The sequence below is a fragment of the Budorcas taxicolor genome, chromosome 15 (assembly GCF_023091745.1).
Source record: "Budorcas taxicolor isolate Tak-1 chromosome 15, Takin1.1, whole genome shotgun sequence".
In the NCBI taxonomy this organism is placed as follows: Eukaryota; Metazoa; Chordata; class Mammalia; order Artiodactyla; family Bovidae; genus Budorcas; species Budorcas taxicolor.
The window spans coordinates 33,475,887-33,763,161 of NC_068924.1; the positions used below are offsets into that span (position 1 = coordinate 33,475,887).

General features: G+C 47.4%; 2 protein-coding genes and 1 non-coding gene across 10 annotated transcripts; 1 reads left to right on the forward strand and 2 right to left on the reverse strand.

The window, feature by feature from the left end:
* Window positions 1–7,544: 7,544 nt before the first annotated feature.
* Window positions 7,545–7,651, reverse strand: LOC128061048 (U6 spliceosomal RNA). The gene has a single exon (XR_008200669.1). It is a non-coding gene; the product is annotated as a U6 spliceosomal RNA (small nuclear RNA).
* A 25,348-nt stretch (window positions 7,652–32,999) lies between these two features.
* On the forward strand, window positions 33,000–217,826 carry GRAMD1B (GRAM domain containing 1B). The gene is made up of 20 exons (XM_052652474.1): window positions 33,000–33,373; window positions 80,648–80,725; window positions 175,843–176,053; window positions 182,778–182,798; window positions 192,350–192,434; window positions 192,972–193,075; window positions 194,167–194,262; window positions 195,833–195,913; window positions 199,779–199,894; window positions 201,605–201,761; window positions 203,026–203,215; window positions 205,430–205,573; window positions 206,555–206,673; window positions 206,923–207,065; window positions 209,176–209,279; window positions 210,096–210,299; window positions 211,481–211,571; window positions 215,596–215,703; window positions 215,978–216,095; window positions 217,710–217,826. Exons 1-20 carry the CDS (start codon window positions 33,000–33,002, stop codon window positions 217,797–217,799), a joined length of 2,634 nt encoding a protein of 877 aa, XP_052508434.1. The 3' UTR covers window positions 217,800–217,826.
* A 6,142-nt stretch (window positions 217,827–223,968) lies between these two features.
* On the reverse strand, window positions 223,969–251,439 carry SCN3B (sodium voltage-gated channel beta subunit 3). 8 transcript variants are annotated; one of them, XM_052652433.1, is made up of 7 exons: window positions 251,323–251,439; window positions 249,944–250,158; window positions 241,021–241,184; window positions 237,440–237,665; window positions 231,440–231,578; window positions 228,217–228,296; window positions 227,533–227,855 (listed from the first exon to the last, which is right to left on the reverse strand). In XM_052652433.1, the coding sequence occupies exons 2-6, from the start codon at window positions 249,996–249,998 to the stop codon at window positions 228,233–228,235; spliced, it is 648 nt and encodes a 215-aa protein (XP_052508393.1). In that variant the 5' UTR covers window positions 249,999–250,158; window positions 251,323–251,439; the 3' UTR covers window positions 227,533–227,855; window positions 228,217–228,232. The 8 variants fall into 8 exon arrangements, 7 of the variants coding, with proteins under 7 accessions (XP_052508397.1, XP_052508393.1, XP_052508396.1 ...); XM_052652436.1 differs by lacking the exon at window positions 251,323–251,439 and adding an exon at window positions 251,096–251,180; XM_052652439.1 differs by lacking the exon at window positions 251,323–251,439 and adding an exon at window positions 250,430–250,777 and having other exon boundaries at window positions 249,944–250,026.
* Window positions 251,440–287,275: the final 35,836 nt, after the last annotated feature.

The window sequence follows — 287,275 nt, forward strand, 5'->3', positions numbered from 1 at the left end:
TGAATGATCATCCTATCCCTATTTAATTTCTTTCCCTATTGAGTGTAAATCCCATCAAAGTACCTGTTGAGACTTGGTAAAATACAATTCTGATAATACCATCCGTATTCAACTCCTTTGCCCTCTGTTTTTAAAAGAGTTTGAAGGTTTCTTGGGGCTTTCCTGGTGGCTCAGCAATAAATAATCCACCTGCCAAAGCAGGAGATGCGGGTTGGATCCCTAGATGGGGAAGATCTCCTAGAGGAGGAAATGGCAACCCACTCTAGTATTCTTACCTGAATATAGACAGAGAAAGCTGGTGGGCTACAGTCCATAGGGTTACAAAAAAGTTGGACATGACTTAGTGACTAAATAACAACGAAGGTTTCTTGTTGCTAAGATGATCATATAAATTCTTATCCAAGCCATAGTACTTTTGAGAGTGAAGCAGGGTGTTCTTAGTAATTATGCATGAAGCAGAGATGAAGTGAAAACTGTCCTGAAAAAACCAGACTTCTTGTCATTCCCGTTGCCTCCCAATTAGGAAGAAGAACCTTATTCTGTCCATCGCTTTTCATCTGTCAACAGCTTTTTCTTTTCATCACTTTCTCTCTCTCAGTGTTGATAGTTCTTCTGCTCCATCCAGTGATACCCAGTCATACCCAAACATAGACTTTCACACCTTCCAGTTTTCGTGTGTACTGTTCCCTCCAAATGGAATTGCCTCTCCACTTCCAACTGACTCCAACCTCTTCTCAAAGCTGCTATTGCAACCTCCTCTCAACACATTATGGGCTTTCATCTCAAAAACCCTACAGTAGGGGAATTCCCTGGTGATCCAGTGGTTAAGACTCCACCTTCCAATGCAGGGAGCGAGGGTTCCATCCTTGGTTGGGGAACCAAGATCCCACATGCTACAGAACAACTAAGCCTGCGTGCCACCGCTACTGAGCCCATCCACTCTGGAGCCCGGGCACCACAACAATAGACCCCACATGTTGCAATGAAGATCCTGAATACTGGAGCCAAGGCCAGATGTAGCCAAATAAATATATGTTTTTTAAAAAAGGAGTATCTCGGTGCAAGAGGAGAAGGGGGCGACAGAGGATGAGATGGTTGGATGGCATCACTGACTCAATGGACATGAGTTTGAGCAAACTCAGGGAGACAATGAAAGACAGGAAAGCCTGGTGTGCTGCAGTTCATGGTGTCGAAAAGTCAGACACGACTTAGCAACCGAAAACAACAAAGTGCCTGAAGACGAGGACTTTGCTTGAGAGGATGTCTGTCTACCCAGTATCCTGTCAAAATATTTTGTGCATTTTGCTCTGCTTTGGCTAGCAAGGAAAGAAAAAAGCTTTGCTTATTATCTGGCGTTATAGGGATAATGATGTCTAATGTTTATTAAGTATTTTGTGTGAACCAGAATCTTTTTTTGCATCGTCTATTTCATATCTACGTCAATCCAGCAAGCATGGCACTATTATTATCCCCATTTGATTGATGAACAAGCAAAGATGCAGAGAAGTAAAGCAACTTCCCCAGCGTCACTGAACTAATAAAGGATGGAGCTTAGTACCCAAATTCAGAAAGCTACAAAACGCAGGCTTTTTTAACAGACAATGTGTCAAGCATTGTTTAAAACAATCTGTCTTTCCTAATTCAATTAATCTCCATAACAACCATATGAAGCAGATTCTCTTATGTAGATTTTGTAGATGAAGAAAAGAGGGCACAGTGAGGTTAAGTAACTTGCCATGGTCTCACCGATGAGGGGAAACTGACTAAGAACTTGAAGGAGTACTGAGTGAGCTTAGCCCCAGATGGCACAGGAGGCTCTTACTTTCTTGCCCAAGATGTTAAAGTAAAGGAGAGCAGAAGACAGCTGGCCATTCGGATGCTGGAGGCATCACAGCCCATTCCTGTCCGGTGCTTCCCAGGTTCCAAAGGCTTTGTCCTTAAGGCGACCTGGAAGCACCAGGCTCTGCTGTCTCCCTCGGCATTTGTTTGTCCTGGAGGCTTCCTCACACACAGTGGCTCCAGTGGCCAATGGACACAAGTGCTGCCCCGAGGTTTCCACCCTGCAGGGACCAGAAGAACCAAGAGCATGAAGTCATCAGACCGACGAGCGTGGCTTCTGATGAGAGTGGCATAGAGTGAAGCCTGGTTGCTTGCTTGATAGGGAAGAGAAAGAGTGGATCAAGTAGGCAGTGTGTCCACTGGGGACACGTCACACTGGGGAGAGCCAGTGGAAGGTTTGAGAAACTGCACTTTCTATTGCTGTAACCGCCCCCGTCACTAGTGTCCCTAAGGGACCATGTTCTCATATTCCTTTTTTTTTTTTGGCCTAGTGTCCTGTGGGTGGAATGTTAGTTCCCCGACCAGGGATCAAACCTGTGCCCGCTGCAGTGCAAGCTCAGAGTCTTAACCACTGGGCCACCAGGAAAGTCCCTTGTTTTCCCTTTTTGAAGGAGAAATCCACCTTCTGGTTTAGGTCTGTGTGGAGGTGTGGGGCCCTGTGACCTTGGTACAGGGCTTCACGCCTGACTTTATTCTCCTCTCATTCTGCCCCATGTCTGGAAATTGTTTTCCAGTCTGCTCATGGGTCACAGTGTTAGGGACTTCCTAATAGTCAGATGGGCTTCCCTGATGACTCAGCAGGTAAAGACTGCCTGCCAATGCAGGAGACGCAGGAGACTTGGGTTCATTCCCTAGGTTGAGAAGATCCCCAGGAGGAGGAAATGGCAACCCCACTGCAGTATTCTTGCCTGGGGAAAAAAAAAAAAATGAGCAGAGGAGCCTGGTGGGCTACAGTCTGAAGGGTTGCACAGAGTCAGACGTGACTGAGGAGCACCTAGCACAATAATCAGATAGATAATAATAACAGTAGTGATGATAATAATAGTTGAATGCTTGTTTTGAGCACTTACTGTGTGCCAGATTCTGTGCTGTGAACTCTTACTTGATTGTCACAATGACAAGGCAGAAAATGTTATTTCTACTTAGTAGATGAGACGAGAGAGGTTAGCTGAGTTTCCTGGCCATCCCAGCCAGGATGTGGCAGTCAGATTCAAGGCCAAGTCTCCAAAGCTCTGCAGCCAGAGCAGCCTTGGCCTTTCTGCCTCCGCCCCCACTTCCTACCACTTGTGGTTCCACAACCATCCTTATCATCACAACCCATGTCATTTTGCAGATTTAGAATTCCAGAACCCATCCTTCTATCTCTGTCAGGAAGTGAAGGTGATTTTTCTCCTCTCTCATTAAAAAAAACAAACCTTAGGAAATTCAGATGGGATGTATGTATATGTATAGCTGATTCACTTTTCTTTATAGTAGAAACTAACGTTGTAAAGCAACTGTGTGTGTGTGTGTGTGTGTGTGTGCGTGTGGCTCAGTCATGTCCATTTGTTTGTGACCCTTTGGGCTGTAGCTCACCAGCCTCCTCTGTCCATGGGATGCTCCAGGCAAGAATACTGGAGTGGATGGAACCCACATCTCCTGCATTGCAGGCAGATTCTTTACCATCTGAGGCACCTGGGAAGACCCAAAGCAGCTATAATCCAATAAAAATTTAAAAACAAACAGAAAAAGAACTCTGCCTGGGGCAGACACTTGCTGTGGTGTTTTTTTTTTTTGTTTTTTGTTTTTTTGCTGAACTGGCAACTGGAAGGATGAAATCCTGAGAGTTACCTACCTGTCTAAGCATGAGCCAGACAGCAGAAGGTACAGGAAAGTGAGCCCTGATGACATCATCTGTATCCCTTTGCTCAAGCTGCACCTGATATCATGATACTTGCAAACTTGAATCAATAAATTTATTTTCTGCTTTAAAAAATACAGAAACACCTTATTTTGAACTAAAATACAAATACAGGGAATGATCCACAGGCAATAGAAGTCGACTGGCCTACCTCTGCTCTGTCTCCTGATCTAATCACGGACTCTGCCCACCCTGAGTAACGCCCTGCTGGCTCTTGTTGTGATCACTTCCTGGAGTTTCCTTGTAGTTTTATCTTTTGACGGCAACTCTCCCAACATTCTAGGGTAGTCTTTTTCATTTTAATAAGTTGACATGTCTGCTCCTCTCCAGGTTCACGTTTCATCGGTTTCTCTTCCTTACACTTGATTTTGGGAAGAACTTGGGGCACACAACCTTGGAGTTTCTGTCTGGATGGTGCTGCCTGCACACTCATAATACTGTTCAGTAGTTCTCTGTCCACTTTATTGCTGGACCCAGAAGTTTGACCTGAATAGGTGTGCTCTGAGTAGATCTTGTTGGCAGGTTCAGCTGCAGGGAGCACCTGGCATCTTTCATGTTTCTGTGATCTTAGTAGTCACTGATGCTCATTGTCTAGATTCATCAATTAATTGGATGTTGCAAACTGCTGATGTCTCATTATTTATTTTTTATGTATTTGTTGCAATACTTTAAAAAAGAGGTGCTTCCCCTTGGTGACTATTTGATTAGTGTTGTAGTTAATATTTTAGATAGAAAAAAAAAAAGGATAAATATTGACTCTTCATTTATTTGCCAACTTTCAAGATAATTAATTCCTTGAACTACTGAAGGGGACCACTGAAGGTGATCGATTAATTTTTGTTGTTTTAAAAATTGAATCTACTTAAATTAGGAGTTTGGGATTAACATATGCACACTATTATATATAAAATAGACAGATAACAAGGACCTACTGTATAGCACAGGAAATTATACTCAATATCCTGTAACAACCTATAATGGAAAAGAATCTGAAAAAGCATATATGTATATTTTATATATATATATATGAATCACTTTGCTATACCCCAGAAATTAACACAACATTGTAAATTAGCTATACTTTAGTTTTTAAAATGATTAAATTAAAATCTTGTTATGGGGAAATGCCCAATTCCAGCAGGAAACTTTTAATTATGTTGTACTTAGTTTGGTGGGCTTCCTTGGCAGCTCAGACAGTAAAGAATCTGCTCGCAGTGCAAGAGACCTGGGTTCGATCCTTGGGTCAGGAAGATCCCCTGGAGAAGGGAATGGCTATTCACTCCAGTATTCTTGCTTGGAGAATTTTGTGGACATAACCATGGCGTTGCAAAGAGTTGGACACAACTGAGCAACTTTCACTCATTTGGTAACGATGTATGTCTTCATTGTGAATCTGGGATTTGTATATCAGAATGATATTACAATTTTACTTAAGCATGTGAAAGTGAAAGTTGCTCAGTCGTGTCCAACTCTTTGCAACTCCATGGACTATACAGTCTATGAAATTCTCCAGGCCAGGATACTGGAGTGGGTAACCTTTCCCTTTTCCAGGGGATCTTCCCAAACCAGGGATTGAACCCAGGTCTCCTGAATTGCAGGTGGATTGTTTACCGGCTGAGCCACAAGGGAAGCCCAGAAATACAGGAGTGGGTAGCGTATTCCTTCTCCATGGGATATTCCTGACCCAGGAATTGAACCAGGGTCTCCTGCATTGCAAGCAGATTCTTTACCAAAGTGTGTATATATATATATATATATATATATCTCAACATATATATATATATCAACATATATATATATATATCAACATATATATATATATATCAACATATATATATATAGTGATAGTATATGTCACTATTATATTGCTTTACTAGAGATATAATAAATATTGAGAAGTCATTAAAAGAAAAAAACCCCTTATGTTAAAAATGAGGTAACTGAGAACCAGAGGTTAAGTAACTGACTTAACATCTCACAGCACATTGGTGGCAGAGCTGGTAGTTCTCTCCCGCCTCCCAGTTCATTCTAATCTTCCCCTTTCACAAGCAGAACCTAAGTCCTGGAGCCCTAGGCTCCAAAACTGTCTGAGAATATCTGAAAGGGCCAATATATATTCAAAGCGTTGTCCGGCTCCTCTCCTGGCTCTTTGCCTTCAGTACACAGCCCCGCAGCCAGCTTGAGTCTTACTGGGAAGAGACTGGGGCAGCCTGCAGTTTGTGCACGGCTTCTGAGAGGGTGAGTTGCCAGCCCTGGAAATCCTGCCTGGTGTCGTGGGAATGTGCCCAGGTTGCTATGGGGAAGCTTTCAGCCATGGCTGCTGCAAGGCAGCCCCCTGCCAAATCCTGTCTTGCTGATTCTCAGTGGGGAAGTGGGAAGTCAGAGGAGAAGGTTCCAACCTGTCAGTTAGAAAGGAAATAGCTGAGAAACCATCTCCCCATCATGTTAATGATCTCAGCATGAGAGAGAGGGATAAAGAGAGACTATTTGGTAGAGGAGGTCAGGGGAAGAGATGGAGGGAGGGGAGGTGATCAAATGGGGTTAGATGTGTGTGGGGAAGGTGATGTGTAACCCTGTGTGTGAGGGAGGTGGAGGCTGCCTGGCTCCTGAAGACTGCTAAGCACTCCATCTGTTCACACCTACTGATGTAGCTGATGACCTCAGACCCACCTACTTGTCCTGCTCTACCCCTTCCCTGCTCTTCTTCCGGTTGCCCCGCCCCCTCCCCCCAGGAATGACAGCAGCAGAGATAAGGACGTGCTGTTTTATGTAAGAATCCAAAATCTCTGCTAACTTGTGGATTAGAGAGCCAGTCAAGGCCAAGGACAAGGCTGCCGCCCATGGCCCTGGTCTGTGTCCTGAAACACACTGATGTGGTTACTTACTTTGGCTGGAGAGCAGGGTCACTGGGACTGAATTCTTGAAAGTGAAATGAAACTTGACAGTAGGAGATATTACTGCCTCTACTGAGTCATAAAACTGGGATCTTTGGGCCAAGTGAGCAGGAACCTGCTCACTCTAGTTCTTTTCTGCATGGAAGAAGATTCTGGAGGACTTTAGCCTGCAGAGTCATAATAGGCAAGGTGCTATAGCAGAATGTTTTTTATTTTTTTAATTCAAAATTTTTTTTAATTTTTATTTTTACTTTATTTTACTTTACAATACTGTATTGGTTTTGCCATACATTGACATGAATCCGCCACGGGTGTACATGAGTTCCCAAACCCGAACCCCCCTCCCACCTCCCACCCCATATCATCTCTCTGGATAATCCCCGTGCACCAGCCCCAAGCATTCTGTATCCTGTATCGAACATAGACTGGTGATTCGTTTCTTACATGATAGTATACATGTTTCAGTGCCATTCTCCCAACTCATCCCTCCCTCTCCCTCTCCCTCAGAGTCCAAAAGTCCGTTCTATACATCTGTGTCTCTTTTGCTGTCTCGCATACAGGGTTATTGTTACCATCTTTCTAAATTCCGTATATATGTGTTAGTATACTGTATTGGTGTTTTTCTTTCTGGCTTACTTCACTCTGTATAATCGGCTCCAGTTTCATCCATCTCATTAGAACTGATTCAAATGTATTCTTTTTAATGTCTAAGTAATACTCCATTGTGTATATGTACCACAGCTTTCTTATCCATTCATCTGCTGATGGACATCTAGGTTGTTTCCGTGTCCTGGCTATTATAAACAGTGCTTCGATGAACATTGGGGTACATGTGTCTCTTTCAATTCTGGTTTCCTCGGTGTGTGTGCCCAGCAGTGGGATTGCTGGGTCATATGGCAGTTCTATTTGCAAAAAATATGGAACGCTTCACGAATTTGCATGTCATCCTTGCGCAGGGGCCATGCTAATCTTCTCTGTATTGTTCCAATTTTAGCATGTGTGCTGCCGAAGCGAGCACCAGACTGTTTTTTAAATTGTTAGTTGTGAATTTAGTGAGTTGTGATCAGAATAATATACAAAAAAATGAAATGGAGTAGACAGTAGTCCAGGGTACATTAATTACATGGAAAAAGTGGGTATTGTTTCATGAAATTCTTTTTAGTGTTATGTGTGTAATTGTGTGGATGTGTACTGGGTCATGATGTATTTCTTACAGTAAATCACAGCTGAAAACTTGGAACATCATTGTTCTTTTAGAAAATGTCAGGAGTGAAGACTGAGATTCACTGTAGGGTCTGCCAGAAAGTTGCTGTGTGACCTGTGGTGAGTTGTTTATCTCTCTGATTTTCGTTTTCCTCATCTGTGATGTAAATGAAAGAAACCAAATGAAGAGATTAAATCGATGATCTCTATGGTTCCTTCCAGCATCACATTCTATATATTTTTTTTAAGATTCTATGATTTTAAAGATAAATGAGGATTTATTTTGTCTTTAACCATTCTCAAGGAAGGAGATGGCATCCTCTCCAATAAGCAATAATTTCCATTAAAAAGCAGCTCCTTCTCTTTAAGCTTCATTCATTCACCAATTATGTATTGATACGTCTGACACTGCTCTAGATCCCGGAGAGCCAAGTGGGATAAAACACAGAAAACCCTGTACATGTGATGTTTCCTTAGAAACCTCTGTAGCAGAGACTTCCCTGGCAGCGTAGTGGTTAAGACTTTTCCTTCCAATGCAGGGGGTGCGGAACTAAAATCCCACATACCTTGAGGCCAAAAAATCAAAACATTAAAAAAAAAAAAAACAGAAACAATATTGTAACAAATTCAATAAAATCTTTAAAAATGGCCCAGATCAAAAAATATTTTTTAAAAAGGAAACCTCTGTAGCAGTTATGTTTTTTTTCCCCACTTACCATACATTAAAATAAAACAAAACTGAAAACCTTTCTTTAGACTTGAGAGGATAATTTGCATTTTTCCAGCAATTGGTTTGGACCCTCAGCTTCTCCTTCCAGGAAGTGGGAATGCAATATTGAAATGCTAGGAAATCAAAGGCTAAAGGAGTTCCTGGTTATGTTTTTGTTTGTTTCGAAGGGTGACCTGACCTGATAATCTCAAATAGATAGAAATCTCAGTGTTCCAGACAGGAAATTATTATTTTCCTTGAATGCTTTTCTTTTTTCCTAGGAGCTCTTGAAACCACAGACCATTCGCTGAAAGATAATTCATTTTTAAAGGTTCTATTTCAGCTCCTTGACATATTCATCTTTCAGTATAGAGATGAGAAGCCTACTTTGAGGACTTTGGGATTGGGGAGACATCTTTCTGGCCCTTAAGTCAAAACTCTACTTTTGGAGAAGGGGCTGGGTAAAACAGTGCAGACTCCTGGCTAAATTCATTGATTAGGAGTGCTGGGAACTTTAGAATCTGAAATAATGTTGACCACCAGGGGGCAGTAAGCACCTGGTTTTTCCACACCACCGATGACTGGAGAAGGAAATGGCAACCCACTCCAGTACTCTTGCCTGGAAAATCCCATGGACGGAGAAGCCTGGTGGGCTGCAGTCCATGGGGTCACAAAGAGTCGGCCAGGACTGAGTGACTTCACTTTCACTTCACTTCACTTCAATGACTGGCATTCCTGTCTACTTTAGCCTGCAATTACAGGCTGGCAAAATCACCTTTGCAAAATATACCCAGCCAAGTCAGAGCCCCTGAATGCCAGGGCTATAATCAGTCATTTGGCTGACACTCCTGTCTTTCATCTCCCAAAATTGAACGTGCAGGGCCATTCACTGATTCAAAAGGTATCTATGGAACCCATGTATGTTTCTAGTGCTGCACTAGGCTCTGCCAATCCAGCCTTCATCAAGGCAAAGCCTCTGCTCTCCAGGACTCACAGTCTCTGTTTTTCCACGGCGAGAGACAAGGGCTTGCTGCCCCCAAGGTGGTTTTGCATGGTCCTGAATCCAAGGTTCTAAAGCTGTTTTCTTATAGTGAGGGGAAGGTTCTAGGTATTAGGATCATAATCTTGACAATTTCAAATGAAAGAATGTACATCTCTGTGAATGAGGTTTAGGAACTGCCTTTGGTATTATAACTAAACTTTGGAACATGAGTTGGAGCTGACTGTAGAGCCTCATTATGAACCCCAAGACAGGAATCACTGTTTTGCTGGGTAACCTTGCAGGACTGATCAATCTTTCTGGACCCAGATTTTCCCAGCTGCTTTCCGAAAAGGCCAGGACACTAACAGAAAACTTTGTGAGATAAAAGAGAATGTGGGCATTACCCCAGTATAAAAACCCAATGGGGATTTTGCCTGCCCTTTTGCTGTGTTTACAGCTGGTTGTTTAGTTGTATAACTGGTAGCTCGCCCTGCCACTTCTTTTATTTGGTATAGATACAGGTTCTAGGTTATATTAGAACTGTAGTATTGGAGGGTAGTATGGAGGTTCCTCGGAGAAGGCAATGGCACCCCACTCCAGTACTCTTGCCTGGAAAATGCCGTGGATGGAGAAGCCTGGTAGGCTGCAGTCGATGGGGTCACTGAGGGTCGGACACGACTGAGCGACTTCACTTTGACTTTTCACTTTCGTGCATTGGAGAAGGAAATGGCAACCCACTCCAGTGTTCTTGCCTGGAGAATCCCAGGGACAGGGGAGCCTGGTGGGCTGCCGTCTATGGGGTCGCACAGAGTCGGACACGACTGAAGTGACTTAGCATGGAGGTTCCTTAAAGAACTAAAAACTACCATATGACCTAGCAATCCCACTGGGTATATACCCTGAGAAAACCATAATTCAAAAAGACACATGTACCCCAATGTTCCCTGCAGCACTATTTACAATAGCCAGGACATGGAAGCAACCTAAATGTCCATTGACAAATGAATGGATAAAGACAATGTGGAACATATATAAATGGAATATTACTCGGCCATAAAAAAGAATGAAATTGGGTCATTTCTAATGATGTGGATGAGCCTAGAGTCTGTCATACAGAGTGAAGTAAATAAGAAAGAGAAAAACAAATATCATAACTTAACTCATGTATCTGGAATCTAGAAAAATGGTACTGATGAACCTATTTGCAGGGCAGAAATAAAGATGCAAATGTAAAGAATGGACTTGTTGGCACAGTGGTGGAAGGAGAGGCTGGAACAAATTCAGACAGTAGCATTGACATATATACACTATCACATGTGAAACAGATAGCTCGCAGGGAGCTGCTGCATAGCACATGGAGCTGAGCTTGGTGTGCTGTGATGACCTAGAAAGGTGGAATGGGGAAGTGAGAGGGAGGCTCAAGAGAGAGGGTGTGTATATGTATATACACTTAGAGCTGATGCATGTTGTACAGCAGAACCTTCACACAACATTGTAAAGCAATTATATTCCAATTAAAAATAAATTTCTAAAAATGCAAAAGAAAAATGTAATACATGGTCATATATTGATTAAATAAAATGTTTTGGAGAATTTTTTTTAAAAAGCTATTGTATTAGAACACAGAAGGCAATAATTATCCAACCAAGGGGTCAGATTTTATTTTATTTTTCACAAATTGAATGAATTGAGTGTGTAAATGGATGACATAGCTCACTGCTTTCTTAAAGATAGGATGAAATGAGAAGAATTCTGGGACACACTTATCCCACCCCAAACTTCCTTGGGTGGGTATTGCCTATAGGTCATGTTGAAAAAGTTTGGCAGGATTCCCTGTGCAACAAGGAATTGATGGATATATAATTATGTAATTAATTATATTGGCTTCCCTGGTGGCTCAGTGGTAAAGAATCCTCCTGCCAATGCAGGAGACTCGAGTTTGATCCCAGGGTTGGAGAGATCCTCTAGGAAAGGAAATGGCAACCCACTCCAGAATTCTTGCCTGGGAAATTCCATGGACTGAGGAGGCTGGAGTGCTACAATCCATGGGGTCACAAAAGAGTCAGACACAACTGAGCGCCTAAACAACAACACATATAATTATATAATAGTCTAACTATGATTATATATTTGAAATATAACCATAATTATATAATAATTTTATATTTATTATATAATTTAATAATATAATTAAGTGCAATAACTGGAATATATAGGGAATCTGCTAGGGTGATTCGGACCATCTCTAAATGGTCATGCGTGAATTTCTACAGGATAACCCTGCCTCTGATACTAATGCTGATCTGGCTGGTCACATTTAGATTCTTTTTTCTTTTTTTCACACTTAGATTATAACGTTTGCCCATGTTTTAATTTTTTCTGGTGTTTGCGTGGAGTAATTTTTACCAAAACGCAGAGAAAAAGAAATCTGATTACGTAATTTGATGACCTAGGCATTTTTAGGTAGTGAACAGACCTTGGAAGGGGAATTAAGAAGACCCAACATGTCATTGTCTTACCACCTAACTATCAGGTAAGCACTTTCCATAATTATGGTAATTTGGAAGGGGCACACCTGCCTGAAAATTCCACCTTTGCCTGTTACTGTGGGACTCACACAAGTCCCATAATTTCTCTGATCCTGCTCTGTCGTCTGTTGAGTAACAGTATGCCTTTATTGCTGCTGCTGCTGCTGCTAAGTCGCTTCAGTCATGTCCGACTGTGTGACCCCAGAGACGGCAGCCCACCAGGCTCCCCCGTCCCCGGGCTTCTCCAGGCAAGAACACTGGAGTGGGTTGCCATTTCCTTCTCCCATGCAGGAAAGTGAAAAGTGAAAGTGAAGTCGTTCAGTCGTGTCCGACTCTTAGCAACCCCATCGACTGCAGCCTACCAGGCTCCTCCGTCCATGGTATTTTCCAGGCAAGAGTACTGGAGTGGGTTGCCATTGCCTTCTCCTCCTTTATTGGAGGGGGTTGTAAAAATCATATTGCTCACTGGTGTAGAAGTGTTTCACTTAAAAGGGCTGTAGAGACCTGAGTTTTTATTTTGGTGGCCACCTCTCAGGATCTTATCTTGACACCTGTGAACCTCTGAGGCAATTCTGATCTTATCTGTTTGGCCTGCCCTTTCTTGCCCTGACATCCAATCGGGAGTTTCTGAGCCGGTCGATTGTTTATTTTCTTTGGTTTTTAGAATACGCCCTTTGTCCAGACTCTTGTGCTGAGTTACCATAACACAGCCTAATTACCTGCTGGCTTGAAACTCTAGGACCTTTGCCTGCAGTTCACATGGCTTCCTGTAAATATCTGCTTGTGAGAAATGGGTCTTATTTCTGCCTTCAGAGTTAGTGACTTACCGGGAACTTTGCTCAATGTTATGTGGCAGCCTGGATGGCAGGGGCGTTTGGGGGAGAATGTGTATATGTATGTCCATTATATGTATGACTGAATCCCTTTGCTGTCCACCTGAAACTATCACAGCATGGTTAATTGGCTTTACTCCAATATGAAATGAAAAGCTAAAATGGAAAAAAAAAAAGTTGGTGACTTAGGTGCCTGAAAATGTTGTTCATCAGGAACAAATTAATAACAGCAGCAAAACTCAGAACAGACTTTTAAGGCATGTACAGTCTTCTTTCTTTAAAGGTAGTTAGCTGTATTTCGAGGTCAATAACAGGTGTGTGACTTAGCCTTACTGGGTCTCAATTAGTTTCAAGCTATGGTGGAGTTAGAATTATTGAGTCTCAAGATGAGATTTTAGAAATGGGTGCTCCATGTCCACTGCCCACCAGACATTTCTGATTCTAATAAACTCAGGGAGGCCAATGGGCAGGCGGAGGGTGGTGATCCTGGAGACAGGGACCAGACCTTTAGGGAACTTCGAGGACAAGGAGAAAAGGAGTTTATAGAAGCAGAAATGGGTAAAAAGGCAGGGGGAGAAATCTTACTGAGAAAAGGAGAAAAGAAAGAAATGGAGGCGGAAAAGGGGAGTGACGGTATCAGGATGGAGTAAAGAAGGAAGATGAGGGTCTAGGAGAAGACTTCTTTGCTCCAGTCTCCTACTGAGACGGAGCCGAAACAAATATTCTAGAACAAAATCAACTGTGCCCAGATGTTCCTGAGATGCTCCATCTGCACGACTCTAAGACCGGCAGAAATTCAAGCCTCTTTATATTCAGGTCTCCCTGACTCCTAAACCCCATTCCTCCAAATCACAAAACTGCTAGATGCAGGAATATTAATAGCTGATGGCTCTTACCTCTGTTTTTACACATTACTTTACAAAATCTTGGTGCTATTAGATAAACCCCCCCTCCCTAAGTGTACTATTTTCCCCATAACTTGTCTGACTTGGGTTTTTTGCCCACACCATGTAGCATGTGAGATCTTAGTTTCCCAACCAGGGTTCAAACCCTCACCCTTTGTATTGGGAATACGGAGTCTTAACCATTGGACCCCCAGGGATGTCCCGACTTCATTTTCTAAGCTAAGACACTCAAAGACCGGTGTCCACTCTCTTTCTTACCTTTTCTTTTAAATTAATTTTTATTGGAGTACAGTCAATTTACAGTGCTGTGTCAGTCTGTGCTGTACCGCAAAGTGAGTCAGTTACACATGCAGAGATGCCCACTCTGTTTTAGATTCTCTTTTTCACGTTCAGAAGTGTGTTTTTAGACAGAATCCACCTTGAGTTTGAGTATTATCTGCCTGGAAAAGAGCATTGATTATATCACAGTGCACCCTGAGTTCACCCAAGGGTCAGGGCTCTCCCCTTTCCTGGAAGGTGGGGCACGCGGGGTTTCCGGCCCTCCAAACCAGTAAAGGAGAGAGGTTCCGCTTCTTTACCCGGTATCACTCCTCTGTACCGTTGACAAAGGCAGCACATCATATGCTGTCAAAATGAGAGCTACGGGGCGCTCTGCCGTGATCTTTGCTTCCTCTCTCTCATCGCACCAGTGGCTGTGCTGGGGGAACCTATCTGGAATGGAGAACTGATCCACCAATATGAGGAATATGTAATTATGGGAAGGAGGCACATTGGAAAGCTTCCATAAAAGCTCAGGAGTCATTTGCACATCCTGTTTTGTCCTTTGAACTTCAAGAGTGAATGGAATGTTCCAGTGAGGAGAGATCAGAGGGGAAACTTGGGGCTCCCCCTCTGCTGGTTCCTCTTTGAGGACCTGAGAACTTGCATGATGAGCAAGAGACCTTATTTTTTTTCAGTTTTTTTTTTTTTTTTTGCTGTGCTGGGTCTTTGTTGTTTTTCAAGAACTTTCTCTAGTTGCAGAAGTGGGGGTTACTCTTTGCTGGGGTGTGCAGGCTTCTCGCTGTGGTGGCTTGTCTTGTTGCTGAGCACAGATTCTAGGCATATGGGCTTCAGTAGTTGCAGCACGTGGGCTCAGTAGTTGGGTGCACGGACTTAGTTGCTTTGCAGCATGTGGAGTCTTCCCAGACCAGGGATCGAACTTGTGTCCCCTACATTAGCAGGTGAACTCTTATCCACTGAGCCTGCAGGGAAGTCCGAGAGAGTCCTCTCTTGTTAGTCACCGTTTAATCACTGACTTTTGCCATTTTGCTTTCTTGGTAAAACAGTAGACTTTGAGACTTAAGTGTTTTCTATTGAGTCCCTGTTAATTGTTGGCTCCGTGATGCCCATAAAGGTTCCACTTATCAGGCGCATATACATGGACTTTGTGCAGAATCCACAAAGCTGCCATTGCTGTAGCCCAGCCAAGGGTTAAATTAGTATCTTACTGTTAACGTTTGTTTGGTTTTTTTTTTTTTTTTGTCATCAGACTCTTCTAAGTTTTCAAAATAAATATAAATGGTTTCACTCTGATTCAAAGAGGATTTTCCCCTGCAGCTAATTTTGCTCTAACATACAGCTTAATATAAAGCCTCACATTCTGAACACAGTTAGCCTTCAAAGTGGATTAAGATTGTCGTGCTTCGGGCATTTCCAAGGCATTAGTTACAGTACATTGCATTAACTTTACCAGTTGTCTCTCCTGTAATGAAAAGGATAGAAAGATCACTCGCTTGAATAGAAGACCCAAATGCCATCTTTTAACTTATGTGGAGTGTGATGGAGATGGTAATTGAAAGGGTAAAACCATTCCCATTGTAAGGAAGCAATCAAGCATTCTCTAGTTCCCTTAGAAAAGGCAAGCACAGAAATCTGAGAGCTGGAAGCTGAGAGTTCTATTCATACTAGTGATGATAGTAATGATCGTGATCATAATTGTACCAATTGTTACCATTTTCCACCCCCTCCCCTTCTCTGCAGGCCTTAAGAGAAACAGACCTGTATTTTAAGCTATTAGGTTGACCTCATCTTTATTCACGTCTTTTTTTTTGTAAGTGGGGAGCTGCTCAAATGAGCAGCTGTGTAACACTGTATGAAGTGGATTTTTATCAGGCTCCCTGGTGTGTTTGTGCAACCAAACATTCCTTGATGCTCAGTGCACTTTATTACATTAGTGATTAGTATCAATGCTTATACACACGATTGCAGGTGCAAAACTGGTACATGCTTTGACTTCTCTTAGCATTTGCTGTGTGTTAGGAACTGTGCCAAGTGCTTAGTGTATATAACCTTGTCGATCTGCTACCACAAGCCTGTAATATAGGCACTGTTGTTAACAGTCTCATCTTGCCCGAGGGCTGACCGAGGCACTGAGACATTAGCTAAAACTTGTTAATAAATGGTGGATCCAAACTTTGAACCCAGCCATTCTAGTTCCAGGACCCTTGCACTTAACTGCTAGATCATACTGTCAACGATGCATGAGGAAATCAGGGGGTATTGTAAGTTTTTTAAAACAAACTTATTTATTGATTTATTGGCTGCGGTGGGTCTTCATTGTTGCACGAAGGCTTTCTCTAGCTGTTGTGAGCAGAGGCTAGTCTCGCGGTGCATTGGGCTTCTCATTGCAGTGGCTTTTCTTGTGGATTGCAGGCTCTAGGGGCTCAGGCTTCAGGAGTTTCCCTGTGACATGTGGAATCTTCCCAGACCAGGAGAGAACCTGTGTCCCTGTAATGGCAGGCAGATTTTTAACCATTGGACCACCAGGCGAGTCCAAGTATTAGAAGCTTACTACTGGAAAGCATGCTGTAATTGTCAAGGATTTGTAGATATGTCTGCCAGCTTTGAGAATTCATGTCTGCACATACCAGTATTGACATTTATCTCAAACAGGTCATGTGATGGATATTAAAAATGCATATTTTTACAAGGCAGTTGCCATAATTGTGTAGTATAGGCTTATGAATGAGTTATCAAATCAGGTACCAATTTAGAACCAAGATGCTGACATCGAAGATGGAGGTCATTCCACAACAGAGGAGAGACAGAGCTAACCAGGGGAGAGCACAAGCTCTGACATCAGATCGTGATGCCAAAAATTTGGCCTTTGTGCACTGGTACTGCATTGAACCTCTAAAACAGTGTTTTGGGTGAAGTAGCAAAGAATAGCTTTATTGCTTTGTCAGGCAAAGGGGGATACAGTGGGCTCCTGCCCCTCAGACACTGTGCGTCCCAACCCTGGGTGTGATTCGGTGAGGAGTTTTATAGCAATGGTTCTGGGATGGAGTTGCTAATAAAGTGTGAATAGAAGTAGAGAAAACACAGACGTAGAGAACAAATGTATGGACATCAAGCAGGGAAAGGCAGGGAGGGATGAACTGGGAGATTGGGATTGACCCGTATACACTGCTACACATGGAAGAGAGCACTAGTGCAGACCTGCTGTGTAGCTCGAGAAACTCTACTCAGCGCTCTCTGCTGATCTAGGTGGGAGGGAAATCCAGAAAGGAGGGGGTATGTGTATACGTGTGGCTGGCTGATTCACTTCGCTGTGCCGCAGAAATGAGCACAGTGTTGTCAAGCAACTATACCCCAATAAATTAAAATAAATAAATAAATAAATAAAAATAAATAAAAAATAAAAATAAAAAAAACAGTGTCACTTAGGCACTGGAAAAAAATAATAATAATCAGGATGTGCACAGGGTCTGCACTCATTTAGCCGGCCTCAGATGGCCTCCTGCCTTGTCTCTGCATCACCGCCCCGTTTCCCTGATTAGCAACTGTTCAATCTGCCCTTCGGAACTCAGGGAAGGTCATGGAAGTTGGAGTCTGTTTCCTACCAACAAGAAAGGAGGGACATAGAAAGGCTTCTGTACCCAGGAGTCCCACACAGTCGTGCTTGGTTTCAGTTTGGCAGTTTGAACCCAGTCCAGCTGCTGATTAGCTGTCTTTTTTTTTTTTTTTTTTTTTTTAACTGCCCTAGCTCCTCACTGCATGAGGGCTTTCTCTAGTGGCCAGCAAACAGGGACTACTCTCTAGTTGCGACGTGCAGGCTTCTCATCAAGGTGGCTTCTCTTGCGGCAGAGCACAGGTGTGTGGCCTTCAGTGGTACCGGCTCTCTGGCTTAGCTGCTCCGAGGCATGTGGGATCTTGCTGGCCCAGGGATGAAATCCACGTCCCCTCCATTGATGGGCAGATTCTTAACCACTGAGCCACAAGGGAAGTCCTGTGTGTCTTTTACACAACCTTTCCAAGCCTTATTCTTTTCTTATTTGAAAATGGGGATAACAACTTCCTCATTGGGGTGATTTGAGGATTAATTGAGCTCATGCCTGATTTATAGTAAGTGTGCAGTAAATATTAGCTAGTCTTACTGTGATTGTGTTTGGATTGATACGATTTAAAATTCCCTCCCCACCTTCAGCATACAACCTGTGTACATAAATTGCTCTTTGTAGCATTTCTCCCTGAGAAAACAGCCAAATTGTTCCTGGAACCTGGGCCAAACCCTTACCCGTATAAGGTGCTTTGTGCCCATAAAACGGAAAACAAGCTATTTTGACAATGTGCTGTAGGGAGCACTGTTAGTAAAACAGTAACAGGGAGGATGAAGTAGTTTAGCATTTACAAGCATGTGGTAACTTCTGTAAATCTAAAACTGGTCTTAAAATAAAGTTTATATATGTATATTTTACAAAATATGTGTTACTGTGTTTCTGGACCCACCTGCTCGGTAATTAATAGGTTCAGTTCATTTTTATACCACAATAAACAGGCTATCAAAGGCAGCCAACAGAGAGAGGCACTTCTTGAACCAAGTTCCTTATCTATAAAATGTGGGGGTTGGTTTCTTCTAAGTATTTTTTCCTATTTGCAACTCAAATGGAATGAGTAGTCATTTAAGAAGAAGTCATTTAAGGGAAATTAAATTGTGACTTAACGTTGGCCTTATAATCAAGATGGGCAGACATTCTTTGGACGGGAAACTACGGCAGAGAATGGTTATTTTTTGGAGCGCAGGGCAGCTCCAGAGCTCAGGAGGGCCTGGGCTTCCCACACAGGGAAGGTGCCCTGTCTGCAGATCTTTGGAAGAGAGTAGGATGAATTCCTTTCTTGCAGGAATGGTTAAACTGAGGCCCTCACCAGTAACTGAGGAAGAACTGATTAAACTCTATTTCAGGGTGTTTTCTTAAGAGTTGATAGGTAAGCAGCTGTTTCCAAGTGCATTCTGGTTCCTTCCTTTAATGGCTCTCCAGAGATCCACAGTCCAAACACCCTTACCTAAGAAACCTCAGCTTTTAGTTAATCAGAAACGAATGTTCTGGGTGGAGAGTGTTATCCTCCCAGGTGACTTCTCCTGAGATCTCTTATGTGATGCAGGCTGAGTGCAGTGATGATCTCAGGGAAGGAACGACCACAGTCAGAGCTGTCCCAAGGGACACTGCAGGGCTGCAGTGGATCGTGTTCTTCAGCCTCCGTTTCTCTAGAAGCACAGGCGATCCCCAGAGAGCATGTGTGGGAAGCTAACTGGGTGCCTCCTCAGACCTCTCCCCTACACCCCCGTCACTGCCCCACCCACCATATTTTCACTCTCGGACATTCACTGAGCAGATACACCGTGTGGAGCAGTGAGCTTTGAAACAGGATGACAGAGATGAAGAGGGCAGAAATCTTGCCTTGATGACGATACAGTCTGAGGGAGGTGGGATGTGGAAAATGCATGCCAGTAATTATGACATGGTGTGGAAAAAGAGGTGTTGCAAAACAGTGTGGGTAAAGTGCACCGAGGGTTTTTTTAATATACATGTACCCAAGTAAGTGAAGTGAAGGTCGTTCAGTCGTGTCTGACTCTTGGCAACCCCATGGGCTATACAGTCCATGGAATTCTCCAGGCCAGAATGCGGGAGTGGGTAGCCTTTCCCTTCTCCTGAGGGTCTTCCCAACTCAGGGATCCAACCCAGGTCTCCCGCATTGCAGGCAGATTCTTCACCAGCTGAGCCACAAGGGAAGCCCATATACAAGTAAGGATTGATTTAAATGAGTGTGGAGGACATTCTCAAAAAAGAAAAGGAGAAGAAGTCATAAAAGAACAATTAGAAGAACACGTATGGGCTTTTTCCAGAACCTCAGAACCTCTGGGATACTATCAGCCTTCGACCTGCAAGTGCCCTCCAGTGTCGTCTGGTCTCAACCTCAGTGCAAGAACGTGGTCAGTCTCTGCTTGCTTACCTCCCCTGATGGGAAACTCACCATTTGTTTTTGGTTGAGCAGTGTCTGGTTACTTAAGGAAGTGGGGAGAATTGCTCGTGTGTGTGTGTGTGCAAAAGAGAGACACAGAAAGAGAGAGAAGGACAGAGAGAGGGAAGAAACAAAAGGGGAGAGTGAGAAAGAGGCAGGGAAGGAACCTAGGTTTTTAGTATCCTGGTGGGACCCTTCCTGTAGGACAGTGGGACCATGAGCACTGACTGGTTGTTCTTTGGTTAAGCTGGGGAGATTTTATTTTGGCGGGGATAAAGCCTACTGTCATGGTTCCAAGGTCCAAGGGTGCAGGGGTGAACTTGCACAGAATGAGATCATGTGAGCCAGCCTTCAAGAACCTAGACTTTGCCCTGGCTGACAAGATTGAAACCATTGCCTTCCAAAGTCCTGAAAACAAGTTAGATCTACCTTTGGAAGCTAAATTAGAACACAAAGATCACAGAGAACTTAATTTTAAAAGCCTTTAGTGTTTGCTAAGCTACCATTTCAGCAGGTGGTGGCCAGCCTCGTTTTAAGCAAACTTAGTGGAGCCTGGAGCTGTTGAGCGCAGGTCCCGCTTAGAGTGTTGGGTGGACAGGTCTCAGTGATGGATGCCTCCAGGCACCTGTAGAGCCCTGCTGACCCACCTGAGATCTACAAGTGGACTTCGTAACAGGTAAGGGGTGTTAGAGACACTTGGGTACCAGTTAGGAATTAGGACATCGTTCGCTGCAAATGAGAATCTGCTTAGATGGCCTGAACATGCCAAAGAAAAGTATTTCTTGCAAGCACTTCTAGCAAAGCAGGTTCTGCCAAATACTGGGGATAGAGTTTCTTTTTAAAATGTTTAGAATTCAGTAGGAAGGCCCAAGGAAATTGGTATTAGCTTTGTGGTGTGTTTTAGAGAGGGAACAAATAGAAACTGACTGAGTTAGGAAAGCAGAGCGTCTTAGTTTGCAGAATTTCAACCCCAGATATCAATTTATTTACCAGATTGCAAATCAAATGAAAGCCGTCACAAAAAATGGCAGAGAGAACCAGTTTGAATAGTGGCTGAAAGTATATTTTTTACAGGAAGTTGAAATAGAGTAATATAGAGGAGTGGAGAAAACACTGGTTTGGGATTCAAACTACTTGGGTTTGAATCATAGCTTAATACCTAAAGTTAATTTCTCTGGGCTTCGTTTTCCATATCTCTAAAATGGGGAAATTGGCACAACCTCAGGATTTTTGTGAGGCTTAATTGAGAAAACAGAGTGCCTGGCTCAAGAAGTTTTAGATCAATCTTCAAATTTTTAGGACATTGGAACATTTCTAATCTATGCTCAGCCGAAACAGATTTTTCATATGGTTCAAGCCATTGTTATTATATATTTGCTTTGAAATGAAAGGGTATGAACATGTACGTTGATTATTTATACACATAATTTTACTAAGTAGTAGTGTTGTTGCAAAGTTGTGTATACATCAAGTAATATTTAAAATGCATGAGGGGAATTTCCCACATAAAGGGATTCTCTTTGTGTAAAGCATAAAGGCTTTTCCAAAAGTAAATAAACATTGTTATGTCTTTTGTGCAAATCTGATCATTCATGTGTTGAGATCAGTTCTAGCAAGGTATTTGTGTTTAACTTCTTGCTCTCTGTGGGCTTATGAGAGAATTAGATGCGCACAGAATGTGTGTGGACAAAAGCAGAATGAGTATTTGGACTCCTTAGTACCATTTGTATTTTAATTATTCTTTGAGGTCAAAATACAGCCTCCAGAGTAACACTGAAAGCAATTAAGGTAGAATTTGACCAAAAGATATTTGATTTACAGAAAGCAATTTCCATTTCAGCTATATGACCTTGGTCCAGGGTTGATCTCACCAATGCCTTAGTTTCTCATCTGTGACCCTGGGTGGGACAGGGCAGAGGAAGAATGGTCCAGATATTTAATGAGATTGGACTAAGTATCTGATGTTTCTTTCAGGCTTATAATTCTATTGCCTAAGGAAGGTCTATTGCTCATAAAACTTTCCAACTGTCAGACAGAATTAATATGTCTTCTCGAAGTACTGATTTACATCATGGGAGTGGTTGAGATTGTGAGAAATGGAGCTCTTTCTTTTCCTAGAAATATAAAGAAATGAGGTCACTCAGCATTCAATGATGTTTTATGTTCATGTGGACATCTGATATTCAGCAGGAGGTTTCCTCGTTGAATGTGCCTTATTCGAGTCATTTAATTTAAGGATAAATTACCCTTACCCATAAAGGATAAATTCCTTACCCATAAGGAAACAGTCTATTTTAATGAATTCTTTTGGGAAAGAAGTGATTTTATTTAATGATGATCATTCCAACTCATATATATATATATATATATTTTTTTTTTACTGTGCCATGCAGCTTATGAGGGATCTTAGTTCCCCAACCAGGGATTGAACCTGAGCCCTGTGAAGTGAGAGTCTGGAGTCCTAACCTAACTGGACCTAACCTAACTAGTCCAACTAGTTGCCCCAATTAGTTGGGAGTTGCCCCAACTCATGTTTTTAAAATCTGTGTTTTCATATACCAGGATTTCTTAAGGTGAAGTAAACCTTTTCAGTTCATAGACTGTGAGAGACTTCAGAGATTACCCAGCATAACCAATTCCCCAATTCCAATTTCAAGGTGTTTAAAATACTGTGCAGTCACTGAATTGAGGTGAATCAGAAGGGCAGTGGTCCAGCATCTCAGCTCATAGAATGGGAGTGGGGGGAATGTGAGCAACGGAATTGCCACCAGGGGGCAGTTGGGGGCAGAGTACAGCCAGGGTCCAGGCTGGTGGGCCATTCATGAAACGTGGGAACACTGCGAAGTGTGACTTTCATTTCAAGGCAACAGCTCCCACTAAATGCAGACTTTTACAGGAATGAATTGTTTACACTTGCTCCCTCCTTGCAGAAGGGTAAACGACTGGGGCTGCAGTAGGAATGTACTCTATGTACTTGGATTATAGGAGCCATGGCTGAAAAGCCTTCCTGTGTCACAACAAAATAATTCAATTTTTTGTTTGAAGTGATATGTAAAGGCTAGTGTCTCCATCATGCTTGGCAAACATGCCATTATGTCCCATCAGAAGAAACTGGGCAATTTTTACAGTTTCAGCATCATACCCCAGCAGAAGTTACCACGGTTCTGCTCTACCCTGGAAGTGATTTGGAGCCCACTGCTCTAATATCTGGGCCTCCCAACTGGCTCGGTGGGAAAGAACCCACCTGCCAATGCAGGAGACACGGGTTCCATCCCTGGGTCAGGAAGATCCCTTGGAGAAGGAAATGGCAAACCCGCTCCAGTATCTTGCCTGGAGAATCCCATGGACAGAGAGGAGCCTGGTGGGCCACAGCCCATGGGGTCACAAAGAGTGAGACACGACAGCAATGGAGCACACGCGAGCTGCTCCAGCATCTCTGCCACTCCGGATCTGGGTTTATTATTTTTGTTTAGTCACTAAGTCATGTCTGACTGGTTTACAACTGGATGGACTGTGGCCCGCCAGGCTCCTCTGTCCATGGGATCTAGGGTTGTCTGTAAAAGGGGGCTGATTTTCTGACATAATGGAGGTGAAACTGCTGAGTTCCTGTTAGAAATAAAAGCCTTAAGTGGTTCCTTTAGCGCTTGAACCGGATTGTTTCCTAGACCTGTGGGGCCCTTCTCTTTGAGTGAGTTCAGCCTCCAAGTCTTTGTCTTGGCCTTTGCATACAAAGCCATTTATCACCTGTGAAACTTCACCTGCCTGCTGTATCACTTTAGTAACTGTCTGTAACCTCCCTGTGCCTCCTTCTCTAATCTCTAAAACAGAATGAACAGTGGGGGTGAAGTGATGGTTGGGTCAGATCTTTGAAATATCTGTTCCATCATTCTGGAATTTTGTAATCACCAGATGTAAACTCCTCCAGGGCACAGACTTGGTTATGTGCATACCCAAATTCCCCCACCCGATTTTCCAGCACTTAGAACATAGTGTGCTCAATTAATCTGTGTTTAAATGGGCAAGAAGGAAGATTTATAGTAGATGTAATCTCTTGCTCTCATCCATCACCCAACATTATGATCCAGACTGTTCTTTGTGTGATTCCAAGAATATATCCTGCGCTCTTTTATACCTCTGTGCCTTTGTGTAGGTGGTCCTTCTGCCTGGAAGCATGCCCCCGCCCTTGCCCCAGTGTAGCTAGAAAACTCCTCTGCTAACCTTCTACCTTGGGTAGATACTGTCTCCATGAAGTTCTTTCTGGATCAAGCTCTCTCTCCTCTGGGATCACACTGCATTTGATACATGCCTCTATCAAAGTAGGTTTTCTCACTAAACTGTAGTCCTTAGATTGATTCTCTGCTCTCCCGGCACCGCCACTTCAAGACTTGAAGCCAGGGTCATCTTTGATAAACATTCAAGAATTATTTTGAGAAATAAATGAATAGTGTTAGAGAAACTTTTCAGAACCGTTTCACAGTACCCAGTGTTACGGTATACTTAGAATCTGGGCATATTAAATGCTTTTTGATTGATTTGTTAGATTACCAGGTACACCCCCAAGCTTCAGTTTCTTAGATATAGGCAGAACTCCATTTTAAATGGCATAATCATACAGTCACATTTTGTTCCTCTGAAACATAACATCTACCAACAATAACTCACACACACACACACACATTTTTCCCAGTCTAATTCCAGATCCTTAGAAGAGACTTGAACACATAGAAAATGCTCAATAACTATTTTAAAATGAATGGGAATGAAAGACACTCCTTTCACCGCCTGGTTTCTGGGACTCGTGGTTTTTGCAGCCTCCGTGTGTGGCCTCGCTCCACCCTCTACCACCTGTAGCAGTCACGTTTCATTCCTGCTCTCACCACCACTGTTCCCACAGAGAACACCAGCGACCCATTACAAAACCTGATGGGATTCTCTCCGTCTTCCTCCTGCCTGATTTCGTGACGGCATTTGGCATCACTTACCTTTCTGAAATGTGGTGTAATTTATAGCATGAGTTTTAAAGCACAGAGACCCTGGTTTAAATTTGTGCTCCTCTTCCGTTTGTTCCCTGTATGAACTTTGGCAAGTCAGGCACCTTTTAAAATCTCTCCCCCTCCTAACATGGAGCTTTTGATGTCTGTTTCTCGGGGTGGTTGGGAGGGTCGAATGGGATTTTGTGTGTGAAGCACTTAGACTGGTGCCGGGCTTGTAGTAGTCATTCAACGAACTCTGGCTCCTTCCCTTTCTTGACTGCTGATTCATCCCGCATTCTTGGTTTTCTTCCAGTCTATGTCTCTGAATAAATCTTTGTAGAACTCTTCCTTCCCTTGCCCGTCTCCTCTCATTCCACATTTTTCTCCCAGCCTGTTTCAGATTTTCTCCATCTCTTACCTGCAGTATTTGCCATGCGTGCATGTAGTCAGTACTCCAAAAATACAGACTGATTGAATGACAGTCTCTGAATTGGCCTCTGTGTGTCCCATCTTTTGCTTCTCCAGTACGTATTTCACACTGTCACCAGAATTGATGTTCCTCAAACACAGGTCCATAATGTCACACCCCCCAAAAACCACCCCCAGCCAAACCTGAATAACATCCCTTTGTTTAAAGAATAGAACTAGGGACTTCCCTGGTGGCCCAGTGGTTGAGAATCTGCCTTGCAGTGCAGGGGACGTGGATTCCATCTCTGGTCGGGGAACTAGGATCCCACATGCCATGGGGCAGCTAAGCCCCCACTCCACAGCTAGGGAACCTGAACACCACAACTAAGACCTGACACAGCCAAACAAACAAATAAAATATTTTTTAAAAATAAAGACTAGAACTAAACTTTGAATACTCGCCAATCTGACCCTCTTGTTTATCCTGCCTTACCTCCTCTATGCGTCCTTCCATAAGCCCTGACTTCTCTCTCTATTTTCCAAAACTCCCCAGGGGTTTTCTTTTCCTTCTTCTTCTTTTCAGTCCTCTTACTCAAACAGTTCCTTTACTCCAGAGTGCTCCATTCACCTTTTCTAGTGAAATTCATACTTTACGCCTTAAGTACTAATGCCTCCATGAAGCCTGCCTAGCCCACCTTTTTTCCTCTCGTTAAAATTGATTTTCTGTTCGCACCTGTTTGCACTTGTATTTTGCACTTCATTCATTCTGCCTTGCTAGGCTGTACGCTCCAATGCACACACTTTGTCCTTCTTAGCTTGCTGTCTCCCCAGGGCTTACCAAGAAACCTCATGTGGTTCTCTAGCTTAACAAGGACTCTTAAAATTAAGCTGAATGGAAAATCAACAGAAGTAGTCGTGTTTCCTAATACAGGTCTTATAACGGAGACTTAATTAGGTACAAAAAGGCTGACATTTATAGCTTACTATGTGCCAAGCACTATTCTAAGTGCCCTACGCTGTTTAGAGGCTCACCACAGCTGTAGGAGGGAGACATTGTTAATTATCTTGTTTTCTTTTTTTTTTAAGATAGGAAACAGGGACACAGAGAAATTAAATAACTCACCCCCAATCTAATGGTAAGTGGGGGAAGGGCAGAGAGCAGCCATGTGAGCCTGTGCACACGGTCACTAGTTTACAGCGCCCACAGTATGTGAGGACCCTTCTGAGGAAAGCAGCAGAGCACCCAAAGCAGGCCAGCTGCCTCCCCTGGAATGGATGGGTGGAGAGACCTCAGGAAGTCTTTTCCAGCCCCGATGTCCTTCGAAGATTTGGAGGACAAGTGATGATGCCTGTCTGAAAAAACAGGGTCAGCCAAGTGTTGTGCAAAAGAGTCTGGTTTGACTCCTAAGTCTTTTGATGAGCAGTTAAACCAGGGAGGCTTATCTGGCGACAGTCCTCCTGGGGTGACGTCATTGCTCACCCTGACCCCCACGGAGGCTGGCGGAAGCACGCCGCCAACCTTGTGTATTTCCCAGGGCTGAGAGGCCTTGCCAGTGCACAGTCCTTGGGAACTGAAATGGGAAAAGTCCTGAAGCTCTTTCTTTTCTTCAGAAGGAGAAGCCAGAGGTGAGGCTGGTCCACCATGGTTTTATTTAGGTTGTGTTTAGCCAACATCCTCCAGCCCCCTCCCACTACAGGGGCTGAATGTGGAAACCGCATTGATGGCTTCAGTAGGGAGCTCGTGCGTGGGGCAATGAGGTAGGGATTAGAGGAAGGAACAGACTCAAGCCACCAGGGGACAGCTTGACGCTTACGGTCTCCAATTCCACCTGTCTCCCCAGTCCCTACTGCCAGCTTCTTGTCCCTCACCTCCCTGGGCATTGGTCCCTGTATTTCTGTGTCACGGTGCAAGATACAAAAGCTTTCTGTGAGTTTCAGAGAGGTGTTTAGTATCCGGTAATCAGAATGGCTGGAGTCAGAAATCTATCAATTCAGATGGACTTTGTTTTAGGCCTAAGTGAATTGGTTTTATTTAAAAGAGAGAGAATCTGGGCTCCACAGATCCATGATGGTTGGGCCTTTACTAGAAAATTCTTCCTTGCCTCTGCCTCTAATCAGGTTCCAGTTACCTTTGGAGCCGTGCAGAGAAAGCTGCCCTGTCACCATCTTTGAGCATCCACTGCAGCCCTTACCTGGCCTTCCTCTTGGGAAATGTTTATCATCTAACCTGAATCTCCCACCCTGAGTGCTACACAAACTCGTTGCCTCGTTTATTTATGTGATTCTTAGTTTCAGCACGTAGGATCTTTAGTTGTGGCACGTGAACTCTTAGTTGTGGCGTCAGGGATCTAGTTCCCTGACCAGGGACTGAACCCGGGCCTCTGCAATGGGAGCAGCACAGAGTCTTAGCCACTGGAGCCACAGGGAAAGTCCCAAACTCATTTTTGCTTGCTCGGTAACAGAAGGAGATTTTCTGAGTCCCACCCAGCCGTGCTTCATTTTGTTTCTGAAGACAGTTTATTACACTGCTCTCACGGCTTCATCCACAGTTCTATCAGAATTTCCAGCTTCTCTGATGGCAGCAAGTTCCTCTTTGTGAACGCCCACTTGCTGCTTCTTTCTCCGCTCCATGGGAGCCTTTGGGTCTGGCTACTCTGATGCCATGCGGGAGAGAGATTCTGTGTCCTCTCCTTGAGGGCAGGGACTGACTGTCTTGTGGCAGCCGTGTTGGAGGGGACACACCTGTTCGTGCTCTTGGGAGTTGCCTGCCCTTGGCATCCTTAGGGCTGGAGGGATGTGCGTCTGTGGGGGCCTGCTCCTTCCATTTCCCACTCACCTGGATGTGCATCCAGAAGGAATCTAGCTTCATAGCTGCTATGTTTCAGTTACATTCCCTCCTGGAAGTTTTCCACTCAATAATGGACTCTGGAGTTTGTGGGTCTCCCAAAGTAATAAGACAGGTGCTGGGTGTCTTGTGTCTGCAGGAAAAGGGAGCCTGAACAGTTGAGAATAAACAACAGTTGCTTGGTAATATGAGCTCCTTTCATTAAAGTCAGAGGCCTGGCTGTGAGCTGGGGGAAGGGAGGCCTGGGTGTTTAGGCACCACCTGTCTGGGGGGCCAGAGGTGAGGGCACCTCTGAGTCAGCTGAGAGCCAAATATGGGAGAGAAGTGATGAGGGGTGGGGTGGGGGGAATTGGAGAAAAATGCAGTGACTGAAGTTCTTTAGTCCTGACCCCCTGACACCAGCTCCTCTCAGAAACTTTTTCAAAACTTTGCATTTCTATTTCCTCAGTTGTAAAATAACAGTTGGAACTGAATGGTTTCATGTTGTTTAGTGATAAAGCCAACTAAGATCGGGGCTGGTAAAATTATGTTGCTTGCAAGGGACCTGATGTCCAGAGCTGATGCATTTGATGAGATTTGAGTGGCCTCTAACTAGCTTCAGATGACCCTGGCTCAAGTTCGGGCTTTATCATGGATCAGTTATTGTGTTTTTATCTGCGACCTTGGATATCTTTCTGTGTCTCACTTCAATAAATTACAAAATGAAGGTAATAACATCTGCTAGGGTCACTGGAAGATAAAATATTATGTATGAAAGCTCTTTATGAAAGTGTAAAGGTTACTCTACAAACAGAACACGCAGGACACTGGACAGGATCCAAAGAAGGACAAACTTCACTCTTCCCTCAATGTGCTAGAGTTTTCACTGTAATGACGACTGGTAGCTGGAGGGCATTTCATTTTCAAACTAATGTCCCATTTGATAGGGACAAGTAAACAGCTGAAGGTGAATGAGGAATGTGTTTTTTTTTTTAAATAATTTTTTTTTAATTGAAAGAGAGTTGATTTTGGGGCTTCCCAGATGGTGGTAGTGGTAAAGAACCCGCCTGCCAATGCAGGAGACATAAGAGACATGGGTTCCATCTCTGGGTGGGGAAGATCCCCTGGAGGAGGGCATGGCAGCCCACTCCAGTATTCTTGCGTGGAGAATCCCATGGACAGAGGAGCTTGGAGGGCTGCCATCCATAGGGTTGCACAGAGTCGGACGTGACTGAAGCGACGTAGCACAGAGTTGATTTACAATGTTGTGTTAGTTTCTGGTGGATGTGCTTTGAGAAAGGTTTTTTTTTTTTTTAATTTTTATGTTTTAGATGTGGACCATTTTTAAAGTCTTTGTTGACTTCGTTACAATATTGCTTCTGTTGTATGTTTTGGTAGTTTTGGCCGCAAGTCATGTGAGATGCTAGCTCCCCGACCAGGGATCGAACCCTCATCTCCAGCATTGGAAGGCGAAGGCTTAACTATTGGACCTAAAAAAATAGGGTTCTATTGGGTGACAAGTACTTTCTTTTCTTGAAGCCAAGAGTGCAGGTGGAGGTGAGCCAGGGCAGTGGTTGAGGGCTTCACCTATGTGCTTTCCAGCCAAGTGAAACACTCACAGATTGAGTGTAGAGGAGGTTTTCCCTCAGGCCGGAGGAGACGTAAATGATCATTCTCCAGGACTGCTGGGCACAGGCTTAAATTAAATCTCACAGGAGTTTAGATTTTAGATTCAGAATCTCTCGTGGGTGGAAAAGTGACTGAGGTGTGTGGGAAGAGGAAACTGCTAGGTTTTCTTCCTTTTAAGAGGCGTACGTTTAAATTCAGAGGGCTCACGGTCAATGTCAAAGGGGGCTGCCCTTCTTGGTGAATCTCCCTTTCCCCCAAGTACCCATGGGATCTTTGGGCACCTGTCTGTGGACCCTCCTGTTTTGTTTTCTCTTGTTTTGTTTTGTGGCTTCCTGGTGAATGGTATTGACTCACCTTCCTGTTGCCCGCTAAACCCCCAAGACCTGGCTCTCTGACTTCAACAGCCCCTCAACAAGCAGGTTCCTTTAACCGAGAAGTTATCAGATCCCCGGCAGAGTGCTCATCCTTGGAGGAAATCCAAGGCAGTGAGCAACTCCGTGGCTTAGTTCCGGAGCCTGAAGAGTGGAACGCCTCCTTGGCATTCCCAGAGCCGGATGCAGTGTCCGGCTGCTTGCCCGGCCTGACACCTGATGGCAAGGGGTTTCTCCTTTCCGTGACATATCCAGGAGTGAAAACAGAGTGATACTGAGCCCCCTTGAGAGAGCCGGTGATCGGATGTGGAAAAGAGTCAGAAACAAGACAGGCCACTCTTCCAGGAAGACGTTTATGGGTGGTCTGGCTCTGGCCAGGAATTGGAAAAGACCCTGATGCTGGAAAAGATTGAAGGCAGGAGGAGAAGGGAACAACAGATGAGATGGTTGGATGGCATCGTCGACTGAATGAACATGAACTTGAGCCAACTCCGGGAGACAGTGGACAGAGAAACCTGGCCTGCTGCAGTCCACGGGGCCGCAAAGAGTTGGACACAACTTAGCGACTGAACAACCGGCTCTAGTTTTTTTGGCTACGGTCTCTCTCGCCCCGAGCGAAATGTACTTCCCTCAGATTCCTGGCCTTGGGGAGGCTGTGCAGTGTCAGGATGCCTGGAGCCATGCCCCCCTCCCCAGGTGTCACTGCAGGGCATGGTGGGCCCAGGGCCAGCTGTCACACGAACTGAAGGGGTGTGTTTTCTTGCAGAGCTCTGGTAGTCTTTAGGAATGTGGTTTCTCCTCAGCTTTGGGACATTTGCGACATGCTCTTGTGACCATCCTGGCACAGAAACAAGGCATCGGTTCCCTCCAGGACTCATAGGAAGGGCAGAGAGGACAAGATGAACCGCATCTTGGACTTCAAGGTGCATTATCTGTGTTCCTCCTGGTCTGTCTGAAAGCTCCCATCTCTACTTGGGGCTTCCCTGGTGGCTCAGTGGTAAAGAATCCACCTGCCAGTGCAGGAGCCGTGGGTTCGATCCCTGGGTTGGGAAGATCCCCTGGAGGAGGAAATGGCAACCCACTCCAGTATTCTTGCGTGGGAAGTCCCATGGACAGAGGAGCCTAGTGGGCTGCAGTCCATGGGGGTCGCACAGAGTCAGACATGACTAAGTGAGCACACACATACACACATCTCGACTTGGGTTCTTACATGTAAGACTTACTGGAGAGGCATATGGGCTGGGCTGGGAGGGAGGGTGGCTGTTAACTTCTTTGCTATAGGAGCTGGGCTCTTTAGACTCAGTCTTGACAGAGGATTCCTCAGTGAGGTGGATCAGTTCTAGGGCCAGTCTCTTAGGGTGGAACCTGGGTCTAGAGAGTGAGGGGTTCAGCATAGCTTGGGAACTACAGGACTGACCCAGACTTTCTAGGTTCCATGACCTGGGGACATACAGATGTTTTGTGACCCAGTCCATGCAAGTGGAAGCAGAATTGACCCAACCCCCAGAAATGTAAAGGGAGTACCCTCAATTCCCCGGGACACCCTTTGCTTCATGCTCACCTTCCTCTAATTTTATTCTGTGCATGGAATGTGGCTTTGATATGGAGGGGATCACTCAAGATGTAGAGACCACCCCCCTTTTCCTGACTGGTCCCGTTGTGCTCTGTGTCTCTCAGGTCCTCTTGGCTGTCCTTCCTCCGTATGTCATGTCTGCTGTCTTCAGCTTATTCCACAGAGCTGTCCTCTCTCTCTTCTCCGCTTGTCATTTTGGAAGCAGCTTCTAGGAACCTTACTGACCCCCCCTCCGACTGTGTCCGGGCTTCCTGTGCCCCCGCCTGTACCCCAAGTGATTCAAAGAAAGCACCTTTCTCAGCAGAGGAAATCCTGCCCGAAGAGTCTCCTAGTTTCCCCGCCTCAACCCTGTATGCTTGGGTGGCCCTGGCGATTATGGCCTGAATTCCTTGGGTTCTCCCCCACCCCCACCCCGTCCCGCTCCCCCTCCTAGAAAAAGCTAGGAGTTAACACTAATAAGAGCTGCCCGGCCAATCGTCGCTTTGAGAAAGTTTGGGCGGTGATCCTGTTTCATTAGGCTGATTGGAGCAGCCGGGACTCGAAGGTAGAGTCCCTCCCCAGGAATCCCGGGTACTGTTACACTAGCTGTCGCCGCCCGTGCACGCCCCTTCTGGACAGACGTGACCCCCGCCCCCTTGCCCGCTCCTCGCCCCCCGCTCCTCCTCTTTTGTTTTTATCCAGCGTCTGCTTCCTCTCTCTCTCTCTCCCCGTCTTCCTCCTCCCTCTGCCCCTTCCTCCCGCTCTCTGCCTCCCTGCAGCGCCAAGCCGGCTCCCCAGCCTAGTCTGCCGAGCGCAAACCACTGAGAGTTTGCCGAGCCTCCCCTGGGGGCGCGGGCCGCCGAGTCCCGCTCGGGCACGGTCGCCAGCCGGCGAGGGAGCGCCGCCGAAGGAAAACGAGAGGGCGCGCGAGGGGAACCCCGGAGAGGGCGGCCGGGCGGCTGCGGGTCGCCGAGTTCGAATCCAGGCGGCCGCACCGCCAGCCCCCGCGCCCGCTCCGCCCGCGCGGCGCTCCGGAGGACGAGCTGGCTCTGCTCGCGGCTCGAGCGGCGAGCGTTTCCTAACGTGAGAGGCCGGGCGCCGCGGGCGAGGGCAGGGGAGCCGGGCCGGCGGGCGACGAGGCGCCGGGGCAGCGCGGAGGCAGCGGGTCCCATGCCGGCAGCCAACATGATGGAGAGTCTGCAGCCGCCCGCCCTGCAGGTGCCCGAGCCGCTGGGCGCACCCGAGGGCAGCCCGGTCTGGTCCAGCTCGTCGACCCCCACGCTTCGCCGCCGGCGCTTCAAGATGCGCCGCACCAAGAACGTGCAGGAGCCGAGCCTGGAGGCCGGGCTGAGCGGGGACCTGCCCGGCGTCTTGGCGCCCGGCAAGGAATTCCTGCAGCTGCCATCCATCGAGATCACGCCCTCCAGCGACGAGGACACACCGTGGTCCAACTGCTCCACGCCCAGCGCTTCCCCGCGCCGCAAACGCTTCCTCCTGCGCAAGTGGCTGCGGGTGAGGGAGCGGAAGGAGTGCAGCGAAAGCAGGTACGTGCCGTCCCGTCCCCGCCTTCTTCCCCGTTCCTCCTCCGGCCTCCCCAGAGCCTCCGGGGCGGGGGGAAGGGGGGGGCGTCCCAGGGCACCCGGGAAACTTCGCGGAGGATTGCAGGAGCCCTTCTCCCGAGTGGACGGCTTGCCCACGTGTCACCCATCTTCCCAGCCCAGGTGGGGCCCGGTGACTTTACAGTACACGTGTGCACGGGGCTTCACGCTGCGTTCCAACCCATCGGATCCTCACAGCAACACGAGTAGTAAAAACCATAGCAGCTAGTGTTTACTGAACCCTTAGCAAACTCGGGTCAGTAGGATGCGCCCTTCACCGCCTATCTCCACCTTTAATCCTCACAGAACCTTTTTGTGGTAGGTACTCTCAGTCCCACTGATGGAGATCGTAGGAGGCAAGAGAAATGTAGTGGTTCCTCCACTCAGACTTCAGTCTCTAAGCTCCGTTTTAATGTTGATTATTTAATTTTTGGCCACCCCAGGTTGTCTTTCCTGGCCCCCCACGTGTAGAGGAGGTGTATTCACATTGAGTGAGTCAGGTTTCCTACCACAGAGAATCTTTAGACAGCTAGGCCAGGTCCACACCATTGTAGTTTGTGCCATCTACTTTTTGCCTGGGTAGATGTTGGGTCTGAGTAGTTGGGAAGTTAGCTTTCCCTAGGCAGAGAATTTGTCTAAGAGACAGGTAGGTAGGGCAGCTCCACATAGCCTTGGAGGAAGAAGGGAGTTAGGTTTAAGGCAAGCCAGTTGCCTGGTGGAGGGAACAGGGGGCTGTCCTTACTGGCTCATTGAGATCTTGTACCTACTCGTTTACTCTCACACCCTAAGGCCCTGTATCTTAACAATGGTCTGTGCCTTTGTGTGAGGCAGCTGAGCGATTGGCGACCTTTTCCTGGACACCTCCTCCCAGTCTGTTCAATTCCATTCATCTCAGCTCAACAAGTATTGATTGAATGTTCTTGTGAGTTGTCTGATACTAGCTGAGGGTGCTGTGACTGGGAGGCAGGAGGTGGGGGGGGAGGTTGGGTAGAGTGTGGGGGATGTGGTAGTTAAGGAGGAGGATGGGAGGCGACTAGGATAAGAAATTAAGGCCTGTGAGTTTCCCTGGGATTGAGGAGATGGAATCTTTAGAAGTGTACCTGTGTCATGTGGTGGAGGCTTCCCAGGTGGTGCAGTGGTAAGGACTCCGCCAGTCAGTGCAGGAGACACAGGAGAGAAGGGTTCAGTCCCTGCGTCAGGAGGATCGCCTGGAGGGGGAAATGGCAACCCACTCCAGTATTCTTGCCTGAAAAATCCCTTGGACAGAGGAGCCTGGTAGACCACTTGTCTGTGGGGTCTCAATTTGTTTGTTTATTTTTGGCTGTGCTGGATCTTCATTGCTGTGTGGGCTTTTGTCTAGCTGCAGCGAGCGGGGGCCTACTCTCTAGTTGTGGGGTGCGGGCTTCTCATTGCAGAGCACAGAGCTCTAGGGCGTGTAGACTTCAGTAGCTGCGGTTCCCGGGCTCCAGAGCACAGGCTCAGTAGTTGTGGTACATGGGCTTCGTTGCTCCACAGCATTTGGGGCCTGCCCAGATCAGGGATCAATCCAGTGCCTCCTACATTTGCAGGCGGATTCTCTGTCGCTGAGCCACCAGGGAAGCCTGATGGGAGCCAATCTTGAACTAAAATAGTTCATCCCGGTTTGTCAGCTTCCCCTCAAATGTGAGAGACCCTAAAAGACCCTGAGATTTGACCCTGAGATTCTGCCATGTGTACGGAGGACAGTCTTACATTGGTAGTCAGGGTGGGGATAGGGTGGATTTGGTTATTTTAGGAAGATGTAGTGTCTTGGTTTTGAGATGTCTCTCTTGGTTTTGAGTTCTCTGAAGGTGCAGTACAGGGAATTTCCTGGCAGTCCAGCGATTTCATTGCAGAGGGCACAGGTTTGATCCCTGGTCAGGGAACTAAGATCCTCTAAGCCTGCCCCCGCAACTCCAAAAAAAAGGGTTCAGTGGAATCTTCATTTTTGTTGGAGCAGGGGACAAACTTTTATTTATTTTTTAAAGTATTCATGTTTCTTTATTTATTTGGGTGCAGCGAGCGACCTCACTTTCACTTTTCACTTTCATGCTTTGGAGAAAGAAATGGCAACCCACTCCAGCGTTCTTGCCGGGAGAATCCCAAGGACAGCGGAGCCTGGTGGGCTGTCGTCTATGGGGTTGCACAGAGTCGGACACGGCTGAAGCGACTTAGCAGCAGCAGCAGCAGCAGCAGCAGGTCTTGTCTTCGGCAAGCGGGATCCTTGATCTCTGCTGTGAGATGCTGGGTCTTTAGTCGCAGCATCCCAGCTCTTGTTGTGTCACAAGACCCGGTTCTGGGGTCCAGTTCCCCACCCAGGGTTTGAACCCCTGACCCTTTCATCTGAAGCATGGAGTCTTAGCCACTGGATCACTGGGGAAGTCCCAGGGAATATACTTTTAAATCAGGAAGGGTTTTCACCTTCTAGGAATAGTTTAAAAACTGGCAGTTGTTTTCTGTGGTGACTTGCTGGGTTAGAAGAATGTTGGTGTATATGTAGAAAAAGGCAATCTCTGGATTCAAACCTAGATTTGTCAGACTCCAGTCTCTACTCTTAACTGCTGTGGAACTGCCTCCTGTTGGAATCTGTCTCAATTGTGGCTAAAACAAAAGCCCATCTGTTTTAGGCCTTAAAAGTAGAAGGTTTCTGGGAAAGAAAAGAAGCAGTCAGGTGAATGAGTGATTGTAGATGGCCAGGACGGTTCCCTGAGAAGGAATTGGCGTTTAGAGGCAATAGGGCCCAAAGAGCGTTGGATCTCATACCAGGAGAAAGGGAGGTGTTCGTCACTCAATCGTGTCTGACTCTTCGTGACCCCATGGACTGTAGCCCGTCAGGCTCCTCTGTCCTTGGGGTTCTCCAGGCAAGAATACTGAGGTAGGATGCCTTTCCCTTCTCCAGGGAATCTTCCCAACCCAGCTCAAGGCCAAGTCTCCCACATTGCAGGCAGATTCTTTACCATCTGAGCCACCAGGGAAGCCCCATGTCAGGAGACCTGGGTTTATATTTAAGTTCTGTCCTTTGTTAGCTGGGGAACCTTGCACAATTCCTTTCATCTTTACGACCTGTAGATTGATGGCAGGTCTCAAGAGTGATATGTGTGGACATGTTTTGTAAACGTCCCTTTGCTGTGCAAGGGGGAAGGAGTGTTGTCCTCTTCCTGTGAGTGGCTCACATAGAGGGGATGTGTGCTGCAGAGTATAGGTTACATACCCACGTGTCCTGGAGCAGCAACCCGGGGCTCCTCACACATTACAGGATTTGGAGATGCTGATGGGGAAGTGACCCAGCTCTGGCTCAGATAAGGGGATGAGCACAGCATGCCCTGTAGGGCATCTTTCCTCTTCGTGATCCTCACCCCAGGTACCTCTCCACACCAAAGAAAAGACCCTTCGCAGGCCTTCGATGCCATTCTATCCCATATGGCACGAGGCTGAGAGGGCCTCAACTTGTGGATTGTTTTTTTTTTTTTTGCTACACTGGGTCTTTGCTGTGGCACCTGGACTTCTGTAGTTGCAGCATGCAGGCTCCAGAGCGTGTGGGCTTAGTTCCCTTGCAGTATGCTGGATCTTTGTTCCCCGACCAGGGGTTGAACCCATGTCCCCTGCTTTGGAAGGCAGATTCTTAACCACTGGACCACCAGGGAAGTCCCAGCTTGTGGGTTTTAACTGCACAAAGATAAAAATATAATCAGGAGACCTCTTTCCTCTTCTTTGGGGAGATAGGAGTAGAGAAAATGATGAAGTTAGCAAGGACCTTGGAGTACTCCGAGTCTAATTTTTTCTGGTTCATCTTTGTATTTTCACTGTCTAGCACTGTACTTGGCCTTTTGTTATGATCAATAGATGTTCATTGATGGATAAATTAATAACGAGTGAATGAATGATTACTTTTACTCTAGTCTTTATAATGAAAGTATCCTTATTCATGAGTCAGGGAAAATATCCTGCAGGAGATGAATCCAGAACTGAGTTTTTTACTGTATGATGGTTTTATTGAGACATAATCTTCCCAGGTATCCTAGTGGTGAAGAACCTGCCTGCCAATGCAAGAGACATAAGAGACACTGATTTGATCCCTGGGTGGAGAAGATCCCCTGGAGGAGGGCATGGCAACATACTCTAGTACTCTTGCCTGGAGAATCCCATAGACAGAGGAGCCTGGGGGCCATAGTCCATGTGGATGCAGAGTCAGCCCCAACCTAAGTGACTTGGTACACACATAATCTACATGCCATACAATTCAGTCAGCTTTAAAGTACACAATTCAGTGTATATTTTCGTATATTTACAAGTTTGTGCAGTCATCACTCCAATTTTAGAACATTTTCATGACCTTGAAAAGAAACCCATACCCTTTATATATCACCTTCAATCCCCTTGTTCTCCGTCCTCTCCCCTCCAGACTAGGCCATCACAAGTCTTTTCTATACGGAGCTGAGTTTTGAATGGGAACCAGATGCCTCTTAGTGAAGACAATTTGGATGTGTTGGCTTGAAGATGGGGATGATCTTGATGAGGGATGTGGGAAAATGAGGGTAGTGATGTGATGGGCTGACAGACTATGAGGTGTGCTGAAGAGTTTGAATTTCAATTAATCAGTCAGTCAACAAAGATGTATTGAGATCCTATGGACAGTGTGCTTTGTCTGCAGAGAGGATTCAACTCAATGGGGAGCCATTTATTGTAGGTTCTGGAACCTGGGAGAGACATGCACAGAGTGGTATCGGAGGCAGTGAATTCTTGCTGTTCTGTGTGAACCGAGTGTGAGGTGGAGGCTGGAGCCTTGCACAACTCTTCCAGCAGTTACTGTTACAGCTGGGGATTGTCATCTTGGCCACTGTTTGACATAAGGTGGCACAGGTTTTTGCTGGCCATGTTGCCCTCTGAGCTCTGTGAATAATGAAGTCTGAAGGTGATGGCTCTTAGAACTAGTACCCACATGTCTCCCTAGATCCTTTCGCCATAACTGGTTGTGGTGATTGTTTGAAACCCAAATTGAGAGATTTCCCTGGTGGCCAAGTGGATAAGAATCCACCTGCCAACGAAGGGGACACAGGTTCGATCCCTGGTCCGGGAAGGTCCCACATGCCCCAGAACAACTCAGCCCAGGCACCACAACTACTGAGCCTGCACTGAAGAGCCCAGGGACCACAATAAACAGTAACCCCCGCTCCCGGCAACTAGAGAAAGCCCAAGAGCAGCAAAGAAGACCCAGCACAGTTAATAAATTATATAAATTAAAACCCCAAAACCCAAATTGAGCACCAGAGTCCCTCTCACCTGCTGGAATGCAGCAAGAGGTCAGAATTGGACAGAGATACAACTTTTCTGACAGCATCCTGATGTCATTCTGCGGAGGAGGGTGGGAGAGTGCCAAGGAGCGGGTGAGTAGGTGGGGCTGGCTGACTTTGGGCTATCTTTCTGGGGGACACAGAGCATCTCTCTGTCTCTCCAGGACATCCTCCTTAGTCCTACCTCTTGCACCGCTTTCCCTTGGCATTTCTGTCTCCTCTTCTCTGTGACGTAGCGACCCTGTCATGTCTTCTTCCCGGCTGCGCGTCTGATCTCAGGTGGTACCTCTCACTGACTCTGCAGGCCTGGCGGGCCTGGTTATCTGTCTGGTGCCAGCCTAGCTGACATGCGTGTTTGCAGGTAGAGATTACCCATCACTGGTGTATTTGTTAACGTATCTGTTTTAAAACATTCATTTATTTATTTGGCTCCATCGGGTCTTAGTTGTGGCGTGTGGACCCTTTGTTGCACCTGGGCCCCCTGCATTGTGAACGTGGAGTCCCGGCCATTGGACCACCTGGGAAGTCCCTCCTTGGTTTATTTATCTTGAGTCTTCATCCCCTTCCCCTGACCTTCAGAGGGAGTCTTACTTCCAGTTTCAGCTCAGTTTCCAGGGAGCAATCTGATGAGTGCATCCAGATGCCACACCCATCACCTCAGTGAGGACCCCGCCATATGGGAGAAGCACAGAGTGTGAGAAGGAGAGAATTCATGTCTTTCTTCACACAGAGCATCAAAGAGGAGACCTGTGATTTGTCAGCAGATAAAGTAATTGGTGCTGGATAAGGTTAAACTAAACCTCACCCAGACCATTAATTCCTTGAGGGTGGGGACTGCATTTTACTCTCTGCTAAGTGCCTTAAATACGCATTTAATCCTCCCAACAAAGCCCCAGGTGGGTTATACAGCCAAGGAACCTGAAGTTCAGAGATTCGTTTGCTCTGGTCCCACACAGAAACAGGGGTGAAATCTGAGTCATGTTCTTCTAATTCCAGAGACATGTGCTCTTCGCAGCTACACAGCACCATCTCCCCAGGGCCTGGGAATGGTTGGCTCTTGCGTATTTGAGATCCCATCCACGTGGAGGGGGTCTTCCTTGGTGGCTCAATAGTAAAGAATCCACCTGCAGAGCAAGAGATGCAGGACACATGTGTTCAATCCCTGAGTCAGAAATATCCCCTGGAGGAGAGCATGGCAACCTACTCCAGTATTCCTGCCTGGAGAATCCTGTGGACAGAGGAGCCTGGAGGGCTATGGCCCTGGGGTCACAAAGACTCGATGCGACTAAAGCGACTTAGCACGCACACACGCACGCACGTCACATGGAGGGGGAGGTGGGAAGGAGGTTTGAAGGATGGATGGATGCTGAGACGTGTGTAGGGGCCAAGGGTTGGGCGTCAGCATGGGGTTATATGAGGGTGGTGCTACCTGGTACAGGTGAACTGCTCTGTGAGAAACAGCCAGCCTTGGGCTGTAGATGTGGTTTCCGGATTCATACAGTTTGCGGAAACTGAGAAGGCGGATCTAAGCCCTGTGGGCTGATTCACACTGGCCAGTTTCCTCCGTGGCAGTTGATATCCTGACAGTTTCCACGGTGGTTATATACTCAGGGGGTGCCAGTTCCATATAAGGGGAGAGACTGGGATTTCCATGGGGTAGATTAACAGGTGATAATTCTGCCTGGCTTGGTTAGTCTCTCCCAGCAGCACCAGTTGCTATGCTGGTCACTGATCATTGCTTCTAGGGTAACTCTGGAGTTTTCCTTAAGGCACTCGAAGGGCAGAGGTGCCAGTGGGGAATTTCCTTCCTGACTCCGATGAGTGAGCCACTAAGCCCTGAAGCAGGTGTTCAGATACAGAGCCAAACTGGTCCGAGAGCCTGGGGGGTGACTGCAGGCTTGCTGTATGTATCAGAGCTTTACGATGTCTGCAGGCTTTTCCTGGAGCCGCTGGCCTCTTGGGGTGCTTTCCTCTGAAGCCCAGATTGGTGTGGTGGCTTGCCAAGGGGCAGTTGGTACCTCGTGTGAAGAGAAATGCTTTTCAGCATGTGAGGAGGTTAATGAACCCTTGTCCTGTGACTTTGGAGCCTGAGGAACCTTTTTTCTCTCAGAGGAGATGGTGAGGGTTCTAAGGGATGGAGGGTTCTCAGGGTGGAAAATGGAATGTGGAAGGAAGGCAGGATGGGAGAGGCTTCAAGCTGGTGCACAGAGATGTCAGGCCTGGCCCACCCCCACCCCCACCCCGTGCCACTTGGACACAGGGTGGATAGCTGCATGCCACTTCCTAGAAGAAGTCCTGGTGGCTCAGTGGTGAAGAATCTGCCTGCCCATCCAGGAGACATGGGTTCGATCCCCGGTCCAGGAAGATCCCACATGCCTCGGAGCACCTAAGCCTGGGCGCCACAACTCTTGAGCCTGTGCTCTGGAGCCCAGGAGCAGCACCTGCTGAAGCCCGAGTGCCCCAGAGCTCCTGCCCTGCAGCTAAAGAAGCCACCGAGATGGGAAGCCCACGCCCGGCAAGCCCCTGCTTGTCTCAAAGAGAAAAGCTCACGCAGCAACTAAGACCTAGCACGGCCAAAAATAAATAGATAAATATTTTGGAAAAAAAAGAAAGTCCCAGTGTCAAATATTCTCCCCTGTTTTCAGACCCTGTGCCCAGATTTTCAGTCCTGATAATCTGATCAAAATCATCGCCAGGAAGATGAGGCTGTGCTTTCGCTATGACCAGTGGTAAAGAGGAGAGGGGGTTGGAAACCCATGGCTTTTTCATTTGAGGCCCTGATACATCTTTTGGGTCAGATGGTTGTGAAGCGCTTTCTTCTGCGTCCTTTGCCCGTACTCTAACTGGCTCTGGTTTTCCACCCTGATTTTGCAGATGAGATAAAGAAATCTGGTGATTAGGCACATCTCAGTGGCAGATCTGGGTTACAGCCTGGAACTCAGGCCTCTGACTTTAACCTCTAAAGTTTGGGCTACTTTCTATCTGTCACGTCTCTGGAACTTCTTCCAGCCTGGTGCCTCCTTCCTCCATGCTCTAACCACAGAGATTTTTTGCTCTTTCTGTTTTTGGTTCACAGGTTTAGTCAGGAAATGAGGGGGCTGAGTGAGGGGACTGAAAAAAATAATCCACAACCTACTTGGTTTTTCCCTTTTCTTTTGCCACTAAGCAGAAATAATTTGCCTTGGGGCCCCATTTGGGCAGGGGGTGAGTGTGTTAACCCTTTATTGTTTGTTCCAGCAACTCGGGAAATACAGAATGACAATGGACAGTTAGTTTAGCAATACATTTTTGAATCTAAGCATCTTACAGCTTGTTCTCTTAAAAGGAATTTTTTCATTATTAAAGTCAACGAGGGACTTTTCTGGTGGTCCAGTGGCTAAGAATCTGCCAACGCAGAAGGCACAGGTTCAAGCCCCGGTCCCGGAAGATTCCACAAGCTGTGGGGCAGCTGTGCGCCACAACCACTGAAGCCCACGTGCTCTAGAAACGAGCCGCTGCAACTAGAGAAAGCCCACGCACAGCAACGAAGACCCAGCACAACCAAAATTAAGTGAACAAAATATAGAACTCAGCGAGGGACTTCCCTGGTGGTTCAGTGGTTAAGACTTCATGCTCCCAATGTATGGAGGAACTAACATCCCACATTCCACATGGTTTGACCAAAAGATTGAAAGAAAAAGTCAGTGATGATTGTGTGTAGTCAAATAGCTAGTTAATATAAAACTTTTGGATAGTAGGGAAAAGGAAAAGAGCTCATCATTTTATTAATACTATGCTAAACCAACCAGTAGTAGTATGCTTGGCATATTATTTCCCAGTATTTTTTTCTCATTCATAGTTTCTTTTTTAAAAAAATTTATTTATTTTATCCTTGACTGTGCTGGGTCCTTGTTGTGGTACGTGGGCTCTTCACTGTGGCTTGTGTGCTCAGCTGCCCCAAGGCATGTGGGATCTTAGTTCCCCAACCAGGGATCAAACCCACATTTCCTGCATTGGAAGGCGGATTCCCAACCACTGGACCACCAGGAAGTTCTCAGAGTTTCTTTGTAACTGAGAGACTTTTCTTTTTCACCAGCTCTTCTATATTTTGTACCAGTGAAAGGTTAAGGGAAGACATAAACCCATAGGTCAAGGACAAGTAAGTCTGTGAAATAAGGAAAAAAGAATTTCTGAAGCATTGTTTCTGGAGGAGTCATCAGGATGAGATATTTCTCTGAAGTGGGGGGATGTGAGCCCTCTCATCAAAAAGATGCTGTTTAATCTCATCCTCCTGTTCTGCATGACCCAAGCTTGGTGTGACTGCCAGTCTGACTCCTCCGAGCAGTCTGCCTTGGTTCGGCAACCATTTGTTTCCCAGCTGGGTCATTATACTCCGGAGCTCTTCCTGACCTTTCTGTGATTCTCAAGATTGGATGGGATGGCTGTAATAAAGGTTACACTGAACAGGGTGGAGCTTCTCCAGAGAACAGTTTGCCCTTGGCTTGGTTGATACCATGCCTTTTCCCTGTGTCTACAGTGAGGCACATCTTCCTGGCATATGAAGATCCCATTAGAAAAAAAAAAAAAAAGCCCCAGGAAGGAGGATTGTACCACCTTTTCTCTCTTGGTTACTTCTTTCTGTGTTTTTGAGCCCAAGATCTAACTGAAATCCTCCATGGTATAAATCAAACATGTTCTCTCTTGTTTTGTCCTCAGGGAAGGTGAGAAGACTATCTGGTCAGTGTCCTTTGAGAATATTCTTTCAGAGACGACTTATTAGCAACTCGGGCTGTTGCTTCCAGATTCTAGGAGAAGCTTGGTTTGCACTACCAGTGACTTGGTCCTCACTGGTTCTCCAGTGGGGGCTGTGGGACCCTGCAGGTGCAGTGGGGGGACTGGTGGCCACACGTGTTAAAAGACAGAGCTGGAATCAGATGGAACAAGGCAGGAAGTGGCCCGCCCATTCAGAAAGTTCTTAGGAACACTGGACAGTTCTCCAAAGTGCCTTCTCCATGCCTGGACTGCTTCCCAAAGTGCCTCTGTTTGTCGACACCAGAGAGATCAGGCTGAAAATGTAGATAATTCAGGAGAAGTCATTCTCAAGTTCAACAAACACTTTTGGACACTTGCAGAGAATCAGCTGCTGTCCTGTATGCTTGGGACACAGAGATGGAGACAAGTGGCCCTTCCTTGAGGAGTTCATAGCCTTTGGGGGAGACCAATGTGCAAAAAATAATTTCAGTAGCATATGGAATTCTGATTAAAACATAAAAAGTAGGTCTGCGGAAAAGACTTGCTGGGAGGGAGAAGGGAGGAGGGTCCTGGGACCTAGATTTCACTCCTGCTTAGACTTTTCTCGCACTCAGCTGCCACCTGTTAGTACCTGCAGCTCTGATTCTCCTTCTCTGTCAGAAAATCTAGTCTTCATGGTAGGTGGGATTTGTTCATTTATCTCTTTTTAAAAAATATTTATTTGCTTATATGGTTGCATCCGATCTTAGCTGTAACAGGTGGAATCTTTGTTGAGTCAGGCAGGATATTTTGTCGCAGTGCACAGGCTCAGTAGTTGTGGCGCATGGACTCCAGAGTTCATGGGCTCAGTAGTTGCCTCGTGGTATGTGGGATCTTAGTTTCCTGACTGGGATCAAACCCTTATCCTCTGCATTGCAAAGTGGATTCTTAACCACTGGACCACCAGGGAAGTCTCCAGTCCCTTCCACTTTGAGCAGACTGGGAAGGTCCAAGGCCAGGAGGCTGGTCAGTGGCAGAGATAGCTCTAGAAGAGATCTGCAACCTTACTGTGTGATCCCCCCATTCCATGTCCCAAGGAGCTCATCTTTGCCCAGGATGGAGCCATATCTTCATCAGTGAACCCAGGAAGCTCCGGCAGGCCTTGTCTGTTGTTAGAGGCAGGATGATGGTTCGTCCTAGACGAATGCCCTCACTCTCATCAGTCCAAGGGATTGTCTGAGGCACCATGGGGGTGGAGGCTCTGCTTTCATTTTTATTTTTTTACTGTGTGAGCCTGGACAGGTTACTTAGTCTCTCTGGGCCTCAGTGTCTTTTCTTGTTTGTAATATGGAGTTGTGAGACAGAATTAAGTACACGTGACTGAAGAATCATGCTGTTTTTGTCATTAGTTAATAACACAGATTTCTTTGGTGGTCTGTGAGGCTTCTGAGTCTGCTCCTCTGGTTAGGGTAAGCTGGAATAGTGGTTTGTTGTTTCTTTGATGAGATGTCACTTTTCTGATCTGTTAATCGGTGCTGAAAATGAGTTTATAATTTTATAATTTGTGTCTGCTCTTGGCTGTCTCATCTCTTCGGTGTTGGTCTGCTTAAGGTTTTCAATCTAGGTTTATTTTTCCTTCTCTATCTCCCCTCACTCTCCCACCTCTCTCCTCCTCCTAAATCTACATACTATCCTTGGGCTATTTCATTCACTCTTTTGAATTTATTTATTCCCTGATGATGAGCAGTCTCACATACACATCTCAGACCTCATTTCTTTCCTGAGCCTGAGGCTCAGCCCTTCAACTGGCTGATGGACATGTCCATTGGAATGTTCTTCAAAGCAGTCCGTAACTTGACTCTCCATTTTTCCCTCCAAACCAGTTCCCCTCTGTTCCTTGTGGTGGGCGTTGTGACCCTTCAGTCTCACCAGGTTTCCTTCCCTGGAAGGAAGTCTGTCTTTTCACCTCTGCCACTGTTGCAGCTCCCTGGGCCACCACCGTCTCTCACATATATTTTTCAGGCATCTGCAGCCAGAGTGGTCCTCATGACTGCACTTCTGCTCCCCTTCCTGCTTCCTTCATTGCTGCTCCCAGTCCTCGGCCTCCAGCCAGAGTAACCATTCAGTGCCCTGGATGAGATCGTCCTTTCATTTCCTGTTTATTCATTTATTTATTTGGCTGCATCAGCTCTTAGTTGTGTCACACGGATCTTTGGTTGAGGTGTGTGAACTTCCTGGTTGTGGTGCACGGGCTTAGTTGCTCCAGGGCATGTGGGATCTTCATTCCCTGACCAGGGATCGAACCCTTGTCCCCTGCATGGCCGGGCAGATTCTTAACCACTGGACCACCAGGGAAGTCCCAGGGATGCTTCCTTTTATTTCCAGGTCTTCACAGACATCATTCCTCCACACGGAATTCCTCCTTTGTAACACTGACTTGCTTGGCTGTCTTGCCCTTCATCTCCTTTGTATCTTTGCTCGGTTACCCTCTCCTCTGGCAAGTTATTTCCCGACTGGGGTATTTATTACAAATCTGTGTTCTTAAGTTGTGACTGTTTGGTCTCATTGTATCCTTCACTGGATCAGAAGCTATGAAGGTTGAGTTAATTTTGTTCAGTGCTTGTTTTATTCAGTACCGCTAAACTCTTTGCATGGATCCTAGTAGGAGCCCAGTAAACGTACACTTATACAGTGAATAGTCAAATGGGTGAAGAGCTGTAAGGAAATTTGATTTTCATGAAATTCTATTGGAAATTATGTTATAAAGTGAGAAGTCCTCTTGAAATTGAATAATTATGCCCTTGTATGCCATTTATGTAAATCTGGATCACTGCATGTGGTTGGTCTGTTTTAAGCCTGTTGATTTCTTTCACGGTTTTTCCTTTGTGCTGTGCCTTCCCTCAGACTGTGAGTGCTCACAGACCAGACACGGCTGCTGTTGTAAGGGTGGTCTCTATTCCAGGAGACAAGCTTGGCATCATGAGGTGGAGAGTGGTTGACCGCTCCCAAAACAAGGCTCCGGAGTGCAAGGGCACTTCGGGAACAATGTTTTGGCTTGTGGTCAACCTGGGGCCCAGGTAGTGACTAGCCTTTTCCCACTGAGGACCTGTGGCAGCTTTGAAGGCTATTTTTATTTTTGGATCTGTGGTTGCCATGATAATACTCCTTTTCCTAGTTTTCTCTGAGTCTTCTAATTCCAGGTCGGGACAACAGTTGTTCCACTTGCAGGAGAGAAGGATTTTGCGATTGATGCACCCTTCCTGCTACCCCTTTTTCCCCCCTACTTAATCCAATCAGTGTTTATTGAACACGTAAGACATGCCAAGTACTATTCTAGACACCAGAAACAATAGAGGACAAAACAGTTTCTGCCCTAGCAGAGTATGCGTCCTAGGGAGGGGAGAGAGAGAGAGACGATAAGCATGTGTTTGTTAACAATGTTGATCCCTACTTATTATTGTTATTTAATTATTTATTTTTGGCTGTGCTGAGTTGTCATTGCTGCCTCCAGGTTTTCTCTAGGTGCGGCGAGCAGAGTCTGTTCTAGTTGCATGGGCTTCTCATTGCTGTGGCTTCTCTAGCTGCAGAGTACAGGCTCTTGGGTGCGCGGGATTCAGTAGTTGCAGCACGTGGGCTTAGTGGTTGCCGCTTGAGAGGGGTCTAGAGCGTGGGCTCAGTAGTTGTGATGCATGGGCTCAGTGGCTCCACGGCAAGTGAAATCCTTCCGGACCAGGGATCAAACCCATGACGCCTGCATTGGCAGGCGGATTCTTAACCACTGGACCACCGGGGAAGAATCCGTGGGTTTTCTAAAAGTGGAAAATCAGGAGCTGTGAAAGGAGTGTCTTCCACCCCACTCTGGAGAGAGAGATGATGGGGTTGAGCTGGGGCCCGACTCCCCTCCCTGTGACAGTGCAGCTTCATTCAGTTCTAGAACGCAGATGCACCGCTGCTCTGACCTCCCCCAAGACCTCGGGAGACATGCTATGAAGCTGGGCCTCTCTCTGCAGCTGTCAGGGGCCAGAGCAGTTGTTCTCTGGGTGTTTTGCTTCTTTCCTCCTCTTAGCGTTAATGGAAGCCAAGAGCCAAAGGGCTGCCAATACACATGGCCCTTCTGTTTAATTTTTTTATATCACAACGTTTATTATGTGAATTTTTTACAATACAAACAAAAAAATACAGAATTGCAATATATGAATACAGCTAAATGCAGAATGGCGATGTATTTTTCTTTTCAAGAGGCCATGATTCCCATTTCTAGTAAAATAAAAGAGACTGCACATAGGTAGAAATAGGTTGGTTGTTAGCTTCACAGTTTTGCCTAGGAACGATCTATATATGCATTTCCCCCCCTGCTACTTACCATAAAGTGTGAAAAGGGAATTAAAGGAAAGTTTCCTTGTTGGTTCCTATCATATGAAAGATGCTATATTTTATTTTTTAGCAGGGCCAATAAAACACGTGGCCCTTCTTTATGCCAAGTCCTGACAGCCTTGAAAACAGGTCGGGAATGCCATTGATTGGGGCACCCTAGAGTGTGGATTCTTGAACTGGGAGCTGGGGAGGAGAGTGGTGCAGAGGAAAGAAGGGGTGCTGATGCCTGCTGTTGGGAGATTCCGGTCAGAGTGGCAGACAGTGGTGCCCACTTGGACATGAAGGAACACAGTGCTCGTCATAGTGATGTAATCATCTCTTAATCTGGAGGAGCATTTGATCCTTTTCAGTGTGATTTACACGGCCCTGGGCTCTGGAAGGTGGCACAGGATATAATTATTCTTTGTATTTGCTGCACCTGCTATGGTGCCTGGCACACACCGAGCCTTTCAGTAATATGCTTTTGGCATGACAACCTACCACTTCATTTGTCCCCACATCCTATGGGATGGATGTAACGAGTATGCCCACTTGGAAGGGAATTGAAGCTCTGAAACGTGCTCACGTCCGTACAACTGAGTAATAATGGAAACCTGACTCAGAAAGGTTGTGTCCTGGCACCTTTAATTCAGGCCTTTTTCTGTATTGTACTAACATAAGTGCATCTGGCACTGTACCCAGGCTGATGTTCACGTGCTGACAGTGTGGGTCAGCAGACACAACTGAGCGACTCACACACACATTAAACCTTCTTTAGGCTGGCACAGTGAGAAGACCAAATTCTACAAAAATCTGACCGCTTGGCTGCAGCGTACCTGCCACTGAGCTCTGATTGGCCTCTGCCCTTGAAGGGTTCAGTCTAGTATATTTATTATTCATCCCCTCATTTGTTCAACAGCAGGGTTTAATTGGGCGTCTGTTAGGCAGTCAGTGCCAATCATAGAAATAAAGGTAGAATTTTAAAATGTGACTGATGCCTCTACAGAGGGGACAGCAGAAGCTGTTCCATTGTTAGTCCTGGTTATTGGCCAGCCCTTTCTGTGAAGGATGTCCTCTCTGTGGACAGTCTTCCTGAGGAAGTGGGGTTGGATGGACATTTTATTTTAGGAGAGCAGAAGCAGTTTCCTCTCAGCGAAGGACCTAGCTCATTCATCTCAGAGTAGGCGAAGGTGGCCTGTGTTTTGTTGGCTGGAGCATTCTGGCTATGGACATGGGGTAACCAGGGGTTTTTCTGCTCTTCCCTGTTTGTACTGGACGTGGAACCACTGATGCTTTGGTTCCTACAGCAGACGGTGGGCACGGAAAACCAAAAATTCTGTTTCTCACAAACATCATTGATGCAGTGATTCACAACTTAGGCATTTGGGACTTAATTTACTATGCGTTTTTCTCCCTTATAGCCACAGAGAATCTGAAGTTCTAGAGCCTCTTCCTCCCATTTTCCGCTAGATTAAGGCCCCTGTGGGTGACAGGTGCTGTTAAGTCACTTTCACTTCTTAATCACTTCAGTTGTGTCCTTAGTATTTCTTACTAAGAAATAGTTGGCACAATGCAGGAAACTGCAAACCTCACTCCTCCAGGTTAAGTGGATCAGCACTGGAGGACGAATGAATGACTGACCCTTTAAAAAGAAATGTATGTTTAATAGATATAAATATTATGTATGTATGTATGTATGTATACACAGGGGCTTCCCTGGTGGCTTAGTGGTAAAAAAAAAAAAACCCACCTGCCAATGTAGGAAACGGGTTCAATCTTGGGGTTGGGAAGATCCCCTGGAGAAGGAAATGGCAACCTGTTCTAGGATTCTTGCCTGGGAAAATCCCATGGACAGAGGAGCCTGGTGGGGCCTCAAAAGACCTGGACATGACTGAACAGCTCAATATATACATATACATATCATTTTAAATTATACGTATTATATGGTAGTAGTGTTAGTTGCTCAGTCATGTCTGACTCTTTGCAGCCCCACGGACCACAGCCTGTTAGGCCCCTCTGTCCATGGGATTCTCCAGGCAAGAATGCTGGAGTGAGTTGCCATTTCCTTCTCCAGAAGATCTTCCCGACCCAGGGATCGAACCTGAGTCTCCTACATTGCAGGCAGATTCTTTACCATCTGAGCTACAGGGAAGTCCCTGTATATACATATAATTGTAAACCCCAACCGGTCCATGGCCTGTTTGGAACCAGGCTGCACAGCAGGAGGTGAGCAGTGGGTGAGCAAGTGAAGCTTCATCTGTATTTACAGCCTCTCCTCATCACTTACATTACACCTGAGGGCGTTAGATTCTCATAGGGGTGCAAACCAAAGTGAGATTACAAAGTAGACTGGACATCAGCAATACACTTTGGGTGTTACTGTCTCCCGTCACCCCCAGATGGACCGTCTAGTTTCAGGAAACAAACTCAGGACTCCCACTGATTTTCATTGTGGTGAGTTATATAAAAAAGGCTGAGCACTGAAGAATTGTTGCTTTCAAACGGTGGTGCTGGAGAAGACTCTTGAGTCCCTTGGACTGCAAGGAGATCAAATCATTCAATCAAAAAGGAAATCAATCCTGAATATTCACTGGAAGAACTGATGCTGAAACTGAAGCTCCAATATTCTGACTACCTGATGCAAAGAGCCAGCTCATAAGAAGAGACCCTGATGCTGGGAAACATTGAAGGTGGGAGAAGGGGGTGACAGAGGATGAGATGGTTGGATAGCATCACTGACTCAATAGACATGAGTTTTCGAAAACTCCAGGAGATAGTGAAGGACAGGGACGCCTGGCATGCTTCAGTCCATGGGGTCATAAAGAGTCAGACACTTAGTGACTGGACAACAATTTCACAATATAATAATGACAGAAGTCAAATGCACCATAAATGCAGTGTACTCGAATCATCCTGAAACCATCCCCCTCCCCCATTCTTGGAAAAATTGTCTTCCACGAAACCGGTCTCCGGTGCCAAGAGAGTTGGGGACTGCTGCCCTAGAACAAGTGAGGTCCTCATTGGCTGTGGGATGGTGACTCAGCTTTAACCAGCAAAACAAAAAAAAATTTGATTTGCCTATTGAATACTATCTTTGCCTTGATGTCAGCATTCAAGTTAGTTCCATCCTCCGCAGAGAGACTTAGAGACTTGGCCTGCCCTGTTCTGAATGAGGGCAGGTAAGCCCGCCTGCAGCTGAGTGATGGTGTATCTGGAGTCACAGGTGGCCACTGATTGTGAATTAGAGTGATGGGGGCAGCTGAGGAAGAGCAAGTGTCAGCTCTTTGCAAAACACTGTCGCTAACTTCCCAGGCCTACACTGTTTCTCTTGGTGTCTACACAAATGGCTTTCCCTTTGCCTTTTATCCCAGTAGTAATTTCCAGCCTGCTTCCATGGGGTAAAATTCCAGCCCACAGCAAGTTGTCTTCCCTCAGATTGCTCTGTGTCATGAGTTTCCTCCTCTATAAATGGAGGATCCTGGTAATACCCACCTTATAGGTTGGTTTGAGAATGAACTAAGAAAGGTAAAGCATCTCTCTGTGCATAGTACATGCTCACTTCCTGATTATTTTCTCATTATCTCCCTCCCCTTTCGTTTCCAGGGAAAGAGGTGTTTTCCTATTGCTGTCCTTTGGGGCCAACTTTATCTGATATGAAGGACAGGCCCTGGGACTTGTGGTTGTTCGTCATTGTGGCATCGTTGCTGAGTCACTTGGGGTTGGTGGACCTGGAAAATAAAGTGAGTGGTCCAGAAGGTGATTAGGGCTGTTGTGTGATCGGTTCAGGCAGCCTGTCCTGTGTCAGTACTTCCCGATACGCTTTTGAAACCTGATCCCCTTTCTCATAGGAGAGGGAGGGGACTGAGGAGCCAGCCCCGAAGGTGTTGTGTGTGTTTTTCCCAGCACTGAATTTCCTGCGATGTGGCTTCGTGAACCTGTGATTTCAGCTTAATCAGTGCTGCCATAGGGCTCGGCTGGAGGACTCTAGATGATGGAGGGCAGGGTTGTCGTCCGAGTTTGAGATGAGTGACGGTCTTTGATATGAAGTATAATAAGGAGAGAAGATGCTTTTGGTGCTAGGGAGACGATGCAGAGAGAAAACTCTTAGCAAAATGAGAAGAACGTGTAAGAAGGAGCCAAGGTAAGATTTAAAGACAGTTTTTAAGAGATTTGGAGGGAGTGGGAGGTACAGTATACGGGGCATAAGATAGGCGCAAGGATGGATTGTACAACATGGGGAATGCAGCCAATATTTTGTAATAATTGTAAATGGAAGGTAACCTTTAAAAATTATATAAAAAGTAAAAAAAAAATTAAAAAAGGAACGAGGCGTTTGTGAGATTAGAATTGGTTTTGTATATATCCTGTGGTGCTTGTGCCGTCTTTCATGAGACTTATTTATGGAACTTGTATTTCGAGAAACACTGTCATGTGTTTTATCTGAATGTTTTATGAGCACTTAATCTTATATTCTTAGGAATATTGAGATCTGTTTTGTCCTCATCAACAAACAATGGTAAATATTGTTTGAATATGTACCGTGTAAGAGAGATGTTTAATATTTAGGAAAGTATGAAAGCAAACGTTTAAGTCTGATCTGTTAAATGTTGTCACTTAATAGTGATGTGACCTGGACGTATTTTATTTCTTTTTTGAGACTTCTCACCACTCAGCTTTATTATCTTCATAATATTTTCACTTTTTAAATTGTCTCATTTTTTTAAATTTGTCTCTTTGTTGATGATCTGTATTCCATCTCAGCATCCCTGCTGCTGAACCATTAGAATCTAAGGTGTTCAGGAGCAGGGTTAGAACTGAACTGGGACTAATACTCTACAGGAGCACACAGAGCCCATGTTTTATGGAACAAACAGCGGTTAGTAAGTTAATCCTCATGGTGAGTGAGAACACCGAAGGGTGAAGAAAAAAAGTGAAATACCTCCTGTTCACCCCAGGAGTGTATATTCTCAGACTTGAAGGGCAGCTGTGGGCAGAACTCTGCTCTTAGGCCAACTGGAGTGTTATTTTTTGCAATGCTATTAGATAGCTCTGTGGCTTTGTGCGCGTCTCTTAACTTCTTTGGCCTTTGGTTTCCTGTCCTGAAGGGGAAAGGAGGCGGCAAGATCATCTTTTTGGCCTCTACTTGCTGTAAGGATTGGCCCATGGTTTTATTAACAGAGTTATAGATGATGATAAAATGATAACCTGGAGACAGAGTGACAGTGAAGGGAAGCAGGGCTTAATAGAGGTCCGCAGAAGCGAGTCAGGATGACAGGTTTCTCTCTCCACCTGTGAGTTGCCACTCCAGGCATCTGAGTTGCTTTGGTCCTCAGCTCCCTGCTGTACAGCCCAGGCCGCCTCGCCCTCCTGGTTCAGTTCATGCAACACCCTACTCTGCCGCTCACTGAGCTTTCAAGTTCATTTCCCCTGCAGATTTCCTTCCTTACTTAAACCTTAGCCTCCTCTAGGGGATCTTCCTAACCCAGAGATCGAACCCACGTCTCCCACATTGTAGGCGGATTATTCACCATCTGAACCATCAGGGAAGCCCAAGAATATTGGAGTGGGTAGCCTATCCCTTCTCCGGGGAATCTTCCCTATCCAAGAATTGAAACGGGGTCTCCTGCATTGCAGGCAGATTCTTTGCCAGCTGAGCTACTAGGGTGGCCCAAGCTTAGCTTCATTGCACGTTTAAGGCCAGAAGGTCGTCGCCCAACACAGCCAGCAAACCGAGGTTCAGAACAGTGATGCTCCTTGCTGTGTGTGCTGCCGAGTCAGGGAGCCAGAGCTGGACCCAGACTTCTGAGAACAGCTCCAGAGCTATTGCTGCACTCTGTTGGCAGTGTCTTCCATATGCTTTTATTTTTGACAGGTGAGTGTTTCTTTACACATGACTCCAAGATGAGTGTATGTGGATGCTCTAGAGAACCCAGTCGGGTGCTCTGAAGTCTTTTTATAATCCACTTTAGCAGTCATCCTGCTCTCACCCTTGCTGCAAGGATTACCGAAGATTTGCTACAGACTTACCTTACCTTCAGACTTCCCTGGTGGCTCAGGCGGTAAAGCGTCTGTCTACAATGCGGGAGACCCGGATTCAATCTCTGGGTCGGGAAGATCCCCTGGAGAAGGAAATGGCAACCCACTCCAGTACTCTTGCCTGGAAAATCCCATGGACCGAGGAGCCTGGTAGGCTGCAATCCATGGGGTCATTACGAGTCGGACACCACTGAGCGACTTCACTTTCACTTCACTTTACCTTACCTTTGGGCTTTCCTTGTGGCTCAGCTGGTAGAGAATCAGTCTGCAATGCAGGAGATCTGAGTTCGATTCCTAGGTTGGGAAGATTCCCCTGGAGAAGGGAAAGGCTACCCATTCCAGTATTCTGGTCTGGAGAATTCCATGGACTGTATAGCCCATGGGATTGCAAAGAGTTGGACACGACTGAGTGACTTGCACTTTGACTTTTCACTTTACCTTACCTTTAGTTGATGAAGGTGGTGGATGTGAACTAGTCAGCAGGTATTTATTGCTTGCCTCACATTTGTTTTGCCCTGTGCTAAAGTGGTGGGAATGCCCAAGAAGAAGCTAGAAGTGCCCCCAAGGTCTGGCAAGCAGAGGAAGCAAGGCCTCCTAGATTTTTCCCACGCCTGCTCCCATCACCTGCAGTCAGGCACCTCCTGCATCTCTCCCTGCTCATCGATTCTCTCCATCATCATCTCTTTAGCTTGAGCCTTCATCCCCTCTGCTTTTTTGAGAGGGCTTCCTTTTTTATTTTTTTCTTTTTCTTTTGTTGAGCTATGCAGCCTGTGGGATCTTACTTCCCCAACCAGGGATTGAACCCACACTCCTTGCCTCGGAAGCATGGAGTCTTAACTGCTGTCCCTCCAAGAGGGCTTCTTTATAGGCCTCCCATGTAACCCTCTACTTTTCCTCTAATAAACAAATCACTGCCTTCTTCAGATTTCTTCAGTGCCTCTTTGTCACCTACAGCAACGGTTCCCAACATTTTAGGCACCAGGGACCCATGGGGGCTTCCCATGTAGCTCAAACGGTAAAGAATCCACCTGCAATTTAGGAGACCAGCTATGATCCCTGAGTCAGGAAGATCTCCTGGAGAAGGAAATGGCAATCCACTGTAGTATTCTTGCCTGGAGAATCCCATGGACTGAGGAGCTTGGCAGCTACAGTCCATGGGGTCACAAAGAGTTGGACATGACTGAGCGACTAACACTTTCACTACCCAGGGACTGGTGTTGTGGAAGACAATTTTTCCACACATGGGGGTTAGAGAAGGATGATTTTGGAATTATTCAAGCACATTCCATTTATTGAGCACGTTATTTCTATGATTATTACATCAGCTCTTCCGCATATCCTTAGGCATTAGATCCCGGAGGTTGGGGACTCCTGACCTACATGATGAAATTCCATCCTGTTTCTGGGACAGACAAGGCCCTTCATGATGCAGACCCCGCTTACTTGGTCATGTTCATCTCTGGCCATTCCCACCTCCTCCTCCATCTCCAGGAGTATGGAGCTCGTGATGAAGTCAAGGTCCTTGACTGAGCTTGCCTCTGTTTCTTGCCCTGTGCCAACCTCTCCATTTGGAATATGGTCTACTCGTAAAATTTTACCCGTCTTTCAAATGTCAGCTCAAATGCTTCCTTCTTTGTGAAGCGCTGTTCGTGTTCCCATGCCACCCCAAGTGTCCTTTGTCTGGTTGTGGGTCCTGCACTTTGAACACACACTTCCCGAACCCTGCCTGCTTGCAGCAGTTATTTCACTGTGTGTGATCTCAGTATCTGATGGACTGTCTGTTTCTCTATTAGGTGGTAAATTCCTTAAGGATGGACTGTATCTTTTTCCTTTTTAATTTTGGTGTTCTCCCTCAAATGGAACCTGGCACATAGTAAGTGCCCCAGAAATGCCACTTTGAATGCCCAAGGTTATTTCACTAAATACTAATGAAGCCAAGGGTACCGCAAGAAGAAATAGTGATTCCAGATGTTGTAGAAATGTCAGAAAGAACTGAGATAGGAAAAAAGGCCACGAGGCAGTGATCGGTGACCTTTGATAAGAGAACAGTTTGTATCAAGTGGTAGAATTGGAAGCTTGATTGTGGGGTGAAGTGAATAGAGAGGAAGTGAATACAGCTGGTGGAGACCACCAGTTAGGAGAGGGGGATAATCAAAGGGGAAATGCGGTAACTTCAAGAAGTATGATGAAACCACGATAGTCTGACCCATTCGGGGTGAATATTGGCCCTCTTGGGGGCAACTGTATACCAGCTTATCTCATGCAAATGAGATTCTCTCAGCTGAGTCAGGAATGGAGCCTGCCCATGCAGTATCACTCATTACCTTCTTACTAGAATTGCCTGGAGAAGAAACTGGATGTAAAACAGAGTCTGGAGCATATGGCCTTTTAACTGATTGATTGATAGCTGTGCTGGGTCTTCATTGCTGTGCGCGGGCTTTCTCTAGTTGGGACTGCTTTCTAGTTGCTGTGCGCGGGCTTCTCACTGTGGTGGCTTCTCTTGTTGCAGAGCTCAGGCTCTAGGCATTCGGGCTTAAGTACTTGTGGCACGCTAGTTTGGTGGTTGTGGTGCACAGGTTTAGGTATTCTGTGGCATGAGGGCTCTTCCTGGACCAGGGATCAAACTTGTGTCACTTGCATTGTCAGGTGGATTCTTAGCCACTGGACCACCACAGAAGTCCTCTACGTGGCTTTTTTGCTCTAAAGGAGCCTAGCTAATGAAACAAGGAAAGCCCCCCCGACACACACTATTTATTGCTGAAATGTGGGTGATGAGCAGAAAAGACAGAAATGAATAGGAGCATTTTGAGTGATAAAGTGTATAGGGTGTGTATGTACAGGTGGGATACTTTAAGGTGTCAGCTCTGCAGATGGGTGATTACAGAATGAAAGCGGAGCTTCTGGACTAGCCCTCTGGGCTCCTGTAACTTCTTCCCATCTCTGAATCAGATCTCCTTAACTAGTGATGTGCATTGTTGGGGAAGGAAGAAAAATTTCCTGTATCCTTCTAGGTTCTTCCGACTGGCCTAAGAATGAAACTGACATGAGACAGAATAATAGGAGAAAATTAGGGACTTCCTTGGTGGTCCAGTGGTTAAGACTTTGTGCTTTCACTGTCATGGCCCAGGTTTGATCCCTGGTCGGGGAACTAGGATTCCCCAAGCTGTGTGGCACAGCCAAAAAAAAAAAAAAGGCTAAACCAGGAGAAAAAATCAAACAAAAGTTTAATAGCATGTACACATGGGAAAAATTCAGGAAAACAGTAATTTGCCACAGTGGCCCCAAGGCCTCTCCATAAATACCATCCTCAACTAAAGACAGAAGAGGATGCTGAGGATGGGAGAGTCACAGGAAAGGCACAGTGAACAAGGGTGATGGTGGTGTAGATTTAAGTAGTTATCTTCTCCACTAGTAAGAGTTTCTAGAGATTTGTTCTCCTCCTCTTCCAGGTGATGACAGAGACCACCTTGTAGATGGAGAATTCTCTTACAGATGTCAGTGTCTCTTTCAAAAGGGCAACTTCTAGTTGGTTTTTAGAGTCCTTCTCAGGTCTGCTGTTTCTCAGAAAAGAACCAGCTTAAAATATTTATGTGACAGTGTGCATGCTTACGTACTAAGTCGCTCAGTCGTGTCCGACTCTTTGTGACCCCATGGACTGTAGCCTGCCAGGCTCCTCTGTCCATGGGATTCTCCAGGCAAGAATGCTGGAGTGGGTTGCCGTTTCCTCCTCCAGGGGATCTTCCCAACCCAGGGATTGAGCCCATGTCTCCTGCGGCTCCTACACTATAGGTGGATTCCTTACTGTTGATCTACCGGGGCATCACCCTTAAAAGAGATTTATTTTAGGATGCTGATTTCTGCTCCCATACAGTGTATGAGCATCTTAATGCTCTTAGCCCAGCAGAGTTACATAGAGGGCTCAGCAGTCTTGTGAGCTTCTGGCATCGTTAATGCAATTGCCTGCCTAGCCCTGAGCTGGGAAAAGCATTTAAAGAAGTTTGTTCAGAGGTGCTCTGCTGGTCAGAAAGAATGTCATTGTGACTTATGGTTTCCAGGGAGAAGAAGGGGGGACAGATAGTGAGGGAGTTTGAGATCAAACATGTTGTCGTTTAGTTACTAAGTCATGTCTTGACTCTTGGCGGCTGCATGGACTGTAGCCCGCCAGGCTCCTCTGTCCATTCAGTTCTCCGGGCAAGAATCCTGGAGTAGGTTGCCATTTCCTTCTCCAAGGGACCCTCCCAACCCAGGGATTGAACCCTTAGCTTCTCCATTGGTAGGTAGGTAGATTCTTTACCATTGCGCCACCTCTGCTGTATTTAAAATAGATAACCAACAAGGACCTACGGTATAGCACATGGAACTGTGTTCAATATGTGGCAGCCTAGATGGGAGGGGAGTTTGGGGGAGAACAGATATATGTATATGTGTGGCTGAGTCCCTTGCTGTCCACCTGAAACTATTACAACATTGTTAATTGGCTGCACTCCAATAAATAAAAAGTTAAAAATGAAAATTCCCAGGAAATACAAATAGAATCTGGATAATAAAGAAAGGCATAGGTGGGTTATAGTTACAGTGGAGTCAGGACAGATGTGGATACTTGGTAGCATAAAATGGTGCACTTGTATTCTTGCTATAAATAAGATGAATAGATTAGAATTTGAATTAAAATGCATTTTCTTCAATACTGTCTTATAAGTGAAATCAGATGAAAAATGCGTATAGTGGACACTCAGTACATGTTAGTTTCCCCTTCCTCTATGAAACAAACTCTTGGTCTCATAAATAGTTTATTAACTATTAACTTTTCTGCTCCATTTCTCAGCACACATTAAGATTTTTGAGGGTAAGGTCTTAGGGTGCTTTGTGTCCCATACTTTTCAGCACAGTACCTGGTCCATCTAAAGTCTGCGTTCTCATCTTTTCCCTGTTTATATGCTGCCATTTAAAGAGTTCTTTAAATAAATTTTGAGTGAATGAATTATCCACTTTGTAGATCATCAAAATCTATTTTATGCCTTTGTCTATGTATGTGAATCCTAGAGCAGAAATAAAGAGGGTTAATAGAATATAGGATAGGATGTGATAGGCGGGGTGGGAGGTTGTTTCTTTAACATCCTTATATGAAAATGATTTATGATTTATTCAATTTCTGTTATTTTTTGTTCACTATTCTCATACCTATATAATTCTCATAATTATATTCTCATATAATATTGTTTATAATTCTCATATTCTCAAGGTATTCCAGTACCAGTTGCCTTCTTGCTAGTAAAAAGTGAGCAATGAGTGGTGTATACCTTATCAGAAAGTTGTCAGGAGTGCTTAGCTGAAAAGATAGGCATTACTTCCTGGGTGGAAAATCGTTTGTGCAGACAGATCAGGTGTCCCCAGTCCACCCAGGTGTCCCCAGTCCAGGTCCAGTCAGTGCTGTTTCTTCCCAGGCCCCTGAGGGGCTCTGCTGCTGCTGCTAAGTCGCTTCAGTCAGTTGGTTAATGACCAGAGTTCTTGGTTAGGACTGTTTTTGTTGTTGTTCATTTGCTAATTTGTGTCCTGACTCTTTGCGACTCCATGAACTGCAGCACACCAGGCTTCCCTGTCCTTCCCTACTATCTCCTGGACTCATGTTCGTTGAGTCGGTGATGCCATCCAACCATCTCATCCTCTGTCACCCCCTTCTCCTCTTGCCCTCAATCTTTCCCAGCTCCAGGGTCTTTTCCAATGAGTTGGCTCTTTGCATCAGGTGGTATTCTTGCCTGGAGAATTCCATGGACAGAGGAGCCTGGCAGGCTACAGTCCTTAGGTAGCAAAGAGTTGGACACGACTGAGCAACTGAAATAAAAATTGGAAAACAAAACAGAACAAAATAAAAAACCACGATAACAGTTATACCTTGAACCAGTTTTTCCTGGGGCTAAGGACAAATGAATTTGGGGATGGGAGTGGAGGTGGGTCAGGGAAGGGGAGACAAGGAGACTGGAAAGACTGATTCTGGAATAGAGCACACCCTCACTCTGTCCTTAAAGGCCATGGTCCCTACGTGGCATCTGACCATTTGTTTGCAATAGGGTTTCTGCATAAACACCCCACTCCCCTGTGTGCTTTGTCCTGTAAGACTCAAGAGTCTGACCTTCTTTCCAGATGCCTTGTCCTTTCTCCCCTTGGGTGCCTCTGTCCTCAGTCCCTGGGGCAGAACCCAAGGCTTCTGTATCTTGCCTACTGTAAACTTTAGGACTCAAACACTTTGAGCTTCGGGGGTTTGAATTCTGTTAACTAGAGGGAAACAGGTGGTGACAAAATTAACTGCCAGTTGGGAAGCCACAGTAATCAAATGTCTTGAAAACATATTTATTTTTAATTCAGTTGGATCTTTAATTAGCTGTAAAATAAACTCTGGCCACCTTCTTCGTTTTGGGGAGGGGCCAGAATCTGAAACATTCCTGTAGGAATTTACCAGTTGTTTCTGGAGCATGAGCTGCCCAGCCTACTCCACATTTGCTCCTAAATGAAGCTTCCCCTACCTTGGCTGGCAGTGGAATCAAGGCGGCACTGCCAAGTGTTTCTGTGCTTATTTCTGTGCAGAGGCCCTCAGGGCACCTGAATTTCTGGTCTGTGGCTGACCTGCCCCTTCTGAGTCCTGCTCTCAAACCTGAATGGGATGGTCTTGGCCTTTCTGGTCTTACAAGCCTCCCCCTTGGGCTCAGGCCAACCTTCCACTGGCTTCCTAGAAGGGTCTTTGGGCCAGGCTCTGGCTCTAGAAACTCCTAGTCCCTCTCCGGGCATGTTGCTCTGGCTTATTTGGCGTGCCTGTGACTTTTTCACCAGCTGCTTGATGAAACAGCTCGACTCTGAAGCATAAGTTGTGTTTTTCAGGTATCGTCAAACACTTGTTTATTTCTCTGGTCCCATCTCACGTCAGTGCCCATTGACTGGTTAGGGCTAACTCTCGTCACTTCTCATTTCAAGGTTTTTGCGGCTTTGGACTTCCCAGATGGCCTTGCTTTCTGGCTGAGGGCTGCCTCCTGCAGAAGAGAAACAATGGACAATTTCAACAGAATGAACATTCAGGCCCTTCCCAGCAAACCCACCCCCAAGTTCATATCTTCCCCAGTCTCATCACTGAAGTCATTCCTGCCTCCCACCCCTTCCCAGTTTTAAGTGAAAGCTATGGCCCAACTCAAGGTGAAATAATAAAGAGTTCAGGGTTAGAGAACCTGGATGGAAATCCTCACTGTTTGACTTACCAATTGTTTATGCTTAGACATGTCATATATTCCCTTGAGTCCTTATTTTCATCATCTTTATTTATTTAAAAAAATACTTATTTTACTATTTATTTATTTGGCTGCATGTTCTATTTATTTGCCTTAGTTGTGACGTGCCAGCTGTTAGTTGCAGCATGTGGGATCTAGCTCCCCGACCAGGGATCAAACCGGGCCCCTTACACTGGGAGTGTGGAGTCTTGGCCACTGGACCACCAGGGAAGTCCCCTTCATCTTTAAAATGAGGATCGGAGTGTGTGTATGTATGTGTGTGTATATATGTATATACTTTATCTACTTTATAAAGTTGGAAAGGTCAGATGGAAAAATGTACAAGAGAGCACTTTGTAGGCTGGAAAGCACTGTTTAAATGTTACGGATTACCATTAGTATTAAACGCAACATGTTAGTGTGCAATAGCTTGAATACACTGGAAAAAACAGCGTCTGTGCTAAAGAAGGGTTTCTCTGATGCAGCCAAAGGATTATCTCCAAGGCTAGGGCAGGGCCACCAGTATCACTGGCAATAACTGCTAAGGCTTGGACTTGTCGTAGCTCCGTGGCTCCGAGGGAACAGAGCTTTGGGTCGGGTAAGGAGAAAACCAACAAGCTAGACCCTGGAGAGACAGCAATATTATTGTAATTTTTTATGTGTTTTTATTTTTTGGCCATGTCTCGAGGCATGTGGGATCATAGTTACCCAGCTGGGGATTGAAGCTACTCTGCTTGCATTGTAAGTGCAGAGTCCTAACCACTGGACCACCAGGGAAGTATTGGGAAATGCAGTTTTTGAGGTGGAGTCTGTGGGTTCCTGTGGAGAAGGAAATGGAAACCCACTCCAGTATTCTTACCTGGAGAATTCCATGGACAGAGGAGCCTGGTGTGCTGTGGTCCATGGGGTCTCAATGAGTTGGACATGACTGAGTGACTAACACACTGTGGGTTCGTGTAGAATAGACATTTGGAGGCCAATATGGACAAGCTTGGAGGAGTAAGTGGACATAGTGTATTTGGGGGAAACAACTGACTCAGTGTCAACAGAACTTTGGGGCTTAGAACTTCCTGTTGGGTAAGTTGAGAAGAAGTTGGTTTCATCTTGTAAGACCTTGTTTGTGACAAAGATTTTTGGACTGTCATCTGTGACATTAGGGGAAACCTTCAAAAGACTTTAACCTGGGAAGAGGTTGTTTTAGAAGATAAAGGTGATGGTCTAGTCCATTCTTTGCGGGATGAGCTTGCCTCTACCAACTGTGCTTCCCCATTGTGTGGTTTTTTTTTCTTTTTCTTTTTTTAAAGTGACATCACGTTGGTGCTTGAAATCAACCACTGTGGGAGTATTTACAGCACAAAACTCAGCAGATGATACAAATCAGTTTCTTTTCTGATTGGTTGTTAAAAAAATTTTTTTTCAGCACAGTTAAGAGACCATTTCAGTAGGGTAGGACTTAAGTGGTTTACAGATTTAAGATGTGCCTTAAAAATCCTTCAAGCTCCACCCAGACCCCCAGCATCAGAATCCTTGCAAGTGAGGGAATAGGAACCTATTTTTTAAAATGTTTTAAGTCAGTTCTTATGCAGCCAGTCTGGAATGACCAGGGCAAGGACAGGATAGGGAGGGAGGAAGCAATGGATATAGTAGGTGTATCAAAGGTAGGAGCAGCAGAACTCAGCGACAGCTTGGAGGTGGGGAGTGGAGGAGAGGGAACTGCCAGAACTATTTCTGAGTTTCTTCTTTGTACAGCTAAGTGGATGGATCGTGGTACAGGTGGCTGAGTGAAGGAAGGCAGATGTGAGTTATTTGCTAGAAGAGGTGAGAGTGAGGAAAGGAGAAGATAGTTTTGGACATGCTGTTTGAGGAGTTCATGGAGGCAGGGTTTTGGTCATGTTCTGTAAAGAGCTGGATCCAGGGAACTGATGGTTGGTGGAATGATCCAAGCTGGTGGTACAGGTTTGGGAGTCAGCATGTGGGTTGTTGAGGCCATGGACTTGCATGAGATCACTGAGAGAGAATTTGTAGAGATGAGAAGGGGACGGTACAAAGCTCCAGTACTTTGGCCACCTGATGTGAAGAGCTGACTCACTGGGAAAGACCCTGATGCTGGGAAAGATCGACAGTAGGAGGAGAAGGGGGCGACAGAAGATGAGATGGTTGAATGGCATCATCAACTTAATGGACATGAATTCGAGCAAACTCTGGGAGATAGGGAAGGATGGGGAAGCCTGGCGTGCTGCAGTCCATGGGGTCGCAAAGAGTCGAACACAACTGAGTGGCTGAATAACAGCAGAAGAGAAGCCAGAGGAGATCCAGGAAACCCAGTTTATATCAGTTCAGTTGCTGAGTCGTGTCCAACTCTTTGCGACCCCATGAATCGCAGCACGCCAGGCCTCCCTGTCCATCACCATCTCCCGGAGTTCACTCAGACTCACGTCCATCAAGTCCGTGATGCCATCCAGCCATCTCATCCTTGGTCGTCCCCTTCTCCTCCTGCCCCCAATCCCTCACAGCATCAGAGTTTTTTCCAATGAGTCAACTCTTCGCATGAGGTGGCCAAAGTACTGGAGTTTCAGCTACAGCATCATTGCTTCCAAAGAAATCCCAGGGCTGATCTCCTTCAGAATGGACTGGTTGGATCTCCTTGCAATCCAAGGGACTCTCAAGAGTCTTCTCCAACACCACAGTTCAAAAGCATCAATTCTTCGGTGCTCAGCCTTCTTCACAGTCCAACTCTCACATCCATACATGACCACTGGAAAAACCATAGCCTTGACTAGACGGACCTTAGTCGGCAAAGTAATGTCTCTGCTTTTGAATATGCTATCTAGGTTGGTCCTAACTTTTCTTCCAAGGAGTAAGCGTCTTTTAATTTCATGGCTACAGTCACCATCTGCAGTGATTTTGGAGCCCAAAAACATAAAGTCTGGCGCTGTTTCCACTGTTTCCCCATCTATTTCCCATGAAGTGATGGGACCAAATGCCATGATCTTCGTTTTCTGAATGTTGAGCTTTAGGCCAACTTTTTCACTCTCCACTTCACTTTCATCAAGAGGCTTTTTAGTTCCTCTTCACTTTCTGCCATAAAGGTGGTGTCATCTGCATATCTGAGGTTATTGATATTTCTCCTGGCAATCTTGATTCCAGCTTGTGTTTCTTCCAGCCCAGCGTTTCTCATGATGTACTCTGCATATAAGTTAAATAAGCAGGGTGACAATATACAGCCTTGATGTACTCCTTTTCCTGTTTGGAACCAGTCTGTTGTTCCATGTCCAGTTCTAAAGCTGTTGCTTCCTGACCTGTATACAGATTTCTCAAGAGGCAGGTGAGGTGGTCTGGTATTCCCATCTCTTTCAGAATTTTCCACAGTTTATTGTGATCCACACAGTCAAAGGCTTTGGCATAGTCAATAAAGCAGAAATAGATGTTTTTCTGGAACTCTTGCTTTTTCCATGATCCAGCGGATGTTGGCAATTTGATCTCTGGTTCCTCTGCCTTTTCTAAAACCAGCTTGAACATCAGGGAGTTCACGGTTCACGTATTGCTGAAGCCTGGCTTGGAGAATTTTGAGCATTACTTTACTAGCATGTGAGATGAGTGCAATTATGCAGTAGTTTGAGCATTCTTTGACATATAATTCTCTTGAGCATTCTTTACCAAAGTCAGTGGTTCCTTGGAGTGTGGGATTCCTTTAGGCATCTACAAAATGTCCAAAGGCTTAATAGAAACCACACATTGTCTGATTCAAATTCTGTTAACCCAGGGTATTGAGGCGCATTATTGGATGCTGAGCTGAATGACTGTTGAGAGCCTTTCACTAAAAACACACATGCAAATTAGCCAGGAGACAGATAGTCTCTCATGAGTTATCTCTTTCAAAATGTGATAGTTGAGAATGTGAGTAAGGGTTCTTGGTGAGGAGGAAGTAGGGATATCTGCAGAACAAATCTCCTGACTTACCCCTCTGACATCAGAGAGGGAACTTCAGCTTCTCATTTTGAGCGCTTCAGATAAAAGGACCAGGATCAAGAGGATTGTCCAAGGGACTTCCTTGGTGGCCCAGTGGTTAGGACTCCACAGCCAGGGGCCTGGATTTGATCCCTTGTTGGAGAACTAAGGTCCCACAAGCTGTGCAGTATGGCAAAAAATTTCTTTTGAAGATCGTATTTGGGGGTTATCTGTGGACGAAATGGCTTCTGGCTCTCCTGGGGTTTGAGAGCCCTCTGCAGCTTCCTGAAACTGGATTGGGAACGAGCGGATTTTCTAAAGGCAGGAGGGGCCACAGGGGGCTGGCTGGCCTTTGAGACTCTGCTGCCCAAGGTCTTAGTGAATTCTCAGAGGCTTCAAGTCCTGGAAAACAACTCATCGGGCTCGTGACCTCCTGAGTTTACTAGTAGGAGACCTGGTGAAGTTGTATTTACTTCACTGGACCTAAGATTTCACTGTGAAGCTAAGTAGTGATTGAAGCCAAAGATACTACTGGGATGTGGGAAACTGGAAAAAGGCAGTATATTCCTTTAGCTGAGAGCAACTGAAGAGAGTTTAAGCTGACCCAAGTACTCCTTGCCCCGTCTCTTCAGGCCCCATCCGAGGGATGTAATGAGGTGAGTGTAGTTCTTTTCATTATGTGAGACCAGAGGCCTAGAATTCTGTCATGAGTGAGGGATTCTTTACCCTTTGTGAAAACTATCTCAGAACAGGGCTTTCAAGAGAAGAAACTTTTTTTTTTCAATCAAAGCTTTCAAGAGAAAAAACTTTTTTTTTCAATCAAAGCTTGATTTTCTGTATACATGAGAGCTGGAAATAAGCATGAAAATTTTAAACTCATTGTTTGGGATTAGCAAGTACAAACGACTGTATATGAAATAGGTAAATAACACAGTCCTACTGTATAGCACACGGATTTCATACAATATCATGTAATAAACTATAATGGAAAAGAATATGTACTTTTGTATATATGTGCATAATTGAAAAGAATAATGTACTTATATGCATATATGTAACTGAATACATATGTGTACACATATATGTAATACATTTATATACATATGTGTAACTGAATCACTTTGCTGTATACCAGACACTAACACAACATTGTAAATCAACTATGCTTCAATAACAATTAAAAAAAAAAAGGAATACCAATGTCAGCCCCCAAAAAGGGTACTAATGTTCAGTTATAAATGAATAAGTCACAGGGGTATAATTTACAGCATGATGACTGTAGTTAACAACATTATATTGTGTATTTGCAAGTGCTGAGAGAGTACATCATAAAAGTTCAGCTCTCATCACAGGAAAAAAATTGTAATTATGTAGGTGATGGATATTAATTAGACTTACTGTGTTGATTATTTTGCAATACATACAAAACCGAATGTTGTATACCTGAAATATAATGATTTATGTCAATTATACCTCAGTAAAATATATAAAAATTTTTAAATTTTTAAATAAAAAAAGAAAATTTAATACTCTTAATTTAATCTTAGAAAGACAGAAGCAAACAAAAATTTGGAGGCTTGGACTCCAAAATCTTTTCACACTGATGTTTACCTGTGATGTCTAATTGGAGGGGCATGTTCTTTCCTGTTTGCCCTCTGACAGAGGCTCTGTCAAGCACAAGATACAGCTTCTTCACATCACATATCTGAGAGCTGGGTCGCAGCTTTGGCACAGAGGTGGGGCTGGTGTTAGGAGGCCCATGACAGCCCCTGTGGGTTTTCTTACAGGGGTGGCTTTATGTGGAAGGTTCGAATGCATCTAATTCAAGTTGGCGTCTCCAGGGCACCAAAGCTTGAAAGCTTGGTCTGCTGCAAGCATGAATGAATGAGTGAACCATGAGGAATTTCTATAGGCTGGTGGGCTTCTGGAGGTCACAGGCTGGGCCTTACACATCCAGTAAGGCCTAGCAGGATACTTTGAACACAGGTGTTGAGGAAAGGTTGATGAACGTGTGGAAGCACATTGTAATCTGGAGGAAGCGGGTAATACTGTACTCTGCAAAGTGTTTTCTGGACTGGCTGGGGAGTATTCATCAGAAGTGGAGATGTCAAAGAAAGGACAAGCCTAGGTATTTGTGTGTGTGTTCTTTTTTGTTGTTTATTTTTGGCTGTGCTGGGTCTCCATTGCTGTGCATGGGCTTTCTCTAGTTCGGTCATGTGGGAGATGCGCTATAGCTGTTCATGGGCTTCTCGTTGCAGTGGCTTCTTTTGTTTCGGAGCACAGGCTATAGGCGAAAGGGCTTCAGGAGTTGTGGCACACAGACTTAGTTGCTCCAAGGCATGTGGGATCTTCCTAGACCAGGGCTCAAATCTGTGTCTCCTGCATCGGCCAGTGGATTCTTATCCACTGTACCACCAGGGAAGCTCTTGTGTGTTAATTTATCAGACACATAGTGTACATCTATCATGTGCTAAGCACAATTCCGGGCCCTGGGGGTGAAAAGAAACGACACATGAAATAGGATCTTTGCTCTCAAATAACTAACAGTGTGGTGGAAGGTATAGGGCACGGAATCGGTAATTCCTGTATCCCAGGGAGGAAGAGAAGTGTTGGGATAAAGGGAAGTACAGTGTGATACAGGACCACTGTGTGGGCGGTGGCCATCAGGGAAGATTTCCCTGAGAAGGTACTACTTTTGGAGGATGATAATAGCTTTAATGTTGAGTATCACTCAATGCCAGATACCTTTCTAAGTATTTTGTAGGTACTAATTTATTTAATTTTCACAACACCCCAGTGAAAAAGATATTTTTATCATCCCATTTTTTAAAAAATTTATAACATCTTTTATTTAAGGCGTACAAAGTACAAATGAGTGAATGTGATGGGAGAGATGGAGAAGATAAATTACCCACCCCAAACCACACGGCAAATTCAGGAACAAAATATGTAATGCCTGTATCATCCCCATTTTATAGAGGGTGAAATGAGTAGGTGGAAAAGTTGCGATTTGGATGTTGTTGTTGTTCACTTGCTAAACTGTGTCCGACTCTTTGCAACCCCATGGACTGCCGCACACCAGGCTCCTCTTTCTGCTATTTCCCAGAGTCTGCTCAGATTCATGTCCATTGAGTCTCAGTGATGCTAGCTAAACATCTCATCCTCTACTGCCCCCTTCTCCTTTGGCCTTCAGTCTTTCCCAGCCTCAGAGTCTTTTCCAATGAGTTGGCTTTTTGCATCAGGTGGCATAAGTATTGGAGCTTCAGCTGCAGCATCAGTCCTTCCAACAAATATTCAGGATTGATTTCCTTTAGGATTGGCTGGTTTGATTTCCTTGCAGTCCACAGGACTCTTGAGTCTTCTCCAGTACCACAGTTCAAAAGCATCAATTCTTCGGCGCTCAGCCTTTATGGACCAACTCTCACATCCGTACATTGACTGTCTAAAACTAGAGCCCTCTCCTGCCTCAGTGATAGGAATGAGTGAAGCAAAGAGGGGAGTGAAGGAAAGGATATATTGATACTAGGCCGGGGAAGAGCACAGGCAAAGCCAGACAACTGGAAGGACCAGAGTGGGGAGTGAAATTCTGAAGTGCATGCGGGACATGTTGGCACTGGGAAGTAGATGACAATCAGCTTATTGGGCTTTTGTAACTTAGTTTTAAGTCTAAAGTCAGGAGTTTGAGCTTTGTTCTGAAATTAGGGGACGCCTGAAGGATTTTAAGCTGGGAAGGTGAAGGTGAAGTCGCTCAGTTGTGTCCGACTCTTTGCGACCCCGTGGACTGTAACCTACTAGGCTTCTCCATCCGTGGGATTCTCCAGGCAAGAATACTGGAGTGGATTGCCATTTCCTTCTCCAGGGGATCTTCCCGACCCAGGGATCGAACCCGGGTCTCCCGCATTGGAGGCAGACGCTTTAACCTCCGAGCCACCAGGGAAGAGCATGATCAAATCTGCATTTCAAGAAGAACGCTGTTGTATCAGTGTCAAGGACAGGCTGGAGCAGGGCCCGGTTGGCAATGGGCAAAGCAGTTAGGAGCCTATTAGAGTAATCCCCGTCAGGAGTGATGAGAGCTTGACCTCAGGCAGTGGCGGCCAGAGTGATGAATGGAGGATGGGATGCCCTGGAGGGATAGAGAAAGTCGCTTAGTCGTGTCTGACACTTTGTGACCCCATGGACTATACAGTCCCTGGAATTCTCCAAGCCAGAATACTATAGTGGGTAGCCTTTCCCTTCTCCAGGGGATCTTCCCAACCTAGGGATCAGGTCTCCTGCATTGCAGTCTGATTCTTTACCAGCTGAGCCACAAGGAAAGTCCAAGAATACTGGAGTGGGTAGCCTATCCCTTCTCCAGGGGGTCTTCCCAACCCAGGAATTGAACCGGGGTCTCCTGCATTGCAGGCAGATTCTTTACCAGCTGAGCTATGAGGGAAACCCCTTTGAGAGACAGTAAGGTAGCATCTGCAGGACCTGGTGTGAAGTTGATGAGGATGTGCATTTCTAATTTTACTGCACCCTTAATTGTGGAGTCAAACGGAGAGGACAGAAAGATGGTGAATTCATTTTTGGCCACGCTCAGTTTGAGATTCCTGTTGCATCCAAGAGAATCCAGTACCACGGCAAATGTGCTGTGCTGTGCTTAGTTGCTCAGTTGTGTTCAACTCTTGGTGACCCCACAGACTGCAGCCTGCCAGGCTCCTCTGACCATGGGATTCTCCAGGCAAGAATACTGGAGTGGGTTGCCATCCCCAGCTCTATGGGATCTTCCCAACCCAGGGATCGAACCCAAGTCTCCCACATTGCAGGTGGATTCTTTACCGTCTGAGCCACCAGGGAAGTTCAAGAAAACTGGAGTGTGTAGCCTATCCCTTCTCCAGGGGATCTTTCCCACCCAAGAACAGAACTGGGGTCTCCTGCAAGCAGTGGATTCTTGACCAGCTGAGCTACCAGGGATGCCCCATGGCAAATGTATGATAATAAAAATAAGTATTACTGAGGACTTCCCATGTGGTCCAGTGGCCAAGTGTCCCCCCTCCCAATGCAGGGGCCTGGGTTCAATCCCTGATCAGAGAACTAGATCCCACATGCCACAACTAAAAATCCCATAGGGCTACACTGAAAATCAGAGATCCCACGTGCTGGCCAAATACATAAACAAACAAATATATATATAAGTATTATTAACATTTTTGTGGTACTTATTACTTGCCAAGACTTCTATTAAGTGCTTTATATCATTAACTTGCATAGTCCTCCAAACAGGTCTGTGAAGTGACTTACATTTTAAAAGACAAGGGGGCAAGAATGTAAAGAGAGGTTAGTTAACAAGCTGCTCTAAGTTACTCAGATTACAAGAGGCAGAGCTGGAACTCAAATCCTACGTTTGATCTGAAAGCCTCTAAGCTGTGTAATAAAGCTTTCTAGTTGTGCTAATATAGAAGCTAGTAGTCACATGTAGTTACCAAGTTCTTGAAATGTAACTAGTACACCTAAAGAACTGAATTTATAAATATATTTCATTTATTGATTTATTTCTTTGGCTGCACTGGGTCTTGGTTGTGGCGTGCAGGGTCTTTAGTTGCAGCATATGGGATCTAGCTTCCTGACCAGGAGTTGAACCTGGGCCTCTTGCACTGGGAATGTGGACTCCCAGCCACGGAACCAGCAGGGGAGTCCCAAGGAAGTGAATTTTTACTGAATTGAAGTAACCACATGTGACTAATGACTGCTCAGCTCTCTGCTATCTTTGGGTGTCATCAATGTGCCCATCATGATTGAAGCTTTGCATGTGGATATGATTCCCTCAGAGATATATTGCAGTGGATTTTAATCTCCTGCAGATTACATTCTCTACTTGAGAATCAGATGAGAGCTATAAATCCTCTCTCATGAATGTGTACTATAACAATTTCATAGATCCACAAAACCTAGGCTGCCTGGGTATAAAGCTTGGAAGAGCAAGATGCCCAATAAAATGTGAACTCATTGAGGTGTGGAGTTTAAGCTTCAGCATCAGCTGCTGAAGCTGAAACTCCAGTGCTTTGGCCACCTGATGTGAAGAAGTGACTCATTGGAAAAGGCCCTGATACCGGGAAAGATTGAAGGCGGGAGGAGAAGGGGACATCAGAGGATGAGATGGTTGAATGGCATCACTGACTCAGTGGACATGAGTTTGAGTAAACTCTGGGAGTTGGTGATGGACAGGGAGGCCTGGCGTGCTGCAGTCCATGGGGTCGCACAGAGTCGGACACGACTGGGTGGCTGAACTGAATTTAACTGAGGCATAGAGGTTTCTTCAGTTTTGTTTACTACTCTGTATTTTGTATCTAAATTCTAGAACAATGCCCAGTCTATAGTTGGTATTATGGACTTCTCTGGTGGCTCAGACAATAAAGAATCTACTGCAATGCAGGAGACCCAGGTTTGATCCCTGGGTCAGGGAAGATCCCCTGGAGAAGGGAATGGCTATCCATTCCAGTATTGAGAATTCCATGGACAGAGGAAACTGCCACAAGGAGTCGGACGCGACTGAGCCACTAACGCTTTCATAATGGGTATCAGATAATTTATTAAATGAGTGGCTTAATGAGTCCTCGGAAACATCTTAGGGCCAAACAGAAGAGTCCACAAAGTTTGCTAAAGAAGAAGAGAAACCCATAAACAGGATAAAATCCAAGAACCAGCAGATGGTTGCGTCATAGAAGGCAAAAAGGGTGAAGTTTAAAGAATGGGAATAATCATCAGTGGCAGAACTGCCTGGGTGGTTAAATGAGGTTAGGATACATAAATAACTATTGTCATTGGCTGGCAGTAACAGAGGTCCTGGTTGATGGCAAGGCAGGGTAGGAGTGTGGTCCAGGTTGCAACAACTAATTCACGAAGTCAGTGGTGACGAAGTAGAGGCAGAGGTCTCAATCTTGGTTGGCCCCCAGAATCACTGGACACTTTTTAAAAAGATGTATTCTTGAGTAGGCTCAGCCTCTGACTTCATAAATTGGAGGAAGAGGCCAAAGAATCTGCATAGTAAAGCTCCCAGCTTATCCTGATAGTTTTTTTTTTTTTTTTTTTAAGTAATTTAAAGTTTACTGATGGCCGTAGAAGCTTCCCACGTGGCTCAGTGGTAAAGAATCCACCTGCCAATGCAGGAGACACAGGAGACACAGGTTTGATCCCAGGATCGGGAAGATCCCCTGGAGGAAGAAATGACAACGCATTCCAGTATTCTTGCCTAAAAATCCCATGGACAGAAGAGCTGGCGGGCTGCAGTCCGTAGACTCACACAGAGTCAAACACGACTGAGCACGCACGTGCACACACAAAGGAGTGTTAGATGTGATAATATTTTAAATGTTTTAAGATGAAGAATTTTAAATTACCTAGAAAAATCAGAATAAATGAGATATGCTTGAAATAGGGAGATAAGTATCTTTTATTTTTAATAACCACTTAATCATCACAACACGTTAGATGTAAATCTGTGATACAGTTGTGATGAAGTTTGGCAATCACCAAATAATGTGTTTGTTCAATTAAAAAATGGCCCTGAAGGAAAGGAAGGAAGCATAAAGGAGATAGGGAGAGATTTTTTTTAAAGTCAGAGACATGGATATGTTTACAGGCAAAAAAGCTATTAAATAGAGAAGTATTGGGAATTCCCTGGCTGTCCAGGGGTTAGACTGTGCTTTGACTGCCAAGGGCATGGGTTCGATCCCTGGTTTGGTTGTTGTTCAGTTGCCCAGTCATGTCCAACTCTGCGACTCCAGGCACTGCAGCCTGCCATGGTTCCCTGTCCCTCTGCATCTCCCAGAGTTTGCTCAAGTTCATGTCCATCGCATCAGTGATGCCATCCTACTATCTCATCCTTTTTGCTCTCTTTTCCTTCTGCCTTCAATCTTTCCCAGCCTTGGTCTTTTTCCAATAAATCAGCTGTTCACATCACGTGGCCAAAGTATTGGAGCTTCAACTTTAACATCCGTCCTTCCAATGAGTATTCAGTGTTGATTTCCTTTAAGATTGACTGATTTGATCTGCTGTCCAAGGGACTCTGAAGAGTCTTGGATCCCTTTTTGGGGAATTAAAAATCTCATAAGCAGGGCAGCACAGCCAAAAGCAACAGCAAAACCTAAATAGAGGAGGATAGTGAGTTGTAGTGAGTTAAAAGACATTTAGCTGGATTCTGAATCCCTGAGTCTTTGACCAGCTACCCACCTTGCTACTTGTTCCCAGGGGAATCATTAAGTAGAAGCAGTCCCTGCTATCTTTGCAGACATACCATTAATTTTCATGCATAGCATGTAATTTTCTAAGTAGTATTTGAGAATATTCAGATATGTTGTGTAAAAAGCTGGCAGTCCTTGGCAGTGTCTCAAATCACATCTGTTTACTTTCTTTCTATTATTAGACTTTCTTATAGCCGCTTGCCAGATGACAAACAGAAACTATTCCCTTTTATTCTCTACTTATTTGCTACCCTTTCTCCCTCCAGACACCCTTCTTACTTAAACTAAAATGGTAGATGCCAGAGTCATTTCACAGGTGCATATAATCCAACATGAAAACTCGGTCTTTTGTCAGTGATGGTGTGAGTGTACTTTTCAAGTCAGTGGCTCTCAACATTTTTACCATTAAGGTCTCTTCTGCTGTTTCCCTTCCATGTATTGGATGTTTCAAAATATTTATCTGCCGAAGTAACTGTGACTATTAAAGTCCAATGAATGTCCAGCATTTCAGGTACACCTGCCAAGGCCCTAACGTGGACCTGTGTGTGTCCTCAGTTGTGTCTGACTCGTTGCAACCTTGTGGACTGTGGCCTCGCTATGGAATTTTCCAGGCAACAATACTGGAATGAGTTGTCATTTCCTACTCCAGGGGATCTTCCCCATCGAATCTGAGTCTTTTGAGTCTCCTGCATTGGCAGGGGAATTCTTTACCACTGAGCCACCTGAGAAGCCCAACATGGCCCTAGATGTTTACAAATGGTAGATGGTTTCTACCATTTCTAATCCTCATTACAGTCTTTAAAGTCATGTAGAATATCCTTGTCTGACACTTGGGAAAATAATTTGCCCGATGTCACTGTGCTAAGTGGCAAAACTTGAATCTACCAGACTCCAAATCCTGAAGTCAGGTATTGCGAATAGATTACTCACAACTTAAGCCTCAGTACAGTTCTATAAATGGTGTGTTATTGTTCTTATTTTCCAGGGAAATAGGCTGAGAGAGGGTAAATGACTTGTCAAACTTATAGGGCCAATAAGAAGCAAAGCCGGGGGTGAACCTAGGTTTGTCTGTCTCCGTACTAGAGACAGCCTTCCTTGATAGCTCAGATGGCAGAGAATCTGCCTGCCATTGCGAGAGACCCAGGTTCAATTCTTGGGTTTAGAAGATCCTCTCGAGAAGGGAATGACAACCCACTCCAGTATTCTTGCCTGGAAAATCCCATGGACAGTGGAGCCTGGCAGGCTACAGTCTGGGGTCACAAAGAGTGAGACGCTACTGAGCGACTAACGCTTTCAGAGTAATTCTGTTACATCCACTGCTTCAAATGATTTCTTCCCCCACTTGTACTAATCAAAGACATACATCAATCAAAGCCACACTGAGCTTTTCAGAGCTTCTAATTAGCATAAGATAATTGGTATCAACACACTAAATTGCTCTGGTTACAGGCCAAAACAAATGCGAAAAATGAGGCACAGCCTGAGTGTGGGTAAATGTACAGATTCCATCAGGCTCTGGAAATACTAAATGACAGCTCACACATCCCCATAACTGCTTGGAATCTCCAGAATTTCTCAAACCCCTTCTGGGTTTGGGAGTCACAGTAGTGTCATCTAGGTAAGAAAGAGTTGTTTCTGCTTATGAAGCACCAGCTCAAAAAACATGCCAAATTTAATTTCCCTCAGAGTGAAGCGGTACTTCATACAGGACAAAAGGACACCTTCCCAGTAGCTTGTGTGTTTAGGCTGAATGTCCTTCCTGCCAGTGCCCAGGGATGAAGGTGGGTGGGGAAGAGAGACCAGTGGGATCATGGGAATTTACCAGTGGATCATGGGAATTTACCTAGACTGCATTGCAGAGCTTCCTGCTCTAGCCTGTGAATTTCTGCCTCTGGGGTGTACACTGCCTCAGATGGAATGGATTTTTTCCAGCCAACATTCCTGGTTTAGTGTGACCTTCTAGGATAAGCTCCTAGCAACTGACTTGCTGGCAGAGAAACAAAACCAGGACTCTGGATTCAATTCACTTCAGCTAGTTTCCCTTAGGGACATTCTGGAATGTAAAGAAGCATTTCCCCCACCTTATTTGGTAACTCCGTCTGGTGTTTCAAAATTGAATTTCTATAGTGAATTTTATCAGCAGCTTGCATTTATAACAGGAGAGACTTTTAGTCTTCCTCGTCCCTTTTCTAGCTCTTCTGAGGAAAAGGCAAAAAACGGTTGCTTATACAACTGCTTCCTTGCATTGTTAAGCTGACTTTGGGTCATCTGGTGCCCAGGCTAAGTCACCCCAAATCAGACTTTCTGACAAAATATTTTTATCTGTGAGCAACCTCTGCTGGCCTTCCTCTAAATTCTTCTTACCTTTCTTAAGCTGCAGAATCCACATTGGTCACCTGCCTCTCCAAGGCCTTGACTGAAATGGACTCACTCTGGATGTAGCCCTTGGCCTTCCAGCCTCCCACATGCACGCATGCCTGCTGAGTCACCTCAGTAATTTTCTGACTCTTTGGACTGTAGCCCACCAGGCTCCTCTGTCCATGGGATTCTCCAGGCAAAAATGCTGGAGTGGGTTGCTGTTTCCTCCTCCAGGGGATCTTCCCCACCCAGGGCTCAAACTCCTGTCTTTTGTGTCTCCTGCATTGGCAGACGGACCACTGAACCACAGGGAAGCCCCAAGCCTCCCACACTCCTCTGTAAACACCCTGCTGTGGTGGTGGCCTTTCTTCATGACCTCAGAAGCCTGGCAGATTGATGTAGAGGGCAGGGCAAGCTGCCCAGTGTCCAGGTGGCCTGTATCATTTGAAAAGGCTCGTGTAAGAGAGGAGCTGAGAGGTTTTTTGTTTTGTTTTGTTTTTTTTGAGAGAGAGGCCGTATCTGAATCTCTGGAAATTCTGCTCAACAAAGATCATTTCATGGAGTTGAGTGGCGGATGGGAGTGGTTGGCCTCTATCTCACCTTTAAAGATGGTGGTGAAAAAAATGTTCTGAAAATGGGAGGAGAGAGGACCAGGCTCCTCCTGTTGGGGGGAGGAGCCTGTGCTCTCTGCAGAGGTTGTTGCTGTGGATTTACCTGTAGGCCTCCTCTGTTTCACGTTCACCTCTTCACTATGTTGCCTCAAATCCCCCAGCAAAAGTGTCTGCGACTTGTGTCCTTTCACCCTGTTGCCATTGCTGCATGTGGTCCATGTTTGGTGAGTTTAACTGAACCAGAACCCTCTCTTCTGTGCATCCTGAATCTGTTTGAATTTCAAGTGTCAGCAAAAAACCCTTGCTGTTGAGTCAGTTTTCTCTCACCAGCCCCGGAAGGAAATGATCTTTCTCTGGTCTTTGTTTCTGTAGCATTTAATTTTGACTTCTAAGAGCTGTCATTTTCTACTTTTAAACGTAGTTTATACTGACTCTTACTTTCCAGATTGTAAACATGTTGAGAGATGTTTGAGATCAGACAGAGATCCTTGTCTGATTCATGTCTTTATTTTCCATGACCCACAAAATGATGCCTTACACATAATAATAGCATTTTTTACAGCAGTTAATGGGCTTCCGGTGTTGCCCGACTGGTGAAGAACCTGGCTGCCAATGCAGGAGATACAAGAAACGAGGGTTTGATCCTTGGGTTGGGAAGATCCCCTGGAGAAGGAAATGGCAACCCACTCCAGTGTTCTTGCCTGGAAAATCCCACGGACAGAGGAGGCTGGTGGGCTACAGTCCACGGGGTCACAAGGAGTCGGACACCACTGAGCGCGCACACACACAGCCGTTAATATGTGCCAAACACTGTTCTTGATATTTCTTTAATTCTTAGAATAGCTTTGTATTCTTTAATCCTTATGACTGTTAAGAACTGTCATAACATCTGTCTTCATTTTGTAGGTAAGGAAAACACTGTTTAATAAGTTGCTCAGAGTCGTGATAGTAGGAAGTGAAAGATAATCTGAGGCAGAATATTCTAAGGTCTGAACCTAACCTTCATGCTGCCTCTTCTTCATATATGTGCACATAGAGGGCATTATAAATACTTGTTGAATGCATGCAGTTGATATTTCTTAGTTGCTTAGAACCAATAAATAGTTTGAAGGTGATCCATGGTTGCTTTTATCTCTGCTTTCTGAACTGTTTCCTAAGCAATGGGAAGGCCAGAAGGGGGCGCCGGAAGGTTGGTTCTAGTTTTGGTTTCAGAAGCTGGATGGGTTGGCTGCCTTCAGGTTCTGGTTTGGAAGACGGCAGTGCCATCTAGTGGGATAACTTGTTAATATCAGCTCAGAATTATTTTTCTGAAACCCCGGTTCTTGTCATTTGGTCCTGGGAGCTCCCTTTTTAGGCTTCCCAGGTGGTGCAGTGGTAAAGAATCCGTCTGCCAATGCCAGAAACGAAGGTTCAGGAAGATCCCCCGGAAGAGGAAATGGCCATCCACTCCACTGTTCTTGCCTGGGAAATCCCATGGACAGAGGAGCCTGGCAGGCTATAGTCCATGGGATCATAAAGGATTGGACACGACTGAGCAGTTTTGATAGCCCAAGGGAAGGTAGGGTGAGAAAGAAGAACAGCCCATTATAGCTTAAATGGAGTCAAGTTTAATTTCTTCCATGAAGAGGCCGTAGTGCTGAGCGTGGTCACTGGATTGGTGGAGCCCCTTTGGGTTTTAGATGGTGTAGAGCACGGGGCTCCAGACACCCCTCCTTCCTACTTCTCCACTGTGCTGCCAGAAATGTAGACTGATATTCCTCTCTCTCTCTTTTTAGTAGTATTATTTTGGTATTCCTCTCTTGATAATGGGTCTGCTTTGGAATTTGAGTTCTAGTCATCTGTGGGTTGCCTGCTGTAGCCTTAACACCTATCCTAGGTTGTATAGAGGAGGATACTTGATCCATATGACAGGTCAGTCCCAATGTAAAAAAGTCCAGTGGGTTAGCAACATGATAGTATAATTTGTTATGAGGTTTTTTTAAAATTCACTTATTTTTAATTGTAGGATAATTGCTTTACAGTTTTGTGTTTGTTTCAGCGATACATGAATATGAATCAGCCATAGATATACACCCTGCCTCCTACCCCAGCTCACCCCTCTAGGTTGTTACAGAGCACTTGTTTCAGCTCCCTGAGTCATACATCAAATTCCCACTGGCGATCTATTTTATATATGATGGAGTACATGTTTTTAAAAGGCAAGTCAAATGGCGAGTAGCCATTCCATAGGGAATGAGTGGCAAAAAAAGTGCGCTGTGTACACACTTTGTTCTGCCAGGCAACTGGAAGCTTCGTATGTGGCGCTGTTCTGATTTCTGGCATGTGTGTGTGTTGTGCGTGTGTGTGTATTTGAAAATGTGTTGTAAATTGCTTCTGAGTTCATTTACTTCTTGCTGAAAGATGGGATCATGAGAGCATGGTTATAAAATCACTTGCTTCTTTGATGGAAAGTGTGCAGGCACTGCGACAAGCACTTACCCTGTAAGATCGTTCAGAGTTTGCTGTCTGCTGCGGATCTAGTCTAAGGAATATACGGTGTAGAGATCAGTGCTTTTTATGGCTGTAAACTATCCAGCAGAACAAGGGAACAATGTTGGTCCTACTGGGCCTGGGTTAGAGTGACATGTATAGTAATAACAATTTATTATCAATAGAATTTATACAAAACAGGGGTTTGCTAACATTTTCTGTAAGGGGTCATACAGTAAATATTTAGGTTTTGTGGGACTAATGGCCTCATTGCTACACTTAATTCAGTTCTGCCTTAACTACACAGCTCCGCCCTTGTAGCAAGAGCAGTCCTCATTACTGTGTAAATGAATGAGGGTGGCTGTGTTCCAGTAAACCTGTATTTATGACATATAATTTTGAATTTCATGTAATTTTCATGTGTCATGAAATATTATTATCATTAAAAAAAATTTTTTTTAATTCCCAACCGTTTAAAAAAGCAAGCACCATTCTTAGACTGCAGGGGCTCCAGATTTGGCCAGGGGGCCATGGCTTAAGGACTCTTGATTAGATACCTGGTGTACTTAATAATTAGCAGTTAATACAAATGACTGATCACCTGCTTTAGGTTCAGCTAGTATCGTAAAATGTCCAAACAGCCTTTCTTTCTCTTGAGTAAGATAAATGACTGTTGGATTCCACATAACTTTAAGTGTCATGGTATGTGCACTGTTTGGAAGAGAATTTCCAGACAGAGGCAGAATGAGAGAATAGAGTTTATTGCTCTTTGAATAGCTGACCAGCTCATGGGAGAACTGACCCCTTTCACAGGCTAGTAGCCAGTTTTTATAGCCTTGATGCTTTCGAATTGTGGTGGTGGAAAAGACTTCAGAGTCCCCCGGACAGCAAGGAGATCAAACCAGTCAGTCCTAAAGGAAATCAACCCCAAACAGTCACTGGAAGGACTGATGCTGAAGCTGAAGTTCCAGGACTTTCCCGACCTGATGTAAAGAGCCAGCTTATTGGAAAAGACCCTGAAGCTGGGAAAGATTGAGGGTAGGAGAAGGGGGCCGCAGAGGATGAGATGGTTAGATAGCATCACCAACTCAATGGACGTGAATTTGAGCAAACTCTGGGACATAGTGAAGGACAGGGAGGCCTGGAGTGCTGCAGGTCACAGGATTGCAGAGTCAAGACACAGCTTAGCAACTGAATAGCAACAAAGCAGAGAATACTCCTACTGGAAGGGTGGATAATAGGGTGGGTATTTTACCTAACTCGCCTTCAAGGACCTAGCAGGTTTAGATCCGGAGGCTCTTGGCAACAGTTGCTACGGGGCTTAGGTAATTCTGGAGATTTTCATCTTGTGACCTTAGTGTAGGGCTCCACAGTATGCACTTTAAGAACTCTGTGAACTGAAGCTCCTTAATCATCATGCTTCCGGGGCTTTCAGGAGTGGAGAAACTCCACCTTCTAATTCCTCCGCTCACCCTCCTTGCCGGCCCTCCCAGGAGGCAAAGAATCCTGCCAGGTGGCCCCAGGCCCCATCAGGTCTCAAGTCTTTGTCCTGCTGGAATTCCCCTCTCCCCCCACCACCCCCTCCCCTTCCTGCCCTATCGGCTGTGCCCGCACCTGTGGGTCTCAGGTGAAGAATGGGATTGTTACCCTCTCCTGCAGATCTAGAGGCCCAGGGACAGAGAATGCCAGAGGCACTTGCTCCTTGACACTGGCCTGGGAAGAGCCAGGTAATAGGTCAGGATCTTCCCGGGAGCTTAAGGTAGGATGGGTGGGGTTTTCAGAAGGTCTCAGTTCCACTGCCTGCCAGTTATGTCCTCTGTGTCAACTTCCACGGCAGGGGGAGGGAACGTGTACCTTTAAAATGTTGTAACCCTGTTTCCCTGGAGTCTCGGCGCTTACCCCAGGGTTGAGAAAGGAGGCGAACGTTAACAGTTCACATCCTGTCTTTCCGCAGCAGCCAGCAGAGCAGCCAGCAGAGCAGCCATGACGATGACTCCAGCAGGTTCCTGAGTCCTCGCGTGCGGGAAGAAAGGTGAGATCGCGTGGCTGGGGAGGACGGGAGGCCAGTGATGACGGGGGATGGGGAAGATGTTTGAGGAAGATCAAGTTTCTGCCAGAAGCGAGAACCACGAGAAACTGCAGAGAAACAGAAGCTGGCCTGACCTCTGTGCTCCAGCACGGGTCAGAAAGAACACTACCCCTCGACCTGAGAGGGCACTGGTTCTAAAGGCTTTTGGTGCTCAGCAGAGGGAGAAGTCAGTGTGTGGAAACCAAGTCTGTTGGGAAAATGTTGGAGCGGGACCTGAGGTGCCCTGTAAAGGTTGGGAATGCTGTGGATCTGGAGAGGGAAAGGGTGTTTCCAAGCCTGAGGAAAATGGCATGGCCTGGGATGGTGCGTGTGTGTCTTCAGAGTGGTACCTGAAAGCTGGGTTTGCCTCTTGGCTGGGTGTCAACCGAAAGATACTGCCAAGTCAAAGATCCAGAGAAGGGGATTTATGCTAAAGCTAGGGGTACATGCATATTCATGCAGGCGCTTGAATGGAGGAGAATTCAGCATAGAATTGGGACAAAGGTCAACAGAGTTCAGGCTCTAGTTGAAAGAAGTCAGGAGGGTCCTTCCATCCTCCACTTGGGTGGAGGTCTTAGTTCCTGCAGAGCTTGCACACTTGTATCAGGTGATTATGTGCAGTCCTTGACGGGGAGGGGGGTTGGGGGGGTGGCGGGGGGTGGCGGGGGGGTGGGGGGGCAACTAAGACTGTGTTTCCTGACTGATTTTCCTTTGTCCCTGTCTTCCCTTACTTCTCTTAAGCTTCTTGGATCACAGAATGGCTTCTCTTAATGTCAAGAAAGCCATTTCTGGGCCCCCAGGGTGCTTGGTGGTAAAGAAGCCACCTACCGTGCAGGAGGCACAGGAGATTGAGGTTTGATTCCTGGGGTGGGAAGATCCCCTGGAGGAGGAAACGGCAACTCACTCCCATATTCTTGCCTGGAAAATTCCAGGAACAGAGGAGCCTGGCAGGCTACATACAGTCCATGGGGTCACAAAAAGAGTCAAGATACAACAGAACACGCATGCTTTAGAGGCTGGGACCTTCTCTTTAGATTTAGAAAGCTTTATGCCTCCTGCTATAGTTCTCAGTTCTGTGCTTATTACTAGCCATGATTGACAGTTCAGCTCATCGGTTTAGGTGGAGGCATGGGGCACCCCTGGTGGCTCAGATGGTAAAGAATCTGCCTGTAATGCAGGAGACCTGGGTTCACTCCCTGAGTTGGAAAGTTCCCCTGCAGATGTAAATGGCAACCCACTCCAGTATTCTTGCCTTGCCTGGAAAGTTCCATGGACAGAGGAGCCTGATGGGGTTAGTCCATGGGGTCGCAAAGAGTCTGCCACGACTGAACAACTAACACTTTCATTTTCTTCCTGGGGTCTCTAAGGGACAGAGACTAATCACTTTCATCAAGATGCTTGATCAGTTATGATCCGATGGCAGTTCCCTCAGTCTCTAGGAGGCATGAGATATTAGATGGGCTGCAGGTTAGACATTTACAACTGGCCCCCTGTTCACACTTCCCGGGGTGACAAAAAGATGGGCTGCAGGCCCAACACTCATTCCCAGGCCCGTGTTTACATTTTCTGAGCCAGGAGACAAATGGGCTCCAGGCTACATGTTTGTGGCCAGACTCCTACCTACATTTTGGGATCTACACCTTGATAAAAAGAAACGACAGGAATCGGGTGAATAACAAGACATTGGACCCTTTTATGGTAGGAACAGAGCTAAGCCCTATTAGAAGATCAAGAGGTCATACATTTCCATCCTTGGGGCAAGGGAGAAGCTACACTTGCACCAAAGTTTTAACGAGGTCAAAAGGGCAGGGGGTGCCAGGCTATAGGCCCCTGGGATGAAATCCATCTTCACTGAGCCGTAGGATCCCACCTAGGGGAGGGTCCCTAGACAAAGTAAATGCGTGTTGGGGGGTGGGGTGGGCTGGGGCTGTTCAAAACAAGATTGCCTAAGAAGCAGACAAAGACCCAGAAGACTGGCCCCTTACAAAGGATTTAAACCTCCCAAAGGCACAACTCTAGCAACTGAATGGAGTTTGCCCATGTGCTCTGCCTTTCTAATGAATACTTTACTTCCTCTCCCTCCTTGCCTGATTTCTCCTTTCAAGGTAGACAGGGACCGGGGACTTAGATTCTAGCCACTAGTCCCTGTGGCCTATCAGTTAAGATTCCTGGTTTCCACCCAGGTGACCAGGGAATTAAGGTCTCGCTTCCAGCCGCTGCTCACTGCTTTGTGCATCTGAAATCATCTAGAGTGGCCTTCGCCCTCTTTTCAGCGCTCTCTGGATTTCGACAACCCATGCTTCCAAAATTGGAAGGGCCTGCAGAGCTCCCCAGCACAACTCCCTTCCCCATGTTGTGCGCTGCACATCTCCGGAAACCGTCCATTTCTGATCATCACGCCTTCAGTTGATGGGCAGCTCCTCAGTCTTCTGTTTTGTCTCTGCCGCTTGCCATGTTCCTGGGAGAGACGAGTAGGTGCCAACTTGCACAGACTCTGCAGCACGTTTTTCCCACGGCTCCTTGCTAACTAGAGTCAGCCTTGATTTTGTTCAGTACTTTGGACTGTACGATGATAAAAGTGATATTTTAGCTGTTTCTCTGCCCCCTCCCACTGTTGTAGCCACGTGTTCCGGGAAACAAACTCACTCAGAAGGACAATGCAGATAGTGGAGTGCAGTTTATTACACTGGCGGCCCCAAGGCAGAGTCTCCTCTTAGCCAAGGACCCCGACCAGCATTTGTGAAAATCTTTTATACCCCATGTGTACGTGTCTGAACCCACCACTCCAAATTCCTTGAGACTTACATAAACCAAGGAAAATACAATCCCAATAACCCCATCATTCACGTGCTATGTGCTCAAACAGTCAAACAGTCAGCCAATAATCAATAAACCCGAGGTTACACTCCGATAGATACAGAAAAACTTATGGCCTGTCTGGAGGAAGGGTGATTAGTGTATGTTTTCTCCTAGGCGATGAGTAACCTAGATAAGATCTTCAAGGTTCCTCTGTCTTGAGGGGGTCTTATCCTTCTGTTGTTGTTTTCATAGGCACTAAACACAGAGTTCAGAGCCCATTGGAAAGGTGGCCGAGCATGATCAGCATGAACAGGCCTCAGATGGAGTCCAGGCCCTATGAATTCCTTCTTCATTCCCCCCTCTTGATGCTCTTAACTCATATTATGAGCATCATTCATAGGGATATATTGCACCCTGGCTCTCCGACCGCCAATTTGGGAGAATGACTACAACCTTCGGGTTACTAAGTTCATAACACATTGTAAAATTCAGGGTCCACAAAGCAGAACTATCAAGGCAACTATAACAGTGGTAAATATAGTTTTCCACCCTTCAGCCAAGATAGAACTGAAGTCCAGAAAGGAATGTTTTCATTTGACATTGCTTTACCTGGTTTTTCATGTCATCTAAAGCAGCCAGTACATTGTCAGATAAGTCAGGAATGTATACACAACATTCAACCTTAATTATGGCACAGGTCCCTCCTTGAGCAGCTGTGAATATGTCCACAGCCATTCTATTATGAATTACCGCTTTTCTCATTTGGATTTGCTCTTCATTTAAGGCTTGGATGGCTTTTGTTCTATCTAGGAGGGCCTTTTGTGTGAAGTTAGTCAAGGCCTCTGCTTTAATCATGATATCTGTTGTCCCTATAGAGGATACGAATAAGGCAGCAATATACTCATGCAATTGAAACACGGATCTTGTCCACCTTGCATGTAAATAAGGTAGATTTACTGGGGCTACTGGGGTAGATTTACAACAAGTAGGTTAGGCTTTTGTTACACTGGCATTTATATCAAATGTAACCCCATGACCCGAGTCTATTGACTGTAGGTCTTACACCAAGAGAGCAAGGAGAGGTTATGATTGGCAAGAGAGAGGAAGGTCTCTTTTTGTCATCCCAGAAAAGAGCAGAGTGGCTTAAAATCTCCTTGGCAGAGCGGTGACACCCACCAAGGAAGTCCGTCCAATACTGACAGAGGCACAGCCCTACATACCCAGCAGCTGGGAGTGCTGTGGAAGTCTGCGTGGGAATGTGCCCATGAGATGAAAGCATTGTCCTGAGTTGAAACGGAAGTTAAATTCAAAATCATGTTGATGAGGCCAAGCAGCAGGAGTTGGTTGTGCAGCTTTATCCTGAAGGAGCTCGTCCAGGATCTTCTTTTTTCCTTCTTCTTAAGGGTGGTTTTAGTCTCTTGAGGGTCAGTGGGGTCCCTCTGTGCAGTCCACTCAATGTTTTTGGGGTCTACGTGGTATGTTCTCTTCACCCTCGTATGATTGATCCAAGGGACAATACCTGCAACTTTAACTGCAGTAGGGGTAGTTAGAATAACATAAAGGCCCTTTCACCAAGGGGCTAGCAAATCATGTTTCCAATCTTTGACCCATACTTGGTCACCAAGCGTAAACTCATGAATCTGTTCCCCAAGGGGGAATGGCACCCTTTCTTGTACAAACTGTTACCTGATTTATTACCTTACCCAATTCCATCTGCTGTGAAATCCTGTTCCTCCTTACCTGAGGCAAATTGGTTGATACCTGTTTTATTATGGGAGGGGGCCTCCCATTCACAATTTCGTATGGAGAATAGCCTTGGAACTGTGGGGTCATCCTGAGTCTGAGCAGAGCCGTCGGAAGCAAGTCCACCCAGGAGCAGTCAGTCTCTATGATCCACTTGGAGAGTCTCTTTAATGTCCGGTTGGTTCATTCCACCATCTCAGAACTCTGGGCCTATATGCAGTGAGCAGTTTCCATTTGATGTTTAAAGTTTGCTTACTTGTTGTACTAAATCAGCTACAAAAGCCAGGTCATTGTCTGAACCAATGGTGGTAAGAAGTCCAAATCTGGGAACTATTTCCCTAAGCAGGCACCGGGCTACTTCTGATGTTCCTTCAGTCCAGGTAGGAAAAGCTTCTGCCCATCCCGAGAACGTACATACCATGACCAGCAGGGAACAGTAGTGTTGGTGAGGTTTCATTTCAGTGAAGTCCACTCCCAGGTGTTCAAAGAGCAGCGTGCCTTTCTGCTAAATACCCAGAGGTTTTTGTCTGAATACCTGAGAGGCAGCATTAACCTGTGAGCAGGCAGCATGGCCTAGGTGGGTCGCTTGGTATGTTTGGCTTACCAGATTTTGTGCCAGCTCCTCTGGTACCAATAATTTGCCGCTTGGCAATTCCCACCATCCCTTTTCAGTCTTGTTGGCCCCTTCCGCTTTGGCCAACCTGACAGCCGTTGTCCTTGTTTTATCAGGCTAGTGCTATCAGTATACAGGACCCAACTAGGGTCTGGACCCTTGTGTCCTTCTTTAAAACAAACCCCAGATACCTTACCTCCTCCTTGCAGATCTGTGCGTTCTTCTTTAATACCCGGTAACCTGCTTCCATCAGCAGCTGGAGCAGTGCTTTTGTCCCTTCCCAGCATTTTTCCTTGGTCTCGGCGGCCAGCAGCAGGTCATCCTCGTAACGTAGGAGCTGACATCCATACTCTTCCGGATGGAATGAGTTCAGGTCAGAAGCCAAGGCTTCCCCAAAGATGGCTGGGGGGTTCTTAAACCCTTGTGGGGAGTCCAGATGAGCTGTTGCTTGGTGCCCCTGACTGGATCCTCCATTCAAAGGCAAAGATGGGCTGTGACGCTGGGGCGAGGCGTACGCAGAAGGCATCCTTGAGATCTAGCGAGTATAAACTTTAGTCCTCGGTGGGAGGAGGCTAAATAAGGTATAGGGGTTTGGAACAGTGGGGTGTGAAGTCACAGTAGCCTGGTTGACTAGCCTGAGACCCTGTACAGGCCTATAGTCCTGCCCTCCTTCCGTTTTGACTGGCAGGATTGGCGTATTCCAAGCTGACTGGCACTCTACTAGAATGCCCGCTTGTTTCAATCTATTGATGTGGGGCAGTATGTCGGCCCAGGCCTCTATCGGTAGCGGGTACTGGAGCTTTCTAACCAGAATGGTGCCTGGTTTGAGTTCTGTTATCACTGGGGCTTGATGTTTAGCCAGCTTGGGGGTAGAGGGGGTTGTCTTCTGCCTAGACCTCAGGGAATAATTGAGTTAGCTGTCTCTCATGTTCTTCCGGCCCACCCGGTTCTGCTTTCGGAGGCTCATGCAACCTCCACTCATCTTGTGGGGGGGGGGGGGCGGTTCTTGAGAGAGAGAGCAAATAAGTGATAGTGTCCATCCGGAAGGTGGGCCTCTCCTCAGGGGAGAAAGTCACTTGTGCTCCTAGTTTGGAAAGCAAGTCTCTTCCCAGCAGGGGTACTGGGCACTCAGGAATGTAGAGGAATTCATGAATCACTTGATGCCCCCCATCTGACATTTTCTGGGCTGGCAAAACGATTTAATCATGTCTTCTCCCCATACCCCAGTTACAGCGGTAGTCTTTTTGGACAGTGGTGCCACAGGTTTTGTTACTACCGACAGTTCTGCTCCTGTATACACCATGAAGTCAATGTTTTGGTCCCCCACTTTTAAGGTTACCATGGGCTCTCGGGGACCTGATATCTCTGAGCCCCGGCAGCCCTATTTAATTTCCAAGCCAGCAAGCCCCACAACTGTGGAAGCTTCCTCTTCCTTCCTTCCCTTAGGGCATTCATTCTTCCAGTGGCCAAAAGCTTGGCACCAGGCACGCTGGTTTGGCTGTAGTGGGGCCCGGGGTCTCCGTTGGAACCGGTTGAAGGACTGTCCTGTCCCTGGGGCAGAGGAGGTTTTCAGGAGGGCCCGAGATAGACTTTCCCAGAGCAGCAGCTAGCATTGCAGATCTCTTGTCTATTCCCTTTCGTTCCCTCCGGCTCTCTGGCAGAGCGCAGTCTCCGCTTAATTCCAATGTCTCCCTCCCCTTTTTGTCAGTACTCTCCGGGAGAGGCGGGTATAGCTTGGGCGGTTCGGCTGGAGCCGGATCCTGGAAGTCCTGGCCGGAGGCTTCTGTCACCGCGATCGGAGCCACCTCGGTGGCTCTATGGCCTCGGGGAGAGCTGGCGGAGAAGCAGCAGCTGCTGCAGGACTTCACCTGGCCCTGAATTGAGCATTAAGCCCACCTCCAATCCTGGTGGAGCACTGAGACAGGAGCGTCATTATCCAGTATGGGGGAGGGGTCAGGTCGTCCCATCCAAATCCTGTAGAATTTCATTATTTATCATCAGTCTATTTTTGTGCCATTAATATTTTTCCCTTTCCCTTCTGGATACAGAACCTTGTCCAAGCAGGAGGGTCTTGAGCTAACCCTAGCCGTGAGTCAATATATGGATATTGATCCAGGTGTCCTGGCTCTCCTGTGACTACTGTATAGACTGCTTCCACTATTTTTAAGTTCATGGTGTTCTCTGGTGGCCATCCTACTTCCATAGGGGGCCATTCGACCTCACAATGTATGTGGAAGAGGTTAGGCTTCATCTTCACCCCATAGTCTCCTCCAAATCCCTTCTTAAAATTTTTAATCATGCACTTCAATACAGTTGCCTTAGATTTACTTTCCCCCATCTTGCTTACCTTCTCGGGCCTTCTTCTACTTTTCCTTTCCATTCTGTCTATGAAGTTCTCGGTACCCTATGTACTTCTGATATTTCCACTCATTGAAACACTTAAATTGCCACTCTGCCTCCTTCCTAATTGGGGTGAGAAGAGCCTTACCTGCCAGATCCCAGAGGGAGAAGGGATCGGCGTGCCTTCACCTGCCGGTCAGCATGGCCGATTCAGAACACCACTTGGTCCAAGACTGTTTCTCCCTTAACTTTCAAAGTCCGTTCTGCTTTGGTGGACTTGATCAGGTGTGGATGAACACAGATGGGTTAAATATTCCATGTCCTAGGCCATCTCCGGAAAAGCCAATTCGCTTATGTATTCCCCTCCTTCCAGCCTGACAGTTCCAAGGGGGTCAAGAATTTCACAGCAGATGGGACACCTCCTGGGGGGGGGCGGGGGTAGAATATGAGCACACAAGGACCAAGTTTCTTCTCCTAAAAATCCCCTGGCGATTGCTTGGTAATAATTTTCCCCAAGATGGCGTGGACACCACCTCCTAAATGACCTTCACAAATTTCTTTCCTAAGCCCTAACATGCTCATCAACCTGTGTACCAAGCAATTGTCATCTGCCTATTCCAGGCTCCTGTGGGTCCACGCTCCTTCTAGTCCCTCCCAGGGGGGTGATCAGGCCCCCTCTTCCACCCTGCCGGGTGGGTTCCTCCTCACCTGAGCGCTCAGTTCCCTTGCTGCCGTTCACTACCTACCAAAGCAAAGAAGCTGGGCGTTGAAAGGCTGAATTCTTCCAGAGAGGCGAGGCGCCTTCCCTCCTCTAGGAGATTCAAGCCACAAAACCTTGGGGTGGCCTCAAATGAGACCTGTCTCGTCAAAATGAGGAGTTTCCCGGCCAATGCACCAAATGGTGTAGCCACATGTTCCGGGAAACAAACTCACTCAGAAGGACAGTGCAGATAGTGGAGTGCAGTTTATTACAGCAGCGGGCCCAAGGCAGAGTCTCCTCTTAGCCAAGGACCCCGACCAGCATTTGTGAAAATCTTTTATACCCCGTGTGTGTGTGTCTGAACCCACCACTCCAAATTCCTTGAGACTTACATAAACCAAGGAAAATATAATCCCAATAACCCCATCATTCACATGCTATGTGCTCATGTGCTCAAACAGTCAAACAGCCAATAATCAATAAACCCGAGGTTACACTCCGATAGATACAGAAAAACTTATGGCCTGTCTGGAGGAAGGGTGATTAGTGTATGTTTTCTCTTAGGCGATGAGTAACCTAGATACGATCTTCAAGGTTCCCCTGTCTTGAGGGGGTCTTATCCTTCTGTTGTTGTTTTCATAGGCACTAAACACAGAGTTCAGAGCCCATTGGAAAGGTGGCCGAGCATGATCAGCATGAACAGGCCTCAGATGGAGTCCAGGCCCTATGAATTCCTTCTTCACCACAACCCAAATGAAATGCTATGGATGATCTCTCCTCCAAACCTCTGTTCAGAAAAATCCGTTAAATGTCTTCCCTGGTCCTTTCGTCCTCATCCCTGGCCACAGCCCCTTGAGCTCTTCATGGTGGATGTTGGATATAATTTTGCCCTAGCTCACGTTGGGCAGTATGGGAAACAGAGAAGGCTGTGAGCTGAAGGATGCTTCTGTGGTGGTCCCTGTGGACCCCTGCCCTGGAAACTCAGGACTGGTGTGTGCTCACCATGGTCTTTCTGAATGAATTCAGTTTTTCCTTCACAGTCAGTGGGTTCTCCTGGAGAGAACAAGTCCTCAGAGTGCTAATTAATCACTCAGCCGAAGCTCGGAACAAACCTTTACACTCTGCACCTAATCCTTCCTCCAGCAGGTTTCTGACCAATTAAGAGACCCTCTGGGGCGTTTCAGATGTTGGCCTCTGATATGTTGGCCTAGAGCAAGTGTGAGGTCTGAACCCTGGGGAGAGGGAATCTGACTTGTGCTCATTGCTCTGGGCCCAGTTTGATGGACAGCACACCCTGATGTTTAGGATGGCATTTCCCACACCGGCCATTGTAGTGCCTGGCCAGTGTAGTGGGTAATATGGACCCTTTTCTGTGGCTGCTCCTAATTCTGCAAACCACATTGTCAATTGCAGAATGAAGGATTGTTTCATAGAGCAGACAAAAAAATATTGATTTCTCTGTTTTAAAGATCAAAATTATAATACTTTAGTATGAAATAACTTTCCACTGGTTAAATAAAACATTGATTTTTCTTTTTTCTTGTAAAAGGTTTAGAATGGATATCATATTTAGAGATAAAGTAGCTACTGTACTGTAATCTTTAAAAAATCCACATTGGGACTTGCCTGGTGGTCCAGTGACTAACACTCCAACCTCCCAGTGCAGGGGCCCTAGGTTTGATCCCTGGTCGGGGAACTAGATCCCACATGCCTCAACTAAAGATCTCGTATGCCTCAACTAAGACCCAGTGTAGCCAAACAAGCAGGTAAATAAAAATAAATATATATTTTTAAAGTCTGTATACTGCAGAGAGGGAAATGCCTTAATAAGACATCCAAACTGAAGGGCTTCTGAGAATTTATTTTCCTCATTCACATCAGCGTCTATCCAGAAAGGAAAAAAGCCTTTGGGACCATGATGAGGGGCAGAGTCCCCAGCACAGGAAGTAACTTCAGGGAGACAGTCACTTCCTGGGCAGGAGTGCGGCAGGGAGAAGTGTTGATTTTAGAGAATTAGTTTGTTGGAAACAGAGATTGTCTCAGAGATAAGAATAATCCCCTCAAGTTTCTGTTTGAAAGCAGACTAGATCTAGCTTCCTCAAACTATGTGTACCATGGAATTAGGGATGCTGAGCCTGTTTCATGCTTCGAGGTGAAGCCAGGGGTGCATTTACAAAACAGTAGTTCTCAGGTCCAAACTGGACCAGTTGATAAAGGTTTCCCAGGTCACTAGTGGGTTGTTTTTTTTTTTTTTCCTATCTTCTCTATTTATTTGCTTATTCAAACTACACTGTTGATTAAAAAAATTTTTTTTTAATATATTTATTTACTTGGGTGTACTAGGTCTTAGTTGTAGCACACAGGATCGTTTAGACACAGCATGTGAGATCTTTCATTGCGGCATGTGGGATCTAGTTTCCTGACCATGGATGGAACCTGGCCCCCCTCCATTAGAAGCACAGACTCTCAGCCACTGGACCAGCAGGGAAGTCCCCAATAAGTCTTAGTGCATTTCACCCAGTGTCAGGACCTTTCATACAAAGCCACAAGCATGGAAAAAAGAGATGTTTCACTAAGGACTGTTTCTGTACAGGATGTTAGTCTCAACAGAATGTGATCTCAGTTGAACCAGGAAGCCTTTTCATAGAAGAAAATGAGACGTGGACAGGGCTGGAGTGCAACTGAGGACCAAGGCAGGGCTGCATGCATTCACATGCCAGTTCTATGCTGCCTGCCGGCCTGTTTGCCACAAACCAATGTGAAGTGTCTACAAGACGTTGGAGCCTGCCATAGTTCAGGCTGCTGGAGGAATAGAGCCTGGCCCTCTGCCGCTTGGCCCTGCGAGATGCAGGCAAGAGCGAGAGCCTCAGTCAGCAGACCTAGTTTTGTCTTCTGTGTTGACTGTGCATTTTTAAAAGCATTTTACTCAGCTTTTCTGAACCTTAGTTTCATCACTTGTAAAAGCCTTTTCTTGTAAAGAATACAGGAGATAGCATGTGTTGAGTGCCTGGTGCTTAGTAAGTGGCAGCTGCCAATACTCTGATGGTTTTGGCTATGGTGAGTTTTTACTGTCACTTTTTTCTTTTAATATTTATTTATTTATTTGGCTGTGCTGGGTCTTAGTTGCAGCATGTGGGATGTAGTCCTCTGATCAGGGATCACACCCAGGCCCCCTGCGTTGGGAGCACAGAGTCTTAGTCACTGGACCACCAGGGAAGTCCCTTTACTATCCCTTTCTTTGCAGATCTGTGCTCTTCTGTGTAGAATATTGATCATCTACAAAATATCAGATACTGATCCTAAGGATAAATAGAATAAGGCATGACATTTGCTCTCAGGAGCCTTCTTATCTTTCAGTGGCACATATCTATAAGAAAGTAAGTATAATGTAATAATTGACAGATGGCACTTTGTCTAATAGAATTTCGTTGTAATAGAACTAAAGAATTTGTGTACTAATGTACCTAATCTGTGCAGCGACTCTTATGTACACTTTTAAATATAAACCTCTCAACAGCCCTTTCAAATAGATGCTATTATTATGTTTATATTGGAGTTTAGAGAATTTAGGCTCAATGGAGTTAAGAAATTTGCCTGAATAGAATAATGTAGGTCCTCCACATAGGGTAGGATGGGGGAGGAGGGAGGGAGAGGGCGGTGGTATCCAGAAAGACTCCATGGAGGGGGCTGTGCTTCAGCTCAGAGCTGCAAGGGGAGTGGGAGTCTGTCACATGGCGGCGTTCCTAGGCGTGGGAACAAGATGTACATAAGCCGGAGGTGTGAGAAAGCAAGGCGTGCTCAGGAATGGCAAATACTTCAGTATGGATGCCAACAATGGCCCAGGAGTGGGGGTGACTAGCTAGTGGCTGGAGATCATCTTTGTACAGGTAGGCAGGCGCCTGATCATGTATCATCCTGCAAGGACGGACTGGACTGTATTTATAGAAGAGGGAAGAGAGTGAGGTCTCTCCCAGGTATTCTTGTGAGAAAAATCCTCTTGGTCCTTGGGTGAGAGATGGATACAAGGAACAAATGCTGGAAGCAGATAGACAAGGAAAGTTGTGCCGAGTTTCTCAGTCGTGTCTGCCTCTTTGTGACCCCAGGGACTGCAGCACGCCAGGCTTCCCTGTCCTTCACCGTCTCCCGGAGTTTGCTCAGACTCATGTCCAGTTGAGTCAGTGATGTTATCCAATCATCTCATCTGCTGCTGCTCTCTTTTCCTGACCTCAGTCTTTCCCAGCATCAGGGTCTTTTCCAGTGAGTCGGCTCTTCCCATCAGCTGGCCAAAGTACTGGAGCTTCAGCTTCAGCATCAGTCCTTCCAGTGAATATTGAGAGTTGATTACCTTTAGGATTGACTCCTTTGATCTCTTTGCAGTCCAAGGGACTCTCAGGAGTCTTCTCCAGCACTACAGTTCAAAAGCATCATTTCTTCACTGCTCAGCCTTCTTTCTGATCCAGCTCTCACACCATACGTGACTACTGGAAGGACCATACGTTTGACTATATGGACCTCTGTCAGCAAAGTGAGTGTATGGCAGAGAAAATACAAGCTTATATGTGTGTATTGAAGAAAGGGAACATGGTTTCATGAGGGAACATATCAAATAAATTGGGCCAGGACCAAAGTGGGGGTGGTGAGAGAGTGTGGTAGATGAATTAAGGCCAGAAGGATGAGTCTGAGATGGGAGGGAAGCAGTGAGAGGAGGCAGATGATGAGACGAGATGAGAGGAGCTTGGTTGGCTACGACAAAGACTTGAGTCTTTATGCTCAGAGCACTAGGAAGCCATCGAAGTTTTAAGAAGGGAGACAACGGGGTCAGATCTGATTCTAGATAGATTGCAGCTTGGGGAAAGGATGTACAGTTAGAAGGCTGTTAAAATAGTTCAGATGAAGGACTGGGTATTGGTGGCTTGGATGTGGGATGCTGGTTGTTGGGGATTGGGGGGAAAAGTAGGTGAGTTCCAGACACATTTAGGGGATAAAACGTCCTCAACTTGTGGTGCCCTGGACAAGGGGTGTGAGAGAGGGGAGGTCTTCAGAGTTGGTCCTAGGATTCTATTGTGCTCTGCTGGGTGGTGCCTCTGCTGAAAGATAAGGAAACGGGTTTGGAGGAGGTGAGAAGAGATTGATTTAGATCAGAGGTGAGAGGACTACTCTAGAATAGGAGAGAATAGTGGATGTGGGTGCAGGTGAGTTCACAGGTGTTGAGGAGGTTACTAGCAGCAGCACCCCTTTTCTGTGTGTAATAGGAAAAAAGATCAGTTCCTACGATCAAGGAAGGTGGAGTGCAGTAAGAGGCTTCTGTGTCGTTAATTTGTGAATTTCTTATATCACTTCTTCTCTGATGAGCTTCAAAGAAATGCATGTCTTACTAGAACTTGCCCTCACTTCTCCCAGTTAAGGTAGGGAAGGCAGGTTTCATCACATCTGTATTCTAGGCATAGTAGTTAGCAGGCTGTGGTTAATTCTGCCCGACACGTGCCCTGTGCTGTGCACTCTGGTTCACTTATCCATCTCCCCTCTAGCCTGGGAGACCCTGGAGGACAGAAACGGTATCTCGTATGAGGCACAGGGTAAGTGCTCAGCAGCAGATGTTTGTGTAATGGATGAATGAACCAATGAGAAACCAGCGCAGCTGGAGCTGGAGCCCCTGGGGTTGGAGCAAGGCCAGAAAGCAAGCCCGTTTCTTCCAGCTCAGATCTGGCCGTCGGAATAGCTAGCCTCCTATCAGAAGGAAAGATGTTTTCAGTTTCTGTCCCAGAAATTGTTCCCAAATCCTGTATCTCCAGGGCACTCTAGCCCCGTCTACCCGCCTGGCTGCCGAATTCCCCACGGCCCCGTGGACACTCAGGTGATCTCCCCGGTCAGCTCCCTCACCAGGAGGAAAGAGCCAGGAGTAACAAACCCTCTGGGAGCGGTGCCCATGCTCCCCACACTCGACCCCCCTTCCGGCAGCTGACATCACATGCAGGTACAGCTCCATCCTCCCTGTCTGAGGACAGAGGAGGAGAGGAGACTCACCAAGTGCCCGGAGTGCTGCCAGATGTGGGAGGGTGGAGGAGGGCTCAGCGTGGAGCTGTGGCTCGGGCCGCGGGCAGGGGGCATCCCGGTTAAGTCGGAGCCTGAGGCCCTCCCAGCCCAGGCCCTCCGCCCTGCTGTGTTCTGTGTGGAACCTTAGGGCGGGGAGAGCTCGGCTACAGGGGCCAGGTCGACAGCTGGAGGAGCTGCACGAGCAGCGGCCCGAGAGCGAGCCCGCAGCCGCGAGGTCCCTGTGGCCATGTGCTGGGCTCCCCCCTGAGCCCAGCATGGTACAGAACCTGCGCTCCCAGACGGTGTCTTGCAGCACGGCCGTGAAGCAGGCCTGCCACCACCACGTCTCCTCCTTGAGGAAGAAGCTGTCCTTTCTACGAGCCAAGTAGGTGCAGGGCCCCTGGATGGAGATCAGGGCACGAGGATGTGGCCCTTGGCTGGTTTGGGGCGACCCGGGGCTCGTCGCAGAGGTGGGAGCGCTGTGGGGTTGTCTGCCGTGTTTGGGGATGTTGCAGTTTCTTGCCGGGTGACAGGTCCCAAGAAGGAGTATGGTGTGTTGGCAGAGGCTGAAGGTGGAGGATGTGGGGTGCGATGAATGAGGCTGTGTGCTCCTCGGCGGATGCGTTGCTTGAGTGGACCTTGTCTCCAGGCAGCTTCCTTGGCTCTCTGGGTTCTTCATGCCTGGCCAGGGATCATTATTTTCCTTTTTCATGGTAAATTACTTCACTTGGTAAAGAACTCGGAGTTCCCAAGAGAAAGAAAGGTGAGAGAGAGAATGGTGTGTTCTGCCTGAATTAGGGGCGATCTCTGGGGTCTTTGTGGGTGCTAATTTCCTTCCAGTGATAGGGACCTGTACATAGGGACCTTTGGGGTGTTGCCTTTGTGTGTTCACATCTTGTAGCTGCTCACCGGGGACTTCGCTTGAGAAGGTGCTGAGGAGGTGTGAGCCTAAACAGGTGTGTGGCTCATTTTGCTAATGTGGACCCTGAACCTGGCAGAATCATGGCAGAATCTCATTGCCAAACAGACTGTACCTTGGGTTTTGTGACAGGAAGAGGGGAGGAGGTTTTCTGGAGGAGAAAGAGGTCCCAACTTCTAGGATCAGAATTAAATTCAGGGGCTGGTGGGCACTGGAGAGAGAGGTGAGGCATGTAAGCATGTGGGCAGTTGTGATTCTTTGTGAAGAGAAACACAGAAGTGAGGACTGGGAAAGACAGGGCAGATGGGGTGAGGGGAGCACAGGGAGAAGAAAGGTAGGGAGAGGCTCAGTGCGTCTCAGAGGTAGGTACGGGCTGGAAGTGGTCAGTGGTGGTCTGGATTCTTTCCCACACGCACCTGCGCTCAGGCGTGGATGCCGACGAGTGTTCAGCCGTCTGTTGACAAGGGTGCTCTTCCCAGGGAGCTTTCAGGTGGAGGTTTGAGGCTGGGGAACAGAGAGACCCAGTCCTCACGCTCAGGTGGTGGCTCCCTGGGTACCAAGGACCCAGTGCTGGGGGTGCACAGCAGACCCCCAGCGGGCCATGGCAGAACCCTGTGGTGCTGGTGGCAAGGGCAGCAATCTCTGTCCAGTGGTCACATGGGACTCAGGACTGCACTTTGCAGACGAAAGGATGACCTCAGATTAAATCCGGACTCTACCACCTACTGGCTGTGGTGCTTTTATAGCATCATCTTATCCTCTCTGCATCTGCTTCCTTGTCTGAAAATGGAGATAACTGTACCTGCTTTATGGAGGTTGTGGGGATCAAAATGAGATCAAATGGGAGAAACACTTGGTACTCTGTCTGGCATGCAGGAAATGGTAGCTTCTGTTGGAATTGCTGTTGGCTCAGGCCACCCCTGGGAGCTGAGAGGAAGGTCTGTTTGGCGCTCAGAGAACCGTAGCTGGAGACTTGGTCAGAGTGAGTCTAGGAGAGGTGGCGTCTGATGACTCCTTAGTCACCCAGGGAAGCCAGTCAAGTCAACTCCAGTCCTCAGCCTCCCAGCTTTCTTTATGTGTCTGTGTGGATGTGGGTGTGTGTCCCCGACTCTGTGCAGCCCCATGGACTGCAGCCTGTCAGGCTTCTCTGTCCATGGGGTTTTCCAGCAAGAATACTGGACTAGGTTGCCATTCCCTTCTCCAGGGCATCTTCCTGACTTGGGGACTGAACCCCATGTCTCCTGCATTGCAGGCAGACTCTTTACCACTGAGCCACCAGTGAAGCCCAGCTTCCTTTACATCTTGGCACTAATGGTGTCTTAACTGTAGTTATTTGTTTACTCGGTTGTTTGTCTCCCCACCTTGCCCTAACCTTCGTGAGAGCAGGGACTGTGTTTATTTGCTAGTTGTACCCAACTCTTGGCGTTGTGCCTGAAACATGGTGTGCGCATGTGTGCGAAGTCACTTCCGTTGTGTCCGACTCTGTGCAGCCCCATGGACTGTAGCCCACCAGGCTCCTCTCCGTGGGATTCTCCAGGCAAGAGTACTGGAGTGCATTGCCAGGCCCTCCTTCAGGGGATCTTCCTGACCCAGGGATTGAACCTGCGTCTCTCACATCTTGTGCATTGGCAGGCAGATTCTTTACCACTAGCGCCACCTGGGAAGGCCTGACACATGGTAGATGCCCAATAAATATTTGTGACATGACTACCTGGAACTTGAATACCTGTCTGAAGCTTTTTGCACGCTGTAACTTTCTGTGATCATGGGATTCTGTGACTGTGGCCCAGACAGAGGGCCCCTGTAGCCCTTAACATCTGTTAACCTTTGTGACGGTTTCATGGTCCTGACAATGCTTTGATCTGTGACTGCCTCTCACACATGCCCCTTTCTCTGATCCACAGACATGTATGCTCAGAGGATGTGCGGTCTGGGGCAGACAGCACAGAGGCGCTTGGGCTCAGCCCTGACTTTGGGGGCAGGGCTCTCCGGCTTGCCTGCACCACCCCCCACTGCCCGTCCCCGCCCAAGTTCCCAGTTTGTAGCTCTGCTCCGGCTGCTTCTGTTGCTGTCAGCAGAACTGTCTGCAGGTGTAGCCATCACCTGCTCCGTGTTTCTCCTACTCCAGCATTTCTCCTTTTCTGCCTGAGAAAGAGGGATTATTAATTATAGCTCAGCATACCACTCTGTCTCTCTGTGGATACCATCACTGGGGTTTAGATTTGGATCACTGGCAGGTTGGCTAGTAAATTTCGTTCCCCAGCATCTCCACCACCTGCTGGGAGAAACGGTATCCTCCCAGTGGGGGTGAGGAAGGAATGTGAGTGGGTGAAGCCCGGGGCTCAGGCCGGAACCCCACCTTCAGGCTTGTCCCGCTCTGAGCTGCGTTCTTTGTCTTCCTCTCTCCTCCAGAGCTAAAATGCAGTTGGAGGCCCAAACCCTGGGTTCTTTTCTCAACATGACGCTGATGAATACTGTAAGCTCAGAGCAGCTATTTGCAGAAACCGCTCCTTGTTTTGAAGCAATACTTTTCCAGAATTATTTGATACTCCAGCCTGGTGGCAGACCCCATCAGTAAAAAATTTTTGAGTGGTATCACTAATGTCATATATGAATGTACGTATGTACAGAAGATGTATGCTTGCACTACTGTATGAAGTTTTCTGTATATTATATGAATAAGTGGACGTTTTAAAAGGATGAGCTAAAAAGTATAAATATAAGTTCTAATAGCTCCTTCCTTCACTGCATGGGAAGTGTTTATATCTGCTTGATAAAGAGCAGCCAGCTTGGGAGCCCAGGGTTCTAAGGCAATGGCCCTCATCCTTTTAACAGGTTTCAGAATCACTTGCTGGAGAAGGAAATGGAAACCCACTCCAGTATTCTTGCCTGGAGAATCCCAGGGACAGAGGAGCCTGGTGGGCTGCCGTCTATGGGGTCACACAGAGTTGGACACAACTGAAGCAACTTAGCAGCAGCAGCAGCAGAATCACTTGCAGAGCTAATTCAGTATTCGCATTCCTGGGTCCTTCTCTCCAATTCTGAGCCCCTAGGAATTTGCACAGATAACACATTTCCCAAGTGGTTTCAATGCCAGTGGTCTTTGAGAACACACTCTGTAGCCTGCAACCTTCTAGCTGTATCAAGAATCCAATTTAAGGGACCTCCCTGGTAGTCCAGAGGTTAAGGATACACCTGCCAATGCAGGGAACATGGGTTCAATCCCCTGTCTGGGAACTAAGATCTCACATGCTGCAGGGCAAGTAAGCCTGTGGGATGGGCTATGGAGCCCGTGGGCAGCAACTACTGAAGCTAGAACACCCTAGAGCCCACAGTTGCCGAAAGTAGAGAAAGCCCGTGCTCTGCAAGGAAGATCCAGAGGAGCCAAAACAAACAAAAATCCAATTTAATATGGCTGGAACAGGGAGGACCTAGGTGTCTGTCCTGACTGGTGACATCAGTTTTAGGGAATCTCTGGCAGACCCTTAGTCCCTTTTTACCTGGGATGCTGGGTCAGTGTCTGGCTTGTTTTTCCCTTACCTTCTGCATAGCCCAAGAATCACCACTGTGCAGCAAGGAGAAAGGTGGGTGGGTTGGGATGTGTAATTAATCATTTTCATCTTATCTGTCATCACTTTTCGGGTTGCTCAGTGCCTGCCTCTTCTTATCCTCAGACACAGGAGCCACAGGCAGTTAAGTGCTGAGCTCTCTCCCTCTCTTTGCCAGTACTCTTTAATCCAAAGAGGCAGCTCATTCACTGAGATGCAGAGAATCCCATTGCTGCCCTGGTTGGAACCAGTCCTGGGGGTTGGGGGAGCTGGGGGAGTGGAGGAAGTCTGAGTATTCCCCCCCTCCCCCGACACACACACACACTCAAACATACAAGCTCCCTTTGTCATTCTTCGTGTGAGCGTGATGGGTGAGTTAGTAAGTAGAATTCTGGGTTGACTTTTGAAACTCTTTAGTTTATTAGTTTTGCTCCATGCCAGACTTGCTTTGAGATCCACAAAGTGAACACTTCACCTCTTCAGCCCTGTTCTCTCTGGAAGTGCAGCAGCTATCACCCACATTTCGTTTTCCTGGGGTGGATTCCTTTCTGGCTGAGAGTTGGCGTCAGTTGTCCCTGTAAATAAGGGTGCAGAACAGAGACCTACTGAAGGAGCCCTTAGCAAGGAATTTGAGGGGCCAGACACTCTCTTCTTTACTAATTCATGAATTTCTTCTTCACTGTCTGTGTCAAGCGGTTATCTGCCTTTCTATGAATCACTTCCATAATGGGAAATCGGCTAAGTACATTCACTGGGGTCTTTTTCAGTAAAGAAATATATGATTATAAGAAATTACTGCAAATCTACAAATGAGAAGAGCAAATGCCAGACAACACTGAGTGTCTGTGTGCTTAGTTTGTGGGCACAATATCTGAGGTATTATTTGTTATTACTAATAATAGCTCCTATTTTGAGAGCTTATTATGTGCTCAGTGCTGTGCTTTTCGGGTGCTGTTCTTATTTAATCCTAATAGTGACCTGGGAACGGAAGTTACTATTCTACCCATTTTCTAGATAAGACAAAGTCCATTGTCTTTCCTTGTCAGTGGCAGAGCTGACCACTTTACTTCAAAGCTCCAGTTTTATTTGCATCGCTTTATGACTTCCCCTTAAAAGAGGATACACATGGGCGTCCGGTGCAGGACCCTCTGCTTTTCCTTATATCTAGTGGGCTGATCGTGATCAACTTCCTAGAATTGAAGCATCAGACGTGGAAGTGTATGAGGTAGTCTTTTAATGAAGTTTGTCTCTCAGAAAGCTTCAAAATCAGACAGAACAAGAAACAAACAGGGAGAGAAAAGATCACAGTGATTCTGAATGATACAGTTAAATATGCCCAGAGGCCAAATAGATTTTTGTTTTTTTAATCTTTTTTTCAGTATACTTCCTGTGCGTGCATGTGAGTGCATGCTCAGTCACGTCCAATATAGTCACTTCTGTGACCCCATGGACTGTAGCCCACAAGGCTCCATGTAGCCCACAGTACCTCCATGGTATTCTCCAGCTGAGAATATTGGAGTGGGTTTCTATTTCCTCCTCCAGAGGATCTTCCCTGAGTGGGTTGCCATTTCCTCCTCCAGGAGATCTTCCCGACCCAGGATCAAACCATACATCTCCTGCATCTCTTGCGTTGGCAGGCAGATTTTTCACCACTGAGCCATCTGGGAATCCTATGCTTCTATGCCATGCTGATTTTGCATAGTGCCATAGGATTTTAACCAACAAGTTATATGCACAAAAGTTTCGGTACATCTCTGTTTGACAGTATCTCTTTATACAGTTTTCTTTCCATTTCACCATTATGCCTCAACTGCAGAACAGAACTGTTGTTACTCTTACCTCCCAGCAGGTACCAGGTGAAGCCCCTTTGGTCATCTGCAGGACCTGCAAAAGTTCACTTCCCTGTGGGTTCGCCAGCACCCTCTGCTGGTGGTGACTTCCCAGGAGAGGAGGGTGTGGCCATCTCATCCCTCAATGGTAGCTGAGATCAGTGGTGAGTCAGCAGGCAGAGCCAGCAGAGGGAGTGGCCTGGACTCCACTCCTTCAGTTGTGGAGGGCTGGGGTGTCTGCCTGGCAGGACACCTTCCACCTCGTAGCTGTGAGAGAGGACACTGGGGGAAGGGAACGGCCAATGCCAAGGAAGAATTGCTGGTTGGTGTTGCTGTGCAAATGGGTTTGTATGTTCTTCTTAGACCCTCGGCTCAGATCCCTCTGGGGCCCATGAGTTCTTCCTTCGACATTTAAATAGCATGGTTCCGTGGTTGTTCTTTTCCCTCCCCACCCAGCTTCCATAGCTTAATGGTCTGTTTGTTTTCTGGATGTAAGCACTGCAGCGGCAGCTCCAAGGATGCACCGGAGCCAGTCACCTTCAGAAAAAAAGCCGAGGACAGTCTGGAGCGGGTGGTCGGCTCCGGAGGCATGCTCTCCACGTTTTCCCTTGTGTGCTGCTGGCTCGCGTCTCTTCCCCAGCCCCTGGTCCGAGAACTGACGCGGTTCTGTATGTGCATCTTTCTGTTGTGTTCGCAGTCTCTTAGAAGATGTGTTTGCAGGGAAGAAGGTGATCCCCATCTCCCACCCCTCCACTATCTTGAAGTCCTCCCTCTGTCCACCGCCCCCCACCCCCACCACCCCAGTCCCTTAGGAGAAACCTAGGACCCAGAGGTTTCTTGGGAACTTGCCCTCAGTTTCTCCCTAACGTCTCCCACTGGCCTGGTCTGGCAGTTGTGAAGAACAACGGGAAAGTGAAACACTCTTGTTCAGTAGGCCTTCCCAGGGATCTGTGACCTCCGGCTGTCTCCTTATCTTGTTTTCCTCTCGGTTTCAGCAGTAGTCGCTAGAAGGTACCGCATCCAGTGTCCAGTGGATGTCCTAGTGACCTTTGGAGGGCCCCCAGCTCTCCCACCCTGACCTCTACCAGCACCGCCTCCATCCTCGGTAGAGTGTGTGGTTGTACAATGGCAACGTGTGCAGCTCCTGTTAACATGTACCGTAAAAAGGTCAGGCAGTGTGATTGGCCTTCTCCCCTCTCCCCTGGCTGCTGACCCCCCTGCTCAGATAATCCCGTGGCTTCTCATCTCTCACCCTAAACCCTGATGGGAAGGGCTCTGGGGTCCTCTGCTACTGGGCTGGCTGGAAGTCTTATGTGAAATTGATACAGGCATAGGTGTCCACCTCCAGCGAGAGGAGTGGGAGGATTACCCACCTTAGGCATTTATGACCCTTCCTATTTTTGAAGCACTTGCACAAATCTGTCAAGTGGAGGTCTCGCTCAGGGACCAGCTGCTGGCTGGAAGTAGTGTGACTCCACTGGAGATGGTGAGTCAGGGCGGGAGTGGGGTAACCAGAGCAGTGCCAGCTTTGCAGTGGCACCAAGTGCAGATGGCCTAGGGATTTGAGGGAACTTGGGGGCTTCCCGTTGTGAGTTGTGACACTCCTGAGTGTCCTTAAAATAGTCATCATACAGGCGACATTACTTTAGTTGACGTTTGTGGAAAGTGCCTATTACGTGTCAGTCACTGCGCTCGTTTCAGGTTCCCCGTTTTTCTGTGAAATAGTATTAACTATTGCCTCCATTATATAGATGGGAAAACTGAGGCTTAGGGAGGTGTCAGAGCTTGCGTAGGAACACACCACTGCTAAGTGGTGGGCTGAAATCCAGGTAATTTGACTCTAGTTTTTAACCGCTATGTGACACTGTCCTGTCCAGTTCTAGAGGCTGATGTCCAGGCAGTATTGTTGATATTCCTGTTGCTTGTGAGGTCCCGGGAAGTGCTGGTGGCTGAGGCAGATGAGTCTCCCCTTTGGATGTCTTGTACCCTGAGGAGCTTTGATGTGAAGCCGCAGTGGTCTTGGCAAAGACCTCGGAGTCTGGCCTGAGCTGTGGGTTTCCCTAAGTGAGCCCCCATGGGAGGTGGGTGGCCTGGCATGGTCCCTTATCCAGCCAGTGGAGGGTGCCGTCCAGGCAGCAGCTCAGCCTCGCAAGACCAAGTCAGACTTGCACTTGGCAGGATTAGCTGCCAGCTCCCGAGTTTCCCTCCTGCTGGGCAGTTTCTCTCCAGCCACGGCTCCTCTTGGACACTTCGGTTAAACCCTCTAGTGGAAATTTCCGCTTTGAGTTTGGAATTGCTTAGTCTCCTTTCTTCTCCCACTTCCAGTCTGATTGGTTTCCTGATTTTCTTATTTCTTTTTTTCTAATTTTATTTATTTGTTGGTTTTCGCTGTGCTGAGTCCTCATTGCAGTACGGGCTTTTCTCTAATTGCGGTGCGCCAGCTTCTCATTGTGGTGGCTTCTCTTGTTGCAGAGCACGGGCGCTAGGGCTCACGGGCTTCAGTAGTTGGGGCGTGTGGGCTCAGTAGTTCAGCTTGCAGGTTCTAAATCACAGGCTCAATAGTTGTGGCACATGGGCTTAGTTGCTCTGTGACATGTGGGATCCACCTGGACCAGGGATCAAATCCGGTGGATTCTTGACCACTGAGCCACCGGGGAAGCCCTGGATTTTCTTTGTGAATCTTTCTTTCCCTTCTTATTTTCATGTGGAGTCTTTCCTTGTTCTCTGATGGCTTTCTCCCCTAAACTCTCCCACGTGTCCCCACAGTCTCCATGACCCTTCAGTGTTACCTGCAAGTGTCTCCTGGTGGTCTTTTCCTATTGCTTTCTGCCTTTTCCTTGCTCTAGTGACTGTCCTACCCCACTGCTCTAATGCTTTCATTCCACTGAAAAAGCAGTAGGGGCGGGGGTTGTTTTCTGTCCAGTCTGCTTCTACCATTGTCACCCCTTCAGGGGTCTTAAAATGTTTTGCTCTGGTGAGGAGAGGTCATTTGGATGGAGGAAGACAGGAAATGAACCCCTGAATTTTTTTTTTAAAGCTCTTAACGTTTAAGTAGTATTTCCTGTGAAGTGAAGTAAAGTGAAAGTCGCTCAGTTGTGTCCGACTCTTTGCGACTCCATGCACTATACCATGGAGTTCTCCAGGCCAGAATACTGGAGTGGGTAGCCTTTCCCTTCTCCAGGGGATCTTCCCAGCCCAGGGATCAAACCCAGGTCTCCCACATTGCAGGCAGATTCTTTACCAGCTGAGCCAGCAGGGAAGCCCGAGAACACTGGAGTGGGTAGCCTATCCCTTCTCCAGGGGGTCTTCCCAACCCAGGGATCAAACCCAGGTCTCCCGCATTTCTGAGCCCTTTCCCTATGTTATCTCATTTAATCCTCATAGTAGCCAGTGAGTTGAGGGATAGTGTTACCCCTGTCTCACAGATGAGGAAATGGGGCACAGAGGGGCAGTAATTTCCCCAGGGTGGCACAGCGGGGTGGGCGGTTGAGTCGGAATTCAGACCTGAGGAGGAGGATTGGAGAGGCAGGCTTCCCGTGAGGCTCAGCTGCCTCTGAAGAGCTGATGGCTAACGAGCAAAGGAGAGGCGCTGGCGCCTTCCAAACCGTCAGACGCACACAGTCGCCATCGTGGGAGCTCACACGCTCTGCCCCCTTTCACTTGCGCTGTCTCCCTCTTTCCTGGTCTGTCTCTTCTTCTCTCAAGAGAAGCTGCCGTTTTCTGTATACAAGGAGAGCACGCATCAAGTGACCTCTCAAGGTCTGTCGTGCTGGGTGACTCTCCCTGTTTCATCGCCATCTTCCGTTCACAGGAAGCATCGGCAGTCTAGAGAGAAGGGATTTCACCTCTTTGGTGCAGGCACCTGATCCGTATTTGTGGTCTTAGGACGGGCACAGTGATCTGGCTGCAGATTTTATAAGCAATGCAGACAAGGCTGCCCCACTGCCCTTCACTCAGGGAACTGCACAGCCGCACGGTGCAGCAGGCGCGCGCGTCTGACCAGGGTCTGAAACAGCCAGTCCTGCTTCTTCCTGGCAGTGCCTCCTCCCGTAGGCAGGTGCCCAAGGAGGCGCTTCCTAAAAAGCGGCTGCAGTGCCTGCCTCTGAGCTATCCTCTAGGACTGGGTGCCTGGACCCCCCACCCCACGCCCTAACCAGCCCCTGCCCAGAGTCACTGATGCCTCTTTTCAAGCATCTTTTTTTTTTTTCCTCCTTAACTTTGTACATAAGTATGGTGATTAAGAAGTTAGAATATAGTATCTAGGGTAAAGTAATTGGGCCTCCCAGGTGGCTCTGGTGGTAAAGAACCTTCTTGCCAGTGCAGGAGATAAAGGAGATGCAAGTTCGATCCCTGGGTTGAGAAGATCCCCTGGAAGAGGGCATGGCAACCCACTCCAGTATTCTTCCCTGGAGAATCCATGGACAGAGGAGCCTGGTGGGCCACAGTCCACAGGGTCGCAAAGAGTCGGACATGACTGTGACTGAGCATGCAGCACGCGCGTAATGAGTATGAATAATTGCCCTGGAGAGAAAATGTTGTAATGATGTTATAAAGAGGCCCCCCCAACCTTTCTCTGCCTGTCTATCTATCTATCAGTCTGTCTATATATCTGTCTGTTGGACTATCTATCTTTTCAGTAAACGTTAGGCAAAATGTAAGGAGATGAAGCTGTTGGAGAACTTCTGGTCCCTAGTTCAGAAAGCAAGTGCATGAAATAGAGGAGTTATTTATCCTATAAGGAATCATCCAGATTAGTTTCTTGCTGGTAAGTAGCAGAGGTGCAGACTCAGTGGCTTCTTAATTAGATACTCTGCATTAACTTCTCTTTCCTTTTTTTCCTTCAATGTCATTCTCTTTTCTGTTTCTTTGGAGGTGTCTTTGGACTCAGGGACACAGTCCTTCTCTTCTCTCTCATTAAAGCTTAGCACTATCCCCTACCTGCCCCAGCTGCTAGGTTGTCTGTTCTATAGCTACTAGCACTCTCCTCTGCCCTGCTCTGAGTTCAGGGCATATGAATTGTTTTGTAAAATAAACATGAATGCTTCCGGTGAGGCACCCCTTCTACACCCAGTCTCCAAGCTCACCGTCCAGGGCTGTGTGAGGTGGATGCTTTTAAGAATTGAGTAGGTGAATGTGTTTGGTCCCTGGGGAGGCTGGGTGGCGTCGCATTAACATGGTCCGGTTTTTGTGTGATTCTTGTGAGACAGAACATCCTCATTCGTCGGTACCAACCTTCTGCTCTCCATCTGTCTGTACATCTGACTGTCAGCCCAGGAACAGAGAGGCCTGCAGGCCACCAGATAGCCAGAAGGCACATTCCAGGCCTCTGAGCAGAGCTGACAGATGTGGGTCTGGCACGCCCCGCACCTCTGCTATTTTTGTGCGAGTATGATGGAATTTCACCACTGTGATACTGACCAAGTCTCTTTCACCTCAGGTTGAATAGGTATCTGTGACAATAGTCCAGGGCTTATGGAAACCAGGCAATGAGTTAATGAAAAACACTTCACTGGCCTGCATGATTTGCCCTTACTCTCATCCTTGAATTTTTCATTTAGGTTTATGGAATTTGGCAGCCCTTGGCTAATAGAGTTAAGATGGGAAAGGGAAGGGAGCAGTGATCTGTCTGGGGTTGATGATGGCTGGAAAAGAATGTACTTCCAGGAACCAGGATAGGCATCTTTTTTCCCTCCTTAGTTTTAATCTTGATGGTTGACCAATTTGGTCAGGTGTCTTGGTCTACTTTTTTGCTTATATAAAGTGATCATGAATGAATCTTTGATGATTCTTTTGTTGTTGTTGTTCCAGGGAGCAGGGGCTACTCTGTGCAGTGGCTTCTCTTGTTGCAGGGCGTAGGTACTAGGCGAACGGGCTTCAGCAGTTGCAGCACTCGGGCTCAGTAGCTGCAGCTTGCTGGCTCTGGTGGCTGGGCTTCAGTAGCTCCAGCACAGGGGCTCGTTCGTTGTGGGCCGAGGGCCTTAGAGCATGCAGGCTTCAGTAGTTACAGGACATGGGCTCAGTAGTTGCAGCTCGAGGGCTATAGAGCACAGGCTTAGTTGTCGGAGCCATGTGGAATCTTCCCAGACCAGGGATGGAACCCTTGTCCCCTGTATTGGCAGGTGGATTCTTATCCACTGCACCACCAGGGAAGCCCATTGATGGTTCTTTTTAAAAGCAGTTTCCATCGGACACAGGAGATTTGCTAAATTTATACAGTACCCTCTAGATGGATCCAGGATTTTTTTTTCTCCTAATGTTTGATAGTGTATTTTCTAATTTGCCATCTTCAACAGAAAGGTGGAGTCTCAAAGGGAAGTTGCAAATTGACTGAGGTTTTATGTGAGTCTGTAGTCCTGGGAAGCAGGAGTTGGGAACAGATTGAGGGGTGAGAAATTTGATAGAATAATGTTTAGTGGAAGGGGATTTGGAGTCAGTGAACATGGGTTTGAGTCTCTGCTGTGCTGTCTGTGTGACCTTGGGCAAGTCACTTAAAGTCTCTAAATCTCAGTTTCATTATCTGTGAAATGGGGAAAACAATATTGCCTCACTGGATGCCTGAAAGTGTCAGATGAGGTAATGGATTTGCAAACATGTAAATTACGGAGCACTGTACGAATGGGAATTGCTACTGTTATTATTCCTGCCAGACCCACAGATGCTGGTAAAATAAACAAGGGGAATTGTTGATGTAATCATTCTTTTGAAAAACTCTTTCCTTGACGAGCTGGTTACCTGACTGCTTGGATTCCTTGTGAAGTCAGGCTTGAACAGAAGCAGGTACTAGAAAGAATTAGGGCAGGTACAGGTGGTAAGGGTTGAGACCTTGGGTCACTGCCTTCTTTTATTTGCTATATTTTAATCTCTCCCTTTAACCCTTGCTTTGCTGGGTTTTCTGTGCTCTGGGGGCTGGATTGCAGAAGTTGGGGAATGAGGGCATCAATTCTCTCAGGATCTCACCACCCCTGAGGGAGAATCTGTGTAGAATTGGGGAACGAGTGCTGGGAGACCTTTCTCGGATCCTTTTGCTCTTTTGCTGGGCCTTGGTTTTCTTCTCTGTGAAAAGGAGCTGAAACTTTAAAGTCTCATCTACCTATAACTTTTTGCGGGTCTGAAGTTACAGGCTTGAAGGAATCCGTGTCCCTAACAGCAAGCCCAGGTTAACGCGTTAGAAGCGCTGCTGTAGAATGAGGGAAGGAGGTACTTAGGGATGCCCTGCGATATTGACCTGCTCGTCCATAGTTGGTTCTCTCTGATTGAGAGAAAGATCTAAAGATGCCAATGTGTTAGGTTGAACTCCAGCAGGAAGACTGGTGGTTCACCAGAGCACACAAGCTTGTTTCCTTGCTGGTTCCGAGGAGCGGAGCTGCTCTTTTGCATTCTTGCTGCTGCTGACACCTGGTAGACTCAGAGGAATGGATACGTGTGCTGTGCTTTAAGTAGAGGCTCGGCATTTCCCCACAAATGCGAGCAGCCCATGCCCCCTTCCCGCTAGGGCCCGGGGCGCTCTGATCCCTCTCCCCACGGCTGCCCTGACTGCCACAGCCTATCCCAGGTTGCCCGGGTGAAATGGGCCAGAGAGGAAGCGGTAGTCACTGCGAGCGGAGCGGCCTGTCCCTGCTGGGCAGGAAACCTAGAGTGATGAATGGGGCCGGATGAAGTCATCCTGCTCCTCCAATCAGGCTGCTCCAGAGAGAGCCAGGGGCCTCTGCAGATCCAGCCGGCTGCCGGCTGCTCTCATGTACCTTTAGACAGAGCTGTGAGTCTCTGGGAGTGGAGTGGGGGGTGTGAGCCGCCCGCTCCGGCTCCTGTGTAGGCCTCAGTCAGTCTGAATGTTATTGCAAGGTGAGTGGCTTCACCGGGCGTATTCCTCTTCCTCTGCGTTCTCGGCCTTGCCTGCCGGGATCTGGCTTTGTGGCTCTGGCACCTCCTTGCACAGCACCTTCTGCTTCCATCTGAGGGCCTGTGCCTTCTTCTTGAGGTTCTCACACCCGCGCCCCGCCTCCCCCCAGCCTTCTCCCCTCCTGCTACCCCCAGCACTTGCTCAGCACCCTCCAGCTGGCCTCTTCCCACCTCGCCCTGACCCGTGGGTACCAACTGGCCCGGTGATGGGAGGGCAGGGCCTTCATCTCCGTGAGCTCTCCCCCAGCAGGGGGAGCCCTGGCGAGACCTGCACTTAACTCCTGGGCAGAAGGGCCCCCTGACTCAGCCCGAAGTGGGCGTCTGTGGGAACACGGGCAGGCCCCCGACGTGCGGGGCGGGGGACCCCAAGGCTCTTTGCTCTCCGTCCCCAGCCGAGGAGGTCCCGGGGCCAAAGCTTGGAAACAGGTCTCTCATTTCCCCTGACCTTCAGAGGGGCTGTCTGTTCTTTCCGGGTGGACCTTTGTGACTCTGGCTTTTCTCTCTGGACGACACCGCTGCCCCTTAGGCCAAGCCGCGATCATGGAGCCGGCTGATATGGCGACAGCAAAGGTAGGATGGAAATGCTGCCGGCCGCACTGTGCGTAAGTGGCTTCGCTTGGCGAGTTCTACCTTCGGTTCACTTCTCTCTCCCCTCCTGTCCCTCAGCCCGTCCCTCCGGGAGAGCACCCAGGGGCCGTGTCAGAGTGGAGGGAAATGGTGCAAGAGTGAGGACCTGCGGAGGGGAGGAAGGCCGGGCCCTCCAGTGCGCTCGCCTCACCTCTGTGTGCCTGGAAGCCTGGCGGGTGGGGGCAGTGGCCTGTGACTGATCGGGCTGACCCGTGTGTGTGCGTGTGTCTTTCTTGTTAGCTTTGCCTCAGTTTTCCTTGACCTTCATCCTGTGTCCTTTCTGTCGCTCTCCTCCCTTATTCTCCTTGCCTCCTCCCCGCACTGCAGTGCTGTCTTAACCCATCTGTGCCACCTCGACACTCTCTTTTCACCTTCCTTTGCTCCTCTTTTCCCTCTGCCTGCTGTATAAGGACCGGGTGGGGTCGACGTGGACTGGACGGTCTTGAGAGCAGAGACTGCCTGTCATCCTGCAGCAAATGTTGGCCTTGGGATTGGCGAGGGGTTTGGCTCTGAGTGGTGGAGGTGGCAGCTGCCCCTCCCACCACTCGTCTGATGCCCCAATGGAAGTGTGGGTCTGGGCATCTAGGAAATCGTGCCCGGTGCTGTGTCGTGGGGACCCTGTAGGCACGCTAGAGGGCGTCCCTGAGATTGGTTTCTAATCTCCCCTGACTCCTGCTTGCAATTTGCAATTTGTTTTTCTGTGTGTTTTTTTCCAAACAAGGAGCATGAGCCATTAAGCGTGGATGGGGGCGCTAAGGAGGCTGAGCGTGTAAGCCCCTGTGGTCCTTCCAGAACATCTCAGGGCTTGGTTTGGGGGCCTTCCTCTTTGGCCGATGGCAGGGTCTCCTTTTTCTCAAAGATGGAAGATTGGACGAGGCTCAGACTTCTGGAGCAGGTTGGGTACCCCATGTGCGTGTGGAAGAGAGAGGGAGGTAGGAGCCCCAGCCAGCAACAGTGCTCTGGGCAGTAATGTGTTAAAGCGGTTAGGACGCATCTCTGGGAACTGCAGAGCTGAGTTCTCAGCCCTTTTCTCCCACTTCCACATGCTGTGTGCTCTGATCCAAGTTACTTAACCTCTCTGGGCTTTCATCGCCTCAGTTGCATAAAGGTGAAAATGACATGCATGTGTTGTTTTAATGAGCTTAGATTCTGTCAAAATACTTCCTTTTTTCTTGCAGACAGGAGCTAGGGAGAGCAAAACTGAATGAGAACAGGCCTCCCTGGATTCTCGGACCACATTGCCCCCCTCAGTCCCCCCGTCCTTCCTGTCTCTTTCCTTCCTTCCACAAACATTTGAGCACCCATATTGAGCATGCATGGTGCAAGGTGCTGTACCCTCTTGGCTGTGTGCTGTGGCAGCCGTGGGAGCAGGCATCTGCAACTGTGTTTGGATCCAAAACAGTGTGCTCCAAGCAGTTTACTGTCTGGCTGTAATGATGCTCTCTGTGATGTCAAGTGTCATCTCTCGCCAGGCTTACCTCTTACAAACCTGCTAGTCAACTAGCTCTTACAGTTGTAAGTGGTTTGGGATCAATCAGCTGGCTGTCAAGGGGCTGTGGTGTTGAGTGCTCTGGGAAAGGTGTGGTTTGCAGGGGTGGGGGAGTTATTACACAGTTAGTTTGGAGATTTGTGTTTGCATTTGCCTATGGAGGTAGAAACAGAATGGGCTTCATTTTTCTTGGGTTCTTGCCCTTCCTTTGTCTAGATTGTGGATTATCTAATCAGGCAAAAAAAAAAAAAAAAAAAAAAAAACCCGAAAAACAAAAAACCAGACCTTGGAGCTGAACCATTCCTGAGGCTAACATTTGTGTTCAGGACCTTGACCACAGAGGGAATCTGATTGGTCAAGGAAACAGACAACATTTAACCCTAGCGTTAATTCTTTTTCTTTAACCTTTTCTAGCCCAAATCTTTTGGGGAGAGTGTACTTCAAGTGTTTTCAGTCTGGGTCCATGAACCATTAAGGTCCTTGGATGGACTTTAGGGGAGGGTCCAGGAGCTTCAATCATTTGTAGACAGAATTTCCTATCTCTGTATTTTTCTGGAAAGAATATCCACAGCTCTCATCAGATCTCAGAGGGCTCATAACTCAGGAAAGTTTAAACTCTTTTAACTCCCATAAAGAGTCTGCTTGCATTTTGCAACCCAGCTGCAAAGAAAACCTGTACGTTGTGGTTGGCACACTGACATTGGAGGATGCTGTGCACGTGCAGGAACCAGGGAGTAAAATTTCATAATGTGACTCACTGATAACTGAGTTAATATGATATGCATGTCATTTTTAAATGTCTTGTTATTTTTAGTCGCTAAGTTGTGTCCGACTCTTTTGCAGCCCCATGGAGTGTAGCCCACCAGGCTCCTTTGTCCATGGATTTCCCAGGTGAGAATACTGGAGTGCATAGCCATTTCCTTCTTCAGGGATCTTCCCTACCTAGGGATCAAACCCAAATCTCTTGCATCTCCTGGATTGGCAGGCAGGTTCTTTACCCTCTGAGCCACCTGGGAAGACCTTAAAATGTCTAAATACATGTAAATTCATCTCCCTTACCTTTCCTCTGTAATATCTGATATCCTGTTCCCTGGGTCCCTTCAGCTCCCAATATATTGGGTTCAATTTATTGTTGTCAAGTTGCTAAGTCGTGTCCGACCCTTTGCAACCCCATGGTCTATAGCCCACCCGGCTCCTCCGTTGAATTACTCCCCAGTGAAATAGCTTTTGGTGGAAGGTGTGGTCACTTGATGAGACCCCTGCCTAGTCAGTTCCTGGAGGCGGGCTTTTAGAGGTGTGACTTCATTTCTGGGTGTCTGCATTATTGCATTGAGATGGTGCTACTCTTTTTCTAAGGTTGCAGTTTCAGACTGGAGTCATCGGATGTCCCAACATGACTGTTAACATAGGTAGATGATAAATTTTATCCTGAAAGTTTCCATTTCAGCCTTGAGAAAACAGGTTGATAAGCATTCATTAATCCATTCACTCAACAAATGTTTATTAAATGCCGATTATACACCCGCAGAGATTCAATATGTGGAAGTTTTTGATGAATAACACAGGATCACTGTGAGGACTTAGTTCGTCATGGGTTCTTGGGGAGGAGAGATGAATAGACAGATTATGATGGCACAAAGGTAATAAGGGTTGTAATAGAAGCTCAAGTCACCAGGAAAGCACAAAAGAACTATTGGATGTTGCCTGTGCAGGCATCAGGGCCTTCTAAAAGAAGTGACATTTGATCTGAGGCATGGGTGGGAGTTTATTGCGTGGGCAAGAGGGGAGCGATGGTCTGGTTATAATTTGGAGCTGGACAGGTCTGAGTTCAAATGCTGGCAGTCCGTGTTTTCTGGCTCAGTGAACTTGAGTGAGTTATCTTGACTTTTCCTGGTCTCAGTTCTTCCTTTGTAAATGAGGGTGATGTCACCCCCCCACAGGATTGTTGTGAGGATTAAATACCTTCGGTAAAATGCCTGCACATCGGAGATGTTCACTGACCAGTCGTGAGGCAGAAGCATGTGGCAAAGCCCAGGTCACCACAAGTAGTTGTGCCTGATAGCTGCATAGGATGCGTGTGGAAGATGGGAGGCAGATGATGAAACTGGAGAAGGAAGCGGGAGTTGACCCATCAGGACAGTCTTAGCCCTGTGTAAATACTGGGAGCAATTGAAGGACTTTATTTAAGATAGCCTCAGGTCTGCTTTTGAAAAAGTGTTCTTTGACTGCAGGGTAGACAGATCATTAGAATTTTCATTTTGTGCCATCTCTGACAATTTTATGTTTTCCATGTCTGTCTTCCCCCACTCGTGTGCTAAGTTGCTTTAGTCAGGTCCAGTTCTTTGCGACCCTATGGACTATAGCCCATCAAGCTCCTCTGTCCATGGGATTTTCCAGAGAATACTGGAATGGGTTGCCATGCCCTCCACCAGGGAAATCTTCCCAACTCAGGTATCGAACCTGCATCTCTTACGTCTCCTGCATTGGCGGCTGGTCCTTTACCACTAGCACCACCTGGGAAGCCCCAGAACTGATGTGACTTTATGCCTAATTAAATGGGAGGCAGGACAGGAGGCGTGTAGGATGAATTCCAGGTCTCTGACTGGGTGGTGCCATCTATTGGAATAGGCTCAGGGTCATGTTCAGGAGGAGATGTAGAAGGACAATGCGGAGTTTCATTTGTTGGTCTGGCTCTGAGGTGCCCATGGGACATAGAAGTGAAGGTATTCAGAAACAACTGGGAATTTGTATGAGTGCCCAGGGGAGTGGTCATAGCTGTATATACATCTATATTTCTGAGGCACAGTCTTAGCTCCAAGACATTGTTCAAACACTCAGGACTGGATTAGGTCCTTATAAGAACAGTTGTAGCTATATGCGTGTAGATGGAAGTTAACTGGACTTAGTGTAGTGATCTCTTTTAGTACCGACATACATGGAACCATTGCGTTGTACTTCTGAAATTATCATAATGTTATATGTCAGTTACATCTCAATTAAAAAAGACTAGATTAGGAACCTCTGTGACCCAGACAGCCCCCTAGGACTGGAGATTGGACTGGAGAAGCTTTTCAGATTTTGCATCAGCAGTTACGAGGCGATGGCTCTCTTTCAAGTGCAGTGTGAGATCTTGGAACTGAGAAGGCCTTCTTCATAGGAGAGTCTGAGCTTTGTGGGTTTTGTAGAGAAATTGAAAAGTGTTGAGGGACTGACCCAGAATTGCCACATTTTTTTTTTTTTAACCCATAAAAGGTAACAACAGGACTAAACTGAACTAAAATGTAGAAACTACCACTAACACCATTTGTGATGTGTTGGCCGAAAGGTCAGTTCGGGAATTTTTTGTACCAGCTTATGGAAAAACCCAGATGAACTTTTTGCCAACCCAGTGTTTAGTGAGGATTTAAACACAAAATTTTAAAGGATGGATTATTAAAAATTAAAGATTCAGTATATTTAGTTTTGGGAGCTTAACCACATTGCAGTTATTTTTCTCACTTGTCTGTGGATCTGCGTGGACACATCATGGTGCGGGCCAGCACTTGGGCGCTCCTGAAGCAGCACAGGTAGCTGGGGGCTGAGTTACGGGAGGACACAGGTGCATTTACTGAGGAGCCCTGCAACCTGGGCTCTTAGGTTCGCTCATGATTATGCCGGTCTCCTTTCTGTCGTGATCTTAAGAGAATATCGTAGGTATAGCGGCCTGAATCATCTTTGAACATTTAATTTTCAACTTTAAGATGCTGATGAGAAAATATCCTGATGTAGGAAGTGAAACTTCAGAATGCATCCTTTTAGGCACTGCCTGCTCCATCCAAATAAACCTGTATTTATTGGCAGCGATCGTAGCAATATGTTCCGAAGGCACTATTTCTAGACACCTGTCATGCAAAGAGGAAGTTCTGGTCTCCATAGAGGATGATGACAAATATTGGATCCTTTCTCTGGCTAACTCTTTTGAGTTAAGGCCATACTAATCAAGAAATAATTGTCACAGATTTAATATAGGCTTAGCTGAGAACATTCACCGTTACTCACTAGTTGATTGAAAAATTGGCCTAGTGATTACAAACCTATCTTCATTTTGAAAAACAGAAGTACTCTGCCGTTCTGATTAGCTGTGTCTCTCTAATGGGACTTATTACTTTAAACTTTATGTTCGATTTATTATAACTACTTATTGTCCATGTCTTGTGTTCCTTATTAGCTTATGAGCTCTTAGAGCTCAAGAATGATATTGGATTGATCATTGAAATATCATCTTGGTTTGCCTGGGTTATGAACACATTAGTCACTCAATGAGTACAGTTATTGTTGAATAAATAAATAAATAGCTGAGTGGCCTAACAGAAATATCACAAAATAAAACCACCGAAACATCTCCAAAAAAATAGGAAACGTGAGAAACTTTGGTAAAGAAGACAAAGTAGATCAGGAAGCATAGGAATGGAACCTGTGGTTCTTTTGCAGTGGGTAGTGGTGGTCTGCGGTCCCTGGTTGAGAATAAGCAAAACAAGGGTTAAGAAGGGTTGAGCACTTACTCGATATTGTATCACGCCCTGTGTCATTGTCATGGACTGTTGACATCATCGCTTTTTTATAGATAGAGCCGAGGCGTAAGTGACTTGCTCAGGGTCACGCAGCTTGTTCAGCACGGATTTGAACTCAAGTCTAGTTTCAGAATCCTCGTGCTGAACCACAAAACCATATCTCCAGGACTGGTGTCAGGCCCGTGTCAGTTAAGAATGCAGCTTTTCTCTGCTGGTCCTTCTCAACTAGCAAGCAGTTTCTCTGCCAGCGAGAGATTCTTGGCTTGTCCTTGGCCTGGAGATTCCGCTGTGAAAATGAGTTAACACTTGCTTCAGCTGTCTGTTAATGGCAATTCTCATACGTCACTTAGCTGGGAGGAGAGCAGGAAGCAGCTGGCTGTGGGTGTGTGGGTGCTCGGGCTCCCTCCCTGAGAAAGCCTGAGGATGTTGATGCGCATCCTCCAGGGTCCCTGACACCATCAGTCACCCCGAATTTCTCCAGAGAATAAACCAGGAAGGAGCAGGGGGGTGTAAATAGGAATCTGCCTTGTTTCTTCCACCTGGCAGCAGACATGTTTCCTTTTGTTACGAGTGTGATTAAAATGAGGAGTGAAATGAGGCCACGGTCCCCTCTCCTGGGGGATGGGATTTCTCCGAGGTGTGCGATGTCTTTCCCGACAGGAGGGCATTTACCTCCTAGAGGCCGCCCTTCTGTCTAGCAGCGGAAGGAGTTGTGATCCAGGACCCGCTAATGAAAGAGTTGTTGTTGTCTCGTCATTAAATTGTGTCCTCCTCTTTTGTGACCCCATGGACTGAAGCCCACCAGATTCCTCTGTCCATGGGATTCTCCAGGCAAAAATCCTGGAGTGGGTTGCCGTTTCCTCCCCCAGGGGATCTTCCTGACTCAGGGATCGGATTCTTTATCCCTGGACCGCCGGGGAAGCCCCTGATGAAGGAGCCCTACAGGTAAAGCAGCACTGAGGCAGGCAGGCAGGTTTGGAAAGCAGGGAGGTACTTTGGAGGAAAAGTGGAAGGCAGGATAAAGAGCAGGAGTCCAGTCCCCTTTGGGGTTTTCATTGCCATACAGAGCAGGGCCCAGGATGGTCCTGTCTCCTTTCATCAAGCCGGGAAGTAATCAAGGAGAGGGGATGTCTGCTTCCGCAGACAGGGAGGGAGAGCTTAACTGGCTTCCGTGCCCAGGAGAGCAGGGGAGGCAGCTCCCATCCTGGCCTGGGTCAGAGGGAGAGGGGCCTGGGCTGGAGAGCGCACACAGTTTTGAGGCGCTTGTGGTTTCTGGGCCCAGGGCTTTGCTCCCTAGCTTTTGCTGTCTTCACCAACCCCCGCCTTATCTCAGGGTTGGGAGTAGGATCAGAACGAGGCCTCCCAGGGCCTCAGTTTCTCCTTCCATCCAGTGTGGTTTAGTCACACCTCACTGGGTTGTTGTGAGAACCCCAGACCTAATGCACGAGAGGCCATCCGAAACTCGCTTGGACAGACATCCCTGTGTGGAACCCCTAGCCACCCACCTCCATCCCGTTTCCCTCCCTCCTCTCCGGTCCGGATGAAGAGGGGGTGGGATGAAGCCTACCAGAGCTTGGCTTTGACCTTGTCCATCCTGTTGGTTGCCTGGAGGAACCTTCTGGATTAGCAGATTGTGAAGGAGGAGCAAAGAAGGCTAGGGGTTGGGGGGGGGGGGTGCGGTGAGTCTGTCTGTCCAGCACCCTAAGCGAATCCCTGGGGTGCAGAGGCAGAAGGAAGCGTCCTTCAAATGATCAGAGCCTGGCTGGCCTTCCCCAGGAGCCTCTCTACCCCAGCTACTCTGTGGCCTGAGCCGCCCCTCCCTAGAGTGGCCCGCGGGGCTTGAGGGCAGAGGTCCGTGCGCTGGAGGGATGGGGCGGGCTCAAGAGGCTCCAGGCTGGGTGCCGACCGACCAGAGGGCAAGGCCAATGCCTGCAGTCCACACCATCACCCCAGAGCCAGTGACTAATAGTGGCAGAGGGTGGGGAGAGGAGTGGAGGGGGGGCCAGGGAGGAATGGAGGAGGGACAGGGAAGTGGTGGGGAGCACCTGATGGGCGCAGCTCTGGCCATCTGCCGTCCCCTCACACAGCCTCTGTTGACCGCAGCATGGAATTCTGGCTGGAGGACGAGGTGTGGAGGCTTGTTGAAGTGTTCAGGAGGCTCCCCTTCCCCCCACTGCTCCTCTCCGCTAGCTTCCTGACCTCCAAAATGCTCCTTAAATATAACACTCTGGGCGCCTGACGACTCCCCCTGCCTGAGCGGGGAGCTCTCTGACTCCCCAGCGTGTGACTGCAGCATTGCTCTGCCCCAGTTTTTGCCAGCTCCTGGAGGCTTGTGGCTCTGCCCTGCAACTGCGGCGCTCCTCAGGAGCAGGGGCAGAGCGAGGGCAGCGCAGATCCGAGAGCAAGAGAGAGGCAGACCTGCGGGGACCACGTTATCCATCTATTTTCTGCTCCAGATACGCTCCACTCCCAGTGACTTCCCAAGGTCGTAAGGGGGCCTGTGCGTCTGCTGCCGGAAAGAGCCGCTGGTGGGGAGGTGGGAGTCACGGGGCTGAGTTCTCGCTCGGGCTCACAAACGCAAGGCGTCCCTTGGCTGGGGGCCTTGGGTGTCCGGTTATTGGTCAGCAGCTGTGTGCTCTGGTTGAAAGGCCCCTCTCACCGTTCTGGCCCTGACTCACAGATGAGGCAGAAAGTCCAGTTGTGATATTGTCGGGTTAGCAGAGGAACAGCACAAGGGTGGGTGAGACCTCCAGCTCCTGGGGGCCAGGAGGGAGCCAGGGCAGCTAAAATCAGAAAGGAAGTTTTTTCCAGCCTTCATTCCAAACCCAGTAACATTTGGAAGGAACCACTGTAGCCAGAAGCTTAGAGTCATGTAAACCAACCTTCTTCTTCTGTGAACCGAACCTTGGGCACACAGCCAACTTGTGAATATTTGTGAGACTGGGAAGATCAATTTTTTGAACTGAGATTTTGGAAAATGCATATAACACAAAAGGTTGTCACTGTCAGTCCTTCCCCCACCACCGTCCTGCCCTTTCATCAAGTCTGTTCACAAAAATAGGCAAAGGCTCGTGCCAGGTGAACACAGCTGTACCTCTTACCCATCCTGCTGACCACACTGTCCTCCCACCCTATGGAGGTGACCACCTCCCTAAATGTTGGCTGTGTCATCCCCGTGACTTTTCGTTTTATGGGTACAGAGTGTCTCTTTATACAGATTCTCTATCTATATGGCTATAAAATATCTGGCTTCAATCTGTTGATCTCAGGCTTCCCTGGTGGTTCAGATGGTAGAGAATTTGCCTGCAGTGCAGGAGACCTGGCTGCAATGCAGAAGACACCCTGGGTCGGGAAGATCCCCCAGAGAAGGGAATGGCAACCCACTCTAGTATTCTTGCCTGAAGAATTCCATGGACAGAGGATTCTGGCAGGCTACAGTCCATGGGATCACAAAGAGTTGGACGAAACTGAGCGTTACTTGGGCAAAAGTAACGCTTTCACTTTTCACTTTCATCTATCTGTGATGTGTTATATATATATTATATATATATAATCATACTGTAGGTGTTCTTCTCTGATTCACTTCCTCTGTTCAACATTGTTTCTGAGAGTCATCCATTTTTTTGCATGTGACAGTAATTTATACATGTTCTGTATGCTGTTGTTATATCCTGGGGCTTCCCAGGTGGCTCAGTGGTGAAGAACCCACCTGCCAGTGCAGGAGACCCAGGAGACGCAGATTTGATCCCTTGATTGGGAAGATCTCCTGGAGAAAGGAATGGCTACCCATTCCAGTATTCTTGCGTGGAGAATGCCATGGACAGAGGAGCCTGGCGAGCTACATACAGTCCATGAGGTCAAAAAGAGTCGGATGCCACTGAGCACGCAGGCACGTATTGCTGCATATTATCCCAGGTCAAGAAAACAGCAGTTAATTTTCCTTCCTGTTGTTGACAGACATTTTTCCCCAGTGTTTTGGTGGGTCCCTGCAAACCATGTTGTCACATTCAGTGCTGTGTGAAGTTTCTCATGTAAGCCCTGACTTTAGACGTTAGGGCAGGCATGTCTTCAGCCTGCCTGCATAGTACCAGGTAGTTTCCTTAGGAATCAGACTAACACACACTCGCAGAGCTCCTTTCCAACCTTGATATTGTTAGACTTAGACTTTTTATTTATTTTATTAAGATTTTTTTTAATTTTTATTTTTACTTTATCTTGTTTTACAATACTGTATTGTTTTTGCCATACATTGACATGAATCAGCCACGGGTGTACATGAGTTCCCAATCCTGAACCCCCCTCCCACCTCCCACCCTATATCATCTCTCTGGATCATTCCCGTGCACCAGCCCCAAGCATCCTGTATCCTGTATCGAACATAGACTGGCGATTTGTTTCTTACATGATAGTATACATGTTTCAATGCCATTCTCCCAAATCATCCCACCCTGTCCCTTTCCCTCAGAGTCCAAAAGTCCGTTTTATTCATCTGTGTCTCTTTTGCTGTCTCGAATAGAGGGTTATCATTACCATCTTTCTAAATTCCATATATATATGTTAGTATACTGTATTGGTGTTTTTCTTTCTGGCTTGCTTCACTCTGTATAATAGGCTCCAGTTTCATCCACCTCATTAGAGCTGATTCAAATGTATTCTTTTTAATGGCTGAGTAATACTTCATTGTGTATATGTACCACAGCTTTCTTATCCATTCATCTGCTGATGGACATTTAGGTTGTTTCCATGTCCTGGCTATTATAAACAATGCTGCGATGAGCATTGGGGTACACGTGTCTCTTTCAATTCTGATTTCCTCGGCACACCAGTCAGAATGGCAGCGATCCAAAAGTCTACAAGCAATAAATGCTGGAGAGGGTGTGGAGAAAAGGGAACCCTCTTACACTGTTGGTGGGAATGCAAACTAGTACAGCCACTGTGGAGAACAGTGTGGAGATTCCTTAAAAAATTGCAAAAGATTTTTTTTTTAATGTGGACCATGTTTTGAAATCTTCATTGAATTTCTTTCAATAGTGTTTCTATGTTTTGGTTTTTTGGTCTTGAAGCATGTGTGATCTTAGCTCCCCAACCAGGGATCAAATCCTTACCCTCTGGCATTCGAAGGTGAAGTCCTGACCACTGGACCACCATGAAAGTCCCTGGTAGATTTTTAAAATTTTACCAGTCATCTGGGTATGAGGTGGTATCTCACCGAAGTTTAAATTTGCATTTTCCTAAGTACTCATAAACTTGAGCACCATTTTGTATATTTATTAATCACTTCCTCTTCTGAAAGTGCTTATTCAAATCATCTATTTTTCTCATTGTGTTTTTTTTCTTATTAATTTATAGAATTTTTAAAATAAACTCTGAATAACTCCAGTTATTACACAGTCCAATTACATATATTATGCAGTCTTCTCTCAGAAAAATCTTGTCTTTTCTGTGGACAATGCTGATGATCGTATGTTCTTAATCTTACTGTGGTTACAGCCTTCCTTTTCTGGACTTTTTTTTTTGGTGAATTGCTTAGGAAATTCTTAGGCAACAATCTGTGTGAGGATCCGTTTGTAATTATGACTTATCGGGGAGATTGTTTTTCCTTCCTCATTCACTCACTGTCAAGGTTGATAACAGTTTTCCTTTTATATCCTCAGCAGCACCATGCCTTTCAAGTTCACCCTTGCGGTGGGAGTTTAGCTGGCAGGACCTGCTTTACCAAGTCTTCTCTTGCACCTCTCAAATTAGCGGACTTTTGGCTTCACATCGGGCTTCCCTGGTTGCTCAGGGGTAAAGAATCTGCCTGCAATGCAGGAGACCCGGCTTCGATCCCTGGGTCGGGAAGAGCCCCTGGAGAAGGAAATGGCCTCACACAAGTGGGCTTTTGACTTTGCCCCTTGTCCAGTGTACTCTGTGAGGCCATCAGAACCAAAGCCCAGTTTCACAGGTTCTAAAAATGTATCCTCAAGACATCCCTTGATTTTCTGGGTTTCTGCACTCACTGCATTTGTGCCTCTAAATATTCCTGTTTTGATAGCTCATCAAGCTTTTTGAAAAGAAGTTTTCTTTCTTTGTTAGTGTTTTATTTTCTGCAGCATTTTTTCATTGTTAGCAGGAAGGACCATCAGGATATCTAGTCTACCATATTGCCAGAAATAGAAGCCTTCTGAGTTTAGTGTTTTTTTGGAAATTCTTGCCCTTCTTGAAATATGGGTATCAAGGAGTGGCCAGCCAGATTGCAGTCAGGCAGAAACAGGAGAGTCTAACGCACCTGCCTGATCGTACACAGATGAATGTAGAATTACATTGGTGCTGACAATTTACTGGTCAGGGAGCTTTTCAAACCGTACAAAACAGACTGTCCTCTATGAGAAGATAAAAGAGGGAACATACACTGAATGAGGAAGCTCAGGGTGCTCCTCACATCACACACACAGTGACATGCAAGCCAGCTAACTCATCAGTTAAAGGAAGGGGAAGCTAGCTTGATTCAGTCTTCCTTTTACCTGTGGCCTGGATTCTTTTTGTTGGGAGCACGTTAGGCCTTATCATCAGCTTTTCTGATGATGCAGAAGATTTTTCTTTCATCAACATACATTATGATCGAGAGACTGGATATTGGAGTTGGCCATGCCTACATTCAAATCCCAAGGTTGCAGCTTGTTGGTTGGCATTAGACAAATCAAGACACTACACTCTCGTTTACCAGGTCATGTCTTGCTCCAATCCATTAGCTGTATTACCTGGAAAATAATGAGTTAACTACTTCCTAATGCGTGTGAGGTTTCAGTGAGATAATGCTTGCCCTCAATAAAGTCTTACTTAATAATTGTGAAGCGAAGGGGAGTTCGAAAAATAATAGGTAAAGGGTAAAAGCTAAAGAATTTGAACATTACAATAGTGTTTCTAATATAATGCTTGGAAAGCTTTGATTCAGGTTTTATGTGTCAGCTGCAATCAGAGCAGTTGATGGGCAGAATGAGAGTATTTTCCTGGAGTACTCTAAGTGACATTAGCCGAGGGGCTGGGTCACAGGTCCTGGAAAGTCTTTGAGAGAATTATCTCAGTTGTAAAGGAGAACTGTATGCACTTCTGGAATCTTCTGTATCCGTACAATACCTAGGCTGACAGTATGGCCGAGGGACAAGCTCAAGGAGCTGTAGAAACATAACCACAGATGTCTTCAGAAGTCTTGTAAGTGTTTCAGTGTGGTGTCCCATATGGGGACTATGGATGGGGAGAAATTCCATCAGCCAAGGATATCTTTACCAGTATTTCTGCAGAACCATCTGGACGCTGGAGAGAGACAACAGTGCTTGAGTTAAGGTTTGAATGAGGTCACTTCCATTAAACACTGGCTTATCAGGCCCCTACTGGGCAAGTATTCCTACTCAACTGGAGAGATAAAGCTGAACCCATATACTTCCCCTGCCTTCATGAAGCTGATCATCTAAAAGGAGGAAGGCAGATCATGAACGAGTAATTATCTGCACTCTGGTTTTTTTTAAGTGTCACCTTAGAGGGTCAAGCGTAGATGGTGTGCCTGTAGCACAAATGGATGTCCTGATTGCTTTGGGGCAAGTTACAGGGTAAAGCCTTATTATGGTTCAGTTGACGGTTGCTATGTCATAATTAATCTCCTCTTTGTTCATTCTCACCCATCCGCATTACTGACCCAGATAGTCAGTAATCTAGGGGAGGACAAAAAAGAATGGTCTGGTCAGAGGAGTTGCTGGGGCTGGAACTCCTGGACCTCAGCTTGGAGGATTGTAAGAAGAGCCATGTCTCCTTCTCCTGGGAGTCCAGTGTTCGAGTTGATGTTAAAAATCTCAGTCCCTCCTCACTTGATGCTGGGTCTTGTCTGGATCTTCATGGGGCCCTGTATGATGATAAAATGTTGTTTAAATCCTGCACCAGGCCTTTGTGGCCACCTTAAAAGGTTTCCTGGCCCCAGGTGACTGGGGGCGCTGCTGCGCCACCATAATGAGCTGCCTCATCCTGAGCCCAGAGAGGCGATGTCGCCAGCAGGGAGGAGAACTGAGAGTTCTGAGTGCTGTGAACTGCTGGGGACCTCGCATCCCTGTTCCTGCCCCATCTTGCTGGGGAATGGCGAGGACTCTATTTTAGGTGGTCCCAGGCAGCTCACCTGCCTAAGGACACCAAGGCACCTGGCCTCTTAAGTTGGCTCAGCTTCAGATTCTGGGCTTACCGAGAGCCTGGGGGCCATGCCCCCCTCCCACTTCCGGCGTGGGGCATTTTAACCCTTAGACGGATGCCCAGGGAAGCACTTGTTCTCAGACCTTTCTGCCCTGTCCTCTTCCTTCTCCGGCATCCACATCACTCCCCCACCCTCTCCCTGACTTTCTGTCCCATCCTGCCATCCTGGGACAAAACGTGTGCTGTGTCTTTAAATGGGCGGAAGTGGCTGGCAGGGCTTTGCTTGGGTACTGCATTGATTAGGAGATTATATGGAGCTGCGGGAGCTGCCGCCTGGGGGAAGAGAGGTGCAGGTTCTACTTGTTTTTGCTCTCCTCCCGGGGCTCTGCTTGGGGTCCTTTCCCTAGGCTGCTCCGAGCTGGCGTGAGGAGAGGGTGGGAGGGTAGCTGGCCAGCCTGCCTGTTGACAGCAACTCCAGGGCTTGTTTTGCAGCCTTGCCAGCCGTGCCCATCCTCATTAGAAACTGGCAGTGGCAGCGGCCACTCGGGCGGGCGGGCGGGCAGGCAGCTCCAGCCCCGGGCTGGGTTTGCAGAAGCTGTCCTTTGCCTCTTCGCCCAGCTTTTAACTGGGAACAGGGAGGGAGAGAAAACAGTGGAATACTTCTTCTGGCTGGTGCTGCCTCTCTCTGTGTCTGTCTCTCTATGTTGCCTTTCTCTTTCTGGGTTCAAGTCGCATTTCATGGGATTCTGTTCTTTTTGGGACTTCGTCATCTTTTCAAATATGTCCTGGGACCTTCGGAGCTGTGCCCGGGATGCTAAGGACACGGTCAATGGATTATCGTGACTGTACTAATGAAAGGATTCAAGCTGTCCTGGTGAGTAGAGCAGGGAACAGGCAGCTCCCCCTGCCGCTGTCTTTCTTCACCCCAGTGTTTCCTGCCCCCTCCTCCTCTGCTCTCCCCCAGCACCTCCGTGTCCTCAGGAGAGGTCTCCTTCAGATAGGCCCCCTCTTCCGAGCTGGGTATCGAGGGGTGAAGGTGGGGTCCACACACTCTGCAAAGTTGGGTTGCCCTCTCTGGCTTACCCCCCAGCTTCTGCACTGCTGCAGTATTTTTTGCCAGCCTCTTCCTGGGGGAGGCGTTTGGTGGAAGTTGAAGGGCTGTGGAGAGAATCAAACTACAGCTGAAAAAGAGGCTTCAACTTAGAGGGGGCCGAGGGCTGGCGGACGCTGAGGGAACTGGATAAAGAAAGAAACCTTTCACAGGATCCCATATGTCAGCATTAAGCTGGTGGTGCAGACTTTCTTTACCCGATAGCATCCCAGGGGCCCCTTATCCCCCTGCTCCTTGGGTACTCTCAGCCCTGGTGAGCAGTCTCTGACTTCTTAGAGGCTTCTCTCTGAGAAGAGAGTCGGGCAGGGGAGCGGGGGTTGCTGCAGGTTCTAACCTCTAACGTACCTGGTGTCCCTTGCCCACCACGGACACGCCTTGGGGCTTTGCAAGCCCTTCTTCCTCTTGCTTGGGGTGTGGGTATCTGTACTGTAGCTGCCGAAGTCCTCAGAATATTTTTGCTTTCCATTTTAAAAATAAAACCCTTACCTCTCCCTCTTCTCCTTTGAATCAGATGGGTGGGTGACTTGGCTTTTTCTCTGGTTGAGCAACTGGAGATTTTGCTCAGAAAACTTCGCCATTCCCTGCAAGGTGGTGTGTGCAGCTCCGAGGAAGCAGACTCCCTGGCTGGAGATGGAGCTTATCCTTGAAGGCTGTGGAGGTGGGAAGAGGAGAAGGCTTGGGAGTGCTCCCTGTGGCCGGAGGTCCTGGGTGGGGTGGTGTTGGGTCACCTCTCTGGAATGGAGGGTGAGTTGGGGTGGGTATTGAGCTGTTTAATGCAGAGAGTCCTGGTCTGGCTCTTGGCCACATCTGGCTTTGCAGAACCACCCCCTCCCCCAACACCCCCCCCCCTCCCCCGCAGCTTAAACCCCAGAAGAGTCACTCTAAGCTAGCCCCTCCTTCTTTAGGGAAGACATCCTTCAGTGAAAAGATACTTTAGAAAAGATACTTGGTGGAAGGGAAGTGGAGGAACTTAGTTTCTGGCGGCTTCACCCTCATAACTGTGGGGTCTGGAGCAGTTGGTACACAGCAGTGACCACCCAGCCTGTAGCTTCTGCTCCTCAGCATTCGGTTTCACTTGCTCATGTATTGGCTCTTGTGCGCAAGGAAAGCCCCCTCTGAGTTTGAGAAAGGGAGGTGGGGGTACTGTGGTGCCTTTCCTGCCCTGGCTTTCCTGGGGCCAGGTTCCCTGTTCCTCCTGGGTTGGCAGGGTTAGCAGGCCCAGTCAGCATCCAGAGCTGGCCCCTTATTCCCCAGCAGAGCCGAACTGGGCCCATGACTTGCATGAGGCCTCCAAGGCGAGCCTGGGTGCTGCCCGGAGAGCAGGGACGCTGGCTCGTCACGGAGATCACTCAGCTTCCCCTGCGCCCCTGCTGTCAGCATGCTGGGGTCAGGGCCAAGGGGTGCTTGGCTGTCATTCAAGATGAGACATCACTTTAACGCAGAGTGCTTCTCTGCCCAGCCCGAGCTGGTCCCTTGGGGACATGCAGAGATGTTTGCCTTTAAAAATCTACCTCCAGTATCTCTTCATGCGTTTCAATCAGAGTGCAGCGTTAGGCTAGGAACTATAATTGGGGTAACCTTGTCCTTTTTAGCCAAGTATAATGAATAATGTTAGCAGGATAGGGAAATGGTGTGTGTGTGTGTGTGTGTGTATCTGCCCCAGGGACTCTCAGACCCCGTGATTCACCATCTCATTAGGTACAGATTTATTGGTCTGTTTTGGCCCTGGGGCCAGACCCTGTAGTTGGGCTGTGGATGTTTGGGCTAGAGATGCTGCTCCGTTTGGTAATGATCTTGTGTCGGGGTACTCTCTGCTCTCTCAATGGCAGGACTTGGCGGAAACAAGGGGATAGATACCTTTGCTGCCTTGTTTTGGATAATACTCTGTGTCTGTGGAAGGGGGTGGAATGAATTAACTCTAATGTTTGAACCATTTCTAGACACATTTCTGAAATGCCTGCTATGTGTTAGTGATTAAGCTAACATGTATTGAGTGCTTACTGTGTGTCAAGCACCGTATGAAGCACTTTACATGTATTAAGTCATGTAGAATTATAATTAAGGCCCCCACTTCACAGAGCAAGGAAATAGACACAGAGAGGTTAAAGTAACCTGCCTTCGAGATGTACAGATACAAATCTGGCTTTGGATTTGCAGGAATTTTCCCCAGTGATTCACTTGTTCTTTCTTCTGTATTTTATGTATATACATGTGAATATATGGGCTCCCCAAGTGGTTCAGTGGGTAAAGAATCTGCCTGCATTGCAGCAGGCGCAGAAGACACCAGTTCAATCCTTGGGTCAGGAAGGTCCCCTGGAGGAGGACTTGGCAACCCACTCCAGTATTCTTGCCTGGAGAGTCCCATGAACAGAGGAGCCTGGTGGGCTACAGATCATAGGGTCTCAAAGAGTTGGATATGACTGAGAGCTACTGAGCATGCACATATTGGCTGGTTTTTGTTTTTTTTTTTTTTCTCTTTTGCTGTCTCTTTGCCTTACTTTTGTGTTGATGTTGTTGTTAGTTTATTAGTCTTTTAAAAGTGTATGTAAATGCATTATCCCATCCAGTCCTCACTATAATGCCAGAAGTGGCTGGCATCTCCATTTTCAAGCTAGGGAAATAAGCTACAGAGCGATAAAGGGTTTTGACTAAATTCTTGCAACTAGTTGGTGAAAAACCAGAATGCAAACTTTTTTTTTACTTGACCATTATTTCAGTTTTGCACCTGTCACAGCAACAGCACAGCGTATCTGGTTAGACCCACTTCTCTAGAGAGCAAGATCCAAGGTCTGTACATTCATAATTCATCCATCCCTTCATTCTACAAATGCTGGCCAAGCAATCATTGTTTTCACAGTCCTTGCCTAGGTACTGTGGGGGATGAAGAAATGAAAGGACGTTTCATGTGACTTAGTGTCAGCAGTAGAATGAGACCTGATGCCCCTCAACACAAACACATGCACACACACACACAACCTACAGAGCAAGTCAGTAGGTACTAAAGCAGTGAACATCGAGCACTCTGGAAACTCAGAGGGGGTTGGAATTGACTTCAGCTGGGGTGGCAGAGACACTTCTTGAAGTAATTAGCAGTTAGTGGTGGTGTGAAGGCCAGACAGTGTTAGGTAAGTGGATGCTGTCCTTTGTACAGCGTTAACACTGCACCTATCGGAATTATGAGCTTATCACAGGGGATGCTTTTGGAAAAAGCTGATCAAGATACATGTCTGTGAATGACAAGTTGCTGGATCGTGAGCTAGAAATCTTCCCTGCAGTCCAACCTCCTTCTCCCTGGGCCAGGGGCTTTAGGCTCTCTTGAGAGATGATTCTGTGATTCCGTCTCCTGCTGACTTGGTGAGCAAGGTGAAGGTGGCATGGAGGAGATTGGGAGAGGAGTGTCTGTTAGTCACTCAGTTGTGTCTGACTCTTTGCAACCCCATGGACTGTAGCCCGCCGGGATCCTCTGTCCATGGAATTCTCCAGGCAAGAATACTGGGGTGAGTTGCCATTCCCTTCTCCAGGGGATATTCCCAAACCCAGGGATCAAACCCAGGGTCTCCTGTATTGCAGGCAGGTTCTTTACCATCTGAGGCACGAGGGAAGCCCCCCTGGGAGAGGAGGTACATAACACAAATAGGGCTGTTCCCAAGCAGAACTGCAGCACATGTAATTTGGAAACTAAGGAAGTTATGTAAAGACCACTTCACCAGTCCTCCTTAGCTTCTATGTGGTGGTTAATTTTTTTGCATTATGAGTGATGTAAAGCTGTTTCTAATTCCTGCAGAGCTTTAGGAACTCAGTCACTAAAAAAGTCTCCAGTTTGGTGGGGCTGCGCCCTGTACAGATTGTTTTGGTCTCCACAGGGCTTGGCAGCCTGAAGTGACATCTGTCTTGATTCTCTGTCCTCACATTCCTAGTCCTCACATCTGTTAAGGGCTGTGACAGACCTTCAGGAAAGTCAGTGCGCTGGAAGAATTGCATTCAGTGAAAAAAAAAAACAGAGTTGAGACAGAGCCTAGGTCTTGACGTGTAGCTGGGGGAAGCATTTCTGTGGCCAGGTCTTGGTCCCCAGTGGAGAGGAACTTCGAGTTCGTCTCTCTGTTTGAGTGGGTGAGCAAGCAGTCATGTGGCTTCACGCTGTTTATTTAGGAATGTGAATGCCGTGTGAGAGAACCCAGTCACTTATGTTCTTACCGGGTAACTGGGAAGGGAGTCTGTTTTGCACACCTCCATCTTTTGTGGCGATGCATGGCCAGCCATATTTTACTTGATACAAGGTCACTGGTCCAGTGTGTGCCTTCTCTTCAGATCTATTAACACATGGAGCCTTGTTCCTTCTTCAGCTCTGGTTTAGACCCGGGAAGGAAGAAATGGTTGGGTTGAAACAAGAAAGATTTAAATTAGATGTAAGGGAAAGTTTGGAATTTCTGGAGTGTTGTGATCAGGATGTGTATTTATCTTTCAAGGTCCTTTCTGTGAGGTCTGCTATAGAGGAGGAGGACTCTGGGCATGGCCACCCCCTCTAGAACCGAGTTTCCCACCTCTTCTCACGTTTACCAGGAGGTGAGCTGCAGTCAAGATGGGGGTTGCTTAGTGACCGGAGATTCTGGAACGCCAACTCAGAAGTCTGAATCTTGTCACCACCTTTAAATTTTTTTTTTAATTAATTAATTTTTTGGTTGTGATAGGTCTTTGTTGCTACAGGGCTTTCTCTAGTTGCAGTTACTGGGGGCTACTCTTCTTGCAGTTGCTTCTCATTGCATTGGTTTCTCTTGTTGCAAAGCACAGGCTCTGGGCACACATAATTACAACACACAGGCTCACATAGTTGTGGCTTCTGGGCTCTAGAGCATGGGCTTAGTTGCTCAGGGCATGTTGGATCTTCCCAGACCAGGGATCAAACCCGTGTCCCCTGTGTTGGCAGGCAGATTCTTATCCCCTGTACGACCAGGGAAGTCCTCGTCATCACCTTTTGACCTGCTGTGCTACCTGCTTGTTAGGTGACTTCCATTTGCCCCCAGGGTAGCCGTCATGAAAGTGGGATTAAGTAACAGTGCTGGGCAGACTAGAGGGTCTCTCAACTTTCTTTGACCAATGGTTTAAAAAAAGGCCACAGTCCCCATAGAGCAGGTCACTTGTGATGTGGGCCATTGGTGTACTTCTTTAGCCAGTAGGAGACACTGAAAATAAACCTTCACTTGAAAATATTAAATATTCATTTACAAACATCCCCCAGCAGGAACACCTCTTGCTAACAGCGTGAGAGTTACTTACTACTTGGTGGGATGGGAGAAGTGGCATTTTCCCATGGTCTGGTAACTCCGGGGCACTGAGTACTCATCATATAGACATCAAATCCCTTGAGTGATCAGGAGAGCTTAGGGCAAGGACCAAATCTTCTGACTCTGCAGATTTCCTAAAAGGATAGGCCTTTCCCCTACCTCTTACCCAGGTTTTTCTCTTTCTACTTTGGGAAACTGTATGTGGCTTGAAATAAGCAGTACTAAACATTATCTCGGAGAAGCCAATGGCACCCCACTCCAGTGCTCTTGCCTGGAAAATCCCATGGGCGGAGGAGCCTGGTAGGCTGTAGTTCATGGGGTCGCGAAGGGTTGGACACGACTGAGCGACTTCACCTTCACTTTTCACTTTCATGCATTGGAGAAGGAAATGGCAACCCACTCCAGTGTTCTTGCCTGGAAAATCCCAGGGATGGCGGAGCCTGGTGGGCTGCCGTCTATGGGGTCGCACAGAGTCGGACACGACTGAAGTGACTTAGCAGCAGTGGCAGCAGCAAACATTATTTGCCTTATGTTTGTTTTGTTTTTTTGTTGTTGTCGTCATCATTATTACTTAGGAAGAAAGAGATTCACTATATTAAAATGGAAGCCTCTGGATGGCAGAAATTATGTCAGACAAATCAGATGATGAGCACTTGAGAGTCTTTGCTGCTGGCTAGAAACTCTTCTTCTTGGCTATTCCAAGACTTGTTGTCATTGCCTTTTACTGCTGGAAGACATGATTTAGGGTTTCTCATGACAGAACTTGAGGAAGAGAATACTTCTGATCTCTTGCTCAGTTGTTCAGAAGTCTGGACATTGGTCTCCTAAATGAGCCATCGAGAAGAAAGCATATGATAAACGAGGTATTGGCTAGATGTTTTTGTGTTTACTTATCCTTAGTGCTGTTCTTTGGTGGGTATTTGCAGAAAGCTGTCGAATTAAACTGGATTATCTAGATTATGCCATGATGACAACCACCATCCCACTCCCCACCCGCAAACTCAGCACCTCAGCTCTCATTGTAAGTTAGTTTTTGACCATCTGTGTCCTCCTGAGATTCTGGAAAACTCTGTAGGGATCCATCCTCTGTGTGGTTAGCTCCGTGATCCAGGCTGTAGAATCTCCTGGCACCTCCTCCACAAGCACTGCAGGGGAAGGGAGCATGCCTCTTGAATGCTTCCCCTTGGAAGCTAATACATTGTCATTGCCCTTTCGGTGCATTGGCCAGAACTAGTCACGTGGCCCTGACTGGCTGCAGGAAAGCTGGGAGATGTAGGCCTCTGATGGTAGGAAGAGAGGTATTATTGACACCAGTGATGCCCACTGTAGCTGTTTTTATGAGAGTGTGGGTGTGGGCGCATGCTTGCTCAAAACCTTAAAATGTATTCTTACCGCCTGTAGAACAAGGGCCTTAATTTGCGATACCATGGAGGACCCTGTGTGACCTTGTGTGAATGCCAAGAGCCGCATTCAGCTTGCTGCCTGTTTTTATACAGATGGCAAGCTAAGAATGTTTTTGGTGTTCATAAAATTGTTTTTAAATGGTTGAAAAAAATCAAGAGAAGAGTCATATTTCATGACATGTAAAAATTATGAAATTCAGATTTCAGTGTTCATGAATAAAGCTTTGTTTATGTATTGTTTGTGGCTGCTTTCATGCCTTAGCATCAGAGATGAGGGGTTGTAACAAAGATCTGTGACCCCCAAAACTGAAATAATTATCATCCGGCCCTTGACTCAAAGTTTGCCCCTAGTTTAGACAAATAGAGATGCCACTCAGTGGCATCAATGAAGTGATGTTTTTACTGGCTCCATCCTAGCTATCCATCTTGTTCCAAGCACCTTAATAGTAATAATGGTAAAGATGTTAATAATAATAGCTAGTACTTATATAATAATTCTTCCCAAGTGGCACTAGTGGTAAAGAACCTACTGCCAATGCAGGAGATGTAAGAGTTGCAGGTTCGATCCCTGGGTCAGGAAGATCCCCTGGAGGAGGGCACGGCAACTCACTCCAGTATTCTTGCCTGGAAAATCCCATGGACAGAGGAGCCTAAGTGTTTTCTCTATATTAACTCATGGCCATTATGTGGGCTTTGTACTATTATTATGTAGGTTTTACAAATTAGTAAGTGAAGCACAGAGAGGTAAAATGATTGTTCCAAGATCACACAGCCCAAAACTGTTCAAGATGACAATCTGACTCCAGAGCCCAATCACAAAGCAGTTGGAAGACAGGTCTTTGCCCATGAGAAGAAAGAAGACTAATACCCATGAAAAGGTAGAGAAATATTCCAAGATAATTTATGAAGACATTTAATGATATGAATTATAAGCACTAAGGATGTACAGGAACAGAGATGGGGAAGAGTAGTAATGGGCAAAATCAATGGAGAAGGGCTGGATGGAGCAAGTGGGATGTGAGTTGATCTTTGAAGGATGGAGGCCACTGAGATCTCAAGAGGGTGTAGCAGATCTCTCAGACAGGGAAGAAGCAAGAAGTGGGTCACAGAACCAGAAGAGGGCCTGATGGATGAAGAGATCAGAACAGAGCTGAAGGTTCGGAGGCAAGTCGGGGCTCACCTGCCGACAGCCTCCAAAGAGAGGCTGAGGCTGCGGGCTTGCTGTCTCACTTTGTGAGAAGCCCTCAAGCTCAGGGTGACCCACGTGTGGGAATGCATTTCCCAACTTGGAAGGTGAGCAGTTCTGGGGCTGAGAACTGGAATAAGTTTGGTAGCGTGTGTGAAGATTAGCATTAGAAATTACAATAACAGTACTTCTCTGAGCTTTTCATTAAACAGTTCTCATAATAAGCTTCACTCAGCCCTACAGGAAAAGTGATACTCATCCCATTTTACAGGTAAGGAAACTGAATCTCAGAGAGGTTTAAATCACAGGCCTAAGACCACGTGGTAAATGGCAGAATTGGAATAAAATGAAAGATGCTAGCTCTAAAGCCTGTGCCCTTAACCTCCATACTCTCCTTCTTGACGATGGTATGATAAGTGTTTACTTGGTAGAAATGCTTTATACTTTGCATTTCAGCAGAGGTTTGCAGAGCAGGTGGGACAGCCTTTCTTGGTGGTGGTGCTCCCTTTGTCCTTCAGTCATGCAGTAGAATAGTTTTTTCCAGTGCACTCACCCCCGCAGGCTGAGCTGTAATCCTATCATCTGTTCTGGTGGCTGTCACTTCAGGGCTGGGTCAGGGTTTACTTAAAAAAATTTTTTTTCTTAATTTATTAAGTGTATCATGCATGTGAAAAAAAGTGTATTAATGTATCTGTACAACTTAAAGAAGAATACTTAAACATTGTCACCAGCCAGTTACCCATTGGAACATTGGGCTTCCTTGGTATCTCAGACAGTAAAGAATCCACCTGCAATGCAGGAGACATGGGTTCCATCCCTGCGTCGGGAAGATCCGCTGGAGAAGGGAATGCTACTCACCCCAGTATTCTTACCTGGAGAATTCCCTGGTCAGAGGAACCTGGCAGGCTGCAGTCCGTGAGTCGCAAAGACAAAGAATAGTACTTGAAACCTTGTCACCATCCAGTTAACCATGAAGACATTATGTAAACCTTTGAAAGCCATTCAGTTTTTGTTTCTTTTGTAAGATTTATGGAGATATTCATAGGCAGGGAGGGCAAGCAAAATGCAAATCTTCGGAATGGAGCACTGACTGCTTTCCTGAATCTGGGTTTGGGACTTTCCTTCCTAGAGGAGCCAGGCGCTGCTTCTCACCTGGCACCTCTTTGTTCTAACACTGGCATAAATGGCTGCTCCATTGGGCTTCCCTGGTGGCTCAGTTGGTGAAGAATCTGCCTGCAGTGTAGGAGATGCAGGAGACTCGAGTTCGATCCCTGGGTCAGGAAGATCCCCAGAAGGAGGGCATGGCAACCCATTCAAGTATTCTTGCCTGGAGAATCCCATGGACAGAGGATCCTGGTGAGTTACAGTCCATGGGGCTGCAAAGAGTTCGACAGCTAAGCACTTGAGTATAATGTGGAACCTAAGGACAGATACAGATAGTTCTGCTGTTTTCTAGTTGTATGATTCTAGGCAACTTCTTACTCTCCCCAAGCCTTTCTCATTTACAAAATGGGACTTGTCACAGCTGCCTTGGAGGTCTGTTGTAAAGACTGGGAGGATTACACAAGATCATTCCTGTTAATGCATTCAGAAGAAACCTGGCACATTGTAACCACCTTATAAATGTTAAGCTGCTGTTAAAATCTCCTTTGTTCTATGTTTGGCATCATTCAAAGAGAGCATGGTCATGGTCCTTGCCTTCCACACCTAACGTCCAAGATTGTTTTCATGCCTTGGATGGACAAAGAGAACTCTGATCCTTATCTTCCGTAGGTACCTAGGAGCTACTGCTTAGGCCACTACCAGTCAGTTTCACCCCTGCTTTCAACTTAACGACCTCCTAAATCATATGTTTTAGTCTCATTGCTGGAGTTCTTCTGTCTCCTGTGCCAGGTGGATATGGTTACTTGGATACTTAACTGGGGGCTGGAACTTGTTCTGCCACTCAACATGGTGTGTGGCCTGCAGCGAGGCACCAGTGCCGTCATGCCTAAGAGGGTAGGCAAGATGAGAGCAGCAGATTTTATCTCTTTTGGATCCCCATGGACTACAGGCCAGGATCTTTAGAGAACAGGACCTTGTCTGGAATTGTCAGGAGTTGTCTGGCGGTCCAATGGTTAAGACTTTGTCTTCCGATGCAAGGGGCGCAGGTTCAATCCCTGTTCAGGGAGATGGGATCCTACATGCTTTGGGGCCAAAAAAAAAACAAAATATAGAAAACCAGAAGCAATATTAAAACAAATTCAATAAAGACTTTAAAAACAGTCCACATCAAAAAAAAAAAAAAATTCTTGCCAGTTTCCCACTGGATTCCTCCTATCTTCTCTTGAATTCATTTATTCATTTGTTGACTCAATGACTGTTTCCCTGGGCTAGGTGGTAGGAGCACAAAGAGCAGTAAAGAATGGGTCCTGGCCCTGGAGTGTGTGTGTATCCGCGCGCGCACGTGTGTGTGTGTGTGTGTGTTATTTGCTCAGTCGTGTCTGACTCTCTGTGATCCCATGGACTGTAGCCCACCAGGCTCCTCTGTCCATGGGATTCTCCAGGCAAGAATACTGGAGCAGGTAGCCGTTCCCTTCTCCAGGGGATCTCCCTGACCCAGGGATCGAACCCAGGTCTCCCACACTGCAGGCAGATTCTTTATTGTCTGAGTCACCAGGGGAGTGGGGCTCAAAGTAGAGGGGGAGCTGGCACTGGACTCCCTGCCCTGTAGGGTCTCGCCAACGCTGCATATTATAGGAAAATTCCACAGAGGGACTCAGATGCCTCTCCTGCTGTAGTGCAAATAGATTTATCTTCCAGTTAAGATCTTTTTTTGGACCCTTTCTCCTGAGACTGGGAGCCTCATTGTTTCATAATAGTCTCTCTGCAGCAATCTCAACTTTTTATCCTAACTGAATGGCCATGGTTTATATCCGGTGGCATTATGACCTGATATGCAAAACCTCTTTGTTTTTCCACAGCTTAACTTAACAAGCCTGGGGATAAAAATTCTGGGAACTCTGACCATTGAGCTTTAGAAGGTGATCTGCTTTGCTCATTGCACTTCATTTTCCTTAGTCATCTTTTTGGTCTAAAATGGGCCATTTTTATATATTTATTTTGCATCTGTTGCATCTGTTGGGATGTTCAAATGATATTTTTTTAACCCTCTGATTTTATGAACCTAGGTTTCTACTTCAGGTTTTTGACTTCTTTGATTCAAACAAATGAAAAAATAGATTTGTGCCCTTGTGAGGCCCATTAGTAATAGGAGCTAACTACTGCCATTCAGCTTTTGAGTAGTCTTTGTATAAACCATTACATTTATAACTGCAGTGATTATACTCCCTTTTACAAAAGTCTGTACATGGAGCAGTAAATACTCAGCTCTGTTGAATGCTTGGAATATTGTATGTGTAGCTGTATAATTGGTTTTGCTTGCTTGCTGCAATCTTAACGTCTTTCTCTGGCTAAATTCTCCTAAGTATATTTGTTGGTTTGTTAGGACCACTTTTAAGTTGGTCAGTAGTGCTAAATATGGGCTTCCCAGGTGGCTCAGTGGTAAAGAATCTGCCTGCCAGTGCAGAAAACTCAAGAGACACAAGTTCAATCCCTGGGTCAGGAAAATCCCCTTGAGTAGGAAATGGCAACCCTCTCCAATACTCTTGCCTGAAAAATTCCATGGACAGAGGAGCCTGGCAGGCTACAGTCCATGGGGTCGCAAAGAGTCAAACACAACTGAGCGTGTACACACCACCCACCAGTGCTAAATATAATTAATAATTTTCATTACCAGTCACAAAAGACCCTTAGCCACCATTGCTGGGAGAAGGACTGTCCACTCTGGATCTGCACCTCACTTTCTGTTCCCTCAGTTCTGGAAATGGGCTCCGCGCCACAAAGTCACAACACGAAAAGCAAATTTATAACCGTCTCCCTTCCAGCCTTCCCCTCACATCCTTTCTTAGTCATTCGCATTGGAAACTTCTGAGCTATTTTTTCACTTGTTCTTCCTCACTCCCCACACGGTTACTTCCGTCTTTGTAACCGTCTTTGTAGTGTCTCTCTGATCATCCTCCAGTCTTTCCCGTGACTGTTGCCACTGACTTAATTCAGAACCTTTGAATATCTTGCTTGGCCTGTTGCAGTAGCCATCTGGTTGATCTTCTTCTTCGTTTTTTTTTTTTTTTTTTTTTCCAGTTTTATTGAAACGTAATTCACATACCATACAGTTTATTCATTTAAAATGTATCATTCAGTTTTTAGTATATTCACAGATACATACAACCATCACAACAGCCAATTTTAGAACATTTTCATTACATCAAAAAGAGACCCCATACCTTTTAGCTGGCATACCCCAGCCCTACCAGCCCAGTCCTGGGCAACTACTGGTCTACTTTCTATCTCTATAGATTGCCCTGGTCTGGATTCTATGTAAGGCAGGTATAGGTATATATACATACAGGGCTTCCCCAGTGGTTCAGCTGTAAAGAACCCGCCTGTGATGCAGAAGTTTGATTTCGGGTTTAATTCCTGGCTTGGGAAGATCCCCTGGAGAAGGAAATGGCAATCCACTCCGGTATTCTTGCCTGGAAAATCCCATGGACAGAGGAGCCTGATAGACTACAGTCCAAGGGGTCACAGAAAAGTTGGACACAACTTCAACAGCAACAACATATATGCGTAAGTAAGTAAAGTCGCTCAGTTGTGTCAGACTCTTTGTGACCCCATGGACTGTAGCCTGTCAGACTCTTCCGTCCATGGGATTTTCCAGGCAAGAGTGCTGGAGTGGATTGCCATTTCCTTCTCCAGACATATATGCGTACATACATGTATACACATATATGTATATATGTATTTTCCATTTGTGAAATATATGTATATATACTCAAATGCATATACTTTGGTGACTGACTTCTTCCACTTAGTATTATATTTTTAAGGTTTATCCAAATTGTAGCATGTATCAGTACTTCATTCCTTTCTTATGGCTGAATAGTCTAATCTCTTTTGTAACTCTGGGATCCATTTTTCATTCAGCTATCAGGCAGGTCAGATTTCCAACTCTTCTGCAAAAACTGAATTTGGCTCCGTGTTGCCTACAGAATGCAGATGACACCCTGGTGTGTCGCTCAGGGCCTTGTAAATCTGGTTCCATCCTGACTGCCCAGCCTTGTCATCCACTCCATCCTTCTAAGATATCTGCTGTCCCCACCAGCCTAACATACCTGCCCTCTACAGAGATCTCAAATACCTTTTCCTAGAACTACAGTCTTAACTGTACTGCCCCTTTGTTCATGCTCCTTTCCTCCCTGCCTATGGAAATCCTATTGATCCTTCAAAATTCAGGTTTACTATCACCTCCTTGAAAAAAGCCTTTCCCAGATTTATCTTATCCTCAAATAGGAGTTAATTAGTCCTTTTCTGTTCTCTGAGTACTTTGCTAGGATTCCCATAATCACATTGTGTTGGGTTAGACGTCTTTATAATATTGTCTTCTCTGAAAATAGAGAGTTATTCTAATTTTTGTTTTTTTTTTCATTGTACTTTTTAAATTTAATTTTTATTTTACTTTGGAGTATAGTTTATTTACAGTATTGTGTTAGTTTCAGGTGTATAGCAAATCATTTTTTTATACACATATCCATTCTTTTTCATATTCTTTTCCCATATAGGTTACTACAGGATACTGAGGAGAGTTCCTTGTGCTATGCATTAGGTCCTTGGTGATTGTCATTGTACTTTCTACAGGGCTTTACACATGGTGCTCAAAAAAATACTTGCTGGATAATTGATTGTATTCCTATATTTACCGTTTGCTTTTCAAAGTTCTTTTATAGATGTCTTCTCTTTTGAAAATCAAAATTAAAGAAATTTTTTAAGAAAAAATGATGAGTCCTTTTAACTTGTTAGATTATTTTTTGCAACAAATATTGTGGATATTGTAGAAAAATTAAAAATATAAAATGAAAAGTATCATTCATAGTACTACCCCTCAGAGATAATCACTGTTAATATTTTACTTTATATGCTTTGAGCTATTGTTCATAGAGAGATAAATAGATGAAATTTATAGCTCATTCTATATACTGTTCTTAAGTTCTTTAATTTCTGATCTCTCTGTAATCATGAACATTGATTTACTAATTCCTTTTAAGGGTATTGTTACAAATATGCAAGTATTTGTCCATTCTCCTCTTGACATTTAGCTTGTTCCTAATTCTTCAGGATTAAACATAATGTCATACTAACATTCTTCAGATAAAAATTTAGAAGCCAGATTTCTAGGTCAACAGCCTGTATAACACATGTGCCAAGTTGCCCTTGGAAAGGTTGTTCCAATATACAACCCACGCCCCCAAGTTATGAGAGCTTTTGTTCCCCTTGTCCTTGCCTGCCTGGCATTACCATTCTTTTTAGTCTTTGCCAATCTGATACTCCACGAGTGGTATCTCAGGGTTACATGAACTTGCATTTCTTTGATCACTGGTGATACGCTTTTAATGTCCTTATTACCCATGTATATTTCTTCTATGAATTGCCTTTTTTGTTCTTTGCCCACCTTCCTGTTGAGGTGTTTGTCTTTCTCCTTGCTCACAACTCTTTAACATAATAAGGCTATTAACCCTTTATCATACATGTTTTCAGTACTTTCCCTGGAATTTCTGCCTTTTCACATCTGATTTTCAGCATATTGAAGTTTGTTTGTTCAAATGTGATCAACTCCTTCTCTCTTCCCCTGTTTGGTATTATTCATAGAAAGTCCCTCCCAACCTTTAGAATATACATATGCATGTGTGCTTTCTTTGAGTTCTTCCGTGGTTTGTTTTTAAATTTAATACATTGGTCCATTTCATGTAACATTGTATCTGCTTCTGTAAAACTGATACTGTACTTCTGACTCCATTTTTCAGTCATGGGAGGAGAAGGGACTATCATAAGTCACCTTCATTTTCCTAGCATCAGAGCACCAGCCGTGGCAGATGGGACCTCTTTGCCAGAGTATGACAGTCTCCTCCTTCCCATCCATCACTCACATTTTCCATCATCCTTTCTGAAATCACCTGTTATTATGTGCCAGTTTCACGTTAATAATACGTATCTCAGTCGGCTGGTTTAAGGATTAAATAAATTTGCAAATGAGATGTATGACAAGCTACAGCACACTGCTTGGCACATGAGCAGTTCACATCGGATTTGCTGCGTGAGTGGGTAAAGGGTGGTTTGAGCAGCAACGGCAGGTTGCTGAGGATACTGTGAGGTCGCATCAGCTCCTCCACTGAAGCGGGACCTTGGCCAAGCAACAGTGAGAGCATTTGCCATTGCCAGTGTGCCCTGGGGAATGCGGAAGGAGGAGGACTCCTGATAGGGGTTTCGAGAAGGCAACAGTCCATCGGTTAGGGCAGAATCTATAGGCTCTCATACACCACACTTAAGGTATGTAAGCAAGTGGGAGGTGTGCTGGAGAATTCCACAAAGTGTTGGAGAATTCCAAGGAATGCTGGAGAGTTTGAGATTTGGGGGGAGTTTATCAAGAAAATCTAATTGGGGAAGATACACTGGGAGCAGAGCTTTGAAGGAAGGCTGGAAACATACAGATATGATTTGTGGGATGAGGTCATTTGATGCAGAGAGAATGATGTAAGCAAGCAAGCAGTATATATATATATATTTTTTGAAATAGTGATTTTTTTTTTCCTTCTTTCCTTTCTACCTTCTTTGCTTTGGATCTCACCGTTTCCCTATTCTCAGCTTTTCTTACCCTTCCTGCTTTTAGTGCCATTTAGAAATCTCATGTTAAAAGTTGTTAGTACAGTTGAGAAAGTTATTTTTAAAGCGCTTGAGGTCTCGGGTAGAAAGACACCAGGGAGCAGGAAATAAATACGTCTCAGAGCAGCCTTTTAAGAAGATTCCAGACATAACAGCCTCTCTCTGACTCCAGTCAAAGCAGAGGGGCAATTGTGTTTTCTAAGATTTACCTAGCACATGGTGGGCACTCCCCAATTTAAATAAATCAGTGAAAGAGTGAAAATCTGCATGGGTTCCCTAAAATGCATAATTGTTCAGGAAGCTGACGAAGAACAGACTTGAAGGGCCCAGCCAGCTGTGGCCTGGGGAACTGGGTGAGGGGCGGGTGTCTTGGTGATGAGGGATTCCGAGGAGGACACGTTGAAGGGTGGCCGTTCAGCCAGGCCCACCACATTTGCTGGAGGAGGATGAGATGCTGCCCTGTGACCTCCCAGTCTCAGGCATTAGAGGAAATGCAGAAGAACAAAGGAAAAAAACCTCTGAAGTGCAGAGTGGTACTTGGCAAACTCTGGACATAGATGCTGAGGAAACCAGCTTATGGGAGTCATTGCAGCTGACTAAAAGCCGTCCTTGGATATCAAGTAAATGGGCACAGTACTCTCAGTCCCAAGAGAAGAGCGAGAAATGGGTTTCTGCCTCCAGAAGCATTCATCATTTCCTCTATTAATGCCATCCTTTATTTCCGGGGTCAGCCAGCTTCAGCCTGCTGCCTGTTCTGTATTTTAAATAAAGTTTTATTGGGACACAGCCATGTTCTTTCACATCCATGTTGTCTATGGCTGCTTTAACCTGCAGCAGCAGAGTTCAGTAGTATTGTCAGACTGTCTGGCTCTTTACAGAAAGAGTTCACTGACCCTGGCATTATATGATGAATAGATGACTAATTTTGAATTGTTTTCCAATGCAAGTAATGATTTGCATCAACCCACACAGTTTCCTAAATGAGGCCCGCTTTCCTCATAGTACACTTTTGCAAGATGACTTACTGGAACCAGTGGTGTGGTCTGGGGTTCAGGCCGCTTGAGGATACACTGAGTGGCTAGTACTCTGAAAACAGACATTATTAATTTCTAACATTTATTTACTGCTCAATATGGTGGCGCAGTTGTAAAGAATCCACCTGCCAGTGCAGGTAGATGCAAGAGACATAGATTAGATCCCTGGGACGGGAATATCCCTTGGAGTAGGAAACACTGGAGTAGCAACCCACTCCAGTGAATATTCTTGCCTGGAAAATTCCATGGACAAGAGGAGCTTGGCAGGCTCTGTGGGGTCGCAAAGAGTTGGACGTGGTAGCACCACAACTTCCACCACCCCCGTATGTCAGTATTGCAGAGGAATTGCGGCTCAGCGACACTAGGAAGCCTGCGCTCCAGGTTCCATTAAATGGCAGGATTTGAACTCATTCTGGAGGAGGAAGGCTTCCCTGGTGGCCTAGCGGGTAAAGAATCCACCTGCAATGTAGGAGACAAAGGAGACGTGGGTTCAATCCCTGGGTCAGGAAGACCCCGTGGAGAAGGAAATGGCAACCCGCCCCAGTATTCTTGCCTGGAGCATCCCATGGACAGAGGAGCCTGGTGGGCTACAGTCCACGGAGTGGCAAAGAGTTGGACATGACTGAGCGACTAAGCCTGTGGCAAGTGTGGGAGGAAACCCCAGCCACTCCGCTGCATATCCTGCCAGCCTCTTCCCCACCCCGCTTCTCTTTGATTTTTGGATCAATCGTCTGTCAGCCTTTCCTCTCTTGGATGAAATATTCTTGGAGCATCCATTCCTCATCCATTTTCTTTTTGGATCCCCCCGCCCCACCCCTGCCAGCAGTTGTCCATGACCTGGCTCCCCAATTCCCCTTTCCTCGGGGCCAACTCTCCCTGGAGGATGGGTCTGTGAAACAAATGAGGTCTTGAGTTTCCTCTGCATCGGCACTTCCTGCTCCATCACTGAACCTCGCCTGGAGCCACAGCTGTCACACAGGTGGTCTGCCTTCTCCCAAAGACAGCAGGTGCCCAGAGAACCAGCTGGAATGGGGCGCATGGCCCAGGGCCTCAGGGCACCAAAGTGGCAAAAAAGGCAGCCACCGGGCAGGCTGAGCTGGCATTTCTGACCTTTGTGGAGAGAGGGCGTCCTTAAAGGGACAGCGGGCTCTTTTCTTCCCTGGTGGCCGGCTGCCAGCTCAGATGCCAGGGATCTGAAGAAGCCATTGTTCTGGCGACAGGAGATGGGGGCCCAGGCCACCCAGTCTTTTCTCCCTCTCCCGTCCCCCACTGCGTGTCCCCTCTGATGTGCGGCTTGTCGAGGACAGAGGGATGGCGAGCTCCCTTCAGTGCCCTCACCTCCTCCACCGCTTGAGTGCGGCCCGTCGCCTGCTCCCCTCCCCCGGGGCTGCTCCGGGAAGAAGGGCCCACCGACGTGACGTGGGCACCGCTGAGGGGCCCAGGGCGCCGTGTCCTCGTCCCAGCTGAGCCGAGTAAGGTGGTGGGGCTAGTTCTGCCCATGGGCCTTTTGTGAGCCACCTGCACTGGCCTCGTCTTAAGCGCCTGTTAAAACTGCAGGTTCTTTGTTCCAATTCCAGAACTTCCGGGGTCCAGGAATCTGAATATCCACGCACACGCCGTGGTTTGAGAACCGCTAACTTCATTAGTGAGCTCCACACCTGCCTGGCCCTCAGGATCATGTGGGAACACACTGAATCAGAGTATCTGCGTGAGGCCCATGGGCTGAAGCAAGGCTGCGTTTCTTTAATGGTTAAGGGTGGATACCCTGGGGATGGCCCACTGGCCTTGACTCTGGGGCCCACCAGCTATTATCTCTGTAATCTTGGGTAAGTTTCTCAGCCTCCGTGTGCTTTGGTTTCCTCACCTGTGAAAATAGGGACAGTTTCGAACCTACTGTACAGGGTGGTTAAAAGGATGAAAGGAATGATATTTGCAAAAATGGTGATGGTGGTTCAGTCACTAACTCATGTCCAACTCGTTGCAACCCCACAGATTGTAGCTCTCCAGACTCCTCTGCCCATGGAATTACCCAGGCAAGGATACTGCAGTGGGTTGCCATTCCCTTTTCCAGGGGATCTTCCCAACCCAGCGATTGAACCCGTTTCTTCTGCATTGTCCCCTGCATTGCAGGCAGATTCTTTACCACTGAGCCACCAGGAAGCCCATTTATAAAGATAGCATAGAAGAACTAGCACTTCCGTATAGTAGACTCTTTTGTGAAATCTTTTCTTTTGGTAAACTGGTTATCCAAGTTTCATGCAGGAGATTGTGATAGTCTTTTAGTGGTGGCGTGCCCTGGCTAAAGCTGGCCTCTGTAAGGGGAGCCTTATATGCTTCCGTAAATGACCAGCAATTCTCAGGTGCACCTGTGTGACTTGCTCTGAGAAGGTGGCCCTGCCAACTGCTCTCACTGTCCCTTGGCCAGTAGAGTGAGGAGAAAAATCCTGGCCTGATTTCTACCTCTGGGTGAAGTGATGCTGCTGAGTGCTTGAACACTGGCACGGGAGGGCCAGAAGCCACATGTGTAAGGCTGACTGACCTCTTCAGAGGGAATTGAAGGAGGAGAAAACAAGCTCCAGGCCAGAAATAGCTAGACATAAATACAAGGTATGCTAATTACTACCCACACCCAGCACCATGCCCTGAGTTAAATGGAACCCTCCGCAGAGCCTTCCTGACCTCAAGGAGGGAGACAGACACATGCACACTAGCATCCGTGGGAGATCGGGGGTGTGTGTAATTGGGGTGTGTGGGTGGCCCCACCTTCAGGAGCAGAGCGCTATGGAGCCAGAATGGGACTGTTCAGCATGCATCCAAGATTTTATTATAACTTTCTGGTTTTGCTCAACCCTTACTTTTCTGAAAACGATTCTGTTGGACTACATTTTTCCATGTTTAGTATCCAGCTCAAGGCCGCTTTTTCTTTCTGTGCTCTTTAATTTCTCTTTGCATTCATTACCCAGGAGTCACATTTATCTGACTGCTTATGGGCCTGGCTTGCGGTTGAAGGAGGGTGGGAGAGAGACACCCAACCTGGCAGGACTGAGCAGTCGCTTTCTACCTTGCGCCACCCCCACCCCGCACCCCCACCGTTCCAGGGAGTTCTGGGAAATAACCAAGGCTGGACAAAAGGCCATTGGTCTAGTAGAGAATTCTAATGCTGTACACCCAGGCGGTGGTATTTTATAGATCCTAATACAAAGGTTTTTGGTGAGTCAAATGCTAGATTATTTAGAAGAAAACAAGCCAGTCTCCGGGGCACGTCTCATGGATGTTTTCCATCTTGATCACAAATGTCAGCATACAGGGAACCCAGCAGTGGGCAGAGCTTTCCTATTGCCCACTCACTCCCACTTGAGCATATTTCACAAGGTTTCCAGGAAGCTTCACAGGCGTATTTCTGTTCTTGGTGGGGATTCTGGTACCTCTGGTGACTCTGAGACCCGCAGTGACGAGCAGGAGGTGGGGCTCGGGGGATTGAGGGAGACATATTATCAACCTCTCTTGAGAGAAGGATTTGGCCACCTGCCCCATTAACAAGATTGACTCATTATTTTGGAGGCTTATGGAAATGATCCTTTGGTTTCTTTTTCTTCTCTTCCGGGGAAGCTGCAGAGGAAATCAGTGCTTTGGGTGAAAAATCGAGTAGAGTAAGATCAAAAGGCCTTTCTGCTTTGGAGATTCTTGGAGTCTGTGAATATGTCTCTGGCCCCTATAAGAGAGAGGAGACCTTCCCTCTCAATCTGGAGAAGTATCTATAGAATAAGAGCAGATGGAGATTCCCTACTGGTCTCCAGGATGAAATCAGAAGGCCCTGTGCTCATGCCTACCCTGTAGGTCACTGGGTGTCATCTGCGACGGGGCATTGCTCAGCCACAGATGATGTCTCAGAGTTGGGAGTTTTCATAAGATTGTCTGGACCAACCTGGAGATCAGGATATGAAATCAACCTCTTGCCTAGAAGCACACCCTCTACTCTACGAAAGCTCCCTATTCCTTCAAACCCAATTATGCAATCTGATAGCTTCTCTCTAGAAATATAAAACATGGGACTCTTCTCTCCTTTGGCTTTTTTTCTCTCTTCCTTTTGTCAAATATTTGCTGTCCTGCTTACTTTAAGGCATTTCTCCTTTAGTCTGAACATTCCTGGTTACTCTACAGTTTGTCATAGGGCTAGCTTTCCAGACCCACACTGTCTTATTTGTCTTATCTGAACAATGGACCTTGTAAAGAGGAGTCCTATTTCTAGGTATTATTTGCAGGGGTTTGTTACCTCCCTTCACTTGCTCCTATGGATGAAGCCCAGGTGTATTTTAGTTCCTCTCACGTGCACACTATACATGCTAAGTCGCTTCAATCCAGTCCGACTCTTTGTGACCCTATGGACTGTAGCCGCCAGGCTCCTCTATCAATGGGGTGCTCCAGGCAAGAATGCTGGAGTGGGTTGCTGTACCCTCCTCTAGGGGATCTTCCTGACCCAGGGACTGAACCCGTGTCTCCTGAGTTCCTCTCACAGCCCCTTTGTATTGGGTTGGCCAAAATGTTCGTTCAGGTTTTCCTGTAACATCGGAATGAACATTTTGGCCAACCCAGTCGTTTGGTCCATGCTGAGCATTGTGCTCTCCGCCCACTCTACTTGTATATTCTTCGGCCTTTTGTAGAAAAAGGCTTTAGCCATATGTTAGGGCTTATTCTGCAGTATGCCTGACATCAAGGACTCTCCAGCACATGGGGTGCATGGCTGAATGAATAACAGTATGTGGATCGTGGGAAAGGAAGCTGGTGTTGGTTGGCTTTGATTTTGGTTGGATCACGTGGTAACGCCGGGAGGTCACAGCATGTGCCCATGTGGTGAGTCAGCATCCCCAGCTTGCCCCGTGGCTGCTCACTTTCTTAGTTCGGTCCCTACCTGTTCCTTTCCAGCTCTCATCAGGTTTTGACTGGAGGGTCAAGACGAGGTCCGAACTCTTTAATGAGGCTTGGCTCCCAGCTGCCAGGCACAGCCGCCCTCGTGGCATTTCAGCTCTTCTTCCCTGGAGAGACAGGAGATGCAGAGGAAGGGAGCTGAGAGGCAGGTGGGTGGAGGCAATGATGTGTTCGGAAGAGACGGAGTGTAGAGACAACAGGCCCATGGCCGGTCACGGGCCCTGGCTGCTCTGGTCAGCCTTGCTGCCTTGTTCTGCCTCAGTCCGTGGCCACAGGACTCTTTTTTTTTTTTTTTTTTTCTTTCTCTTGGAAATTATTAGCACTTGGAGATGTGTGAGGGTCAAGAATGGTCACAGGCCTCTAGAACAGGAAATAATTTAAGGGGTTATCTAGACCAACCCCTTCTTTAAAAAAAAATATTCTTTATTTATTTGGCTGCATTGGGTCTTAGCTGTGGCCCACGGGCTTAGTTGCTTCAAGGCATGGAGGATCTTAGTTCCCCAACTAGGGATCCGACCTGTGTCTCCTGCGTTGGAAGGTGGATTCTTAACCACTGGAGCACCAGGGAAGTCCCTAGACCAACCGCTTCTTATAACAAATTGGGCAACTGAGTCCCGGAGAAAAGGTAGGATACACTGAAGGTGTGTCCTCTGGGCACCTGTACCTTGTGAAGGAGAGTGCTGTCTTATAAAGTGAGTTTGGGGATTGGGGCTGGTCAGTAACTCCTCCCTTAGCCTGCATCGTCCTCAGCGAGAGTCAAGTATATTCTGCGTCCCTAACCAGGAGGAGGCCTGTCTCGGGAACAATGGCCAAAAGGGCAGCCCAAGTGCTGCCCTTGGGGAGGGTGACTGAGCAGACTGGCTGCCAGGGCTGGGTGTGTATGGAGAAGTGGACACTGAGAAAAGATGTCCACAGATGTGAGCAACTCACATCGTCAGGGATCCCAGGTCTTGCCGCCTCGCAGAGCAGCTTGGACAGACCTGCAGAAGCTAGACTGGATGGAGGTGGCACTTCCAGGGTCCAAGGAAAGGGAGATGGGGGACGAGTTCTTGGCTCCTCTGTTAAGAGCCCGCTCAGTTTACCCTCTGGAAGTTACCGTCCGGAGAGTCTGCAGTGAATTCAAGAGGAGCTGGGGCGTGACCAGTGAGCTCTGGAGCTTTCTTTCTACTTGGCTCTTCTGTCCCAATTCCACTGACCAACCAAACTCCTGAGACACGATGTGTGGAGTGGGGCCAGGAGGCAACTGCAGCCTCCCTGGTACACACCATGGACCCTGAGCTGGAGCAGGGTCATTGTTGTGACTAGGATCTTTCCAACTCATCACCATCCCCCCACACCACTCCCTCCCCACACCCTGCCCCAGCCCAGAGCTCCTCCCGTCTCTTCCCTACCACTCCAGTGCTGTGCAGGCACCTAACCATGGTGTGAGCTCTGTTAGCTGCCAAAGCTGGCTGGTTCTCTCTAGGTTAAAGGAGGAGTGGGCGGCGGGGAGAGGGAGACGGAGGGCTGGTCATGCGACTTTAGCCTCAGGCCAGCGGCCAGAAGGACTCAAGATCTGTCCTTAAGTACCACGTGTCAACATCTTAACTGGGGCACCAGCGAACAGGCGTCCCTCTATAAAACCTTAATCCAGGATTAAGGAGAGGTCAGTTACCTCCGCAAAGAGGTGGTTTGGAAGGGGGCTTAGTCTCCCCAGAGGCAGACAGAGGTAGAAACCATAGCATGGTCTTCCACTTGTCCCAGGTGGCCAGGTCTCTCTCTCTCAATTCTAGACTGGTACTGAATTCTTGAGCCTGAAATTTGGCATTTTTTCTTAAATTTCAGGGGACAGTCCTTTGACAGGACTGTGACTTCCCTACTGGCACATTCCTTCATGGTAATTGGTATGTGTCTTAGGTTGAAAAGAGACCTTGGGAGAGACATAGAGACAGATTTTCCTGCAGGAGGTTTACTGGAAAGTGCTCTTGGGAACAAGCCTGTAAGTGGGTGAGGGAATAGAGAAGTTCAAAATTGACACACATGGGCCAGTCCCAGGTGGCCCAGGCTCTGGTTCTGGATGCCCCTGCCGAATTATCCCAAACTGAGGCAAAGGGACAGGTTTCCGTATCCTGCCAATGGACCAGCCTTTGGCTCTGTGTGTTCTCAGGGAGGCTTCCCTGGTGACTCAGTGGTAAAGAAGCAGCCTGCCAAGCAGGAGATGAGGGTTCAGTCTCTGGGTCAGGAAGATCCCCTGAAGGAGGGCATGGCAACACACTCCAGTATTCTTGCCTAGGAAATTCCATGGACAGAGGAACCTGACGAGCTACAATTCATGGGGTTGCAAAGAGTCAGACACAACTGAACAACGGAGCACATTCTTAGGAAGGGGGCACCCTCTTCCTTAAGCCTTCTCAAGGGCAGGGCCCCTAGAGGAGCTCAGGTGTGACCCATCAGCAGAGCTTCCTGCAGGCAGGCAGCCAGGAAATGAGTGCCTGGGTCTGAAAGGGAAGCGGTATGCAGATAACCACCGCTCTGTGGTGTTCTTATACCTGTCTCGTAGTCGAGGACGTTGCACTTGGCCTTAAGTCTCTTCTCCCTCATAATCACCTTCTTATAGAGCAGGTATATTATTATTTAATCCTCTTCCACGTTAACCCTAGGGTTTGTGGGCAAGTTAAACAACTTTCATTTGCATAATCAAATAATTAGCTTATCTTTGTGCCTGTGTTTTGAAGGTCTCCAACCCCACTTGCAGCCACCCTCCTGGCAGTTTCTTCCTTGCGGGCCTTCCTGCTTGAGCAGTTCGGCTCACCAGGAAAGAGGACACCTTGCCTTAGAATGCTCCCTCTTCTGTGAGACCAAGTCCTTCCCCTGAGTTGCAGATCAGATCTGCCGGCCTCCTCACTTTTTCTACTTTCACTTCCCATTGCTTCCTGGGATCCACACAGACTCTTCTTACCAACTGCTTCCCATTGAGTCATGATCATAGATTATCTTCATTGGCCTCAATCCCACTTTTTTTTCTCCCCAGGAATCAACTCCAGTTCTTGCCCCCAATCCTTTCCACTTGCGAAGTGTAATGTGGGGGTCTAGGCTTTCTTTCTCTCTGGGGCAGGACACAAGGACTGTTCTCTTGTGTAGATTTCTGCCATGGCCACCGAGCACCCGCTCTAATTCTGAAGATTCTAAAAAGAGAGGGGAAAATGTCTTGGTTCAAAAAAAAAAAAGTTTGACTTTTGGAAAATACAGATCACTAGACTATACTTTCAGAAGAATGTCTGTACTACATTAAAAGTGAATTAAGATTAAAATTTTATACACCAGTGATTCTTAAACTTTGCTGCACATCAGGATCATTAGAAAATACAGAAGCCCAGCTCTAATTTAATTGGTACAGGCTGGGACCAGGCATTGAGGTATGTAAAAACTACAAGGTGTAGTAAAGTTTGGGAGTCACTGGTATAGACCATTCTGTGGATTTATATTTGATCCTGGCTGAAAATCTAGGACTGATGGTCAGGATCATTTAGAAAAGAAGAAGGTGATAGTCAGTAATCAGTTAATTTTGTTTGGATAGAGTTACAAGAAAATCGATGGCGCCTTGGTAAAGAATCTGCCTGCCAATGTAGGAGATGGGGGTTCAATCCCTGGGTTGGGAAGATCCCCTTGGAGAAGGAAATAACAATCCATTTCAGTATTCTTGCCTGGAGAATCCTGTTGACAGAGGAGCCTGGCAGGCTACAGTTCATGGGGTCACAAAGAGTTGGACGCCACTGAGAGAATGAGCACACACCTCAGAAAATTGGTAGTGTCAGCAGGCATGGTGACGTGTGCAGTGACTAATACGAAGAGGGAGCCCCATCCCCAGAAAGTTCTCTTCCCAGTGGGCCAGGGGGTGGACCTTTCTGTCCTACTGGAGTGTGTTTGACTCTCAAGAAAGCTTGTATCCTGCTGAAGTCTACCTAACCAGTGAGCATGGTTTTAGTGGAGGTGTTGGTGTGCGGTAGGGTATGAGTGGTGCTGGATCTATCTGAATCCTCATCCCTCTCTCCCCACCCTTCTGGCCATTTCTTGCTTCAGAGTTTAATTATGTAGACATCACTGCCCCTCATGGGAGAGATGCAGTATTCATGAGAGGTCTTGGGTTACAGCTGGGTCACAGGCAATCCATCTACTTACTCAGAACCCCCAACCCAGCTTCCCTGGATTAAAGTCTGGGTTTGGGACCTCAGGGAGGGCAGAGTGGGGACCTATGAATCATCCATTCTCCTACATTAACGGTTCATAAAACATGGACAAGCGCTAATTCCAAAAGAGATATTTAATAAGATCTCCCGGGTATCTGATGACCAGGGTACACCAAGTCTTTTACACTAAGAGGCTGACTTAAAAGACCTTTAATGGTACCTCCTCATATTTTGAATTCTTCAGAGATATGTGGACTCTCCAGCTAACAATTTAATTTCTTTTTCTCTTCCAAACTTTGTGGAAGACTGTTGTGTTTCTATGTCCCACTTGTGCTTCCTTGACCCCCTTTCTCTCTGACAGCAGCCAACTGATGGCAGCATGGCCAAGAATGGACTGTGGGATCAGAAACTCTGGTCTCTCTTTCTGCTGTGTAATCCAGGGAGATTGTTTAATTTCCAAGATACCTCAGTTTCCTCATCTGTAAAGGAGGGTTGATGTGAGGATTAAATGAGGGAGCACGTATTAAATATATAAAAATGATTTGGCTCATAGAATGCCCTAGGGCCATGGTCCACAACCTTTTTGATGCCAGGAACCGGTTTCATGGAAAACAGCTTTTCCACGGACAGGTACAGGGTTGGGGGCATGCGGGGGGGATGGTTTGGGGATGATTTAAGGGCATTCAAGCTGGTCCAAGGGCCATGGTGTTTACAATTAATTGATCACAGCCAGTTACTGATATCTGGGGCTTCCCACGTGGCACTAGTGGTAAAGAACCCGCCCGTTAATGCAGGAACCATAAGAGATACTGGTTCAATCCCTGGGTCAGGAAGATCCCCTGGAGGAGGGCACAGCAATCCACTCCAGTATTCTTGCCTGAAGAACCCCATGGACAGAGGAGCCTGGTGGGCTACAGTCCGCGGGGTCTCAAAGAGTTGGACACGACTGAAACAGTGTATCACATAGCATAGCACAAGTCCATTACGTTTACTGTGCACTTTACATGTATTATTGTTAAAATATCAGCTCCACATCAGATCATCAGGCATTAGATCCCAGAGGCTGAGGACCCCTGCTCTATAAGCTTTTAGCCATTTTATTATTACTGACAAGGGCAGTGTCTTATTCCTCTGAGCTGCTGTCTGCTCATCCCTATAGAGCAGTGAGAAGTCAGGAGACTGAGACCACACCAATACGTTGAACAGGGAAAATTCAATATGAAGAATCATTAATGGGTAAATGAGTAGAGCAGACTCTAAAGAATGCAGGAATAACAGAGGTAGGGAGAAGCCATGGCCTCTAGGATTGAGGCAGAACACCCAACAAGGGAACAGGTTTGTAAGTGTGCCCCCAACACAGGAGTACAGTTCAGAGCTCTTTGGATGGGTGTGGCTGTCACCCAGTGTATGGCACAGAAAGTTCCTGAGAGACTGCAGGCTGAGGTGCCAGGGAGGCTCACAGGGCAGCTGGCAAAGTGGGTACAGATCCAGGATCACAAGGCGAGGCAAAGAAGGTTGGATTTGGAGCTGAGGAGCAATAAATGGACAACTTGCTTAAGTAGGAAGAATAGAACTTACCTTGCAGTGTTGTGTTAAGGACTAAATGCAATATTGTGATAATAACCAATTATGATTAAATGTAGGAAACTTAAAAGTGCCTTTTCTTTAGTAAGGGGTTTATTTATGGAAGTAGGCTCTTGAGAGTCTCTTGGACTGCAGGGAGATCCAACCAGTCCATTCTAAAGATCACCCCTGGGTGTTCTTTGGAAGGAATGATGCTAAAGCTGAAACTCCAGTACTTTGGCCACCTCATGCGAAGAGTTGACTCATTGGAAAAGACTCTGATGCTAGGAGGGATTGGGGGCAGGAGGAGTAGGGGACGACAGAGGATGAGATGGCTGGATGGCATCACCGACTCGATGGATGTGAGTCTGAGTGAAATCCGGGAGTTGGTGATGGACAGGGAGGCCTGGCGTGCTGTGATTCATGGGGTCGCAAAGAGTCGGACACGACTGAGTGAACTGAACTGAGCATGGTGTGGTTTGAAAACATAGATTTTAGAAATATTTGTGTGATCTTGGGTAAGGATGGGTTTCTGTACTCAGTTTCTTCATCTGTTTGATTAAAGTTTCATAAGATAATATATAATAAAATATGTGACCAGTGCATGGTCGATCCTCAGTAAACATTATAGATCTTTGTTCCTTTTCCTTCTTTGACTTACCCCCACACATTTCAGAATCTCCTAGATGTTTATGCTTTAGAAAAGCACATGTGCTTTAGATAGTAAGAGTCAGGCTCCCTTTAGCCTATCACTCCCTGTAATTAATGGGCTTCTGAGGGGTGGGGAGCGCTAGTGAATCCACCTGCCAATGCAGGAGCTGCAGGTTCAAACCCTGGGTCGGGAAGATCCCCTGGAAGAGGAAATGGCAACCCATTCCAGTATTCTTGCCTGGAAAATTCCATGGACAGAGGAGCCTGGCGGGCTACAGTCCAGGGGATCGCAGAGAGTCAAACACGACTCTAGGGACTGAGCATGCATGCACGGCCCATTATTCAACAAATTCAGATTTAGTTAAAATCTTTGAAGTATTTGCTATGTTAAAAACTCTTTTGTTTTCCTTGGGGGTGGGCGTAGGATTCAGAGATAAGACCTTATCTTTATCATCCCTACCTTCCGTTCTTATCCGAAACAGCTGTTAAGCGCTTGAGGTGAACAAGATACCGTGTAGGCACCGACCTTCTTTTTATAGCATGTGATTGAATGGAACTGGATTGAATGGAACCACTTGGTTCAGTTGGATCTGCAAATGCCTTAACTTCTTTTTCTTCCCCCGATCCCTCCAGGGTGCTCTGGAAAGTGCTTTTGATGCTGCACAAGGCTCTCAGAAACTGCTTTTCCTTTCAAAAATAGAAACTCATGTGAGTTTCCCATATCTCTGAGGGAAAGGTTTAATTCAGAAAAAGATACCTTATTCTTTCCTCAATTTCCTAAATTCATTTACAGAAAAGCAGTTTGGGAATTTAGACAGCAAATTGTTCAGCCCTTGAAATGTGGAGATTTGAGTCAGGGGCAGGAATTCCATCTGGGGAAGCCTGGTCAGCTTTGTTCAGGTCATTGCCAAGTTTCTGAGGTTCAGCTGGCCTCTTTGGAGTTTGTACTGTGACTTCAGGAAGGATGAGCAGAGCAGTGCAAATCTGTAAACACTATAAGTATGAAAAGACCCCTTCCCGCCTCATGACAAGTCAGTAGACTTCTATTCATACACAATTAATGGTTGAGAATAGGAGTCGGCTAAGGGGGCCTAGGTTTCAGAAACGTGCTCTAATGTTCATTAACCTTATACTGTTGTTGTTCAGTGGCTAAGTTGTGTCTGGCTCTTTGTGACCCCAGGCTCCTCTGTCCTCCACTGTCCCCTGGAGTTGCTCAGATTCATGTGCATTGAGCTGGTGATGCTATCTAACCATCTCATCCTCTGCTACCCTCTTCTTTTGTCTTCAGTCTTTCCCAGCATTGGGGTCTTTTCCAATGACGTGGCTCTTCACATCACTTAGCCAGAGTATTGGAGCTTCAGCATCAGTCCCTCCAATGAGTATTCAGGGTTGATTTCCTTTAGGATTGACTGGTTTGATCTCCTTGCAGTCCAAGGGACTCTCAAAGAGTTTTCTCCAAAAACACAGTTAGAAAGCATCAGCTCTTCAGCGCTCAGCCGTCTCTACAGTCCAACCCTTACATGACTACTGGAAAAACCATAGCTTTGACTAGACCTTTGTCTGATCTCTGGATCTGCCTTTCCACTCCAGTGTTCTTGCCTGGAGAATCCCAGGGACAGGGGACCCTGGTGAGCTGCTGTCTGTGGGGTCGCACAGAGTCGGACACGACTGAAGCGACTTAGCAGCAGCAGCTGTTGATCTCAATCATGTAGATACTAACACTATCGGGCTATGTAGAGCTGTTTCAGAAGAAAGGTGCAATCTGTGCATTTCATAGTGGAAGAAGCAAAGTCTCCAGAAAGTATGATTTGTCCAGAGTCACGTAGTGAGTAGAGAAGGTAAGACCAGGGTGTGGGCATTTGGCCTCACTAACCCTTTTGTTGCCTATCTTAATGGAGGATGGGACAGTCAGTGCAAAGATATTTACTGATACCTCTGTTGTACCCAGTACTCCTACGCGTTGGAGGGACATGAAAGAAGTCGCCTACAAGCTTAGGGATATAAAACCAACAGCATGAACAACAAAAGCTACAATTAAATTCTATATTCTGTACTACAGTTATAAGCTCACAGGTGGGGGACCTAACCAGCCTCCTCGTACCTTTATTCTGTCATTTTTTTTCAACCACGTACAAGAGGACATATGCCTATTTTTGGCTTTTGCAGATGAAGAAAATGAGTCTGAGAAGAGGGTAGCTGGGCAACCGAGAGTCACAGAGCCAGAAAGCAGCAAAACATAGCTCTGAATGCAGATTGGACCCCCGAGTCCGAGATCTTTTTCTGGAGTAACAGAAGGGGAGGTGGGTAGGTGGTCAGCATTTCAGAAGAAGCTAGACTTGACCAGACAAATGCAGGCGGGTAGAACTGGGGCATTGCCAGCACACCTTTCTTTGGCACTGAAATTCCTCTAGGTAAATGAGGTGGGGGCCAGACAGTCCAAACCTAGGTGCTTCCTAGATGCTGTGAGGCTGCTGTTCTCTCGACAGGTTACCCGTAGAAACAGTCCCGGAAAGACCTTTCTTGATAAGCTGATAGGGCTTGGCAGTCCCAGAATGAGACTTTTTGCCAACAGATGCCCAAGACGTATTGAGTCTGGTGAGGACACAGGTGGCATTGATGGATCATAATTATTACTCACCTTCAGCATGTTATCCTGTGCAGCTGCACCAGGCAAACAAAACTCTGCCCTTTAGGGACACCTGAAGAATGAGAATGCATAAACCAGTCCTTTGCTACTCAAAAGTGTGCTCCATGGAATAGCAACATGGACATCACCTGAGAGTTTGTTAGAACAGTCGACTCTTGGGCCCTCCCCTAGACTTAGTACATCAGAATCTGTGGTTTAAGAAGATCCTTTAAGTTTGAGAAACAGTGAGCTGTCACCATTGCTTTTGTTGTTTGTTTTGGTCCAGATTTTGGATCCCTTTGCTCCTCCCCTCAAAAAATACCGGTGGTACTCTGAATTCTGACAGTCATCCTTGGGGTTTTATGGGATTTCAAGTCAGGTGGTCTGGATTCCCAGCTCAGCCTTTGTTGCCATGGGACCTCCCACCTTTCCAGGGCTCAGCATCCTTTTGTTAGCTGTGATCCTAACAAAGCCTTTGTAGGTGATTCTTGTGGAAATCAAATGAATTAATGTGAATGAAACTGCTTTGTAAGTCGTAAATGACTTTCACAGTATTCCATTAAAGTCGTTGAATAGAATACCTCTCATCCAAAAGAATATTCATCTGGACTGTTTCAGTACCAGTGCTGCATTTCGGTGAATGTTGTTTCGTCACTCAATTGTGTCCAGCTCTTCGTGACCCGGTGGACTGTAGGCCACCAGGCTCCTCTGTCCACGGAATTCTCCAGGCAAGAATACTAGAGTGGGTTGCTTCTCTGCGGGATCTTCCCAGCCCAGGGATTGAACCCATATCTCCTGCATTGGCAGGCGGATTCTTTACCACTGAGCCACCAGGGAAGCCCCATTCCAGTGAATGGACAAGAGAAAAAAATTTTTTTCTTGCAGGTGCCGCTTATTGAGATGACCATGCTTTGTCGTGGATGTAATTGTTTTACTTGTTAAGGCTCTGACCCACAGGTATCACGGCCTGCTGCCTTGGAAGCCTGGGGTAGGCTTCCCTGAAGAGTCCCAGTCATTTTCTGTGGTCTCCAGTGCCGCCGCCTTCCCTTCCTCTGTTCCCAAGGCTCAGGCAATAAGCGCAGCTGTCATCCTTTGAAAGATGCAAGGCTCTATTTTGAGCCAGGCACTTGTGTTTTGATTTAGTATCACCTCCTTGATACAGGCTGACCTAATAGGCAACACCTGGGAAATAATTGGTGGCAGCAAAGGGAGCAGAATCTCTCGGGAGCATCACCTTGTGTTTTGTCAGATTGGGGGATGGAGAGGAAATAACGGCGCTCGCCGCCCCAGCGGCTCGGTCCTCCAGGGCGGCATGAATAATTGAGAGCGAGCAAGCTGACTGCACCGAGGAGTTGCTTATGTAAAGCGGCAGGCGGCGGCGGGGTGTGCGCGCGCGTGTCTGCGTGCGTGTGTGCGAGTGTGTCCGCGCGCCGGAGGGGTGCGTGGCTCAGTGTGTCTGTGCGCTGTGCGCGTGCGTGCAGGATCCGGGAACAGCTGTCTTGGGAGGGAGTCCGAGGGAGAGAGAGAGAAAGGGAGTGAGGCCGGGAGAGAGGGGCTCGGCGGTGTTCTGGTTCGACTGCAAGACACGCCAGATACCGGCCGCAGGGGAGGAGGGGGGTAGAAATTGACGGGGAGTCATGCTTACCATTCCAGAGCGGTTGGCAACAGCAGAGAAAGGAAGCTCCCCCAGCTTGTGAGCGCGCTGCCCCCCGCCGTTAGCCGCAGGGCCGTGGGATGGTCATGGAGGTGCGTGCCCTCCGGCGCCCCCAGGGCCCCCGCTCCCCGCCCCCGCCCCCCACTGCCCAGTGCATGAATGAATGAGCTCTGCACTGTGCTCCACTACCTTCCCAATGGCTGCCAGGTTAGTGCTCACTCTTGCTGGCGCTTGTGTGTGCGTGTATGTGTGTGTCAGTCCATCTTTGTTTCCTCCGCGCATTTTTGTTTTTTGGAAGGGGGGCCTATGCCTAGGGGTCGGATGGGGGCCCCGGGGGCTGGAGCGAGGGCCTGTCTCTGGCTGCCGTGCCGTTTCCAGCTGGCGCAGGCCGCCGGAACCGCCGAGAACATAAGCCTTTCCAGGCACAGTAAATCCGGAGTCCATGTTGTTTGCTTCTGTTCTGTGTTGGGGGGATCCAAAAGCAGCCGAGGTGACATCATGCTGCAGAGATGCCTCATTCTTTTTCCTCCCTGGCTCTTTTCTCTCCCCCTTCCTCACCTTCCTCAGGGTAGCACTGCCTGAGCTGAGCCGTAGAACCGGGAGGGGTGGGCCCAGGGCCACTGGAGGGGAGGGGTGGGGTTCGGGCTGATGGAGTCCCCTTGGCCAGAGAGACTTATTCAAGATCCTGTAACTTGGAGAAAAAAAAGAGCAGAGGATTGCATTCTGGGGCACCAGGCCGGAGCTTCTGGGGGAGGTGTGGACAGGCCATGTGCTCCTCCAGGTCTCCACCCACCGACTTAACTCTGGGGTGCCCCTGGTGGGGGAGAGGTGACCAGAGCAGAGGTGAGGCCACCTTCTCACATACAGACAGATCCTGCTTCTCTGATGGATGGCTCTGGCTAATGGGAGGAGAGCATGAGAGGGCAAGTTGATAGCTCCAGTCTCAGGGAAATAAAGGGATTTGTTTATTCTTTGGCTTAGCCGGCATTTGGCTCAGAGATTTGCCATGTGTTTTCAGAAAATAGATACCCAGTGGCTGGGCCTTACTCCCCCACACCTCCTTGCATTGTTAGTTATTTGCTTGATTTAGGCAAGTGGAGGGTGGGGGCGGACTTGAAGCTCTGTCTTCTCGGAGACTCAGCCAGGCGCTCAGCCAGGGCCGGGGGGAAGGGATCTTCGCCTCTTTACCTTCTCTGACACTTCGCAGCAAACTGCTTCTGTGGATGGCCCCTGGCTCCTCCGCTTCCCGCCTCCCTCTCCCAGCTAGCCTGGAGGTGGGCATGCCTTCCTCCTTTGCCTTGGATAACACTCTGTGGGTTGGAGAAGTTTAGGACCCGGGAGGAAGGAACTGGCCTTGAAGGAAGGGAGGAGAAAGGGGTGTTTCAGGGAGCTGCGGTGGCAGGAGTATGTCAGTGTCGAGGCCATGGATGGTGGTACCCCACTGGGAGAGAATGAAGGACTGGGAGCTTCTGTCGTCCTACCTGGGAGAAAAACTCCTCCCTTTCTTGGCCCTACCAATGTCTGGTGCAGGCAGGAGCCAACTCGCAGCCCCTTTCCTTCGCCTTGGAGTTGTCAAGCACAGGTGCCTTATTGGTGGGTCACAGACACACCCTCCTCCCCGCCTTGACAGAGAGGCAGACGCACCGCACAGATCTTTCAAGGTCACACACGGTTGGGCCAGGGGTTGCCAGCTGTTTCTGTAAGACGCCAGAACATAGATACTTTAGGCATTGTGACCCAGGCCGTCTCCGCTGCAATGACTCAACACTACTTTGTACAGCAGAAGCAGCCACAAACGAAGAAGGACAAACACACATGGCTGTGTTCCCAATAAAACTTCATTTATGGACTTGGAAATTTCCATTTCATACAGTTTTCACACATCACAACATAGTTTTTCCCCAACCATTTAAAGACGTTAAAAGCCATTTTTAGCTCGTGGTTCACACAAAATGGGTGGTGGGCTGGGCTTGGCCTTGGGTCATGATTTGCTGACCTGTGAATTAGTCCTGCTTAGAATGGCCTGAGGATCACCTGAGACCCCCCTGAGAAAGTGTGAAAGACATGAGCAGCCTTCACCTTGCTCGTGTTTGCACACGCACACACCCTTCTATACAGTGACAGATGAAGGGCTGAATAAATTCAGTTTTCCTAGTGACCTCAGACGGAACCTCACCATTTTGCTCTTGGCCAGCCAGGCGAAACCTCAGCTTTTCTGCAAGTCAGGCAGTTAGGGTCCAAGGAGCAAGTGTTTGGACTACAAGGAAGAAAGCATTTGCACTTGAGAGCATTGCTGTGGTTCTGTATCTGACCTGGAGATGCTCATATAAAGGTTCGGAATTGGAGTATAACCTGAGTTGGGCTGAGAGCTGGGTGGATTCTTCATCATTCCACCAGAACTTGAGTTTGTCCAGTAGGGGGAAGGAATGGTGGGCGTGGGGAGTGTCTCTTGTAGGGATACAAGCATACTTTGTGCATGCATGCACTCTCCATAGCTCCAAGGCTGTAGCCAGAGATATGTAAGAGACCAGTGACTAATTCTAGATTCCTCTGATTCAGAAGATGACTCCAAAAATATATGTTTGCAGTCTCATTTCCAGAGCACATGGAGTGATGGTTCTGCTCTATTCTGAGCTCATCAGAAAACTTATTTGCTGTTCTACAACCATTTCTGGGCTCCATAGTTAAAGGTGGATTGAGATGAACTGGAATTCATTCAGAGGAGAGTTGAACCCCTTGGCTGAGGGGTAGGCTGGAGAGACTAGCAAGTCTGAAGGAGAAAAGGCTGAGGGAGCACAAAAGCACTTTAAAAGTGCATTTGGAAAAGAAATGTAATTTATTCTACACCTGCCAAGGGGGTAGATATATGGGACCTTTGGTGGGAAGCCACAGGAAACAGATTGAGCTTAAAATAAGAACAGTTGTCCAAAGGCGAAATGAGTTACATCATCAGTTAATTCTCTCCCTGTCACTTGAGGTAGACTCTAAACAAAGATTAGGTGGAGATGTAGGAGAAATGATTTTAAACTTCTAAAAATAGGTTTGAGGCCTTAGATTCATTCCATCCAGAGGAGGGAGAATAGGAACAGAGGTGGTGCTGTAGTTAATGAACTGACCTCGAGTCTGGGAAAGATGGGATAAAAGAAAATGGCGTTGAGTGCATTATAACAAGGCTTTTTTGTTTGTTTGTTTGTTTTTTGTTTTTTTAATCACTAAGAACTTCCTGATGGTTGCAGGAGACAATGAGAAGGATCATAGAGGAAAGCCCTGGAATTTTGTACTCTGAATATATTTTATTTTAAAGAAGGCTACTGATAAGAGCAGACATTGATCTCTCAGTTTCTATGTTCTTTAAAAATTTTTTAAATTGGGATTTCTTGACAGTCCAATGATCAAGACTCTGCACTTCCACTGCCATGGCCCAGGTTTGATCCCTGGTCAAGGAGCCAAGATCTTGCAAGGCACGTGGCTCAGCCAAAAAAAGAAAAAATTTTTTTAATGAAAATTTTGTGTGCTTAAAACTTTTTATTGAAGTATAATATACACACACATATATACAGAAAATTGCACATATCATAAAGCTTGATAAATTTTTGCAAACTAAATACACCTGTGTAACCAGCACCAGCTCAAGATACATTTTATTTAAGATTTTTTTAATGTGGACCCTTTTTAAAGTCTTTGTTGAATCTGTTACAACATTGCTTCTGTTGTTTATGTTTTTGTTTTGGGGGCCATGAAGCCTCTGGGATCTTAGCTCCCTGACCAGGAATCGAACCTGCGCCCCCTGCGTTGGAAGGCTAAGTCCTCATCATTGGACCATCAAGCAAGACCCAGGATACAAAGCTATTGTGAGCATCTGAGAAGCCACTCCCACTCCCCTTCTGAATATATTTATATGAAGGTACAGCCTCTCTGGGTGACATAGATATCTGCCTGCAAATGGACAGATTGGCTGAGCCTCCTACAGACCTCTTGGTTCTAAAATTTCTATGATCTTACTTGCTTCAGTCTTTTTAGTTGTATCCGACTCTTTGCAACCTGATGGACTCCAGCCCGCCAGGCTCCTCTGTCCACGGGATTCTCCAGGCAAGAATACTAGAGTGGGCTGCCATGCCCTTCTCCAGGGGATCTTCCCAAACCTAGGGATCGAACCTGCGTCTCTTGTATCTCCTGCATTGCAGGCAGGTTCTTTACCCACTAAGCCACTTGAGAAGCCCAACGTAATGGTTCTTCTTCAGTTCTGTTTCTGTTTGTTCTCTAGCAGAAAGTGAGTCAGAACTGGGTTTGAATCCACAGGGTCTGGAGGGGTTTAGCCACTTGGTTAGCTCAGATAGTGAGGTTAGGAAGGAGCCGCAGAAGGGAAAGACATGCTGAATGCTGCTCTGTACCCCTGTGCACCTACACTTTGCACACCCCCTCGACTGCCTGCCTGGTTGGGACTTTCTCCTGACAGCGCCGGTCTCTGGTCCCTCCAGTGGCATGGCCCCGACCAGAGGGAAAGCTGGTGATGCTGAAATAACTAGGGGCCTAGACTGCCTGGTGAAGAATCTGCTTGCACTGTGGGAGACTGGGTTCGATCCCTGGGTCGGGAAGATGCCCTGAAGAAGGAACTGGCAACCCACTCCAGTATTCTGGCCTGGAAAATCCCATGGACAAAGGAGCCTAGCAGACTTCAGTCCACAGGATTACGAAGAGTCAGACACGACTGAGCGACTAACATACACACCCCCCAGACTGCCTGGATCCTGTTTCTGGGTCCTTTGCTGGATCTAGATCTGGGTTCCTCTGTCTGAGAGAACGCTCTGCTATCAGGAGTTCACAGTGTGTCCTGTATATGCTTTTTGCCACCCCCACCCCGCTTCGCTGGGGGGCTAGGCCACATTCACACTCAGTCTTCTCACAGGCTGAAGTCGAAGTGCAGATAGGAGGGATTTGCTCCCAGATTACACACAGGGAGGGCGTCCCTGATAGCTCAGTTGGTAAAGAATCCACCTGCAATGCAGGAGACCCCAGTTCGATTCCTGGGTCAGGAAGATCTGCTAGAGAAAGGATAGGCTACCCACTCCAGTATTCTTGGGCTTCTCTTGTGGCTCAGCTCAGCTGGTAAAGAATCTGCCTGCAGTGCAGGAGACCTGGATTCAATCCCTGGGTTGGGAAGATTCCCTGGAGAAGGGAAAGGCTATCCACTCCAGTATTCTGGCCAGGAGAATTCCATGGACTATATAGTCCATGGGGTTGCAAAGAGTCAAACACAACTGAGCAATCTTCACTTCACACATAGGGAAGGAGCCGAACCAGGACTGCCTGGCTTCCTTGACAGGTGACTGGGGTAACTGTTTTGATTGACTCCATGTAGCTCTTACGGCAGGGTTAGTTAATTACACGTCTGTCTCTCTCACAGGTGATAGATTCCTTAGAAGCAAAGCCTGAGTCCCTCATGCCTAGAGCATTATCTGGCTTGGAGTGTGTCTCTTCAGCTGTTAATTGGACAGATGGATGGAGGGATGAACAGAGGAAGGAACGGATGGATTCTGCACAAGCTCCTTGTAGTTTTAGTAGCAACATTTCTCTTGTAGAAGTTGGGGGTGGGGCCTTTGTGGATCAAACTTAGAAGAAGCTAGAAGTTCTATTCAGTTGAATTCCCTGCCTTGTCCCAATAGTTTGTGGTATTGAGGCTTCCGAAATATTTTGAGTGGATTATACTTATGTTTGATTGAGATTGATAGTCAAGTGTAAATGTATTAAGTTCCTCTTGTGTATTCAGTATCACATTTAATAATGTGTATTTAATCCTTGTGTATCTACAAAGAACCACAACACAGTTGCTGTCCCGTGGGGCCTTCAGGGTGAATATGTAAAACACAGTAGGAGACGCATACATAGTAGGTGTTCAGTAATTGCTGGTTTAATGACGCCCAATCAGCAAAGTTAGCTTAATTTCTAAAGACTGTAAAGCTCAGAGATAGCTGCATGGAAAATGGTCACCAAGAATCGTGGAGAACTAAGGACCATGGTGCTTAAACTTTGGAGATGTTCCAACATGTACGCAGCCACCTAGTGGGTGCTCTCTCCTTGGAAACCTGAAGTGTGGGGATTGGGTGGCTGTTGTCAGGGCCTCGAAGAGGGAACTCCTGCATCCAGTGGGAGGTGGGATTGCATGACCACTAAGGCCGCTTCCAGACTGCAGACTGTCATTATAGATCAATTCAGCCAGCACTGCCTGCAAACCCGCAGGACTCTCTCCCAGACTTTAGGTTTGTCCTGCTGTGAATAGCCTCAGAAAGGAAATTGTCCATCATCAGTAAGTGCCTGTGTGTTTCATTTCAGCATCTTCTGCTTCATGTTAAGGCTTTATCCTCCTAGCCCTGTGGAAGTGAGGGCTAGTTAAAGATATGGATAGCAGCAGACAAAACTCCTTGTCTTTGCTTCGTGGACAGGACAGAATGTAGAAACAGGATACAGTTCCTTAACTGGAAACTCACTCCCTACTTCTAACCCCCTTTTCCCTCTGTAAACAGATTATAGGGACCCCTTTACTTTGGGGATGTGCTGCCTTTTTTTTTTTTAAGCTTCTGTCCCCCATCCTAGTAAGCTAGGTTGTGATCATCCAGCCGGCAAGGAACACAGCTACATGGGAAGATAAAGGGACTCTTCTCAAGGGTACACGAAACAGCACAGAATTTAAACTCAGACGTGTACACTTACGTCTAGACAAAATGACCAGGGCAGCAAAGTCTAGAAGTTATGTCACATTTTAGTTTTCATGGATCCAGAAATCAGAATAAGAACCAATGGGCTGGTATTCCCAGAAGGCAGATCTGGGGCAAGCTTGAGAAAGAAATCTCTTAACGGAGTAGCTGAACAGTGGTTGTTGAAAGAGCTCATTCCTTTATTCATGCAATACATATCTGTGATCCCATTGAGCTAGAGGCTCTGGGGAACCCCACGATAGCCAAGGCCCCGGCCCCCATGGGGTGTTCAGTCCAGTGTAAGCAACTGAACGACAACAAGAACAAAGAAAGACAACTCCCACTCCCGACAAGTGCCCCGGAGTGGGGCAATGGACTGCTGCGAGGACGACCGCCTGGAGACGGCGAGGGCGAGGTCGATGCAGTGCTTCTTCAGGACGGGCTACTCTAGGGAGGGGACATTTGAATTTTGACTTAAGGTTGAAAAGGAATCCGAGTTCAGAACTGTAGGGGGAGAGTTCTGGGGCAGGGGCGAACTTGGTGTGTTTGAGGAACAGAAAGATGCGAGGAGGCCAGAAGAGAGGGAAGGAGAAAGTGGTACAAGAAAAGTTGAGGGAGTAGATAGAGCCCTGAGTGTGGATCCCAGGAGTGCATTGCTGGTCATCAAGTCCATCCCTCCAGAAGGTGAGGACAAGGACACAGAATGGATTTGGTGCAGCCAGTGCACCCTTTGGGCTAAATAGTTCGTGTCCACTGGTTCTGTAGCGTCATCAGTTTTCAAAGGTTATCGTCATTTGTTCCTCTTTGAAATGTCCATAGAGATAACTGGAGCTCTGGCTTATCCCTCAGCTCTGGCAGGACTCGAATGAACTTACTTTGTTTTTGTCGGAAGGGGGAAAGTGGGTCAGGCTGTTTTGGCATTTCAGGCATGGAGTCCTGGTTCTATTGCAGGCCCTGGTCTCCATGGAAATGAAAAATAGTGTTTGTCATGCCTGTTCCTGGATTGAATTCCAAACTCTGGGCTGAACAGAAGCTTCAGGAAAGCCGGGGAGTGGGGGAGTGGGGTGGATGGAGCCTGTGGCCACTGTGATGAGACATCCGTCCTCCTTGGCTTGTGTTGGAAAAGGCAGGCAACCTTTGCCCAGTCCCTGGCCCTTTCTTCACCCATCACCTCTCTGGACCAGAAACACCAGTAAAAGGGTAACTGATACCCTTCTGCCGTTCTCCTTGGCCAAAGACTTTCCATGGACCTTGCCTTTTTGTTAATTGGTCAATTAATAAATTTGTCAACAACTGAAGTCACTGCTAAGATCTTCTCCACAAGTAATTTCTTCCAGGCTTAAGTTAACTCCCTAATGAGAATGTATCTAGTATGTATCTGCTGTGCACTCAGTCGTGTCCTACTCTTTGCAACCCCATAGACTATAGCCCGCCAGGCTCCTCTGTCCGTGGGATTTCCCAGGCAAGAATGCTGAAGTGGGTTGCCATTTCCTCCTCCAGGGGACCTTCCTGGTCCAGGGATCAAACCCAAGTCTCTTGCCTCTGCAGGTGGATTCTTTACCACGCATCACCTGGGAGGCCCCCATCTAGTATGTACCTAGAAGGCATTAGACAGCTGGCTGAAGATGTTTTGGATGGGCTCTACTATCTTTCATTCCTTTTGTAAGATTTTTAAAAAAAAAATTAACTTTCCATAGGTACTTGAACAAGATAGGGATGGAAGAATGAGTCAGTGGAAATTGTTGGCCATAAAAAGTGCCCTGAATTATCTACACAGTAGCTACAGAGATGGGGACCAGTGAGGGACAGGGTGCAGAGAGGGGGTGGGGGCTGGGCCATGTGGACCCTTTGAGCCAATATTGGGGTAACCATTGGCCAGATAGTGAGTCTGGAGAATTGTCGAGCTTCCGTTTGTAAAGTGTCCCTGCCCTTGGTCTGATCTGACAACAATCTAGTTCTGAGTTATTGGTTCCAAATTTCAAACAGAACCTGTCCCTGAACACTGTGTCTATTTTACCCAAGGGCCCAACTTGGAAAGCCCGCAGGGCATTTCAGCAAGTTACTAGAACAGAAAAGAGGGAACGAGCTGTTCATCTCTGTCAGAATCTTGTTCTTCTGGCAGTGGAGGGAGACCCACTCTGTGTCACGCTATGAAGCTGCATTGTATGAATTGTGATAGGAAGGAAGAGCATTATCCTTAACCTTGCTGAAATGTAGCGTGATGCTACATTCCGGCCAAAGTGTGGTGTGCTGGAACCAGGCTCAGAGAGACCTGCTTTAGCCTAAGTTGGGAAGAGAGCCTCTATGCCATAAACAATGCATGCTGTATGTGCTGAGTCGCTTCAGTTGTGTCCCGTTCTGTGACCCCGTTGACTGTGGTCCACCAGGCTCTCCTTCTGTGCATGGGATTCTCCAGGCAAGAATAAAACAGACCAGCAGGAAGTGCCAACAGCAACAAAAGGGCATCTCTTTAGAGGCTGTCTGGCCCCTCTCTTCAACCAGGTAATCACAGTGTGATACATAAGGCACCACTGGCTTTTTCTCCCTTAAGCAGGGAATTGGACCCAGTGGCAAAGCTGTTGCCAAGTCTAGGTTCTCAGAGAGTGAGCTCTGTACAAGGTCACCAGGCGGTCCTCTTAGGGGAACTGGAGTATATTTTCTGTCCTCTCAAAACCCCACCCCATCTGCTATCCTAAAAAGCGTAGGGAGCGGGGAATGCCACTGAGACTTCCCCTACTGACCACCCCATCCAGCTTCCTGCTCACCCCTTGGTGGACAGTCACATCGTCCCTCTGGACCTGGGCTTCATCCGTAACAGAGAGAGGACTGGATCAGATGAGCCCTTCTGACTCTTTCTCTGGAACAGTCATCCCTGAGACTGTGGTTTTGTATTCATGGGTAAAGGAGGCCAAGACCAGGAGCTCCAGGACATTGTAACAGGAACTGAGCAGGCCTGGGAAGTGTTTTGTTGTTTTTGTTCCTAAATGACTTGGTATTTTGCTCTCCATGGAGGAGAGCCCAAGGGAAGCGTGGAGCCCAATTAGGATTTGTGATTTGGGCCATTTTTCTTCCTCTACAAAGTTCTGATTGGGTCTGCCCTTCCCATCTTCCATGCTGTGTGCATTTATGGGTACAGAGCCACTACGTGACAAGCAGGAACACAGGAATCGAAAATCAACCATCTTCAGGGAATTCTCCTAAACTCTGAATTTGGATCCATTTTAGGTGGACAGCTCTAATGGAGGCATTTGCAGGTAGCATGGAAATTTCATGCAAATGTTATGCAAATATACCTGTGGGCCTTCCTGTCTCAGACACTCGAACATGTGCTATAGGAAAATTCAAAGTGGAGCTGGCTAATTTGCATGGATATTTGCAGTACTGATGAGACTTCCGAATTGTCATAGGGATGGGAGGTGCATGGCTGGTTAACAGAATAGTCAGGTGTTGGGAATTAGGGACAACTGGATATCAGAATCAGCTTTAACTCGATGGTACTAAGGTCAGGGAGGGATGAGGTGCTTGTAGTATGGCTGTGGGCAGGGATCTCATGATTAATTATCAAGCTCCTGCACCAAAAGAAGGTGTGTTGTGTCATGTTATTCGTTAGTTGCTAAGTTGTGTCTGACTTTTTGTGACTCCATGGACTGTAGCCCACAAGGCTTCTCTGTCCATGCAATTTCCCAGGCAAGAATACTGGAAGGCATTGCCATTTCCTTTTCTAGGGGATCTTCCCAACCCAGGGATCATACCTGTATCTCCTGTATTGGCAGGCAGATTCTTTACCACTGAGCCACTAGGGAGGTCCATATTTTTGAGAACCACACCTTCATGCCCAGTCCCCAGCAACCCTGGGGTCTTCCCCATTGGCAGTTCCTCTGACAAGCTCAAGTGAGTCCAACCACCCAGGAGACACTGAACAGCTAATATTCTAAAGAGAGTTATAAGCAGATTTATCCCTTGATACTTACATGATTAGTCCATGGGAACACTCGTTCGCAAATTTTGGAGCGCGTCAGAATGAGCTATGGTGCTTGTTTCCAATGCAGATTCACAAGATGGTTTCCTGGAAACTGTCATTTATTGAGTGGGGTGCGGTTGGGATTTTGCACTTCAAGGAAGCATCCCAGTTGGATTTGGTTCCCACTTAGGAAGATCCCTTGGAGAAGGGAAAGGCTACCCACTCCAGTATTCCAGCCTGGACAATTCCATGGACTGTATAGTCCCTGGGGTCGCAAATAAACTAGCACGACTGAGCGATCTTCACTAGGAAGTAATAGAGCTTCCATGGTGACACAGACGGTAAAGAATCCGCCTGCAATGTAGAAAACCCGGGTTCAATCCCTGGGTCAGGATTCTTGCCTGAAGAATCCCATGGACAGGGGAGCCTGGAGGGCTACACTCCATGGGGGCGCAAAGAGTCCGACATGATTGAGCAACTAACACTTTCCCTTTGATGGGAAGTAATATTTGGGAGCATTTAAAGCATGTTCATAGACCACTCTGAGGGAAAAGGGAAAGAATAATTATTCCAGTTTTTACAGAGAGGAACAAAAACCTTAATACTATCAGCTCAGAAATATTTATTGAGCATTCGTTATGTATCAGGCACTGCACTAAAGTTCTGTGTCACTTGTGTTATTTAACACAATAGTCCTCTGAGATAGGTATCCATGTGTTTCATTTGTCCCATGAGGAAAATAAGGCTTAGGGGCCAGGTTTGTACAACAAGTTGCAGAGCTGGGCCTCAACCCTGGGCCTGCTGACTCCACACACTGGTGTTAATCCTGAGCCTGCAGGGCCCAGGCAGGCCTTCAGCAAACTGTTTCAGTTGAAACTGGCTTTCTGAATTTCTAATCCAATGCTGTATCAGAGTAGGGTGCCCTGGAATGTATCAGGCAGTCTTTCAAAAATTGCCTATACAGCACATTGAAACTGTGACAGCCGTTAAGTTTGATCAGCCAGGTATTTGCAGAACTGGGTCCAGGGGGAACCAGAAAGTGAACATGAAGAATCTGGGGGTGAGGAGGAGGGGTCTGACTGGAGATGAGCCAGGGCTGGAAGGCTCTGTGGCTAGAGAGCCCAGATGGAGCTGCTGGGGGTGGGGTGGCCAGTACATACCTTGAAATCTCTGGGGTGGAAACAGTTTACTTCACTGCAAGCAAACAAGTTAACCTAGATGAGGAGCACTGGGCCTGTTCTGCTCCGGGATCTGAGACTGTGTGGGTAGCTGATCAGGAAGCTGGCTTGCTGGTATTGTCTACCTGGGCCGACATGACCACACCAGGCAGGAGGATGGGAACAGGATGCCAAGCGGACGGAGGCTGTGGCTCCCGTGTCTCCAGTGGGGGTGGGAGATGCAGCTAGGAAAGTCGCTGCAGAAAGCCAAGGGCCTTGGTCCTCTTTCCCTGGGCCCCTGTTTCTTGGGGACTTCAGGCAGACCTAACTGTGGGAAGCCAGGACCAAACTATAGCATGTGGGACTGTGGTCAGACTTTAGGAAGCACTGTTTGTTAGCAAGGTAACCGGGAGAGGAGTAACATAGTCTTGTTGGAGGTTTGAAAACAGGAGAGGTGGGAAGTGAGTGAATGACCTCTGGGCCCCTTGCAATGGGTTAAAAGTGACTAGGGGAGGTCGTCTCAGCTGACCTAATAGTGGGGAAAGCTGATGATGACAAGAATCTTTTTTTAAGTATTCACTTACGTACGTCATGCTTCAGAGGCACACAGTTCCTTGTAATGTGCTGTGTACTCCATACTCTTTGATATTTTAGGCTTTCATACCTTTGTTCTTGCTGATGTTTTAGCTTATTTATTTACATATTTTGATTGTTCAGGAACCTTCGCTTCCTTCCTACTTCCAGGACCCAGCTTAAGTCCCAAGGACCATATCTTCAAGGCAGCATTTATGGACCCCTGTCTAAGACGCCTTTCCTCTTTCCTGTCACACTGCTTGTTGCTTTTATTAAAATGAGAGGAGCATGTGTCTAGCTCTTCCTGATGATAGTGTCCCAAGCATAAAGATCCTTTCTCACTCACCAGTGTGAACTTGAACGCCTAGGATTATGCCAAGGTGCTCAGTGTGTGTTTGTAGAACAGAAGACCCAGATAAGTTCTGTCACCTAGGCCAGGCACTTAACCTCTATTTCTCAGGTTTCTTACGAGAAATTAAGAGTTGGTTATATTGACTCGAAAATCTACAAGAGGAGTTCTTAGTCCACTAGCTCCTCCAACCTTGTCTTCCTTTTCTTTCTACAGCAAATCTACGGTCATGTTTAGCTTTTAAACCTGCAGATTTTGAAATATAATATATTACTATTGTTAATAAGGATGGCTGAATCAGATTACAGGCGAATTGTAGAGTTTGTTGGAAAGACAATATTACAGACTATAAGATTCATCAGAATAGGTTTTATTTGCTCAGCAGGACAGCTGAATCTGTAGAATGGAGTGCCTTTAAAAGAGTTTTAGGGGGAAAACCAAATATCGTATATTAATGCATATATGTGGGATCTGAAAAAATTGATATCGATGGTCTTATTTACAAAGCAGAAACAGAGACATGGACTTAGAGAACAAATGCGTTGACACCAAGGCGGGGGAAGGGGGTGGGATGAACTGGGATTGACAGATATGTATTATCGATACTATGTATAAAACAGATAACTAATGAGAACCTACTACAGAGCAGGGGGAACTCTGCTGAATGCTCTGTGGTGACCTGAATAGGAAAGAAATTCATAAAGAGAGGGCATTGTGTATATGTATAGCTGATTCACTCTGCCCTACAGCAGAAACTAACATATTATAAAGCAACTATACTCCAGTAAAAACTTTTTTTAAAATATAAGAGTTTTAGGAGGAATTTCCTGGCAGTCCAGTGATCAGGACTTAGCAGTTTCCCTGCTAAGGGCCAGGGTTCAATCTCTGGTCAGGGAACTGAGATCCTGCAAGCCGCACAGTGTGGCCAAAGTGGGGGCGGGGGGAAGCTTAGGAAAAGAGTCTTGTTGCTGTTCAGTCGCTCAGTTGTGACCCCATGGACTCTTTGCGACCCCGTGGACTGCAGCATGCCAGGCTCCCCTGTCCTTCACCATCTCTGGGGCTTGCTCAAACTCCTGTCCACTGAGTCGGGATGCCAGCCAACCGTCTCATCCTCTGTCATCCCCTTCTCCTCCTGCCCTCAATCTTTCCCAGCATCAGGGTCTTTTTTAGTCAGTTGGCTCTTCACATCAGGTGGCCAGAATACTGGAGCTTCAGCTTCAGCATCAGTCCTTCCAGTCTAGCAAATCTAGTGGTGATTTTGCTGAGTTAGGGCTCTAGTCGCTCCAAGCATTTTCTTCTCATTTAGTGAGGGATCAGAGTGGAGAAGGAGTGTGGGGTAGCGGGTAAGTGGTTTGGGGGCTCGTCTTGAGTGTGAGCATTGTGTGGGAAGGTCTGGTGTAGAGGGGACGAGTAAGGGAGGGATCTGGGGACAAACCTCAGTGGCTGAGGCAGAGCATGTGTGGGGAGGAGCGGCCAAGCAGGGGCTCTCAAGGGTACTTGGAGGTGATAGTTGGGGAATTTCTGACCATAGTTTGAAGTTCATGTTATTCCAAGAAGGGTAGAAAACCAGAGAGGGCTTTAACCAGAGAGGGGAGGGCGGCTAAAAATGACAGCTTTACTTTTTGTAAAAAGTTCATTTTGACAGCAACATAGAGAATGAATGGAAGCATGGAGGCAGAAAGTTGATTCTTCTTTCTTTCTATTCACCCAGCTCATCATCAGTCCTTGTGATCTATCCTTCATTCGCTTTACTCAGCAAACAAGCATTATTGAATGCTTGGTTCCGAGAACAAGCTCTGTAATCAGTAGGCCCACATTTGATTAGGCCTCTCCTGCCCCTTACCTGTCTGTGTGACACTGGGCAAACTACTTACTCTGTCAGTTGTTCAACTTAGCACCTGAAAAGTAGGACTAGTAATACCCCTGAATACTTGGCAGGGTGGTTGGGAAGATTAAATTAGATAATGCTTAATAAGTACTTGCCATTATGCCAGGAGCTCATAAACGTTCATAACCTTAGCTATTTGTGTTCATAGTAGCAAGTTGGTGGTACAAATGTGGGAGCTGTTGTGATCCTGAGGGTTGGTAAAGCCGTGGGTAGTGTGGAGACCTGCCCTGGAAGGAGACTCGGTGCAGATGTTAGCTGAGCTCATGCTGTGAATACTTACAGAGCATCCTGGTGAACGGTGAGGGAGGTGCAAAGGCACGTGCCTCCAGGAGTGGGCAGGTCTTCACTTTAACACCAGGCAGAGAGCGATCAGTGCTTTGGTCATTTCATTGGAGGAGATTTAGAAAAGGCTTTTAGAGAAGGTGGGGTTGAATTGGGTCCTAAAGGATGAATGGGACTCCATTGGGTAGATGTGAAAGGAGAGTGTGCTTCCTGCACAAGTGGTGAACAGTTGGGGAGTCAGAAAGAGTATGCATGCTAAGAAAACTGGGGGGAGATAAGCAGGCCTGGAAGACAGGAACTCTTGTGTTTTTCTGGCTGCACTGGGTCTTCATTGCTGCACTCCGGCTTTCTCTAGTTGCGTTGAGCAGGGGCTTCTCTCTATTGTGACGTGTGGGCTTCTCATTGCTGTGGCTTCTCGGTGCAGAGCACAGGCTCCAGGTGCTCAGGTTTCAAAAGTTGGGGCTCTTGGGCTTAGTGACCTTGAGGCATGTGGAATCTTCCGAGCCCAGGGATCAAATCCATGTCCCCTGCATTGGCAGATGGATTCCTAGCCACTGGACCACCAGGGAAGTCCAGTGGGGACTCTTTAAGTGAGTACAAAGAGAAAGCATTGAGGTCTAGGTAACTGTCAAAGGATTTTTGGTAGAGAACTTTGAATTCCATTCTGAGGATTTGAGACTTTAATATGAATGTCAGTAAGAGGGCAAACAGATAGGATCAAGCTTTTATTTAGAAAGAATTTTAAGGACAAAGGTATGAATGGTCACAAAAGAGGGAAGGCAAGAAGAAAACCACTTAGAAGGTTATTAGAAAACTCTAGGGCAGAAGCATTGAGAACTTGAACTAGGACCCTGGGAAAAGAAGGAAAGAACGCATTACAGAACTTTAAGGAAATGGAATTGATGGGATTCAGTGACTCACCTTTTGTGGGGGGACATGGAAGGGGTGAATTTGCAGCCCGAGAGTCTAGGAAATGGTGGTGTCACTGAGGACAGGCAGTAGTGGGTGGAGGCTTGGGGGAAGAGACCACCTGCCCGGCTCTGAATCTGAGGTGCTCGTGAGATACCTGTTTAGAGGAACTGTCACGTTGGCAGCAGGTTGTTGGGCTGAAGCTAACAGGTGTGATTTGGGTCAGAAGCAGGTAGAGGAGTCCTTTGATTCCAGGCATAGTTGAAGTCACCGAAAACAGGAAATGGCTTGGGCGGTGAAGAGCCCACCTTTGGGGAGGAACTGAATTATAGGCAGAAAGGCGAGAGTGGAACTAATTGCTAAGATAGGAAGAGGAATAGGAGAGGTGTGTGTCATCAGGAAGAAGGGGAGAGATTTTCAAGAGCAACACAAATGATCAACAGCCTTATAAGCGCAGAGATGGAAGTGGCACATGGGCATGTAAATTGTCTGTTGATTGACATGTTGAAAGCAGTATCTTTGGGTGGCATATGGAGGGTCAGCTGACACGGGATCACTAAGGGTGGAGGACATCTCACGGACATGTCCATCCTGGGTGCCTGAGAGTCATGAGGTTTTGGATAGGTGGGGTACATTTCCTCCAGGTTGGGATTTTTTGCCCACCCCTTGCTTGAATCTTTCCTCAACAGCCACTTACCAGCAGGGATGCAGAGTTTGAGGAAGGATAAAGGGACCTCCTTTCTATTCCCAAGGCTGGAATGACCGTGTGTGAGGATGTCCCTTATCTCAGAAAAAGACGGGAGCCCACCCGTAGGTTCATATGTCTGAGATGGGCTTGTGCAAGGTGTCATCCACTCTCTAGTTAGTCCTTCTCTGAGCACACTGGTTAAGGTTAGGGGCAGAGTTCCTGGCTGATGCTACAGCAGAGCAGTCCTAGGAGATGGTGTCAGCCCTGGAGTACTTGGCCGTGGGTTGAAATTGGCTCGAGAGAAAGGGGGCCGCCCCAGGGAGATGAGTGCCTGAGTCTGCTCTTTGGATGGGTCCAAGAATCCACTTGCCACCATTTTAATGTTCGGCTTTTCCAGCTGAGGGAAAGGAACGTAATTTCCTTTCTCCAGGTTTTGTCGTAGTGGATGAGTTTAGAAGCAGAGGGTAAGGATGTTGGGAATGTGGTGAGACCTGGAAGAGCCGCTTGTTGTAAATCCTAGTTGTTGTTGTTGGTACTGTAATGAGTTTCAAATTCTGTGTGGGGATACAGCACAGCGTTGGGCCACGCGTGTCTCCACACATCCTCTCGGATTCGTTTTTCCCTTTTGTTTCTTCTCTGCATCAGCTTCCTTCCAGGAGTCAAAGGCTCACCCTCGCCCCACTGCTGCCCTCCTCCCACACTTGCTGGTTGGGGCTTTGGGGCTCACCTCCTGTCCTCTCTGCCGAGGATCCCCAGGTGGAAGGTTCTGCCCAAAGGGGATAGTTTTCATTGCAAATGGATCCAGTGGGCCATCTGAGGTTGCAGCTGGATCTTCATGCAAATGGCAGCGTTCCCCAGCCTGCACTCCACTCGCTTAGGGAGGGCCCAGAGTGTTTCCTGGGGCCCTGACGGCCTTGGATCTGGCAGGGCCCAAAGCCCAACGCTGCCCTGACTGCCCACTTCTTCTCAGCACCTCCCCTTGTGCTTCTTTGGCCTTCCTGTCTCCTGTGTGTTTTCCGTCTCTTCCCTACATAACCTTTCCTTTCCCCATCTCTTTGCTTTCTCCATTTTCTCAGAGCAAAGCAAACACCTGTTAGAACTTGGCTGCATCCAGTTTTCCTCTCCTCTTCCTTCCTTCATCTCCTCTAGTCCTTTAAGAACACAAGATAAATATTTATAAAGTGCACAAGCCTTGGTATGAGGGGATTTGGTGGGTGTATAAGGTAGTTGTTGGAAATGAATTTGGGGGAGGGGACATGGCATGTGAGTACTTCCGCTGTGTTTACCTTTGCCCCGGGCAAGGGGAGCAGCTTGCAAGGAAATAGAAGTGTGGGCGAGTTACAAGTCAGAAGACCCAGATTTCGTTTCTAAGCCTCTGTGATCAGAGGACACTTGGTTCTCTTTGCCATGCACTGGTCTTTATTTTAAAAATAGGAATTGTGGCACTTGTCATTACTACCTTGGTGAAATGATTCCTTAAATGCTTTGGAAAGTGGGATTATTTTTGTTATTTTTATGGGCAGATATCTCTGAGGCAAAATGTAGAACCTGAATTTTGCAGCATATATAAAATGAGCTGATAGTATTGATATGATTTCTAATGAGTCTCTCAGCTCTTAAATTCCGTTTTCCCTAGACAATTCTTGGCATATAATGGGGGGAGAGGGTGGGTCCTAACAAAATTTGGTGGATGGACAGACAGACGGACGGCTGGATGAAGGAATCTCTGAGTGTCTAATTGCCCTACTTACCCCTTCCTACTGCTATTTCCATTTCACGTGGGCACCACCGCCCCCTCCTGGCCAGCAGCAGTATTACGGTGCAGTCCATAGGTGGGCCATAGCTGGGCCCTTCTCCCCAGCCCCAAACCCTGGCTCCCTGAGCTGGCTCCTTGGGACCTGTCTTTAGCCCTCAGTTACTGACAGCTTGTCTTTCCTGCCCCTCCCTGTCACCCCGCTCCCTCTCTCCGTCTGCCCCTGCAGCACTGCCAGTAACTCCAACCGCAGCACGCCAGCCTGCTCCCCGATCCTCCGGAAGCGGTCTCGCTCACCAACCCCGCAGAACGTAGAAGGAGACACCATGGTGGAGAAGGGCTCAGATCACTCCTCGGACAAGTCGCCGTCCACTCCGGAGCAGGGCGTGCAGCGCAGCTGCTCCTCGCAGTCCGGCCGCAGCGGTGGCAAAAACTCCAAGGTGAGCCTGACCCGCCGGCCACTCTGTCCTTGCTCAGTAGCTGGCTGCAGGGAGGCTGGTGTTGGGGAAACAGTGAGGTAGAGAACCCCTTCGTGGAGGGACCTGACGTGATTGACCAGCCCTAGTGTCCCAGAGAGAGCCTCTGTTCTGTGAGGTGAGAGTGGGAGGCAGGGGAGAACCCCTATTAAGTCTTGATCTTCTTAGCTTAGCCCTCAGAGAGGCCCCGGGAGCTAGTAAAAGGATTCCACAATGACCACTGTCTCTCATTAGGGGCGAGGGAGGCTCACAAGCCTTGAGATCTGGAGGAGGGGAGCTCTGGGGTTAGGGGGAGTCATCTCTTGAGCACTGCTGCCGTTTCCAAATTTGGTGTGGAAGGGAACATTATTTGGGACAAATACAGTTGCGGGGAAGGGAGTCCTCAGGGACCGTTGCAGAATGCTGTATTGACCTTGGCCTTGGCCATCACCCAGCCTTACCTTCGGTAATAACCCACTTGGTACCCACCTGGCCAAGAAGAGAGCGACAGGGCTGTCCACCCCTCTCAAGTATGTCCTTGTTACCACCTGAGCCCCAGTTTGCCTAAGGGGACCTGGGCTACTTATGCTTCCACAAAGAGTCGTCCGCCCCCACCTTGAGTCCTTTGGGAGGCAGATGATGTCTCTGCCTTGATGCTCCTTAAAAGAGCTTCTCTTTCCCTCTTGACTCACAGGCCCTGGGGAGGGAAGGAGACCCCGGGAGGCTTGGGAGCTGGCATCCCAGCTGAATTTGTCTTTTGATTTCTTGTTCTTCCTCTTCTTCCCCACCATCCCCCAAATACCTTCTTTGCATGCATGGTCTTAGTCTCACAAGCGCCTCTCAAAAGTAAGCCATCTTTTGTCTCTGTCTTCCGTCTCCCCTCCGGTGTTGAACTGTCTGTAGTGCTCGGCACCCCGCCCTCCACCCCCTGCCCAGTTTGGCCCATGTGTCTTGCTTGGTCCCTTTCCCAGAAGGGCCAGCCCCACTGCTCGTGGCAGGCTGGCTGAGGTCACCAAGGGATCATTCCCACTGCACCTGGAGTCGGAGAACAGACCCGCCCCCATCCTCCCCACCCCACCCCTAACCCCATCTCTGCCTGCTCCCCAAACACTGCCTCGGCAGGGAGTCTGTCCTCTCCTTACATGGTGCCGTTGAGAAGCAGAGTCCTGCCGGGGCTTAGTTTCATTCCTTTGGGGAAGGGAGGCTCCGGATCTGGTGGAGCAGTGGGACCTCATGCCCGCTGCTCAGGTGAGTTGATTGAAGCTCACAGATTCCCCTTCGTGAGTTCCCTGATGCAGTAGAGCGACCCTAGGAGCTCACCTTAGCCACTCCTTCCTTCTGCTTGCTCAGGCTGAGCACCCCTTACTGCTTCCACCCACTGTCCAGCCTGCGGCTCGTGGTGGTCTTAGGATCCTGGCTCGTGATCAGAGGGGAACGTTTTTCCCAGAGGGCGTGGTGCCAACACTGGAAGGTCATGGACATAGACAGCCCCTGCCAGGCCCTGCATAGATATGACCAGGTCAGGGAGCCTGTGCCAAGAGTCTACCCAGGACCCCAGGATTTGAGAGGCCTAAGGAGAACTCAGAGGGAATGGAGGGTGAATAGTAGGTGTTTCCGAACAGCGGGGCTCAGGAGATGATACTCACAGGGGAAGCGGGTGGCTACAGCCTGGAGAAAAGAGAGCTGAGAGGTGAACTTAATTATAGTCTCAAGCCTCTGTTTTGGGGAGCAGCCGGATGAACAGCTGTTCTGCTTCCTGAGGGGTGAATGAGAAGTTACAGGGCTAATCCTGCAGTCTGTGACCTTGAGGGTAAAAGCTCATCTTAGCTCTAAGGATTTTGAACGACGGCTGCTGGCTGTGGGCAGGAGGAGGAAAATGTGCCTGTACTGAGCAGGCCCCCAGGAGTCTGCTGTGGGTTCAGGAGCTGAACAGTGCAGGGCTGTATGGGTTGGACGGGGTCTGGAGATGACCTCTGTCCATCCCTCCAGAATGCCTCACCCCATTGGCTGGGGAGAGGGCAGATGTTGCTGGACAAGGCGCCTGGTAATTGTTCCTCTGCCTCTGGCCACAGGGTGTGTACCTTTGCCATCCTGAGGTCAAGCTCCGAGCCTCCTCACCCTCTCACCCCTGTGCCAAGGCACTCAGTGAGCAGAACACTTCCTTCTGATCGATAGCACTCACCAAGTGCTGCTTTTGGTCAGGTGATGAGGTTGAAAGGAGCATCCAATAATGAGGGTTTTTAAAACTTGTAAGCGGTGGATCTTCTGTAAGAAAGGAATATGAAGACCAGATTCCCACCCCCAGGCAGCATCCAGTCTGGGAAGAGAGATAAGAAACACAGATTATCCACTTGTTTTTTCCCAGATTATCCACAAACCAAACCTGACCTTAAAGACCACAGGAGTAGTTGGGATGCTCCATGAATTCAGAGGCAGGGGAGAGCTCATGTCTGAGGCTGGAAGCTGGTGCCCAGAGCTGGGCTAGAACTCCCAGTAGGGTTGTGGAGGGGCACAACGGGGCCTCAGCAGGGACCGGGACGTGAGTGTAAACCCAGAGTGCATCTCGGCCCCTTTGCTGCTGAGGAGCTGAAGGGGGAAGGAACGCGCTCCCCACCTCCCCACCCCATTCATCACTGACACCCCAGCAGTTAACAAGGACTGACTTGTTGGGGGAGGGTATCCTGCCACCCCAGAGGGATGTGGTTGCAGCCGTGGTCAGTCTGGGACAGACTTCGAAGATGACTCATGAGAACCAGTATAGAAATCAGGTTCTGCACAGGTCAGAGCCTGGAGCAGAGAGCAAGGGAAAGCTACAAGGGGGAGAGAAAGAGGAGGAGGGTCTTGTGGTGGGAACACCCCATCTCCCCATGGAGCATTTTCTCAGGTTGACCACATGTACCCACAGGGAGGGGTCTGGCAGCTAGAGCTATCGTCACTGTTCTCACAGCCAGGCCACCTCTCTCCCTGTGTCACCTGTACCCTTTAGGGGAGATGACCTCATATACTCTTCAGATGGACTGGATCGTGCCCCCACTTTTCCCTGGAGCCAGACCTCACAGTGTCTGTCTCCCCTTCCCCGCACCCGCATTTCCTTGTGTGTTAATACGTTGGAGTTGGACTAGGTAGCCAGGGAGGTCTCGCTCCTGTGACTCTGTAGCTATCCTGCTGCAGCTGACCCTGGCTGGGGCAGCCCTGCCCGGAGCCCAGGGCTGGACATCAAGGCCCAGTTCTGTTCCAGGACCCTTTAGTTGGTGCCACGGCCCAGCTTCCGCTCTGTAGTGCTGACCTACGGCCACCAGGGGGAGCCCCGCAGCCGTCGCCTGCCCCACCAGCTCCTGAACTAGGTACCGGGCTGTCTGGCAGGACCCAGGCCGGTCCCTGCCTGGCCCCGCATTGTGGCTCCCTGCGCTGGGTGCGCGGTGTCACGGGCTCTGTGGCTCTGGTGTGCCTTTAACTTTTTGACTGTTGCCCTGTTTTTCGATCCTAATTTTTTTGGTTTCCTTTCCAGTACGACAGACTTTACCTGATCAAAGTAAGAAATTGTTCTTTGCTCCCTACTCCTAGAACTGTAGCGTTCCTCTGTCCCTCCCCTGCCCCCATCCCATCTCCAGACTCCTGGGCCTTTGCACTGGGGAGATGTGTAAGGAAGTCGCTGTTTCCAGGGGCCTTGGGGTCCCCCAGGGGCTTGCTCTGCAGACTTCCAGGAAAAGCATAGAAGCCTGCTCAGCTCAGCCCTCACCCAGCAGCTGTCATTGGGGCAGTTTTCCTGATGTCCCCTCCTCCCCTTCTGGCTAAATCCACTAATATATAACCTGTTAGAAAGCCCTTGCCCACTCCTTCGTTCTGTTCTTCCCCCGCCCCCAGCTCTCTCTGCACAGGAGGACGGAGGGGGCTGAGAACCTGCTGGCCGGTGACCTCACGGGTGCCAGGGGACACTCGCCAGCTCCACTGGGCCTGGCCTCGGCCCTGTGAGTCAGGCCCTCATGGCCCAGCAGCTTCTTTAGGACTCATTCCTCAAAAGCAGAGCCACGGGGATTGAACTTGCCCTTGCAAGGCTGATTGGATTTCAGGGACTCATGCCCACATGACTCTTCCCAGGGGCTGCTGTGGATTTGGCCAGAGGGGTGGACACCCTCAGTGGTGACAGGTAACCAGCTGCCCAGAGATTGCTGGATGGAGGCAGAGTCTTAGACAGAGGGACAAAAGTCCTTGCTCTGTGTATCTGACATGGCAGTACCTGCAAACCCATATTCTTATCCCCAATTTACGCAAGCAGGTAACACATACAGAGGTGCCACCCAGCGAGACAAGAGAGGGGCGCAGCTTCCCTGGTGCAGGCTCTCAGTTGTCCTGAATCTCCTCGTTCTAGACAGATTCAGAAGTGTTGGTTAGGTGAAACACAGGCACACTGCGGGCAGTTGAGGCCAGCGGCTCCTAGAATGTGCCTTTCCACTGCTGAGAGGCATTCTCGTGGATACCTGCACAGCCTCATGCCCTGTGAGCTCAGAATCAGGACCCGGGGATTTCGGTGCCCTAAGATGCAGGTAGGGGTTCCCTGGTGGCTCAGTGGTAAAGAATCCACCTGCAATGCAGAAGACGTGGGTTCAATCCCTGGGTCTGGAAGATCCCCTGGAGAAGGAAATGGCAACCCACTCCAGTATTCTTGCCTGGAAGATCCCGTGTACAGAGGAGCCTGGTGAGCTACAGTCCATGGGGTCACAAAGAGTTGAACGGGACTTAGCAACTAGACAACAAGGTGCAGGTAAAGTCTGACACAGCCTCCTTGCCCCATCCTCTCTCCTCCAGGATGACTAGAGGCTAATTTTCAGTCCACAGTTCCCTTGTGGGAATAACTCCCTTGATGATGGAAACGTTGGTTTTGAACATTTGGACTTGGGTTGGAGGAGAAGACAAGGCTGTAGTGGGAATATGTGACTCCCAGATGGGGCCATGGGGACAGGTTTTGTTGGAAGATGACTATGAGAGCATCCTGCAGAGAGAAGAGGGTTGAGAGCCTGCCCTGCTGTCTGCCCCCTGGCCATTGAGATAGGATGTGGAGATGAGCAGAGCCACTGAGAGGCGGCACCCCTGCAATGCCTGTCCTTTCCTTGCTGACACTCTTTCTCTTCAGAGTGAAGGTGAAGGGCTCCACGGAGTTCTGGCAGGATGGGGTTGCCAGCCGAGGGAGCGGTGGCATGACCAGGCTTTATCTCTGCAGTCACACTCACCCCTGGGCTCCACCAGACACCAGACAGCAGACCTCCTGGGACATTGGCTGCCTCCTCCTTCCCTTATGAGTCTGACCCCATAGGATGAGGTGGACAGGACAGAGGTTGCTAACTGCCCCCAGGGTCCACACCTCTGCACGCACAGCCCTACCTTGGAGGGCCCACCACAGGGAAGCAAAGGTTACAGTCCAGCAAGTCATGTGGCTTTTCCCCTTTACCAGTGCATATGAAAGTTATGTTTACCCTGTACCTCATCCTGTCGAGTATACAGTAGCATTCTGTTTAAAATAGCAGTGTACGTTTAATTAAATTATAATTAAAAATAAAATGTTAATTAAAATGTAATGCTGTAGGCAAAATGACATCAATAGACTTGCTTGACATGGGACTGCCATACACCTTCAATTTGTTAAAAAAAAAATGCAATGGCTTCAAAGTGCAATCAAACGAGATGTGTGTGTAGTTAAGATGTGGACCCGCAGACAAAGCTTCCTTGCACCCAGCCATTCTCCTCATAAACCACACCCTTGGCAAAGTAGACTGAAAATACTCCAGTCTACCTAAGCTGAACCTGTTGGATCAGCCCCTCAAAGCAGGGGACCTAGGCAGGTGTGTGTTTGTCTATCTCCGTCTGCCTGTCTGTCTGTCTTCAAGTGGGCCATGTGTGAGGGACTCCTGGCCTGTGAGATGGAAGATGGACCAGGCACAATCTTACTCATCCCTTCTCTTTCCCTAAAAAAACTTCCCTTTCCCGTGAGAATGAGCAGCCTTTCTAGCAGGGCTGGGAATGGAGGGCACCTGCATGGTGGGGTTGGGTCGGACCCACTGTGTTGGTATTGACTTAGAGCCTCACGAAGTCAGGAAGGACCTTTAGCAATTACGTGCTTCACCTGTCCTCCTGAGGCAGAGCCCCAACCACTTCTTGGCCACTATCTCTTTGCGGATCAGCCAGTTGGGCGGAAGGAGGAATTTGCCCAGTCGGAGGGAAGTTTCTAGCAATCCCTTGGATCCCCAACCCCAGAGGGTCCCGCCCAGACTTTCCGAGGGGCTGAAGTGGAGCACACGGCTGTGTTAGTCTCCGTGGGTACTTTGCTTCTGATCAGGGACCATTCGGGACTGGGTCTCGGATGCCTGCAGCGCATCCCTCCCCCCGACCCCACCCCCATCAGAAGAGCCTTGTGATGGGGTCGACTCCCTCCCAGTCAAGCTCTCGCTGGTGCTGCGCTGCCTGCCACCCCAGCCACGGGGGCTTCCAGCATGGACTGCTCCCCGGGCCTCCTTTCGGGAGCTGTCTTGAGAAAGGAGGACCCTTGCGCCCCGCCCCGAGCAGCAACACGGGGGCCTTGAGCTGCCTTGGGATCCCTCCTCCCCGCCCGCCCTCCGCTGTCTGTGTACCTTCCCCCTGGAGCCAGGAGTACTCTGGCCGCTCCTGCCACCTCTCCCCCCACTAACTTTGCTTCTCTTTCACTTTGTTCTTTCAGAAAAGCCAGAGCTGGTACAATGTAAGTACCCCTTTTCTCGTCTTGTTGGGCGCGTGGGCGGGGATGGCTGTGCCTAGGGGATGGAGTACTGGAGGCGCGCTGTGGTCTCCCTGCGGGCTTGGAGCCTAGAATAGTGGGCATTGCCCTTGGCCAGAGCCCTCCCTCCAAAACCAGACCTCAGTTACCTTCTGTAGCAGGGCAGGACTGCTGGTGAGGTGGAGGGGGTGCAATTCCCGGAGACCACCCAGGGATGGACCGTCTCCCCGAACCCCCACCCCTACCCCTGGATCCTGGACACCCTCCAGCCCTGATGGAGGAGACCAGGCTGGGGAGGCGCCCCCACCAAAGGGCAGACAGGACTTGGGACGGGGACCATCATCCTGGGGCCTGATCTTAAGGCCAAGTTTTCCTTCCTTTTACCAAGACATTTGGAGGAAAAAACAAGCAGCCAGAAACCTTTTCCTGTAGCAGAGGCTGGCTTATGTAACAGAATGTGACTTCTGCCCCAGGGTCACCTCAGTCGACCTGGCATGCTCCACCCAGAACACATCCCCTGTCCCTGGGGGCGCTCCAGCCAGGAGCTCCTACTGGGAGGCCAGTTATGGAGTAAGCAGCCCCTGCAGAGGCCACGTCCTCTGGGTCACAGAGCTGGGGCCAAGGGTCTCGAACTCGCCCCTGAAGAGCCACAGGCTGAAGTCTCGGCCGCCGGCCCCGTCCTGCTGCACCCTCCTGCCCTGTGGATGGACGGGCGGTTCGTAGCCGCCAGCTGGTCTCCAGCCACTGTCTTCCATCTCGGAGCCTGCTCTTCCCCAAGCTTCCCTAGTCTTGTGGACGCATCTTTCCCGCTCCCCGATACCAGGGCAGGTTGCGTGGTGGACCTGGGGACAACATGGGAGCGGGCGGCTAAGAGACAGACTTGGAGGATGCTCTGGTGCAGGGGAGGAGGGGAGAGGCTTGGGTTTCATGTAGACGCTCCAGTCAGAGTCACTGTGTATGTGTGTGGCAGGCGGGGGGAGTGTTTTCCCACACGGCTCAACAGTTCCCCCAGAATCAAGCAGCCAGCAGTTAGCCCCTGTAACTTCCAACCCGCTGCTGCTCAAGGGACTGGCCCTGAGATAGGACTGTTGTATCCCCGCCCTGGCATCACAACGGCACAGACAAGGAGGAGGTTGGGCTGCGCGGGTGGGAGGAGAGTTGAGGGCTGAGATGGCCCGCCTGGAGGAGAAGCCTGCCTGGGGCTGCAGCCCCTCAGCCCGCTAGGCCAACTGTGGTCTTCACCTGGGCTCACGGCCTCCCCATGGCTTAGGGCTGACATCCCAGGGGGGAGAGGAGCTCGCTGTCTGTGGGAGGTGAGGCTGGAGAATGCTTTCCTGGGAGTGGGTGGGACCTCCAGCATCCTTTCCCTCACGGAATCTTCCACCACCCTGGGTGGGGGTGGGGGGACTATTGTAAAATTAGTGCCTCACAGGGGACTGGGAAACACGTGGCTGCAGACCCACGAGACCATTAAAACGACTGGATTTGAACACGCAGTCCCTGTTGCACTCCCTCTCCCCTGCTCCTCTCTTTTCTTTCCAATAGGCTTTTCCGTTCTCTCTCGCATTGCCTTCCCTAGAGTCCTTCCCTCCCCTTTCCTGGCTGACTCCCCCCTTTTTGTCTCTCCACCTCCGCTTGCCGCTCCTTTCTGGCTCGGTTATCCCGACTGGCTGTCTCTTTCTCTCTGATTCTAACGGATTTTCCTCCCTCCCACCCTTTCACCTCTAATCTCTCCCTCAGCCCCGCTCAGAAGACCTGGTGTCCAAGCCCTCAGCAGAGCAACAGGCTAGAAATCGGTGCTGCTGCTGGGCTGGATGATGGAGGTGGGCCAGCTGCCCTGTGGGGTCAGGGGGTTCTGCTGGCAGATGAGCGAGAGGTGGCAGAGCTAGGCAGACAGATTTTTCACCACTGAGCCGCCTGGGAAGCCCACCCAGATGTACCAGCGTGCTTATCCACGGGCACGTCCTGAGTGTGGCTGTGCTCCTAGGCCGAATGGTCTGGCTCGATCAGGAAGCCAGGTCCTGGGGGCTTCCCCTGCTGGAGCCTGAGCTCAGCCTCCTGAGCCTATGCACATGGGCATGCCGGGCCCCGTCCCCCACGGAACACTGTGCCGTGTCAGTGCCTACGTGCCGAGGCCCCACCAGGAAGCTTCCCTTCAACGCCCTCTCCCCCGCACTGCCCCCAGTGTTCCATTCCTGGTTTCTCGGGAGGTGCTGGGCCTCTGTTGCGCTGACCCGGTTCTCTTTTTGCTGCATCTACTTGGCCCTCCCATGTCACCTCTGCGTTGCCCTGAGGCGACCAGACTCGGACCATCAGGAAGGAGGCGGAGGTCTCCCCCCTCAGCTCCGCTCTCAGCCCTCCCTGGCCCCTCTCCTGACACCGGTGGTGACTCTCCGGCTGCTCTGCTGCCCAGGGCTCCATTGTTGGCTCTGGAAGTCCTTTGGCTGAGCAAAGGCCTTGTCGTCCTCGGCCCCGGGGACAGTTAGAAGTGTCTGGCCGGATCCAGGATGGGGAGGGTCAGCACAGACTTGCTGACTGCTGCAAGAACGTCTCCAGCCCGTTGGCATGGCCTGGGTCTGATAAGAGAGGAAGCCGACCCAACGCCTCCCTGCCCTCTGCCCCAGCCTCCGCCTCTACCTGCCTCTCTTCTGCATTTTCTTCTTCTATCTATTTATCCAGGGAGGAACTGTCACCATGGTGACAAACCACCTTGGCATTTATAAAGAATGGGTCCCATGGAAGAAGGTGTTTGGACCCCAGGGAGACATGGAAAGGCTGAGACAGGAGCCTCTGGTCTCCAGCAAGGGCTCTTCAGATCAAAAGTGGGGTTTGAGGGACTTCCCTGGCTGTCTAGTGATTAGGGCTCTGCACTTCCCAATGCAGGGGCCGTGGGTTCGATACCTGGTCAGGGAACTAAGATCCCACATGCTGTGCAGCATGGCCCAAAAGAATGGGGCTTGAAGTGGGGGCTGTCGGCAGCTGCCCTGAGTCCCTCCCAAGGCTGATCACATCTACTGCCCCTGAGTCCCCCTCTTTGCTCCCCACCCCCCAGACCCACCATTGACCACCCCAGTTTTATTAGTCAAGGCGCCTAGTTTGGGGGATAAGTTCACAGAGGGATAAGCTGGAACAGGGAGCCAAGGGGAGAGTTGGGAGCAGGAAGGGGAGTAATCTGCCCCCCAAAGATGGCCCTGCTGGATGCAGCAGACTTAAATCTTGGAGGAAGCCAAGTCACAGAAGTCTCTTCCTGGTGCTCCAGGTAGACAGGTGCTTTCTCACCTGCCTTGCCTCTTTCCTGGGATCAGTTGTCTCCAGGCAACCCAGGGAAGGAGCCCAGACCCAGAGGCTGCCCTGAGGCTGTGGGCCCAAGTTGCCTGCTGGTGCAGGCGGGGGTGATGCCGGCTGTCCTGGGGGAAGAGGGATGGCGCCAGTCCTGTGGAGTGACCGGGCATGTCTGGCAGACATGTGACTGAGAAAGAGGACGGAGCTTTGTAGGAATGAGACTCGGATTAGGGTGTCGGTGAGAAAAGTGGGAGTGAGTGCTGAAGGCATCCCCGAGGACACCTTGGCAACCTGGTATTTTTTCCGGGGAAGATGAACTCCGCTTCCTCCACATGCTGACCCCCGCATCCCCAGTAGCCATCTGGACTCTGGAGTGACCCGTCTCCAACTGAGACCTCTCCCAGTCCTGCTCCTCCGTGTCTCTCTGTCACACCTTCTCCCTTCCCCTCTCCTTCCTTTGCTCAGTCACCTCCCCCATCTCCCCTTAGGCCACATCCGGCTCCTCCCTACCTGGATTTGGTTGAAAGTCCAGCGTTTGCTCTGAGGGTCTTAATTGGCTTTCTTCCTAGGTGAGGCCAACATTCTACCAAAATCCATCTGTTTTTCTCCTGGGTTCCTCCACCCTCTCCCTCCTGCTGCTCTACCCGGGGAGCAGGTACCACTTGGTCCCAGCTCCCAGTGTTTGTCATCGAGTTAATATTTAGCCCAGGTCAGTTCCCTCTCCTCAGGCTGGCAGTGCCCTGCCCGGTGGCAGTTGTGAGGGGGTGTAGGAGACAAAGGGTCCCAGGGCTTATCTTTCTGGGTGTGTCCTGCCCCTGAGTCATCCTGCTGGAGCCCAGTCATCCCCTCATCTGGCTCCAGAGATACTCAAGCGTTTCCAGGATTCAGCCTTCATGGGTCCTGGTTACCGCCTAGATCGTTGGATCTGGGGTGGCCCAGGAGCAGGGCATTCCCGTCACCCTGTAAAATGGAATGGCTGGGTTCTCCTGTCCCACTGCTGATGATGGTGTGGAGAGAAGCTAGGATATGTGGCTTGGAGAGTGTTGGCATGGACTAGGCGCTGGGGTGCCTATAGGAGTGAGGACGTGTATGGATGTGTGCACACGAGATGCCATGTCAACAGGAACAGTGTCAGAGGTGTATAAGGAATGCGTTCATTTGGTAAATAGGTCTTGAACAGCTGATACTTGAAATTCACCATGCTGAGTGCTGGAGGAGATCGTTTGAGGTGTAGCATGTTCCTGGAGACAGTGTTAGTCTGATGGAACAATCACCCTGTGTGATATGATGGGTGGAGGTGGTGGCTGTATCTGGGGTGTACACTGAGAGAGACAAGAATACAAGTCCTGGAAAGACTCAGAATCTTCCTCTGCTTCCTCCAGCACCATGTAACTGGGAGACGCCAGGTTCCTCTGAATCAGAAATTTGAGATCCAGAAGCAAGAATCTTGCATACATTTGTTAGATCAGTTTTAAGTACAGTCACGTCTGAGTCAAATAGGACAAAGGCAACGTTCTTCATCGTGTGCAGCCTGGAGACCCTCCTGGGCTGGACGTAGCTGTGGAGGGCAAGGAAGATGCCCTGTTTGTCTCATAGTTCTGACGTTTCCTGGGAATCCAACCTTCCCGGCCCCGGTGCTGTCTGACCTCTGCCCCCAGCTTCTCTTTCTGGAGGCCTCCTTGTTCCCATCTGCCTGGCTCCCGTCCTCGCCAGAGATCTCAGCTTCCCTGCTCCTTTTGACCCAGCCCAGTCTCTGCTCAGAGCATGGCTCCTTGGCCGCCAAAGTCTGAGCGGCTGTCTGGGAATCCTCATCCTGGCCTTGATCCCCATCTTGCTAGAACTGGAGGCAGGACGGCATCCCTGGGAAGGAAGGAGATGCCTCAGACGGACCTGGAAACTGCTGACCTCAACTTCTCCCCACGTGCACCTCTGAAATGGGATGAGTTCAACTTCCAGGTTCCTGCTGCTTCTCTGGGGAGGTCGGTGGATGGATGGATCAGTGAGGGGCCAGTGTGTCTCCAAAAAGTCCCTGGCTGTTTTGCCTCTTCAATTTTAGATTTCAGCATAACAGCAGTGCCCCTGGCACCTCCTCCCCGCCCTTCCCCCACTTGGAGCCTTGGCCAGCTACTTTCCATTGCAGGAAACATCTGCTGGGGAGGCCAGGCTTGGCCGGGGGTTACTGCAGGACATTGGCCGGTACCATCACCCAGGTCCTGTAACTTGAGGCATGTGTAGGGCTCTGGCCCTGCCCGCTTACCCGCCCAGCCACCCCCCTCCCTCCTGCCGCGGATGACTCTAACAAAGAAGTTGTTTGCTGGTCAGCCGAGAGGAGCTCGGCCTGGGAGGAAAGGGGGGTGTGTACGGGTGGGGGTGGGAGCAGGCCCTGGTGCCTTGGCCAGCGGTGGCCGTGCTGCCTGGGTGAGGACCGTGAGTCATAGCCACCAGCACCCGCCCAGAGGAGCGATTGCACGTTGAACGGGCTGCCTTGTGGGACTAGCCAGACGGCGCTGGGGAGTTGGGTGTCCGTCCTCCTGGGAGTTTAAGACCCGCCACGAGCCACTGGGCTGTGAGCCGCAGCAGGGGGGACCTCCGGCAGCCCCGTGCACTTGCCCTGTCACCAGGTGCCCCGTGCACCTGGCCACTGCCGGCTGCTCAGAGCAGCTGTCCACGCCGACCTGGAGAGGGGCTTCATCACCTTCCCTCTGGGTCACCCTTCGCCCAGAGACCTGCCGCGCTGGGAGCCAAGTGGGATGAAACAGAGCCCAGCCACGGGAGGCTGGCCAGCCAGCCTGTCCCGAGAACCATGCTGACCGCACCCGCCCAGTTGTGAAGCTTGGAACTGGGAACCGAGCTCAAGGGAAGCCAAGGAAGTATCAGGGTCACACAGACCCTCTGCCGAGGAGCCCGAAGCCACCCATTCACGTCCAGCCCAGGCGAGACTGCCTGTTTGCATCCTGGGAGTGCGGTGAGGGATCTGAGCTCGAGGATCAGTGTTTCGTGGGGAGGTAGCCTGTGGGAGCGATGGAATCTCTGATGGAATCGGGGGTCCTCTGGAGCCTTCTGCTGGAGCAGGACAGCCAGCCTTTGCAGCAGCACCTGAAGAAGCTGACGGAGGGACCTGCCGGTGCGGAATTCTGCTGCTGGCCCGGGTCTGAGGAGATCCCCGCCGTGAGTGCATGTCCTCGCTTCTCTATGCTCTGGGGGCCCCTGGTTTGACAATCCTTGGACCAAAATTCTTTGGCCATTTAAAATGAAAATGCATGAGCCTTGCTTCTCTTTCCGTGGGAGGAGATGGCTTTAAGAGTGCGAGGACGCCAGGGAGAATGGGTCATCGCCTCCCACGTCAGTAAGGTAGCTGGTGGCAGCCGACTAATATCTCTGTACTTTAGACCCTGGGAGGCTAGCTGGCCTGCCTTCCATGCTGGCAGCCTGCTCAGATCAGGCCACTGATTTGCAGGCCTGAGTTAAGGGGTTCCTACACCCCAGGAAGCCCTCGCAGCACTGGCAGACCTCCAGGACCAGGGCTGGATGGACTCTCCCCTCCTGACAGCCAGGACTGTGTTTGAGGAGAGGAGGGGAGAGGGTGTTGCCCTCAGTTTGCCTCTGGTTTGGAGATGAGGGCCCGACTCCCTGCACCTGCATCTCTGTTGATATCTGAGCCCTCACTGGATGTGAGAGGAGCAGGGGTGACAGAGGACCATGGAGAGAGCATTAGCAACAGGAGGACTTCCAGGCTGGGGGTAATCGCATGTCTGATGTCCAGTTTCAACTGAGGGGGATTTGGGGCCACCTGGTAGGCTGGTCCTCAGGCTGATATTGGAACTTTGTAAATATAAAGACTGACTTAACTAATAGGTTTTGTTTTTGTTTTAATTGTGGGAGTTCCCTGGCAGTCCAGTGGTTAGACACGGTGCTTTCACTGCCAGGGATCCGGGTTCAGTCCCTGGTCAGGGAACTAAGACCCTGCAAGCTGCACAGTGTAGCAAAAAAAAAAAAAAGAAAAAAACCCACAAATAAATTGTGTTAAAATCCATGTAACATGAAGTTTACCATCTTAGGTATTTCTAAATGTATATTGCAGTAGTGTTAAGTAGGTTCACGTACATAAAATTTCCAGAACTTGCAAAACTGAAACCATACCCCCCCAAAGAAGACCCACTTGCAGGCATGGAAGGCTAGTGGGGACCCCCACATAAGTTAGTATCTCATCACCAAGAGGTGGTGCTCGGCTGTGGTTCCCTTCTTGGCTCAGGAACCCCAAGGCCGTGCAGAGGGACAGCTCGGACCGGGAGCTGTGGACCACACTGCTCGTACCGTGGTTACTCTCATTTGTAACCATGTGTCTCGGGCAGGTTGCTTAAACTGTGCCTCAGTTTCCTCGAGTCTAAAATGGGATAATAAAAACGACCCTGTCGTCAGGTGAAAGGGCTTATGACAGTGCTTGGAGCGTAGTCATTTCTCACTCTGTGTTAGCTCTCCGAGGTCGGTCAGGAACTTATAGACAGTCAGGTGGTCAGGCAGGGGTTTTCAACATGTGGACTCTTGTTCTGTGAGGCCAGGGAGCCTGACATTGAGGCTGGATATCTTTGTGTCGTTTTGAAACGAACATGTAGGTTAGAGGAGTATTGTCTTCTGAGGTCTTTTCTAGCTGTCGAAGTCACAGGGTGGACTGGCTTCCAGATTTTCCCTCCCAGTGAGTGATCCTGACTCTTGAAGTTCGGGATTCTACAGCATGTCATTGCTTTGGGGAAGGTAACAGAGGATCCCCTTGGAAATACAACTCATTTTATAAATGAGCCAAAACAGAGGTTTAAATTTCAGATTAACTCTGGGCAAAGTAGTGGAAAGCACTGTCTTCTCTCTTACGTGGAAAACCTTCCCAAACTGAAGCCGTGCTGTTTTCTCTCCTCCAGCTTCCTAAAATCCTCTTCTCTCTGGCACAGGTAGTCAACTGAGCTGAGGTAGTCAGAACCTGCTGCCAGGGTGGCCAGGCTGCAGCAGTCCCTGTCTTGCAGGCTGTTGGTTCTGCAAAAAGCCAAAAAGCTAACAGTGTGAAGCTCACTCCATTGTTGCCACAGCTAGTGGATTCTCAGGAAAGTGGGCCAGAAAGTGTAAGTGGCCAAGACCTGTCAGTCAACAATACCAGGACAGTCTGCCTACCTGTGTGTGCTCCTGACCTAGGTAGGTCAACAGGTCACCCAAGTGGAGTTCAGATGGTCTGTATCATGATACCTGGCCCTTCCCGGGTTGTGCACTTGTCTTCGTGTATCATCCTTGGGTTCCTTTCATCTACGGGCACACGATTGTAAGCTTAGAAAGAGCAGAATTCCTGTCTGATCAACTGGTTTATGGGATTTCCTGGAATGATTCGCTATCATTAGGAGTTTGCATTGAGGCACCGAAAAGGTTGGTGGGTGCAGGGACGTCTGGCAGCTCAGGTGGTGGCGGGAGGTGAGCTCGGAACCAGGGATCCAGAGATTTGCTCCTGACTGGCCGGGGGACCTTGGGCAGGGACCACTCTCTGAGCCTGGTTCCCTTGGTGGTGATACAAGAGAGTTGGATGGGATAGTCTTGTAAGCGGTGGTGAGCGAATGAAGTTTGAGTACCTCAAGTTGCCAGTTAGGCTTTTAATTCTCTACTTGTGTGCTTTTTTCAGTCCTAGTTTTATGGGTTTTTAAAAATCCAGATCAATTCTGCCCCTCCCCACACCAGTTTTATTGCAATATAATTGACATAACATTGTACTGGTCTTACGTCTTATGATTTTTTTTTTCCTGTCGTAAATTTCAGACACAACCAAGTGCTTACTGTATTACTCACGATGACAGCTTCTGAGAGCTGCACTAGGCACCATCATATATCCTGGGTCCTGCTATGGGGGTGGGGGGGGGTCCCCTTGGGCTCCTACTCCACTGTCAGTTGGTGCTTCCTGCTGGCAGAAGGCAGGACAGCAATAGCCCAGAGTGGTCCCCTCTTCCTTTCTCCACTTGGGATGTGGTTATGTGAACCCTGCTTAGTAGGGTTGACGTTTTCTCACTGATGCACACTGGGTACAAAGCCCTTGGCAGCTTCAAATTCTCTCCGCCATGTTTTTCCACACTGAGCCCCCTTTGCCTAGCCTGGCCTCACGGGGTCTCTGCCTTAACTGGAACCTCAGCTTTGCCTCTAAATATGCAAGCAGGCTCTCCTCCTGCACCTTCCTCCCCAGCCCATGAACCTAGCAGCATCCGCTAACCTTGACCATTGTCACTCAGGTGTTAAGCCCCACATACAAGCAGAGAAATGAAGACTTCAGAAAGCTCTTTAAGCAACTTCCAGACACGGAGCGCCTCATTGTTGGTGAGCGGGGTGACCTGGGTGTGGGGGCAGGAAGGAAGGCTGCTTCTCTGACTAGAGGGTCCCCAAGTGAGAGCGTCTGTCTGGGAACCGGGAGAGGAGACATCCAGAGTGCTGACCCAGTGATGGGGGCTCAGGCTGAGCCCCATGTGTGATGCCCTCCAGAGAGCCCCGCCTGGGAGCAGTCGCTGCCACTCTTGTGTCTGCACGGGGGACTGGGGAAATCCTGGAGAGGGAGTGGCGTTCGCTGAATTGTGTTGGCCTTTTTGCCTCTAATGTTCTTGCTTCCTCTGCTGTCTCATCCATGCCTCTGCCTCCAGGCAGTAGCGTGTTTCATACCCTACATGTTCCCAATCAGAAGCTGCTAGGGACTCCCTGGGCCGCTAGGCTGGTGTCTCTCACACCTAGTCTGTGGTGGGCAGTTGGGCTCCCTGGGCTGCTGGTGGGCGGGGGGGAGGGGGGGCAGTGTCTTGCTGAATTGTAGCGGTTTACTGAGAAGCTTCCCTGTCCCTGAGCTCCCTCTCCCATATTCTGCTACAGATTACTCCTGTGCACTCCAAAGAGACATTCTTCTTCAGGGCCGCCTCTACCTCTCCGAAAACTGGATCTGCTTCTACAGCAACATCTTCCGCTGGGAAACTCTGGTAAAGACGGGGGCTTCCCTGGTGGTGCAGTGGCTTCCATTGCTGGGGTGCATGGGTTCGATCCCTGGTCAGGGAACCAAGCTGCCACTAGCTGCACGGCCAAAAACTAAACTAAGAAAAAAAAAAACCACCAAAAATCTGAGACTTGCTCCCCGAGGCTGTCCCCTGGGCTGTGGCTGAGGAAGTAGCCTCCACTTTTGTTCTTTGGTTGATTTCATGCTCTACCCAAGCCTTTGTATAGTTCACAAAAGCCTGAGTCTTGAAGGATAGGTCTCTCTACCATGCCTTTCCCTCTTCCCTCCTTCCTGGGTGTGGAAGAGAGTGTGGAGACCATTTGATTTGGGGGAAATGCAGGTAAATATTTAGCTTCCCTGGTGGCTCGGTGGTAAAGAATACACCTACAATGCAAGAGATGCAGGTTTGATCCCTGGATAGGAAAGATTCCCAAGAGAAGGGAATGACAACCCACTCCAGTATTCTTGCCTGGGAAATCCCATGGATGGAGGAGCCTGGCGGGCCATACAGTCCATGGGGTCCCAATAGTTGGGCATGACTAAGTGACTAAACAACCACCACAGGGGCAGAATAGAAAGAGTCAGAGGAACCTTGGCCTTGCAACTCAGCAGAACTGGCTTGTACTTTCTGGGTTCTGCAACCAATTAGCCATGCAGTTTTAAGCTAGTCCTTTATTCTTCATTTGCCTGTTTCCTAGTTTTACAAAATAAAGTGAGAAATGATAACTAGTTAAGTGACTGTAAGTTCTCATCTGGTGCCAGGGTTCTGTGTTTCTGTAAGTGGCAGATTCTGATGGGATCCATGCATGTTTATCAGGCAGTGTAGAAATTAGAAAGCAAGCTCCTTGGACCAAGAATCAAGAGACCCTTGAGCTCCCAGTGAGGGTTGCTCTACAGCCTCTGAAATAAGGGACTCAACCAAGTGATCTCTGAGGAGGTCCCTTTGCGGTTGAGAAGCATATAGCCTATGATCTGACTTCCTCTGTGTGAACTGGTGCCTGGAGAACACTCGTCACCTGACTCTATTAATGCTGCCTCTTGCTTGTTTTCCTTTCTCTGTTTCTGTGTGGATGCCAGCTAACTGTGCGTTTGAAAGACATCTGCTCCATGACTAAAGAAAAGACAGCTCGCCTCATCCCCAATGCCATCCAAGTTTGCACTGACTCAGAAAAGGTAAGTAGTCTGATCTTGGACTTACTACTCCCCCAAAACCCAGTCCCCCTACTCCTGGATTCCTGCCCTTCAGTTGCATTAATGAGGAGACCAGTAGGGTTGGGGTGACAGGTGGTGAAGTGATGTGGATTGCAGGAACCACTTCTGTGGTGGGCAGGTGCTTAGAGTCTAGCAGGCGTGAGAGTGGAGTGCCAGGACATTGAACTTAGAACCAGGACCCCTGAAATAGAGTCCTGTGGCTATAGCTACAGTATGCAACCCGAGCCTCCGTTTTCTTATGTGTGAAATGGAGCCAGCGATGCCTATTTGTCAGAATCTTGGAATGACCTCCCACGCTTGAAAACACTAAATTGTAAAGCACTAAACAACGTAAGTGGTGTCATTCTGTATCAGGACAGCTCACTCCTTTTGATGAGCTGTCCTGATACAGAATGACACCACTTACGTTGAGTCTGATAGCAAATGGATTGTCTATATCGTTGCCATGGGGACGATGTGGTAGATAAAATCTGGAGTGGAGAAAGCACTGTGATCTTGGACCTTTTACCAGGCCCTGAAGACTGATACTTTCAGGTCTAGAGATGGACTGAACACAGGTCTACAACACCCTTCGACTCAGGCACTTCAGGATCAAGAGCCCTGAGACCTCAAGGTCTGATAGTCTTTGCTTCGAGTTCTGCTTCTAGCATGAAGCAGCTTTGTGATTACAGGGGTCACCTACCATTACCACCCTATTTCTCTTTATTGAATATTAGCAGTCGTGTTTATTTTCCAAGGTTTTAGTGTGGTTTAAATGAAGTAGTATTTGTGAAGCACCTAGAATGTCTCCAGTAAGATCTGGTTTCCTGTTGCATTCTTCCTGCATATTATAAAAGGTCCCCACAAATGTGTAGGCTTCTTAAGAGCAGCAGTTTCTTTCTGTTTTGTTATTGAGCTCAAAATGTGTAGAAAATTGTTTGCACATGCATTAGTGTATGTACATCTAGAAGAGGGCACACACTGATATTCAAGTGTTTGCTGAATTAATGAATCAAAGGGTGACTAGTGGGTTTACCCTCTCTTTCCTTTGGGCTGGTTCCCACTTACCAGTCTATGTATGGAGGCAAAGGAAGCTTTTTATGGAGGTGAAAACTTCAAACCAGAAAGAGAAGCACTGAGCAGAGTTGGATGAACATTGAAGGACTTAGAGACCATGGGTGACTCAGAGGTCCCGGATGCCTGGGCCATTGCAAAGGACTTGACGACAGTGGGTAACTCAGTGAACTGACCCCTTTCATTGCAGAGCCCTGTGCTGTCGTCATGGGTGCAGTATTTGAGGATGGAATAGTAGCTTTTTAAATTTTTTTTTTTTTTTTTTTTTAATTTTTGACCATGTCACACAGCATGTGGGATCTTAGCTCCCTGACCAGGAATCGAACCCTCACCCCCTGTGTTGGAAGCATGGAGTCTTAACCACTGGACTACCAGGAAGATCCCTCAGTAGCTTTTTTAAAGGAAGGAGTTCCATGTCTCCATCCATTATTTTGTAAGTCTTCACAGACGTTTCTTGCCATTTTCTCTTTCAATCCAGCACTTTTTCACTTCGTTCGGGGCCCGGGACCGGACGTACATGATGATGTTCCGGCTCTGGCAGAATGCTCTCCTGGAAAAGGTAAGTCCTGCTCCTTCCTCGGCCTCTGGATGCACACCCACTAGAATGTCCCTGCCCCTTGGGTGAGGGCCACGGGGTGATTGCTGTTGCTGCAGCATTGGCCTACTCTTAGGAAGCCCCTGCTTCCCCTGGTTCCAGAATTCCTCCAGGCTCGTGGTAACATGTCCTCCACTGCTGGTGACTCAGGTGCTGGGAGTAGCATGTCCTCTTAAATGAACAACCTCCTGGCTGCCTGGAGCAAGGCCCTGTTGACTTAGGGCACTCAGCTCTGCTGTTTTAAAATGTACTGGGGTTTGTTTCAGTCAGGTGTGGTAAAACACACAGAAACAGGAATAACTCACGAGGAAGAAGTTTTTATACTCACAGATCCCTAGAGCAGAGGCCCAGCATACCATACAGGAAGCTGCAGGTTAGTCAGGAGGCAGAGAGAGCGAGGAGCCACCGCAGAATAAGAGCCTTCATTTCACAGGAACGAATGAGCGTTGCTGTTGCTTAGTCGCCCCAGTTGTGTCCGACTCTTGCAACCCCATGGATGGTAGCCCACCAGGCCCCTCTGTCCATGGGATTCCCAGGCAAGAATCTTGGAGTGGTTTGCCACTTCCCTTTCCAGGGGGATCATCTTGATCCAGGGATCAAACATGCATCTCCTGCATTGGCAGGTGGGTTCTTTACCACTGAGCCACCTGGGAAGCCCAAGCAGGTTTAGGACTGGCTGGTTTGAATGTGTCATCAGGCTTCAGGATAGAGAGACTTCTCTCCAGAGAGACCGTCCAGGGGTAATTAGTGCAAGAGAGGACTGGCCTGGAATGTAAGAGCTATAAAGGGAGGTCCTTGAGGGTGTGGACTTTGGCTTGGAGGCTTTACCTAGAAAAGGTGTTCTTCCTCGTGAGGTGATTTTTATCTGTAGAAATTAGCTAATCCTGCAAGGGGCAGGCCCTCCACAGTCAGCAAGGCCTTAGATGTCAGAACATGAAAAATACAGAAAATAGGATTGGGAGTTTATGATTAGCAAATGCAAAGTATCATATATATAGAATGGATCAACAACAAGGTCCTACTGTATAGCACAGGGAACTCTATTCAATATCCTCTGATAAACCAAACTGGAAAAGAATATGAAAAAGAATATATTGATATATAGGTATATGTGAATCACTTTGCTGAACAGCAGAAATTAACACAATATTATGAGTCAACTATACTTCAATAAAATAAACCTTTTTTAAAAAATACAGAAAGTAGGAAAATAGAGTTAATACAGCCACCAGTTGACCACCTGAGTGAAGGGGATTCTGTGGGAGATGTAGATGAAGGAGACCTGGCTGAAGGTGTTAGAGAATTCCCATGCAGATGCCAAAGTTGGTGGGGGCAGCAGGGGTTAAGAAACAGCCTCCCTGCCAGAGAAAGAGACTTAGGGGGGGAAATTATATGATCATATAATAATTCCAATTATATATATGATATATATATAGTTAGGTATAATGTGTGTATCTACCTTGACTCTAGCCCAAACTTACCATCAGCTAAAGGAAATTGAACAGATGTGCTGTTTAGAGCTTTTTCTAACCTAAAAGTCTGTAGCCCTCGTGTAAATCCTGATAACTTGAGTTGATCATCAACCTTTATCAGCCATGGATAGTGGTAAAATGATAATGCATTTGGGTCTCCCCTGGCAGGTTTGAATTTTCAGCTCACAACCACTGTCATTTCTAAGACAGAGGATCATCCATATGGTTTGCAAAAGCTCTCACAAAATAATCAAGAATTCTGCCTGATGAGCAGAGTCTGCCAGTTGTGCTTGCCCCAGCTATGGTCAGATGAGCTGAGCCCGGTGGACTCAGGCAGGGAAGGCTGCTTGGAGAAGGCAAACTGTGAGGAAGGGGAGGGCGTGGTCTGGCAGGGAGGCAGGCATGTTCTGGGCACGGTGGATGGTGTCCATGAAAGCTGGAGGGAGGAGGTCCAGGTACAGGAGAAGCAAGTGCCTTCCTCTGGGACCGGAAGAGCGAACACAGAGAGCTGCCCCCGACACACGCACACACACTCTCCTGGCTACCCCAACACACACACACTCACACACACACACACACTCACACACACACACACTCACACTCTCCTGGCTACCCCAACACACACACACTCACACACACTCTCCTGGCTACCCCAACACACACACACTCACACACACACACGCACTCACACACACTCTCCTGGCTACCCCAACACACACACACTCACACACACACACGCACTCTCACACACTCTCCTGGCTACCCAACACACACACACTCATACACACACACACTCTCCTGGCTACCCCAACGCACACACACTCACACACACACACACACACACACACACTGTCACACACTCTCCTGGCTACCCCAACACACACACACACACACACACACACACACACACACACACACACACTCTGCTGGCTACCCCAACACACTCACACACACTCTTCTGGCTACCCCAACACATACACACACACTCATACACCCTCTCCTGGCTACCCCAACACACACACACATACACGCTATCCCAACATACACACACACACACACACACACCCCCCCTGGACCCTGGCTCAGAGAGAACTGCAACTGCTATTCTGGGCGTTTCTCCACTGGGATCCTGGAACCCTGGCTCATGGCGTCCCACCAGCTGCCTGCTTCTTAAACTATACCTTAAACCCGGTGGTGGTTTAGTCGCTAAGATGTGTCCGACTCTTGTGACCTCATGGACTGTAGCCTTCCAGGCTTCTCTGTCCATGGGTTTCTCCAGGCAAGAATATTGGAGTTGGTTGCCATTTCCTTCTCCAGGGGATCTTCCCGACCCAAGAATCGTACCTGGGTCTCCTGCATTTTCAGGCAGATTCTTCACCGACTAAGCTACGAGGGAAGCCCACACCTTAAAAGGGTGACATCAAAAGAAATCGCCAATTCCTTATCAGATCTATTGGTGGGAACGTTCTTTACTGTTTCTGCTTTTCTTAACACTTTTTTTTTTTCACATGTATCCCTCCCAGCATCTCTCCCTCCCAGAAAACCAAGACTCATCCATGGTCTCCACCTTTGACCTTCATTCTTTGACATTCTGTTGCCTCTTGCCTGAAACTCTGAACCTCAGTGAGAGCTAACTTTTCTTAGGACACTGCTTTTGAGAAGACTATGTAGACATCCAGTGAAATGAGAAAGACTGTATATGGAACTAATACATAGACCTGTAGGCGAACTGATTGTGATTAAGGATAAAGAAAGAAGTATTCAGGCAGTGAAGAGAGAGTTGGATCCAGTGACCTTTGAGGCCCCTGAAGCTGTGAGAATGTCAGCTTCTTTCCAAGCACAGGAACTGCCCAGCTGAGGAATGGGCCACCTTGGAGGTGTCACACCTCATTCCTGGATCTGATCCATTGAGGCCTACGAGGCCACTGTTAGTATCAGGAGATTCCTGCTGAGTCAGGGAGACTGGCTCAAGGTTGTCTCATTCTGAGTCCAGCTCAGAAGCTCTGTGATCATTTTGGCCCCAGAGTACCTTGGTTTATGCTGCTTAATGCAGGGCCTCACTCACAGGACAGGAGATGGGCAGTTCAAGGGCCCACCAGTTCTGCTCTGCAGACCTGAATAGAGGGAACAGGTCAAGTTCCTGGCTTTGCTAAAAGCCATCTTCTGGAAGAACAGATCTGGAGCAGAGGGCAGGGCAGGGGTGGGGTTTTCATGGAGTTATCACCCTCCACTTATCCAGCTGAGGAGGGTAGAGTTTGGCTTCTCATCCCTCGAGGGAGTCCAGGTAAACTCAGTGCCTCTGTGGAGAGTGGAGTCCCGAGGAAGGGAGGGTCAAGCCTCTCTGCTGTCCCCTGCAGCCACTGTGCCCCAAGGAGCTGTGGCACTTCGTCCACCAGTGCTACGGGAACGAGCTGGGCCTGACCAGTGACGACGAGGACTATGTGCCTCCTGATGACGACTTCAACACGATGGGGTGAGCGAGGCAGGGGGCAGGCCGCCTGCGGGGAGCCCTTCCAGGGGGCGAGAATGGCCAGAGACTGGCATCTAAGTCAGGCCCCGAGGGAATCGAGGGGGCACCGAGGACGGGGCTATGGGAAGCCCCTCCCAGATGGAGGAAGTGGGTGGCTGGCCCAGCCAGCCAAGGCGAGGTGGGGAGCGGGAGGTCAGGCTGGACTCTGAGGGCTGCTGGGCCGGCATGATTTCCTCAGAGGAGGGTGAGAAGCCAGGGAAGGCTTCAAATAGATAATTGATGAGACCTGACTTAACATTTTAACATCACTCTGTCTCCTGGGTTGAAGATAGGCTGAAGGGGAACCAGGGCAGATCGGCTAAGAGGCTGCTGAATAATTTAGACCCTTTAGATGAGAGGTGATGGTGGTTTGGACCAGGAGGGTAGCTGTAGAAACAGCAGTAAGAGGTTAGTTTCTGAATATATTTGGAAGATAGAACCAGCATATTTTGGAGGATTTGCTGATGAGTCAGAAAGGACTCACAAGTGGCTTTAAGGATCCACCAGCTGGAAGGATAGAGTTGTTCTGAACTGAGATGGACAATACCAGACGCAGAGCAGCTGTGAGGGAAAATTGGGAGCTTGATGTTAGGCAAGTTGAGTTTGGGATGACTGTTAGCCATGTGGAGATGTCACATGGGTGTTTGTGTGAGTGTGGGGAGGTCTGGGCTCGGGCCATAACCTCGGAGGTTGTTGGTGGCTGAGATCACCAGGTGACTGAATTAACATAAGAAGCAGCTCAGGGACTGGGCCTGGGAAAGAGGCAGCAAAAGAAAACACAAAAGAATATCCATTGAGGTGGGAGGACGCTAGCAATTTCGTGTGCTGGAAGCCAAGGGAAGGATGTTATGAAGAAAAGGGGCTGTTGCTGTATGTACCACGTGCTACTGATGGGTTAAAGTGGTGCAGGCAGGCTTGAGGTAGAGGTGTCGTGGTCGTGTGAGAGGCATAGAATAGACCGCAAGGAAAGAGCATCAGATGTGTAGTGTGTAGGCCTGCGCTCAGGTACCGCTTCTCACACTGAAAATAGTATTGTCACTTCACTGTGTATCTCCTTGATTGTCCTTAAAACGCATATCATGATTGACGCAGAGCTGTAACGCATCCAGGTGTGGTAACATGCAGAGGTTAGATGCCGATGAGAATGGTCTCTCCCTTGGGAGAAGCTACAATGGCATACCTGCGGTGTCCACAGAAATGTGCCCGCCTTTATCTCAAGGAGGGTTTTTCCTCAGTGTGTGATGCAGAGAAGTTTGCTATTTATGATCCAGAATCTGGGCAGCACCAGCAAAAGGCACTGGTTCAGAGTCCTATCCTAGTCACTGTGAGAAATCAGATGTATGCCCAGAGCACAGATGTTTGATTAAATGGTCAGCTTGGGGTGGGATGGGGTGCCAATGGGCAAAAAAGGAATTTTAAGGCAAATAATGGTCACATTTAAGAGAATGCCTGGAAAAGGTGAATTTTGGGATAGAGATTTTACCACAGGAAGGAGGGGTAAGGTGGGAAGGAGGCTTTAGAAGGGGAGTTCACAGGCAAGTAGTGAATAGAGGAAGGCCTTGGACACAGCAAAGAAACAGACGAGCCTGTATAGTTCTAGGAGTGTGAGTTTGTCGTGAGCTGGCCGTCTTGGCCACCGAGGTTAACGTAGGTTCATGTTGCCTCTCTTTTCAGCTACTGTGAGGAGATCCCTGTAGAGGAGAATGAAGTGAATGACAGCTCGTCCAAAAGCAGCATAGAGACCAAGCCAGATGCCAGTCCCCAGCTGCCCAAGAAATCCATCACCAACAGCACACTGACGTCCACGGGGAGCAGTGAAGCGCCCGTCTCGGTACGGGCAGGGACCCCACTTTGCTTCCACCCCAGCCCAGTGATGGTGTTTCCCAGCCTGGGGAGCAGGTAGAGGGGTGGCGGGTTATACCATGGTCAGTTTATGCAGAGGGGCTCCACATTCGAATGAGTGTACAATCCAGAGCTGGCCTCTCGGTGCGTCGGGTACCAGTTTGTTTGGCTTAGCAGATGAGAATCATTTCAAGTCCATTGTATGAGCTTTGCCCTTGGTGGTCTGCTGTGATCAGCCCGCTGGTGAAGAACTATTCCAGGTCTTTTTTTCACTGCCTTGATCTGAAGTCAAAGTCATACATGAGTACAGGGCTGCACAACCGCTCTGTTTATTCATCCCGTAAATCACGATGGAGCCCCTGGTATGGACACTCAAGGCTCCCTTCCTTGCTCCCTACCTGCTGTGCTGGCTTTGCAAAAGACATAACAGTATGGAAGGAGTCTGTCCTCTGGGACTTGGTAATGGAGCGGGTAGAGGCTGGATAAAGGAAGTGTCCGGGTGTGAGCTGGCAGGTAGAAGAAAGGGTTCCCAGAGAAGGGAGCCTTGTGTTCTAGTGGTTTAGGAGTCAGACCACTTGGCCTTAGAATGAAAACATCCATTCGATGCCTAGTCTGCATTTTCTGTCTCTGAAGTTAACTTGTTTTTTAAGTTATTGTGTCTGAGTTTTTTTTTTCTTTTTGACTGGCACTGGTCTTTGTTGCGGCATACAGACTCTGTAGTTGTGGCGTGTGAGCTCTCTAGCTTCAGTGTGTGGGCTTAGGTGCTCCGAGGAGGCATATGGTAGCTTAGTATCCTGACCAGGGATTGAACCCACATTCTCTGCATTAGAAGGCAGATTCTTGACTTCTGGCCCACCAGGAAAGTCCCTGAGGTTCACTTTAAAATGTAAAGAGATGTACCTGTTCCCTCACAGGGCTAAAGGGAGAATGAATCAAATAGTGCTTAAGAAGCCTTTCGAACCTTGCAGGAAACAGGCGGTAGTAGAGACAGGCTCACGTGGTGATATGATGGTGGAGGCCTGGGCCCAGGAGAAGAGCTGGACTAAAGGATCCTGCTGTGCCCACACGTGGGGCTTGGGGTCAGGAGAAGGACAGGGCCTCCTGCTGGGTTCTGTCTTCCACAGCAGAACTGGGGAGAACCCTGGTCCCCACACCCCAGCTCCTGAGCATTCTGAACATGCAGGCCCCCTCGACCAGCTCTTTGACTTCCCCCTGGAGAGGAAACCAGGCTGACCGCTCTGTCTCCACCCTAGTTTGATGGCCTGCCCCTGGAGGAGGAGGTGCTAGAGGGTGACGGGTCTCTGGAGAAGGAGCTCGCCATCGACAACATCATCGGGGAGAAGATTGAGATCATCGCGCCCGTGAACTCCCCTTCGCTGGACTTCAACGACAATGAGGACATCCCCACTGAGCTCAGTGACTCTTCCGACACCCATGATGAAGGTGGGCGTCCACAGTGGGGGCAGAGTGGCCCTTTCTCTCTCCAGACGTTTTGAAGGCTTAACAGATGTTCCCTTAATGGAGACGGGAGTCAGTCTGACTTCCCGGCGGAAGGGTGGGTGGGTAATAGAGCTCTTTTTTTAAAAAGATACTCTTGTTATTAGCAAATATCCCTTTTTGGGGTACTCACTGTAGGATCCTTGTCGTTTCATAGTTGTCTGTCTTTGCTCAGTGGGTAATGCTTTATCCCGCCATTTAGTCTTGTCATTGCATGCTGGCACTGGCTTTCCCGCAGCTGCCCATCAGTGTTTATGCCACCAGCAAAGTACCAGCCCCTGGAAGTTGATGGTTGTTGTTCAGTCACTAAGTCGTGTCCAACCAACAAAGAGATGGAAAAGAAGTAGCCGTGACCCCAGAGCTTGTTTTCCTAGAGACTAAGTGTAGAAAGCGTTCAAACAGGAAGAGCTGATCAACCATAGGAGCTGACTATGGGATTTAGTGGCAGCCTTGAAAAAAACACTCTCAATGGAGAAAGTGAGTCACTCAGTCATGACCGACTCTTTTGCAACCCCATGGACTGTAGCCCCCCAGACTCCTCTGTCCGTGGGATTTCCTAGGCAAGAATACTGGAGTGGGTTGCCATTTCCTCCTCCAGGGGATCTTCCGGACCCAGGGATCAAACCATCACCTCCTGCATTGGCAGGCGGATTCTTTACCACCTGAACCACCAGGGAAGCCCCTGGAAAATAGTTAGGTTTTAATAGACACTTGCTTTGACTCCAGCATGAGGGTTTCAGACCTAGTCTGTTGCCGTCAAATAGACTGTGGAGACAGTGCTTCTCTGACATTTCTAAGTAGGTGGCTTCTTGCTTCCCTCTGGCAGAGGGTTGGCCTCTCACCCTCGCCCAGGAACATGCTGCCTCTTACATTCCGGGGCGAGAGGCCAGATGCTCAGTGTTTGTGAGTGTGGCTGACGAGCACTGTGAGTTGGCGGTAGGGTAGGACTTGTGAGGCTGGGCCAGCAGTGCCCACTTCTCCGTCTGGACAGTCTCTCCTGTGAGTCACCTATAGCAGTGTCTCACCTGCGGTTGGTTTGCCACGGCCGTCTAGGGCTGCACAGGTGGTCTCTGTGTGATAACTGGGGTGCCGCTCTTGTAAACTGAGAAGGGAGTGTCTCTCCCAAATGTGCTCCACAGTCCTGCTCCTGCACAGTCGTGGGCATGGACCCTCCAGGATGCCCTGGCCTTCTCAGGGTCACAGGGATGCCAGAAATGTCAGCGTCCTGCTTGAGATCAGACTCCAGCCCTTGTGGGTCCCTCGATCAGGGCCTGGACGGTGCTGAGGGCTCAGGAGGAGTGCTGAGGTTTGAGCAACTCTCCTGTACTCTGAGGGACTTCCTGCATGGCTCAGCGGTAGAGAATCCGCCTGCCTATGCAGGATACATGGGTTCGATCCCTGGGTCAGGAAGATCCTCTGAAGAAGGAAATGGCAACCCACTCCAGTATTCTTGCTTGGAAAGTCCCATGGACAGAGGAGCCTGGCTGGCTATAGTCTATATATACATGGGATTGCAGAGTCGGACATGCCTGAGCAACTGAGCATGCGCGCACCTGTACTCTGAGGCTTTCTTCCTGTAGAAAATGAAATTTACTGAAGTCATGGGGGTAGAGGCAGCTTTATGGAAGGAGAGCAGACCTTACATATCACAGATCACCGCCCCGTAGTCCAGCCTAGAAGCTTTTATAGGAACAGACTCATAAGCGTCCCTGGACACACCTGTGCCCTGGGCTGCGCTGACATTTGCGGTCACTTGTGGTTTAACGTACAGACAGTTGATAACTGATCTTCTGGGTTCCGTCCGGCAGGCCCAGGGAGTAGTCATTTATTATATTTAAACTTTAGTCTAAAAGACCACTTTAATTTGGAAGGCTGAAAGTGTAAGGGCAAACAGTGGATTCATGAGCTCCTTGTAAAGGATGAGTGAATGGGATGCAACTAGAGTCCCACTGGACCAGTCCCATTGGCATCCAGTGCACGTGCCAGCCGAGGAATGAGGCCAGTTGACACGAAGCCACAAACAGTGGAGGCCAGGGCTCCCCCACCCCACCCGAGGCCTCCTTTGAGCCTTGGCGGCCATTCCCATATAGCCACAGAGACATAAGTGCCCTGGGGTATCCCTCACCTTCCCTGCCTACCCTCCTCATCCTCTCTGTGCAGGGGAGGTCCAGGCCTTCTACGAGGACTTGAGTGGCCGGCAGTACGTGAACGAAGTCTTCAACTTCAGCGTGGACAAGCTCTATGACCTCCTGTTCACTGACTCACCCTTCCAGCGGGACTTCATGGAGCAGCGACGCTTCTCAGGTCCGTGCCCCTCCCCAAGCTGGTGCCTCCCACCCCTTCCCGTTCTGTCTGCTCTGCTTTCCTCTCCTCCCCTCCAATGCACCCTCCTTTTCCCAGCCACCTGATGGCCCAGGGCGCTCCCTCTCCAGCTGCACGTGGTTCTGGAGCTCCCCGGGGCCCTGCCAGCTGCTCCTCCCCACACCACCATGGCTGCACTTGTCCTCTGCAGCCGGCCCTTCAGTGCTAGCCCCCAAAGGCTCAGCAGCGAACAGGAACCCCCAGGGCTCACCGTCTAGCCGAGAGCAGCAGCTGCCATGCCTGGTTGGCACATGCCACCCACTGGGCTCATCACCCTGTCTTGTCTCATTCAATCCTCCAGCCTGCCCTGGGTGCTGTTATTGTGGTCCCCATGATACCAGGGAAGGAGGTGGATCTCAGACCCCTGTTATCTGCCTAGGATCATGCAGCTGAGAAGGGGCCCGGATGGGATTCAAACCTCGGGCTCTCAGAGTCAGTGCTTTGCACCGGATGCTCCTTGCTCCTGCCCTGCAACTCTCCAGGGACCAATAAGGCTGCTCAGTATCCAAGCCTGCGGAGGAGCCCTTGGGCACCAGCGTAGCCCTCTGCCAGGAGGAGGGGCGTGCCAAGGGCAATGGGAGGTCGCGTCTCAGAGGAGAGGGCTTCTTCCCAAGGATCCCAGGCCCCCATCACAGTAGCTCCAGTGTTGCCAGCACCCCTGTAGGTGGCCCCCAGGACCTCCTGCCCTAGTCCAGAACAATACGCATTCCGGAGCCTGTGTAGGTCCTCGGCCAGTCTACAATGAGCCTCTTTCTGCTCGGACGCCCCTTCCTCTCAGCCTCCTCCCCCAGCCCTTTGACTTCCTTTGGAGGGGCCAGTTGGCAACCAGTGCAGCTGAGAGAAGGTCACTGGATGGGGCCACTCAGAGGTGGGGACAGCAGGCCTTTTTCCTTCCCTCATCCCCTGGCTCCCGTCTCCCCTCAGATATCATCTTCCATCCGTGGAAGAAGGAGGAGAATGGAAACCAGAGCCGAGTGATCCTTTACACCATCACCCTTACCAACCCTTTGGCCCCCAAAACTGCCACCGTCAGGGAGACACAGGTGAGCTGAGGTCGGGCGGGGACGGCCTCTGTTCTGCTGTAAATGATTCAGGAGAGAGATGTCAGGATGAACATCTGGGCGTGAGTGATGTTCAGCCTGAAACAGTGCTTAGATGCTGCGTTTCCCTCAGGTCCCCGCTCAGAAGTCAGGAGCCGGCGGGGGGTCGGGGGGGGGGGGGTCATCGGGAAGGATCGGTTTCTCCCGACTTGCTCCTCTTCAGCCCCGCCCCCCGCCCTTTCTTCCCTGCAGACCATGTACAAGGCGAGCCAGGAGAGCGAGTGCTACGTGATCGACGCCGAGGTCCTCACGCACGACGTGCCGTATCACGACTATTTCTACACCATCAACCGCTACACGCTCACCCGCGTGGCCCGCAACAAGAGTCGACTCAGGTGCTGTCTCTGCGGGCGGGCAGGTTCAGAGCAAGTCCCTGGTGTTCCTGGGGGACCCTGCATCGGACGGCACTGATGTGCTCCTGAGGAGGAGGAGGGAGGCGGGGGGGTGTTGGCTGTGGGCTCATTCTTTATTCTGTCTTTTCTCTGAATACTTCAAGACCCACCCCACACCCTCCCCCCAACCTGACAGCTCCTACTTCTCCACCACATGTTTCCTTCACCCCTCTGTGTATCTCTGTCTCTTCTGTCTTAAAATATTTACTTGGCTGCACCAGGCCTTAGTTGTCGCATGCTCCATCATTAGTTGTGGCAGGCAAGATCTTTTCTTAGATGCAGCTTGTGGGATCTAGTTCCCTGACCAGGGATCAAATCCGGGCCCCTGCCCTGAGAGGGAGGAGTCTTGGCCACTGGACCACCAGGGAAGGTCTCTGTGTCTCTCGTTCCTAAAGTATCAGAGCCACTGCTATTTAGTGATTGTCTGCAGTCCGTAAGTCTTATGTAGTTACTTCACCTCCATGAACTGGATTCTTTAGAGTAACCCAAGGAGGTGAGTGTGTCCTCACTTTTCAGGTAAGAAAACTGAGGGTCATTACAAGATGAGTAACTTTTCCAACAGTCACAAGCACTGAAACCCAGGTCTTAGAGAAGCGAATCTCTGCCCTTCCTGTCCTGCTGAATGCTGGGCACATTGCGAGTTTCCAGGCATCTTCCTGATGGCAGCGGCTCCAGCCGTCCAGGCCAGCAGGAGCCCACCCATCACTCTATTCCCAGCACCCAGGATGGGGCCTGCACACAGCGGAGTTAGAAAGTGTTGATTGAGTGATTAGCCGGATGCTGTTTATGGCTGTCCAGGGCACTGTGATGTGTGTTTCGAGGATGGAAGAAATTTAGACTCTGACATTTCAAGAAGCTTAGAGTTAGATTGAAAAGCCAAGACACACACCCATCTGAGAATAACTGGGTCGTGTACCTGTATCTTAAACCAAAATCTTTTACGGAGCAGAAATTCATTCGTGTCATTCAAATAGAATAGGAATTTGATAAAAGGTTGCAGTGGGGTCTTTGGGGAGTCAGGAAGATCAAATGAATACCCACACTTTGGAAAAGGGTCTGAATCCTTCTCGTCTTCTTATTTTAAAAAAATCCTTTTTGGCTTCTGTGAGAGCAGCCCCTCCCATCCCACTCTCTTCTTTTTCCTCCTCCTCTTCTCCCTCCCCGCTCCCTTCTCTTCTCCCTTCCTTCTTCCTTTTTTCCTCCCTCTCCTGCCCTCTCCCTTCTTTCACCTCTCTCCAGCCCCTCTCTTCCTCTCCTGCAGGGTCTGTGTTCCTTGCTTGCAGATTCCTTGGTTGGGGGTGGGGGTCTTCCAGCTGGATGTCCTTTCTGCCCAGCTCCCTTAGAGGTAGCTGCTTGTCCAGCTAGACCCCCACAGAGCCCACCCTTAGTCCAGGAAGTGGTTGCTGGGAGCGGGGTGAGGGCCATGGGCAAGCGCACATCAGACTGGGGTGGGGTCCCTTCTTCTTTCTCGTGAGGGCAGAGCCAGCAGCCTTGGACGTGGGGAGTATCGGGAGTAAAAGTGAACCTTCAGGAGAGCAGAGCAGCGGGTGAGCAGGAGCAGAAGGAGCTGATGCTGCAGGAGACCAGGCAGTGAGAGGCCCACGGGCAGAGCAGGAGCTGGCAAAGTGCTGGGGAGGTGGAAAGGCAGGAGACAGGTGGTAGCCAGTGAAACTCTTTTAACGGTGGAAGCTATGAAGCCCAAGACTCTGCCTTGGGCTCGAAGTCTCTGAAGACAGAGAAGGGCCCTGGGCCCTCCCAGGAGGAGGCCCCACGGTGTCATGAGTGAGCTCTGAGCTGGGAGTCAGGGCCCTTCATGTTAGTCTTTGGTCTGCTTACAAATTCTCAGGCTCAGTTTTCCCATCCCTAAAATGGGGATAACCCCACTAGCTTCACCTGCCTCCCAGGGTGCCCAGGGAAATCACATGACGTCATGGATGCAAACCTGTAAAGGGCAGTATGAGGCTGCTTTGACCTGAAACCTGAAGTTTCCTGTTCCTAGCAGAGGAGGGTCTACCCAGGAAAGGGCTGATCTTGGTTCTGGCTTCTTCCTCAGGGTCTCCACAGAGCTACGCTATCGGAAACAGCCCTGGGGGCTGGTGAAAACGTTCATCGAGAAGAACTTCTGGAGTGGGCTGGAGGACTACTTCCGCCACCTGGGTGAGCGCCTGCCGATGCTGCTGGGTGAACCCACCCTCTGTCCCCGTTCAAGCAGGGGAGGGGGCCTGGGACACAGGGAGAGACGGAGGAGGTGAGGGGGGCTTCACGGGGTCCCTGAGTCTGCCCAGGAATGGGTCCATGTATGTGAACGTGTGCACATTCAAGAGACTCTGACTGCGGCCTTTATGAGATTGTAATCATGATGGGTGGGCTTCCCTGGTGGCTCAGTGGTAAAGAATCTGCCTGCCAATGCAGGAGACATGGGTTTGATCCCTTGGTCAGGAAGATTCCCTGGAGGAGAAAATGACAAGCCACTTTGGTATTCTTGCCTGGGAAATCCCATGGACAAAGGACCCTGAAGGGCTGTAGTCCATGGGGTCACAAAAGAGTCGCACACAACTTAGCAACTAAACCACAATTGAAAGGATCCGTGACCCCCCCAGAATGAGCCCGAGGTCTAGATACACTGGTGGTAATGTTATGAGAAGGAAGTAGCCATTGAAGGCATCCACTGGGAAATGTGACGTGCCCTGGGTTGCATATGTGAGGGTGTACGTTGGAAGCCTTTGTCTACACACTGTTGAACGACCCAGAACAGGGCTTTGGGCTGGGCTGGGTCCCAGGATAACTTTCTAGGGCTCAGGGGCATCCCTGAGGGACCCCCTACCTTCCAGGCAACACCCCAGAGTCTGGTATGGGAACATGGTACTTTTAGAGGGCATTCAGCTAGGAGTGGATAGAGTTGCTCCAGAGGTCAGTATGTTAGGTTGGGGGCAAGGGCACGTGGCCTCTTACGTGGTCTTTTGACCCTGACAGAGAGTGAGCTGACCAAAACAGAGAGCACCTACTTGGCGGAGATGCACAGACAGTCTCCTAAAGAGAAGGCCAGCAAGCCCCCAACGGTGCGGAGGAGAAAACGGCCCCATGCCCACCTGCGGGTGCCACACCTGGAGGAGGTGATGAGCCCCGTCACCACGCCCACTGATGAGGACGTGGGCCACAGGATTAAACATGTGGCAGGTGCGTGCCAGGTGGGGGCAGGGTGGATGTCTCAGGGCTGTGGGCAGAGCTCCCTGCCTGTACCAGGCACACAGGCACACTCACCTTGCAGCCTTGGATAGACTAGGTGTGACTGGCTCTCGACTCATAAAGTCTGAGGCTCTGGATGCTGTACTGGAGTGGTCTTCAACCTTTTTGGCACCAGGGACGGGTTTCATGGAAGACAATTTTTCCATGGACTGGGGTGCAGGGTGGGGTGGCTTCAGAATGATTCAAGCTCGTTACATTTATTGTGCACTTTATTTCTACTATTATTACATCAGCTCCATCTCAGAACATCAGGCATTAGACCTCAGAGGTTGAGGACCCCTGCTGTACTATTTCCTTTTGCCCTTAAGCTCCCCAGCCCCTGCTGTACCCCTTATATGCTCTGTTGAACAGAAAGTGTCTTTGAGTTTTTGCCTCTGTGTTCCCTGAGCTCCATGGCTCCCTGAATGAGCTTGAGCCTGAAGCTTCTGCATTCTCAGGAAAGGCTCCTGGAGAAGCTAAAGCTCAGACCCCAGTGTTGCCTCGTAACAGGTCAGGGGGCACAAGGTGGCCCCCTCCGCGGTGTGTCTCCCTCCTCCCATGGAGCTGTGCACACTCTCCTGTCTGCTCAGGCGTGGAAACCTGCAGCAGGGGTTTTTCAGACTATGCTCTGCTCCTCCCTCCCCAGATATTGGGGTGTTGATCACAGCAGGTTGAGGCAGGGGGAGGAGGGGGGTGTCAGCCTTCCACATACTTCAACCGGCTTTAGCCGGAGCACTCCCATCTTATTTGTGTATTTTACATACAGGACTTCTGACTAACTTCTCATTTGAATAAACTGACCCTCAGTGTTCACGTGACTTCCTCAGCATCACGTGGCCTATTAGGGATAAAGCTAGCGCTGAAAGCTGCCTCTGGCCCAGCCCAGTGCTGTTTGCCTCCCACGGCTGCAGGTCTCTTTGTCCTGCATCTGCAGGTCCCAGCTACAGGGGTTGGGCGGTTTTCTCATCCATTCAGTCACTTCCCTTCTAGTTTCAGAGGGCAGAGGGCTATCCACGAAGCACATGGTTTCTGAGACAGCAGCATTACGGACAGCTCTGTGCAGGACCGGCCTCGTGTCAGCTGGTGGTAGGCTCGCGGGCTGCGTGATGATGGCCTCTTCCTTCTCCCCACAGGTTCCACGCAGACGCGGCACATCCCTGAGGACAGCCCCAACGGTTTCCACCTGCAGAGCGTGTCCAAGCTGCTGCTGGTTATCAGCTGTGTGTAAGGGACTCCGGCTCTCCCCCAGCCGTGCCCCCGCCCCTTCCTTTCTCGCCTGCCGCCTCCTCCCCATCTGTCTTCCTCAGGCGTCCAGACAGCCTCGCTGCTGCCCCGGTTCTTGCTTTCTCCCCTGGTCTCTCTCCAGATCGGTTGCTCTGTCTGTCACTCCTTGCCTCTTTGCTGCTTTTTTCTGTTTCATTCAGTGCTTTACTGTGTGCTAGGCCTTCAGGACTCAGAAGAAAACGCTGCAGATAGCATCCATGACAGGAACTCAATTTCAAGTGGGTCAGACAGGCAGGAATTGATGGTTACTGCAGTGTTGGATTGGAGAAGGCGATGGCACCCCACTCCAGCACTCTTGCCTGGAAAATCCCATGGACGGAGGAGCCTGGTGGGCTACTGTCCATGGTGTTGTGAAGAGTCGAACACGACTGAGCGACTTCACTTTCACTTTTCACTTTCATGCATTGGAGAAGGAAATGGCAACCCACTCCAGTGTTCTTGCCTGGAGAATCCCAGAGACGGGGGAGCCTGGTGGGCTGCCGTCTATGGGGTCGCACAGAGTCGGACACGACTAAAGTGACTTAGCAGCAGCAGTGTTGGATAAATGTTAATACAGAGATGCTACAGACATTTTAGGAGCCCACTCTTTTGTTTGTGACTGGTGTTCTGGGTGTCTGCTCTGTGCTGGGCATTGGGACTGCGCACTTACAGGCCCACCCTTCACTGGGCAGCCAGACAAAGTCCAGGACTTTGGAGTCCAGGAAAAGTGCATGCTTATTTTATTGTAAGCAATGTATACTTATTGCCATAAGCTATAAAACTGTGGGCTCAGTAACTTGCACAGGAAGTTCATTGAGAGAAAGGAGGATGTAAGGTGGGAGGGCTTCCTTGGTGGCTCAGACGGTAGAGAATCTGCCTGCAGTGCAAGAGACCTGGGTTTGATTCCTGAGTAGGGAAGATCCCCTGGAGAAGGGAGTGGCTACCCACTCCTGGGAAATCCATGGACAGAGGAGCCTGGCTGGTTACAGTCCATTGAGTCGCAAAGAGTTGGACACGACTGAGTAACTAACACACACAGAGTGGGAGGACATAGCTCTCTGACGTGTGAGCCCAGAGGCTGCTGTAAGGACTTTCGTACACCTTGGGCAGGAGCAGCTCGGACAGCTAAGTGCTGACTGCCCCTCTGCTTGGTTGGGCCACTGCCTGACAGCCTGGCCCTTCCTGCCTGGGGCTGTGCTGGGGGATGTGGGGGCATAGCTGAGGGAGTTGGGGACTCAAGAGCTGCCCAGATGGCTGCCCTCTCAGGGATGCACCGGGCACTAGACCGTCCGTAGCTCTGTCCTGCTCTGTGACGCCCACCCCACGCCCCAGCCTTCATGCCTTCACTGAGGGATTTTCAGAAACACAGAAGCAAGCACACAGCTCTGCCCACAGGAAACCGGGAAAGAAGTCCTGGACTAACACAGTTGGAGTTTCACTTTAAAAAAAAAATTACCCTGATGGCAGCATTGTGTATAGAAGAGACAAGAACAGGCAGGAGGCGGGGAGGCCAGTGGAGCAGATGGCAGTGATCTCAGCGAGAGGGGCTGGTCGGGCTGAGATGAGGGCCGGGGGCTGGGAGGGCCCAGAGGTTAAGGCTCATGGCACCTGGTTACGTAGCTAAAGATGAGGACCTTCAGGTCCACGTGCCTGTGAGGGCTTTGTCGTGGACAGAAACCTGGAACTTAGTGAAAAGACGTTGCGGAAGATGCTGTCCGTCCCCAGTGTTTCTGAGGTTGTCCAAATGGACGTGGCAGGTAGATAGCTGTGGACCTGGAGCTTAGAGGGGGAGCTTAGGCTGCAGTTGCGGATTCATTTGTCAGTAGCATCAGAGCCATGGTGTGCACGAGATCATCATGGCGGCGAGTGTGGAGCGTGAGAGGGGAGATGGGCTGAGGACAGGCCGGGGACCAGGTGGCAAGAGGGGGCCTGTGAGTGTCAGAAGGGGGGGCGCTCTTGTTCACTGCACCTAAATATGTAACATAAAAATAGATGCAAGTCTTCTGACTGTGACTATGGCATAAGCAGCCCACATATTTTTATAAAACTAAACACAAAGACAACTGTAAGACCAGTGAAAATCCACCTTCAGCAGCAGCATTTTAATGTCATTCCTACCACTGTCAAAACTGAATCTCTGATGTTGGGTTTGCTCAACAGAAAACTCTAACCTTGGGTTAGCTGTTTCAGCTCTTTCTGTGTTTTGTTGTAAGTAGAGAAGATCCGGTGGCCTGAGTAAATTGTATAGTGGATTAAGTCACGTTGGAGCTCTGATAGTTTAGGATATTCAGACCTCATCTTCCAACCCTAGAGTGTCTGGGCAGTGGGTCTGCTCCCAGTGTGCAAGTGGAACCTTCGAGAACAATGCAGGGCGTCTGTCTTAAGTGGCCCATGCCACCGTAAGCCTGCCCTGTGGCCATCCAGCCCTTGCATCTTTTCTCTGTTTAGACCACCCTCAGGCCTCACTTGAGCCACATCAAAGGGTGTCCCTTGGCCTCCGCTGAGCACAAACCAGACTGTAAGCACAATCCCAAATGCAGGTGCTGAAGTGGTTGCAGGGCACCTTGAAGAGGTGGCTTTCAGAAGATCCAGGTGTCTGGTGCAATTAAAGGTGGTATCGTTGAGATTCAGTACATCACTTAGAAGTCCTTGTGGAGAGCTCAGAGAGCCCCAAGAACACAGCTGAGTAGCCCTAGGGATTTGTAGCCGCCCCTTTAAGGAAGACAACCTTCCAGAGTGCTGGAAGCCAGGGTGAGAAACACAGAAACACATGCCACATGTATCACATATTTTGAAAGGTCAGAGACGTGGCAGATTTTCTTTGCTGGTCTTTTCTCCATCTATTTATCTTCCCATTTTTGTCATTCCTTTTCCTGTGTGTCTGGACCTCCTCCTTTAATTAAAGTAACCACACCCCTTGTGAGGGGTTTCACATACATCCCTTCCATGGGGGGCTTCACATACACCCACTCTGTGCACAGAGTCACCCCAGTAGAGTGGGTATTATTGGGAAACTTGATAGGAAGTTAAGAGGCTTCAAAGCCGGGAGCCAGGCTTTGTGCCCAGTTCTGCGTGTCTACGTCCTATCTGTCCCAGAGTCTTCATCTCTCCATTCCATGAACCTTGAGGCCGCTGAGGCCGAGAGGAGAGAATTCTCAGGCCATCACTGACTCTCCATTCCCTACTGGGTCCGACCCCTGGTTATCCTCCCAGCTCCCTGTCTCCTCGTAGCTCCGGCCTATCCCTGGGAAGCCTCGGCTGGTCCCCGTGCCCCCGGCAGGGCTCTGGCAGATGCATGGGGGAGCCAGGAGCTCTCAGGCAGCTGTGCTAACACCTGGGCAGTGTCAGGGGTCAGAGCTGGGAAACCTTGTCTCAATTGATCTCCCTTGAGATACCAAAGGTCCACTTACAGTTGCCCCCAGCCCTTCCTTGCTCACTGTCCTCATCTGCTGTTTCCTCTGCTCCTGGTGTTTCTTTCTCACTCTCTGTCTGGCTCGAGTTAAGCGCAGCCTCCCCTTCCCCACACGAGTCTGTTTCTAACCTCTGCCTCCTCCCCACTTTTCTTCCTTGCTCCCATTAGGATCTGTTTCAGGTACTGTCTGATCGCTTCTTTCACGCCCTCATCTCTTTTCCTCTCCATCCACCTCTCTTCCCCCAGCACCCACTTCTGGGTGATTGTGTGTCTCTCCTTCCTGAGGCCTTCACCCCACACACCCCTCCACGGTCCTCCTGCTGTGCCCCAGCCCCTCCAGGTGAGAGTGCGTCTCTCTCTCTCTCTCCTGCCCCCCCCTTGCTGCATTCCTCTCCCCACCTCCCCCAGCTCACTTACTCACTCACTGCGATGCTTCAGGTGACCCAGTGGTCAAGGACGGTGGCCTCTGGGGTGGGGTGCATCCCTGCCTCTGAGAGGGAGGGTGCCCTCCTAGATTCCATCTCATGGCTGCTGTTTCCACCCCCTGCCCCCCTCCCCCAATCTCCTCCTCAGTCTGGTGCTGCTGGTCATCCTCAACGTGATGCTCTTCTACAAACTCTGGATGCTGGAGTACACCACCCAGACCCTCACTGCCTGGCAGGGTCTCCGGCTCCAAGAAAGGTAACCCCAGCCTCTTCCCTTGCTCCCCTCGCTGCCCCCTGCTGTGTCCCAGCGCCTGCCTCTCTGGGACGGCCCTGCTGCCCTTTGTGGGGTGGGAGTGGGTAACCCTTGGGAATGAGTCCATGGATGAGCTCTGATAGTTGTCCCTGTAGTTTAGTCTATTTCTGATTTGGGGCACAGGAGAACCTGCGAAGGACAGAGCACTCTGATGTGGGGTCTGGGCGCACAGGACATAACTCCAGCTGCTGCGGTACCCCTTCTCCTACCCCCACAGGTTACCCCAGTCCCAGACAGAGTGGGCCCAACTCTTAGAGTCCCAGCAAAAGTACCACGATACTGAGCTCCAGAAATGGAGGGAGATCATCAAATCCTCGGTGATGCTTCTTGACCAGGTGAGACGCCCTGACCTGCCCTCCTTGCCCCAGGCTTCTAGACGCGGACCGTCTTCCCTGCGCTCTGCGAGGAGCACCGTCTCCCTCCCCCAGTCCTCCTCCTCCATCCGATCTTCTCCAGGCCAGCCGTGGTTCTTGTCTTAGAGCCATCCTTGAGTGAGCTGTTGGAAACACCCGGGTTCCCCAAAGTTACATCAGTGAAATAACACAGTGGATTTGCAAGAGGAAAAAACTATAGATTAGATGGAAGGAGAGCTATTTTTTTTCCTTGGGAAGCCACAGCCATCTGACAGGCGTTTAGAGATAGAGCTCCCTTTTTACTGAGATTTATCTTCCCAGAGGGCATGTCTTCCTCGTTCCTTTCGATGTGTTCCATCCATCCTCCACCACCTCTTGCCCTCAAAACACAGACACAACACCCAACATTCAGGACATGGCTTCTCCTCAGAGGCTGTGCTGCGAGTCTGAGAAGAAGGTTGTACTGTGTCTTCTCTCTGTAACATCTTCATCCTGCTTCTTCCTGCTATCTGAAAACTGAATGCATCTCTTTAAGAAAGTCCTCCTGAGGCGAAATCACTAACTCCATTTCATCAGACAGAGGTGGGATCCTCCCCTTGCCACTAACTAGTTTTGTGACCTTAAGTAAAGGATTTTGTATCGGTAACCTTCCATTTCTTCATCTATACGATGGAAGTTGTAATCGTTGCTTCATGAAATTGCTGTCCCATTTGCTCTGATGGCACATAGGCAGTCATTAATATTAAATTTTCTTTCTCCTTCATCATTTGGTCTCTTAGTTCTCAATTAAGGAGAGAGAATTTTAATTCAACTACCAAGATCCTGCATGCCTTATGGCACAGAAACCAAGAAACAAAACAGAAGCAATATATATTTTTTTAATATTTACTTTTATTTGTTTAATTATTTGGCTGTGCTGGGTCTTAGTTGGGGCATGCAGGATCAAGTTCCCTGACCAGGGATCGAACCCAGGCTCCCTGCCTGGAGAGTGCGGAGTCTTAGCCACTGGACAACCAGGGAAGCCCCCAGAAGCAATATTGTAACAAATTCAATAAAGACTTTAAAAGTGGTCCATTTAAACAAAACAAAAAAAAAACTTTATAAAAAAAAAATAGTAGATGCATGAGATTGATGGGTAAGAGAGAAGTGTTTGAGCTGGGGAGGAGGAACAGTGTGGCAGCTGTTCCAGGGTAGGAGGGCAGTAGACTTGGGATCAGCGGGAAGCCAAGCTGAGTGAGGAGAAGACCAAGCCAGCCAAGCCAGTGGCCTTGTATGCAGGTCCTGATAGCAGTGGAAACTTTGAGAGAATTCTGAATTTAGAGCAACGAGGACCGTGGGGTGAGTGGCGGGGTGGGGGGGTGAAACTCAGTGACACAGCGACCCTTACCCTGGGGGTGCCCAGTGCTATTCATAGATCAGCTGTCCTTTGCCCTGAGACTGTGTCCCTGGAGAACCACCCTGTTTTTGGAGCCTGCCCCCTTCAGCTCCCTGGCGTGGCAGGGGACCTCCCATACTCAGGCGCAGTGGGTGCTGCTGGCTGGAGAAGCCCATTTGAGGGCACAAACCCGGGCTGGGGTGCGCTTCCTTGTCTTACAGATGAAGGACTCACTCATCAATCTTCAGAATGGCATCAGGTCCCGAGACTACATGTCAGAAAGCGAAGAGAAGAGGAACCGGTACCACTGACAAGGCAGGAGCTGGGGTGTCTGCAGGAGGCCTGTGCAATACATGTACAGAGACCATATAAATATATATATAAATATATATATATACAGATATAAATATATATTATATACAGATTTTAAAAAGAGCTAATGCCTATGTACCAGGGAGAAGGAGCAGGGCCACCCCCTGCACTGGCCGGCGGAGTGCCGAGGAGGGCAGGGACCGCCTCTCAGCACCGACCTCCCCCGAACCTCCTGCTCCCCATCCTGTCGTCCCCACCCTTTTCCTTGCTGACCACTCTCGGCTCTGAGAAGGGAGATGTCGAGCCAAAGTTATGCCTGTGAAGACCCTGGGGTCGCGAGAAGAGGTCTCAAGGCGGGCATTGCTTAAGGTGCTTCATTCCCGAATCCCCTTTCGGTTTGTTTCTAAAACAGAAGAGAATCTTTTCTTCCCTACCCCATGCTTCCCCCAAGATGTTCTCTTGGGAAAGAGGAAGCGTCCAGGGCAGGAGCCTGATCTAAGCTCCACTGTACACGTGCGTGGACCTCACACCACGAGTCTGGTGAAGGGGTCCCGCAGGCCGGCTGGGCAGGCGTCTCTGAAGGGTTTGGGCTTCGTGGCTGCAGGCTCCTAAGGGCTGGTGTTCTGATGAAGGGCATCCTCCTCCATTACCCCCTGCACCTTCCTCTAACCTGTGTGGGGTGTGGACCCAGTAAGGGTGGGGTCTCTTCCTTTCCCACCCCACCCCCTTCTCTCTGGTCTTTTCCCAGGCTGGATCTGGGTGAAGTGTCACTTTTTAGTGCCTAAAGCCCTATTTTTCCTCTGTGCCCTAAGAGCACATTGTTTATTAGTCAGGGTGGAATGTTTTTGATCTTGTTAAACTTCTCTTTTAGTGATTGTAAGCAAGTCAGGTCTGTGGCTCTAACCCCTTCCCTTTGAGCTGTCATTTGATTTCTAGGGTGAATCAGGGTGTTCTAGGACCTCCAGGGTTTGAGGAGGTGAATGTATTAGCCATGGACGGAATGGAGGGTCTCACCACAGAGCTCCTCTGAGTAGTGAGCACCAACATCCACGCGCTTCCTGGCTGCCAGCATCATTTCCTCTTGGTGAGGAACCAACTTAGTCAAGGGAGATGACTATCTGAGATACTTTGCCTGTGAAAGAAGACCTAGGCCTTGGAGAGAATGAATTTGGCCCCGGTGCATAGGTTTGGGCAGGAAAAAGCCAAACAAGTCTGCCCCACTGGGGGCCGTTCCAGATCCTGTTCCTCTGAGTTAGGAATGGAAGTTCTAGCAGGAGGAGCAAAGCCTTTGCTGGCCTCTGGCCCCAGAGAGGTATGAGATCACTAAGGAATAGGAAGAAGGCCATGGATTAGGAAAGTGAGTCATCGAGGGCCTTTGAGGGCTGGCTTACAGAACCCATGATCTTCTGACCTCATGAGGCCCTGCTGCACGTGCTTAGCATCCTTTACACTAACTGCTGTTTCTTCCTGTGATGACCCAAGGAATCCTGCCAGCCCTGGGCAGGGCTTGTAGAGATTCTTATTAGGAAGGGATTATACCAATTTGGCAAGGAGAGCTCTTCCAGATTTCTTTTTCTAGCAGATCTCTTAATGGAACAGACAGAGGGAAGGGAGAGTTGATCACTTACCTAGCCAAAAAGAAGAGCTATATTATATTCCCTTGGACTGGCCTGAGCATCCCACTTTGGCAATTAAGAAAAGTTTTTAACTTTTCATTCTGCCTGAAAAAGAGGTTCTTGTTATTGCCCTAAGGGTAGGAAGAGAAGACAGACAAGCTGCAGCCAGGTAGGATGAGAAGGTTCCATGAGGGTCATCTGGAACTGATAGCCCTCATGTAGAAAAGGAGATACGAGGAAATGGAGTTGCATGGAATCCTTGTGAAGGGTGCATGTGCCCACAGGCCAGGCGGTCGAGATCAGCCCTGACCAGGACTTTGAATGGGAGACCCTGATGAGCATCAGAGCTTATGGGACCCAAGCCAAACGAGAAGGAGGAGTGCAGGCTGCCAAGAACTTTCTTGTTGGAGTAGCTAGAAGTCAAAAGTATTCTCAGAAACTTTTGAAAGGACAAATGGTAAATTCTCTAATTTATTCCATGCATATTTATTTATTTAATTATTCAGTTATTAAAAGTAGTGTATTGGGACCTTCAGGGTGATTTGAAAAGGGCTATTTGCTGGCAATAAAGTGGTGGAGGTAGGCCTGACTCTGCAGGATTGTTTTACTTTGGCTTCAGCTCACAGGCCCCTCTCAGGCAGAAGCAGTGACAGAGAACTCTGCGAGGAACCCTCTGGATTTCTGGGGGTTTGGGCAGGAGACAGTGTGTACACATGGGAAGCGTCTCTTGGCTTGCCTCATTTGTAAGAATCTTGGATCATTTATAGGCGTTTTCTCAAACCAGGAGAAAATCAACACCTCTGTTCACTCCCAGACAAAAGCTATTCCCTTTTACTCAGTAACCTGTCAAAGAGAAGGGACCTCACCCTTACAGATCAGTCTGTAAATGACATGGTAACTCATGGCTGGCAGCCTGGCTTGTAAGGGAGTGTTAAAACTGCCATTTCTTATGTTATTTCTCCCTGCCAGGGCTTTTTTTTTTCCCTTTCCTACATAAGAACTCAGTCATACAGGAGTCTTTCTGCATCATATAGTGAGGCATGTGAGTGTTTATATTTTCTGCAAAAGGTTTTGTAGTTTCTAGACAGGTGAGAACAGTGGTAAGGTTTGCAGTCCACTCCCACTGACTTGGGGGGAATTGACGAGGCTGGTGTTGGCGAGGCCAGCCATGTCTGTGACTCTCTGCTGCCACGTCCCCATCCTGGGATAAAGGGGTAACTTTGCAGAACAGTAGGATCAGCAGTTTGGCGCTCTCAGTAATGGCACTGGTCTGAGAGGATAGGCGACCTGGGCCTGAGTCCTGGCCCCGCTGTTGGACAAGTCACACATACATACACAACCCGCCCTCTAAGCTTCAGGGCCTGACCTAGACTATCCTAAGGTCACCTCTAGCTTTCACATGGTCTTGGAGGCTGGGTCAGAGCCTGGCCAGGCTGGGCTTTCTCAAACTTGGAAGGCACCCTGCCAAGAGAAGACAGGCCTTCTGGACAAGAGCTTCTCTGGTGTTTGGATGAGTCGTAGGGTAGTGTCTGGGTTCCCGGGAAATCCAGGGTAGTAAAACTTTATTCTAAGGGCTAAGAGGACTAGGGAGGTCCAATGAATGGGTGGGAGAGGGAGATGAGAAAGAGAGATCAAGCTTGCTGTGTTGTTCAGTGTTAACCTGAGAGGGTGTTTCTTCCTCTGTTGGCCTAGTCTTAGTTTTGGTGAGTTCCTTCCTTGGAACTTTTCTAAGCTGGGAAGAGGAGGAGGGTAGGAAGAAGGACACCATCTTGGACTAACCTTGTCTTCCATCCCTGGGCCATGAAGCCTTTCATTTGTCCATCCTTCTTTCTCTTTGCTAGAGCAAAAGGTGGGGAGAAGTCATTCCTGATTCGACCACCTCTCTTTTGTGTCTAACCTCACTGGGGTTTGGATTAAGTATGGAGCTTTGGCTAAAATCCTTGGGTTGCCTTAGAACACTGACACTAAGAACCTGGGATTACCAGAAGGCAGAGGACCAAGAGACCTAGAGGAATGCTTTGGGAGAAGTGGATTCTCTTCATTGCCTTGTCCGTGACACAAGCTTGACTGTGTCCATAAGCTTGCAGGCAGCATCTCTAGGGTGAAATCGTAGAGGCGGGATGAGGGGAAGGATCTTTCTGGACTGTGTGGTCTCAGCAGGATCTTTCCTGTGCCTTCTATGCTTCATCTTTAGCTCTGCAGAGCAGCCAAGGCCAGCGCATCCTCCCAGGGGCCCCAGGAGAACTAGCACTCTCCTCTGTCCCCCCGGGTGGCAGGGCATCCCCTGACTGCACCTGCCCACTCCACTAGGAAGCTTGAGAACCTCTCTTCCTGACCCTCTCCTCCTCCATCCTTCGTCTCTAGGCAGTGGGACAATCACCCCATCCACCACTTGCATCCTCTGTCCTCATCCCCCAACTTCCAGCAGGGCTGGCCCCGCTCCCCTCCACCTCTAGTTTTCTTCCAGAAGATGCGGTTTGGGGTCCGGAGGAACATTTTTCTGGAAGGCCGTCGTTTCATGCCCCTGCGTTCCTGATGTGGAGCAGGAACTTGCACACGGTGTAGAGAGCTCCCCCCGCACCTCTCTGCCCACCTCGTTACCTCACTCCTGCTCCAGCCATGGCTGTGACGGGCCCAGCCGGCTCCCGTTTCCGATGTTCTGTGTGAAGCTCAGGGGTCTTGGGCATTGTTTTCTGGTGTGACTCGAGGCCCTCAGCAGGCCTGGGAGCCCGGATTGGAGCCTCGGCTGCTGGCGAGAAGCACCCTGCCTGCTCGGAGTTTGATGCCGGATGATGTACCCCGACATGTGAAGGCGTAAAGGACGTTGTCACTTCTGCCCCTCGGCCCTGCCTACTTCTCTCACCATGAGGAGACGCTGCAGAAGCAAAACGGGGGCCTCTCCTCCAGGCGGGAACAGCTGACTCCGTCTGGGGAGTAGGCCCTAGGCTGGGGTGCCGCGCGCCGAGATTGCTGAATAAAAGCAGCCATCGTTGCCAACAGTGTGTGGCCCCACATTTCTCTGTCCTGCACTCCAGGGCCAGACCACTCTCTGCATGGATGATATCATCTTCCCAAACCCATGGTGCTTTCCCCCTGACTCAGCCTGGACTCCGAGGTGGGGAGGGATGGGTCAGAGGCCACCGCGGCCCCTGGATAATCCTGACCTGGGGTGGAGTGGGGTGAGGCAGAGGGAGCAGCCCCCAACACCTGCACTGGGCCATACAAGGGAAGGAATGCAGGTTGATTGCAGTCGAATTCTCTGGCTATCTGCATTTGGATCTGTAACTTACTTTGCCTGGCGCTGTGCGCAAGGTCTGGAAACTTACTGCTAGTACCTAGAAACGTTCAAGGCTTCCCGGTCCAATCTTAATGTAAAGTAGCTAGAGCCATGGAAGTACAGTATGAATTAAAAGAAAAAAATACTGAACTACGAATTGTTAATGGTGTGTGTGTTCATTGCTTGACTCATCAGTGCTTCTTGTCCCAGATGTTTTTGGTCTTCCCAGGTGTCACCAAAAGCCTGGAAGGCATCTGTTTGCAGACAAGCTCAGACAGGGGCTCCCAGCCTCTGGGATCTAATGCTTGATGATCTGAGGTGGAGCTGATGTAAAAATAGTAGATATAAAATGCACAATAAATGTAATGCGCTTGAGTCATCCTGAAACCATCCCCACCCGGTCCATGGAAAAATCGTCTTCAATGAAACTGATCCCTGGTGCCAAAAAGGTTGGGGACCACTTCACTCAGACACAGGTGCACTGCCAGCCACTCAGTATCGAAGACCTCCTTCCAGGGGGAGGGCGGCAGCCTCATGAAGTGGAATGGAGAAGAAGTCTGGGGATCAGATCCGAGTCCAGATTGAAGCATCACTATTTTATCAGGCTTGTTCTTGGGCCGCCCCAACCATTATTCCAAGCCTGAGTTTATTTTGAGATAATATAAAATACATTGGTGTATATGTATGTGTGTTTCTTGGTATAGTGGCTAGTACTATACTAAGATAATTTTATATTGATTTCATTATTAATCAGTACTATTGTTATTACAGAAGCATATGATAGACTGAATACCAATGATAATTTCTTGTGTAACTTCTCCCTTTGGGGCCCTTGGCCCTTCCAGGAAGATGGACCTTGGCGGACAGCTTTACTTTCTTTCTTTATGTTAGATAACCTGGCAAGGGTGGGGGGGCCCTCCTTTACTAGGTCTTCCTTTCTGGGAACCCTTCCACCACCTGGCAGGAAACTTGTGTGATATCATTCAGGTGAGAACACAGACTCTTGGATCCCTGTGTATTTGGGTAGATAAGGAAGGGAAATGGGGAGATGATGCATTTAATTCTAGACTATTAAATGTAGTTTGCATTCTCTGGGCTTGTATCCAGTGATTTTGAGTTCAAGAATGGATGCAGGCTGGGAGAGCAGGTAGAAGCCGGAATGTGTATAGCAGACACAGTGAAGCAAAACCAAAGCAAGCCATGTTCAGAGACACTTTATTGACATGAACAAGGAGTTTACTGAAAAACACCACCAACAGGCATTAGGTTGTTGAAATCTTGAGTGGTCAGGAAGAACATCTCTATAGAGTTCAGGGAGAGATTGGCTATGGAAAATGAAGAAAAAGCCACGCAAAGCTGATAACGTGGTAACAAGTTCCATCAGGTCCACGGCTGCACAAGTTTGCTGATGGTGTTAGATGCTGCTTCACACACCTACAAGCACTCATCCTTCAGTGCCTCCCTCCCTGTCACACACACTGCCCGTCAGCCGCATCTCTTGCAAACAGGGGAGAAAAGAATAGTAGCAGCTTTGAGGCTTAGCTGGGCTATGATAGGGGTTAAGTCTGATCTACAATTCAGACTTGCTTCAAGTGCTCATCTACTGGGTCCTACCGCAGACTCAAGGAAAGGGAGGGGCAGCTAGACATGAATCATCTACCACGGTGGACTTTTAGAGATTGGGAAAGGCCTGAGTGATGATTTAAAAAAAAAAAAGAGCACAGGGCACACTCAGGGGCTCTCTTGATACTCGATGCAGAGTGGGTGCTGAAATGCAGAATGAATGGATGATGGGCATAATGATGCCCCAGGTACTATACTATCTGGATATGTTTGAGGTAACTAGGAGGATTCACAGGGTTAGGGGTTTTTCATTTACAAAAGGAGGGGCAAAGACGGTGCTTGTTTATTTTTCCTTTCCACTTAACTTGGGAAGGGGTGTGTTAGTCGCTCAGTCATGTCTGACTCTGCGACCCCCATGGTCTGTCAATGGAATTCTCTAGGCAAGAATACTGGAGTGGGTTCCCATTCTGTTGTCCAGGGGATCTTCCCAACCCAGGGATTGAACTGTGGTCTCCTGCACTGCAGGCAGATTCTTCACCATCTGAGCTACCCTAGGCAGATTCTTCACCATCTGAGCTACCAGGGAAGCCCAAGGTCCCCAAAGGAAGGGGAACCAAGATATATTCTGAAACGTACCTAGCTCCTTGCTTCTTCCTGCCAAGATATAGTTATATGATCTTTCCACTCTGATTTTTGTCACATTCCGAGATGGGTGTATTTTCCTTTTTGATGTAGTAATTTGGGGGGAAGAAAAGGAGCTATCTCTTCTGTTAACCATTCTTAGCTTGATAACATTTCCAGCCTATTCCTGCTTTGAAAAATTCCAACTAACATTTCTAGTTTGGCCTCTAAGGAGAAACCAGAAACTCAGAGAATCAGAAATCTGGGTGTGTGTGTGTTTGGAGAGGTGGTGACACTGAAGGATAATGCTTTTAAATGGACTGAAAATAAAGGCTGATACGGAACAGACCTTCAAGGTTCTTTCCACACAGGAGCTGGGGCTGTGAGGCAAGGCTGAGCTGTTGGTAAAAGTCAGTAGGGCAAGGTGCTTACAGGGCCAACCGAGTTGAGCAGTGAAGTTCACTGGCTGTTAAGGAAAGGGAAAACCACACCAAGTCTAACTGGCCATGAGTGAACTGTATTAAGGATTAGTCATGGGAAATATCCAGCACCAATACAACAGATGGGGTTCCTAGAGTGACGATAGCCCTTGAGAACATTTCTAAGCCCTTTAATAAGAATAGCATGCCGGGTAAAACTTCCAGAGCAGTGCACATTTATCTGAGTCTTTTGTAGGGATATGTGGTGAAACAGGAAGTGGGTGAGGATTTGAAGTAGGCTGGTGATCACAGTATCTTGTGGATATATAGTCATGATCAAGTCTCCCAGGAAGGAGTTTAATTGCAACTCAGAAGAAATAATGGGGTACAATCCAACAAAAAGGGGAAAAGCAAAATGAGATAGCCTGTGAAAACATGTTTCTAGCATGGCTCAAGAAGCCAAGTGGTAGAGGAGTGCTTGAGTGGAACTAGGGATGAGAGATGTTTAATATCTTAGGATGTGCAGGAGACAAAGATTAGGTGGAGGTAAAGAAATGAGAGGAAAGGACGCAGCTGTGGTCTCTGTGGAAAGAGGGTTGGGCAGGGAGCTCAGAAGACCTGGATTCTAGGTCTCCAGGTTCATTCATTCTCCAGGTTCTAGTTCATTACCACCTGTATGAACTTATGGTTTGGTAAAGCTTGTCAGCCTCAGGCAGCCCATTCCTTCATTTGTTAATGTACTTGCAGTATCCACCTCACAGAGCTAGTTATGGAGGAGAAATAAGATAACTGAAATTAAAATGCTGGGTAAATCATATAACCTAATAAAGCATTAAAGATGAGAAGAGCTGAGAAATTAGGAGAAGATTACTTGCAAGGATAAATAAGAAAAAAAGAGGTACCATTCAACTTCATTAAAATTCACTCAGGGAATAGCTGAGTTGGGCTTTTGAAAAGGAAAAAAAGGCAAACGTGCACTCTAGCTCACAGGTTAGATGCATGGTCAAAAGGAACTTCTATGCACCAGCCACATGTCTAGAAAACCTCACAGTAATCCAGGCCTATTTTCCTCGCTATAGAGTAAGGAAAATCTATATTCTGTCTCCTATTTCAGAGGGATTGTGTGGGAAATTACCAATGAGAAGGGCCTTGAATTTATGGAACGTGTTTTCTTCAATAAAATCCAATACTCAAATATGTGAACAAAGACTTATTTCAGGCACTCTTCCCTGGGATGGCAGAGATGAACTGAGTTTCTCAGGTGAGACCCAAGGCCAAGGGAGCAGGATCTTCCCCCCAGAAGTTCCCTCTGATCTGGGGGTATGTTGTTCATCAGATCCAAGTCATTTCATCTCACCACCCATCCCAAAGCATCCTTCCCCCTCCCATCACAGAGTGCTAAGGACATCACACGTAACCAGTCATTCAAAGTGAAACGAGATATTCACCAAGATTTCTGCAGTGTTCATCTGCTCTCCTAACACCTAGGGAAAAAAAAAACAAAAAAACCCTGGACATTATGAATTCCCAGGTTAGCCCCCCTCCTATCACCTCACTCATTTGCCATCATCCATCTCAGACTAAAAACACATTTCTTAGTTCAATACCATTCCCAGACCACTGTCCTGGAAGATGTCTCAGATTCACAAATCTTTTCACTAAAGGAATTCTTCAAGTCCACTTCATGTCCTTCTCTCTGCCTTTCTGGCCAGTTTCTAGTTACCTGAATCAGACTTCACCTCAGCCAGGTAATCCACCCAGTTCTGTGCTTATGAAAGAGACAGGGCCATGGCCAAATTCAATTTCAAAGTCTTCTCATAAAATTATCCCATCTCGGGAAGCATAAAGTGGGCAGTGCCTTGGGCTTATATCTGCTTCAATTTATCCTTGAAGGTCTCTTAGAGTTGAGTCTTGTCTGAGTCTTGGGTGCCTCTTATAAAACACGTGATAATACTGATCCACAGAAATTTTGAAAGAACTTTGAGATTTCACTCCCAGTGCCCACTACCACCCAGGCATCTCAGTTGGTGTGCTCACCTGGGAAGATACACGCACATTATCCCCCAGGAGGGTCATGAACACACTGTATGACTTCCCAAGTCTCCTTCAAGAAATCTCACTTCATGACACTCTTGCTTTAACCCAAATCATCACTCCCGCTTCCATCCATGAAGACATTCATTCATTTGCAGCAATGGGAGAGAAAGCCGGCTCTAGCCAGAGGGAGCCGATGCACGTGTCCACCTCCAGCACATGTTCTAAGTTGAATGGAGCACAGGGGAGGGGTCCAGTTGGCATGAGAGCCACTTGCTTGAAAGTGAGGGCAGGCTGAGATTGAGTCATGTAGAAATAAATGTTGGCTCCTCAGTTCTGGCAAAGTCTTGTGTGTAGAGGTCTGATGGAGTTAACAAGGCAGAGGTGAAAGTTCAGAGGTGAGTGGATGTATGAAGAATGAACTGAGGGTGGATGCACGAAGGGAAGTGATGTCCCTGGGGCACCCTCCTGATGCAGTTGACATCACTGGACCTGGGACAGCCAGCCCTTTGGTGTTCAGGCCACCTACCAGTGATAAAACAGCTCACTGAGAATTGCCAGCCCAGTCTATCCCAGCCAAAGGCCTTGACCTAATCCACTATCCTTACATAGGAGGGAGAAGGGGAATTACTTTCTGTCACTGTGTGTAAGGAATTCAAGTTGCCCCCAACACAGAGGCCAAAGCAATTCACCTTTTGAAGGACTTGAATCTCGCACAGAGGTTTATGACTTGGGCATCAACTTTAAGATGGACCCTAAGGATGGGGGCTCTATGTAGAGTAGAAATCTAAGGGACCAAATCTCAAGTCACCTTGGTTTGTGCGTAACAAGGTCACTTGCACACCTGCCTCCTTATCTACCTGCCCCTCCTTTCCCTGTACGTCACCTCAAGTTGACCCCTTTTATTCCTCCACTGGGACTGCAGAGTTCTCTTTGTTCTCCGACGGGATGGCCAGGTAGTCAGACCTATTGGAGGAGAGACAGGGAAGAAAATCAATGCATTTTGTATTTAGAGGTGGAAACACAGGAAAAGGGAAGGAGCGAGGGCCTAGGAACAAGAATGCCTCTAGAACAGGAGGTCTCTGCATCTCCTTCTGGCCGTGTTACCCAAGAGAAAAGAAGAATGGCCCTTTCAGCAGACTAGAATCAAGAGTTTTGGTTTTTTCCTTCCATAAGCAATGCACGAGTCTTCTCATTTATCCACATTGTTCTCAAGACTTAGTACTGTTAGATTAAACCTGCCAAACTGATGGATGGGAAACTATATTTTATAGATGTTTTAATTTTCCTGACTATTGGTGATGTTGAGCATCTTTTTCATAAGCTTATAAGCAATGTGGGTGTGTACTTCTGTGATATGACTGTTCATTTGCTTTCCCAGGTTTTCTTCTGAGATATTTATCTTTTTTCTTGATGGTTTCATGTCCTAAAAATATCTTCTCCCAGTCTGTTGATTGTCTTTACTTACAGTGTAATAAAAATTATCATTTTTCCCCTCTCTGATTTGTGTCTTTTGTATTTTAAGAAATTCTATCTTCTAAGGTAATAAAGATATTTTCTTACATCCTCTATGGGCTTCCCAGGTGGCACTAGTGGTAAAGAACCCACCTGCCAATTCAGGAGGCACAAGAGATGTAAGTTTGATCCTTGGGTGGGGAAGACCCCTGGAGGAGGGCTTGGCAACCCACTGCACTTGCCTGGAAAATCCCAGACAGAGGAGCCTGGCAGGCTGTAGTCCACGGGGTCGCAAACAGCCAGACATGACTGAAGCAACATAGCATGCACGCACTCGTATTCCCTAATAGAATTTTATAGTTTTACATTTTATCTTGTCTTGAAATCCTCTCACAACTTATTTTGTTTAGTCTGTTTTATTTTCTATCTGGATAAAGAATTGTCCTTATACCATTTACTGGACAGTTCATTCTTCCTTCAGTTTTTTAAAAAATATTTATTTATTTGGCTGCACCAGGTCTTATTTGTGGCATGTAGGATATAGTCCCCTGACTAAGGATAGAACCCAGGCCCCCTGCATTGGGAGCCTGGAGTCTTAGCCACTGGACCACCAAGGAAGTTCCAATGGAGTTTTATTATTATTATTATTATTATATAGGCATTAACCTTTTGGGGGCTCTCTGCCTTTTCTGTTTTGTCCCTGTCGTATGTCTGTGAGTTCAGCTCTATAACTGACCTTTGCATCTGATAGGCAAAGTCCTATTCTTTCCCAAAACTTTCTTTTTGAAATAGGCAAACTGTAGTCCATGAGCTAATAATGGTTGTCACTTGTTTAAAGGGTTGCACACAAACAAAATGAAAGAATAGTAGGTGAAGAGACCCTCTGTAGCCTGCAAAGCCTAAAATAGACCCTCTGTAGTCTGCAAAGCCTAAAATAGTTACTACCTGGCCATCCTCTGGCTTAAAACTAGTTTTAGCCTTTAGGCCTGTGTCTGACTTTTAAGATCAGCTTATCGAGGTCCTTGAACAATCCAGTGGGTATTGTGACTGGACTTTTACTGCGTTTGCAGATTAATCTGGGAGAGAACTGCTTGTCCCTTTTTCTTAGCAACTGATTCTGATCTTACGCTTTGGTTCCTCCTCTTATTGTTTTAATTCTTTCAAACAAACTTATTTTCTGTATTTTACCAGATCCTTCTTATGTCTGAAGTTCCTGGGATTTAATCCTGCCATTTGTTATTTCTCTTGCTCGAGCGGAATGGTTTCCTGCTGTGTCTTAGAGTTTTGGATCAGATTGTAGAATCAGATTCAGCAGTGCTTTATCGGAAGAGCACTATGAAGCCTCAGCTGAAAGTGGGTCCCTTCAGGATAGTTTTTCATTTGTTTTTACACAGTTATCACTGTCTGGGGACTAATTTTTTTACTGACTTTCTCAGCTTAGAGGCTCCTGGATCATGTGGGCAGTATAAATTTAAATCCCAAACACTGTGAGAGCAGGATCGTGGTTATCAATTCTCAAGAATCTTTTATGATTGTACTTGGAGTCAGGCCAAGTAGATATGTTTCCTTGGCTTTTCCTGGGCTGGTGCACTGATTATTTTGTGATCAATACTTTGCACGAGTCGTAACCCTCTGAGGATCCTAGCTCTTCTGGTGACCTCAGTTCCAACTCTGTTTCTTATGCCAGCCCAACTATGGGCACCTTATGTCCAAGGGTGGCCACTTCCTGTCCAAGTGTGGGACTTCCTGTCCAGGTGTGGCCACTTACTCTGCTCAAGCACTAAAATCTGATCACCTAGGTCACCAGGAATGACAGCCTCCCCAGCATATCATTTCTTTCCATCTTTATATATTGGTCAATTGTAATTTTTTACTTTCCCGAGATGACAGATATCATGAAAAAAGGTACTTTATCTTATCAAGCATTTCCAGGTGACAGCAGCCTAGATTTTGATTATCACCTCAGCTATGTACATCTGTGAGGGTTATTTTCTCTCATTCCTCTCTGCAAATAACAGTCCAACGTGGCCCCTCAGATCCCGTCATTTGTTCCACATACTGGAGCCTTGGTGAAAATGGCCAGGGCACCCTCTGAACACTGAAGCAGTAGAGCCCTTCTCTGGATATTCAGTCACTGCCAAGCTCCAGGGGGAAGAACATGTTTGGAGCTCCTTAGCTAATAAAGGGCAGTGCCCAGGTAGCCTGATGAGCTCTGTGGTTTACAGCAAACAGCTGAATGTGATGGGAAGAGCATGGACATTAGACAGGCTTCGGTTCAAATTCCAGCCTCTCCTCTCCACCTCATGCTGAGGTGCAGCCTCAGCGAACCACTTAGGCTCTGTGAGCTGCTTCAGCATCTAAAAAATGGTCATAAAATGCAGTTTTATGGGATTGTGGTGGCAACTGATGGGCTTTACCTGGTGGCTAAGAATGAAAGGCATGAAGTCAAACTTTGCTTTGCTTCTTATAATGGTCTGGGGTAAATGGTCTTGGGCTCAACTTTCACATCTGTAAAATGGGTATATGCCTGCTGCCTACCCTAAAGGTTGTTGTGAGGGAAAGTGGAGGACTGTGTAAATCGCTCACCACCTCACCCGTGAGAGCAAGCACTCTGAAGGTGCAGGCTATCCCTATTTTGGCATCTTTGGACTTACGCATTTTCTTGGGCTGCCTCTTCGGCCTTCGAGACCTTCCTGTAGCAATATATCATCTCAATGAGCAGCCACAGGGTGAGGAAGACCAGGAGGATGTACATCATGATTTCTGAGACCACAGAGGTGAAGTCCTCTCCAGCTGCAAGGGGGAGAATGAGACTCAGAATGCACAGTCCAACAAACCCAGAGCTGTCACTGAGCTTCGAGATGTATGAGGCCTATTTTTAGGTGAGTCTTAAATATGCAATGGTCTAAAGGAACTTGAGAAGTTATCAAAGAGCTTTAATATCCTCCAGCTCTTGTGTCTGTCAGCTTTCTCACTAACTTTCTTCAGATGCTCTGGAGGGAGACATGGGGGAGAAGGGTGGCTTGGGGAAGAAATCGTAGAGCAGTGGAAGGAATCCTGGAGCCGGATGAGATACACTGCACAGCTGAGCCCCCATTTTCCTACTTCTTGCTGTCTGAATAGTCATTTCCCTGATTTAAGACTCAGCTTCTCAATTTGTAAAGTAAGGATAAGAATTCACACCATACATCATCTAATGTATTTAAGAATATCTGTAAGATGTAAGGGTTTCCCTAGTGGCTCAGTGGTAAAGAATACACCTGCCAATGCAGGAGACACAGGTTCGATCCCCGTTCCAGGAAGATCCCACATGCCTCAGAGCAACTAAACCCGTGTTGCACAAGTATTGAGCCTGCGGTCTAGAGCCCGGGAGCTACAACTGCTGAGCCCATGTGCCACAGCTGCTGAAGCCCGCGTACCCTAAAGCCCGTGCTCCGCAGCAAGAAAAGCCACTGCAAAGAGAAGGCTGTGCACTGCAGCTAGAGAGCAGCCCCGCTCGCCACAACTAGAGAAAAGCCCAGAGCAACAAAGACCCAGCACAGCCAAAAGTCAATAAATAAAATTTTAAAAACAGTACCTTGGGTGATGTAAAAGTCTGCACAGGTGTGAGGCACATGTCCTAGGTCTACAGACTCTGTCCTCTGAACCTGGGGTGGCAGAGCATCATGTCCTGAGACACAGGGTATCAGAAAACGGGGACAAGGCCAGTGCCGTCAACCCACCCAGTCTCCAGGGCATGCTCTCTGCAAGTCTGGATTAGAAACAAAGACGGCCCCCGCTCAGCTTCCTTTCAGGTCATCCCAAACCCAAACAGAAATGAGGACTGGAGAACTCTGTGTATGAACCAGGCTGTCCCCAGAGTTCTACTTCCAGAACGCAGGTTTGTTTTTTAATGTTTGTTTATTTACATGGCTGTGCTGGGTCTTAGTTGCAACACGTGAGCTCTTCAGTCTTCATCGCAGCATGTGGGATCTTGTTCCCTGACTCGGGATCAGACCCTGGGCCCCCTGCATTGGAAGTGTGGAGTCTTAGCCACTGGACCACCACGAAGTCCTCGGAACACGGATCTGATTCTACTGTATCCCTGTTGAAAAGTCTTCAGAGTTCTACATCTTTGTCCCTCAGGACAGAGATCTGACTCGATTAGCGCTCAATGGGCGGGCGCTCAAGGCCACTCACCGTGAAGCCTTCCTTGCCTCACTTCCATTCTCTTGGCCAGAAAAGCCTCTCTACTCATACACCCGTGGTCTTCTGGAATCTGTGAACATTTCTTCTTCCCCTTCCTAGATTGCACCTCGCACCCCACTGCTACCTCTGTGCCAACACTGTCTCCTGCTTTTTAATCTCCCACAGATTCCTCTAGGCTCCACGGAAGCCACCACCTCTGTGAAGCCTTCCTCAACTTCCCATGCAGAATTATCACTCACGTCCTTCTCCAGGCACTTTTCTATCCATTATGATACTTCCCAGGTTGTTTTGTGATATATTTATCACCCTTCTGTACTGGCTGTGTGCTTTTTAAGAATATATTTATTTCTGAATTGTCAGCCTGTTCTCTAATCCTGGAATACTTGAATTATTCAATAAGTATCTGTTGAATGAAAGAATATAAATAAATATTGATCGTCCATGTTTCCTAACCCCCAAAATGACAATTAAAACATGATCGGGGATTCCCTGGTGGTCCAGTGGTTAGGACTCAGCCTTTTCAATGCCATAGCCTGGCATTCAATCCCTGATCAGGGAACTAAGATCCCGCAATTGTGAGCCACAGCCAAAAACAATTTTTTTTAATTAAAAAATAAATGAAACATGCTACATGCCAAATGTCCTGATGTGTATTCCTTCCTAGTGAGAAGGAAGGCTGCACTCAGACCTCCCTTTGCTAGCTCTCAGCAGCAAATTACATTCATGGTCCTTGGTTATTCATAGGACCTAATTCACCCCCAAGGCTTAGCTCATTAAAAGCACAGCATAGCCGCAGCCATGACCTTCAGCTCAGAGAAGCAGTCCAAGCGTTACAGGAGCACCCAGGTTTTCTAACTGGAGCTGGAAGCACAGGAGAATGCCACACACGTTAAATGTCCTCTCATGGGCTGGCTACAGCCTGATTTGCAGTGTGCTCGACTCAAAGCACTCGATCTCTCCCTCTCTCGGCTGCGCTGGGTCTTCCTTGCTGCAAATGGGCTTTCTCTAGTTGCAGCAAGCCAGGGCTACTCTTAATGAAAGTGAAAGAGGAGAGTGAAAAAGTTGGCTTAAAACTCAGCTTTCAGAAAACTAAGATCATGGCATCTGGTCCTATTGTTTCATGGCAAATAGATGGGGAAACAATAGAAAGAGTGAGAGACTTTATTTTGGGGGCCCCCAAAATCACTACAGATGGTGACTACAGCCATGAAATTAAAAGATGCTTGCTCCTTGGAAGAAAAGTTATGACCAACCTAGACAGCATATTAAAAAGCAGACACATTACTTTGCCAACAAAGGTCCGTCTAGTCAAAGCTATGGTTTTTCCAGTAGTCATGTATGGATGTGAGAGTTGAACTATAAAGAAAGCTGAGCGCTGAAGAATTGATGCTTTTGAACTGTGGTATTGGAGAAGAGTCTTGAGAGTCCCTGGGACTGCAAGGAGATCCAACCAGTCAGTCCTAAAGGAAATCAGTCCTGAATACTCATTGGAAGGACTGATGCTGAAACTGAAACTCCAATACTTTGGCCACCTGATGCAAAGAACTGACTCATTAGAAAAGATCCTGATGCTGGGAAAGATTGAAGGCGGGAGGAGAAGGGGACGACAGAGGAGGAGATGGTTGGATGGCATCACTGACTCGATGGACATGAGTTTGAGTAAGCTCTGGGAGTTGGTGATGGACAGGAAAGCCTGGCGTGCTGCAGTCCATGGGGTCACAAAGAGTTGGACACAACTGAGTGACTGAACTGAACTGCACTGAGGCCTACTCTTCAGTTGCAGCGCATAAGCCTCTTGTTGCACTGGTTTCTCTTGCGTAGCATGGGCTCTAGGGTGTGCAGGCTTCAAGAGTTGAAGCACTCGGACTCAGTAGTTGTGGCTCGAGGGTTCTACAGCGTGGGCTCGGTAGTTGTTGGTGCACAGGCTTAGTTGCTCCTCGGCATATGGCATCTTCCCAGTCCAAGGATGGAACCTGTGTCCCCTGCATTGGCAAGCAGATTCTTTACCACTGGACCACTGGGGAAGTCCCCTATCTCTGTTTAAGTGCAGAAATCAGGGCCTTTCCTGGTGGTCCAGTGGTGAAGAATCTGCCTTCTAAGGCAGAGGACGCAGGTTTGGATCCTGGTCAGGAAACTAAGGTCCCACATTTTGTGCAGCCTCTGGGTCTGTGTAAAAAATAAATATTTTTTTAAAATGCAGTAGCCAGCAGTTGTACTGTAGGAAGCTGTCCTTAGTAGCTTCATTAGCCTTTAGGTGAAGAGAAAAATTTCTGTCTTAGAGCCGGGAGGTGAGCGTCAGTCCAGCTTGAGCAGAGAGAAGGGAGAGGGTCCGGGACCACAGGGGTGGAGCAGACATGGGGGTGTATCATGGTGGAGGGGGGCAGCAAGAGAGCAGTGAATATCTGGGGGTGGGCTGGAGGGGCTGCCAAGGGGCCACAGGGGGTGGGGAGGAAAGCAAAAGTGGCAGAGAGTGGGATGGTGCTGTGGGGAAAAGACGTAGTGGAAATAGAGCAAATAGAGGCAAAGACCTGGACTGCAGTCCTGCTTCTGGTGCTAAGGTGCTTCATGTGTGGGCAAGCCTTCCTCTTCAGAGTTCTGTCCCCCAGACACAGGATGGGGGACCAGAGCGGCACCCTCCAATCACCAGGGGAGTCATTCCAACTCACGTACGCCAGACAGCACCCTGACCAGCTGAACTCACACCGCAGGAATGGTGCAGAGCCATTTACACCGAAGGAAGCCCCCTGGGGGATTTCAATGCTGGTTCTTGGGTTAGAACCCCTAGATTGAAAGAAAGCCAAGCCTCCTTCCAGCCCTAAGAGAGCCCGAGGGGCTCGGTGGCTCTGATAACAAACTTACTCTCCTTCTGTTCCTACCCAAAGCTGGCTCTGGTGCCTGGCAGGCAGACAGGCTTCACTTCGCCACGCTTTCCACTGGCTGCACCACTCTGGAGGCAAAACCTTTGAGAGCAGGAGGTAGAGACAGACGCAGCTTCCAAGCGTCTGGCAGTCACCAGCCGACAGTCCCGATAGTGACCAGTAGAGGGCGCCAGGCTCCCTTCCCCCAGGGAGCACAAGTGTGTAAACAGAAGAGGATCCCTTAGGGAGATCTCAGCCCAAGCCCTTCCATGCACACAGAAGAGATGGGCTTGCAGAGGGGAAGTGGTTCATCAAGGCTGAGCCAAGTGCCCTGAGCATCCCTGTGCACCATCAGGATTGACCTACCTTCCATTTTAGTCTAGTCTAAATCATGACTAAATCATGACATCGCTCACTCTTGCTGTTCACTCTCTTGCATCATGAATTTTATCACCATACCATGATACGTTTGTGGCCTGGAAGTCAGGATTCCTGGCATCCTTTTCTAGGAGGAGCCTGGCTTTAATGTGACCTCTCCTACCTCTCCTGCCTCACAGCTTTTGTCTGTTCACCATCCTGCATCTTGGGGCAGCCAAAGCACTGAGAACGTGCTGGAAATAGATGGTCTAGGAACAGCTAGGTACAATGGCATCATCATTTTGCCTGGGTGAGAAAACAGAGAGGGAAATGCATATACCACTTTGCTGACACCTGAAGGAAAATTTGCAAGGGGCGAGGAGCCATGGTGCCCCAAACACGAGTCTATTAAAAGCAGAACAAGAACAGTTCTAAGTTCACCTTAAAGGTTCTGGACTTAATCGCAACAAACATTTGAGTTAGAATGATGAAAGGACTTCCCAGCCTAACAAGAAACCACCGGGGGGAAATCTGAAAAAATGTAAAGACTAGAGAGCTAAACGTCTTTCCCGTTCTCCCAGCTGAACATGAAGTCATGTAATGAGAAACACCACGCATGGAGGAGGGGGTGCTCATATGATTACTGTGGAGGGAGACAGATGAACAAGACTATCATGGTTTGGAGCACTGGTTCTCAAAGTGTGGTCCCCGGCAGCATCAGTATCTCCTGACAATTTGTTAGTCACGTAAATTCTCAGGCTCTGTGTATGGAATCAGAAAGGTTGGGTTTAAGAAGTCTTGCAGGGAAATCTGAGGCTGGCTGAAGTTTGAGCACCACCGGTTTAAAGGTCCGTATGGATCACAGACAGGAAGGTAGATGACCCCTAGGGATCCTCAGGAGATTTCTCTGAGCCCATGGAATCAGAGATTCAATACAGGCCAGAGAAGACGGAGCTGACTTGGCAGTTTCAGGCTTTGCAGAGGCTGTCCTGTTTCTCTGAGGGTGTGAGACCACGGACCAGGTAAAGATTCCTGCGTTACCATCCCAAGCCTTTCTGCTTCTAGGAAAGGCACAGTGGCAAGCTCTCGGGCAGCTTGCAGGAAGCTGGCCATTCCAGGAAGACAAGCCAGCGGTGGCAATTTTAGATCTCAACACTCCAAATACATGGGAGTTTGCATTCTTCAAGGGGCTCATTTGTGTGGAGACCCACTGTCTTCCCTCCCCTGAGAGAGCCTGAGTCCCAGCCTTACCCTCCTCGGTAACACGAAGGGGGATCAGCCGAGTAGTCTTCACGAAGGGGCGATGTGCCTCGAACTCAAACTCCCGGGACACGTTGCAGGTGTAGAGGCCAGAGTCATTCAGGGTGACGTTGAGCACAGTGATGGACACGTCCTGCAAGTCTTTGCTCCCGTTCCACTGCAGACGCCCCTGGAAGGGGCTCTCCACCTCCTGGTGGCCGTTCCGATACTCGTAGATCTGTACATGGAGAAACAGTGGGGGAGGGCCATGAGAGAAGACAGGGAGAGGTGAGGACAGGGCAGAGAAGAGGACTAGACGGTGCATGGACAGGGGGAAGGGGATGATGTTACCAGGAGCTCCCCAAATGTGGGAGTGCGGTGGAGGCTCAGAGCGGGGCAGGGAAGAGAGCCAAGGTAGGGCGGACAAAGGCACAGGGGGGTCAGGGCACGTGGATGTGGAAGGAAGGGGCAGGCAGGAAAAGGGGGTGGAAAGAAAGTGAACAGAGGAAGATGAGTGACGCATAAAGGAGACTGAGAGAAAGGAAGGACTGGAAGGATATGGAAAAGAAGAACAAGAGAGAAAGATGTGCCGTGGGGGCCGCCAGCGAGAGGTGGAGGCAGAGAGGCAGCTTCGTTTGTCATGAACGATCTGAGCGCTCCAGCCTCCAAATGTGGCTCTCAGAGTTGATCACCACTGAGGGGACATGGGCAGTCGTGGCCAGGCCACAGGAAGGGGTCCCAGGCTGCTCGAGTGGCCCAGATGAGCAGAGAGATGCCAGTGATGTGCGTGCATCAGCTCCTCCACTCTGGGTAGAGTTAGATCTCATCTCTAGGTTTCTTTTCTCCAATACTTCCACCTTCTGACATACCTATTTTTTCCCCCTCTACAGCTGTGCAGTTCATCTAATCTCTACTGGCCACACGTGGCTACTTACATGAAAATTCAAATTACTAGGAATTAAATAAAATGTGAAATTCTGCTTTTTCAGTTGCACTAGCCCCGTGTCAACTGTTCAGTGCCACCTGTACCTGGTGGCTTCTGAGTTGGACAGCATGAATATGGAATGTTTTCATCCTCACAAAAATTTCTATTGCCATTACTCTGTATTTCCAGCACAATTGTTAAAGCTTCTTTTCCTCCATCTGAGCCATCTTTTCACTTTGGGCAGGCCTGGAAGCAGAGCAGGTGGCTGGCATATAACCAGGCCTGAGGCTCATGGGAACCTCTCCACCTGGTTAAGATGTCCAGGCTCCTGTAACACTAGCTCCTGGACACTAGCCTTGGTCAAGGTCAGCCCTGAGCTGGGTACTGGGAAGGCTACTGTCCCAGGCCTGGCACCTGATTGGAACAAAGCCACTTCAGAATGACATGTCCAGCCTAGAATTAGAAATGAGCCCAGCTTTAAGAGAGCTAGAGACAAGAGCAAGCAAAATTCAATTTCATCCTAATGTTGTCTCCATTAGGTCTTTGTGGAGAAAAAACCTGCCTCCAGGAAGATGAGGCAGTACAGTAAAAAGGGCTTTGTATTTGCTCTCAGACAACCTGTTTCGTATCTAAGCTCTCTTTACTAACCAAACTTCTTGGATTAGTTGCCCCTTGTGTGCACGTGTATTGGGCGTTCTGGGTGGCTCAGCAGTAAGAATCCACCAGCCAATGCAGGAGACACGTGAGACGTGGGTTCAATCCCTGGACTGGAAAGATCCCCTGGAGGAGGAAATGGCAACCCACTCCAGGATTCTTGCCTGGAGAATCCCATGGATAGAGAAGCCTGTCGGGCTACAGTCCGTAGGGCCCCAAAGAGTTGGACTGAGCATGCATGCACATGTGTGTTGTGCTTGTGTGTGTTCTTAATCAAACACTAATATAGTGTTTCCTCTATCAGAACTATTTTAAACATGCTAAAAATTATAGCTCATGGGACTTCCTTGATGGTCCAGTAGTTAAGACTCAGCACTTTCACTGCACGGGGCATGATTTTGACCTCTGGTCAGGGAATTAAGGGGCTTCCCTTGTGGCTCAGCTGATAAAGAATCCACCTGCAATATGGGAGATCTGGGTTCAGTCCCTGGGTTGGGAAGATCCCCTGGAGAAGGGAAAAGCTACCCACTCCAGTAATCTAGCCTGGAGAATTCAATGGACTGTATAGTCCATGGGGTTACAAAGAGTTGGACACGACTGAGCAACTTTCGCTTTCAGTGAATTAAGATCCCACATGCCACATGATACAGCCAAAAATGAAATAAATAAAAATTATAGCTCAAGAGTCCTGGTAACAAGTCTATGAAGTAGCTATAGTTTATATCCCCATTTTAGAGATGAGGAAAGTGAGGTACAGAGAGGGTAAGCAATTCGTCCAAGGACAAAAGTTAATGAGCTGTGGAGTTAAGAACCAATCCCACGCAGCCTGGCCCCAGAGAGAATGAAAGTGAGAATAACTGTCATTTCCAAGTTGGTACTCAGATTATATAACCACCATTTTGGCACTGGCACCAACCAATCAGACTAACATTGGTCATGGCTGATCCCTCAGTTCCCAGATCACAAGGAGGTCAGAGGTTCCTCGTGGGAAGGGTGGTGGTGAAGCCACTAGGGAGGTTTAGCACAAGTAGCCACTACAGTCGCTAAGAGTCGGGCACGACTGAGCGACTTCACTTTCACTTTTCACTTTCATGCATTGGAGAAGGAAATGGCAACCCACTTTAGTGTTCTTGCCTGGAGAAGCCCAGGGATGGGGGAGCCTGGTGGGCTTCCGTCTATGGGGTCGCACAGAGTCGGGCACGACTGAAGTGACTTAGCAGCAGCAGCAGCAGCAACCACTACAGGATGCCGCAAACAAATGACCCACTGATGTACATGTACTGGTTGAGCGTCAGCCTTGGTCACCCCTGACATTCTTACTTCAGGGGTGAGATGAAGAGACGGTGAGACTTAAATGAGTTAAACACATGTCATTCCATTTAATAACACTTAGCGTTATTTTAATTTTTAAAATAAATTTGGTTTTGGCTGTGCTGGGTCTTCGCTGCTGCACAGGGGCTTTCTCTAGTTCCATCACGTGGGGGCTTCTCTTCTGTGCGGAGGACAGGCTTCTCACTGCAGTGGTGTCTCTTGTTGTAGAGCTCAGGCTCTAGGGCTCGAGGGCTTCGGTAGATGTGGGACACGGGCTGAGTTGCCCCGCAGCATGTGGGGTTTTCCCAGACCAGGCATTGGCAGGTGGATTCTTAACCACTAGACCACCAGGGAGGTCCTTCAGTTTTTCTACTAATTTAATCCATCCAGTAGGATGGTGCAGAGATTAAATGAAAACACCGGCCTAGTGGGGTGACTGATGCACAGTGGGCTCTAAATACTATTTATGTCTTTTCCCCCCTTATTCTGTTTATAACCAGGAATGCTCGGAGCTGGCCGGGCGCCCTCCCTTTCCCAGAGGCTGGGCTACACTGAGGCTGTCAGTTATCTTCAGAGGAGCTGTCTCTCTTTGGAGAGAAAGAGCCAGTGTTTGTCAGATCGTCATTCCCCCAGACTGTCGGGAGCCAGGTGCAAAATGGCAGAGGCCAGCAAAGCAAAGGCCAGAGTCAGCAGTCAGACATACAAGGAAATCTTTACCGCCCTCGGGCCTGTAGAACCATTCCACCACCGTGGTGGCCTCCACCTCCTCCCTCTTCATGCAGGAGATGCAGCGCAGCTTCATGGGGTTGCCCTGAACCGCCTCGGTCTCCGAGGGCACTTCCACACACACGGGGAAGCAGACGCCGACTGGAGAGAGGCCAGGAGACAGGGAGGGGCCAGGAGGTGTGGGGCAGAGGGAAGGGAGAGCAAGAAGGGAGGGAGGAGAGACAGAGAAGGAAGAACCATGAGACACATGGGAAAATAGCATGCACATGTAAGTAGCCCCCCAAGTCCCCACTCTCCCGACCGGCAGGGATGAGCTGGCGTTGTTGCGAGCGGCACATATCTGGCCCTGCCCTCAAAGACTCAGCATCTAGGTGCAAACAGGCTACCTCTGCATCCACCCATTGATGGCATGCACCCCTTCACTGAACCAGCGTCCACTGAAATCTACCCTATGACAGGCCTGATGCTGAGATTCAAAGTTGCACAAAACACTCACCATGCCCCAAAGGCATTTATAGTCTAGCAGGGAACGCATACTCCTAAGTGTCATGAAACCAGACCGTGGTGACTGACATACTAGTAATGTACTCTGTTCCCAGAGGAGGGCCAGTTATTCCTGGCTGAGCTGGGGAGAGAGGAACACAAGGATGGTGAGACTTGAGGCCAGAAAGGGAGATCGGACCCATGCTGTGGGGACCTCTATATGTACTGCACAAGGAGGGGGAGCATATGTTTCAAGGCCATGGAGAGATGTAAGCATATCTGTGTTTTATGGGAAATGCAGGTAATTCTGAGGCATGGTGGAGGGCAGAGCAGCAAGGAGGATGATGTGAGCTGACCGTGGGACTGGGGTGATGCTTCATGCAGAAGAGGAGAGACACAGGTAAAAATCGGGAGGGGGAAACTAACATAACATTGTAAAGCAATTACACTCCAATAAAAAAGCAAACAACAACAAAATCTCACACCACACACAAAAATATAGAAAAGAATTACATGAAAAAAGGCATGCATGAAATTAGAAGAGAGGAGAATCCCAGGGACAGGGGACCCTGGTGGGCTGCCATCTATGGGGTCGCACAGAGTCAGACACGACTGAAACGACTTAGCAGCAGCAGCAGCAGTAACAAACATATTCAAATTTCTTAAAGGGAGAGAATTTTAAAATGTAAGTTATTTCTATATCAAAAAACATACAAAACAAAAAAGAAAAATAAATGCTGAGTGGTAGAAGCGAAAAACATTGTTGGGGGGGGTCAGATTGGAGGGCACCTCGCATGCCACCCAGAGGTCTGGACTTATAGTTCCTGCCCCCTAGAAACTTGTGGCCCGTTGAAGAGGGTAAGTACATCAGACTGAAAATTCAGAATGAATCGAAAGTGGGATGTGATTGCCAACAAAGCAAGGGCAAATGTGGGCTGTGTTAACAGATGTAGCTGTAGAACAAAGGAAGAACAGTTCCTCTGTGCTGCTCAGAACAAATCTGGACTATGAGGATCAGTTCCGGGTGTCACAGTGTACAAAAGGAAGTCTGCATGTAGAGGGGAAGGCAAGACGGAGAGGGTCTGGGGCGAAGTCTGGTAAGAACACAGCGGGGTGGCCGGGAGTGCTTAGCTTGGACACTGACACATCTGTCTTCAAATATTTGAAGGAAGAGAAAATAGATTTCTGTGGAAGAGAAAATAGATTCTGACCAGCTCCAAAAGTTACATGATAAGGCTTGCTCAATTAAAAACATTTTTTTTCCCCTGGTGCTGAAGCTGTTAACAAATGCAAAAAAACTTTTTCATAAGAGAGCTTACACGTTATACAGAAGGTTCAAAAGTGAGAGGAGCATCAGGATTCTTATATTAGGACTTCTAACCCCTCTTGAGGCCACCTTCTCATTAATGATAAAAACAGAGCCCTTAAAAATGAAACAATACACACTGTCATTTAAAAACTTGGTCCACTGTGAACGGTCAGTCTTTTCTTCTACAGGCAGATAGTTCTTTCTAAAAGTAGAGGAAAGCTGTATTCAGAGCTTAAAATGAGACTGACCAACTAATTAAGAGTGAAAAATGAAATATCTGACTGAGAAGGGAACAAATTTAATTTTTAGACATAGAGTTTAAAAACTAGAGGCACTATGATAAAGTTTAGCATATTGAGATAAAATGAATTTCATTGGTTTGGTTTTAGAACTCTCAGCAAGCTGGAACTGCTCTTATTGGGCAGCCTGCACGAGGCTCTCCTGCCTCGGCATATTCGTCATTGTTCAGTTGCTCAATCGTGTCTGACTGCAACCCCATGGACTGCAGCACTCCAGGCTCCCCTGTCCCTCACTGTCTCCTGGAATCTGCTTAAATTCACCTCATTTCAAATTCATTTCACACATTTCTGCATATGGGTCATCACTTTAATGGGGGGAGGGTCCTTATCCAGAGAGAAATGATCAGAAACATTTTCAGAATGTGATGCATTTGAAATCTTGAGGATAGGCCTGTTTTATTTTGTTTTTCTTTTTTTTTAAGAAAGCATGGTCTATGCAAAAGTTTGTGAGTGGATAGAAGTGTAGAGAATATGCATTGAAAACCCCATGTAGCAGGGAGTCTTGAGGCACATGTATATTTAATGAGATGTGGTAAAGATGAATTAGTTCAATGAAGATGACTTCAGAGGAAAATAGGAAAATGTTCCAAGTAATGTACAGTTACGCTTATAGAGGCAGGAGGAAGATGGCACTGGGCAACTGAAGGCTTGGGTTTGATGGGCTGTTTTTGCTTTTTTGGCTGCACCGAGTGGCTTGTGGGATCTTAGTTCCCCAACCAGAGATGGACCACAGGTCCCTACAGTGAAAGCACCAAGTCCTAACCACTAGACTGCCAGGGAAATCCCAGTTTGATAGATGGTTTAATCTCTATGAGACTCAGTTTATTCATCAACAAAATGCTGGAAAGAAGATCTAATAAATTTGTCTATGTGATGATTTCTACAAACACGTTCGGTACAAAGGATCATTAGAGACAGCCTCCCTGAGAAGATGACACGGAGCAGGCACCAAATGAGAGACAGGAGGGAGCAAGCTATATGAACATCTGTGTGAAAGCGTACGGAGGAGAAAGCAACTCGAGAGTCCTAGGATGGGAGAGTGCTGGCAAAAGCAAAGAGCACAAGAAACCACAGGGACCAGGAACTTCCCTAGGGGCTAGTGACTAAGAATCTGCTTTCCAGTGCCGGGAATACAGGTTCAATCCCTGGTCTGGCGACTAACATCCCACACGCCTCAGGTTTGTGCTGCAGCTAAGACTGGATACGGCCAAAAATGAGTAAGATTTTGGGGGTTGTGCTGGGTCTTCGTTGCTGCGTGTGGCACTTGTGGTGAGTGGGGTCTGCTCTTCCTTGCGGTGTTTGGGCTTCTCATTGCGGTGGTTTCTCCTCTTGTGGAGCACAGGCTCTAAGCACATGGGCGTCAGTAGTTGTGGTCCATGGGCCTAGTTGCTCTGAGGCACGTGGGATCCTCCCAGACCAGGGATCGAACCTGTGTTACCCGCATTGGGGGCAGGCGGATTCCTATCCACCATACCCCCAGGGAAGTCCCAAGATATTTTAAAAAATAATAATTAAGTGCAGGGAACAAAGTGAGACTAGAAGGTGACAAGGTAGAAGAAATAAACCAGGACTGGATCGTGGCTGCCCTTGTGGACCATGACTAGGACTTTGGCTTCTGCTTTGAATGACATGGGAGCACTGGAGGGTTCTGAGTGGAAGAGCGGCACGACATGATCTGACTGCTCTGTTGAGAATAAACTGAAGAGGTGAGGAAGGACAGGGTGGACGCAAACAGAACAGTTAAAAGGCTGGTACAGGGATCAGACTGAGAGATGGTTCAGTGATTCTGCTTGGATGAAGACAGCAATAGAGCTGCTGGGCTTGAAAATGTAGTTTGCTGGACTAACGTCCTTGAGTAGGTGTGAGGTGATGCACTCCAGTGAGCAAGCGGATGAGTTGGCCTTAACTATAAACACAGTTGGTTCATTTATAGTAAAAGGGGGGAAAGCAGAATATATGTAGTCAGGATGGTCAGCAGGGCATAGAAGCCTCTCTTTTGTTCTGAGATGCCCCTGAGTAAGGTAATCATCAGAGAGTAAGCCCCACTGATCACCTTCTCTTTGCCAAAGTCCAGTCTGAAGTCCTAAGAAAGAACTCTGCTCATGAGGTCAATTAAATTCATGAGGTCCCAGATAAGACATTGAAAAATGGCCACAAAATCCACTCATCCTTATTCACTTGCCCTTTGCAATATGACTTTTGGAAAAGACCCTGATGCTGGGAAAGATTGAGGGCAAGAGGAGAAGAGGGTGACAGAGGATGAGATGGTTGGATGGCATCATCAACACAATGGACGTGAGTCTGAGCAAACTCTGGGAGACAGTGAAGGACAAGGAAGTCTGGCGTGCTGCAGTTTATGTGGTCGCAGAGTTGGACACAACTTAGTGACTGAACAACAACTCCTTCCATCCAGAGGTAAAGTCTGTTTCTCCATCCTGTGAGTCTCCAGTATACAGCTTCCTCTCTTTTCATGAAATCCTCTAGATTTCTAGAAAAGACTGTACGTACGGTAGACATTCAACCCACCCTGCTGCCTATAAATAAGAAACTCCTGGAATAACCTTGGCCAAATCATTTGACCTTTGATCTCCTCTGCTGTTTCCATAGTAATAATGTGGAAACACGAGAAGGAAGAATAGATTGGTTATGATTACATTTAACTAAGGAATAGCATTAATCCATCCATATTAAGCAGTGGATCGTAATGTGTATGTAACCAGCTCCTCTCACCTTTCTCGTCTTTGGTTATCTGGTTATACTGCCCCTCTTGACTTTGCTCTACACTGCTTTCCTTTGTATTAAGAACATAAAGGCTTTGATTAGAAAGTAAAACTTTCCAGAAAGAGGTAAAAATGACGTTCTCTGTAGATATGAACACCCTGAAATGACTTGGTCTATCAGATCTAGCCAGTCACTTAGCAAAGCCTTGAGAGAATGGGATGCAAAATGGGTTGCTAAACATTCCCTAGCACAACAGACATCTGGGAGAGTAGACATGGAGAGGAAGAGCTGAGAAGATACTAGGAGGTGACGAGTAAGGCCCTAGGCTTGGGAGAGGAGTGGAAGTGAAGTCACTCAGTCTGACTCTTTGCGACCCCATGGACTGTAGCCTACCAGGCTCCTCCGTCCATGGGATTTTCCAGGCAAGAATACTGGAGTGGGTTGCCATTTCTTACTCCAGGAGATCTTCCTGACCCAGGGATTGAACCTGGGTCTCCGGCACTATAGGCAGATGCTTTACCGTCTGAGCCACCAGGGAAGAGGAGTGGAAGGGTGGCTCCAAAGAGAAATGAAAGGACAGATGCCCACCTTGCAAGCCTGTATAGATAGCAGCAGGTGTGACCACAAGAGCTACAACAAGCACTAGAAGACCAAACTCACGAGATAAGAGTTCTCTACAAGTTCTTTCTCCTTCCCTGCACTTATTTTCTTATCTCTAAACTGGAAACAACACTACTTTCCCTGAGTAACACCACTGGATTTCTATGGGGACCAAATCTTCATTCGAAAACTGCTTTGTAAACTGTAAAGCACTAGGCAAGTGTGGATTGATTATTATTACTACTATTTACTTTAATGAAGGAAATGTGGAATTTTTCTCAGTTCATGCAGAAAATAAAAGAATGGAAAAATTCCATTCACATTTGCATCATGTGACTAATCAGTTTGGGAAGGGTGAATGCATCTAAGCCAAGTGTTTTCCAATACTGGAATTACATGCAAATAAAATGAGATAGCATTTGTGAAGTGAGGCCTTCTCTCTAACATTTAATGGCAAAGTTTCCTGAACTATTTCTCTTTTTAGGTGTGTGTGCCTTTTTTTAATTAATTTATTTTTAATTGGGGGGAAATTCCTTTGCAATGTTGTTTTGGTTCCTGCCGTCCAACAATGCAAATCAGCCATAATTATACATACATGTCCTCCCTCCCTAGCCTCACTCCCTTCCCCCATCCCATCCTTCCAGGTCATCCCAGACTGCCAGACTAGGTTCCCTGTGCTACATAGTAACTTCTCACCAGCTATCTATTCCACACACGGCACTGTATATAGGTTGATGCTACTTTCTCCATTAGCCTCACCCTCTCCTTCCCCTACTGTGTCCACAGTCCTTTCTCTATATCTGAGTCTCCATTCCTTCCCTGCAAATAGGTTCATCAACACCATTTTTCTAGATTCCATATATATGCATTAATATATGATATTTGTTTTTCTCTTTCTGATTTCTTTCACTCTGTTCAAGATTCAAGGTTCATCCACTTCACTGGAACTGACTCAAATGTGTTCTTTTCATGGCTGAGTAATATTCCACTGTGTATATGTACCATATCTCCTTGACTCATTCATCTGTCGATGTACATTTAGGTTGCTTCCATGTCCTAGCTATTGTAAACAGCACTGCTATGAGCACTGGGGTACATACGTCTTTTTCAAGTACAGTTTTCCCAGGGTATATGCCCACTAGAGGGACTGTTGGATCATATGGTAGTTTTATTCCTAGTTTTTTAAGGAATCTCCAAACTGTTCCTGGAGAAGAAAATGGCAACCCACTCCAGTATTCTTGCCTGGAATAGCCCATGGACAGAGGAGCCTGGCAGGCTACAGTCCATGGCGTTGCAAAGAGTCAGATACAACTGAGCGACTGACACACACACACATACTGTTATCCATAGTGGCTGTATCAGTCTACATGCCCACCACCAGTGCAAGAGGGTTCTCTTTTCTCCACATTCTCTCCAGCATTTGTTGTTTGTAGATTTTTTTGATGATGGCCATTCTGACTGGTGTGAGGTGCCTCTTTCCCTTTTGTAGCTTCTCAACTTGGTGAACCATGTTCAGAAGCTGAGGATGGACAAGAATAGGTGTAACACATATACTTCTTCCACAGGTTTTGTTTTTTTTTGGCAGGGGGATTGAGGGGTGGAGAGGAAGATGGGCACTCTGACATTTTAGCAATATTCTGTAAATCATTTCCCTACCATTCAACTGTGCAGCTTAAAAGGATGTTAGATATCTGCCCCAACTTCCAGACTTACATATTTCCAAATACACGTCTTTGAGGAACCAAATAGTCTCAGGTTATGACACGAAAAGCTAGTGGTAGAGCTAAGACTCTGATCCAGGCTTTGTAAGTCCTAGTTAAAACGTCCTAGACTATAGCATACTCTCCCCTCCACTAGAATTCAGGCAAAGACATTAAAAACTTAAATTAGGGTTTGGGAAGAAAGGCTTTGTAGAACATCACCCCAAGCTCCTCTACAACTTCACCTGTGATGGCTTTACTCGTGTTCTTTCTTACGCAGACCGAAGAACCTCTCCTAAGCCTCATGTCCCTAGTCTTCACCTCCCCTGAGGAAATCTCAGCCTTTCGTCTTCAAGACAAGTGAGATCACTGGCAACCTATTATGTCTGCTTCATGTTCAGATCTGGTCTACTCTACTGGGAATGGATGGCGGTGAGTCTGCCCTTGGGACTGGCATTACTCTCCCTCTTCGTCCTTCACAGCCTGTCTAATCAGGCATTTTGTTCAACAGGAAGCTTGGCTCTGCTTCTGGTCACATGCAAAATCCAGATAACACTGGCAGCCAGAGTTAGTCCTGGAGGCTTAATAAAGAGATAATAAGGTAAAGAGGCAATTCCCATCAGCATATCTGCCACTGCACTAGCAGAATGAGTTTCATGCCAATCATAGAGCATAATCCCACATACCTAGTTTCAGTAAGGTAGGTGGGCATGCTCACATCTAATTATCTTGGTTATTGATTTTTAGCATGGAGGAAGGTAGCTATGATGATGTCAAGCAATATAACAACTGGAGAGCATGTATATTTGACCTGAGGATCTAAGTTGGCAAGACTGAATGCCATAACTACACAACTACACACAACTACACACACACACACACACACACACACACACTACTACGTCCTCATCAATCCATTCAGATGCCCATGCTAACATGCTCCAACACATGCTAGAACACACATTCAGACGCTGAGGCATATACATTAATACAGTAAACCATTCTCTCAGTCGCACATCCAGACATTATCATATAGACTCATTAACTTCTGCCATACACAGGCAGGCACCCCACTTCAAGCCCATCTCTAACACCACTCTGCTCAGCTTTACTGTTGCAAGTATAGGACTCCCTTATTTGGAGAGAGAAGGTCACCTCACTGCTTCACAATAGATAAACAAGAACCTATTTATCTTTGAAGGCAAAAAAATCCAGCTCCCCAAACACCAAAGCACCTTAGTTCCCCATGTTCATGAAAAAGAAAAAAGATGCAATTCCCAGGTGCCTATTCATCTAATATATTACTGCAAATGGCTGAAGCCTGTTTTACTTATTAAAATTAAACAGTGGGATTAACAACTAAAGTATTTTCACTTCCAAAATGCACACATCCAGATTTTTTAATGTATAAAAATTAATTTGAAGAACTCATTGAGAAATGAAATGCAACTGCAACCAAGATTTTTTTTTAATATAATGAACGTGACAGTATTCTCTTTTAGCAACAGGAAAGGGGAAAAAAATACTTTGTAATTAGCAGGAAACGGGAGGAAGGGTGGGAAAACCACCAAGGGAGGTTCGGGAATAAAGCATCAGAGAAATAGGAAGGCCTTTTGCCAATCTCAAAATCCTAGCTCTCATGGAATTCCTCTGGATCCCACGTCTGGCAGACATGTACAGAGGGAAGCCAACCAGGGCTCCTTGTTGTCACCAACGATATCAATGTGTTATTATTGTTAACATTATTACCGTTATCTGCACCTCGCATGGCAGGGTGCTGGTACTTACCCCACAAGATGAGCAGAAGGGAAGCCAGGGGAAACAATCTGTTGAAGGCAGGCATCTTTTTTTTCAGCGGGTGGCTTCCGGGGCTAAACAGAGATTCCCTGGGTCAACAACGGCTCCCTCTCAGAGACTTTCGAGGAAACCCTCTGGGACGAACTGGCCCAAGGAGGCGACTTTCTGACTGAAATAAAGGCCAAGCGCCGGTGACTGGAGAGGCTCTGCGGGGTTTTGGAGACAAGCGGGGGTTTCAGCTCCAAGCCACCCTAGCGGACCGCCCCAGTTCGAGGGAGCGGATAGGCAGCTCGGCGCGCTCTCCCCAGAGCCCGTTGCTGGGATCCGGATCAGCACCGCGGACAGTGCCTTCCCCGCCCACCCCGGAACTTCCAGTCTCCTGTTTGCTCGTCGCTGAAAGCTTGGCTCGGAACCGAGCAGCCGGCAGGCTCTAGGCGCCTGGGCTGTCGAAAGGGTCCATGTTAATCCACCTCTCACCTCCTTACGAACAGTTACGCTCCAACCAGGATCCACCCAGACCCGGGAGCGCCGGCTTCATCCGCCCTGGCGGCTTCACCAACTGGGCGTGCCCATACACCCGAAACCAACACGGAGCTGCCGTCTGAGCTACAAAATTCGTTCCACCTCGGTACCGTCCACAGCCGCCCAGGCTCCCCGGGGAGATCCGGAGGGGCCAGGAAGGAGAAGGCGGAACCTTCTGTTTGGCCGGCGATCTCAGAGGTGGGGCGGCAGGGAAGGGGGATGGACCCCTTCCCGGGAGCTCGCCCACAAGATCGTGCAAGGGCCCCGACCCTGGGTGGCAGGTAAGCAGCTGCCCTTCTCCAAGGCCCCCTAGACCGTGTGCGCTCACTCAGCCTTAACATGCGCAGGCGGCTCTCCACCCTCACTGCCACCACAGACCCACCCCCTCGTGCAACACTCCCCACCCCCAAACAGGCGTGCCCCTCCCAGGGCTGATCACGGCTGCCGAGCGCGGGGGAGGAGCTCGGAGCTGCGCAAACACCTCAGCCCCCGCGATTTCTCTGCTCGCCGGCTGTCTCCAGGTTTCCCTTTCACATCTCCACATGTCTCCCCAGCAGGGGCACGCCTCCTCCCACCCATTCACACCCGCCAGGCAACCCCACTCCGGCTTCCTGCACAGACGTGCTAGCCTCCAGCTCCGGGAAGAGGAGGGCCAAATCTCTTGCAGGCAATGATCAGTGACGTCATCTGCAATGTACACTGTACATGGCTCCTGGCTTCTCTCTCGCGACCCCATCCCCTCCTTCTCTCCCGGTGTGCTCTTTGTCTGGCCTTGATCAGTTGGTTCCGGACACACTGAACGCAGCAAAATAATCGCTGCTTAGAAATGGTGTAAGAGTGAGGCGCACCTGTTCCCATGTTCACCTCCTCACCCAGGGAGGTGATCCAGATGGCGGTTCAACAGTGCTGTTGGGGGTGGGGCAACTCCCTCTCGCTCTAATCACTCCCCCCTCCAAGCAGATAGGTCGTGGCTTGGCGTCTCCCGACTATTAGCCTTACCCTACTCCTAGCAGCTGTTTCAATGCCCCGCCCCATCTCTGGAAGGGAGACCTGAACCTTCAAATTTAGTTATAAACTCAAATTGACATAATAGATTAGGAATGCTTGGAACCGAGTGAAATGTTAATCCAAGAACCTTCCGCCCTACCCCCCTTCTCATTCCCTATTGCTCCCTTTCCAAAAGGGGAAGCTTGACATTGATGTTCCAAAACAGAATGGCAGGGTAACAGCTGACTGTAAGTGAACCACATGCAGGAAATTCTCCCTCCTAACATATCACAGAGCAACAGAGTGACTGTCCTTCTTCCTGGGCAGGGAGCCACCGGGCCATAAACTCTATGTTGCTTTGAAGATCTGCCCTGAATCGGTTGTGTTAGACTTGGATGAGAAGTTAAAGTCGACTTAATTCAACTTCCTTTCTAATTCTTGAATCCCTCAAGGACATTCCTGATGAACAGACTTGGCCTTTGTCAGTGGCCAAAGCTTGCTACTTCACACGTTGATTCCTTTGAATGTTAAAGAAAGTGCTTCTTTATATTCTACTGAATTCTGTACCCTCTTCCTTCTTCCCCAAACTCCATTAAGTGGTCCACAAACTGTTTTCCTAAATAGAGAGTTGTGCTTCCCCACACTCCATCCCAGACTCTTTTGTTTGGGGTTAAGCTTTATAAGTTTCTTTCAGTGTATTTTTTGGTCAGTTTCCAGTCCTTAATTACCCTTGTCACTGTCTCAGGATTTTTAGTTTGTCGGCGTGATTCTCAAAGTGACATTCAGAAGAGGAACTCATGTTTTCTGTGGGGTCTGGACAGTGTAAATCCAGGAGAATAATGGCCACATTTGCTTTAAATAGTGTGTCTGTCCAGTTATATTTACAGCTATATCTCACTTATAATGAGCTATGGTCAATTAAATTCTCATAAGCATTTTTCACCCAATCTGTTACAGAGTTATCTTGGACTTATACAGGGTTTCTTAGGGGGAAAAAAAACTTCTGTATTTATTGCCATTAAAATTTAGTAGTTTATTATCCCATGCTATTAATACTTGTATTGAATCCAGATTTAATTACCCAACATCTCTTTTCTTTAGCTTTGTTTCATCTTTAGGCTTGACAATCAATTGATCCAAATATAGACTTTTTTTAATGGATAGGAAAAAACAAAAAAGAGTTCTTTGGCATGATTTGGGAGACCTTACTCTAGTTTGACTAATTAGGCTTCTGTGGTATTATGTTGGTATTGTGATTATATTTGGTATTGTGATTATAACTCAATCGCAAATAAATACTCAAACATATCTCCACATTTTCCATATTTATATCATAACACATTCTGAAAATTTAAAACTAAAGGTATATGGGACTTCCCTGGAGGTCTGGTGAAGACTTGTGCTTCCCCTGCGGGGGACATGGGTTCCATCTCAGTGAGTGTCAGGGAACTAAGATCCCACGTGCCTTGAGGTGCAGGCAAAAAATTAATCAATCAACCAACAAAACAAAGGGTATGTATGAGAAGAATTAGACTTATAATGATCCAGATAAGAGAGGTTTATATTTACATAGAAACAGATTTTCAGCAATATATTTCAAACCATTCCAGAGTGAAATGAATTACCTTTTGTTATGTTCAAGCAATTGTTATGCCAAGAGTTACTGGGATGTTGTAGAAAAAAAATCTTCTATAAGTTAGAAATTTGGTATGGATTGTTGATGAAGTGCCAATCAAAGACTTCCCTGGTGGTCCAGTGGTTAAGACTCCATCCTCCCAATACAGGGCACCTGGGTTTGAGTTCCTCATCAGGGAACTAAGATCCCACATGCCACAGCTAAGACCCAGTGCAGCCAAATAAATAAATATTTTTTAAAAATTTCCAACCATCTTTGAGATTCAATGATTTTATTGAAAGTCTCACCCAAATATATAGAGTGATTAAAATGTTTTCAGTCTGATAATCCTATCAACCACTACACTACAGCCATCACCACCACTGCAGCACCAACTGGCTTAATTTTACATAATTTTGTCTCATGTTTGTTTGTGCTGATTCCTAATTATCACAATGTTCTTTTTAAAATATTTTCCAACTTCATTTTAAATAGTCACCTTGAAAATTTTACATGAGATTTTAAGAAAAATGTGCTTGCCTCTAATTTGCACAAGCTACTTCCCCTGTCTCCCCTCTATTGAAAACAGGAGCATTTGTTTTTTCAGTCTTCCGACATTTCCTTTGATTTTTGGCAGTAGACCTCAGTCACTTTCACAAGTACCTTTAGTCCCCTAAAGTACATCTGGGTTTGTTCTAAGAGTTTTTAATTCATTTAAATTAAGTTATCCCTTCCTCTTTTCTGGAGAAGGAAATGGCAATCCACTCCAGTATTCTTGCCTGGAGAAGCCCATGGATGGAGAAGCCTAGTAGGTTACAGTCCATGGGGTCGCAGAGTTGGACACAACTGAGCGACTTCACCTCACCTCACCTCACCTTCCTCTTTTCTGCCATTTTGGCTTCAATCCCTTTTTGCTGTTTTTATTTTTTGTTGGTGGTGGCATTGTTTGTTTGTTTATTTATTTATTTATTTTTACCTTTTTCCAACTTGATGATTATCTTCCCCTTATAGTTGAAGGTGAAGCCAGAGCAGACAGAAGCCAGAGCTCTCTTTGTATCCTATGAGACCATGCACATTTCTTGCTTGAAGCCCTTCAGTTGCATTTCACTGGACAGTAAAATAATTAAAACCTAGACTCCTCTCCATGGTTAGCAAGCCCTGCCCCGAACTCTGCCTGTCTCTTCACACTCAGGTCTACCATTCCCTGTCTTGTCCACAGTGTTCCAGTTACCCTTGACTTTTTAAATATGTACCTCAAACTTATCAAGCTCTTTCCCATAATAGAGCCTTTGCATGAGCTGTCCCCTCTACCCAGAATGCTCTTCATCCTGTGGCTGGTTTCTTATCATTCCACGCTTGCCTCAGATGACTTCTTGAATAACATCCCTGGACACACTGTCTAAACTGGCTTCCTACCCATCACCCCCACCTGAAGCTACTCTCATCTCACGACCCTGTTCCTTATTCCTCCCATCTTCTCTCACTCTCCAAATTTACCTTCTTTTAAATTTTATGTACTTGCTTATTTTCTGTTTCCAACTCAAAATTCTATGAAGCCAACCTTGTTTGTCCTTTTTGCTGTGGGATCCCTATGCCTAGATTGGTACCAAGAGGATATTCTGGGAATGAATGAATCAGTGGATGGAGGAATGAGAGGAGAGTGCAGAAAGAGTGAAGAGCAGAAGAGGGAACAGATAAATAGTCAAAGGAATGGGAGAAGGTGCAGAAAGCTACAGTGCCACACTAGGCAAGGGAAGAGAGAATCTCTATTAACAGACTTGGGAGACACTCCTCCATAGAGGGGGCTTCAGCTAACTGTGCTCAGAGATTGGGGAGGTGGAGTCGGGTGGATCGAGCCTGAGGTTCTCAGAGATTTTGAGATGGAGGGAAGGAATAATTCTGATAGGGTAAAAAAAAAATGACATCTGAGATATGCATGGAGAAGTTAGTCTTCCTGAGGAAAGAAACCCATTTCACTAAGATTATGGGGGAAGAGTTAATAACAGCAGTGGCAGTGATCCTGTGAGTAAAGATAAAGTATGAGGTTTTTTTTTAATTAAAAAGTTGTAATTATTATTATTTTAACATTTATTATGTTTTAGTAGCTGCACACAGGATCTTTAGTTGCCGCATGTGGGATCTTTAGTTGCAGCATGTAGGATCTTTAGTTGCAGCATGTGGGATCTAGTTTCCTGACCAGGAATCAAACCTGGGTCCCCTGCCCTGGAAAGGTGGAGTGTTAATCGCTGCACCACCATGGAAGTCCTGAGATCTTAATAGATACACACACACACACACACACACATATGCACATAAATCTTGATAAAACAGGAGAGTCAGGGGTGGGGAGCGACAGGGGAACTGGGGACAAAAGAACTGGTGTGGAATCACCACGGGAGCCTTCTTGACCCAGAGACGCCAAGGGAAGCATTTTGAGATCTACACATACCTGAACTTAGAGTCAAGATGTGGAAATCAGAGCCCAGTATAGGCAAGTCAAGTGACCTGCTTCTGCTATTCTAAGTGGATTTTGAAAAATAGTGCACACCCCATGGGATGAGAGGGAGAAACCTGTTTATTTTAAACTGTGGCCACAGAGCACATGTGGGACTGAGAGATATCAAGCTTCCCCAAGTCTTTCCCTTATCCAGCCTGCCAGCTGCGTGGGTACTGTCGCCAGCCAAGGGATGTTTGGGATTAGAACAGGAAACAGTGACATAGTGACCAGACTCTGCAATCTCTTTCTGGAACTGCGCATGGCAGAGAATCTGGCAGGTAAGGTGGGGCCCAAACTATTTTTTTCTTTTTAAGCAGAATTGAATTTCATCTGAATGATTAGGGAAGCCAGAACTTTCCTGATGCCCAGCAGGACCCCTCCCTCCACCACTCATAATACATCCTATGTACAAAAAAAGATCCCCTGGAGGAAGGCATGGCAACCCACTCCAGTGTTCTTGCCTGAAGAATCCCATGGACAGAGGAGCCATTCTTATTCAGTCAGACACGACTGAAGCAATTAGCATGTATGCACACACTGTTCTTAACCACTCTCCAGGAAACTCATGGTTGCACATCAGTGAGAAAGCTGTCAATAATTAGTTATGGTAATCCAAACCTCTGAATGGGGAAAAAGAAAATATAATTGGTGATTAGGTACTTCACCTCAGAAGAAAAGTTGTATTTTCTTTTCTGTTGGTTTTTTTTTTTTTTTTTTAAGTACTATGTCCCAACTTTAAAAAAAAAAGTATCTTTTTATTTTATTTTTGGTTATGTTGAGTTTCTGTTGCTGTGTGTTTTCCTCTAGCTGCAGCTCTACAGGGCTACTCTCTCATTGCAGTGCATGGGCTTCTTATTGCAGTGGCGTCTCTTGCTGCAGAGCGCTGGCTCTGTAGCTGTGGCTCATGGGCTTAGTTGGCCAGTGGCACGTGGAATCTTCTCAGACCAGGGACTGAATCCATGTCCCCTACAGTGGCAGGTGGATTCTCTCTCTCTCTTTAGTTTATTTATTATTAACTGAAAGATAATTGCTTTACAATATTGTGTTGGTTTCTGGCATACACCAACAGGAATCAGCCATAGGTATACATATCTCATCTCCCTCTTGACCTTCCTTCCCACCTCCCACCCTATCCCATCCCTCAAGGTTGTCACAGAGCACCGATTTGAGCTCCATGCATTATATAGCAAATTCCCACTAGCTATCTATTTTACATATGGTAATATGTATTGTAATATGTATGTATATGTAATGTGTATGCATAATATGTATATGTAAATATAATATGTATTTTACATATGGTATATGTTTCCAAGATACTCTCTCTATTTGTCCTACCCTCTCCTTCCCCTACTGTGTCCACAATTTACCAGGCGGATTCTTAGCCACTGAACTACCAGGGAAGTCCTTATAAGGTATTTTCAATTATTTCTGTTAGCCTGGCATAATTTTTTATGCATTTCTGGCAGGCATGTGGCTGGAACTCTCAAGCTAAGTAGGAAAGAAAAGTCTCTTGGAGAAATAAGTATCATTACCACCTTTGCTGCTTTTCTAAATACTACTGTTGTTCTGATATTTGGGACAGATCTCATCAGAAACACTATTGAAAAACAAGAGAAAGAAACCACAAAATGAGGCCCAGGTCTGGGACATAGGCCTGTTGCTTGCCTAGTTGTACTCTGACATTTCATTTAACCTCTCTGAACTGATCGTCTCTAATTGTCTGCCTCCCAGATTTACTGCAAGCACACATAAAATCGTGTGTGTGTGGATGTGTTTTGGATCTTGTTAAGTCCTATAAAACCAAGAGGTATTAGGCTCCTATTTAGATGATTTCTTTAATCCTTACAGAGATGTGCTCAGGTGTTAACTTCAGCAGCAGGATGAGAAATAATCTGCTTTTCATGATTATCACCACTTTGGTTATCATTACCATCATCAGCATTAGTATCTCATCATCATGGTATTTGAAGGCATGCTTTGGCCCAGAGCCATGCTTCTGTAATTCATATGGATTAATTCATTTAATCCTCACAACAATCTTAAGAAGTAGGTACTGTTATAATTCTCTCTCTCTTTTTTGGGGGGAAATAAAAGCAAGAGGAATTGACTTGGTCACTCAATTTGTAGATGGTAGAACTGTGACCCAAACATAAGGTTCTTTGTCTCCAAAACTTTAAGGACTTAACTTCTCCTATGAGAAATTCACCATCAAAAGGCACTTCTATGTGCAGATCAGTCAGAAAGGTAATGACTTATTGTGCAATGGAAAGTTCTTAGATAAATGTTGTGTGTGTATATGTGTGTGAGAAAAAGTAGGAACTCACTCAGATTCTGGGTGAATGAGAAACCTGTACTGGGAAATGGGAGATGAGAAACATAAATACAAAAGTCTTGTGGGTGAAGACATTTTGAATTTCCCAGGAAAATTAGGAAAATGTTTTATTTATCTTTGAATCTGCAGAAACTAGCAAAGCACTTGGCAAGCAGTACTAAAGATACAATCTAGAGTGAGGGTAAGACATCAGTGGTGAGAACAAGGTGGGCTCACAAATGATTGTGATACAAAGTACATTAAGAGTAAAATACAGAGGGTCAGGGACTCCCCCTGGCAGGCCTATGGTTAAGACTCCAAGCTTCCACTACAGAGGGCGAAGGTTTGCTCCCTGGTGGAGGATATTCTGCAAGCCACGATGTGAGGCCAAAAAAAGAAAAAAGGTAAAATACTAAAAAGCCTCTTGATGAAAGTGAAAGTGGAGAGCAAAAAAGTTGGCTTAAGGCTCAACATTCAGAAAACGAAGATAATGGCATCTGGTCCCATCACTCCATGGGAAATAGAGGGGGAAACAGTGGAAACAGTGTCAGACTTTATTTTGGGGGGCTCCAAAATCACTGCAGATGGTGACTGCAGCCATGAAATTAAAAGACACTTACTCCTTGGAAGTAAAGTTATGACCAACCTAGATAGCATATTCAAAAGCAGAGATATTACTTTGCCGACTAGGGTCCATCTAGCCAAGGCTATGGTTTTTCCTGTGGTCATGTATGGATGCGAGAGTTGGACTGTGAAGAAGGCTGAGCACCGAAGAATGGATGCTTTTGAACTGTGGTGTTGGAGAAGACTCTTGAGAGTCCCTTGGACTGCAAGGAGATCCAACCAGTCCGTTCTAAAGGAGATCAGTCCTAGGATTTCTTTGGAAGGAATGATGCTAAAGCTGAAACTCCAGTACTTTGGCCACTTCATGCAAAGAGTTGACTCATTGGAAAAGACCTTGATGCTGGGAGGGATTGGGGGCAGAAGGAGAAGGGGATGACAGAGGATGAGGTGGCTGGATGGCGTCACTGACTCAATGGACGTGAGTCTGAGTGAGCTCCGGGAGCTGGTGATGGACAGGGAGGCCTGGTGTGCTGCGATTCATGGGGTCGCAAAGAGTCGGACACGACTGAGTGACTGAACTGACTGAACTGATAGATATGCAAGGTAGTTTACATCTCAAGCAGTAAAAGGAACGTGAAGGAGGTACATTTGAAACCTTCCTAAAGCAAAGATAGGACTTCAACAGGAGGTAATTGGAAAGCAAGACATTCTTGACAGGAAAACAAAATGGAGGCAAAGCTCAGAGGCAGGAAAGTTTCAGATCTGAGATGAGGAAAGTGAACAATTTAGTTTATCTGAACACTGGACACATCTAGAGAAATGATGGTGGGTAATGCTGGAACAGTAAGTTAAGTAAATAGTCTTTAATGCCCTTTTAAAAAGTCTGATTGGATAGGTAATTGGGAGTCACTGGAGATTTCAAAGCGTATGAGTAAGGTGATAGGAAATAAGTTTAGGCAAATTAATCTGGCAGAATAGGAGACATGGAGTGGGCAAAATGGGCAAAATGACTGCAGTAGATGTAGTAAGAGGGAAGGAGGGGCTGATGTAAGAGGGAGTAAGAGGGAGCGAGGGGGGAGAGGTCTGATCCTGGAGAAAACGTGAAGGTAAAAGACAATGGATTTGGCAAATGACCACATGTGAGGTTGGGCTTCTCTGGTGGCTCAGACAGTGAAGAATCTGCCTCCAATGCAGGAGACCAGGGTTCGATCCCTGGGTTGGGAAGATTCCCTGGAGAAGGGAAAGGCTACTCACTCCAGTATTCTTGCCTGAAGAACCCCATGGACAGAGGAGCCTGGTGGGCTAAAGTGAACGACTAACACACACAGATATGGGGCAAGGGAGGAAAAGTCATTCTAGTCATGGTCAATGGGGAAATTTGGGGGGGCTTCCCCGGTGGCTCAGAGGTTAAAGCATCTGCCTGCAATGCGGGAGACCCGGGTTCGATCCCTGGGTTGGGAAGATCCCCTGGAGAAGGAAATGGCAACCCACTCCAGTACTCTTGCCTGGAGAATCCCATGGAGGGAGGAGCCTGGTAGGCTACTATTCCATGGGGTCACAAAGAGTCGGACACGACTGAGCGACTTCACTTTCACTTTCACTATATATATATTTTTAACTGTACCACTTCTTAGTTGTGGCATGTAGCATCTAGTTCCTTGACCAAGGATCGAACCCTGGTCCCTGCATTGGGATCACGAAGTCTTAGCCACTGGACCACCAGTGGAAATGGTAGGGAAATTTTTTATGTCATTAGAAGTTATAGAGAAGATAACAGGAGTGATTTAGGGGAGGTTCCTGGTCAGGGAATATTCCACATGCCTCGGAGCAATTAAGCCCTTGCGTCACAACTACTGAGCCCGGGCTCTAGAGCCCAAGAGCTGCAACTACTGAAGCCTGGGCACCTAGAGCCTGTGCTCTGCAACAAGAGAAGCCACTACAATGAGAAGTCCTGGCACTGCAACCAGAGAGCAGCCCCCGCTTGTCACAGCCAGAGAAAAGCCTGGGCAAAGCAATGGAGACCCAGGGCAGCCATCAGTGAATTATTGTGGTGAATGCAGTTCCAGTGACTTCCAGGCTTTCTCCAATAACAATAGGCAACTGTTCCCAAAGTCTGGGCGTGACAAGGTGGAACAGAAGTAGAAAGTGTTGAGGTGTCCTAGAGTGGTAGTAAGTGTGTTTGTGAAATGGTTAATTACATGGCAAATCAAACAGATGGATAGAAAAGGACGATAAGGAATCACAGAAGGGGACTTCCCCGGTGGCCCAGTCGTTAAGAATCCAGCTCGCAATGCAGCAGACTCAGATTCGAGCCCTGCTCTGGGAACTAAGATCCCGCTTGCCACAGGGCAACCAAGCCTGTGCACCACAGCTGCTAAGACCTGACACAGCCAGACAAATAACCGTTAAAGGAGAATCATAGAGTGACTTATGACAGTAAGAATAAGAAGCAATTTTAGGGGCTGCAAGCAGCTGAGAGAAAAGGAAGAGCAGGAGATAACTGCCAGAGAAGATATACTGGGGGTTGGACTCTTTGGGATGGAGCCACACTGAGGAATAAGCAAGTCTGTGTGGTGGGCATCCTGTTAAGCAACCAGGGTACATTGTAAATAGAGGACATTGGAGTTAAGGTGATCAGGATAATGGTTTTTTTTTAATTTACAAATTTGAATTATTTTTCCAACAAGCGAACATTACCGCAAAGCAGAAAAAAAAAAATCAAAACAAATAGTCATGGGATTCAAAGGAATGAAACAGAGGAAGAGATTCCAAGTTCATATGGAGGTCAGTAAATCAACAGTTCTTGACTAAATTCACTAAATGGTCAGCTGGGCTGGACTGAAAACTGGTAGATATTTGCAGATCTCTGGAATTTAAAAGAAAGAAAACATGTGAGGCCAAAATATAAGAAGAGTTATCAGCGTGGATTATTGACATTCGTGAAGGCAACGGTGGTATAAGAAAAGAGAACAGCCTTTCTCAGATGGAGAAGTTGCTGAGGAAGATGGATGGTTTCTAGGGAAGTCGGCAGAGAACTTGGAAGAGGCTTGTATGAGCCCCACAAAGGAGGAGCTGAGTTGAGTCATTTGTATAAAACTATGGTCTCATTATGGCAACTGGGAGCCTGGATAGTGAATGCTTCTCTTCCAGGGGAATAGAAGTAAGTGGAGCACACAGCCTCCTTCCAAAGGATTCCGGGAAGATTAGTACTGATGACAGCTGAGGGAGAAAGTAAGAAAAGATCCAGTGAATAGAAATGAAAGACATAACAGTCAAAAAGGGGGGGAATTTGTTTCTAAAGGACAAATGAAAACATAGTCTATGAATTCTAATAACAACATAGTCCTCCTGCGTACACTGGAACTTACGATGCCCAAATACAACCCCAAAATAAGCATCTGTGCCTTGCCAGCAATTCCCTGAGGGCCTTAAAGGCCACGAGGGTGGAGTCAGATCTCAGAGGGAGGAGAAGATGCCTTTTGTTTTTATGAGGGAGGGAAGAGACACACACTTGGTCCTGTTTTTGTGTGTAGGAGAGGTGGCTGAAGTGATCAATGCAAAGAAATAAAAATAAACCATACAATGGGAAAGACTAGAGACCTCTTCAAGAAAATCAGAGATACCAAGGGAACATTTCAGACAAACATGGGCTCAATGAAGGACAGCAATGGTTTGGACCTAACAGAAGCAGAGGATACTAAGAAGAGGTGGCAAGAATACACAAAGTGAAAGTGAAGTCGCTCAGTCGTGTCTGACTCTTTGCGACCCCATGGACTGTAGCCTATCAGGCTCCTCCGTCCATGGGATTTTCCAGGCAAGAGTGCTGGAGTGGATTGCCATTTCCTTCTCCAGGGGGTCTTCCCGACCCAGGAATCGAACCCGGGTCTCCCGCATTACAGGCAGACACTTTACTGTCTGAGCCCCAGGGAAGAAGAAGTGGCAAGAATACACAGAAGAACTATACAAAAAAGATCTTCATGACCCAGATAACCATGATGGTGTGATCACTCAACTAGAGCCAGACATCCTGGAATGCAAAGTCAGGTGGGCCTTAGGAAGCATCACTATGAACAAAGCTAGTAGAGGTGATGAATTCCAACTGAGCTATTTCAAATCCTAAAAGATGAGGCTGTTAAAGTACTGCACTCACTATGCCAGCAAATTTGGAAAATTCAGCAGTGGCCGTGGGACTAGAAAAGGTCAGTTTTCATTCCAATCCCAAAGAAAGACAATGCCAAAGAATGTTCAAACTACCACACAATTGCACTCATCTCACCAGCCAGCAAAGTAATGCTCAAAATTCTCCAAGCCAGGCTTCAACAGTACATGAACCATGAACTTCCAGATGTTCAAGCTGGATTTAGAAAAGACAGAGGAACCAGAGGTCAATTGCCAACATCTGTTGGATCATCAGAAAAGCAAGAGAGTTCCAGAAAAACATCTACTTCTGCTTTATTGACTATGCCAAAGCCTTTGACTGTATGAATCACAACAAACTGTGGAAAGTTCTTCAAGAAATGGGAATACCAGACCACCTTACCTGCCTCCTGTATGCAGGTCAAGAAGCAACAGTTAGAAATGGACATGGAACAACAGACTGGTTCCAAATCGGGAAAGGAGTATGTCAAGGCTGAATATTGTCACCCTGGTTATTTAACTTATATGCAGAGTACATCATGTGATATACCAGGCTGGATAAAGCACAAGCTGGAATCAAGATTGCCAGGAGCGATATCAATAACCTCAGATATGCAGATGACACCACCCTTATGACAGAAAGTGAAGAGGAACTGAGGAGACTCTTGGTAAAAGTAAAAGAGGAGAGTGAAAAAGTTGGCTTAAAGCTCAACATTCAGAAAACAAAGATCATGGCATCCGGTCCCATCACTTCATGTCAAATAGATGGGGAAACAGTGGAAACAGTGAGAGACTTTATTTTTTGGGGCTCCAAAATCACTGCAGATGGTGACTGCAGCCATGAAATTAAAAGATGCTTGCTCCTTAGAAGAAAAGCTACCACCAACCTAGAAAACATATTAAAAAGCAGAGACATTACTTTGTCAACAAAGACACATCTAGTCAAAGCTATGGTTTTTCCAGTGGTCATATATGCATGTGAGAGTTGGACTATATAGAAAGCTGAGTGCCAAAGAATTGATGCTTTTGAACTGTGGTATTGGAGAAGTCTTGAGAGTCCCTTGGAGTGCAAGGAAATCAAACCAGTCAATCCTAAAGGAAATCAGTCCTGAATATTCATTGGAAAGACTGATACTGAAGCTGAAACTTCAATAGTTTGGTCACCTGATGCAAAGAACTGGCTCACTGGAAAAGACCCTGATGCTGGGAAAGAATGAGGCAGGAAGAAAAGGGGATGACAGAGGATGAGACGGTTGGATGGCATCACTGACTCAATGGACATGAGTTTGAGCAAGTTTCAGGAACTGGTGATGGACATGGAGGCCTGGCATGCTGCAGTCCATGGTGTTGCAAAGAGTCGGACACAACTGAGTGACTGAACTGAAGTGGAAACTAGGAGTAAGGAAACTATTTCTTCTTTAAATCTCATCACTGGGACTTCCCTGGTGATCCAGTGGCTAAGACTCCAAGCTGCCAATGCAGGGGGCCTGGGTTCAATCCCTGGTCAGGGGGCTAGATCCCACATACCACAATTAAGAGTTCAAATGCCACAACTAAAGATCCCATGTGCTACAACTAAGACCCTGTGTAGCCAAATTTAAACAAATTAAATAAAATCAGTCTCATCACCAACCATCTACTGTTTGGGTCTTCATGTTCAGGGCCAGATGGAAAGGTGAGAGGAGGATTTCAGCTCTTTTTGATATCCTTTTTTAAAGTTTAAATTTATTTATTTTTAATTGGAGGATAATTATAACGTTATGTTGGTTTCTGCTGCATATCACCATTGAATCAGCCATAAGTATATACATGTCACTTTTCTCTTGAACGTCCCTCCCACTCCATTTTCATTTCCTTTTATGTCTCATTTTCATTTTCCTTTGTTTTTCCTTCTTCCCCCCCTTTTTGTTCCCTTTTCTTTCCTTCTTTCTCTCTGCTGGCAGCAAGGAGGCAGAGCCACAGCTACGACTTTTCTCCAGCTGACAGGATCTGTTGATGTTGCTTCGTTCATGGATTGAGAAGCGCCGACCCCCACTCCTCAGCTTCCAGGCTCGGCTGACCTGACAGCCCCCAGGAGAATGAAGGGCAGCGTGTACATGGCTTTCCTAGAAGTTCCTGTCCCAGCAACACAGAGTCCATTCCAACCCAGTGGGGTAAGATGCGCGTTCGCAACAGCTGCCGACTGTGGAGCTTTATTTAGACTCTCATCCAAAGTTACTTCTGCTCTCAATCTGACTCTGCTCCCAGCTAGATGAGGCTGGCACTAGAGACTCCACTTGGGCTAGGGCTGCCTGTGCAGGCAGAGTTCACAACAGCACCAAAGCCTCCACGGTTCCTTAGGGGACAGCCTGACGACACCGTGCCTGAGAGTTGACCCAGGCGCCCACTGGCCATCAGTCTTTGCCCAGCTCCTCCATTCTGCCCCCTTGGGTGGTGTCATTGCTCCTCTTTGAACTAATAGAAAGAGACACATCCAGGAAGCCAAGGTTCAAAAGTAGACCTCCACTCAGAGACAGAGAAGAGTGATTCAGAAATGTTTGTTGTTTTCAGATAGACCAGAACAGGAAGAAAGGGAATACAAATTCCAGGAGTCTGAGATCAGATATAATATAATATAAAAGCATTTGAATCTAAGATCTTTAAAAAAAAAAAGTAACTTAACCCTTCCTGAGTGAAAACAACCATATCCTAGAATGGCCTCTTTAAATAAACTTATTTTTCTGCCTTTTTTTTTTTTAACACTGAGTTGCTTTATCTCTTTAGAGATACATATAAACCAGGAATATTTGGAAGACAAAATACTCCGTGGCAGATCTTAAATCTTTTTAAAGTTCTTGAGAAAAATAAGTTCTTGGTAGTGAGCTGGGAAGAGTAAAAAGCCCTAATTTATCAGTTTCGGTAAGTACTCCTACTAGGACTAATTTCTTTTTCAGAATTTCTTTCTTTCTTTATTTGGTTGCTTCAGGTCTTGATTGCGGCACACTGGATCTTCTGCAGGCGCAGGGCTCACTAGTGGCACACAGACTCTCTAGTTTGGGGGCTTGGGCTTAGTTGCCCTGCAGCATGTGGCATCTTAGTTCTCTGACCAGGGATCGAACCCATGTGTCCTGCATTGGAAGGTGGATTCTCTACCACTGGACCACTAGCGAAGTCCTCAGGACTAATTTCAAGCTACTGACGTGACATCCCTGAGCATGGAATTGGGAAGAAAAGGACATATGGGTCTTGTGAACCAATACAAACCAACAGCAGGATAGCAGTGCTGTTAATTCTAATCTGGGCTTCCCAGCCAACCTCCGGCGAGGGGCTAATGAAGATCAAGCTCAGAGAGGTAAGAGGTACTTCCTTTTGTGTGGTTAGACACTCATCTGTTTGGGAAACACTTCACATTGCAGGGCACAGGAAATCTTTGGAGTGGAGGAGATGAGCGCTTTCCCACTTCTAGAGTTCTTATTCCAGTCTCAGAGCAGCTGGTCTGCGTTAGTCCCTGATTTGCAGTCATAACATTATAAAGGGAGATACTGCTTCCCCTGAAAGAGTTTCTATGGCAACCTCACCCAGCAGGCAAAGAACAGCACTCTAAGCTTCAGGCGGAAGGTTAGGAGATAAAAATAAATTCTGATTAATCCAGGACCCGTGTATGACTAAGGTTCAGGAATTACCTGAAAACATAAAACCTCTGGTTGGAGTGAAATCTGCGCGTTTTCCTTTCCTTTCTTAAGAAAACTAAAACCCACAAACAAATGAACGGATGCTTTTTCTTTATCATTATGGCTCCTTGAAAAGCAGAGCCCTTTCTCTGAGGCAGGATTTAGCTGGTAGCTTTTCTGTCTGAATTTCTTATTCCCTGTATGTCAGGTGGCAAAGGAAGCTATAAACTGAGAGCTGATACGACCCAATAGGAAGCTAGTGACCACAATTCCTGTTTCAGAGTTGATCGCCACAGCCCAGAGACCTGAAATGAAACTCCATATATCATGAGTCAGTGAAATCTCTAGATTTCTTAAATCTCTTACCTTCAGAAACACCTTCCCTGACAACCTTACAAATGAACAGTGAGGCTCAAATGAGGTCATAGATGAGAAATGATTTTGAGATAAATGAGAAGTTTCTGTGCAAATGTAGGTTGTGATGATGGCTATTATTATTATGCCTTGGGTTTGGGTGAGGGGGCTGCTGAGGGAGCAGGAAGAGCTCATGCTATGGGGGCAGGAGGGGGCTAAGTCCTCATCAGCCAGGGATCAAATGATGGAGCCAGACAATCAGTGCTCATAAGGCTGAATGTTCATCCCTGCAACACTCGAACCGCAGACTCTGTGTTCTCATTTCAAAATGATTTCCTCTAGTGTCTCTCCACCCACCCTCACAGAGGTGTTCCCTCCTCCCATTCCACCTCCCCAAACCCAGATTTGAGCCAGCCTGTCTGACCCTGTTATTCTCTCCATGTTTGGATGTACATGGACACACAGCCCCCTTCTACTAAAATTGTAGCCCACATCCTCGCTCAAGGCATATTATTTTTCTCCCGTTAGTTCCAGAAATTTGCCCTACTTACCTCTGCTCTCTTTGGGCTTCCCAGGTGGCTCAGGGGTAAAGAATCTGCCTGCCAGTACAAGAGATGCGGGTTCAATCCCTGGGTCGGGAAGATCCCCTGGAGAAGGAAATGGCCACCCACTCCTGTATTCTTGCCTGGGAAATCTCTTGGACAGAGGAGCCTGGCGGGCTACAGTCCTGTGGGGATTACGAAGAGTCGGACACAACTTAGTGACTGAACAACAACCTCTCTTTTCTTTAGCGGCTGCTTCCTTTTCGGGCTTTCTTTCCATGCCTGTCTCTATCTTCGGCGTAAGGAAGAGAATCTCTGAAGTCAGTTTAGCCTGCTTCAGAAGACTAAGAGGCCTTTGAAAATTTGAGGAGATAGGTCATTTTTTGAAATGTATTCTTATTTTTTAGTTTCCCTATTTTTTAAAACAAAAGGTTTATTTTAAAGCAATTATAGATTCACAAGGAGTTGTAAAAAAATAGGGAATTTCCTGGTGGTCCAATGGCTAAGATTCTGGGCATTCACTGCCGAGGACACAGGTTCAATCCCTCGTCAGGGAACTATGATCCCAAAAGCTGAGTAGCATAGCTAAAAAGAAAAATAAATGGTACAAATAATCTTGTGCCAGTCTTCAGCCAGCTTCCCACAGTGACATCATATATAGCTGTAGTATGATATCGAAACCGGAAAGTTGGCATTGGTACATTAGTGTTAACTAGACTACAGATCTTATTCACTGTTTACCATTTTTAAAATCTACATTCATTTCTGTGGTTGTGTGTGTATATAGTTCTGTGCAATTTTATCGCATGTAAAGGTTTGTATAACCATTCCTACAGTTAAGATCCAGAACTCTTCCATCACCACGAAAGGACACCCTTATGCTGCATCTTCCTATGAATGCCCACCCCCGCGCCATTTCAGTCCTATCCCTGTCTCCTAGCAACTGTTAATCTGTTCTCCGTTTCTATTTATTTATTTTTTTATTTTTGGGTCATTTTTAGAATGTTCTATTAAGGTAACATTTTGAGATTTACTTTTTTCAGTAAGTATCAGTTCAGTTCAGTTCAGTCGCTCAGTCGTGTCTGACTCTTTGCGACCCCATGAACCACAGCATGCCAGGCCTCCTGTCCCTCACCAACTCCTGGAGTCCACCCAAACCCCTGTCCATCAAGTCGGTGACGCCATCCAACGATCTCATCCTCTGTCGTCCCCTTCTCTTCCTGCCCTCAATCTTTCCCAGCATCAGGGTCTTTTCGAATGAGTCAGCTCTTCTCATCAGGTGGACAAAGTATTGGAGTTTCAGCTTCAACATCAGTCTCTCCAATGAACATCCATAAGGTCCATGAATTCTGTTCGGGCTGTTTTATGTATCAAATTTCTTTTTATTAATAAGTGCTTTCCAGTGATATGGGTATATGAGAGTTTGTTCTATCATTTATTCAAAGAAAACTTTCCAGTTGTTACCAGTATTTTGTTCTCATAAATAAAGCTGTTATTAACATTTGTGCATAGATTTTTGTGTGAACCTAAGTTTTTATTTCTCTGGGATAAATGCCCAAGAGTCATATGACCCAGAAATTGCTGGATCATATGGTAGTTGCCTGTTTACACTGATAAGAAGCTGCCAAATGTTTTCCCAGAGTGGCTGTAACAATTTCACTCCCACCAGCAATCTATGAGTGATCCGATTTTTCTGCATCCCAGCCAGCTTTGATGTTGCCATTATTTTTTTTTTTTTAATTTTGACTGTTCTTAAAAATGGTTTTTAACCTGGAGGGGTGGGATGGGGTGTGGAGTGGGAGGGAGGCTCAGGAGGGAGGCTCAAGAGGGAGTGGACGTATGTATACCTATGGCTGATTCACATTTTTGTATGACAGAAACTAAACAATAAAGCAATTATCCTTCAATTAAAAACAAATGTTCTTTAAAGTGTGTTGTGATATGATTTTGTTCATTGCTGTGATGTTGAACATCTTTGCATGTGCTTATTTGCCACCTATATCTTCTTCTTGGTAAAATATCTGCTCATATCTTCTGTGAATTTTATAACTGTCCTTTTAAAAAATTGTTTATTATTTAGAGTTTCTTCTATGGTCTAGATATAAGGCCTTTGTCAGATATGTGGTTTATAAATATTTCCTCCTGATTGCAGTTTTTACTTTCATCCTCTTAAATATTTTTCACCAGGTGAAAGTTTTTAATTCTGATGAGGTCCAATTTATCATTTTTTTCCTTTTATGTGTTGTGCTTTCGGTATCATATCTAATTAAATCTTCACCTAGCTCAAAGATTGTCTCCTATGGTTTCTTGTAAAAGTATTCTAGTTTCACATTACATTTAATTTATTTTTAAAATTTCATGTATTTAGTTTTATTTTTTTAATATTGTAGTTTTATATTTATTTATGTATTTGGCCATGCTGTGCAGCATGTGGGATTTTAGTACTCTGACCAGGGATGAAAACCACGCCTGCTGCAGTAGAGGTATGGAGGTGGAGTCTTAGCCACTGGGCAGCCAAGGGAGTCCCCCACACTACATTTAAATCTGTGATGTATTTTGATACATTTAATTGTTTACATAATATTAAAATTAATTTATAATTATATAAAATTTAATGTTATATCTTATATATATTTAAATTAATTTGTAATTATTTTGTATATAATATAAAATTGATTTATATAATTAACTTATAATTGTATAAAATTAAATATGTACATTTAATTTTTGTATATCATATGAGGTTTCTGTCAAGGTTCATTTTTTTGCCTATGTATGTCTAACTATTCCATCACCGTTTGTCAAAAAGACTATCCCTCCTCCACTGAATTACTTTTGCATCTTGTCAAATATTAGTTGGGATGTTTGTGTTGGTCTGTTTCTGAATTCTTCATTCTGTTCCACTGATCTATATAATTATTCATTCACCAGTATCACACCATCTTGATTGCACTGTCTACAAAATAAATTTTATTATAGGCACAGTGATTCTTCCCACTTTATTTTTTTCCAAAATTATTTAGGCTGTTCTACTCTTTTGCTTTTTTCATATAAATTGTATACGAAGCTTGTCCAGGTCTACAAAATTTCTTGCTTGGATTTTGACAGAAATTGCTTGCTTGCTTGATGATTTTGAAGAATAGCTTTATTGCTTTGCCAGGCTAAGGGGACCACAGAGGGCTAATGCCCTCAAAACTGTGTGTCCCCAGGAAGTGCTTTAAGTGAAAGTGAAAGTGGCTCAGTCGTGTCCGACTCTTTGTGACCCCATGGGCTATACAGTCCATGGAATTCCCCAGGCCAGCATTCTGGAGTGGGCAGCCTTTCCCTTCTCCAGGGGATCTTCCCAGCCCAGGGACTGAACCCAGGTCTCCTGCATTGCGGGTGGATTCTTTACCAGCTGAGCCACAAGAGAAGCCCAAGAATACTGGAGTGGGTAGCCTATCCCTTCTCCAGTGGATCTTCCTGACCCAGGAAAAGAACCAGGGTCTCCTGCATTGGCAGGCAGATTCTTTACCACTGAACCACTTGAGAAGCCCCGTCTCCAATTGGTATACCTTTTATTTCCTTTTGTTGCCTTATTGCTTTGACCAGGACCTCCACTACTATGTTGAATAGGAGAATGAGAGTGGACACCATTCCTGTGTTCCTAATCTTAGGAGGAAAGCATTCAGTCTTTCATTGTTAAATATAATGCTAACTTCTGATTTTTATTGATGATCCTTTTGTCCCTAATCTGCTGAGAGTTTTATCATGAATAGATGTTGAATTTTGTCAAATGTCCTTTCTATATTAATTGATTTTTAAATATTGTTCAGCCTAGCTGAATTATTCCAGTCCTTACCCCATTGGTCATTGTATATAATTCTTTCAATATATTGCTGGATTTGGTGCTCTTTCAGGTTTTTAAAAAATAAATCTTATTTTTAGCAGAGTTTTAAATTTTAGTATTTATTTATTTGGTTACATCAGATCTTAGTTGCAGCACGTGGGATCTTCATTGTGTCACGTGGTGCATGGACTCTAGTTGTGGCCTGCAGGCTCTGGAGTGGGCAGGCTCAGTAATTGGGTGTGCAGGCTTAGTTGCTCCATGGCACATGGGATCTTAGTTCCCCGATGAGCGATCAAACTTGCATCCCTTGCATTGCAAGACAGATTCTTAACCATTGGCCCACCAGGGAAGTCACTGCTAGGAGCTTTAAAAAGTATGTTTGCATCTAAGTTCATGAGAAATATAAGCCTGAAGTTTTATGGTTTTTTAAAAAAATTCTATTTGTCTGGTTTGGGTATTAGAATAACATTAGCCTCATAAAATCAGCTGGGTAATTCTTTCTCCTCTTGTAGTTTCTGAGAAAGATTTTGTAGAACTGATGCTATTTTTTTTTTCAAATGTTTGGTGGAATTCTCCAGTGAAACTATCTGGGCCTGAGGAGTTCCTTCTTGGAAGTTTTCAATGTTTTTAATAACTATTGCTGCTGCTCCTAAGTCACTTCAGCCGTGTCCGACTCTGTGCGACCCCATAGATGCAAACCCACCAGGCTACCCCGTCCCTGGGATTCTCCAGGCAGGAACACTGGAGTGGGTTGCCATTTCCTTCTCCAGTGCATGAAAGGAAAAAGTGAAAGTGAAGTCGCTCAGTTGCGTCCGACTCTTTGCGACCCCATGAACTGCAGCCTTCCAGGCTCCTCCGCTCATGGGATTTTCAAGGCAAGAGTACTGGAGTGGGGTGCCATCGTCTACAGATGATGTCATTTCTCTAATAATGTTCAGATGATCTGTTTTATATTAGGTGAGATCTTTAATGTTTTTTAAGTCTGAAATCTGGATTTCCTGGAAAGAAACCTGGAGACACAAGTTTATGGGCTATTACTTGGTTAGGGTGAAATATCAGAAAGTGGGAGAGAGGGAAAGGGGAGTTGAGGAGGGAGGAGGATGAAGCAACACAGGAGCATGTTACTGACTCGATCATCAGCTGACATAGAGCAGGACTAGATGCTTGATTTCACTGGATCTCCCAAGCTATACATAACTCTATTTCAGGAAAGTTTCTTTGGGGGCTTCCCTGATAACTCAGTTGGTAAAAAAGTCTGCCTGCAATGCAGGAGACCTGAGTTCGATCCCTGGGTTGGGAAGATCCCCTGGAGACGGGAAAGGCTACCCACTCCAGTATTCTGGCCTAGAGAATTCCATGGGCTGTGTAGTCCATGGGGTCACAAAGAGTTGGACACAACTGAGCAACTTTTACTTTCTCTGGGGAAGGAAGAGAGAATTTATCCACTGGAGCTCATCTTCCACTGGTTAGAGTTTATCACGGGGTTACTTTCTCCTGTGCTCTGAGGAGCTCATGTGTAAGTGCCCAACTGGTCCAGTGGGTTCTCACCTCCATGTCAACACCGAATCTCCTGGACGGGGGCTAAGTGGTACCAGCTCAGGCCTAAAGCAAAGCACTGTCTCATTGTGCTGCACAAAGCTGGTCTGTTTAGTAGAGATGGTTGTTACAGTGAATAGATCTAGAACAGGTGATCCAAGGCCTCCAAGATGGTGAAGCTGAGAGCCTATTCAAAGGTGCAGAAGAGATGCATGGGGCCAGTGAAAAGCAAGAGCAAAGGGTTTAAAATAAGCCAATCATTGGTTAAGTTTCAAGAAATCTCAAAAATAGTCTCCTAAGTTTTGTACTTAATCTTCACTTGAAATATAAGTAGAGTTGAGCCTGACTTTCTCATACAATCTTTCTCACTTCGTCTTTTGCATCCAGGAATGGAGTTTATCAGTCTCCCACTTCCCTCAGCAAGAACCCCTTCCCACCTGGTGAGTGCATGTTTTCCTTCCACAGAAGAGGCCCCATGGATGTCACAGAAGCTCTGTCATGAAAGAGCCACACCTGGAGGAAGGAGAGAGGCTTCCAGACCCAAATGGATCATCTAGAGTCTTAAGTTCCTCAAGACAAATGCCTTCATTCCTGTCTCACATATAAAAAGGGAGCTTAGGCCATTCCCCGAGACAAAATATTTCCACAGTCCTTAGCCCAGAAGCCATCGTTTTTTCCCCTCTGGGCTGTCCCACTGGATCTTAGTTCCCCAACCAGAGATTGAACTGATGCTACCAGCAGCGAAAGTGCAGAGTCCTAACCGCTGGACTGCCAGGGAATTCTCAGAAACAAGAGAAAGATTCTCTCACCTCTAAATATCTTAAGCGTCAATGGACTATGCCTCTGTTTTCAGGAAGGACAAATCTCTATAATCCTAAACCAAAAAGAGTTTATTAAATTTTTAATTAAATTGTATTCTTTTACCAAAGTAATAAATATACATAATTTTAAAGCCAAATAGTACCACAAGGCTTATAATAATAAGAGTCTTCCCTGTCGCCCTCCCCACCGCCCCTCCATTCTTAAGTTCCAGTCTCTCAGGGCAACCATTCAAATCTCCTTTAGCGGTTTCGTCTGATGTTTTCCTCTATATAACAGAACAATATGGTTGTGCTGCTATACCTTTAGGTCTGAATTGTAGACAAATATATATTTAAACATATGGGGCTTCCAGGTGGCACAGTGGTAAACAATCTGCCTGTCAATGCAAGAGATGCAAGAGACGTGGGTTCCATCCCTGGGTCAGGAAGATCCCCTGGAGAAGGAAATGGCAACCCACTCTAGTATTCTTGCCTAGGAAATCCCATGGACAGAGGAACCTTGTGGGCAACAGTCCATGAGGTTGCAAAGAATCAAACACTACTGATTACAGTAACACATATACAAACACACACACATATACGTATATAAATTTCCTATTACAGCGGATGAGGCTTCAACACATTCCACTAAAGGAGATTTGAGTGGTTGCCCTGAGATTTCCCCTTCTCTGTCCTCTCTCTCTGGTTCCAGGAATAATATTCCAGACATATAGTAATTGCTGGAGAACATGCAGAACAATCATTGACTGCCTGGCCATACCAGGGTATATCAGATATATATCATGTTGTTTGTCTAAATTAGGAAGCAGCCTAAGACAGTAGAAAAATGCTCAAATTCTGGACGCAGACTGCCCGGGTTCAAAGTCTACTTCTGCTACTGGTCGCTGTGCAGCCTCAGGCGAATTGCTTCACTACTCTGCGCCTTTACCAGGGATCATAATAGTGACTACTTTGTAAAATTTTTGTGGGGGTTAAATGAGTAAATGCAGATAAAGCTCTTAGATCAAAGCTCTACTAAGCCATATACCTGTTTGCTATTAGCATTATTTTATGATTATATTGTCACTAATATATTGACCCTCCTGCTGAGTCAAGAGAATGTGGTGAATTTGTTTGCTTTTTTATGACCCTACACTGAATCTTTCCATTCTTCAAAAGAACTATTGGACTTCCTTGGTGATTCAGTGATTCAGACTCTGTGCTTCCACTGTAGAGGGCATGGGTTCTATCCTTGGTCAGCGAAATTCTGCATGCCTCACAGTGCAGCCAGAAAAAAAAAAAAAAAAACCAACATTTCCCCTCAAATACTGTTTCTATATGGCTTTCCAGGTGATTCAGCAGTAAAGAATCCACCTGCTGATGCAGACGACTCAGGTTTGAGGAAGATCCCCTGGAGGAGGAAATGGCAACCCATTTGTATTCTTGCCTGGACAACTCCCAAGGACAGAGGAGCCTGGTGGGCCACAGTCTATATGGTCGAAAAAGAGTTAGACGTGACTGAGCACACTATTATATACACTGTTTCTATATAGTCAAATAATCAAATATTATTCCAGTTCCATCTTTCTTTTTTTCTCCTCCTGGTGGATTCCAGTCGGAATCCTTTATATCCTGGCTTAATCCTATTGGACCCCTTTTCAATTTGGGCTGGCAGTCCTCTAAGCTTGCAATACAACTGGAGGCCTAGAACTTCCCTTTGCAAATCTACCATGTTGTATATCTTATCCCCTAATAAAATATCTTCTTTCTTGGTTTAATCCAGGATTTCTCAGCCTCTGCACTATTGACACTTGGGGCCAGATAATCTTTGCTGTAGAAGACTTTCTTGCCATTATAAGATATCTAGCAACATCCGTGGCCTCTACCCACAAAATGTGTCCCCTTCCACTTGCGACAACCCAGATTGTCTCCAGACATCACTCAATGTCCCTGGAGGGCAAAAAATTGTCTCCAGTTGAGAACTTCATGCAACTGACTCACATCTGATAATAACTTCCTGAGAAGGGTTGCATAGGATATGAATTTTTGAGGCCTTGCATGAAATCTTCTTCACCCCAACCTTATGCTTGATTGCTAATTTTACTAAGTGTAAAATTGTAGATTGAAATCATGCACCCACGTCCTCCTCCTTGGCTTTTCAAGCTATCACTTGACTATTTTTTAGCTTTCAGGGCTGTTGTTAAGTGTGATGCTATTCAGAATCATTTTGAAATTTTGGCAATTATTTTATATTTGCTGGGTAACACAGCATCTGTAACTTAATGATTTAAAGCAGCAAACGTTTTATTACTTTTCACAATTCAGTGGATTGACTAGGGTTCATTTGTCTCACTTGGGGCCTCACATGTGGTCCCCCTCTCAGTCAGAGGGCAGATTGGGCTGGAATAGCCAGTCTGGCTTCATCCATACATCTGCCTTGGCCAGACGGCAGGAGGACAACTCAGCTAGGACATGGCGGGGAGGAGGGCTGAGCTCTTGTTCTCCATGTAGTCTCAGGACCTTCCTGTCTGCCAATGACCTATCCACATGGTTTCCCCAGAGGAGTACTGAGAATTTTTATGTGGCAGCTCTGGTCTTCCAAAAGCAGAAGCTGGCAGGTATGCTGTAGGCTTAGGCCAGAAGCTGGCCCAGCATCATGTCTGATCCACCCTATCAGTCAGAGTGAGTCACAGGGACACAGCAGATTCCATGTGGGAAAGGGCACGGATACTGAGAAGCACAGTTCACTGGGGTCTGTCTTTGGAGCCTGGTTTAGTGGTTAGGATTCAGTGCTCTCACCGCTGAGGCCAAGGTTCGATCCTTGGTCAGGAAAATACCTTTGAGCTTCTCAGGTGGTGTTAGTGGTAGAAAATTTGCCTGCCAATGCAGGAGGCGCAAGAGACATGGGTTCAATCCCCAGGTGGTGGAAGACCCCTGAAGTAGGAAAGGGCAACCAGCCTCAGTATTCTTCTCTGGAAAATCCCATGGACAGATGACCCTGGCGGGCTACAGTCCATGGGGTCACAGGACTGAGTGACTGAGCACATCCTAGACTTTCTATGATTGAGGGAGGGAGTCACCTGACTTCTCACACAGGCGGAGAGAGGACCTGAGGGACTAGCTAGCTGCCTATTATACTGACCTTCAGCCGAATCCTCTAATTTGTACTCCCACCCCTCTTCCTATCTTAATATCTAACGCCAGCAATTTCTGAACCTTTTCAAGTATTCTTCAGCACAAATCAGCTTGACTCTCATCCACTCTACCCTCTGCAAACACTCAGGTTTTAGCTTTTCTAGCTTGATGAACTCAGCTTCTATGCCTCTGTTTGCATTCTGTTTTCCAAAACTTGGCTGGTACCGCTTACCTATTGGTTTCTCCTCTCTGTACTACGTGTCCTTACAGGTTTCAAACATTTACTCTTATTTTAGCGGGAACCCAGGAGAGAGTGTAGATGAACTCATGTCCAATCCACTATACATTACTCAAAGACTTTTTTCTTTTCTAAAGCTCAGAAGATGATACTTGTAAATTTCCTAAGCAAGATCAAACAACCTCATCAATGATAAATTCTATCTGACTTCATCTAAGCTGATGGAATGCAAGATCCAGAGGTTCTCAACCTGGTTGTATATAGGAATCATCTTTGTGTGTGTGTGTGTGTGTGTGTGTGTGTGTGTTAGTCACTCAGTCATGTCTGACCCTTTGCCCCCGTGGACCATATGTAACCCGCCAGGCTCCACTGTCCTTGGTATTTTTCAGGCAAGAATACTAAAGGGGGTTGCCATTTCTTCCTCCAAGGGGCCTTCCCGACCCGGAGATTGAACCCAGGTTTCATGTATTGGCAGGCAGAATCTTCACCACTGAACCATCAGGGAAGCCCTTCCTAGACCCTACACTAGATCAAAATAATCAGAATCTCTGAAATGGGCACAAACAGTAAATAACAGGTTTTTCCAATGTGGAGCAAGGGCTGAAAATCAGTAATGAGGCAGCTGGGGATGCGGTGGTGCTGGGGCAACAGTGTTGATACCAAGGTCTGATGACACTTAAAAAATACATCCCCCCAACCCCTCTCTCTCTCACGTGCACACACTTTCTCATCTGCTTCTTATGCATGGTGGTCCATGCTTAGCTTTGGGAATGAAGCCTTTGGGACTGCTGGAACCTGCACTGACTTTCACTTTTCTGTTCCATTCCAACCGTTACTGACGTCACAAACACGAGGGGAAACATGCATCCAGAACCCTGATTCCAGTTACCTGTAGGATAAGAAGTCTCAGTTCCACCTGTCCTCCTCTATTTACTTCACTCTGTGCTAAACAGAAGCCTCAGAATGTTGCAATTAGTAGCTAAACTGGCAGGCTGTGGAGGGAAAGAAAAAATTTAAACTAGATCATTGCTCCCAGTTTCTGGACTTTAGAAATTTGATCTTCCCCAGTCTTTGCAAAGATGTTTTTAATTTGATAATGCATTTAAGATCCTTTGGAAACTGTAATGTGCCTGGAACTGTTTTTTAAAAATCGATAGTGTGTAATTTTGCAAGGACTCACTACAAGGTCACAAATTAAGAGTCGAGTCCACGAGTCGGGTAAAATCTTTGCAATTAAGTCTAAGAAAGAAAATTTGATAAAACAATCATTTAACTAGACACAGAGACCAGATGATGGCATGTCCACAGTCATATGATTATATTTCATTGCCTTAATTACTTAATTAATAGTTTATTCTTTTAATTATAATATTTATTCTGATTTAATATGATTAATTTTTAAGATTTTAGCATTCTTTGCTCAGTCTAAAGATCACATCAGCTGTTTTTATAGTTCCTCCCCACCATTTTTTGGCCTCATAGTGTAACATGCTGCTAAGTCACTTCAGTCGTGTCTGACTCTGTGCGACCCCATAGACGGCAGCCCACCAGGCTCCCCGGTCCCTGGGATTCTCCAGGCAAGAACACTGGAGTGGGTTGCCATTTCCTTCTCCAATTCGTGAAAGCGAAAGGTGAAAGTGAAGTCACTCAATCGTGTCCGACTCTTAGCGACCCCATGGACTGCAGCCTACCAGGCTCCTCCATCCATGGGATTTTCCAGGCAAGAGTACCGGAGTGGGTTGCCATTGCCTTCTCCATAGTGTAACGTGCAGGATCTTAATTTCTCAACCAGAGATTGAACCCTTTCCCTGCCAATGGAAGCCCGGTGTCTTAACCACTGGACCACAAGGGAAGTCCCCTATAGTTCTCATTACTTACATGCTGGTTTTCTCAAATTTTAAGATTCCCTGAATCAAATATAGTCTTAGTGTTGGACAGTTCTCCCCCAGTGGCTCAGTGGATAAAAAGTCCACCTGCAATGCAGGAGACACAGTAGAAGGCAGTTTGATTCCTGGGTCGGGAAGATTCCCCTGGAGAAGGAAATGGCAGCCCACTCCAGTATTCTTGCCTGAAGCATCTCAAGGACAGAGGAGCCTGGCGGACTTCAGGCCATGGGATCGCAAAGAGTCCAACATGGCCGAGCGACTAAGCACACACACTGTGCTGTGACGTGGTGTTTAGGTAGAAGGCCTAAATGTCTTCTCGCCACCTGCACATGCATTAGACATCATCATCCCACTGAGAGAACCAGGTTCCTTCTGCCTCGTATATTCGGTCCTATGTGATGCATATGTTTTCCCTGCATGAGGAACTGGTTGCATTGTTCTCAGTTGTGTAATTGAGTGTGTGAGTGCATGTTCAGCAAGCATGCATTTGCTCATCTGGAAAATAGTGATTCAGCACCCACTCTGTGCTCCCAATGCCTCCAAGTGATGGGAATAAAACAGTGAGAAAAATAGTAAAATTTCCTTTCATCACTGAGCTTATATTCTAATGAGGTCTTGGTGTTGGTGTGTGTTTGTAACAATATGTTGGCAGGATACCCCTTTGCCTGTCTGCTTTGGGATTCTTGACATAACAAGCAGACTACTAGGATATGAACTGGAATGAAAACCGAAGACTTTCTTAGAGAAACAGCAAAAATACTTTTGATTTGGCTTGTCAGACACCCAGACATATGGTCTTAAAGAGAAATGTTCCCTTAAGTTTCATCCACTATATCAACTTTCTAAAAGAAATAACAATCAGGGACTTCCCTGGTAGTCTAGTGGTTAAGACTCAGTACTTCCACTACACCAGAATTGACCCCTGGTCGGGGAACTAAGATCTTGGGGGAAAAAAAAGAAAGGAAAGAAGAAATAACAACATTCAAAAATCAAACCCAAATTTTGAAGACTATTACCTACTGGTAGGGCTGAGCCTATCACTTCTCGCTGCTCCCTTATGAGGTCAAGATCAGTGAGAGTTAAGTACATTGTAGATGTGCTGTCCCCTTGTCCCTAACATCTAGGACCCAACCCCGATTCTGATCCTGTCCCTTTTTACAGACCTACAGTGGACAGCAGTCTGGGCTGAGCAGGCCCTCTGCAGTTTGATGACCATTCCCTTCTGGGAACAGTCTATGAATGAAGGAACACAGATTGTCTCTTGAAATACTTTTCTAGCCTCTTTTGGAGATATCCAAAGGGGAAATGGGTTCTGGTTTGGGCTGTTCTTTAGTAGGAAAATCAATTTTAAAAAAGGACCTTGGGCCAATTCCCTGATAATCCGGTGGTTAGGACTTTGCCCTTACACTGCAGTTGTCATGGTTTCAATCCCTGGTTGGGGAACTAAGATCCTGTATACTGCTCGGCATAGCCAAAAATTTTTTAATATAATGCAACAGTTTTTTTTTTAACAAAAGAAAAATCTTGGCTTTCCGATCTGAGTGGGTAGCAGGGAGTGTATGTTCTGTCTCCGTCTTACTCAGAACCCAGGGACCTGGCAGCAAAGCTTCCTGAAGACAGACGGGCAGGCTAGTGTGAATATGTGCTCCTTCCTGATGCCTAGTATTCTTTTTATAAATGAATTCTTCTCATGAGAAAATGTCAGTGCAAATGAGCATTAAGTATATCACAGCCCACAAATGGGTTTTACTGGTTTGCTTTTGCTGAATAGCAGCTGGAGAGTGAATCAGACAGAACCAGTCTTCGTGACTGTTCTCCTAAAAACAGAAATCATTAATGAGTCCATATTGCTACTGAAAACTCCTAGCTCAATGCTTTTAGATCCAGGTCACCTGTTCTGTTTTCTGCTGCCAAGGCACTGCTGTCAGCCTCAAAACTTCAGTTAAAACTTCTACCAACCTCCCAAACTGGGAATTGAATTGGCAGGCCATTCCTTTGCTACATTGCATAAGGTTCCTTACAGAGGCCAGGATGAAAATACTTGCCGGTAACTCATGCATTTGGAATTGGAACCGTGGCAGAGCGATTTCCAGCAGCAATACTAGCAAACTCGTCTTGTACTTGATTGTCACCAACTCTCCCACACATTGCATATTATGCAGGTTGTACTGTAACTCTGAGAGGTAGATATTATTACCCCCTTTATACAGATGAAGGAACTGAAAATTAGTTTAAGTGACTCTTTCATTGCTAGCATCTGCTTGAGTTTGGACTTAAAAACTTTTTTTGTGTATGTGGTTTAGAAAACCCCACAAAACATAAATTTACCATCCTAACCATTTCTTAGAGCACAGTTCAGTACCTGCTAAGTGTATCTGCACTGCTCTGCAGCACATCTCCACAATTTTTTCATCTTGCAAAACTGAAATGCTTTACCCATTAAACAAGAACATCCCTGTTTCTCCTCCCCCAGTCCATGATAACCCAATATTCTACTTTCCATTTCTATGAATTTTACTACTTTAGATTGCTCATGTAAATGGAATCATACAGTATTTGATTTTTGTGACTGGCTTATTTCTCTGAACATGAAGTTTTCAAGGTTCATCCATGTTGGTTTTTTTTCAGTCACTAAGCTGTGATCAACTCTTGCAACTCCATGGACTGACTATATAGCTTGCCAAGCTCTTCTGTCCATGGGATTTTCCAGGCAAGAATACTGAAGTGGGTCACAATTTCCATGTGATAGTATGTGTTAAAGATTTTCTTCCCTTTTAAGGCATAATGATATTCCATTTTATGTATACAAATAAATATTTCATTTATCTCTTCACCCATTAATGAACACTTGGGTTGCTTCTACCTCTTGGCTATGATGAATAATGCTCTAGTGAACATGAGCGTAGAAATATCTCTTCAATACCTTGCTTCCAATTCTTCTGGGTATATACCCAGAAGTTGAATTTCTGAATCATGTGGTAATTCTACATTTAATTTTTTGAGGAGCCACCACACTGCTTTCTATAGTGGTTGCACCATTTAACAATTCCACCAACCCTGCATGAGTGTTTCAACTGTCACACACCCTTGCCAACATTATTTTCTCTGTTTTTGAGAGTAGCCATCCTAATGGGCGTGAGGTGATTGAAGCCTTTTCTTGTAACTGCAAATTCAGTGTGCTGACACCACAACAAAGCAACTACACCACATCACACCGACCACAACTGCCTAAGACAACAGAGGAGAAGCCATCACAGAAATATGTGGTCCCACACCTCACGGCCCCTTCTGTCCTGGTGAGGATGGTTCATACAGTAACAGTATCTAGAGTACACCTCTGCTTCGTACTGAATTTTACAGTACAGAGAAACTGTATTGTAACTCCCCCTCTGCCCACAATTCCCTTCTTAAAGCCCTCATCCCCCATATGATGGTTTTAGAGGTGAGGCCAATGGGAGGTAATAGGTTTAGATGAGGTCATGAGGTTGGGGCCTTCAGGATGAGATTAAGGTCCTTATAAGAAAAGACCCCACAGACTTCCCTTGTGGTCCAGAGGTTAAGAATCCACCTTCTAATGCTAGGGATGTGTGTTTGATCCCTGGTCAGGGAACTAAGTTACTACATGACCCAGGCCAACTAAACCTGCATGCCACAAACTAAGACCCCACGCAGCCAAAAATAAATATTTTTAACAGATGAGACCCCAGAACTCTTCTCACACAGATAAGAGGTCATTGTGCCCTCACAGTGAGGAGGTGACCATCACCAACCCAGGCAGAAAGCTCTCACCAGAAATCAACAATGCTGGAATCTTCATCTTGGACTTCTAGGCTCTAGAACTGTGAGAATATAAATGTCTTGTTTAAGCTGCTCAGCCTATGGTATTTTATGGTAGCCCAAGCCAACTAAGTCTTGCCCATTGCTTTCCTCCTCAGCTTTACCCAGTGTCCACTTCTGCCAGTGATGGTGAATTCAGCCTGTTCCATAGTCACAAAGCTGCCGGGTTCCAAAATCTTATTGAACAACAGAGGCTAAGGAAAAATGCTATCATCAGTGATAAATTATCTTAGATGGATAAAAGCCAGATGTTGGTAGGGTGGGGGGATGTCCCAATGTACACAATTTCTTTATCATTTTTTTGTCGTTATTGAATTGTTACGACAGTGTTTGTGTTTTATATTTTGGCTTTTTAGCTATGAGACATGTGGTATCCTAGCCTCCCGACCAGGGGTTGAACCCTCACCCCCTGCATTGGAAGGCAATATCTTAACCACTGGACGCCAGAGAAGACCTGATATGAGTCTTTAGCATGGGGCTTGGAAGTAAAGTTTCCTGAGAACTTGAGAGGTAAACGTGGATGGCTCCCATGTGATTCTGCCTGGAAATAGAGGGCTTGAACATTTCATGCATCTCCACCCAGTGAATCTCTGATCTCTCCTCTCCATTCTTTCCCAGAATAGATTCTATAACAGCTTCCAAGACGTGAAGGAGATTTTAGACTGGCTTCATCATAAGAATAAAGTCTTTGAATTTAGCCTTGGCCCATATCCTTGGCAGAAAATAATTCCTGTATTTGCCATGTAGGCAGAGAGAAAAGGGCGATAGGCAGCTAGCTGTTCTCGGAGCATCCTTGGAAGCTTTCCCCATTTAGATACGTGAAAGAGGAAGGAAATATCTTGTTTCTCTGGCTCGTATTGATTTCCTGGCCATGCCTGATATCTGCCTGTGGACAGACTTAATGGCTGCAGATAAATGAAGCTCGTTCAGCTAGCAGAAGGGAGAATGGAAAGAAAAAAAAAAATCGCCCGCAAATGCTTGGTTTGTGTGGCTCTAAACAAAAGTAATGGCTTCCCAGGTGGTGCAGTGGTAAAGAATCTGCCTGCAACGCAGGAGACATGGGTTCAGTCCCTAGATGGGGAAGATCCCCTTGAGGAGGAAATGGCAACCCACTCCAATATTCTTGCCTGGAAAATCGCATGGACAGAGGAGGCTGCTGGGCTACAGGCCATGAAGTCTCAAAGAGTCAGACACGACTGAGCGACTAAGCACGCATGAGCACAAACAAAAATAAATGTGGCTTTTTAGGCCACAATTTACTGTGACCCAGTCAGACTAGGTCCTGGGAGGAATTTAAATTATGGTGCTGGACTCCGCATCGAAAATGAGAGATTCAGGATCCTGTATGGTGAAGCACAGAAGTGGGATTCAGCTTCTGCAGTGACGTGGAGCTGGAGGTGAGGGGACATGCCATAGAGCTGCTTTGCCACCTGGCTCTTTTAGGTGAGCTCCCCCTATACCCCACTGGGCTCCCCTTAATACTAGAACGCTGGGCTTGGTGCAGAGGGCCAACAGGAACTGTTTGGACTGTATTCTGACCACGATTCTTCACTGTTTTCCTAATGCTAAGTCTTTACTGTGTAATGAATGTCCGTGCCACTCAATCATTGCATAGTACACTCTAGCTTGCATTGCTTTTTCTGTATTCTGTCTGCCAATGAGATTGCAAGCCCTTTGCATGCAGAGACCAGGTCTCAAACTCTTGCCATCTCTAGGACTTGCCCCACAGCATCATATGCATAAGCAGGGCTAGGCATGATTTGCTTAAAACAGCAGGAAAGGACAGAGGGGATGGGCATGGATCTGACACCCCCTTCCTAGGATGGGGGAGACAGCTGAAGCTGAAGGAGCAAGTACTGTCTGGTAAGCAGATCATGGCATAGAATTAAGAGGACAGCACATACAATGGGGAGCAATTCTGTACAGCAGTTTCCATCAGGGAGACTCAACAGGAGCAATGGGGGAGTGTTCCTTGGACAGACAGAACACAGTGGTAGAGAATCTGGGAGTAAGCCACACTCAGGGTCTCAACAGACAGAAGGCAGAAGCAGGGCATTTTCTCATCAGATGGCAGAAGCCTAGCCACCACCTTGGCCTCAAGGACAGGGTCCCAATCCTTGAGGATCAAAGGATGGATCTAAAGGAACAAGGAGAGGGTGTGGAGAAAAGGGAACCCTCCAACACTGTTGGCAGGAATGTAAATTGATGCAGCCACAATGGAGGGCAGTTATGGGAGTTTCTTAAAAGACTAAAAATAGAGTGATCATATGACCCAGTAATCCCACTCGTAGGCATACACTCAGAGAAAACTGTAATTCAAAAAGATACATGTACCTCAATGTTCATAGCAGCGCTATTTACAGTAGTCAACATGGAAGCCACCTACGTGTCCATTGATAGCTGAATGAATAAAGAAGACATGGTATATACCTCAATGGAATATTACTCAATCATAAAAAGAGAATGAAATCAGGGCGGCAGCAGGGATGGACCTAGAGATGACCATACTTAGTGCAGCAAGCAGATAAAGATCATATGATATCACTTACACGTGGAATCTAAAATAAGGATACAGATGAACTTACTTATAAAACAGGAACAGACTCACAAACATAGAAAACAAATTTATGGTACCCAAAGGAAGGAGAAAGCTCAGAGAGAGGGATAAATCAGGAGTTTGGGATTAACAGATCCATGCCACTATATATTAACTTCCGTGGTGGCTTAGACAAACAACAAACTACTTACTTAGTAACTTGTAATAACTTATAATGGAAAAAAATCTGAAAAATAATATATATATATGTATATATAAACGTAACTAAATCACTTTATTATACACTGAAACATTGTAAATCAACTATATTTCAGCCAAAAAAGAAAAGAACAAGGTAAAGTCTTGGATGCAGAAAACCTACCAGTATAGGGTATTTACAGGTGTATGAACTCAGAATTTAACACCCTAGGCTTGCGCCACATTACAAGCTGTGTTACCTTTGAAAATTTACTAAAATTCTAGATGCTTTCTCATTTGATGTATGGGGATGACAGCAGGGTGTATACCTCACTGGGTCATATACATTAATGATATAATCCACGTGATCATGTCATATAAGGACAGTACCTGGCATATAGAAGCATTAAATGAATGTTGGCTGCTATTGTTGGTTTCATTACAATCAATGTTACTATTATAAGACTGACTCACATAAAATTGCTGATATTTGAATGTTTTTATCTATAAAAGGACAATTTCTTTTTCTTTCTGCCATACCACTTGGCTTTTGGAATCTTCATTCCAGGTCCTCAGCAGTGAGGGCATGGAGTCCTAACTCCTGAACCACCAGGGAAGTCCAAGGACAGTTTCTTATAATAAACCTCATACTAGTCAGGTTACACAGACAGATAATCAGGAATAAGAGTGACAGTGTTATTTATCATTTATTTTATGATGCTATTTTGGTTGGTCCTTTAAGCAAGTCACATGGGATTAGATCCGTTAGACAGAGGAGAGGAGAAAGGTTCAAAGAGTTAACCTGGGCTGGTTACTCCCCGGCTGGGATCTGCTCTCTAAATCAGACATTGATCCCTAGTCAAGAGAACCAACAGTGATGAGGGTTATATTAGATAATGCATTAAAATATACTTAGTTATGGACAGAAAGGAGAAATACATCTTGTGGGACAGTTGGAGTACCATGGTAGATTCCTGTTTAAAATGGGAGAGGTCCATCTTCATCATCATCTTCATCATCATAACAATAGACAATATCTACTGAGGGTTTATTTTTTCCAGATGTGTGTATAAGTACTTTGCATTTATCAGTTCACAATCTCATACAATAATTCTATGAGAAAGAGAATATGATGGTTCCCATTTTACAGATGAGAAAACTGAGGCACAGAGGGGTCACACTGCCAATGAGGGGCAACCAAGGATTTGAGTCCCACTTCAGAGTGATTCCTTCATTTGAAGGGCTCAGCAGAAGAGATGATATTAAAAACACACACACATTTGAAGGAGAAAGAGCAGATAGATGAAAGAGGTATACAGGCAATTCCAGGCACGTAGCTTTTGACCTAAGAGATCTGAGGTGGTAGCTTTTGTTTTCAATTTATGGATACTTTGTCTATATGGCATCACTAAGGACCTTGAATAAAGACTCCAGAGGACAGGAAAAGAGTCAGAGGCCCTGCAAAGGTCTCAACTGGAAACAGAAGCACAGGGCTCCTCAGACCCACTTTGCAGTCACCGCCAGGAAACGTGCTTTGCTGCGACAGGTCCATGGGCCACTTGGCTGAGCTGTTCTTCGGGGAGAGTGTGGATAGCTGGGCGCTTTGGGGTCCCAAGCGTAATGGATACAGGAAGGAAAATTAGAGAATAAGGAAAATTAGAGAATGAGGAAAATTACAGAATGAGGGAAGTGACTGAGTTGGGGAACAGGACCCTTTTTAAAATCTTTATTGAATTTGTTACAATACTACTTGTTTTGTTTTGGTTTTTGGCTGCAAGTCATGTGGAATCCTAGCTCCTCCACCAGGGATCGAACCTATACTCCCTGCATTGAAAGGTGAAAGCTTAACTGCTGGACCACCAGGGAAGTTACCAAATCAGTTCATCTTTCTGGGCCCATTTCTTCTTTTGTGAAATGTGAGGCTCTTTGTTTGTTTGTTTAGTGTCTCTGAAGCCTTTTGTGACCATCATCCTGTGATTCCATAGCTTTGATAGAGCGGGCTGGTTACACTCCAATGCCAATCATATCATGGGCTGTCCTGTGTCCCAGTCATGACTGTGGTCCTCTTTACTCCCCATGCCTTCATAAAGGCTGCCTAACGTTAATCGTGCTGAGTACTAGTCACTGGGATCCTATGCTGGGCTAG

Bases quoted from the DNA above. Each gene is read 5' to 3' on its own strand.
- SCN3B (XM_052652437.1), bottom strand. From the start codon at position 249,998: ATGCCTGCCTTCAACAGATTGTTTCCCCTGGCTTCCCTTCTGCTCATC. The intron at 231,579-237,439 runs GTAAGGCTGGGA...TCCCCCTTGCAG, and splicing joins CCTTCGTGTTACCGAGGAGG to CTGGAGAGGACTTCACCTCT. The intron at 228,297-231,439 runs GTAAGTCCAAAG...CTCCTCCAATAG, and splicing joins GAGGCAGCCCAAGAAAATGC to GTCTGACTACCTGGCCATCC.
- GRAMD1B (XM_052652474.1), top strand. From the start codon at position 33,000: ATGCCGGCAGCCAACATGATGGAGAGTCTGCAGCCGCCCGCCCTGCAG. The intron at 201,762-203,025 runs GTACGGGCAGGG...TCTCCACCCTAG, and splicing joins GCAGTGAAGCGCCCGTCTCG to TTTGATGGCCTGCCCCTGGA. The intron at 216,096-217,709 runs GTGAGACGCCCT...CTTGTCTTACAG, and splicing joins CGGTGATGCTTCTTGACCAG to ATGAAGGACTCACTCATCAA.